Genomic DNA, 257,677 nt, shown 5'->3' with positions numbered 1-257,677 from the left:
AATCTTACCGCGTTATATCAAACTTGCTTTGATCCACCGGAGTGCACAGCCCCCACCCCCCGGAGCACTGCTTTACCGGGTTATATCCGAATTCATGTTATATCGGGTCGCATTATATCGAGGTAGAGGTGTTGTCATTAGTATCTTGCATTCCCTACAGAGGCTTTATTTGAAGAAACCAGGGTGAAAGTTCAGGGGGAGTCTGACTTGATCAAGACCAAACATCCAAGGGAATCAGATTTGGAGGCGTTGGTCTTCGAAGGATTTGAAACCCTCTCTCCCCATTTTGCAGGAATGGAAGTGTGACATGAAAAGATTTCTTGGGTAGGAGAATATAGCTCAGTAATTCTTGGCATTTCTTCGGGGGTTTTCATCTTCAAAGACTTTTGTGAATATTAACTAATTAATCCTCAACAACTTCCCCGCGAGGTACCATAGGATGGAGCAAGAAACATTATCTTTGTTTGACAGATGGGGAAACTGAGGCATGGAGCTGGGAAGCAGCTGGCCCCAGGGGAACAGAGGAAGCTAGCCTCAGAGCTGGTATTAGAACACAGCAGTGCCTGATGTCCGGCTCTGGGCTCAGACCCACTAGTCTGTACATATCTCTCCCCAACTCCATGGATAAGACCATGGTCTACAAGCAACTCTGTCATTCAAACTACATAGAAAGCGTGAATGGGGGCGGGGGGGAATGCAGCCATGAGGCAAACCCGCTAAAGTGGCATTGCTCTGAATAAAGGGCCAGTTGATTTAAATGGGCATAGCTCCATTGAAGTGGATGGAGCTGCACCAGTTTATACTAGCTGAGGATCTGGCCATTTCCCTTAATCATAGAATCTCAGGGTTGGAAGGGACCTCAGGAGGTATCTAGTCCAACCCCCTGCTCAAAGCAGGACCAACCCCAGCTAAATCATCCCAGACAGGGCTTTGTCAAGCCAGGCCTTAAAAACCTCTAAGGATGAAGATTCCACCACCCTAAGTAACCCATTCCAGTGCTTCACCACCCTCCTAGTGAAATAGTTTTTCCTAATATCTAGCCGAGACCTCCCCCACTGCAACTTGAGACCATTGTTTCTTGTTCTGTCATCTGCCACCCCTGAGAACAGGCGAGCTCCATCCTCTTTGGAACCCCCCTTCAGGTAGCTGAAGGCTGCTATCAAATCCCCCCTCACTCTTCTGTTCTGCGGACTAAATAACCCCAGTTCCCTCAGCCTTATCTCTAGCTCTTATTCAGCACTTTTCATCAGTAGGTCTCAAAGTACTTTATAAAGAAAGTCAGTATCGTTATTCCCTTTTTACAGATGTGGAAACTGACGCAATGAGCAGGGTAGTGACTTGCCCAATGTCACCCACCAGGCTAATGGCAGACACAGGGATACAAGCCAAGTCTCCTAGTGCATTATCCATTAGGCAACACTGCCTTAATACTGTGCCTGAATGCTGAAGACATCTGAGAACAACATAAGATACACGCTGAAGTCCCTGGGCACAAGTAAAGAGTGGAGCTTTGCCCTTATATCTTGGTTCCCTGGCTTTGCTGGGCTTACATTTGGATTGTGTGCCAGATCCTTCGGTGATGTAAACCGAGGCAGCTCCACTGACTTCAGTGTAGCCACACCAATTTACACGGTCCTCTGAGCCAGATTCCTAACCGTGTGCTCAACAAGTACATGGCAATAATGCACAGTTGTCGTTTTCTATTGTGTGACACACAAAATGTGCCCCTCTTGCTATTTTTTGTGCAAAATGCTATTGACAAAGGTCAGCCTAAAAAATTCCCTGTCCAGAATAAAGCTACCTCTGTATTCTATGTAATCACCCCCATGCCTAGGCAAATGCCTAAGTAAATAGATGGTTCTTATATTACACCCTGAAGGTCAGTGGGTTGGGGCTCTGCTTAATCACAGAGCAAATTCCTACACGGAAGGGTCCCCCCCACCCCACCCACTCCTGCTGCCTGGTCTCCCATGTTTATTTGTAGGATTTTCTATGGCACTCCTCACCAGTTGTATCAGAGCAGCTCCTGAGTGTTACTGGATTACATCCCTGTGGGGTGGGGAGCTATCAATGCCATTTTACTGATGGGGAAACTGAGGCCGATAGTGAGATTAAATTATTTGCCCGAGGCCCCACAGTAAATCTGTTGCCGAGCCGGGATGAAAACCCCATTCTCGTGTAGCTCTAGCTGTGGGATCTTTAAGAAGCACTTTGCTCAATGCCACTAATGAATTCAATGTCTTGCTGCAAATTGGAGCCATAATTTATATAGCAGAGTGTAATTAGCCCAAACAAAGGAGAGACGCAAGATTCTCTTGAAGGGTCATCTGCGGTTCAGGGATTGTGGAATGAGATTAAAGAAGATTGTTTCTTTTTCCCTCTTTAATGTACACATAATTTTAAAATACCACTACAGAGCAAAATACCATTGGAAGCCGCTTGATCCAGAACAATGCCAGCACCCAGACAGCTAACCCGAGTCGTTTCAACAAGGGAACAGAATCAGACAGAGAAGGTCAAGTGCAAGGTTACCATTTATTGTGTCTAAAGAATTGCTTTATCCCTGCCCACCAAACGCTGTAACGGCACCAAAGCCTGTTGCAAAAGCCAGCATTACAATGTCCCTCTCCGGGGAGGGCAGATCTAGAAGAAACATTTTGGCCTCGCCAAAGAGACCTGTTTCGTTTCTTGGGTGCTCAGCCTAAGCTCAGGCACCTATGATCTTTTATCACTAGACAGAAAACATACTGTACTTGGTTTTTCCGGCATGGCTTCTCCCTTTCCCCTTTGGCCTGTGCTGCTGTTATGGCTTCCTATCTGCCAGCCATTCCTTTTTGTTTTGACGTTAGGCTGACAATCACAAGCGCACCAGGAAAATGTGAAAAGGGGAGGAAGGATCATCTGTTGATTACAGCACAGGACCGGTTGTTAAGTTCTGTTCCTGGCTCTGCTACAGAACTTCCCCCCCTCCCAGCATGACCTTAGGCAAGCCACTGCCTCTCACTGGGCCTCAGTTTCCCCAGCTGTAAAATGGGGATAATGATACTTCCCTGCCTTCCAGGGATGCTGAAGCTAAATTCATTAGTGCTCAGAAAGGGACAGATCCTCAGCTGGTGTAAAGTGTCATATCTTCATTGACTACAGTAGCAAAGCTATGACAATTTATATTAGCTGAGTATCCCTCGTCCCCCATGCTTTGCAATCCTTGAAGGGACACTACAGAATTATGTTCCGAGAGGAAGGAAATATGCCATGCTCTGACCTTTTTCCTCCCCAACACAATGCCATAGGGCATCCGACCAGCAGTTCTGGCAGCCTGCCTCCAAAGGTGGCCGATACTTGATGCTGCCGAGAAAGGTAACCTCCTCCCCATAACGCACCGGATCCATTGTGCAATGCCAGGGAAAATCCCATCTTGGCCACTGCAATGAGCAGCTCGGGCCTTGAAGCGGGTGGATTAATGATCCCTCTGTTGTGCTGCATACATGTTCTTGCTGATTTAAATCCAGCCACAGAATTTGACTCTACGAGCCCCTGCCCTTCTGCGGGCACTTGCTTAGAGAGAACACGGCAAAGGTCCACGTGCCGCAACAGAAAGGTACAAGGCAGGCTTGAATGCCGGCAACCAGCCTCTGCCACTGCCCGGGCTGCTGCCCCTTTGCTGCTATTTTTAGTGAGGTGGTCTCTGCCCAAAAGCTGGAGCATTTTGATTTGGTAGCATTTGACATGCACTATGCATGGGTGTGATGACTGCACAAGGTGCAGGGTAATGGAGAATCTGGTTCTGTGCATGGCTGGCCTTTCCTGTTTCTTATGATTCTAGCTGTCTGGAGAGAGTTGCTCCCTCCACGTGTCATTTAGCCCTGGCTGGATCTGAACTAATCCCCCACCAAACTAGGACTCAGGGATAACTCTGGGATAGCATCAGCAGCTCTGAGATGACGCGCTCTGTGCGGCGAGATCACTGCTCCATAAGGCAGAATTTAAGAGAGAGGGAGTGTGAAGCAAGGGAGGTCCCCTGTGGCATCTGGAAGGGGCCTCCTTTCTGAAAGACCCTGGATCCGTTTTGCAGAGTGAGTGACCTCAGCGGAGGCCAATGTTAAGGGTCTGATGTTCCCTGAAGCTGTGAAGTACAGAGGGACAAAAAATAAAGGTGACAGGGGTTAGAAAAGCCCTCTGAAACTTCTGCAAGAAGAGGCAGAGACAATACACCATGTGTCTCGGCTCTACCCAACCCCAGGGAAGCTGGGAACAAGCGTGGTTGGAGTGGGGAACCCTGTAGCTATGCAGAATGATATTCACATGGAAGTGATACCACTCCAGGTTCCCTTAACTTCCACGCCACCCCAGCACTGGTGTTGCACAGGCCTGGGCAGATGAGTCAGTGGCCCCTGAGGAGTGATGCTAAGAGAGGGAAGGGAGCCAGGCAGAATCACAAAGCAGCTAGAACTTCCTTTCCCTGCATTTTCTCTGGATCGGCAGGTTCTGGAAGCCACGTCCCTTCCCCATTCCGGCCCTTCCACCCCTGTGTAATATCCATGGAAAGCCTGACGACATTTACTTTGCAGACTCCCCTTGGCCTCACAGACATGGCACCAAGCATAGAAGACTAAGCACAGGACTGGGGACCAGTACTTCTAACCCTCACTCTGACACTGAATTGCTCTATGATGGCCTGGCTGTGCCTCAGTTTCCCCCTCTACAAAATGTGGATAACAGTGTTCTACCAGAGAGGCTGTGAACTTTAATTAATTAAGATGTACAAAGTGATTTGAAGAAAAAGACTGCATAACAGCAAAGTAGCATTAATATGATCTGAAATTACTGGGCACTCTGGCACCAGGATTGAGAGGGTGCTGTAAAACCCAGGTCACTGGACAGCTAGATTTAACCTGAAAGAAAATCCCAGGCCCAAGCAGGGCTGAATTTTGGCAAAGTTCAAATCGGGGTCTGGATTATTCGTTGCCCTGCAACCCGTGCAGACATTTACACTAGTGCGGACTTTTTGCAGTGTGGTCCCACCCTTCCACTGAGTCAAATTATTTGCCCCACTCCACATTAGTTACTTCATTTTTACACACACACACACACACACACACACACACACACACTCTCTCTCTCTCTCTCTCTCTCTCTCTCTCTCTCTCTCTCTCTCTCTCTCTGAAATTCCAAGAGATAACACTTGATGTCTGGCCCTCCCAACAAACCAGCCTTCCACCACCAACTTCAACAAAAAAACCAACAGCCTAATATTCATTCTGCGGGTCTCCTGTAGCTTTTTCCCCCTTCTACTTTTTTGAACCAACTGTGATGTATAAACAGCTAAGCAACAGCTACAAACTTGAGCCATTTGCCATCCAGCCTGGAACCTGGAGTGATTCTAAGCTGGGGCTGGCAGGAGTAAACAGAACTAGGGAGAGATCTACTCCGCATACCAGAGACATGTGTTTAAAGGGTCAGGCAGGGAGCATTATTTTGGCGGAAAAGAGTAAGGAGTGGAGGAAAGAAAAAAAAAAGTAGACCCTCGCAGCCAGCTCCACGAGAGAGTTTTCTCCCCATCCCTCCTCCTGTCAACTTGTGTGTAGGTTATTGATGAGAGTGGGGGTGGGGGGCAGTGGGGGGGGATTTGTAACCTCAGACAATCAAGCCTGAAAACAGACATTGGGCCAGACACACACACACACACACACACACTGCTCTTCCCGGCACTTCACTGGCTGCTGCGCGGGCACCGCCCACCCCAGCAGCATGATTCAACCCTGCACGGAAAAAAAAAATCTGTATATAGCCAGTGTGAAACTGAGATTTGTAACTCAAAAGGCAACAGGTCAGGCCGGGAGCAGGCGAAGATACTTGGAGGGGCAGCCCACGCCTCGCCCCGTCGGAGATCGGCGGGAGCCGCACGCCCCTGGGGCAAAGGAGGGGACCCGGCAGGGGGTGGGCAGTTGACGACCCAACTTTCCAAGTTTGGGGGCTGCTTGTCTCGGCGCAACATGAAGGCCTGGCTGGCGCTGCTGCTGGCTTGGATTTGGTGTCACATCACTGGAGGGGAAGGGGACTCCGTCCAGGGTAAGTGATTCTCCCAGGCTGCTCCAGGCGCAGCTCTTCCCAACAGGCGTGTCGCAGCCCCGACCAAAAACCCAAACAACCCGATGCTGCCCGGAGTGACGGGAGGGCAGGCAGCTGCAGACGCGAGCTGGTTTGCAGGTGAGCTTTGCAAACCGCGCCGGGCAGAAGTTGGGGGGGAGGAGGATTATTCCCCCTCCAAAATAAAACCCTTTCCCGGTTTGAGGTTAAACTTTGCTCTTCTGCAGCGCTAAGGTCTCCAGGAGTTCAAAGCCGGTTCTGCTTTCAGACCGGACCTTGTCCCGAACGGATCCGGATCCGGAGCCCAGCCTGCCCCCTCCCCCGGTCAGCACCAATGCAAGGCGCACCTTTGGCTGGGGTTTGGTTCCTAGACGCGCCCGCCTCGCCCGGCCCTAACGCGGCCATTCCGCAGAGCGGGGTTCCCCGGGGGGGCCGCGACGCTACCTGTGCTCCAGGCGGTCTGTCCAGGGCTCTGGCTCAGAGACCTGCACCTCCAGCGAGGCTGTTCAGTGTTTCCGCAGCTCGTTTGGAGTTTACTAACTTTTAAAACGAATCATCTGCGGGATGGGTTGGTTGCAGCAACTTTGGATCAGGGACATTTGCTGTTGCAAATCAGGTGTCGTCTAGACAACTGCATTCGGGCAGACTGGGGGGGCGGTGCCAGACAAACACCCATCCATTTACCTGCTGCATGTTTCTTCCCGTTCCCCAGCTGGGCTTAGGAAGAAACTGCCTCCCTGTGTTTGTGGCACCTTAGAGACTAACACCAAAGCTTATGCTGGAATAAATTTGTTAGTCTCAAGGTGCCACCAGGACTCCTGTTCTTTTTGCGGATACAGACTAACAGGGCTGAGACTCTGAAACCTCCCCGTGTTGTAATTCAGCAGGTGTCTTAACCTCAGGGGAGCAATCCCCTAGTGATCGTCACAAACAGGGGTCAGGGGGGAGGTTGTGATCACTTTCCCCCTTCTCAAATTGCTAAATGGGAAGGGGTTTTCTAGCTAGATGGGAGAGAGCTGTGCGTGTGCATGCGTGTGCGTGTGTGTGTGTGTGTCCGCTCGCCCGCCCATCCGTCCGTCCCAGTATGGGAAAAGTTGAGAACCACTGTAAATGTAGCATGATGGTCGTTCACCCCTGGCCACTACTGGAGACTAGCTATTGGTGTCAAGTATCGGGGGAAGCCGTGTTAGTCTGTATCCACAAAAACAATGAGTGGTCCGGTGGCACCTTAAAGACTAACATTTATTTGGGCATAAGCTTTTGTGGGTAAAACCCCCACTTCTTCAGATGCATCATTTTGTGTTGTTTTTTTTTACCCACGAAAGCTCATGCCCAAATAATCTGTTAGTCTTTAAGGTGCCACCGGACTCCTCGTTTTTGTAGCTATTGGGGCATTTCTTCTCACCAGGCTTGCTAAGGGCCCAATCCTCTGAGGTTCTGAGCATCCTCAGCCCTCCCCCATAGCTTCTCTCCCTGCCCCATTTGGTCCTGTGTGAAGACATAAGGATGAAGTCCCGCTATCATGATCATACTGATATAGCCTGCAGTGTCATAAAGGCTGTGATTTCATTGTGGAAGGAAGCCTCAAGCAAAGAGATTACGGGCAAATGTTAGCCAAGCCCCCGGCTATCTCAGTACACTGCGGCTGGTCTGTTTCACAAAGTTGGTGTTAGTATAAAAGTCGCCCGCTGGGATCAGTTCCTAAAAAGTGCTGAGTACCCATAACTCCTACTGAAGTCCACAGGTGCGCCCCTTCCCTCAGGATCAGTCCCTAAGGATTTCAAAAGCAAGAGAACGCACATGCTTCCTAGGGGAGCCATAGTGCTGAGTTTTATCCGTTTATAAACTAGAAATGGTTTCCAAACGCCAGCTGGAAACATTGGGCGTTCAAAATCCAAGCCTGGGAACCGACTTGAGTTTAGCAGCCCTGCCCATGGGCCTGATTTTTCCATTGCCTCATGCAGTCATTTACCCCCGGGCCAAGTGAGTACCAGATACTATCATTCTGTTCTGGTAGCATTTCACAGTCACGTTGCGCCATTGCAAATTGCTGCTGAAGATGGAAGGTAATGGAGAATCAGGCCCCTCGGGTTTATAAAGGGGCACCCTTGAACCCTAGATCCATCTAACTGGAGCGTTCCAAAGCCAGGTGCAGTCTGTTAAGAACATTGTTAACATAAAATAACACGAAGCGTGGGGTTTGCCTATGGAATTTTGCTACTGGCTGTCTACCGGGGAACCTGCCTCAGAGGCGCCAGCTAACAAATCCCTATCTTATGAGAACATTTTAAAGCATCCGCGTTCCCACTGCAGTTTTGCTCAGCCTGTATATAAAGCTCGAATTCTGCCAGGCAGTGGGTTTTTGCTTCTTCCTTGGGTGATAGAGCGGGGTCAATGGGGACCTGACTTCAGAAATATTTCCAATCACCTTAGCTATGGCATCATCTTAGCATGCTGCAATTATTAATAGATTTCATGCTTGCAGCATCCTTGGGAGGTAGGATTCCTGTTTTACAGACATGGATTTTAATGTGATTTACCCAAGGGCCACAGGGCAGGACTGGGAATTGAACCTAGATCCCAGCCTCATGCCTTCGCCACAAGACAAATCTGTGCCATTGCCTGCACCGCAATGTTTCCCCTGATACTTGGTGCACCTCTGACGCTGGTCTAATCTGAATAAAATGACTACAGCTTGCACACTGTATGAGATACGGTGGCTGACTGGCAATGGGAGCACAGGCCATTCGGATCCTTGCTGAAATCAAAAGAATTGTTACAAATATCAGGCAAGATCCAGTTAAATCATGGGGATTAGTGCCACATGGGCAGTCCCTGGGTCAAAACCCTGGAGTCCTTATTCTCATAGAGGAAGGATGATCCGGTCACTGTGCATGATCCTGGACTTAGGAGACCTGGATTCAATTCCCCTTCCTCCATTTAACAGCACTTCCCCCACCTCACAGGGATGCTGTGAGCCTAAATGCATCAAAGCTTGTAAGGAGCTCAGGTACTCCAGCAGTGGAGGCTAGAGAAGTACCAGAGATGGATTCAGTCCCTGCTGAGGCACAAATTAAGGAGTGAAATCCTGGTTCCATTGAAATCAATGGCACAACTCCTGTTTTCAGCTTTTCACCCTCGGAATCAACAGGAATGTTGCCTGAGTAGGAACCTGGGGAATTAACTCCTTCCCAGGGATTGTAAAACCAAGCTTGTGACCACTCCTCCTCGTTAAAGATCCCAGGACAAGTATACAGGTGTTTGCCCTGAGGTCCAGGCCAAATTGCAGTTCAGAGAGTTGCATCCTGTCTCCCTCCAATTCTCCCCTGCAGCATGCAATTGGATATGGGATTCTAATTTCCTTCTTTCTTCCCTGAACTGGTGTGCTGTGTTGTTGGGCATTGTTAAACAGATTCTGTGCTCCTCCCTAGCTGCATTTCAGCAGTAGCAGAAGTGTTACTTGCGTATAAATTCTCCTGACCGTTAAGTTTACACAGCGCTTTGGGGTTCCTTCAAGTTGAAAGGCACTAGGTAGTATGGTACCTAGGCACCGTTAGAAATGCAAGAAGTTGTTCTATGTAGTAGCAATGGGATTAATGGATGTGTTTTACTTTTTAAAAGTAATGACACAGGGTAAATGTTAGTGATAATCTTATAACAGTTGTTTTTTCTCATAAGGCTGAGGACAACTGACCCCCCGCTTCACTTGCAAATTATTTTGTCAACTAAACTATTCTAAAATAGCCGAAAACCTTGTTCGGATTGTATCCAAATTCTCCCCTCCACGGTAGCTGAGCACTTTAGATGCTATCTGTGTGTCATCTCCCAGCCTGCAATGAATTTAAATCCTACTGGAAGGATGACCTTGCTTCACTAAGGAGGCTCCTGGAGAGGGGTTTGGCCCACTTCTAATACTTGTGCTTCTATTTTTCACTGGCCTTTGGGGCGGTGTGGTGGGAACAGACATTCGTGGGACTGAGATGCTGTGAAATCGGGAGGTCCTTGGGTAATTTTAATTAATTTCCTGGATCAAACCTCAGTTATTCCTAAAGTGCCGGTGGCACTTTAAATACCTATGAGTAGTGGAAATGCTGTAGAGAAATGAGTGGGTCAGGATGGAGGTGCATTGAGGTGAGTGGGGAGCCCAGGACTGGAGCAGCTGCAGGTTAAGATTGAGGAGGACTGACAGGGAGCTGAGTGGGGAGCCCAGCACTGGAACGGCTGGCCGAGTTGCAGCAGAGCTGTGTGGAATGCCGGGATTGGAACTGATGGAGTTGGGTCTGCTGGGGCCAGGATTGGGGAGGACCGACGGAGCTGTGTGTGGGTTGTCTAGGACTGGAACAGCCAGGCAGGCTGCAAGTCGGGAATGAGGAGGCTCGGCAGAGCCCTGAGGAGGGGGGCCAAAGCTCCCCACATTTTGCATCAGAGCTTAGTACCCAGCCAGTTACTGAGATTTCCCAGCACAGTCTCTGCAGCAAACAATAAGGAATCACACGGGCTGTGGCAGCGGCAAACAGGACTGAAAGAAGAGGTGGCAGACAAGGGCAGAGGCCCAGATCCTCAAAGGTATTTAGGGGGCTGACTCCCATAGGAGTTAGGCACCTAAATACCTTTGGGGATCTGGGCCTCAGCGCCTGCCACTCCCATTTACTTCGATGGGAACTCAGCACATCTTGGGATCAGGCCAGAATTAGCATCTGGACTTAGAGATGGGTGAAAAATCGCGGATCCAAACACTTTCCAACTTTTCTGAGGGGTCGGGGGGTGAACCTGGAATTTGCTCTGAGCCCCTTATCATGTGCTAAACTAAAAAAACATGAGCCAGATCCTCAGCTGGTGTAAATCATTGTATCTCTGTTGAATTCAGTGCAGTGATGTGGATTTACACTGGCTCCCGACATACTTTAAAAGCAAACACATTCCTCTCCCTATAATGTCCCAGGTACTGAAAGTCTTTTAACAATCTATTTTAAAGGGTTTGATCCTGCAAACACTTCAGAACAAGGTCCCTGTCCTCAGGATCAATGGGACTGCTCAGGATAGTAATTACTACACGCAGTAGTAACAGCGGGATCTGGCTTGCGCTTGTTGCTCTTTGTTTACCTTTTACATTGCTCTCAGCTTGGACAAGGACAACAGGCTGGTCAGTTTCACCGTTTCCGGTCAGTTGCACCAGCAGAATGTTGCAATGTTTGGGTTGCAAATGCTGCAGAGGATGTTTGTTTGCTTAAAAAAACCCAACATTTTTTATCAAGAGGGGACAAAGATCTGGCTCTGGGCTAACGTTGTGACATGCAGACTACACAAGTGAGTCTACACTACAAACCGACGTTGGGGGCGTGGAAAAGCGATGTAGGTACACTGACCTAATCCCTGGTGTAGACAGCACTGTGTCGACATAGCTACCGCTTCTTGGGGTGGTGGAGTCCCTACGCCGACGGGACAAGCTCTTGTAGGTAGCGTCTGCACTAAGCACTACTGCCCCGGCAGCGCTCTACGTGTAGACAAACCCTCGGAGGTTGATTTGACTTATACCAGTGTGAAAATGGCGTGACTCCAGAATAGCTGTCGCTGGGGTTTGTTCCGGGTAACAAAGCGGAGTCTAGCCCAATTAATATTCTTAACAGATGAATAAGCAGCTCAGGGCCAAATTCCAGGCTCATTGATAACCACGTCATCGCAATGTACAGTTCTGAAGGAGGCGGTGTTGTCTAGTGGTTAGATCAGACGTGGGCAAACTATGACCCGTGGGACCATCCAGCCTGGCCCCTGAGCTCCCGGACTGGGAGCCTAGTCCCTGGCCCCTCCCCCACAGCCACGCTGCCACGTGGGCCGCACTCTGGCCCGTCACTCCCGCTGGGCAACGTGGGGAGCACAGCTGGTTCTGGCCGGGTGTCGGGGCTGCGAGCTCCTGCTGCTGGTAAGGGGGCAGGGAACGAGGGAACCTGGGGGGCAGTCAGGGAGGAGGGGGCGGTTGTATCGGGCGGAGGTTCTGGGGAGGCAGTCAGGGGATGGGGAACAGGGAGGGTTGGGAGTGGGAGTCCCAGAGGGCCTGTCAGGGGGCGGGGATGTGGATAGGGGTCAGGAGGGCAGTCAGGGGACAGGGAGCAGGGGGGTGGATAACGGGGTGGGGATCCTGGGGGGCAGTTAGGGGTGGGGGGTTCTGGGAGGTGGTGGTCAGGGGACGAGGAGCAGAGGGTGGTTGGGTAGGGGGTGGGCGTCCCGGGGGGGGCTGTCAGGGGGCGGGAGTGTGGATAGGGGTCGGGGCAGTCAGGGGATAGGGAGCAGGGGGGTTGGATAGGGAGCAGGGGTCCTGGGAGGGGGCGGTTAGGGGACAAGGGGCAGGGGGGGTTGGATGGGTTGGGTGTTCTGAGGGGGGCAGTCGGGGGGCGGGGGCCAGGCTGTTTGGGGAGGCACAGCCTTTCCTGCCCGGCCCTCCATATAGTTGCGCAACCCTGATATGGCCCTCAGGCCAAAAAGTTTGCCCACCCCAGGTTAGATATTGGGACTCAGCCTTCTAGTCCTGCCTGTAGGAGGAAGTGTGGTCTGGAGGTTAGAGCAGAGGACTAGGAGTCAGGACTCCTGGGATCTATTTCCTGCTGTGGCATGGCATTGTTATTGACCTTGGGCAAGGTTTGTAGTAGGGCTTGTCTACATGGTATAAGCTAAGGTGTGAATTGAAACCAGTTACATGGTGGTTACAGTTCCTTGCATGGCCACTAGGATTTGTCTAGTTTTGGAAGTTTATTTTGGATAAAGGTGGGATGCGAAGTTAAAGTGGAATAGCCATTTCTGAATAACAACATGTGTGGACGCTCTATTCTAGAATAAAATGTTCCTGTTTAGCTTAATTCACAAGTAGATTAAGCTAAACCAGAACAAGGCACTCTGAACGAGAGTGTCCACGTATGGAGTTACTCAGGAATCGTTGTTCTAGGATAGCTGCATGTGGAAACAAAGATATAAAGTACCTTTTTTGGGGTTAGTTTATTGTGCTAAACTGAAAAAAGCCACTCATGCTGGAATAAGAATGTCCACAGGGGGCATTAGACCCATGTAGACAACCCATTAAATCACTCCATGCCTCAGTTTCCCCATCAGGGGCGTGATCCTCACTCATCCCCCAGGGGGCACTGTGAGGATTAACTCCATTAATATGTGTGCAGTGCTATTTACAAAGGACCACGTCAGTGTTCGGGGCTGAATCCTGCTCTGGTTTACACCCTCTGTGGTGCCTTTAACATGGGTAAGATTAAGAGCAGAAATCCAAAGTTTGTATGCAAAGAAACACTGTGCTGGCACGAGGCGTGACAGCCCCTGTCCATGGCCAATGGGGGTGGGGAGGTGTGGATGGAGGGGGGTATACTCCACGTTAGGATGCCCCAGGGTCATCTCTGTGGGTTTACACTTGGCTGCAGCATTGTGGGATTGGGAGAAAGGGAGTGGGGGCCAGCAGTTAGTCACACAGAATGATCAGAACTCAGTGAGTTTGTTCAGGATTAACCCTGCATGAGGCCAGGGTGGGAGAACCGCTCCTGAATGAGACAGCGGGCTCCCTCTTCCCATTGTTCCTGCTCAGACACCCCACCCGTCTAGACCAGGGGCGAGAGGGGGAGACGAGGAACCTTCTGTTCCTCAGTTAGGGGCCTGGTGTCCTGCGCTTTTAATCAGGGAGGGCCCAGACACAGAGCCTGTTATGATCTTCTCCTCTATAGAACAGAGAGGCTGGGCTGCAGTGGGAAATCTTCCCCTGGGAGCTTCCAGCTGCCCAGGGCAAAGAGCTACTGCAACCCAACCAGAAGTCAGGTTAATTGCGGGCTGGGGAAGCTCAGAGCAGACTCTGATCTCAGCGTGCACTGGGGTGACTCCCCAAGTAACTCCACTGGTTACCAGAGAGTCACTCCAGATTTACCCCGGCACATCTGAGGGCGGAAACGGGCTCCCACATCTTTAGCCGTTTAAGAAACCCCAAATCAAGCTAATGAGAAAACAAACCAACCAGCGTCAGCAGCGGCTGGTTTACAAGGAAGGAAATGGCAAAGGAATCACTCACAAAAGAGAGAGAGAAAAAAAGAAATGATTCGCTCATGAGATTAAGAAACAAACAGGCTTTTGACTCAGTGAGATCAGATGCCAGTGGCCTGGCTGTGTCCCAAGGGGCTGTCTCCAGTGCCCAATGGTCAAGACATGGCTGCATACTACAAGGATTGATCCTAATTGCCATACCACTCATGGTCCCACACGGCTGCTCCACCACTGCAGCCGGTAGTTGTGCAGTGCTGCACACTGGACACAGGGCAGTACTCGCCATGACCCCAGGCTGGGCTAAGCTATGGAATCAGGGCATCCGTGGGGTGTTTTAGGCCAGGGAAATTCATTGTGCTGCCAGTGAGGTGCAAGGTCTTTTCAGCTTGTTCTAGTCTTGCTTGAATCCTCTGTGTTTTTTTGTTGTTTTTTTTTTGAAGGGGGGGCTGTAAACGATGAAAACCTAAGAAAGGGGGAAGTAACAAGGGGGGGGGGGAGCTCAGAATCTCCAGAGCTAAATATCCCTGGACACTTGGAGGGAGGCTTGAAATCTAATCCCAGATTGAAACCTCTTTTTGCACATCCACGGTTAGGATTGAATTGCGATTGAATTGCAAGCCTCGTGCTGTTCAGTGCCTTTCTGAAAGCCCCAGATCCTGGATTCATGTGAATAAGAGAGAATCTTGACTTTCATTTAAAAAAAAAAAAAAGATTCTCGCCCTTGTGGTTGCTGAGAAAAACTTGAAAACGTGACCCACTAGAGGCTATGATACGGGAAGGCAGATGAAAAGCATCCCAAAGCTGCTATTTTTGAAAAGTCGCATGGTTTTCAAGCCAATCTGATGGAATTTTGGGGCCCAACTCATGACTTTGAATGCTTGGAGTTGACAGAACTGCAAATCTTTCAATGTTGGGGGCTTTGCTGTCTGGAGCTCAGGACTATAGCTTGGGCCCCATCTGTAGAACTAGATTCATGAGTATCCAGCCCTGCAGATGAAAATGAAGGGGTTTGGGAACTGCCACTTTAGGTTCTTGGTGCTGTTCTCTTTAACAGCTACCCCGTGTCTGTTTTCCAGAGTCTAATGCCAGAGATGGGTGAGGGTCAGTCAGGTCTGGCTCAGAGAAGGCACTAGGAGGGGGTGAGGAGAGAGAGAGACAGCCTGTCTCAAACACAGCAATTTGCAGACCGTTTGCCATTTGCAGACCGTGCTACTCAGTACCCCCTGCATTTCCCAAGCCAGGCACAATGAATGCACCTGCACAGATATCTGTGTCCACCTGTGCAAAGCCCAGGCATACTGGGCAACTGCACATGCCATAGCAGGCTGACACACATTTTGCAAATCCAGCCCTAAATATTAGTTTATTCCCACCCCGAGGTTGAGTTCTGTTGTGTCGACAGCCAGCTTGTGAACCTCAAGTATCTAGAAGCACCAGTAGGTGGGGAACTACTTCTCACGTATTATGCACTGGTTTAGCGGTGCAAAGGCTTCGGGCGGGCTCTCTGTCCAGGGAGTGGCTTTAGCCAATAAACGCATCTTAAGGACACAGCCTCTCAAGTGTGGTTCTCATGGTCTGCTTTCTCCTGGCAGGCGGGATCTGCTGGCTGCAGCAGGGCAAGGAAGCAAAATGCACCATGATCCTGAAGGCCGACGTGACCTGGGAGGAATGCTGCGGCAATAGCAACGTTGACGTCGCTTGGTCCAACTACACCCAGCCAGGGAACAAGATCAGCCTCTTGGGGTTCCTTGGGCTGGTGCCGTGCCACCCTTGCAAAGGTAGATGTGCTTGCTGACAATACAGCCGCCCCGCTGTCCTTAGAGGCCCGAGCCTGTTGTGTTTTATTATAAATACCGCATAGTGTTATGGGAGCATCTAGAGACACAGTACGTCTACACTGCAAAAAAACACCCTGTGGCAGCAAGTCTTTGAGCCCAGATTAACAGACACGGGCTTGTGCTACAGGGCTAAAAATAGCAGTTTAAACATTCCCCCCTGGGCCCTGAGACCCTCTCCCCTCGCTGGGTCCCGGGCTCCAGCCGGAGCAGGAACATCTACACGGCTATTTTTAGCCCTGTGGCGTGAGCCCGAGTGAACTGACCTGGGCTCAGAGACCCGCTGACGTGGGTGGGTGTTTGGTTTTTTTGCAGTGCGGAGGTAACCACAAAGGCCTGGTCTACACTTAAAAATTAGCTCAACCCAGCTACATGGCTCAGGGCAGTGAAAAAGTCATGCCTTGTGCTGTGTGGTTAGGTCGAGCTAACCCCTGGTGTAGACGTGGCTAAGTCAACGGACGAATTCTCACATCAACCTAGCCCAGGGGTCGGCAACCTCTGGCACGCGGCTCGCCAGGCTAAGCACCCTGGCGGGCCAGGCCAGTTTGTTTACCTGCTGCGTCGGCAGGTTCGGCCGACGGTGGCGCCCACTGGCCGCGGTTCGCTGTCCCAGGCCAATGAGGGTGGTGAGAAGCTGCGGCCAGCACATCCCTTGCCCGCACCGCTTCCCGCCACCCCCATTGGCCTGGGACGGTGAACCGCAGCCAGTGGGAGCCGCAGTCCGCTGAACCTGCCGACGCGGCAGGTAAACAAACTGGCCCGGCCCGCCAGGGTGCTTACCCTGGCGAGCCGCGTGCCAGAGATTGCCGACCCCTGGGCTAGCCACTGCCTCTTGGAGAGATGGGTTAACTGCCTGGATAGAAAAACCCCTTCCATCAACATAGGACGTGTCTGTGCTGCGGTGCTTTAGCTGCAGCAATACTGAGAGGGAGACTGTCCCTGTCCGAAAGATATTCGCTTAAATAGAGAGAGCAGGTAAAGGATGGGAGGTGAAACAAGGGAAGCGATTTGCCCAGAGTGACGTGGCAGGTCAGAGGCCGAGCTCGGACAAGAACCCAGGTGTCCTGAGTCCCAGGCTGTTGTCAGAGCTACTAGATCACAAACAGCCGCTAGGAGCAGAGGTTTTGGGTTCACATTTAAAATGGCATCAACTCCGGCGTCGCCCTTGGGGGAGTTTGGTCCTGCAAAGCAGAAATCTCCAGCCATTGTCTGTTCTTGCAGCATTTCCACCGTCTTGGCCTGGTAGCTCAGGAGACCGGCCACAGCGGACCTAGACAAACAGGCCCCTTTTTGGGTTGGGCTCCGACATGGAACCAGCAGAGTTGGTTCTGAGCCAAGTCACTGCTGTGTCTGGCGCGTGGTTGTTCACACTAGCGCAGAGGGGTGTAAACGGAACCCCCCTGGAACGGGGAAGCCATTTGTGCCCACTTTGCACTGGTGTAAATGCTGACGTGGGCTGTGAGGCCAAAAGTGTGTGACCTTGTTTCTCCCGGCTCCTGCATGTGGGGGAGGGACGACCTGGAGGTTCCTTCCCCCCGTCGTGGCCCGTGGTTATACGTTCTATCAGGATCCGGAGGTGCGGGGGGATATTCCCTGCCCCGCCACTCCCAGCCAAATCCTAGAGCAACAGGAGCGGGGAGCAGGGCACAAGCAGCAAGATCCCCAGCTGGAGGCAAGAGCCCAAGGGGGCGAAGTTGGCATCATGCCCTCAGGATCCTGGGTGGCACCGAGGACTGGGACGGCCCCTGACGTCGACCAGAATAACGCCAGGCGTGCGCTGTGTTACAGCTGCCTATGGGCTGCCCCGCGTTCCAGAGGAGCCTTGCGTGTCCATGATGTGCACTGCGGAGACTCCTCCTCCCACTGCTGGCCCCGCCCCCTGCATGGGGGCTTGCAAGGGGGCAGCGTAGGACAATTGACTGCCGCCCCACACTGTGCAATTCCCCCCAGTCCTGTTGGAACGCAGTTCCAGCCCTGGACACCGCTGCTGGGGCAGGGAGGAGCAGAGATCCGAGGGCGCTAAGCCAGCTTGCGGCGGCTCGTTCCCGGGGAAATAACAGTTTCCTCTTGCCAGATCCTCCCTTTCCAGCTGCCGGCCGCAGATTTCCCCGAGGGGGAATGTTTATTTATTTATTTACAGCTCTCCCCTTTCAACATCTCCAAATGTCTTTATAGAACGGGCTAGTTCAAAAAATGGAAACACTCCAGTTTGTGCGTTCCAAGCCCTCCAGATGTTTCGGAGCAAGCCAGAGGCACGGAGCCTCGCGTCACACTTGCACGGCCATGTGAGGACAGGCCAGAAGACCTGCTGACCGCAGTAGTAAGGGAGTGGGTTGGAAAGGCCGCGTGGTTCATTGAGTCATTTGTTTTACAAAGGCCATTAACGAACAGCCTTCCCCCGCCCTGATGCACCCCTCTCCTGCCTGAACACAGATACTGCCCTTAATTCAGCCTTGGAGAGGTCCCCAGAAGGGGAATGACGTGACGGGTAGTGAGAGAGGTTAGAGGCAAAACTGAAACTGCCCTCCTGGTCCTTGATTCCTTATAGAGACCAGGCTGCAGGATTCAGACTTGAAACTTCCCCCAATTCAAGATTCCGAGGATCAGGTCTGCTTCTGGTGTCTGACGTCGCTGAGTGTCAGGCAGCGCTGGGAGGGAACGGAGGTAAAGGTCCTGATTTAATGAGCACTGAGGGAAGTCAGCACCTTGCAGAATCAGCCTCCAGGTCAATGATTACTGTTCACTGCACCTCAGCCTACACCGCGAGACTGAGATTGGGACCCCATTGTGCCAGGCACGCCGCAGAGCAAGAGCCAGCCCTTCCCCCAGAGATCTTACAATTGACATGCACAAGGCCGGCATAGGGAAGATTATTCTCCCAATTTTGCAGCGGAGGAACTGAGGCACAGAGAGAGGTGGGGCCCAGGAGCTTTGGACAACCTGGCTGCTTCTGAGCCCTTCTGAAAACTCTAAGCAACTTGCTAAAGGTCATGTGATGAATCAGTGGCCGAGCCAGAAATTAAACCCAGCTCTCCTGCGTCACGGGCTGAGCCCTTAGCCACAGGACCAGCCTTCCTCACTTACCCCGTCCAGAAGGAGGTAACAGAGCTCCTTGATCTGCTCAGCTTCTGCTTACGTTTAGCTCTGCTGCTATAGCCAGGCACCGATCTGCTGCACGGGGTTTATCAGAGCCTCAGGATCCCAGAGATGAGAGGATCCCAAAGCAAGAGGAGGAACAAACTCCCCACACTACAGAAACCCCCATAAAGTCCAATCTGATCCTGCCCGTTCCCCAGCGTGCCAGAAAGGAACCTCCCCCAGAGCTAGCCGATGAGCAGGAGGCCTTGGAAAAGGGCAGGATCTGTGATCCAGCTCCTGGCTCTGCTCCAGGAGAAACTGTGTCACTCTGCCCCTAGCACAGTGTCTCCTCCTGCTCTGCAGCCAGGTCAGCTGGAGAGTGGCAGAAAGGTCCTGGCAGCTCCCCCAGGGCTCCCGAATGGAGGAGGGTGCCAGGTTTCCATGCCAGAGGCAGGTTATGTTCCTTCTGGGGCATTCTGGGTCCATTGAACTGAGCCTCAGTCGGGGCTCTGCAAAGCTAACGTGGGTGAGGGGTCGAGGCTGCTGGGAATGGAGCAGTGGCAAGCCCCACCCCTTCCCCCCCCCCCCCACCCCAGGCTCATGCTTTATCTGTCTAGCAGCCCTCCCCACTGCAACGCCCGGTGCAGAAAGAGCCCTGCATGTGCTGGACTCGCCCAGCCTGGCTCGCCGAAGGGCGTGGCCTGTTTGGAGCGTGGCCCGCACCAGGCGAGTTCAGCCGAGGCTCGTCCATGTGAAAGAGCTGCTTGCCCGCAGGAGCGAGCCCCACGTAGCTCATTCACTCAGCCCCGGCAGATCTAGGGCCTCTGACTCACAGGCCAGGCCCTGTTCCAGGCGATGGCTACTGCTTGGATATGGAGCTCCGGGGGCGAACAGGAAAAGCAGCTGGTCCCCTGCCAGGGGATTTCCCCCCTGCAAAATAGGGAGAAACTCCTGGGGGAATTCCACCTTCCTCCCTACGCGATCTTCCAGGGAAACCACACCACACCATGTCCCACGGTCAATCCCTTCCCCTTACTGAATGGGGGCACTTTCTCCTCCCCCCCCCCGAGCTCCTGGGGTAACATTCCCCCCGCCCCCCCGCCTCCCACTTCAGTGAAGGAATAGCTCCACAGGGGGAGGATTCTCTAGGTCCAAAGAGACACATTGCAAATAATACCCTGGTAGGTGTCCGTGTTCCCCTGATCCAAAGGGGGCAGGAAAGCTGACCCCGCCGCCGACTGGCTAGAGAAGATGCCGAGGGCACTGGGGAAGGGAGTGGTCCTGCAAAGCAGGAGCAATGGGTCCGAGTCACACTTGTGGGACATGGCGTAAACGCTCCCACTGGAGCAACCTGATTTCCCCCGCCCACCACACACCTCCAACCTCTGGAGACGTGATAACTAGCCTCTCATAGGAGCCAATGTCGCTTTCCTCCCCCCCCAGCTCGCACTGCTCACTCCCCAAATGTCTCCCGGGTTCAGGGGAAATTCCGTAGCTTGCCACACACGCACATGAGTTCAACGGCCCCGTTGAACCCGCGCAGACTGTTTTTGCTAGGAGGCGACCCAGTGCGACAATGCAGCCATCTGTTTCTTCCTCCCCTGCCCGTAGGGAAAGAGGCGTCCCAGACAGATTTCCCCCCTCGCTGTTGCCCATTCTCGTTTTCCAGTCACGGAGGCCTGGAGCGAAACAGGGCTGGGTATTGTTTGGGAAAGAGAACTTGCTGATCACACAGCCGCGTGCACAGGCTGGGCTTTCTGGAGGGTGCCGTGCACAACAGGGCAGGGTTCTCTGTTGCACGAGAGAAAGAAATGTCTCAACAACAAAAAAATCAGCTGGCAGTTGAACATAGGGGCCAGCCCCTCGACTGCTGTAAGCCAGTCTGACTCCGCTGATGAATGGAGCGACTTTTCTAGCTGCAGATCTGCTCCGTTATTAGGGTTGCCAGGTGTCTGGGTTTTGACCGGAACACCTGGTCGAAAAGGGACCCTGGCGGTTCCGATCAGCACTGCTGGCTGGGCCGTTAAAAGTCTGGTTGGCGGCACACCGGGGCTAAGGCAGACGCCCTGTCTACCATGGCTCTGTGTGGCTCCCGGAAGCAGCAGCATGTCTCCCCTCTGGCTACTACGTGTGGAGACAGCCAGGGGGTTCCGCACGCTGCCCCCGCCCCAAGCGCCGGCTCCACGGCTCCCATTGGGCAGGAACCAGACCGTTACGGGGCTGAGTGGCTCAGGACTTTGTGTCATTATCCTGTAGTTGCACAGGTACTAGCAGGATTGAGGTGGCGCAGGGTAAAGCCCGGGCTACCGGGCATGATCTGAAACTGAACACTTAATCAAGGGAGTTCTGCGTCCAGATGGAGGGCAAATCGCATTCAAGCTGGAGGGAACAACCCCTTGTCTAGACAAAGCCCGAGGAGCTCTCCACATCCAATCCCCCAGGGCTGACCCCAGAGAGAACCGGTAGCTGTTACCATCCGTGTGTGTAATGAGTTGGGCGGGTCTTGGGGGTGGTGGTTCCTAGGAGACGGGCCCATCCCAAAAGCCAGCACGGTAGTGAGCACTCTCGATGGTGGCCCCAGCAGAGTCCAAGGACTGAGCAGGCCACGGTGCTGTATCCTCTCCCCCAGTCTCTGGCCCAGCTGGGGGCGGTTATGAGCAGCTGGGGTATAAAGAACAACATACAAGAAGCCTTTGACGGGGCTCAACAGGAGGTGTCATTGGTCTGATCGAACCCAGGACCAATACTGCGTTGTCTTGAGCGCCCCCTGCTGGCACCGTCACTGTGGGCCCTCTGTTTAGATATGCGCAGCCATCTCTCATTGATGGAGCACTCTCATAACAGGAGTTATGCTGCTTGCTCCTGTCCTGCGATTAAAGAAAGGATTTCAGTCCCTGTGGGCGTTAAGGGGTTAATTCATCTTGCCTCACACCAAGGGGCTGGTGAGCCAGTTTTGAACCACAGCTGGTTCTTGGTCCGCTCCTGTGTCTCTGGGTCCCCTTGCCACCTTCGATCCCTCTGCAGCGGGAGAGGACGCGCCCCGGTGCAAACCGAGTGGGGGCTCCCTTGTGCTAATGCCTCTTTCCTTCCCCCCAGAGACCTGCGAGGGGGTGGAGTGCGGCCCTGGCAAAGTCTGCAAGATGAAACACGGCCGTCCCCACTGCGCCTGCGCCCCGGATTGCTCCAGCCTGCCCAGGAAGCTGCAGGTGTGCGGCTCGGATGGCTACACCTACCGCGACGAGTGCGAGCTGCTGACGGCTAAGTGCAGAGACCACCCCGACCTGGAAGTGATGTACCAGGGCAAATGCAAAAGTACGTCGGGGCCCCCCTTTCTCTTCCCGCGTCCTGGCCCTCTCCCTGCACGCGACGGGCAGCCTTAGTGGAACTATCCTAAAACCCCCCAAAGCGAGTGTGTTTCAAGTTCCCTTGGGAATTGGAGGAAACGGTGCTCAATCATTTCAGCTTGTCCTTGCTTCTCCGGTGCTGTCAAGCTGGATGTTCTCACGGGTCACCCTTTCCACCCAGGGCAGCTTCCCCAGTAGCTGGCACTTGCAGCCCTACCACATTCAAGGCTTGGTACAAGCATTTCCCCCGCTCCTCATGTCTGGCATCTCTGAGGCAGAGTTTTAGACTCCTGGCCCCTGGAGGTGACTTTGCAGCGATTCCCCTACTGAGGTACCCGTGGCGTATCCCTCTAGCGTGGGAGATTTCTATACTGGGCAAGGAGCCTGGGGCCGTTCCCCTGACGTGCCCGCTGTGCCGCCTGCAGCGGAAATGGGAATTCGCTGTGGAAGGGCAGGGTCCTATTTAGAGTCGATTGTTAGTGGGTGGAAACCCATGACCCCCAAAGGAGCCGCACACATTTATGCCTGGTCAGAACTGGCCCCCTCAACGCAAGAGTGGAGCTGGGAGAATAGCTCTGGATGGCAGCGTGTGGGTCACTGGCACAGGGGCTGGCAGGCCGGAGCTGGGTTTGACCTACACGCCCTTCCCCTACTTCTTACCTCTTGCCTCTGAGCCAGAAGCTTTAGGGTCTGAGAGAGCCCCCTGCCATGACTCATGCTCCAAGCCAAGGCCCTGTTTGAGGCACGGTCTTCCAGCTGAGCTGTTAAGTCAAGGCCCCTCCTGACCATGCTCCGGGGCTATCGAGAGAGAGAGGTTAATCCATCCCTCAGGATCCCCAAACCCTTCCCAATCTGGAGACCCGTGAATCCCCTCGGCCATGACGTGGCAGCTGGTTCCAGGGCTGAGCGGGCCCCACTCAGCAGATCCCTGCTGCTCCGTTTGGATCATCCCTGCACCCCAGCCAGCGTTCACTTTCCATAGCCCAGTTTCCAACGCCAAGGGCAGCGGTGGGAGCACAGGCTCCTGTCTCCTGCAGGGCCTCTGACCTATTCAGCCAGTCAGGTGCTCTGGGGGTCTAGGAGCAGAGCTGGGCCAGAGAGATGGAGTTCAAATCTGGGCTTCTCTAAGGGCTCGGGTGACCAGGCAGCAAGCGTGAAAAATCGGGACGGGGGTGGGGGGTAATAGGCACTTATAGAAGACAAAGCCCCAAATATTGGGACTGTCCCTATAAAATTGGGACCTACTGGTCCTACTGGTCACCCTAGTAGGGGCCAATCTATTATCTGGTTCGGGCCTAGCTCCAGTTTTATTTTCATGGGTTATTTTAACGTGACAAGAGGCCCGGTATGAGAGATCTGTCTTTCTCCCGGCTGTTTTTGTCCCTAGGTGGAAATGCTGTGAGGAGAGCAGATGTTGCATTATTTCGTCCTTCTAAATAACAATACCAAGCTCCTATCTCGCACTTTTCACCAGTAGAGCTTCAGACTCTTTACAGAGGAGGCCAGTGTCATGATAACCCAAGGGGGAACTGAGGCACAGGGCAGTGAGGTGACCTGCCCACAGTCACCCAACAGGTCATTGGCGGAATAGAACCGAGAAACCCTGAATGTAGCAAATTTATGAGTAAGAACCAGAATCTTCTAATACTGAATAGCCCGATTCTGCCACTCTCTTTGCATGGCAAGTCCCCGGGGAGGGCCTTGTCTAGCAAGGTACCACTCAGCATGGGTACTAGTGGCAGCATTGAACCCTGAAGTCTTTGAGCTTTTGATGAAGAACCTGTTGAAAGTCACTCCCTGCTTCTGATCTCGTTTACACTGGTATAATTCCCCTGGCTTCCCCTCTGATGTACATTGGTGTAAGTGAGATGAGGATTAGGCCCCCCGTGTCTAACTTACCCTGCTGCATCTAAGAGTTGTAGGGAGTCTCTGGGTATGTCTCCACTGCATTGTAAACCTGGATCTGGGGGACCCGGATTTGTGGACTTGGTATTTCCAAGTCTGCCTTTGAGCGTCCCACTGCATTGTAAACCTGGGTTTACATTTGCTGGACCAGAGTCTCACAGCTGTGCTAATGTGACCATACCGCACTGCGCAGCTGCGTCCACACTGCAAAATGACAGTGCTTGACCCAGCCTCCTCCCAGGGTCCTGAGTGCTTGCTGACCCGAGTCAGATTGATTTGTGTGTGGACAGAAGTGGGGCTTGGGCTCAAACCAGGGTCAGAGCCTGGGCTTAATGTGCAGTGTAGACACACCCTCTGAGAAGTGCATAACCTCATGTACCAGAGGGCAGATTCTCAGCTGCTGCAAACTGCCATAAATAGAACAATGACAATTTACACCAGTTGTGGATGTGGCCTCGTATGTACTAAGCTGAGTAGGCTCAACGGAAGCTGAGGAGTGAAGATGATAAATGGAAGGTGTTACTTTTATTCATTAGATAACCTGAACCATCCCAAAGAAATTTGCAACCTGATCTACTGCTGTGGGGGTTACTTTATCCATCACTGAAATGCAGCCACCTCTGGGTGATAAGTGGCAGATGTTTAACAGTGCACAGCAACGTATATCCTATTTTTTCTCCAAATTGCTCTCCAAATCCAATAGGAAGTGCATGACTCTAAAGGCTTTTGCAATCGCAGCAGCATAAAACGCTGCCCTTCTCCTTCGTAAGGGATCCTCCTTCGGCAATAACTGCACAAGGGATTTTTAAGCCCAATGGGATTTTTAAGCCCTATGTACTCACTGAAATACGATGCCCGGTATTGAATGCGCTGTATATTCTACACTGGAGTAGCATCTTCTGATGCGTAAAGAGCTCTGGATTTAATGGGGGTTTTACATACATCACCGACAAAAGAACAGCGGCCCATAACATGTCACTTAGATGCATCCAGCTATTGTTTTAAAAAAAAACAGACCAGAAAAACATCCCAAACCTGCCAAGGTCTGGCAGCTTTATTATGCCTATTATTTTTGCCAGCCCCCTCTCTGAAATTCCTTCCTGTCGAAATCATCTTAAAAGCCAAATCTGGGGAGCTGGGCTGTCGAGTCACCGCCTGATCCAGCTTCAAAAAGAGCTGAAGTTTTAAACCCCTGTGAAAGAGTGTTTATAATCTACAGTAAGTGATGACGCACGCCTGCCATGGAATGCCCCTGTCTGCTGGCGTATGTGTGTACACAGCAGAGATGGGACGCAGGCGGGCTGTCAGAGCAGAAATCAGCCGTTGCTCCATGTGTTCTGGCTAGCTTAGCGTGCGGGTTAGCACTCTTGTGACTGCTCAGTGCGTCGAGAACCCAGCAGTTTGCCAGGTCCATTTGGTTCTGGCTGGGCAGTGGCTAGGGATGGTAAAGCCACAATTTGCTTCTTGTTTTAATTTGGAGTGAATTAGTACCCAGGTCAAGGGACTGTGGCATTAGGTACAGTGCAGACAGGGGCATCCCACACACAGTGCACCTCTATTCTGACTTCCAGCACCTGTGCCGGTCTAAACCGAGGTCCCAGTGTTGCTCTGCTCTGCTGTTGCACCTAAATTCTGGCCTGCATATCCCTCTGCCCTCTTCTGAGCACAGACCATCAGTCGGGCAGTGGTGAGGGGCCAAAGGGAGGGTCACCGGTTTCCATCAGCTGGGGAAGTGTGCAAGTGTCATGCTGGGGGCAGATGAGACCATGAGATTCATTGCACTTATGATCCGATTTGCTCCTGTACCCAGATCTACAGAGGCACAAACTAGTAGCCATCAGATGCACAACACCGTCTAAAACCACATGGGGGCAGGGATAGCTCAGTGGTTTGAGCATTGGCCTGCTAACCCCAGGGTTGTGAGTTCAATCCTTGAGAGGGTCATTTAGAGAACTAGGGTAAAAATCTGTCTGGGGATTAGTCCTGCTTTGAGCAGGGGGTTGAACTAGATGACCTCCTGAGGGCCCTTCCAACCCTATGATTCTGCTGGTGAAGAGAAGCAAATGTTTACCAGTAGCCAAATATCTGGATTTGTGCTGAATAAAAAAGGGGAAGCACAATTTCCAGCAAAACTTGTTGCTAAATCCTGCTCCCAGTTACCTCAATGTAGAGCTGGAGAAACCTCACTGAAACCAGGGGGGTTATTCTGGAGTTAATCTGGTGAAACCGAGAGCAGTATTTGGTCCACAATGATCCTTTGAACGCTGCCCCCCGTAGAAAAGCAGCTCTAGAACTTTCTGTTGCTGGAGCTTGAACCACGCGCACACATGCTCTGACCAAGCTCACTCTCCGGCTTGCGACTGCTTCCCTTAGAGTCCTGCTCCAGCGTGGTGTGCCCCGGGACCCACACCTGCGTTGTGGACCAGACAGGCAGTGCCCACTGTGTGATGTGCAGGACGGCCCCCTGCCCTGATCCCTCCACCCTGGACCACACTCTCTGCGGCAACAACAACGTCACCTACCCGTCTGCCTGCCATCTACGGCGGGCAACCTGCTTCTTGGGCAGATCTATCGGAGTCCGGCACTACGGAAGCTGCTTAGGTATGTTTCACTTCTTGCCCTGGAGAACGTTCACCTGGGTACGGTGGATGGGGATGTGGTTCAGAGTTGGCTGGTCGGCCCCCCCCACACACGCAATCAGACCTTGCGTAAAGATGTGTTGAGAAACAACACAGACAACACTTGTAGGGGGCTTTTGAGAGTGGAGAGGGATTCCCCAGGCTGACGGCTCTGTCCTCTCAGTCCCGTGCCCTCTAATTTTAGTGCCTCCATTTGCGAGCGTCCAATTTCTGCTTCTGACTGTTACCGCTCAGCTTCAAGAGATGGGGCGTGATTTTCAATGGCACCGGGCACTCGCTATTCTAACTGAGGTCAATGGGGGCGGCCTGGGCTCAGCCCCTCTGGGAATTCAGGCCCTAAGATTGTCAAGGGAGCTCAGCTCCCAATCAGGCCTTGGGAAAAGGGGGCCGGATTCTCAGATGGGCTCCTGGCGTTGGGTGCTGAGCATTAGGGAAAATCTGTTCCTCATTTTGGGGCCTGAAATGGGGGGTGGGTGAGCTCTTCTGAAAATCTGGCCCTTTTTCCGGACGCTGAGTGCTTGGGAGTCTGACCTTTGGGGGATTGGAAGTGGAACTCCCAGACTCAGGCACCCCAGATTATCCGGGCTACTTTAGATGATGTGGCTGCACTGTAAACAACTCGCTGAAGGTCACCTACTGAGCCTGGAGAAGAGCTGGGAACAGATCCCAGGTGCTCGGCTTCCCCTGATCCAGAGACCTGCCCGCTGGGGACTGGGCTGAGAACTGTCCCGAGAGCAGAGGGATGACTTTTGACCACTCTTGTGATGGGCCACGTTACACCAGCGACCTGGAGATGAAAGGCCCCGTGGCCCAGTCCCAGTCCCCTGAGCCCTCCAGACTGTAGTGTTTAATATTTCCCTGCAGCTCATTTTCTTTTATGGCTCCATTTACAGCTGTGGCCAAGTTCCCCCTCGATGTGGGCGATGCCGAAGAAAACTATGTGTGAAACACTCCTTCTTTGCCAAGAGGCCGAACCCAGGAGACGGGCATTATGTATATATTGTACAAACCATATACCTGATATTTATTAAGATGAAAAATTCTTATTTATATCTGTTTATGTTATGCAGACGCATAGGGCCCGATTCTCATTACTCCGTTCCTGCGACTGGGGCACGGGAGGGAGATTAGGGTGGCTTTAAACCACCTTTCTGCTCCTCATAGTCCTGGGTGGTTCAGAGCCTGATGTAAGTTAGAGCAGCCTCTGGGCTGCTCTAACTTATGCTCTGCTCCCCATGGGAGGCAGTGACTAGCCATAGCACAGGGCACTCCAACCATGTCTTCAGTCTGTCCTCTGGGCTGTGAGCTGGACTATTGTACAATCTTTACACCAGCTCTACACTGACTGGGGAGGCCCCCATGTGCAGGAGGATTCTCTGGGGGCCATTTCCACCTTTCTTAACGCCCCTTTATGCTGCCAGAGGGCCTTAGTGTCCCTGAGAATTGGGCCCACGCTGTATACTAGCCCCAAGACAGCACTTCCGGACGTATTTATTGTTTTGTTTTAATTCTTGGTGCCCCCATCTGCAGAAGTTCCTGGACCTGTCCAGCGGGAATCTGAGGTTGAGCCTTCCCTTGAGGGACTTTCTGTCCTAGGGGCTCAGCTGTGGGGATGGACAGCTCCCGACGGCAGGAAACTCAGTTCAAAGCTGTGGTTGTTGCATCTTTTGTTTTCCTGATCTTGTCCAATCCAGGTCCCCATGTAATAAGCAATGTCAGTGAGGACGCAGAGGTAACACAACCTCGCACGCTGCCCTCAAGGCTGGGTTTCACACAATGGGCAAGGGGGGCAAACTTTTTGCCATTCTAATGCCATGTCCCTGGGTGGCTCATTGGCAGCAGGGATAGAACCTGAGACCTCTGGAGCTGAAAGCATCAGCTCTGGTAGCCAGTGCTGTGGCAGGCTCATTGACCTCTAGCTGCAGACTGCTCCCTACTAGACAGGAAAAATGTGCCACGAGTGGGTTACACCAGCCCAGATCATTGCAACCGCAACGGGCTCCAGTCGGGATTCAGAGCCAGATTTACCCAGAATTCAGTGGTGTTGGTCTCGGGGGTCTTCGTTCAGGCCCATCTTGGTAATACCTCTGGGGTTCATTGTCCTGCACCTTTGCGTAGGGCGACCAGACAGCAAGTGTGAAAAACCGGGACGGGGGTGGGAGGTAATAGGAGCCTATATAAGAAAAAGACCCAAAAATCGGGACCGTCCCTATAAAATCGGGACATCTGGTCACCCTACCTTTGCGGAGCCACTGATGCTGGTGCAAAGCAAGTATGCCGGGTAGCACTTTGCACTCGTTCGGAGGCTGTGAGACAAGGCATCTGAGACCAGGGCCCCAAGGGGATGTGCGTTAAAGAGACAGGCAGGCAGCTTTGGCCCCGACTCTGACCTCTCCTAATGTCATTACAAACCTGATCCCGCCTACATCAGCTTTGCCCCGGCTTTAGGGGAGTCGCTGTGATTGACAGCGGTGTAAGTGAGAGGAGAACCCGGCCCAGCGCCTTTTGGGTTCTAAATATCGTTCTGGGGTTTTCAGATCAGTCCCTCGATAGTTAGCCCCCCGGTCGCCATCAGGCCCATGCTGAAAGGCCACTGCTAGCTACAGCGCATGCTGCAGGTTGACTGCAAACTGCCCCCCTTCCCCCGGCTGCTGACACTGAGCACCAGGGCCGGGGCACAAACAGGGAAGGAATCCCAAAGACGGTCGCTCACTAGAAAGTGGGGAGGGCAGGCGGGAAGAGAGGGGATGAGTGCTTGGCAAATAGGGAAGCGTTGCGAGACGAAGGTTGGCTGCGTGGTCAAGCACTGAGGCTCAGGAGATCTGGGTTTAATTCCCAGCCCTGCCACAGCATCTGTGTGTGACTTTGGGGTCCCTGTGCCTCAGTTCCGCTCCTGTTGTCTGTCTAGTCCAGTTAGCATCTCCTCCAACCTCCTGCCGCTCTCTCCCCCTCTGTGTATTAACAGAGCTCAGCCCACAGGGGTCCTGATGGCACCAGGTGTCTCTAGTTGCTGTTACGTTGGGTTGGCCTGTGGTGTCCTGGAAACGGTGCCTGGCTCCTTTGTGACCCACCCCAGCTGCCCCCTCTCCAGCAGGTTGGTTTCTTGAACCTCGGGACATTACAGCCGTCCCTGGCTTAGCAAACACATCATAAGAACCTCATGGACACATTCAAAAAGGGGGCGGGGCAGCTGCCCCGCCCCCCTCTGGATCCTCAGCTCAGCTTCCTCCGATCGCATCCCCGGTATTTATTTTTCACCATCCCCGGCGACATCGTGTGTGTTGTGACCTGTGTAAATAGCATATCGGCTCCAACACCACGCGGCTCGGAAACCGTCGCCTTTATATTATTATATAGATTAAAAAAATCCCCTCTCTTCTATTTTTGTATGGTTGTGTCCCCATCCTTTACGTATGCCATGTAACATGTATGTTTCCTATTCCATATTGTTCGGGGGCATTTTACTGCTATGTTACATTTTGGGTTATAATTAAAAGGAATAAAACCAGTTCCACGTTGTTCTTTTCTTTTAGTAATTTCTAAAGTGGAGGCCGTGGCCCAGATTCATTGAGCTGAGGGCCAGCAGGGGCCATTCTGATGAACTAGTCTAGTCTGGCTGCTTGCATACCACAGGGCAGAGCATTGCAACCAGTGATTCCTGCAGCAAGACCGGTAATTTGTGGTCGAGCTGGAGTATGTGTTTAGGAAAGAGACATTTAATTTGATTGAAAGATGGCGAACGCTCAACGATTCCAGTGAGTAATCGCTGTTAAAAATGTGCCTCTTTTTTCCAGTCTGAGTGACAGCAGTGGAGACGAGTCTTCTGTCATCCATAGAACAGGTGCATCCTGGGTAGCAACAGCACCAACTTCCCCAACAATATATCTCAGCCCTGACCTTGGCCTCGCCACTGAGATTGACAGCCAAGGGGAGCAGTTAGTAGCCATGGAGGTGGTGGTTTTTTTGTGGTTGCTTGTCCCGGATTGGGGGGCTGATTGAGACCTGCCAAACTCATTTCACATAGGCTGCCAAACAGCCATCATGTGGTAAAGCCATCTGGGCATCACTGACCAGAGCCCTGTCCGGCCCTCCGGGCCAATTTACACCAGTACGTAACACCGAATGGAGTTCCTCCGCTGTAACAGAGCCCACTGAAATCAGGGGAAGCCTTTCTATGGCCCTCATTACCACAGTGTCAGTCTTTAACGTATTTAGCCTCAGGACACTGCTAGGAGGTGGGGCAGTGCTGTTGTCCCATTTTACAGATTGGAAACCGAGGCACAGAGCAACTGGGTGACTAGCCCGAGGGCACGCAGGGGAGCTGTCGCAGAACGGGGAACTGGATCCATGGCTGTAGAGTCCCAGGCTAGCACCCTAACCACCGGCCCCTCCTTCCTTCCTCCCCCTTAATGCGACTAGGATCAGAGCCTGGAGAGGGAATGTTTCAGACTCCATTCCCAATCGATCCAGTCCACTTATCTTCGTTAGCACACCGCTTGTTAAAGTTGGTAGTTACTGAATCAGGGCATTTTGGCAGAGTCCTTAAGACAGTGATCTTCAGGTGAGATCACTGCAGATACTCAGGGGCAGGTAGCATGACCCATTCAGGGAAATTACACAGGGGTTAATCATGCAAAACGCAGTTGATCAGACTGGGTGAGCCCGTCAGTCCTTTCTGCACCTACTGCCCCTGGGTCATATTTGAAGGTGGCTGTGTTGGTACATCCCATTTTCGAGGCAGTACGGATTTGTAAACTGGGCACTGGCCTGGGTGCCAGGCCTTGGTTCTGTTCCTGGCCCTGCCAGTGACGTGTTGTGTGGCCTTGGGCAAGTCACTTTCTCTTGGTTTCCTTCTCCGTTAGACAGGGATAGTGAGACCTGCCCAACTTTGGAGCCTTTTGAGATCTCCAGCGTGCTAGCACGCTCTGGTGGCCCCCTGAACGGCATGCAACTTCCCACGGTGCAGCTCAAATGCCCTTAATGCAATTTTATACATTCAAGCCATATTGCTGCAAAGTTGGACCACAGTCACTTTAGTTCCCCATAAAAATGGCTGGGAAACATCACCCCATTAATGATATTTGAGCTGGTCTGTGGAGGTGGGGATGGCATGTTTACTTTGTCTATGGACAGCTTAGATCCTGTCTCTGGTTTTCTCTCATGCCCCTGGCTGAATTCAATGAGACTGAGAGCAGGGTATGGGGCCAGATCCTGGGATCATTTACAAGTAAGGACACTTTTGGAGAAAGAATAAATAAGCTGCATGGAGCTGTCTCAGTTTCTACTTTTTACTGAGAAACGTCTGCTCCCGTAGCTGAGATTGGGGCACAGATTCACTTAAAATAACAACAGCACATAACACTGGCTAAAAGAGCAGGAGAGAAAAGCAAATTCCTAGAGGCTTTGCACAGGGATCAGTCTGGCTGGTTCAGGCTGAGCCAGAAGGAGAGAGAGAGTGTGTGTGTACACACACAAGTCTCTGCAAGTGCATGTGTGCTCCTGAGATTGTGTGTGTGTACAATGTGCCTGTGTGTGTGGTTATGCATTTGTGGGTCTTTGAGGCCACACACGAGTCTCTGTTAAGTGCATGGGTGTGCACCTGTGTTAGTATGTGCCTGTTTTTACATATATGCGAGCAGACCCCATGGCAGTCAGGCCACTCCCACAGCTCTGGGCAGGTGCAGGGAAGCCCTGTCTCTAAGTTTGCTCAGCACAAAGCATTTACAGTAGCCGAAATGATCAGCCACATGGATAGAGCCGGATTTAATTCCAGCATTAACCAAGCCTCTGGTTTTGCACCCACCGAACACATGCAGGTGCAGCCAGTGGCTTACACCTAACATGCCCTTGCAAATAACAAAGGAGGCGGGGGAACTGCCCCAGAAAACTCTGAAGCCCATGTTTGAATGCGTGGCCCACACGGTAGCGAGGCAGAGGCAGGACAGACTGGCAAACCTCTTCTTCCCATGGGTGAGCAACGACTTCCATGATGGGTGTTTTTCCTTACTATTGTTTGGACTACAATAGCACTGAGATCACTGACACAGACCGAGGCACAGTCCGTGCCGCAAAGAGCAGCTCACCCAACATCCTACAGCAGGGCTGGGGCTGAGCTGATGCCTATGCCCGCGCTCCCTAGCCACTAAGCCACACCGCTTCCCCCAGGAGCAGAGGTGTACACGGTGAGTAAAGGATTTCCCGACAGAGTAGTTTGACCAGGTGAGTGCCTGGGACACTGGTCTTCCAGGGTAGAACAGTGCCCTGTGTTCCTTTAAAGGAGCTTTCTTCCTTAAGTGAACACACATCCCGGCTTGGAATCTGGCCACCCAGCTTTCTCTTATGAATCGGGCTAAAAACATCAACACTGCCCCTACTGCAGACATATCCTCATGTGCCCCAGCTGGCCCCAGTGGGCTTGGAAGGGCCCCTCTGGGCTAGCAGGTGACGAAGGCACTGTGGCACTGCCTTTGCTCCTGCACAGTTGTGACTGGAATGAGTCAAGCCTCTGGCAAGCATCTGTTTCGACTTTGTGTTGGGGTTTTTCCAGCCTGGCCGAGTCTCCTCTCTATGCAGAAGAAAGAAAGAAAAAAAAACCCCAAACCCTCAAATATGTTCCTAATATCAGCGTGTGCCATAAAGGTTTGGTATTTCACAACACAACTCCGGTAATTAATTGAGTCCCGATGTGTGACTCCCCCCGACACCCCCCCACAACCTCATCCTTTGCGAAATCGCAGGAGCCGCGGGCTAAGACGGGTTGTGGCGATGGCTGGGGTTCTTCACCGCAGTCGCTGTGTGTGTGTTTGGGGGCGGGGGGAACACACGAGTCTACTCAAGGAGTTTGCTCTCAAGGGGTGATAACTGACCCGAGTGCAGAGACCTAGCACCTGCCCCGCCCCCTGGTCTGCAGAGACCTAGCACATGCCCCGCCCCCTGGGCAGCACACGCTCCGCCCCCTGGTCTGTACGGACCTAGCACACGCCCCGCCCCCTGGGCAGCACACGCTCCGCCCCCTGGTCTGTACGGACCTAGCACACGCCCCGCCCCCTGGGCTGCACAGGCCCCGCCCCCTGGGCTGCAGGGACCTAGCACCCGCCCCGCCCCCTGGGCCGCAAGGACCTAGCACAAGGCCTCAGCGCCACTTAAGTCCCACTTTAGCCCCGTGGGTGGATGTGGGACCCTAATGCCCAGCTCTCGCCGTGGTTTGCCCTCATGCAAATTTGGGCCCCGCTGAGTGGGTGGGGAAGGGGAACAGCCCCCTTCTTATTGGCCGCCTGCCTCTCTGCCCGCCTCCTCCGGGGCAGAGCAACCAATCAGAGCTCGAGCTCCCTTTCCTGCCCTCCTCCCCTCCTGGGAGCACCGCGTGGGTTCCGCTCCCTCCTCCTCCCGCAGGACCTGCAGTGCCGGGCGGCCGAGGGGGGGCGGAAGCGCCCCTTGGAGCTGCCCCCCCAGCTTGGGAGGGGAGCGGGGGCGCTGCTGCAGCCCCCAGAGCTGGGAGGGGTGAAGAACCCCGGGGGGAAAGTGGAGGTGAGGTGCTGAAATGGGGGGTGGGGAGCTGCTGGGGCAGAACAGGTGGGGGCTGGGTGGGGGTGGGGCAGATGTGGGGTGAGGTGGGGGATGTGTGGGGTGGAGGAGATGGGGGCAGAACTGGTGGGGGTGGAGGAGATGGGGGCAGAACTGGTGGGGGCTGGATGGGGCGGGGGCAGATTTGGGGTGGGTGGGGGTGGACGAGCTGGGGGGCAGAACTGGTGGGGGATGGGAGGGTTGGGCAGATTTGGGGTGAGGTGGGGGCTGGGTGGGGGTGGAGGAGCTGGGGCGCAGAACTGGCAGGGACTGGGTGGGGCAGATTCGGGGTGAGGTGGCGGCCGGACTGGTGGAAGGGGACTACAGAACTGGTGGGCGTCTGGGGAGCGGGACTGATTTGGAGACTAGGGGCACAGGGTTGATTTGGAAGTTGGCAATGAATTCTTCCTCCCGGGCAGGGGACGGGCAGATGTGGGGGGTGAAAACTCCTGCAGCAGGGGCCAAAATCCTCCTACCCAACACGTCTGGGAGTATGGATAGCACTAACGCACCTTCTCTCTCAGTCTGGGGATGGGCAGCTCACCCACTGTTAGGCAGACTGAAAAAAACCCCACATAATCTCTTTGTAAACTGGCCCCCCCAAACACGTGGCCATTTCCTGATTTGTTGGCATCCAACTCATTAAATTTTTGATCTCTTGAGATTGGCAATACTCTGCGTGGGACCAAAAGGGGGGGTCATGCCTTCTGCTGGGCTCCCTGAACAGGGGTGATTTTCAGATTTCTCCGTTCCTAACTCAAACCCTTCCAGGTCCCATGTTCTGCCTTTGCTTATTGACGTTGGGTCAGATTATGCTCCTCACCAAGCATAGACATGAGTTGCTGATGAACTGCTACGGTTTGGGAAGGTCGGGAGGCCGGTCACCGAAGAACCAAGTAGGGGGTATCCACAATCTGCAGCTATGGTCTGTGTCAGCATGAAGAGGGTGGGGGATAAGGAATGGCTGATGGCTCCAGGAATATGTAGACCTGGTGGGTCCATACCCAGCTATATAGCCCAAAGGCTGCTGCAATAGTAGCCCTGGTGCTGTCTGGCTAAGTATTTATAAGTGAGGTATCTCAGTGAGGACACAGTGAGGTATCTGAGTGAGGTATCTCTCAGTGAGGTATCTGAGTGAGGTATCTCTCAGGGACGTATCTGAGTGAGGACACAACTTTCCCGCTCTGTCTGAAGGCTGTCACAGAGAGATGAGTCTTGTATCTCGCTCTGTTGTGGTAGGATCCATGGTCATCGCATCCCATACCCCTCCCTGCGCCCTGTGGGAAGTAGTAGTCATAACAACAGCCTCCAGCTGTTATCATCCAGAGATGTCCAAGCGCTTTACAAAGGAGGTCAGGATCCTTATCCCCATTTTACAGATAGGGGAAAGTGAGGTGCAGAGAGGGGGCGTGTCTTCCCCATGGTCACCCAGTCTGCCAGTGGCAGAGCTGGGAATAGAACCCAAGTCTCCAAAGTCTCAGTCCCATGCTTTGTCCACTATGTGTCATTACCCTAATGTACAGGTGGGGAAACTGAGGCACGGTGAGGCAAAAGGCCTGATCCTATAAGGTGCTGAGCAGTGCCCACTGCCCTCAGTGAAGTGAGTGGACATGAGAGTGTTCAGCACCACAAGGGATTGGGCCCTAAAGGCCCATCCTCCTATGATAGAGTCATAGCAGAGCCAGGAGGCCATAACCCTTGGTCCCTTGCTTGGTCCCTGAGGTACCTTTTAAATGTACTAAACTTTGTTTCCTGGTTTACAGGATTTTCATCACTAGCCTTGCAGCTTCCACAGGGAACCTGCTGTTTCAAATCCACGACCAGTCACCAGTTCACTCCCAGCATGAGCCCAGTTTCACTGGCCGGTTCTGCAGGGTTGATTGGATTGACAGAGTTGTGCAAAGCAGCTGGAATATACCTGTAAGTCTGGTCCCCTCTCGTTACCTGATGACTTTAAATGATGCCACCAAAAACTGCCTAGTGCTGCATTTCATGCAGGTATTTGCATGGCCCAGACTTCGGGGCGACTAGATACCGATTACTTAAAAACGTGGTGAAGTTAAACGGCTGCTGAACTATTGAATCGACATAAAGCCCCAGGCGATGTGGTTTTAATAATCTGCTGGCTTTCAAGTACCATGCAATAACCGTCCCATTAACATCCACGTGAAACACACATCCGAGGCCCTGTGCTCATTGAGAGAGGAGCCCATGATTTGCCAGGGGCCTGTAACTCCCTCAGGATGGTACCGATTCCCTTCCCAAGCTAAGCCTCATAAACTTCTATTGCCTCCAGCGCCTATGGCTGCATTCGAAGACTCTCCTCTTGAACACGGCACCAAGCTGGTTGGGGGCTTGGACGCCACCCACGTGGTTCTCAGACTGTCTTTCTTTGATGGTTAAAAGGGATTGTGGAGCGAGACCGACTGAATTCAATCCTGACCGACTGTTTCTAAGCGAAACAAGCTCCCTGGATATTCTGAGGGCTTCAGCCTCAGAGCGGGGGCCAGCATCTTAGCATGACCTAATGGAGTCTGGGAAACTGGAGCCTCATCTGCACTAGAGGTTAGTTTTGAAGGTGTCCCACCACTGCTGCTCCCCTGACTTCAGTGGGAGGGGAACTGCACCTCCGGGAAGGGCGTGTGCAAAGAAAGACTAGCCTAATCCGGTGTCTCTGTTCCTGGCTCTTCCATTGACTTGCTCCGTGACCTTGTGCAAGTCTTGTCTAGTCTCTTGTGGCCTGTAACACTTTGGTCTAATTTTAGTTGTTGGGTTAGTGTGCGGGTGTTGAGTGGATGGTTGGCCTGTGATACACCGGAGCTCAGTCACGATGACTGGGTAGCCTCTTGTGGCCTTAAACTCTCTGACTGTAGCTCACTCAGTGTCTCTGTGTCTTGGTTCCCTTATCTGGCAGGGACGGGGAACTGTACGAATGCTCAGCGATAGAGCTGGCTGGGAAATTTTTCCAGGGAAAGAGTTGTTTTCGACACATTTCCCATTCTGAAAAAAATGTGGAAATAATAAGAAGTTTAGAAATTGTCAGTGTCCCATTTTTTGCCTGGTTTTGAAATGAAAAGTCCCATTTTCAGTTCAAAACACCATTTCTTTTAAAAGGTAAGTTAATTTATAGGCAAAGGCTTTTTAAAATCAAAAATGTCAACGTTGAAATAAACATTTTGAAATGATCAACAGAAACATTTCAATGGACCCAAACTGACTTTTTTCCCCTGATTTTCAGTTTGCCAAATTTTGGAGATTTCCACTTCTCATCCTGATTTGGGACAGGCACGTTTTTTGAAATCTTGACGAATGTTGCCGGACAGGAAATACAGTTCCTGCCCAGCTCTGCTTGCCCCAGGGTCCCCGATCTAGAACGCTCCCGTAATATAACCAGAACAAACACAGTCCCTACTCCAAAGATCTTACAGTCCAAGTAGAAATCACAAGATGTTCCCAAAAGGCAGCTGGCTCCTTAGAGAGGTAGAATCTCTTGGAACTTGAGTCTAGGGGTTGGTCGCTTGTTTTGCAGTTGTTATTTCTGTTCTCTCTCTGATTAAATCCAAATGCTTTCAGCTCACCAGGGAGGTGCATGTCAGAGCCAGGCTGCCTCTAACTTTACCTTGCAGTGTGTATTGTGTGTGGCTGGCTCTTCCCTCCTTTGATTAATCCATCCTGTCTGGCAGCACCTTTGCCCCGGGAGCTGGAGCGTGGTTTTAGACTTAGAGTAAACCCTCGTTCCTTTAATAACAATATTGCGAATGAAATCCTGGTGCAAAATACAAGCTTCTCCCCTGGCTGGCTGCTGGCAGGGTAATTCATTCATTTGTAATTGAGTAATATGGTGGAAATGCAGTTTAAACAGCAAGACAGTCCCTGCCCCGAAGATTTAGCAAAGCTAACGTGCGACAAGAGACCGCGTGGAACAAATGGACGCCCGTGGCAAGGTAAAAGTGTACTGATTGTGGTTAGTGGAATAAGCAGTGGACAAAACACGCCCATCGCCTTGTGTCCTGTAGGCATCAAGGTAGAGGGGGTTCTGAGGGAGGAGAACATAGGGCCTTTGGGTCTGATTCCCATATCTGTGAGGATCTGGGCCGTTAGGAGCTCTTCCCAGGCCAGGGATCAGTGCTCTTAATCTATTGCAGCCCAGTGCGTTGCCATTAGAAGCACTGTTACGATGTGTTTGTATTCAGTAGCACTAGATGCCCATGCCAGGGTCAGCGCCCTGTTGTGCAAGGTGCTGTACATACTCATAGTGAGAGACAGGCCCTGCCCCAGAGAGCTGACAGCTGAAGTACCCAAGACAGCCTCAGGAAGGGAGCAGAATATCTACAGACGGGCACCTGAGACAGAGAGGTGAAGGGCCAGATTTCTAAAGGTATTTAGGTGCCTAATGGTGCAGGTAGGTGCCTAGGAGGATTTTCAAAATGCTTCTGCATGTTCGGTTCCTAACTCCCACTGGTTTCTTGGGATGGGCCTGGACTAGAACCCTGGACCTAGACGCTAGATCCACTCTCCATACAACCCCATGCCCCACCCCTTCCAAGCATGGAGGATTGGAATCCGGGTCTAACCTCCAGGCCGGTCATTCCTGGCTCTCAAGTGCAGCCCCGCGGCGAGGTTGGGAAGCGTTTACCAAGGCCCCGCGGCAAATGGGGAAGCTGCAGTGCAGGACGAACATGCGACTTGCCCAAGGTGCCCCCCGGGGCCAAACTCTCGCCGGGTGTGAGCCTGCCGAAGTCCACGGAGTTGTGCTAAGGATGCGAATTTGGTCCGGGGAGTCAGGAGAAATAGAACCCAGGAGTCCTGGAGCTGTTCTCCAACCACTGCACCCCTGCCGCCTTCCTCTTCTCTTATAGCAATTCAGGACCACCCCAGTCTCTCAGGCGCTGTCACTCACCCACCAACTTATGGATGGGCTGGCTGCAAACCGAAGGGGGAACGTCTGGGTTGGATTTCATGGCAAATGAAACCAATTGGGAACCCGAAGGGAAGGAGGCATCCTGCTCTGCGCAAACGATAGGTGGGGGGAGAACAGACTGAAGAGGAGTTGGGAGTTTGCAGCTGGCCTCCCAAAGGGTTTTTGGGAGGCAGTGTTATCTAATGGCTAGGGCTCTGTACTAGAAGATCTCTTCTTGGCTCTGCCACTGATCTGCTGCATGACCTTGGGGAAGTCACTTCCCCGTCTCTAAAAGGAGGCTCATGACCCTGGAAAGTGCTCTGAGATCCAGAGCTGAAAGAGCTACGTGTGCTGGCAGTGGAGAGTTTCAAAAGTGACTTAGGTGCCTACGTGCCATTGGTAGCATTCATGCGCCTCAATCCCTTAGGTGCTGTGGATAGCCTGTCCCGTGCGTCTTTTCTGCGTAGCATCCTCCCTCTCTGCCCCTGGAAAGACAGGCCTGCGCAGAGAGCGATGAGGAGCGGAGTATAGCGAGCTCACCCCACGTCCACCTGCGTAAATACAGGATGTCATTGCCGCGCTCGCTTCGCTGCCAGCCCAGGGATTGCTGGTTCTCTCATCTGTCTGCTGGTGGGGGGGTGGGTACAGGAGCCAGGGGCAGATGGGCTGTGGTTTCACAAGAGAGGCCTTTGTTCTTTTCCTCGAGGCCTGCTCCAGACTCCCATCCCTTTTCCGGCCAGCCTGCTGGGTGTGAATTTACCGCTGGGTTTTGACAGCCTTGGAGGCCTCTGCTAATCCGCAGCACAGACCGCGCCAGGGCAACACCTCTCCTGTATCGGGCCTCTGCTGGCCCCTGGCCTGGGGAAGGGAGGGAGGGAGGGTTGCTTTCCAGCGCCGTGGGCCTCTCTGTTGCAAGTGCTAATTGTTCCCTCATGCAGCTGTGATGGGGGCACTTGTCTACTGGAAACTTGACTGACACCTGCCAAACTCACGCCACCTGGGATGGCAAACAGCCACCAGGACTCAACACCTTTGTCATTGCCAGCGTGGGCTGGTCCATTAAACCCCCTCCAAGTCATCCATTCTCCCCAGCTCACTAGCCGGAGACATTTTGTCACCGTAACACTTAGAGGCCCCGTCGGTGCGTTGCGAGAGAGAGTCCCTGCCCCGAGGAGCTGAGTGTCGCTAGACAAAGGAAGGTTTATACTCCCCAATTTATCCTCAGGGAACTGAACGCCAGAGAGGTGCAGTGACTTACCTAAGGTCACACGCTGAGTGAGTGGCAGGGCATTGAACTCAGTTCTCCTGACTCCCAGCCCAGCGGTCGATAGGCTTGTAAGGGGCATTCGCTGGGGCTAAGGTGGCCACTGATTGTGGGCGCCCAGCTTTGTGGCCTGATGCAATTAGCCGGGGCTTCCCAGCTCTCCGCTGCACGGGCCCCAGCGCGACACAGCAGCTGCGTGGCCGGAGAAGTGCTGTTTACGAGCTGCGAGGTTTAGCGCCCCAGTGGAATCCGGCTGGCTCCAGCCCTGGCCCGGGAGTGGATGACTCAGCTGGGATTCCTGCACACGGGTCACTGGGCCGGGCCGCTCTTTGAAGCCCGGGGCCGCCGTTCGTCCCAGAACGCTGCCTCCTGCCACGGAACCGCCAGCCTGGGGGGGGTCTACAGCTCGCGCATCTCGAGAGATGGATGCAGCTGCCTCCCGCTCAGACCCTGCTTCCTGGATTGGTGTGGCAGGCTGGGCCGAAGCAGAGAAATCTCAGCGTAGCGGGAATAGGGTCACTTGTTCCACAAGGAGGTCCGATGGCTCTGCAGGCAAGTGAAAGGCCAACTCTGGCTGAGCTCCAGGCAGCTCCTCTGCCTGCCAGGGAGCGTGGGCCTGGGCCGTTGCAGTGATCCTCCCCATCACTCTCTCCTGAAGGATCACCGCTTCCCTCCAGACTTCAAAAGGCAGAGACATCCTTATGGCCAGGCTGCGCCGCCTTCTGCCTCTTCTCAGGCCGCTCTCGCTCAGGATGGAGTTGGCTGACCCCATCCGATAGCTCCTGGGCTGTCGAGGAGCGTCGGAGCCGCATGCAACGCTGGGCACGTTCTGTCATTGACTAGGGGGCACCTGGCCGCGCGGTCACTGACTCAGCTTTCTGCATTCAGTCTGCACCTCGGAAAGGAGCCGTGGGGCCAGCAGTCCCAGCAGCCAGAGGTAGAAGCTGTGACTTTAGCAGGCTGGGCCTCCCGAGGCAGATCATAAGGAGGCAGTGTGTCAGTGGGGGGTGGCTCGGGAGAGGCAGTGTTGACTAGTGGTTGCAGCGAAGGTGTCTCTCCCCAGCTCCTGGGAGCGGAGCGCTGGTTAGTAGTGACTGCAGCGGACTGGGAGCTAGGAGTCCCGGTTCTATTCCTGAGGCTGCTCTAACTTGCACCCAGCACTGGGCAGGCAGCCCCGGACTATGGGGAGCATAAAGATGCCTTTCCCTTCACCCTGCTCCATCCCTTCCCCAGGAGCGGAGTAAGACAGCAGGGGGTAAAGGGGGCAGGTCTCTGTGTCCTCGGGATGCTCTTTGGGGTTTTCTCCATGCCTGGGGCCTATCGCAAGCCAAGCCTGCTTGGGGACGATGCAACCCCGCTGGTTAAGAATGTGAGAACGGCCCCAGACTGGGTCAGACCAAAGGCCCACCCAGCCCAGTGTCCTGTCTGCAGACAGTGGCCAGTGCCAGGTGCCCCAGAGGGAATGAACAGAACAGGTGATCATCCACTGATCCTGTCGCCCATTCCCAGCTTCTGGCAAACAGAGACTAGGGACGCCATCCCTGCCCATGCTGGCTAATAGCCACTGGTGCCCATGCGCCCATCACCTCCTCTTGCGTGGTCCCCTGGAAGCAGCACTCCCAGCCCAGGCGACCGGTTTGCCGCATGAAGGCAGAGTAAGGTGTTCAGCTCCGGTTTCCCTGCATTCGCCTTCCACGCTGGCTGCCTCCCCCCCCACCAGCTGTTCTGGGGCCAAGCTAATAGATCTCTAATCCCACCCCTGGGGAAACTGTCAGCTACAGGATCTGGCTGGGGATTGGGGAAGGTGGGGTCCTGTGAAACAACGCTAGGTCTGCAAGGGGGCACTGAGGGCTTTGTTCTGCGTGACTCGAGAACCAGAGGCCACTGGGCAGGTAACATCCCCAGGCGCATCGGCCCGGCCACGTGTCCAACAGGAAAGCAACAGCAGCCCCCAGCAGCGGCTCCCTTTCCACCCGCATTGCGTGTGGCCTGTGCCGGTGGCCAGCCAGGTCCCAGGAGGAGTCTCGGCTCGTTTGACCACTGTCGCCAGTTGCGTCAATCGGGGAGGGGAACAAGCCCCCAGCGGTGCGGCTTGTGCTGTGCTGGCTGCTGCGGAGCGATGGGCGATGCCAAAGCCTGCCCCGGCACACGCCGCCGCCGGCCAGCAAGGCACAACTCCTCCTGGGGGTTCTGAAGGCACCAGCCCACTTCCCTTCTCTCTGTCTGGAGGGGGGAGGGAATAGCGGAGGCAGAGGCCACTGGATATGGCGAAGCAGGGAGGAAAGGCTTCTGGAGCAGGCGTTGGGACTGATTCTCATCTCGCTCACCCTGGTGTAAAGCAGGAGTAGCCCCAGTGTTTGTACTGTGCCTGGTCCATGATTGTAAGGACCCGAATGTGCAGAGGTAAAAGTGGTGTAACCAGAATCGGGCCCAGTCTGCCCAGTGGCAAGAGCACAATCCTGGAGTCAGGACTCCTGGGTTCTGTTCCCAGCTCTGCTCCTGACTCACTTAGTGCTCTTCAGTACGTCTCTTCCCCAAGCTGTGCCTCGGTTTCCCCATCTGTAAAATGGAGAGGATCATTACTCCGGAGGGCATTCTGCGCCAAAAAGATTAAAATTCTGCGCACAATGTTTTAAAATTCTGCAAATTTTATTTGTCAAAGAAATGTGGAGGCTCCAGCACGGCACTGGGGAGCACAGGCCACGGGCTGCACAGGGGTGGGAGATCACGGTGCAGCTCCCCCCTGGAGCACGGACTCAGCGGTGAGGCTGCACCCAACCCTGACACAGCACAAGGACCGGGCCTGCCCCAGAAACACCCCAGGGCCCTGCCCCTCCCTGCCAGGTGCACCAGGTAGGCTCAGCAAGGCAGGACCCAAGTGTGGGGGGATCCAGATGTGGGTTGAGTGGCTTCTGGGTGGGGCAGTCTGGGTGCAGGTGGCTCAGTGGGGGATCCCGGTGGGGGGGGATCTGGATGCACAGGGGCTTGTTGTGGGTGCAGTGGTAATGGGACTCTGCAGGGGGGCCCAGGTGAAGGTGGTTGGGGCTGGGTGTGGGGGGCTCAGTGGGGTGGGGATCCAGATGCAACTGACTGGGGCTTGGTGGGGATCTGGGTGCGGGTGGCTCGTCGTGGTGGTCCAGGTGCAGGGGGAGTGGGGCTCATTGGCGGGGTTCGGGGGGGGGTGAGGCTTGGCAGAAGGGTCTGGGTCTGGATGCACAGGGGTTGGGCGGATGGAGGAGCAGCTCCTGTACAGGGATCCTTCCCCCTGCAGCTGAGGAGCGGTGGGTGCAGGAAGCACTGGGGGGTGAGTTTGCAGAGCTCCCTGCAGCCGGGGGAGAAATCGGGGGGTGGGATGCCTGTGCTAGTCCCTGATGCCGTGAGGCTGTCTCCATCCCGGCCCCTTTCTTTGCAGGGTAGATGGACCCTGGGACTCTCCGCTGAGCTGTGGGCTTTGCATCAGGCTGTAAGTAATGCAGCCAAATACGCTCCCTGCTGGCGGACCAGAGAGCAGCAGATCTCTTATTGCACTGCAGGCATACAGGTGAGACCTGCCCCCTTTACCCACGGACCCCCAGCCCTGCTCAGGTGCACCACAGAGTGCAGCTGGAGAGCCAGTGCTCCTGAGGATCTGCTCCAAGGCCTGGGTGTCCCAGCTATCCTGGCGCAATGAACCCCTTCTCCTCAATTCCTACCAGTGCAGAGGGCTCACCCCACGCGGGCCGGGGCTGCAAAGACCAAGCACGTGGCTGCCTCTTGCACACGCGGCTGGGGAGAGGCCTGGCCAGGCTCCTTGTATGTCCATGCAGAGCTAGCCCCAGTCTACATCCCCTCTGCCTACATCTCAGCGGCTCCACCACGCTGCCTCCTTAGGCTGGAAATCTCCAAAGGCAGCAGAGACAGACAAACAGGGACCGAGCTCGGGGAGGAACCCTTTATTGAGGAGCAGAAACAAAGCGGAGCGAGCAGCGATGGCCATTCCAGCTCCTCCCGGCGACGCGTTTCTGTCCCTGCAGGGCGATGGCTGCAGGGATACTAGAGCACTGGGCAGGTGTCAATGGAGCATCTGCCAGGTTTTCAGGTGTCACCGGAGCGGAGGTTTGTAAGTGGAAGGCCCCAGCGTTGCAGGCCCAGAGGCTGATCCTGATCAGGGGGAAAGTGGGGCCCACGCGGCCTTGTGGTGGCGGCCTGGGCCAGCCCGGTGAAAGGGGTGGAGGTGTAACTCAGGCCAACAAGGCAGGTCGGTGTCACCGCCGGTGGCTAGGCTACATAGAGGTTTGTGAAGAAGACCCAGCGGTGGCTCTGCTAGCGCCGTCCATAGCGGCCTCTGTGCTTCGATCCAAAGGTGGTAGGGTCAATCCTGACCCCCTCTGAGCTGTTGTATTACATCAAGCATCATATGAGGCTGGGGGGGATGATCCTCCAGGCAGCCTGGGAAAGGCCACGTGTCCTGTACACCCATTTCGGGAGGCCGCGTGGGCCCAGAGGGGCACAATGCTACCGCAGAGCTAGGCTTGTCCTGAAGTACCTCAGGCACGACGATGGGCATCACCCCTCTGCCCCTTTCCCCTGAGCATCTCCAAGCGCGTCACAGACACTAACCCCTGAAGCCTCCCCCAGCAGCCCCGTGAGGCAGGTACCTTTCTCCCCATGTGACAGATGGGGAAACTGAGGCACCGTGTGAGGCAGGGACTCAGTCAAAGGTCACTCAGTGGCCAAGTGGGAATAAAACACACAAGCCCCAGCTGTGAGTTGCCACTAGACCACACCCCCCCTCCCCCCAGAGCTGGGAATAGAACTCGTGAGTCCTGATGCGCATCCCCTCCCCCGCCCATCCTAAACACCAGCCCCTACAGCCGTTATAATGAAATGCACATTAACTGCCCCATAGAGAACGATCCCTCCCTCTTTTCCATAGTCCCAACTTCCCCCTCTTCGGCGTCCCCGTCGCACAAGGAGCCCCCAGAGCTCTCGTCTCCAGTATTAAAAGCGCTTCAGGACGTCGTGGACCCAGGAGATGTAGTTGGAAATGCGAGTGTAGATGTCTGGGTACCTGCGATTCCCGCACCTCTGCCCGGAGAAGGAGACTATGCCGTGTACCCTGCCCCCACAGATGAGGGGGCCCCCGGAATCCCCCTACAATGCAAGAGGAAACCTGTTAGCACAGGACAGGCCTGGCTAAGGCTGGAGGAAGAGGAAAGTCTCAGGAAATCAAAACTCAGCCTGAAGCTGGCCCTGTATCGCCCTAGGCAGACGAGAAGGCTCAGGACTGGATTGCAGTGAATATAAAGCAGATTCCTTACTGAATGAGGCTCCTGGACACCCACAGACCCTGGGGTTCTCTCTGGCTCCCTATTCCCCTGACTTGGTCTTGAGAGAGAGGGTGTTGCTGCCTGCGCTCCAAATAGCAAGCCCCTGGTGTGGGGAAAGTTTCGGTGGCAGTAGCCTTACCAGGTCTGGCTGGGTGTTGTGGACGTGAAAGGCCACAGGGCACTAGCCCACAATCCTGACGTCTAAAAACCATCTGGGCGACTGGGCACTGCAAGGAAACTTGGGAGTTCTGGCTGGAGCCAGGAGGAGAACGTCAGTGTTGGAACTGGAGTGGGCATGGTACTGGTACTGCAGGTGGCATGGAGAAGGCACTACTGTGGGGAAGATCGCAGCCCCAGCTTCCCTCCAGAGCACGGCCATGGCTGGGTCTTGCCCCAGAGCCCTAAATGGCCCCTTCAAGGATTGAACTCACAAGGGTTTAGCAGGCCAATGCTCAAACCACTGAGCTATCTCCACCCCCTTTTGTCCTGCTTTGAGCAGGGGGTTGGACTAGATGCCTCCTGAGGTCCCTTCCAACCCGGATAGTCTATGATTCTATGCAAACCCCCCTGGGTCTGGCGGCGTGGGCTCGGCGGGGCGCCTGGCAGAGGAGAAAGCGCTTACCGAGCAGACCCCCTGCAGGGTGCTGTTCAGGCTGGCGGCGCACAGCATGTCCTTGTTGACGTGACCCACCCACAGCGCCTTGCAGATCTTCCTGTCCACGATGGTCGTCCGGGTCTCCCGGAGCTCGGTGGGGACGGTGCCAAAATTGGAGCTGTCGCCCCAGCCCAGCACTCTGCAGACGACCCCGGGAGGGAGGTCGGTGTTGGCTCTGGGGAGCCTGATCCGCTTCACAAACTGGTTAAACGTGGCCGACGCGTTCAGCTGGGGAGAGGAGAGCAAACGGGGCCTGGGTTAACACTCGGGGGGGCGTCTGTCTTGGGTGCTAGTGGCTGAATCTGGAATCTCCTTCCTTAGAGGTTTTTAAGGCCTGGCTTGACAAGGCCCTGGCTGGGATGATTTAGTTGGGGATTGGTCCTGCTTTGAGCAGGGGGTTGGACTAGCTACCGCCTGAGGCCCCTTCCCACCCTGAGATTCTATGTAAAGAGGGTTAGGAGCCTACTACTGCCCCCCTAGCTAGTGGAGCGGGCAGGACAGACGCCGGCTTTCAGCAGGCCCTGGCTGTAATCGCTGCTGGGGGACGGGGATACAAACACAGCCCCATTTCTTGGTTTGTCCACCCCCCCCCCCAGCTCTGGTTTTGCCTCTCTGACTGCACAGAAGCCTGGCTCAGCATCACATGCTGTTGAAAGCAGCAGCCCCTGCAGTTTACCCAGCGGCTCCCGTTTGCTTAGGTTGCTGCCTAGATGTCACGCAAGGAGAACACGTCGAATGTGATCGCTGCGGGGTTCAGGTCGAGCCAGCGATGGCGCAGCCATAAATCCTTCAGAGCCTCTGCTCCCTGCACGCGCCGGGGCCAAGCCCAGCCTGGCTGCAAAGCCATTGCAACTCCCCTAAAGCCCCCAGACTGGCAGCAGGGCGGAATATATTTTTTTCCCAGAGCTGTAGTGCCCCCTAGTGGCTGATTTAGTTATTCCTCTCAGGAGATGTCCTAATTCCACTGATTTTTCCAGTCCGCCTATTCTGACCCACATCCTGTGCCACCTTCACACAGGAGACAGGGGCTGGTACTGGGGCTGCTTCTGTCCTGCTGCTGGAGAACAATGTCGGGCTGTCCCACTGCTGCCATGAGAAATGCCCCTTGCTGTGTCCCGGGGAGCCTGGGCATTTCTTTCACAATAGACCCTGGAAGGGGGACAGCGGGGATTGCAACATGATGGTGAAACCTACTCCATTTTTGTCCCTGTATTTCACCTCCTCCCCCACAGCCTCCCCTAAGGCCAATGCAAACCACTCAAGTTCCTTTGAACCCACCGGCTTTGAGCGGCTCTGATCTGCGCCCCATACAAATACCTGCCTCCCAGATCTGTAGGCTGCACTCTTGATGTGAACGAGACATCAACTGATTAGTCATTTACCCCTCTGGTCGGCGTTTGCTGCGGTGGGTCCATTTCAGCCCTGCTGTGACCTCTGCTGGCTTTAGTAGGGTGGTCATACCAGGGGGGCATTTGAGCCTGATTTTCCAGTGCGGGTGGGGGATGGAAGGGTAAGGAGCAGAAGATGGGAGTTTGATTCCCATCCCCTGTGTAAGGTTTGACTCAGAATTTTGGAGCAGCTGGAGGTTTTCATCAGGGTTGTGAGCTTCTCTCTGTCCCCCCAGGGATCTAAGGAAACTCCTGAGGTGACAAGGGCAACTCACTTCCAGCATGCGGATGTCATTGTGGACTGTCCGGGCGTTGAAGTGCGGGTGCATGACGGATTCCCGGAGGCTGAAGATCTGCTGAGAGGCCTCCTGGTGTTTCAGGGAGTGAGCCCCCAGCACGATGCGCACGGCGGGGGAATGTCTGAAACGCACGGCGAGAGGGATTGAAATCAGCACGGGACTGGCCTGCCTGGCCCAGGGCTGTAGCCAGGAGCAGGCTGGAGAAAATAAGGGGACGGGAGCACAAAATGGGGTGCAGGCCCACCCGGAAGAGGCAGGGGCTGAGCTGCCCCTGCTGGGGTTTGAACCTGTGTCCCCAGCGAGGGTAGAGATTTCAACTAGGTGCTTCGGTTTTGTTGGGCTGGACTCAGGGCTCCTGGGAAGGTCCCTGAGCTGAGCAGTGGGGCAGGCTCTCCTCCACCCCTTGCAGTGACTGTCAGGGGAGCAGGGTTTATTTCACACCCCTGGGGAATGCAGCCATCAGGGCCAAATGGGGCCCCCCGAAGCGCCGTGACTTACCTGGGAATCACACAGTGAGCTGCCGTCATCACCCACTTGCGCCAGACCAGGAATCCCCCGCAGACGTGCCGGCCATCCAGCTGGATGGAAGCAATGTAGGGCCGGGAATGGGGTTTGACTTCCTTCCCCCCAATAATCCAGCTCCCCAGGGCACCTGTCCCAAACCAAACAGCTGTTTTTTGGGGGGAGGAAAGAATCCACCCTCCAAAATGGATGATCTCAGGATGGGGCTAGGCAAGGATTATCCTGGGAACCGCAGGGCTGTGGGAATGGCTGTGTCAGAGCATTGGGGGGACACACCAGGGGCTGGATTGGGCAACCCTGACTCAGATGAGTCGCCCCGTAGGGGTCAAATCCGACTCTCGCACATGTGGGCGCGGCTCCATTCACTTCCATAGGGGCTGTACCCACTGGCGGGGAGGTGACATCTCTCCCCCAGCCTGTGGCACAGACCCTACGCACCCCCCCGGTCAGGGGAAAGCTCAGCCATTCCTGGCTCCCAGACCCAGGTGGAGGACGTGAGCTCAGCCATCTCTCTAGGCACTTACGTTCAGGAGCATGGCGGGGGCGGGGGGAATCCTGGCCCCACTGCAGTCAATGGCAATTGTCAGAACGCTGCTTGACATTGAAAGCATTTCTCTTCACCCCTCCCTGGGAGGCAGGGCTCTCATCCCTCCTTTTACACCGGGGAAACCGAGGCATAGAACTGAAGCGACTTGCCCGAGGTCACCCAGTGCAACTGAGACAGTGCTAGGAATTGAAGCCAGGTTGGCACCCTAACCACTAGGCCATGCTTCCTCCTCCTATACTTAGCCACCCATCTCAGCACCTTCTGAGCTCAGACACCCTCACCGCATGGGTCCTCCCCACACCGAGCACCAGCTCCCCCAGGGGGGGCATCATAGTCTGTTTTCCTTTACCTGCCGGGATGAGCACAAGGAGCAGCAGGCTGGTGTGCCCCATGCTGTCTCTGCTCCTGCACGCTGGGGGCGGACGGTGAGGGCTGATGGCTGAGGCTCTGGGGGAGAGGGTTAAGTAAGGCTGGAGGGCGTGGGAGGGTCTTGCAGTGCCACTATCCCACATAGCTAGGTGGCCGCTCGGCTCTCCGCCCGCCCTGCTCGACTTGGTTCCTCTTCGGTTTGCAGGCTTGTGCAATCCCTTCTCCCGACCCCCGCGGGAAGAGCCCAAAGGGAGAAACCTCAGGGTTCATGCAACAGCAGGGGGGCGATTTAGACACACAAAGGGGGCCGGGGCTCTGGGCCTTTGCAGGGATCGGCTGCATTATCGGGCAGCACAGAGGCCCCAGCCGAGGGGTTCTGCAGACGTGTTATTCAGGAGCTGGCTGATCCCAGGGGTCCCGTCTGGCCTTGGAATGGCGGAAAAGTCAAGGTCCCATTACACAGGGTCCGGCCCACATGCACAGCGAGGGACAGTCCCCACGCCGAAGCGCTCGCGATCGAAACAGACGCAGGATTCTTATCCCCATTTCACACAGTGGGGCCGAGACCGCCCCAAGGAGAGTCGGGGGCTGCCAGGAACCGAACTCTGAGCCCCAGAGCAGCCCCCCAGCACTCACGGCAAGACAGGGAGGGACGCTTTAGTCTCATTTTCTAGCTGACAGCCCCTGAGACAGAAAGAGGCCGGGTTGAGTTTCAAGACAAACCCTGGTTATCTTTCAAAGCGAGCCTGGCCCAGTTTATGGGCTGGGTGGAAAACAACCTCTCTGAGCACTTGGAGGGAGGGACTGTCTCTTCCCACATGTCTGTACAGCACCTAGCGCAAGGAGGCCCTGAGCTCTCTGGCTGCTACTGTAATACAAATAAATAATGATTAAAAAGCATGTGGCTATGGGAGGCTGCATTGCCTACTGGTTAGGGCCCTAGGCTGGGGCACAAGATGCCTGAGTTCTTGTCTGGCCTCTGCTACTTACCTGCCATGTGAGCTTTGCCAAGTCATTTCCCGTCTCTGTGCCTCAGTTTCCCCATCTGTAAACATTAAGATCATGGGCCCAGTGCCTCAAAGGTATTTAGGCACCTAACTCCCATTGAAATCAGTGGGAGTTAGGTGCCTAAATACGTCTCAGGATCTAGGGCCTGGTACTTATGCCCCTCTGAGAGGCTAGAACAGGTAGAATAAACCTCTTAAGACTTTCCATAGCACCTTTCACTGTAGTATCACAGCTCAACAATTCTCTGCATTTCCCCCCGCAAACCCAGGTGAGACTTCGTGGGTTTGGCTCAGTTTTACTTTATATAAACCAAATTTAGGGGCTGGGATAAAAATGGGGAATAGGACCATAGGGATCAAAACTAGGGAGACAAGATTGCCATGGAGGTTCCAAGACATCTAGTCAGTGGGTGACGTCTGCACGTGTCAGCTGGAAGCAGACAGCCAGCCTGCCAGCCTCACCTCCACAGCACCGAGGCTTCTGCTGTCAGCACTTGGCTGCAAGCATGAGGCAGGACGGGATCCAGCTCGCTCTGCCAGAGCTGCACACATGCTGCAAGCTAAGAGGAGGAACCATGATAAAGTGCACACCTGGGGACCTCAGAGAGCAGGTGGGAGGTGTGTAAAGTGGACGGTTTTACCCCAATGCTCTCCTGGCTCTGACAGTGGAAGAATTTTACATGTTTGGCCCACAGAACAAACCTGAGATCCAAATTTCAAACCCTCCCCAAGAAGTTCAGACCCAGAATTTTATTTCCATTAGAGAGAGAAGGACTGTTGTGAATTTAGATTCCCTGTTCAAACGCACCTGCAGATCTGACAGCTTGGTTCAGCCCATTCTAGAGATAAGGGTCAGCTGTGAAATTTGGATCCCGCTTCTAAACTCACATGCAGATCCAGGGGTTTGGGTCAGCCCATTATAGAGACAGGCGGAGTGGGCAAAGGATTTTCCCCACCAGTTTGGGAAGGGGTTTGTAATCTGGAGATCTGATCCTATCTCTGCTGATTGGATTCAGAGTCATCAAGTGCTCTTGGGCCTCTAAAAGTGGAGTCATTCAGGCTCCTGCTCAGGACTTAAGACTTGACGCTTTCAACGCATGGATTTCCCAACCTAGTGGTGGTTTTAGATTCACCATCTTAGCTTCCTGAGTCAGTTTCTTGAAGGAAACCGTTGTGTCGAGGGGGGGGAAAAGCCCAGACTTTCCTGGAACCCAAATTTCTTTCTTCTCCTGTGGCTGCCACTTCCCCTGGGTTCACGCAGTATCCAGCCAGCAAGATCATACACTAGATCGAAGCACTCAGTAGAACACCTTGCCTCAGGTCCCTGCTGGCAGAGACACCGCTGTTTATTACGCACTTAGCCATAGCTGTTGGTTTAGATACTATGAACGCACCCACAGCCAACCCAAATTGCAGGGCCACCTTGGTGCTGGTGGGGCTAGAACTCAGGTCTGCCTGGTTTTGCAAGCGGCTGAACAGTTCTGAGTCCCTCCGGTAGAGGCCAGGGGTGCCCCATACAAACGCACCTGCCGTTCCTTAAAACTGAAATGGTTTCAGTTCCCAAGGAACCACTGTCACCTGCTGGGCGGGGGGGAAGCCCTGGGGAGCTGGATGGCTAATGGGGGACGGGAGAGCGCTCAGTGGTGGAGGTGGGGACGGACCTTAGCACTGCAAACCCAGGTGGGGCTGTGATTTGTAGCTTCGCATCGTCGTGGGCACAGTCTTCAGTGGCTGTCCAGCGGGGCTTCGTGGGGGAGAGAGTGGACGTCCCGTCGCCATGTTAACAATAATAATGCCTCTGTCACCGGAGCAGCTGGATGCCTCTGCTGAGGTTAGGGCCTCAGTGGGCTTGGTGCTCTGCATAACCCTGGTGAGGACGGCACCTGCCCCGGAGGGCTGGCAGGATAAATACACAGGAGTAGGAGAGGAAATAAAGGCCTTGCCTTGCCCCAGGCCACTTGGCAGGGGAGGGGTAAACACCCGGTCGGCACAGGGGAGCGTCCAGCAGAAAAACTTGGAAGAGTCTCTACCTCCAGGCAGCCAGCCGAGGCCCAGTGCTGGCTAGTAATCACCTGAGAGCCGTCAGCACCCAACTTGCCCTGTGCCATTGCCTCTTCGTGGCCATCGGCTCTCCAGGAGGAGCAGAAGCAGCGACTGCTGCCCTGGGGAGGTCAAATGAGGCCCAGCTGGGACCACCCGGAGCATTAGCGACCCACCCCTGCTGTGGGGGCACTAGGATCCCGGTGGTGCCTCCCTTCACCATGTGTCTTTGCGGGGAGGAAAACGGAGAGGAGGGAGCCAGGGACTCCAGCCGGTTGGAGCAGAAACAGGCCTGGCAGGTGCCCATCGACCATTCCGAGAATTTGCTGCAGTTTTGATCAGGCTTCTTGTGCTCTCTGCTAATTGCTAAAACTCCAGCGTTTTCCTGGGGAAACTTGCCTTAGTTCAGCACCTCTTGGGTGCACCCGCCAGCTGGGGCCAGTTTTGGGCCCTGACTCTCTGTTTATGGCTGAACTTCCCTCTCTCAGTGCAGTCCCACTGGCAGAAGGCCCTGGTGGACGTGGCGTTACCTGTCGTGGTAAAAACAACCGTCCAGGAGCAGTGCCGCAATGCTCCATCCCTGCAACAGTGACTGCTTGGGTCACAGGGAGCAGAAGTTAAAATTGCCTGCGTGTTTTTGAAAGGCCTTTCTCCCTGCTAGCCCACGGGTCCGCGTAAAGCTACAGCTGCCTGGCCCAGGAAAGAAATCCTGGCTCTCCTCGGCCTGGTGGGGGTGGAAGGGGCAGTGCAAACAGCTGTGTAATAACCACAGGAATAAAGACATAAAATCAGACACTGCAGAGGGGATGCAGCAGCCGGGGTACGACTGGAACGAGCAGCAATGCCTGGTGCCAGGGAAGGAACTGGGGCAGTCCTCCCAGAAAGCAAGGGAGGGCCCCCAGAAAACCAGAGGCTGCACCCTCCAGCCTGGCTGCTCCTGTGCGGAGCTCGCGGTTGCATTTGCTGGGCCTTGTTCAATGGCATTAATACTGCTCCATCTCTACTGAAAATGCCTTGCCTGATGCATCCTAGGATCACATCTGCCTTTTTCACAGCCACATCTCATTGCTGGCTCATAATTGTCCTGTGATCGACTCACCCACCCAGGTCTCTCTCCTCCTCTGTTGCTTCCAACCGATGAGCCCCAGCTTGTAGCAGAAATTCTTATTATTAGACCCTAAGTCTATTAGATCTTGCACTTGGTACTGCTGAATTTCATACCATTATCTCTCCAGTCTTCAAGGTCATCCAGCTCTTCCTGCATAATATTCCGATCCTCCCCTGTATTGACAATGCCTCCCAGCTCTGTATTGGCAATACATTTCAGTACAGGGCCAGCTCCAACTTTTTAGCCGCCCCAAGCGGCGAAGAGGGGGAAAAAAAAAGCTGTGCCACTTCATTTTTCGGTGGCAATTCGGCATCCAGACTGAGGGACCCGATGCCGAATTGCTGCTGAAGACCCGGACGTGCCGCCCCTTTCCATTGGCCGCCCCAAGCACCTGCTTCCTGCGCCGGTGCCTGGCACCGGCCCTGTTTCAGTAGCACACTCCTACTTTTTGTGCCGATGTCACTGTCATAGGTCTCACCCCCACTTGGAGCTGTTGGGTTCCAATGTGGGGACCTGCCTGGTTTCCCTCTAAACTAAAATCCTAGTTTAGATCTAGTAAAAGCTGCCACCACTCAATCAGGAAATGTGGATTGAGACACAGTCCTTCCCCCAAATCCTAAGGGATTCCAAGAGCCCCAAATCCATGGAGTTCTTACATCCAGGAGAAATAAACCATTCCCCCTGCTTCCTCCCCCCTCCCTTTTCCTAGGAGAGACACCGGGATTTAACTACAGAGGGATACCTCCCCCTTCTCTTTCCCTGAGAATCCACCCAAGGAAAGGCCAACCAAGTCCTTAACAGAAAAGAATTTATTAAAGAATAAAAAGAAAGTAACTTGTCTCTGTAATCCAAGATAGAACCATACAGGGTCTAAACTTATCAATCTCTGGAGAGAATCCCCCCTCCCCCTTTCTCAGTAAAAGCAAAGTAACAGCAAACAGGAATAAAGAATTTCCTTCAGCAAAACACACAATTGCAAATGTAGAAATCAAATTATAAGACTAATTCGCCTCTCTAATTAATACTCACTATTAATACTCACTATTAAATAGTAGAAGCCGTGTTAGTCTGGTTCTGTAGAAGCAGCAAAGAATCCTGTGGCACCTTATAGACTAACAGACGTTTTGCAGCATGAGCTTTTGTGGGTGAATACTTGCATCTGAAGAAGTGGGTATTCACCCACGAAAGCTCATGCTGCAAAACGTCTGTTAGTCTATAAGGTGCCACAGGATTCTTTGCTGCTTCTACAGAACCAGACTAACACGGCTACCCCTCTGATATTAAATAGTAGAAACTACTCCAGGAGAACTTGGAGACATGACTGACCTCTCTTAAATCCAAAGAGAGCTCTGAGCAAAACAAGGAACACAGACAAAGGCTTCCCTCCACAGAGATTTGAAAAAATCTTGTCTCTGATTGGTCCTCTGGTCAGGTGGTCATCAGGTACTGCATGTTAACCCTTTACAGGTAAAAGAGACCTTAACCCTGATCTGTTTATTTATGACAGTCACTAATACAAATATTGAATAGGATTGGTCCCCAGACCGAGCCTGCCGGAGCTCCTCTAGTCTGACACGTCACCTTTCAGAGCAACTCGTCACCTTCTCCCCTGTAGCCAGGTTCTTGTGCACTTCACAATGCTTTGTATTAATCCCCCTCTTCTCCACTTTGACTAATAATTTCCCATGTGGTATCAAGTCAAATGCTTTACTGAAGGCCACGTATATTCGATCTACTGCCTTTCCCTTATCTAAAAAATCAGCTCTTTTCCCAAAGAAGGGAATCGGGTTAGGCTGGCTTGAGCTACCTGTTGTATTCCATCTCCTTTCCTGTTTACCTCCATAGCGTTAATCCTTTTTTCCTTTACAATTTGTCCCAAAGCCTTGGCTACTACTGAGGTCAGACTAACAGGGTTGCAATGGCCTGGATTCCTTTGTTTTCCCCCTTTCTTAAATATAGATCTGACATTAGCGATTCTCCAGTGATCCCACCGTGTGGTACTACCGCCAAATAGGTAGATTTATTAAGAATCCTTACTACCGGCCAAGCAATCTCGTGCACCAGGTCTTTCCGTATTCTGGGAAGGCAATGATCTGCCCCGCCCTGATTGGAGCTCATTAAGTGCTGTAAGTTTTTCTTCCACCTCAGGAGGAAATTTCCGTTTTTGGACCCTCCTTTCCATCAGCTGTCCTGCCTTCATGCCTGCGTTCCATGTTATCATCTGTTTTGAAAACCATGCAAAGAATTCAGTTGAGTTTTGACGCCACACCTAGATTATCTTTAATCTCCTTCCCATCCACACCGCATGGGGCCCAACCTCAGCCTTCCTTATTCTTTTTTTATTCGTAGAACTTAAAAAACCTCCTCTGATTTATATTCATTTCCTTGGCAAATACTAACTCAGCTTGACTTCTAACAATTCGCCCTTTATCCCTACGTTTGCTAACTCCCAAACGTTGCTGATCAATCCTTTCTTCCACTCCCTACCGGCTGTCCGCTTACCCCTAATAACCTTTTTGCTGCAGTTCTTCATCCAGCTGGGTCTGGAGACTTTCCCTGCAATTTTTGCCCCTCGTGTGGGATGTAAATTTCAGGCCCTTTTTCTACAGTTGAAGAAATTCCAAAGCCCACTCCACATTTCAGCCCTTGAGGTCTTCAGTAGCAGAGCAGGGAATAAACCCTCCATTTCTTGAGTCCCAGCCCAGGGTTCTGTCCACTAGGCCACACTGCTTCCCTTGCTCATTGCAGGTGGCATTATGGTCTAAGTATTTCTTTTCCATTGCCCGTGGTTCACATGGTTCACATCCCAACAGGGTCAACTCCTCCCTCCCGTGGAATGGTTTTTTGGATGATTATTGGTATAATAGCTGCCGCCTAGAGCCCCGAACTGAGCTCAGGGCCACGTTGTGTTAGGCCCTGATTATTGTCCCTGGTTTCCATACAGAGAAGCTGAGGCCCAGCAAAGGGAAGCTGAGGCCATGTGGGGAACCTAGCGAGGTCAGAAATGCAGCCCAGCTCTTCAGAGCCCCAGGCTACAGCTCAGCAGTGAGGAATTGAACGTTCTTAAGGTGCTTTGGGTGAGAACTGAGCTTTGCCCTATTTGCTTAACCCAAATTTCCCCTCACGCCCCCCCACCCGTTGTGCATGGTTTTAGCTACCTCCCTGCCACCCCAGAGGTGGCTGCATTTCTGACTTTGTACGGATACGGTGCAGCGCGCCTGGTTCCTTCTCAGCTCCTGTTTCTCCACCCCAGAGGTGGCTGCATTTCTGACTTTGTACGGATACGGTGCAGCACGCTGGGTTCCTTCTCAGCTCTTGTTTCTCCACCCCAGAGGTGTCTGCATTTCTGACTTTGTACGGATACGGTGCAGCGCGCCTGGTTCCTTCTCAGCTCCCGTTTCTCCACCCCAGAGGTGGCTGCATTTCTGACTTTGTACGGATACGGTGCAGCGTGCTGGGTTCCTTCTCAGCTCCTGTTTCTCCACCCCAGAGGTGGCTGCATTTCTGACTTTGTACGGATACGGTGCAGCGCGCTGGGTTCCTTCTCAGCTCCTGTTTCTCCACCCCAGAGGTGGCTGCATTTCTGACTTTGTACGGATACGGTGCAGCGTGCTGGGTTCCTTCTCAGCTCCTGTTTCTCCACCCCAGAGGTGGCTGCATTTCTGACTTTGTACGGATACGGTGCAGCGCGCTGGGTTCCTTCTCAGCTCCTGTTTCTCCACCCCAGAGGTGGCTGCATTTCTGACTTTGTACGGATACGGTGCAGCGCGCTGGGTTCCTTCTCAGCTCCTGTTTCTCCACCCCAGAGTTGGCTGCATTTCTGACTTTGTACGGATATGGTGCAGCACGCTGGGTTCCTTCTCAGCTCCTGTTTCTCCACCCCAGAGGTGGCTGCATTTCTGATTTTGTACGGATATGGTGCAGCGCGCTGGGTTCCTTCTCAGCTCCTGTTTCTCCACCCCAGAGGTGGCTGCATTTCTGACTTTGTACGGATATGGTGCAGCACGCTGGGTTCCTTCTCAGCTCCTGTTTCTCCACTCCAGAGGTGGCTGCATTTCTGACTTTGTACGGATGCGGTGCAGCGCGCCGAGTTCCTTCTCAGCTCCTGTTTCTCCACTCCAGAGGTGGCTGCATTTCTGACTTTGTACGGATACGGTGCAGGGCGCCTGGTTCCTTCTCAGCTCCTGTTTCTCCACCCCAGAGGTGGCTGCATTTCTGACTTTGTACGGATACGGTGCAGCGCGCTGGGTTCCTTCTCAGCTCCTGTTTCTCCACCCCAGAGGTGGCTGCATTTCTGACTTTGTACGGATACGGTGCAGCGCACTGGGTTCCTTCTCAGCTCCTGTTTCTCCACCCCAGAGGTGGCTGCATTTCTGACTTTGTACGGATACGGTGCAGCGCGCTGGGTTCCTTCTCAGCTCCTGTTTCTCCACCCCAGAGGTGGCTGCATTTCTGACTTTGTACGGATACGGTGCAGCGCGCTGGGTTCCTTCTCTGTTAAGGAAATGGGATCGGGGGGAGGGAGGGGAATAAGTCCTACTAACTCAGGGAGTCCATCCCAGAGCCTGCCCCGGCTGGTTGCAGGATGCTGGGTCTGGGCTGGTGCTCACCAGCTTGTCAGGCACTTGGAAGGGCTGCAGCCTCCTTATTGAACATGGCCAGGCGCTGCTCAAGGTCTCCACTGAGCCTTATGCTCCTGGAGACTCTCCGAGCAGCGGCAGTGGCAGGCGACGCCCAGCAGAAGGTGCTGTTAGGATGCTGGAGAAGGGGAAGGGGAGGGGGGGAAATCCCTTCACATCCCCAGCTCAGCCATCCACCGCCAGCCAGCCGCACTCTGGACAATAACACAGCTGGGGATGCTGCACGGCCACCAGCCGCTCGCCACCTCTCCCGCAGCCTGCAGCCCGTGAGCGGAGAGACAGCAAGGGGGGGACTCGCCCAGGGCTGGCGTTTGCCTTCCCCGCCAGAGCGTCGCCTGGATCCGCGAGCCGGAGGGCGAGGCAGCCAGGGGATTGCAGAGGCTGGGAAAATGGAGTAAGTACCGCTTTTCCCCTTGCCCGGGCATGTGGTGGAGGCTCTGGGGAGACCGGGTGCATCCAGCCATCTGTCTGTCTAGGTACTTACATAGCCTTCTGCACCAGAGCATCCCCCCTCCCCACTAAGCCAACCGCCCTGTCCCCCACCCTCCATCCAGCAAAGGTTGGATTCAGGGCTCATCTGCTGCTGACGCTGCCCCGGCCTCTTCTCGGGAGCTGGCCTATCGGGCTGGCTTCCCCCTCCACCTGCATACAAACCCCCCCCCTTTGCCCTCGCTGGGCCTGCTCGCCAAGGTGACAGCTTGGGGCTCCGTGAGGCCGGGAAGCCAGGGGGCTGCGTGCCGGGGGAGGTGGGGAGCGTGGCGGGGTCTTCCTCTCTGACCGTGGCCCTTGGCATTTGTGGGTTGGGGAGAAGGAGCGGGAGGGCCCGTCTGACGTGTTGCCACCGGTCGGCGTGATCACGGGTGGGTGGGGGTTGGCGCATGTGAGGGTGCAGACCCCCCCCCCACCACCCTCCCTCGCGTGGATATTTTTGCAGTGACTCAGAAATCCGAGCGTGCCCTGCCTCTCTATAGGCAGGGCCTCTGTGGTGTAGCAATGCTGACTTATTGTTTGCGTGTGGAAGCAGGGCCCGGAGAAGTGGGCTCAGGATCAGGGCCATGCTGAGTCGGGGGCTGGGCGATCCCATGGGGAGACATGGGTGCAAAGAGCTTCATGTTTAGAAAGACAACAGGTGGAGGGAGGCGGGAGAAGCAGCGAGATCAGGCAACGGAGGGACTTGGCCTGGCACCGAGCACCCCCAAGTAGGCCTGGGAATTGTGCTTTCCCCCAGGACTCCAGCAGCGGCGTCCCCTCGGAACCGCTGGTTCCAGGCGTAGTCACCTGGGAGGGGACGCAGCGGGTTCGCCACGGCTCGGTGTGGCTGGTGCCGGTGTGTTTGTTCTAACTAGCACCTCCCCTCCCCTGCCTCAGCTGCTCAGGTCTCAGCCCTGGGCAGGACGAGCAACAGGTTTTCCTGAGGCAGCGGAGGATCAGTGCCCGTTCTGCCCCCTTCTGCCGTGGTTCACCGTCGGGAGCTGGCAGCCCTTGGCGAGCAGTGCCCGGCTCACCGGTGGAATTCTGCAGGGCTCCTGTCTCCTCCTGGGCGGCCCCTGCCTCAGCACCGGTGACTGACCATCTGGGAGCCAGATGCCAGGTGCTCAACAGGTCCCAGCCGTCTGCTTGCCGTTCGGGTGGCTCCCGCCAGGCCTGCAGCAAAAAGGGGTGTCCCCGGGCTCCCGCCGGCCGCCCTCCCTCCATTGTCAGCCTTTGATTCTCCCCTCGGAGCTATCAAAGGAACCAGGAGGCGGCTAATCTGGGTCAGTGGCTGGTGTGGGGAAAAAAGCTGGATCCTGGGGAGGCATTTGAGATGCATCTCTGAGGCCTGAACACAGATTCTCAGCAGGAGGTGGAGGCAGGAGAGCTGGCTACATGGGGAGCTCCCAGCTACTCCATTTCCAGCCTCTCCCAACAGGAGGCGCTGTGCGGCGTGGGGCTGGAGAGATGGCTGTGCCAGGGGGAGCTCCCAGACTCTCCACTCTCAGCCTCTGCTAGTATGAGGCGGTGTCAGGAGCAGGACAGGTTAATTAGCTGCTGGGGGTGCTCCAAGCTACCCCAGTCTTGACACCTTCTACCAGGGGGCACCACGTGCAGTGGGGCAGGAGCACTCGCTATGGGGAGTTGGCCGCGGAGGTTCGCTGCAGGGAGTGGGGCCAGAGCACTGGATGGCAGGAGTTGATGGTGATTTTAGTCCCAGCCTCTCGGAGCAGGAGTTGCTGCAGGGAATGGTTGTGAGCCCGTGTGGGGAAGCCAGGCTGGGCTGGGGGGAGTGTGTGGATAGACTGTAAACTCTGATACCCATCGATTCCTCAGATCCCAGCCACGCCCTGGCTGGGAGCATTTCCATGGCCCAGGATCTTGGCGCCAGGCCATAAGCACCTGCAGCTCCTGTTGGCTTCAATGCCTGTTAACGTGGGAGCCCCCTGTTCCGGCTGGCAGCGGAGCGTCAGCCCGCTGAGTAGCCGGTGGGCTAGAAGCCCCTGTTTCCGAAGGTTGAGAACGTTGCTGTGGGCTGGATACCTGGCCGTAGGAGGCCTCGGCAAATCCAAGCTTGGTGCTTTGGGAAACTCCTTGGCATGTCTAAAGTGGTTTCTCTTTCAGCAAGAAAAACTAGCACGTAGGCTGCAGAAACCCCCCCTTGCAGACAGCAGGCTAGGAACCAGGATTCCTGGGTTCTATTCCCAGCTTTGGGAGGAGAATGGGGTCTAGTGATTAGAGCAGGGGGCCTGAAATTAGGACTCCTGGGTTCTATTTTCAGCTTGGTAAGGGCTGTAAGGTCCAATGGTTAGAACAGGAGACTGGGAACCAACCAGGACTTCTGGGGCTAAGTTTCTGCCTCAGTTTCCCCACCTGTAAAATGAAGCTAATACAGTCCAGCCTTGTGGCACAGCTATGTAGATTAAGCGAGTAATATTTGTAAAGGGCTGTGAGATCCTGTGATGCTAGAGAAGGATGACAGGGATTAGAATCATAGAACTGGAAGGGACCTCGAGAGTCCAGTCCCCTGAACTCAGGGCAGGACTAAGTATTATCTAGACCATCTGTGACAGGTGTTTGTCCAACCTGCTCTTTAAAATCCCCAGTGATGGAGATTCCACCACCTCCCTAGGCCATTTATTCCAGTGTTTAACTACTCGGACAGGAAGTTTTTCCTGATGTCCAACCTAAACTGCAATTTAAGCCCAGGCTGGGCTGGGGAGAGTGTGTGGACAGACTATAAACTCTGACACCCATCGATTCCTCAGATCCCGGCCACGCCCTGGCTGAGAATGTCCTGGGAGCATTTCCATGGCCCAGGATCTTGGCGCCAGGCCATAAGCACCTGCAGCTCCGGTTGGCTTCAATGCCTGTTAACACTTCTTGTCCTGTCCTCAGAGGTTAAGAAGAACAATTTTTCTCCCTCCTCCTTGAAAACTGTTCTCATGTCCCCTCTCAGTCTTCTCTTCTGCAGACTAAACAAACCCCATTTTTTTCAATCTTCCCCCATAGATCATGTTTTCTAGACCTTTAATCATTTTTGTTGCTCTTCTCTGGACTTTCTCCAATTTCTCCACATCTTTCCTGAAATGTGGCACCCGGAACTGGACACAATACTCCAGCTGAGGCCTAATCGGCGCGGAGTAGAGCAGAAGAATTACTTCTCGTGTCTTGCTTGCAACACTCCTACTAATACATCCCAGAAGGATGTTCGCTTTTTTTGCAGCAGCGTTACACTGTTGACTCATATTTAGCTTGTGATCCACTATGACCCCCAGATCCCTTTCCGCCGTGCTCCTTCCTAGGCAGTCGTTTCCCATTTTGTATGTGTGCAACTGATGGTTCCTTCCTAAGTGGAGCACTTTGCATTATTCAAATTAAATTATTATTAAAACCAACCAGGCTGACTTAGTTGGGTCTTGGGAGTCAACTCGAGCATAATACGCCCGGGTGTATGGAGGAGGCTCCTCCAGGCATTGTCAGCACACACCGGTGTTGATACATGCCTACGCTTAGAGAGACCCGGCCTGTCCTCACGCCATTGTAACTGCGTCGCTGACAGGCGAGTTGCGCCTGATTTGCATTGCTGTGTGTGAGAAGGGAGTCAAGCCTGCGGCAGGAAGGGAGAAATCGCCCTGATTTTCCTGAGGCAGGAAGGATGGTGGAGTGATTAGTTCCCTGGCTGGGGATATGGGAGAGCCGAGATCATTTCCCAGCTCTGCCACAGGCCCACTGGGTCACCATGGGCAAGTCTCTTAGCCTCTCTCTGACTCAGTTCCCCAGCTGTACGATTGGGGCAGTAGCTTTGTTCAACCTCCCAATGGCGCTGTGATCACAAATACACCACGGATTGCGAGGGGCTCAGATACTCTGATGACAGGGGTCATACAAGTGCGTTGATAGATGTGTGTCCACCCGGGGATGGCTGCCTCTGCAGGTAGATTATAAATGTACCAGCTTCTAGTATCTGAGAGGGAACGTTACAAGCGGCTGCCTGGAGCTTAGTCCGTCCTTCCTGAGAGCAGGAAAGAGCAGTGGTGACTCCCACCACCCGGTTATCAGCAGGGCTTGAACCTAGAACCCAGAGCCCAGACCTCTACCACATGAGCTAAACGTTAACCTCTCTCTTGGCTGGTAGCAATAGCAGGTGCTTATCCTCTGCCTGGACCAGCCTCTGAGGGACGGGACACACACTTTGCAAGCATGTTATACAGGCATTCGGCTGCTCTCTCTGCTTCTCCCCAGCACCCTCCTCTGGCGCTCGATCCTGCTGGAAGTCAGTGGCAAAGCTCCCATTGAAGCCAAGAGGAGCACAATCAGCACAGCAATGAGACGGATGTTAGGATGCTCCTGCTTCCTCTCTTGCCTCCTGCCTGGTGCCAGCAGAATTCACATCAGGTGCCACGTCTTCCCCATCACTTGGTCTCTAATGGGATCTGTTTTGCTTTCCATATTGTGGGGGACCAAATGACTGTCCTGGCCCGTCGGGTACCTGATGCTTCTTCTAAAAACCTGCACAAACTTTAGGCCAAATCTGGACGCTCTCAACTTTGCAAAACTGCCACTGACTCCAAAGGGCGCCGGGACTTGAGTAGAAATGGGGTCAGAGCTCCCGAACTGACCCTCTGCAATGAAAATAGCCTGGTTGGTTTCATTTAAATTCCTAGTCAGTTTCGCTCTCCGGCACTAGGACAGCGCTACAAGGTGTGGGCTGCAGAGCGCATGGGGGGCTGTGTTTGGGGGGGTTGTTCGTCACTTATGGTCTCTGGATTTATTGATTTTTAATTTCATGGGCATGTTTTCTGGTCTTTTTAAAAAGCAAAACCAAACCTAAATTTGAGGGGACGCAGTCCCCCCCTCCTCCTCCGGGCACACACTGCAAAGGGCACGGAGAAGCCTGTTTCTAAGTATTGTGCCACTTTACAGGTGGATTCCCTGAAAAGCAAAGTTCCACAAAACACCGTGGTTTGGGGCGAGGCCTTTTTTTGGCTCGGAGCCATATGAGGTTTGAGCCCCGCTTCAGCCTGAGGTTCGTTTTGAGTTGGAATAAACCCCCAAACTTGAAGGCAGATTCCCTTGATGCCTCCACAGTCCATCCAGCTTTGCCACAAAGCTGCCCAGACCCAGCCACCCCCCTGTTCCTCGCAATCAGGCCCAGGTTTGACCAAGGCTCAGTCTTGTTTCACAAACCGTGGACCACTTGGTATTGGAGCCTCAGTGCAAGGAAGCACTTAAGCACGGAAGTCAGTGAAATTTAGAATAATAAAATGTTGGGCTAGACGTGACTTTCCCATGTGGATCATCAAGAGGTCATTAAATCCAGCCCCCGCGCTGAGGCAGGACCAGGTAACGCTAGACCATCCCTGACTGGGGTTCCTCCAACCTGTTCTTAAAAGCCTCCCATGACGGGGATTTCAGCCTCCCTTGGAAGCCTGGTCCAGAGCTTAGCTATCCTCAGAGTTAGATCCTAAATCTCCCTGGCTGCAGATTAAGCCCGTTACTTCTTGGTCCTACCTTCAGTGGACATGGAGAACAATTGACCCCGTGTCCTCTTTAGAACAGCCCCTAACATATTGGAAGACCGTTCTCAGGTCCCTGCTCCATCGTCTTTTCTCAAGACTAAACGTGCCTGGTTTTGTGAACTTTCCAGCACAAGCCTAAAATGAAGCACGTGCTTAAGGGCTTTTTTTCCTGAATTTGGGGTCTGGATTTGTAGCTGGGGCCTGGGGTTATTCCGGGGACTTTTAGAATGAAGGTTTCATGTAAAGCCATGGCAGCTGTTTGGGATTTGGGTCCTAGTTTATTTGAACCGCGAGTTGGCAGGCAGGGAGGGGCTCTCCGGGCCTTTGAGTGAGTGAGAGCTTAGTCCGTCCTTCCTGAGAGCAGGAAAGAGCGCCCTCACTCACTCAAAGGCCCGGAGAGCGCCTCTCAATGCTGCGTTTTCTTCCCTCCTCATGGCACCATTTGTGCTGTTAAGTAAATGGAGATTTTATTCTCCCCCACCCCCACCCAACTGCTCTGATTTGTCCCCTGCTCTGCACCCACTGTGAATTCCCTCTGCCTTTCTGACCCCATCTGCATCAATGAGTCTCATTAGACTCATATTCTCTGCACCTTCTCCACTGGTGACTCCAGAGCAGAGAGTTGTTTGTTTAATATGGGGGAGGAGGGTGCGATTTTTGCTGTTGAAAGCTTTGAAACTATGTGGGGAGGCTGTGGTTTTGCAAAGGAGCCTCCTGCACCAGGATCGTCCATTGGATCCACGTGGACAAGCCTTTACTGAAGTCAGTGGAGCAATGAAGCTCTGGAGAGGTTGAGACCTCCAGATGGGTCCCCATTTCGTGACCCAGGCCTGCTCAGACAGACAGACAGACAGGTGTAGGAGTTACGCAGAGGACGGATGTGACAACTGGATGGATGGCTTCCCCGCCTGGCACACAAGTGGAGGATGGAGGAGAAGCTGTGAGGGCTGGATGGGAATCAGCAGCAGGAGATGGGCCAGCTGTGAATTGTGTTCAGAGCCCCAGGGGCAGATCAGTACCTCCTGGCACAGCCCCTGTCTCCCCCTGAACAGACCCGGTGGCGTATTTTGCATTTTACTCGTTTCCAGCATGTTTTTATTTGAATGTCACATTTGGCGGGTTATTTATTTAATTCATTAACCCAGGTTTTAAGAAGCTGAGTGAAACTGACACTGTCCATCTGATGTGGAGAGGGACTGATCCCACAGGGGGGTCCCAGAGTCTGAGGATTTGGGTTTAGGGGGGTTGATCCCAGCTCCTAACCGGAAATCTTGATCAAGCTAAAGGCTCAGCTCTGGTGGGGAAGGGGAGTGTTTTGTTTTGTGTTACGGTAACACCTAGACCTCACCCCCCAAATGAGATCGGGGCCTTTGTCGTGCCGGGCATTGTGCACATCATGGGAGACAGGCCCTGTCCCCAAGGGCTTACAGGACTCAACCAACAAAGGGTGGGAGGAGAAAGAGTCCAGGACCTAGGATGTCTCACTCCAGGTCACGTAGCAGCAGGGGCATAGTTAGGAATGGAACCTGGTTCTCCTGATTCCTAGCCCGGTGCTCTGGCCCTTAGACCAGACGGCCTCACCAGGCGCTAGCTTTGGATAACTGGGTAGGAGTTTGGACCGAAGCCACTTCTAGGGGAAGCAGTAAACCCCCCGCCATGGACAAGTCCCCGTCCCTCCGAACGGACGTTTCTCCCTAGCCCTGGGAAGTGTGTGGTTGTGGCTCGTGGCAGCAGCCGGCTCACAGAAGGTTCAGAGTTCATACGCTCACCCAGGAGACGGGATGTTTCTCTGAAGCGGAGGAGAGCACAGGCTCTCTTGCGAAAGGGCTGGCACTGCCCCTTCTGGTCCTGGCGGGGAGTCGCCGTCTCTTTCCCTGGGGGATGGATCTGTGCGGTCGAGCTCACCAGATCTAAACTTCACCAGGGCTTCAGGGAGTCCCGATCTGGGTGGTTTTGATCTGGCTCCATCTCTGTCGGCTGCAGTGCCAGCCAGAAACAAGAGCTGCCATGGGTGGAGGGAGCTGAGCTTTCTGGAACCCCAGACCAAGAAGCACAGCAAAACCAGGGAAAGGAACTGCAAGCAAACAATCCACCGTGGCCTCTGGTTGTGGGGGAGGGGTTCATCCCAGCCTAAGACATCCCAGAGGGGCCTCGTTTTCAGAGTTTATCCTGGTTAGAGCTAACGTAAAAATTGGAAGATGTATGAAACCTCATGCTTCAGGGCATAGGCCAGTCTCTAAATACTAAGGATCAGGAAGTTTCTTGCTCCTTCCACTGTAGCAGTGGGCATTGGCCATTGTAGGGACTAAATGGGTCGTGGTTCTGATCCAGTCTGGCCATCCCTATGCTCAGAAGAGCTGAAATTCCAGTGGACGTCACGAGGAGCTCGTCCTGTCTAATCAGACCCAGGGTGTCTCTGGTTGGGCTCCCCAACAATAAGATGCTAGGCCCAAAATCAGCACCCACATTGGTCTTAAACTCAGCCAGGGCTACCTCGCTCCAAGAATGCATCCGCACTGCCATGCCAGGGTGGGACTGCACCGTGTGTAGACATACCTGAGCTGGCATTAATGTAGTTAGCGCCGGTGCCAGACCCGCGAAACCACGGCAGCACAGGCTGTGCAAGGCCACCCAGATCCCATCCTGATTACTTCCCTGGCTAGCCCACACTGCTCCAGTACCCAAGTCAGCCAGATTAAAGCTGGCTGGGGGTGTGTGCGATACATGAGTGCACTCACTCTGTGCTACCCTGAGGCACACACCTAGCTCCCATTACCATAGCACCAAAGCTCCTCACCTGGGAGGTGGGGCAGGGAAATGATCCCCATTGAACAGATGGGAAACTGAGGCATGGCGTGACTAAGTGACTTGTCCGAGGTCACAGGAGCTGGGCCAGAGCAGGGATCTGAACTCAGGTCTCCTGTCTCCGAGGGGAGCACCCTACCCTGGGCCCTCCTTAATCTCCAGGCCCGGAGTTCTTGAATGAGGTGGTGACAGGGTTAAGAGCTCGCAGCTGCAGCTCGTCTCATTCATAAACACCGTGGGTGTTTCAAGGCAGGGCCTAGCCTGAGCGAGGCTCCTCTTACCAGAGAGGAGCTGGAAACCGTGCTGTCTCAAGTCCCCTGGCACCATTTGGAAACAGCTGTAATTTCCCAATCAGACAGGCTCCCAGAGCCTCTGGCATCAAATATTCAAGGACTCCATTTTCTCCTGGCACGCCCGGCCCACGTCTGAGCCGGAGAATCAATCAGGCAACTCCGCTCTGCTCTAATGCATCCTGCACTTTCAGGATCCTGGGGCCGTCTCCTCTCCCCCTCCCACCCCCCGAAAGGCAGGTGCTCAGGGATCAGGGATGCTGAGCCCTTCTAGGCTGTGGTAAAGGGAAGGGAAAGCAGTGAACAGCGGGAGCAGCTGATGGGAGGTAACCTGCATTTCAGTAGCATCCTTCATCCCCAAGAGTCTATAGAAATAATTGCCATTGAGATGCTGCTACCTCTGGGGCAGAGGGCAGACAGCACAGAATGCAGCCCATTTCCCATGGGGTTCAAATGACTGTGGTATCAGGCTCATTAGTGTTTGTGCAGGTTTCTTGCTGTCTGGACCCAGCTGAGGAGGGGCTGAGTTGACCCTGCTGGGATTTGAACCCGCAGAGTCTGGCTGCAGCGCTGCTGTTGTGAACGCTAAGGGCCACGTTTCCTGGGTGCTCAGCTTGTCGGGCTTTCAGAAGAGCTCCGCTCCCAGTTAGGCCCAGCTTTGGGATTTTCAAAGGCCCCAAGGGAGTTAGGCTCCCCTCCCCCACCCTGGGGGTGAACTGCACTGAGATTTGGGTGCCTCGTTCCCTGAGGCTCCGTTGAAAATCTCATCCTGGATTTTCCAAAGAGCTCAGCACCTGGCTAGCCCCCGCTCGTGAATGTCTGGCCCGGAGGTGTGTGAGCAGCAGAGGCAGGGAAAGCAGCTAACAGGTCAGAGGAGTCCCCCTATTTCCAATGCAGGGTCTCACGAGGGAGTTATTGATTAGATGTTTCCGCTACGGGAATTTGTCCAGACTCCAGCAAGAGGAGCCGTTCTGGGCCCCGTGGGTAGCAGCTGTGGATTCTGCATGCGTAAGCCCCCTGCTGTCCCATTTAGCTACTGGTATGGTCCCCATCACCGTGGTATTTGAGCCCCTTGCAGGCATTACCAGGTTGATGTTCATAGCGCCTCCGTCGGGCAAAGCAGTGCAATTGTCCCCAGTGTATAAATGGGGAGTGTGGGCCCAGAGAGACTAAGTGACTCACCCAAGGTCATACAGAGAGCGGGTAGGTGTCTCCCAGGGGCTAGGCTAGTGGCCCAAACAACTGGCCCATCCTCTTGCTCCAGCCCCAATGGACTCGCCCATCTCTTATCCTCCAGTGGGTTCAACCCTCAGGGAGTCATTTTGCTGCATGCCATAAAACGCCGCTGGGTTTCTGAATGTGACGGGACAGGAGTGAGCACTGGATAGGGCGTGATCCTGGGCACAGGCCACGTGACAGGGCCACGGGGACGGGGGTGGGCACTGGATACGGTGCGTTGCCGGGCACACGTGACAGGGCCACGGGGACGGGGGTGGGTGCTGGATACGGTGCGTTGCTGGGCACACGTGACAGGGCCACGGGGACGGGGGTGGGCGCTGGATACGGTGCATTGCCGGGCACACGTGACAGGGCCACGGGGACGGGGGTGGGTGCTGGATACGGTGCATTGCTGGGCACACGTGACAGGGCCACGGGGACGGGGGTGGGCGCTGGATACGGTGCGTTGCTGGGCACACGTGACAGGGCCACGGGGACGGGGGTGGGTGCTGGATAGGGTGCGTTGCCGGACACACGTGACAGGGCCACAGGGACGGGGGTGGGTGCTGGATACAGTGCGTTGCCGGGCACACGTGACAGGGCCACGGGGATGGGAGAAGTTTGAGAATCTCTACATGGGGCCTGTGCATTGGGGTGGTGGCACCTTTTATTTTGACTGTGACAAACTGGGCAGCGCATTGGTTGGGGCCTGCTGCGAGGGCAGCGTCTCTGGGATGTTTCGCCGCTGTGTCCTAGTGGCTTTTCCATCCACTGCCTGTCCCAGAGTCTTCACCCCAACCAGCTGCCCCTGCCTCTGCTTAGCTCTTCCAGGGCTGCCTGGCCCATGGGCACTGCTCTTCCGGCCCTCCCTCCTCCCACCACATTAACTCCCAGTGGGACTTCTGCATGGAGTCCATCCACGGCCAACGGTGCCCCAGAGAGAGGTCGGGAACCCTTCTGAGGCCCACAAAAGGAGCTTCTATGGGGCTCCCCAGTGGGGACAGTGCTGAGGGTCTGATTCCATCCCACCCCCCAGACAGATCCATGCCACCTGAGTCCCGTCTGTCCGCTGCAGCAGAGGGAGCGATGCTGTCCACCGTTCCCCCCACAATCCATTCTTCCAGTGCCCCAGCATGCTCCTGGGAACTAGTCCTTCTCCCCCCTCCATTTCTTCAGCATTTTAACCCCCCCGGGAAAACCTTGGCTCCAGGCCCCATTTTATCTGCACTCTTGGGAGTTGGGGCTTGGAGGAACGGGTCCTCTCTTGACCCGTCTCTGCGCTGCCGTGAACTGGGATCTCCCCTCTCGCCTGGCCCTGCTGATTGTTGATTTGTTTGCTTTTGTTGTTGATTATTGTCAATTACTCGCCTCTCCACACGGCCTCCTCTCCCCCCCGGCCCCCCTCCCAGCTGTGGATCAAAGGCACTGAGTCGGAGCAGTGCTAATCACCGCCTTGTCAAGGTGGATTTTATAGACTGCTCTGCAGACAGACCCGTTATGGTGCTGAAAAGCAACTGCAGTTTGCTCCACCCCAGCAGCAAAAGCGGGTTTAGCTCTCGGCAGAGGGCCAGATCCTCAGCTGGTGAAAGGCGGGGGAGCTGTATCCCCTTCCATTCTGCTAAACTGATTTACTCTAGTGGAGGATCTGGTCTATCGCATTTAAACCATCAACTGTTGCCAGGGCCCATCGAGGGCGTGCAACATTGCGAATACCAGTGGAGCCAAACCGGTGTTCACAAGAGGGGGGGCTCTTGTGCAAAGTTTCCCTTTGGGGGAGCAGAACTGGCCGCCAGCTCTTTCCCTGGGTACAGAGAGCAGTCGGCTGGGGCAGGGCTGGAATGCGGGGAAAGGGAGCCAGGAGAGAAACCTGAAACAGCTCTTTGCACATTTGGCCGCTACAAAGGGAAAAACCAGAGGAAGGCAAATAAACATTATTGTTCCATGTCATGGGGAATGAGACAAAAGGTCATCGATTTGCCTTCTGAGCGTGGAAAAAAGGCACGGTCAGCATGGGTGAGGCGGCCGGGCCAGTGCAGAGTGTGTGTGTGTGTCTGCACATGCAGCCGGAGACTGACTGCAGGGGTGTGAGGAATGGGGGATGCATTATGTGAGCTGGAGAGGCGGGTGAAACTGGGGAGCGGGGGCGAGATTGTGGGGATGAGGCTGCGTGGACGGGTGCGCGGGGTCACCAGCGGGTGAGCCCCTGTTTGTACCAGGCGCGGTGGGGAGGCAGAGGGGTGGCTGACACAGGGGGGTGCGAATGTAGGCGCCGGGTGGGACTTACGGTGGACACACGCCCTGGCCCCTGTAGCACAGCCTGGCAGTTCCCGGGCAGGCGGCCGGGTGGAGCCGTGCCCTTGGCACCGCTGGGTATATTTGTTTCCGTAGCAGACTCCTCGCTCAGCCGCAGATCCACCTGCCTCCCCTTCTGCGCATCAGCCGGGTCCCTTGGTGCCTGGTGAAGCTCCGTTACCATGACGATGTTGCCAGGGCACCCGCCTCCCAGTGGTGTAAGCTATAAATCACCAATAAGTGGCTTCCTAATGGGGAGAACCAGGACCACGGAGGGCCACCCCCCCCCCCCCGCATCTGCTCCAGTGGGGCTGATTCCAGGCCTAGCAGAGGGGCTGAGATGGGGGGAGAGAGCCCAGTCCTGGAGCCCAAAGGTGATTAGTGATTTGCACAATCGTTTCCGGCTCCGATTTGCCATCAATAGAGCGTCAGGAATCGGGCACTCCCTGCGGGGGCGGGGAGGGGGGGCGGCCCATGGCTGCCAAGACAGACCCACACTCCCACGTGCACCTGAGCCAGCTCCAGACGGCGCCTCCTGTTCTCCTCCCCCAACTCCCCAGCTACCTCCCCTCCCTGCTCAGATGCCTCTTTCCTTCCTAGACTCCCCCCACCCTTCCCTTCTCCTTATCCAGCAGCCCCTCTCCCTCGTCTCCTTCCCAAACTCTTCCCCCATCTGCCCCCTCCTCTCTTTCAGCATCCTGCCCCATGCCCCCTCCTGCTGCTTCTGCCCCAGGATGGAAAATTGCACCCCCCAAATGGCGTGTCCATGGGGGACGCCCTTAGCTACCGACCTGTCGTCCCCATCGCCACCTCACCCTGCTGGGGACGGGACGGAGAGCTGGCAGCCCATGCACGAACGTGTCACCGGGTATCTCTGTTTCCCCCTGTCTCAGCAGTTTGGGTGGGTTTCCTGCCAGGCTGCAGGGATATTGATGGGAAGCAGAGGCCAGGCACCACCCGTGCCCTGACACAGCACTTCCAGTAACCCGCCTCTCTTATAATAAAACCGTAATTAACTTAGCCAGCCAGCAGCTGGCTGGAGGACAGAGGGCAGCCTCCCTCCTTGGCTAATTGCTTCTCCCAGCCCTTCAGCTTCAGGTCCTCCTCCTCCATGCCATGGCCACATGGGGTAGGCTACACCCATAGGAAAGATGTTGATGGATTTGCCTAGGGCTGGATGCCCAGCCCACGAGATAGGGCTGAGATGGAGACAGAGGGGTCGTCCCGTCAGGAGGGTGGTTCGGTTGGGAAGGGTGTTGGCTTGCTCTACTGTCAAACATGGCAGCTTTGGTCTATGGGGGGGGGAGTGTCTGGGATCCTTCTCCCCGTTTTCCTTCACGCGCCGTGGTACTCGCTTCCCAGCCTCCCACGACACCCGGCCACGCTTGCTGTATGATGAGAATTTAGAGGATCCTAAGTGCAGGCTGCGGTTGCCAGCGAACGTAGAGGTGCCAACCCTCCATTCATCTCTGCCAGCCACAGATCCGATCCAGTCGCTCCAGCGAGCGGAAGGGAAGGGAATATCTTGGCAAGGTTTCTAATAGCGGTGGATTCTATTTTGACTGAATACGTTTGGATCCAAATTAAAAACCCAGCAACTGTGAAGTTGGGGGTTGACAGCTGCCATCTTGACAGACCAGCAGGGGACTGAACTGGGAACCTTCAGAGCTAATAGCATGAGCTGTTACAGCTTGAGCTGAAATCCTCACTGGTGCTGGCACAGAGGTGCCCTGTAATACACATTCACCCAGGGGGTTCATTAGCACCTTTCCTGAGCAGTAGAAAAGCTCCCAGATTCCCATTAACTTTAATTAACAAAGTTCCTAGCAACATAAAACAGCACAAAGGGGTTCTTGGTCCCTAGGGCTTCGCAACTGTCACTATCCTGCATGGGAGAGAACCCAGGTCTGCCTGCTCCCATGTTGCAGGTTCCTACTCGGCTGAACGAAAGGGGAATCTCCCTGAGGTGTTAGCAGTACAGGACCTATGACACACAGCTAAGCAGTTCTGATTACATCTCCTAGAGCAGTAATTCTCAACCAGGAGTCTGGGGCCCCTTGGGCAGCTGCAAGCAGGTTTTAGAGGGGCCGCCAAGCATGGCCGGTATTAGATTTTCTGGGACCCAAGGCAGAAAGCGGAAGCCCCACCGCATGGGACTGAAGCCTGGGGTCCTGAGCCCTGCCACCTGGGGCTGAAGTGGAAGCTTGAGCAACTTAGCTTTGCGGGAGGCCCCAGGCAATTGCCCTGCTTGCTACCCCCTAATGCCGGCCCTGGCTTTGGTATGCAGAAAACAGTTATTGTGGCACAGGTGGGCTGTGGAGTTTTTATAGCATGTTGGGGGAGGGAGGCTCAGATAGAAAAAGGTTGAGAACGGGGTACGTGCACATACCCAGTAGCTTGTTCCATTTTATATTGCCTGGACCTGATGATTAAAGTCATGTGTATAAAAAAGCTGAAATGGCTGAGAACTTAATTACTGGATGGGAACAGATGGCAAATCCCAGTGATGATTGGACCCAGTGGGATTCTAACCAAAAGCTCTCAACCATGCGTGTTTTCATAACCTCACACTGACTCAACAGACATTCTAGGCTTCTGCTGGCACACAGAGTGACATTCCTGGAATCGGATCTAGAGCAGGGGCTCTCAACCTTTCCAGACGACCGTACTCTTTCAGGAGTCCGGTCTGCCTTGCGTACCCCAAGTTTCACCTCATTTAAAAACGACGTGCTGACAAAATCAGCCGTAACAGTACAAAAGTGTCTCAGCCCGCTAGTACTGAACCATGGCTGACGTTCTCATTTCTACCATATCATTATCAAATCCATCAGCTGGGATATAAATATTGTATGTACATTTCAGTGTATAATACACAGAGCAGTATAACCAAGGCATTGTCTGGGTGCAATTTTAGTTTGTCCTGACTTCACTAGTAGCCTAGGCACCTGTCTAGATGAGTTGCTGCACCCCCTGGAAGATCTCTGCGTACCCCCAGGGGCACGTGTACCCCTGGTTGAGAAACACTGATGCAGAAAGTGCCTTTCAGCTTGAAAGATGCCCATCATTTTACAGTTTCCCCACTTCACATACCACTAAAATGTTGCTGCCTCTGGGGTGGAGCACGGCAGGTGTGTAATGGTGCCACTGCCAAATTCAGGACAGGAAAGGCACAAGAATACTGTATCCTGGGGAGCTGTTTGGTTGTGGGTGGGGTGTAGTGCCGGGGGAGGGGTAGGTAGAAAGAAATGACCCAATTGCCCAAGACTTCTGAAAGTGCCGTGGGCTCTTTAATGATGAGAAGCAGGTGGGCCCTTGGTTATGCATCTCACCCAGAAAGCAGCAGTGGACTCTGCCCTCCATTCCCGCCCCCCAGAGACGTGGGGTGGGCACTTGCAGAATTGCCCAAGGATTGACAATATACATAGCGAGCTCTTTGTGCTGAACAGGTGTGATTCTCAAGGAGCCCTTATGCTGCTCTGAGCCCATAAAACCCCCTGAAAGTGGGTGGAAATGGCCCCCCAAGAATCCCTGCCCCACGCAGGGGGTCTCCCCAGCTGGTATTGGGCTGATGTAAGGGCTCTGCAGTGGCCTTGCTCCCAGACCTCCATGTATGGGGTGGACTGTGGGCATGGCCCAAGCGCCCTGCCGTGATCTGACCTTGGCGAGTGCCTCCCTTGCTGTAAAGGGTTTGAAACAAAGTTCTGGATCCAAGGAGCTGACAATCTAAGGCAAGAGATTACAGGTGGATACGGACAGGGCAGCACAAGGAAACAAGGCATGATGGCCTGCAGCTGTCCCTGCCCAGCTGTCAGGCAGCCAATGAGCACAGCTGGGCCACAGCAGAACCACCGGACTGGCTAAGGAGATCCCCTGGCTGGCTCTTAAGCCCAGCAGCTGTGGAGGCTCAGTGCATATGTCTGTGGGTTCTTTGCCTGCCCTGTACTCACCTTACTCCAAGCCTGCTCCAGCTTAGACCCTGCCCTCATTCCTGCTGGGTCCCAGCCCTGCTCCTGACTCCAGGTAATCCAGTTCTGACCCTTGGCCCTGGTTCTGACTTTGTCTTGACCCTGGGCTCTGGCTTTTGGACTCTGATGTTAGTTCTAAAGGTGGGCTCTGACTCTGCCTTTATCCTGGGATCTGGTGTTTGGGCTCTGACCACTAGGCCTGACTTCTGCTGTGACCATGGGGCCTGACCACCTACGACCTGTTCTCCTGACAGACAGGTGGTGCTGTCACTCAGACTCCTAGTGCAGGAGGGAGGCTTCCAAAATAAAGCGTGGAGAGAGATTTCCCAGTGTCCTGTTTGAATCCCATGTGGCCACATCTTCCCTCTGGGGTGGATGGATACTTTATAAGTGGCTTTAACTTGAATCTTGAATTAGGGAGACTCCCTCTCAACTGGAGAGACTTGGCAGGATCACATTTGTCCCCCAGGCTGCCACATGGGAAGGGACAGAGGATCTGAGCTTAAAGGTGACCTGCACAAGAGGAAAAAATAATGGGTGGGTGGGTGTGTGTTTTGGCTTCTTTCTGCAGAAAAAAGACCCTGAAAAATGTTTGGTTTTATGGTTTTTCCTGCTTGTGTGGTGGTTTTTCCCTTAGTGTGTACCCTCTTTGGGGAAGTAACTTTTTGTTCTGTCGTACAGCACCTAGCACAGTGGGGTCCTGGGCCATGACTTGGGCTCTTAGGTGTGACCGCAATACACACCATAATAATCAGCTGTGCCGTAAGTGGACCCACCTCATATGATTTGTGAATAAATCCGTAACAGAACGGTAAACCCACCTAGTGCTACGTGCAACTGACTCATCGTGTCTTGTCCTGCGTCAGTTACAATCTGCCAAGACTGATTTTTACATTGCTGGGCGTTGGTTTTGGCTCATCACCTGCCCAGCTGCTAGTAGCTACAAGGTTTCTTTGCTGACGCTGTGGCAGAGATCAATGTGAAGAAGGGGGAAAGTGCTGGCTAAGTGGATTGTGATGGGGAGCCAGGGAACAAAACTCGAAGGGGCGCGTGGGTGAAGCAGTCTAGTCTAGCAGGCTGGGGAGAGAGGCGCGGCGAAGTGTAACAGTACTGCTCCACCTGTATAAAGTGGGCGGCAATCCCAGGATGGAAAGCCCAGTAGAAAAGTAATATAGTAAAACCCGTGAGCTTTACCAGCCTCTAATTCTTGATTTCAGAGGTGTCAATTCTCAAGTCTTGCAATATTGGGTGTTTTTTTTCTTAAAGCCCCAGCTCCTGGAGTCTTGTGATTGTGGGGGGGGTGGGAATCTCCCTAGTGGTGGTGGAGAAAAATGTGTATCAGTAAGTGTGTCTATACTGCCTGGGTCTGTGGGACCCGGGCTGGCTGACTTGCTATTTCCAAGCCTATGCTCAAGCCTTCACACTGGTGCTGGGTCTCACGTCTGTGCTAAACGTGTCCACACTGCACTACGCCGACCTTCTGACTCATCCACACTGCAGACTGACAGGGCTTGGAGCCAAGTTGCAGTGGGACGTGGGCTCTGACCTACCTCCAGAGCAGGGTGCTAGGACCCAGCTCCTGAGTGCTGGCTGACCCATGTCAGACTGACTTGTGTGTGGGCAGAAGAGGGGGTTGGGTTCAAACATGGGTCATCGGCCAGGCTTAGCATGCAGTGTAGACACACCCTAATAGCTCAGAAACCAGAAGGCAAATACAAAGAACCCAACATTTTACTGTTTAAAAAAAAAAAAATTAAAAAAACCCACATGATTTTTGCAGGGTGGGGGTGACAATACTGGGATTTCTTTGCCTTGGATTGCAGGAAATTTTCTTCCCTGGGCTGTTGCAATTACTGGCTGAGATTGCTGCACTGACCTTTCTCCCTGCTCTGTGCCAGACAACAGCTCCTATCAAAAGGAAGCATTTGTAAGGTTGCATCAGGATTTATGTATGCTCAGACATCGTGAGCTGTATTGGAAGTTGCGTAGAAGACGGGGGAGGGGGATGCAATCCAGAAAGTCCCCAAGGGGGGTGGGGGGAGGGATCAGCTGTTCTCCACCCCTGTTGTTTATGTTCTGTATCTTCTGCTCCTTTACACAAACACTGGCCTTGGCTCAGTAAGCCCCGAGACTTGGACACCACTCCCCTCCCATGATCTCAGCTAGCCAGAGTTCAGCAAGGAACAATGGGGAAAGGGAAGGGGACTGGCCGGGCCTCAGAGCTGGGGTGTGGGGGTTTTTTTTGTTTGTTTGTATTTAAAATGATTGAATTTTGAAGTTACTCATGTAGCAGCCTTGGAACAGAAGGCGGATTGCCAAGCAAGCGGAACAGGATAGGCGGGCTAGAGGGGTGTGTGGGGGGGTGTACACACGCTTCCCCAACACAATCCCAGCATTCCTTCAAGTCGCACACAATTAAACGATGCAAAAATTAAACCTTTATTTTTATTTTTTTTTGCGTTGATTTCACACCCTTTAAGCATCCCAGAGCAGGGGCGAGGAAGGAGAGTTGTAAGCAGGGAGAGATTAATGGGTGGGGTTTTTTGAATAGCTCCTTTTTCCCTGTTTGCTGAGTCTGGTGACTTCATTGCAAAGCTTCCCCCACTGCACACGCATCCCCAGTACACCCACCCCCACACACAGACAAACATACGCGCAGGCACGTCCCTCCATTCCCGAGATATCCCCTCTCTCTCTCTCTCCCGTCCTCGCCCTTCCCTCCTCCTACAGCACATTTGTCGTTCTTTTCCTCCCACGGGGATGTGTGTGTATGCGTGTGGTTAAAAAAAAAAATGTATTGGCAAAACACACACACACACACACACACACATTCTTTAATGAGACTTCTTCCCGTTTCCCAACCCCCACCACCCCATCAGCTGAGAGCATAACCTGCATTGTCTAGCCAGCAGCTGAAAGAACAGAAAGGAAGTGGGGAGGGTGGCAGCCGGGGAAGAGCCAGCGAGGATAACCACAGTAGCCCCCCTGGTAGTTAGTTGTGGACCCCTGGAAGTTCCCTTCTCAAAGCGATGGGATCAGATCCAAGTTGTATGGGCTGGGCCTGGAGGCTATGGTGATGGGCATGTGGCTGGAGGTGGGGGTGAAAGCGCCTTGTGAAGCAGGGGGAAAGAAGGAGGGGAGGGAAGGAAGGAACTGAGATGCTGGGATGGGACGAGTAGCCAGCTCCAGGCTGGGAAGGAGGGTCCCAGGTGTTCCTACTTCCTTCCCGGCCCATTCCAGCCTCTCCGGATCCTGCTTCCTGCTCGATCCTGGATGCAGCCCCGCTGGGTCCCACTCTCCCCGCTGTCCCATCTCGGCATGTGTGAGTGTAAGCGGGGGAGTGGAGATGCTACCCCCGTCCCCCCAGTTCCATCATCTCTGGGTAATGCCTAGTGGGAGCTGAGGGTGCTCAGCACAGAATTGGGCTCCTCCTTTGAGGTGCTCCCCATTGGGATGTGAGAGCGCGCCGAGGCGTCCGGGATCGGGGCCCTTGGCTGGGCGGAGAGGAAGCTGATATTTTCAGTCATTGTGCCCAAAGTAACAGCAGCATCTAGGTTGCCAGAAACGGGATGGAGCTTCCCGGCATCTGCTGAGAGGCCTCGAACAATAGTCCCAGCTAAATCCCTAGCACTGGGACAGGGCTTTTCAGCTGCAAAGGGCTTAATTAATGGATCCACCCAGCTCGCCTCACTTGACCCCTCTCTGTGCCATTCCTCCGGCCCCTGGCCTTGTAACAGTGATCGTAAGCGCTTCTGGATGGGGATTCTCCCGGGGTATGTGGTCAGGGCCGGCTCCAGCTTTTTTGCCACCCCAAGCTGCGAAGAAGGGGAAGGAAAACCCGATTGAGCTGCCGCCAAAGAAGGGGAGTGAAGGCCCCGCAGCCGAATTGCCGCCGGAGACCCAGACATGCCTCCCCTTTCTATTGGTCGCCCCAGGCACCTGCTTCCTTCGCCGGTGCCTGGAGCCGACCCTGGGTGTGGATCATCAACAGAAGTAGGGGAGGATCCTTCTCTTGTACACGTCACCATTCAGTAAACTGCTGCTTCCACGAGGGTGGCAAGTGTAATGCCGACCGACCCCGGTTGTCGGGATCGAACCGGGGACCTCAGGGCATGAGCCTCTGCTGCATGAGCTAAAAGCCACAAGGCTCTTAGCTAAGGCTGTAGAGCAGACTCCTGAATCTCTCTCGCTAAGTGGTCTCGGTGCCCCTACATGGGACAGAACCCCACATCCAGGAGGTGTGTGGGCAACACAGGCCTCCCCCCTCCAGTCGTCTGCCTGTGGGCTCGTCCAGCACATCTTCTGCCGTCTGCTTCGCTGCCCTGCAGCAGTCGCGCTGCAGAGATCGGACTGAGCCAAATTGACTCTCTCTTCCTTTGCCCGCCGTGGGGAAGTTCTGATCCAGTAGCTTGGGCCTGTCTGTATAATGGGTCAGACCACAATCACCCACCCATTATCAACACACCCACGTGAGACTTCTCACTCGACTACCCAGCGGCAAGCCAGGCCCCAGGAAGACCTTGGCAGAGACTCCGCGACTGTATCGCGTTTGATGCCAAGACGTGCCTCGTAAATACGAATAGCATGAAATGAGCGTCTCCCTGTGCAAGCTCGGCTGAGCTGGGATCTGGAAACTGGTGATACAATTAGCTGTAGAAAGACCCTCACGGGCAGATGCTGCCTTGCAGAAGTTGGAGGGGATCAACCCGCAAATGCACGAGGCTTGGTAGTGGGGTCTCAGATGTAGCCAAGTCATTGCATCGCAGGCTGTTTAACGTTTGATGCCAATGTAGTGGAAGAGAGAGAGGCGTTTTACTTGCACTAAAGAACGAACAGGGAAATCTTTACACTCCCAAGACCTGGCTGCTTCATACACAGAGCTGAGGCAGCCCAGAGTGGATCGCCGGCTTTTGGGGGGACGTTAAGGGCCATGCAGGCCTGGCCAGCGGAGGCCGTGATCCATCCAGAAGGGATTTCTCAGTCCTAGAACCAGATCACGCCGTTGCCAAAAGCCCACTATTGGAGGGGAGAGGGTTATTATATATTTTTCCCTCTAAGGTCCAGATAAGGGGGTTAGCAGCTGGGCTGGAGGTTCTATGGGGAGCCACTGCTGGAAAGACAGGGTCCTAGGGGAGCTGGCTAGATTTGTAACTGACAAGGGAGGAGAAGTGATTGTGCAGCTAATATGATCCCAGTGTGCTGAAGACATCAAGTTAGTTTATAATGACACCAGGAGTTGGAATCCTTTCAGACAGCACCTGTAATGTGAGCCCCCCTTATTCATCTGGATTATGATAGTAGCATGTTGGGATCAACCAAGATCAGGGCCCTGTTGTGCAAGGTGCTGTACAAAGACGCCATGGTAGCAGTCCGTGTCCCGAAGAGCTGAAAGTTTTTAACTGGACCAGACAGCAGGGAGGGGAAAGAGATTTAACACACAAGCAGAGGGCTTGCAGCATAGGTGCCAGAACTAGGGGTGCTCCTGCACCCCCTGGCTTGAAGTGGTTTCCATCATATACGGGGTTTACAGTTTAGTTCAGTGGCTCTCAGCCCCCCTGGCCTGCAGTTTGCGCAGCAAAGCAAACTAACGATACAAGGGATTTGATCCCAGTCACCCTATGCCAAAGCACAGCAAAAAGAGCCCTGTATAAAACTACGACTGAGTCGGGGATCAGGTTGCAGTGTGGTAAAAGGGCACGTTGATGGGAGGTTGCTGTGGTAAGGCCTTGACCTGTCCAGGGTTTTCACTGGAGCTGGTTGAAAAATAACTATTTTTCATGGAAAAATTTCAAATGTAGGGGGGGGAAAAAGCTTGCAATCTTGGCACAGATCTTTTCTGTTTAGTGTTTTCAACTAAAAAATGTTCAGGTTTTCTGACAAACGTTACCCAAAGCCAAACAATTTTGCATTTTCAGTGCTGGAAAAGCTCAATATCTTTTTCTTTCCAAGCTTTCATTAAAAACCAGGCAAATGTCGTATGCAATGAAAATGTTAGTTTAGTTGCCTAAACAAGTATCAAGGGACAGTTTTCAACCACCTCTGGTTTGAACGCTATTCTGGGGTGATGGTTCTGTCCTGTCAACATTAAAGCTTTGAACCAGGACATAACTCAATCACACTGGCTTGATGAATAGATTCATCGAATTTAAGGCTGGAAGGGACTGTTAGGATCATCTGGTCTGATCCCTGACACTGTTAAGAAGATCAGATGAAGCAAACTTGAGTTTGCAGGAGTCAGATGAGTGGAGGAATATTGCCAAAGCAAGTTGGTTTTTTTGTTTTTGTTTGCAGGGAGTGGTGCCGGGGTAGGAGGCACCCACAGCGAGCGTGGTTCAGGGATGTGGCCGGGATGCAGGAAGGTGCCCTTCTCAGGGCTGTGAGAAGGCTGGAAAATGTGGCGGAAGATTGGTGGTCACTAGTGTCTGTTCATCGTGATGTGACTCTGTGACGCTTTGCACTTTGAGGAGCAGGCCAGAGAACTTCATCCAGTTACTCCTGTACTGAGCCCACTGACTTGCGGTTGATTGCAATATCCTCCAGCCGTGCTTGCTGGTGTGTGTAGCCTAACTGGGGCTGCAGGCCAAGGTGTCACAGACTAGACACCTGGAATCAGTAGCTCCTTCTAGAAACCGGGCTGCTTTTGTCAGCTGAACTCTGCAGGAGGGAGCCGGCTGGCTGCACGATTCTATTCCCCTGGAAACACATTAGTGTGAGGTAGGGTGTGGGTCACTGTTTTCTGTAGCTCACTTCACAGTAATGGGTTTTCCTTCTGTATCTCATAATGGGGATACGAGAATAAATGCCCATTGTATTCCCCACCCTCTCCCCTGGGAGCAATTCCACCCCAGGCCTATTAAACACATAACTACACTCCACTGCCGGGTCGTTTTATTACTTATTGGCATTACAGCAGCACCTGGTGGTTCCATCCTGCATGGGCACAGCGGATGTACCTGCCCCAAAAAGCTCACCACAAAGGAAGGCTTATTACCCCCATTTTATAGAAGGGAAACTGAGGCACGGGGCCACTTCTCCAAAGGTAGCAAGAGCAGGGCTGAGAAATGAACCCACTTCTCTAGGCTCCTGCCACAGGGCTGTAACCACTGCCCCATTCTTCCTCTCTGCCCTTGAGCACCTAATCGGGGAGGTTTTGGTACGAATCGGTGTAGCATAGACAATGGCTGCAGAGGCTGCCTTCACCTCTTAGCTGGCGGGATCCGCTCTGTAGGGGATGGAGTGAGCCGTCCGGAGCCCTAGCTCAGAGGTGAGGAGGCTGGCTATGAGGGAAAGAGCCCCAGTAACCTAACAGGCTGGGGTGTGGTGGCAGCAGTGGGCAGAAGGGGTGGATGTTATCCAAGCAGCCAGGAAATCTCCCCCTCCCCCACCACTTCTCCCAAGGGATTTTGAAGCCCAGCTGCAGTAAGTCTTAACCCCCAGACCTTAGAGGCCACTGGTCTCCTCCTCCCTTCTGGGACGCCAGCAGCAACGCTAGCGCCTCCTGCAGGCTGGCGCTATCTGCAGCGCCAGCCTGTTATGCGTTCGCTGGCAGTTCTCCTTCCCCTGTGGTCCATGGGGAATAACCGTTCATGGCCCATTTTGATTAAACCTTAAAAGCCGGCCAGCCTCTCCCAGCCCTAGCAGGGTGGGAGCCAGGCAGCTGCTCCTGGAAGGTGAACGGTGGGTGGATGTCACATGATTCCCCCGTCCTTCAGCCGGCCTGGCACCGGGGCTCGCGTCCAGGGCAGGCGCTCCTGGGACACACATTAATGTATTTGCCCTTCACCAGTGGCATAAATTAAGACTACAAAAGCTTCCCCCCCCCCGACACACGCACGTGGTCTCCCTCCCTCTGCCTGATCTGGAACTTGCTGGGCCCTGGGGCATCCACCAGCCAATAAATATGCAAGGCCGTGATTTCAAAGCAGGTCCTGTGATCTAGCTCTGGGGGTGGGGAGGGCGTGCTGCACGAGAACCAGGGGTCCCTTTCCCTGCTGCTTCCTTTATCGCCTCCAGCGGGGTGAGCACCGATGTTCCCCACAGCCACAAGTTCTGGTTCTGGGCCAGAACATCCCTCCTGCCATGGCCCTGGGCTGACAGGACCCTGCAGCTGCAGCAGTGCAAGTGAGGCAGGAGGGTGGGTGGGCAGCTGCAGCCCTTGGAAGATGTGGGTTCAGTTCTCCACTCTGCCACTGACTCCCTGTTTGACCCTGAGCAAGTCACTTCATCACTCTGGTTTGCCCCATCTGTACAAGGGAGGAGAAAAAATCCTTCCTTGGTCCATCTTTTCCGGTGGTTCTCAAACTTTTGTAGCGGTGACCCCTTTCACACAGCAAGCCTCTGGGTGCAGACCCCTCTTAGAATTAAATATATAAAAAAAGGTTTAATCTTATATTATAAATGCTGGGTTAGGGATGGAGGCTGACAGCTCATGAACCCCCCCAGGTGATAACCTCACAACCCCCTGAGGGGTCACAACCCCCAGTTTGAGAACCCCTGGTCTCTTCTGTTTCAAGAGTGAGCTTGTCGAGGAGAGACTCTCTTCCTCGGCACCCATGCAGCACCCAGCACAGCACGGTCCGGAGCTCAGTGGGGCGGCACAGTCAGACAAAGTGGAAAGGTGTTGAGGTCTGGGATTTGGGGAACTCCCCCACCCCACCCACAAACTCTATGAAAACTCCCAGCCCTGTGTATTGTGTGGCTCTGTGTCGCTCAGCCACAAGTCTGCCTCCCCTGCCAGTAATGCTAATGGTCCTAGGCCTTTGGCGAAACCCCCCCAGGCCAGGGGGCTGTTTCCTGACTCAGCGGCGCTTCAGAAACCACCATCGGGGCTTTGGCCACATCAGCTGGCTCCACCAGTGTTAAAGATGCAGCAGCAGCCGCTCCTGTGGGCACGGAGTCCTGGCCTCCTGCTTCAGGCACCCGCCTCCCCCAGCCCCTAAATGCAATCTGCAGCCCCACCCATGACTGCTTCACTCCAGGACTGAGTGTGACCCCGTGTGGTGACAAGAGGCAGTACAGGCTGGAACTAGCGAGCCAGAGGGTGTGTCTACACTGCAGCTGCACCCAGTCCCGGTCCACAGACTGGGACTTGTGGGAGCGGGCTAAAAAAAGCTGTGTAAAACGTTGCTTTGAGGTTAGGCTTGAGCCTGTGAACAGCAACATCCACACAGCTATTTTCAGTGCGTGAGGGAGCCGGCCTAGGAGATCTCACTGCCAGATGCAGTGTAGACGTAACCCGAGAGAACCCAGGGTCTATCCGTGTCCAGCAGCCTCAGTAAAGAATCCCCTTTATATTCCCTAGAGCCGAGTCCTGTCTCTTCTCTGCACCTTTTACCATGGCCAAGCAAACATCAGCTCCCCAAAGGAGCTGGGCAAAGAACTCGCTTTTCGGGTCACTGGCCGGACCAAAAACACACACGCTCATTTGGGTCCAACTCAGATGAAAAGTTGGTTTTTTTTTTTTTTTTTTGGCAAACAGAAGTTTAAAAAAAAAAGGGGAAACAAAACATTTCACGTTTGAGCTTTTTTTTTAAAAAAAAAAAAAGAATTGAAGTGAATTTCTAAACAGTCACTTTGTCATTTTTAAAACTCAATGTTCAGATTTTTTTTAAAAGTCTATTTCTTTATTTTTAGGGTTTCCCTCCCCTTCCCCTAACCACCACAATTCAGCAAACTCAGAGTTTCTTGACCTAAATCTGCATTTATTTATTTGGCCAAAAAAATAAAAATCCCAACCAGAAAAGTCTGCCAGCTGCTGTCCCAGCTTTGACGGGAGCAATGAACCTGTGCAGGTGGGGTAACTTTATGTTACTGTCAATGACCAACCGATGGGAGAAGCTGCAACAGAACATGTTGGGGTCTGTGTGTCGTCACCTTCTCCTGAACCTGGCAGCATTCGCCGGGGGCTATAAATAGACCAACAGGGACACACCTCGTATTGGAGGGGTGGGGGCCAGCTGGCTTCCTGCAGGCGCAACGCCCCTCGCTGCGTGTCTGACATTGGCAGCAGAGGAAGCCCAGGGAAGCCGGCTAAGCGGTGTGTTACTGGAGTGCTTATGAGCAGGGCCCTGAGCATTATGCAGATCAGTCACAGCGAGGCGACGGGGGGGGGCTTTCAGTGGGTCAGAGCCGCCATTTCAAGCTGTTTGACACAGATTTCTGCCGTGCCCCACACTGCGCCTGCAGCCGCACTGCTCCCAGGTGGTGACACTGTCCTAGCGCACAGCTAAGCAGGGTTGGGCTTGCTCCTCGGATGGGCGACCTCAAACCACAAAGAGGCTCGTTCCACCGTGCCAGATCCCGTTGCTGTGTGTCTGACAGTGGCGCTTAGAGATCCCAGCTGAGCTCTGGGCCCTATGGTGCTTGCAAGCTGAACAGACGAGAGGGTTTTCCCCCGGCTGGAGCTGAGGGGGGGGTCCCATGGCAGGGCAGGCAATGAAACCAAGATCTCCTGCCTCCCACTCCAGTGCCTTAGCCACAAAAGCAGCCTTTCTGCAGGGAGTGTTCGGATTTGGTTCTGACCTGAAACCTTGGGCTGTGTGTGCTCGAGACACAGCAGGTGTTTTGGCCGGGATGACCTCGAGCCCAAGGCAACCAGGGGGTCTCTCGGCCCGCAGCCTCGCTTGTTCTGGAGCTGCGGCAAACGCAGGCCGCAGCCGCCTGCCTGGGTGTCCTCTTTGCCTGCCCTTCATTGCCCTTGTTCGGAGACAGCGACAGGCCTGATCCCAGCACTCGGTGAGAGAATCCCTTAGCACGGTGGCTCAGGGCTGCGGTAGATACGCTCTCATCAGCAGAGAGGGCAGCAGAAGGGATGGATTGTCCAGGGAGAGTCGCGATCTGAGCTCTGGGACTGTGTCCTTATGCACCTGAGGGTCTCTTCTTTATTCCAAACTGACACCCCCCTCCTCCCCTCGGGGAAAGCTCTATAGGTCTGGAGTTTAGGTTTGGCTGGATCACGTCTAGCCAGAGGCTGTTTGAGCGACCACCAACCTCCAGGGTGCTAGGAAGCGTCCGGGGGGGGCAGCTTTCCAAGTGTCTTGGCACGTCTAGCTCCAGGAAGCGAATGGAAACGATCTCCCCATATTACAGCCTCCCCATATGCAGCCTCCCCCATATTACCATTGTGCTGAATGCCTCACAATCTTACTCAATGTATTCTCACAACACCCCGGAAGGGGACAGTGCTCGGTCCCCATTGCACCAACAGGGGACGGGGGCCAAGAGAGACTGAGGGATGCAGGAAGCCCGGGGCAGAGCAGGGAGACAGGGGTTCGATTCCCAAGTTCCCTGCTACTGCCTGAAGCATTAGGCCTCTTTCCCCTCCTTTAACTTGAGCGACACAATTCGGCCCTAGCATGATAGCTCAGTGGTTTAAGCATTGGCCTGCCAAGCCCACGGTTGTGAGGTCAATCCTGGAGGAGGTGACTTAGGGGGCTGGGTCAAAAATCAGTAGCTAGTCCTGGTAGTGAGGGCAGGGGGCTGGACTCAATGACCTTTCGGGATCCCTTCCAGCTCTGAGGGGTAGGTATATCTCATATTATTTATTATGCAGTACTCTGGAGCAGGCAGGGAGTTGGCTCATCCACAAAACTCCATTTGTCTGGTTCAAGTCCATCTCAGGGACACTGAGCCGGCAGTGACAGCGAAATCCAAAAGGCTGCAGGGGATCCGGTGGCGGCACTGGGAGACCCCCCCCATGCACAGGCTGCCCGGCCAAGAAGTGCTCTGCTGTCGCAGCAAGTGCACAGACCGGATACACAAAGGGCCGAGGGAGGGCTGCAAAGGAAGGGGAAAGTTCAGCCATTGTCTGTGTGCTGTGGCCGGCAGCGAACCGGACACGATGATTCTATTCACGGACCCGCACCCACAGCATGGGAGAGTCTCCCCTTCCCCGGCTCGTCCCTTGTCCTGCGCGCTGACGCTCCCTGCGTTCGTTTGCTCTCGTTGCAGGATCGCGGAGGCTGGCGCCGTTCAGCAAGAGAGGCTGCAGGCCATAGCGGTAAGTGGTCCCGTCCCATCGCCTTCCGTCTTCGTTAGCGTGCAATGAAGCCTCGAGCCGCGGGTCTGGCTGCAGGTAGCATTTCGTGGCAACGTGACTGGGCCCCGCTCCAGACCATGTGGTGGTAACGTCAATGTGCCAAGGCCCAGACCTGGGATGCAGGCTGGAATGAGGGATACACAGAACATATTCGTGCAGCAGCTGTGTAATGCCAGTGGGGTCCCTTTCTTCAGGCTGAGGAGCTTTCTGTGACCCCAGGGCAACGGTCTGATGGTTCTGATCTAAGTCACTGCCCAGGGGGACCAGATATACCAAGCGGGTGAACCCTGGGCGGTGTGGCAGAGGTGGCTGCACGTGGGGGCTGGGTCTTGCATATAGTTTATACAACACTGTAGGCTCACTCAGCGCTCAGGGCAGCAGCCTGGCTCCTGATTCCCAATTGTGCTAAAGCCCCTCTGGCAGCACAAAGGGACCTTAAAGTGGGTGGAAACAGCCCCCTGAGATTATTACCAACCCCCCCCCCACCTGCAGGGGACCTCCCCGCTCAGTGCAGAGCTGGCTGTATGTGTAAGGAGGTGTCATGTTGTTGGGACAGGGCAGGGTGGCCAGAACATTAGCTGTTCTCAGTTTCACAAGGCCCGTCGGAGGCCATGGGAAGCGGCGCGTACGTTAGAGTAACCCCGAGGCTGCTCTCCTAGGAAGCCATGAACTGGCTCAGAATACGGGCAGTGCAAAGGTCGGCTTCATCCCCCTCTTCCTCCTCACTGTCTCTGCCTTACATGCAGGAACAAGGGAACGGAGCAGCAGGCTGCCAGTCTTTCCAATCGCTGCCCCTCCTCATGGGTCTAGTTATTTTCCCATTTCTTCCCACTGGCATTGCTCTTTGATAGCCAAGCACAGCCATCCCAGAGACCAGTACCCGGGAGGGAAGGGGAGGTGTAGACCCCAGGGGAGCCTGGGCAGAGAGAAGACAAGGAGACTCAGAAGGTTAATCCTGACAATCTGTTCCTCCCGCACCCTTCCAAAAAGCGAGACTACAGGGAAATGGTGGATGATTTACGCAAAGAAAAATAATACAAACCGCCAGGAGCGGGTGTCACAGTTACCGGCTCTGGAACGATGGTTTTTGGAGCAGAGGAATGGGAGTGAGGATTTCTGGGCTCTTTCCTAGGTTCTGCCGCTGCTTCCCGCATGAGTGTGGGGAAATCGCCAGGCCTTGGTATCCCCAAGCAATAGCTACTTGTCTGGGCAGGGGGGAGGCCTAATGGATGAATTAACGAACGGCCTCCGAGAGGCTGGGGTGAAAGGCAAACGAATGTCTGACTGATTGCTATTACTGCTTCCCCAGCCTGGACAATGGAAAGACGCTCAGAGCCAGATCCTCAAAGGTATTGAGGCCCTTAGCTTCTGGGGTTTGGATCAGGCCCCACAGGAGGGCGATTTCTTGCTTGCAGACAAGACCCCGGTGCCCACTCAGTGGCTGGAGGTTTTGGCAAGGGCTGACTCACTCACCGGTGGCTGTCTAGGACCCAGAAACATGCCAGCTGAGTGGGTCTGACTCCAAACAGCTGATTTCCAGGGTGCAGGCATCTGGTGCCAGCCGGGCTGTGGGTGAGGCGAGATTCCCCTGCCTGTTGGCCGATGAGAGCTGATGGGGCTTGAGCTGCGGTCGCTGCTGGCTGGCTGGCTCCTTCCCAGCGGCCTGGAGATCTGGCGGATGGTGGAGTCCGTTTCTATGGGGCTTTCGCAAGTGTGCAGAGGTATCCGGTCAATGCTGTGGCTTACTGGTGGGGGCCTGACTTCTAAAGCCCAGAGAGAAAAGGGCTGTGTAGGGGAGCAGAAAGGGGCATTATTGTCAGGAGAACAGGAAGAGTCATCCAGCAAGGAGCTGAGCACCCCCTGCAAGACGCCAAGCACCCTCCACTCCCAAAGGATCAGGCCCACAGACATAAAGTCGCTTGTAACGGGAGCTCCCCGGCTCCGGGTGAATGAGGATGCAGATGTGGAGAGCCAGCCCGGAGGCGTGTAACTGCTGGGCCGTGCAAGCTCTGCCTGGTCCTCCTTTGAGACAGAGCCAAGTGTGGTCCTCTCCCTATGGCCGCATGCTGGCTCCCTGCCCGCACCTTTGTGTGGCAGCCTCGCTGCCAGCTTTCCAGTCCCTGCTTGCGATCGGGCCGATCGCTGCCGCACAAGGGGCAGATTGTTTTGGGCCGGGGAAGAAAACGTGTGACGCTTCCCGGGATGTGGCTGAGCCGACGCAGATGAAATAATCGGGACCGATCCCAACAATGGTGCAAGGGCTGGAGGTGGCTCGGATCTTCTCCGAGGGCTGGGGAAATCCAGTTCCCGTCTTGTTTCCAGGAGGAAAAAGCAAGACCCAGCCTATGAGGCAGTGAGGACTAGCGGACAGAGGCACTAGACTAGCAGCCAGGAGATCTGTTTTCTATTCCAGACCCTCTCACTGATCTGCTGCGTGACCTCGAGCAAGTTACTTTACTCCCAGCCCACAGATGGGGAGCTGATCACCCTTGTGGGAGATCATTCTGGCTTCTCCAGCCCTCTGTCTCCCAGTGTTGATGGGGTTAGAGCAGCACTCTAGCCAGAAGCGCACACTTGGGGTTAAAGACTTGGGAATCCTTAAAGGGATAGATAAGACAGAAAATATCATGTTGCCTCTGTATAAATCCATGGTACACCCACCTCTTGAATACTGTGTGCAGATGTGGTCGCCCCATCTCAAAAAAGATCCATTGGCATTGGAAAAGGTACAGAAAAGGGCAACGAAAATGATTTGGGGTATGGAACAGCTTCCGTGTGAGGAGAGATTAATAAGACTGGGACTTTTGGAAAAGAAACGACTAAGGGGGGATATGATGGTCTATAAAATCCTGGCGGGTGTGGAGAAAGGAAATAAGGAAGTGTTATTTACGCCTTCTCATAACACAAGAACTAGGGGTCACCCAATGAAATTAATAGGCAGCAGGCTTAAAACAAACTAAAGGAAGTATTTCTTCAAACACCACACAGTCAACCTGTGGAACTCCTTGCCAGAGGATGCGTGAAGACCAAGTCTATGACAGAGTTCAAAAAAGAACTAGATAAGTTCATGGAGATGGACAGGTCCATCAATGGCTATTAGCCAGGATGGGCAGGGATGGTGTCCCTAGCCTCTGTTTGCCAGAAGCTGGGATTGAGCGACAGGGGATGGATCACTTGATAATCATCTGCTCTGTTCATTCCCTCTGGGGCACCTGGCATTGGCCACTGTTGGCAGACAGGACACTGGGCTAGATGGACCTTTGGTCTGACCCATTATGGCCATTCTTATGTTCTTAAAGACCCAGAACTTAGAGTCGAGGTGACTGGGTTCTTTTTCCAGCTATGGGGAGAGTAATGTCTAGTGGTTAGAGCAGGGAATTGCGAGTCAGGACTCCATTTTCAGCTCTGCCGCTGCCTCACTGTGTATGCTTGGCCAAGTCCCTTCCCCCTTCTGGGCCTATAAATGAGATTTCCCTGTCTCACTGCGCTGTTTAGGGGGCTTGACTCATTTCTGTTAATAACGGGCTTGGAGAAGGCATGATAGAAATGCAGCATGATCTAGTGGATAGGGCACCAGATTGGGAGTCAGGAGCCCTGGGATCTATTGTCCATTCTGCCACTCACCTGCTGTGTGATGCTGGATGAGTCACATCCCCTGCCTGTGCCTCAGTTTCCCCTCCCACCCTTTGTCTGTCTCTGTTTCATTTATAAGCTCTTTGGGACAGGGACTGTCTCTCATCATGTCTCTGTGCAGCGCCAGGCACGATGGGGCCCTGATCTCAGCTGGGCTTCTTGGCTTTATTGCAATAGAAACAATTCATAGTAATAATACATGAGGTCCAAGTTCACTTTGGCCCTGGGAAAACAAGAATTCTGAGCATGTGTATGAATGTTGCCTGCCCTAATTTGAAGGGGACATCAATTGCAAACAAGAGCCGTCATTGTCTGAGCAGCACAGGCTCCCATTTAGTCTGAAATACACGTGCTTCAGCCAGTGTAATTAAATTTAAAATTCTCCTGGGAGAACACGGGGGTAAGTGAAGGGCAAATATATTTCATGAAAACCCGTTACATAGCGCAAATGCATTGCAGATGCCCGATGAAACCCGGGGCTGCAGCACATTCGTCCACCCATGCTTGGTCCTTCCAGCTGGAACTCCAAGTGGCTGAACAGCAAATACTACGACAGCAATTTATAGAGAGCCTCGCTGAGACCAAGGCCCCGTTGTGCCAGGTGCTGTACATGCACCTAGTGTGAGACAGTTCCCTCCCCAAAGAGCTCACAATCTGAATAGACAAAGGATTATTATCCCCATTTTACAGATGGGGAAACTGAGGCACAAAGCAGTGAAGTGACTTGTCTAAGGGCAGGGGAAGTCTGTGGCAGAGCCAAGACTAGACCCGAGCGCTCCTGAGTCCCTGTCCAGACCTTCCCTTTTTCCCCCACTAGGGCCCAAACTGGGACAGCAGGGAACTGATTTTTCAGAGCTGTTGAGCACCCGTGATGGGAGTGTCAGGGCTGCTCTACTTTATACGAGCTGCCAGCAGCTGGCCACTAACTGTGGATCCACAGGGCTAGCGATGCCGCTGGGCCTGTTGCAGCAGGAGCGAGACTGAACACATGGCAGATGCGCGGGTGATCTGAAGGGGAATGGGGAATTCCAATCACAGGTGGAGGGCCAGGGCCTCGATATTTGTTCTTTCCTTATCTTCCTTAATCTGAAAGGAAAAACCTCGAGCCAGGGAAAGCAGCATGTTTGCTCCGAGTGCATGGAGTAGACACAATAGCTGCCTTGATATCAGCCGTTCGAATGTACCTGGCTTCTGCCCAGCTCGCTCTCCTCTGTCCAGGCTCTCCAGCTCAGTCGCTGTCGCTCACAGGCTAAGTACAGCGAATCGATCTAGGCACAAACGCCAATCCCAGACCGTGGGGCTTGGAAATCCAGGCCGTCGAGTCAGGCAGCCATTCCCCTTTCTCCAGGCATCAACAATGGGATTTAGGATGCGTTCCGTGTGCCGCGCTCACACATTGTGCAGCTGTGGGGCACTGGTTGTGTAGCTGCCGGGCATTGGTGGGGCAGCGGTTTCTTGTAAATGTAGCCGCTGTGCGTTGGTTGTGCAGTGCCTGGTGTAGCTGTTGTGCATGGTTTGTGTAGCTGCTGTGCGTTCTTTGCGTAGTTGTGCATTGGCTAGGTAGCCGGTGAGCATTGCTTGTGTCGTCATGGATGGGGCCGTTGTCGAGCGTTGCTTGGTCGTGTGCATTGTGGCGGTGGTGAGCGTTGGGAATGTAGCTGCTGTGCTCGGTTTGTGTAGCTGCGTGTCGCTTGTTTGCATAGCTGTCCAGGCCTGTGTAGCCGTGAAGCGTTGTTTGTGTAGGTGTGGAATGTATGTGCCGCTGTTTTGCATCGTGTGTGTATTTGTCGGGTTTTGTGTAGAATACCCGACAAATTTCCGGGTAAGAGAAAAATGAGGAAAAATTATGCGACGGGCGGGGAGAAATGGAAGGAACAAATCCTAAAGAGGAGAGAGAGAAAAGCAGAAGAACGTGGAGGGGGCAGCCTCTCTGGCCTGCCCCATCCACAGCTCCTGCATACCACAGTGATGGAGCAGCAGCAAGGGCTGAGACTGGAGAAATCTCAGCTGTTGAGTTGACTAACTTAGGGGGGGAGCAATTTTCTGAGTCAGTGAGAAAGGTCAGTCCACTTAAAATTGCCTCTGCAAACTTCTGGCCAGATCCCCAGCTGGTGTAGATGAGCCTCGCTCCCACAGGCATAGATTGGTACAGCCCCATCTACACCTGCTAAGGACCCGGCCTGACACCTGCCCACTAAGTAATAGAAACTGTCCCACCCGCAACTCCCCATGAGCGCTGGGGCTCAGCGGCTTTGCAGATTCCCGGAGGGACTGACTGAATCACTGACCCACGGGGGAAATGGCTGGAGACCTGACCGAGGGCCCGTGTTTAAGCGCACGCCTGGCTTTAAACGGGTGAGCCAGCCCCCCTGAAGTCAGTGGGACGCCCCACCTTCTGAAAGCTTAAATCCTGGCACGTCTGGCCTAACTAACACGATTGTCGTGAATTCATCCTTTTCTTTCCCTCCCTTCTTCGTCTTTTCCTTCTACTCTCAGGAGAAGAGGAAACGTCAGATCGAGATCGAAAATAAAAGGCGGCAGCTGGAAGACGACAGGCGCCAGTTACAGCACCTAAAGGTAGCAGCGGGGATCTGGGCCCAATGCCGCAGGGCTGAACCTGAGCGGGACCCGAGCCAACCGCAAAGCATGCCCAGAACCTCAGCCCAGTGACGCTGAGAGAGGGTTCAGGGGGTCGCCTGGGGCTCACGAGACGTGGGGTCCGTTCCCAGCTCTGTCACAGACTCCCTGTCCAGCCTTGGGCAAATCACTTAGCACCAGATTTGTCAAGGTATTTAGGTGCCTAACTCCTCATTTTGGGGGTTAGGCACCGAAATATGTTTTAAAATCTGGCCCGGAGCTTCTCTAGGCCTCCAGTGCTATCTGTGAAGTGGGGTGATGCTACTGCCCTTCCTTACAGGCTGTTGGGGGGGTGAATAAAGACTCTGAGGTGCTCGGTAGAGCACAGAGGTGACACTTTTCACGTGGTTAGTGGGGTGGGGGAACCATTTCCCCCAAAACTGTGCGACCCTTAAAATGTGCTTTTATCCACCTTCCCCTCTGCACCCCGCTATTCAGTTCAGTGTTTCCTTGCACGGTCACCTCCCAGGACTCGAGCAGCGTTTCTCAAACTGGGATCCGCAGATCCCTGGGGGTCCCCGAGGGTACTCCAGGGGGTCCCCGGGCCCCGCTGATCAACTCCTCCCCCTCCCTTCCAGCGCCTCCTTCACGATGGGGAACAGTTCCCTGGCGTGAAGGAGGCACTGGGAGGGAGCGGGAGGAGCAGGGACCCTGGGTCCGCGTCACTCCTGGAAGCAGCCAGCATGTCCCTGCGGCCCGGGGCGGGGACAGGGGGTCTCTGTGCTGCCCTCAGCCCAAGGGCCAACTCTGCAGCTCCCATTGGCTGGGAACTGTGGCCAATGGGAGCTGCAGGGGCGGTGCCTGAGGGCAGGGGCAGCACACTGAGACCTGGCAGCGGCTCCTAGGCAGGGGCTCAGAAGAGGGATGTGCCAGTTGCTTTCAGGAGCTGCCCAAGGTAAGCGCCACCCCCTTCATCTCTTCCAACCCCCTGCCCCAGCGCAGAGCTTGCACCCAAACTCCCTCTCAGAGCCCACACCCCCTCCTGCACCCTGTCCTCCTGCTCCAGCCCTGATCCCCCTCCAGCACCCAAACTCCTTCCCCCACACACACGCCGCACCCAAATTCCCAGCTCAGAGCCCACAACCCTTCCTGCACCCCAACCCCCTGCCCCAGCCTGGTGAAAGTGAGTGAGGGGGAGAGCGGGGGATGGAGGGAGTGGGGGCCTGGCCTCAGGGAAGTGGGAGGGGCAAGGGCTGAGTGGGGGAGCTTGGGGGAGTCCCTGAAAATTTTAAATCAAAATGGGGACCCCCAGGTTGCTGAAGTTCGAGAACCGCTGGACTAGAAGGTGAGCAGCTAATATTGCCATGTCTGGGAAGAGACCATGAGAAGCTGCGTTGCTGCAGCTTTACAGATTCGGGGGGGGGGCCGAGTAACAGGAAAAGCTCCAGGATGCAGATGTGCCGCTTTGAAGGGCTTCCTCTGAAGGGTTTCCGTAGTGGAACGAGCAGCTTGGAGACCAGCCATCTCCCTGCTTGCTTGAGCCAGGTGGCAAAGTCTGGGGACTGACCCCAATGACTCACCTGTCCTGGCACGGGACATCCCGCTGGCCAGAAACAGCTGCGATCACCTGCAGACTAACCCACTGGGCTTTGGGTTCCCCAAAGGGCTGATCTGAACACCCTGGCTTGGACAGGGCCTGGCTCTGCGTGCGTCTCTGGAGAAGGGAAAGCAGCCTTTTCCCAGCACAGAGAACATTCCTCGCTCCTCACCTGCCCTGAGACTGCTAGGCTGTGCTCAAGCCCCTCTGACATGCGTTGGGAAGGGCCCTACGCTTTTCTGATGAACACCAGACTGTACGAGGTTTGAAACCACACCAGCATAGCATAGCTGTAGATAGACACCATGGTCATTGGTGGGGCTTGAACCTACAACCACGAGTACCCAAAACCTGTGCTGCTACTGCTCGAGCTAAAGGAGCAATTCCTTCATCACTGGGAAAGTACTTTTGGATGAAAAAGTGTTAGCCTGCTCTAGTGGTTTTCCTAGGTGGGAGGGAAGGCGTTAATGGAGAGTTTGACCCGAGTGAGAGGGAAGTGGTGAAGTCACCCTCTCTGGATGTCTTCAGATCAAGATTAGATGCTTTCTTGGAAGTGGTTTTAGCCAACATGATTGGGCTTGATACAGGAGTGACTGGGTGAAATTCTCTGGCCTGCAGTATACAGAAGGTCAGACTAGCTGTTCTAATGGTCCCTTCTGGCCTCAAGCTTGATGAGGGCACCTGAGGATTCACACTCACATGCTAGGATGATGGGCAGCAGTACAGATAGATTCAGCCCCATGATGCAGAGTGATGTCCTTGCTGGCTCATTTTCTGCAGGGCTACTATCCTCTTGCTAATGTGTGTTCCTGGGTACACTCCACCCACACCCAGCGGCTCCTCCCATTGCAGGTAGCGGTAGGAGGTGTCATGATACTGCTCCAGGAGGCCCATTAGGAGAGACCCCAATACTCAGCCTCCTCCCTGCTATGTTGGTGGTGCAGCAATGGACCCCAGGTGCTCCCTAGGGCAGAGGGAGGAAAGTAACCAGTCTCTCCGTGTTCCTCTCCCAACCCTACCTAGTCCAAGGCTCTGAGGGAGAGGTGGCTGCTGGAAGGAGCCCCGTCGTCCGCCTCCGAGGAAGACGAGGCCATGAAGAAGCAGATGCAGGAAGACAAAGTGAAGACCAAGGAGCTGGAAGAAACCATCCAGAGGTAATGGCGAAGGAGTATACGGAGGGAGGGCACCCCCCCCCCCCGGAGGTGAGGGGAGCGGGAGGCCATTAGTGGGCACAGGGTAGGTGGGAGCTGGTCCTCAGAAGCAAGTAGCAGGATACCAACAGCTACACCGAGAGCTTGGAGGCAAATGAAGGTGCTAGTTGGCTTTGCACTAACAACTCACTTCCCCACCCACTTCACCCCAGCCCAGGTCTCCCTGCGTGCCCCTTCCCTGGCCAGCCTCTGGGAGGTCACCAACACTTGTAACCCCACGTGCGAGGGCCATGCAGATCAGCTGGAAGAAGCCATGTTCTTCAGGGCTGATGGTCCTGTCACGCACAGGAGACCCAGCTCCCTTTGCACGGGGACTAGCTGGCTCCTGCTCGGAGAAACAGCCGCCTGGAAAGGGACCCAGATTCAGACTGCACAGAACACACAATTCTGGAGCGTTCGTCTGGAGTCTGAGGCAGCGTGGTGTGAGCAGGCGCCTTCGAGTCAGGATGCTTGAATGCTAGGCCTGACTTGGGGAGGCAGTGTGATCTAGTGGTTAAAGTGGGGGAGGGGGGAGGCACCAGTGCTCTATTCCTGGCCCTGCCACTGATTTTATTTGGGTGACCTCGGGCAAGTCATCTAATCTCCCTGTTTCTCCGTCTGTGAAATAGTGAACGGGTCCATCCCTACCTCGCCGTGAGGTTTGTACGTGGGGCTGATAAGAGGTGGTAAATATGATATTATTATAATGGGGCTAAATCCTGAGCTCTTGACTCAGATCTTACTCAAGCGAAGCCCCTGTGGCAATCACTGGGCATGTTGCCTGAGAGAGAACTGCAGGATTCATACTCCTGCTAGCAGTGAGTTTGTGCTGAAGCCCTACAGACACCTCGTGCCATTTTGGCTTCTCCAGTCCTGGAGTGGCTCCTGCTCCGGGGCCGGGTGTCGGGGGAGAGCTGTGCACAGCGGTGGGGGCTTTGGCAGGGGATAGGGAGGGTGCGGGGAGCTGAAGGATTATGTAGCTCAACTTCTTTAGGCGTATCCAGCCGGCTGGGTGTTGCCTGGAAATACAACGGACTTGCGCTCCCTGTTCCCTGCACCGCCTCCCCCACACGAGCGTCTGACACACACACACACAGCTGAACGTTCCCTCTGTGCGGGAGCTGCTGACAGGGGCAGTTTTCCCATCCTCTCCCCCAAGCAGGGGCGAGCGAAGCCCCTTTCACTGTCTGTGCATCCGGGGCAGAGCCACAGCTCCATAGCTGTGCTGCAGAGCAGGGCACCAGGGGCTCGGTTTGGTCTGTCAAAGTCCTGAGGGTTTTTTTCCAGAGCCCTCCTCCTCCTGTGTCACTTTAAAGCCTCCCTCCCCACCCGTACGGCAGCCTTGACCTTTTGACTCTGGTGCGCTGGAAGCTGGGGCGGGTGGGAAATATTCCATCTAAACTGTTTTTGGCTGGAAATCAGGGAATTCAATTAAATGGGATTTTGCGCAAAAAGTTTCTGCAGGAAATTTCAGTTGAGCATCGAACCTCGATTGCGAAATGCTGCCCCAGTGCCTCAGAGGAGTTGCAGTTTGAGAGCCCAGGACACCCATTCAGCTATGTGGACCAGGCCTCTCAATCCAACTTCCCCTCCCCTGAGGCCTTGTGGAGGTATGACTGCCACGATGCACCTCCCTTCCTCCCCCCACCAAAATGAACCAGGGTTTGGAATAGCAGCCAGTGATGGGTTGGGATCACGGAGGGGCATCAGCAGGGCTGAATGTAGAGAACCTGGGGTGTGGGGGAATAGGCAGCGGCAATGGGTCAGGACTGAGCTGCAGTGGAGACGGTTGTATAACATCTGGCCTTGCTAACACTGGCCATCTCCAGCCCATGCTGTTCATAGAATCTCAGGGTTGGAAGGGACCTCAGGAGGTATCTAGTCCAACCCCCTGCTCAAAGCAGGACCAATCCCCAGGCAGATTTTTGCCCTAGATCCCTAAATGGCCCCCTCAAGGATTGAACTCACAACCCTGGGTTTAGGAGGCCACTGCGCAAACCACTGCACTGAGCTACCCCCTCCATTTCTTAAGTGCTCAATTCCCTCCCAGGTGAAAGGCCAAGCAGTTTGGTTTTCCCCCTGTAATTTTCTCCTCATGCAGAGGGGATTTCAGAACACACTTGCTTTGTCCCGGGGGGGGAGGCCGATAGCCATGCGCCCCGCACCCTAGAGCACCCATCAGCAGCAATTAGGAGACGACATTATTTAAAGTGAAAATCCAATAGAGAGTGGGAGGGAGGAAGAGGGAGAATTGACTCCATCAGGAACCTGTAATGCTGCCCCCGGGGAGATATGCCTGAACACAGACGGCTTCGCTCTCCCAGCTCTCTCCCTAATGGCACTTGTGCTTTTCACATTGCTAGAGGCTGCGGAAAGCTTCCCAGCTAGACCCACAAACGCAGGGCTGAGGGGCGAGGACCGAGGAGCACTTGGTGCCATGGACAAAGCTCCATGAGGATCTACAGCAGAGGGATGATCCTAACATTGGCTGGGCCTTTGTCCTCTCTATCTCGGAGCTCCTATCAGTCTGTCTCCCCCATCCGTCATTTTGCTCTCTCAGTCTCAGGGGCAAAGTGGGTTATACAGTCTCAGCTGATCTGTGTTCCTGAAACTGATCAGCGCCAAACGCCTGCCCCCCTCACCACCTAGGCGCTGCCTTTCCCTTCCCCGTCACAGATGGCAAAGGGGATGCCCCCACGGAGCCCAGTCACAGCTGCTTCTTGCATGGCTGCACCACCCTCCACAGACAAACTGGACTCTGCATTTCACAGCGAGAGGGTGACCAGATGTCCTGATTTTATAGGGACAGTTCCGATATTCAGGGCTTTTTCTTATATAGGTGCTATTACCCCCCATCCCCTGTCCTGATTTTTCTTTCACATGTGCTATCCGGTCGCCCTACCCAGCGAGCACAAATCCACCCTGCAGTTTCAATGGGATGTCACCGAGAGCAGCATTTAACCCGTCTGTGCATTGTTACATCCAGGCTCGCTGGCCTCGTTAGACGTAGTGGGAAGTCTCGCCTATTTCAAAAAGTGCAACAATTTCCCCTTTGAAATCAAGAGGCGATTAAGCGGGGACATGAGCGCGGTCTTCAAATACTTGCAAGGCTGCCATAAAAAAGATGGAGAAAAGTGTCTCTTTCTTGCCATCGAGGGCAGGACAAGAGGCCATGGGGTCAAACGACAGCTGGGCAGATTTAGATTAAATCTCAGGAAAAAGTTCCCGGCTGTAAGAACAGTAGGACGATGGAACAGACGCCTGAGGAGGCTGTGAAAGCTCCTTCACTGGAGGTTTTCAAAAGGAGGCTGGAGCCATCTGTCTTGGATGGTTGAGACACAACAAACCCTGCATTTTGGCAGGGGGTCAGACTAAATGACCCTTTAAGAGGTCTCGGGGCTGGGGCGGTCGCTTTCAGTTGCCAATCAGAGTACACCGAAGCATGTGTGCGATCTGATTGGCTAATGGCCTGGATAGCATTGAGTTCTGCGGAGGAAGGTATGGATTCCCTCACATGGCTGGTTTCAGACAGCTGGGATCTGGGATTTGTCTCCTCTATGTAACAGTGCACGTGTGGTATCAGACATGTATTGTTATTTAGCAGGTGGCATTGGCTGGATAGTCGGGAAGGAGTCGGATTGCTGTCCAGTGGATATTGAACACGGCAGCAACCAGATCTGGAGTGCTGGCTTTGCAGTCGTATATCTTAGATGAGTTAGAAGGAAACGCGAGAAACTTTTACCCTCTCCCAGTAACCTCCTTCCTGTTCATTCAGCTGCCAAAGAGCAGAAAGAAAAAGCCAGCAGCAGAGAAGCCTTGCTAGGAGAGGTATCCCAGCAGCCAGAATGCAGTAAATTACTCCCTCTCTGTCATGCTGGCCATTAATTACAGAGAATCAGTGCAGATATAGGTCAGATCCAAAGAGGCCATTGTCCCTGTTTAATGGCACAATGGATTTTTCAGAGAGTGGAGAGGGGAAGTGAGCTTTACAAACAGGAGACAGAAATAAAAATCTGCTGAAGGGGACACTGTGAAAATAAAAATTGTGCGTGGCCAGGCCGGATGGTGATCTAAGCTACACCGGGTACAACTCTGGAGGCAGTTCACTGACATCCCGGTTCTATACCAACAGAAGTGAGGTCAGAACGAGGCCTCTTTATTTCAAAATTCCCTGCCTGAATTGCTAAAACTAAAACTAGTTAGGAAACGGGGACAGGTTTTTAAGAGAAAGCGTGGAGCTTTTGGGGGCAAAAAGCTCAGAAACATTTGTAATATTTCATCCGACTAATAACATAACAAATATTTCAGCTGACTAATAACACCGAAAACCCACGGCGCGCGATTTTAGTCTGATCCAAAGCCTGTGGATGTCCATGAGTGTCTTTTCATTCACGCTGGTTGTTTTGAGATCGAAACCTTGCACCCTGTTGGTTTCAGTGAGGCTGCTCGGTTGTAACAAGGATTACATTTGCCCTAGGTCCACTTTGCCAACTCTTGCAATTTAATTTTAATTTAATTTTTTCATTTAATTTTATTGCAAGTCTCATGATGTTTGGAGCTTTTTCTTAAATTGCCAGCTCCCGGAGTCATGTGAATATAGAAAAATCTTGGCTTTTATTTTTAATTTTTTTCTGTCCTTCACAGTTGCAGAGAAAAGTTCGAAAGCATGACCTGTGTGTGACCTAAAGGCTCCAAAACCAGAAAGCAAATACCCAAGCTATATTATTTATTTAAATCTCATGATTTTAAGCCAATATTATGGTTTTTATGGGGCCGGACTCCTGATTCTTGAATGCTTGGGCATAGTAATACAGCAGTTTTAAACATCTGATTTCATTTTCACTACTGATACTGTTTGTTTGTGGAGGATTTTTTTGTTTTTGTCTTTTGCATTTCACTCAGGTAGTGAAACTAGTCTTGTTAGTTTCACTTCCTAGTTTTTGCCACACGATGCTTTTGTGATCAGGAGCCAGTTGCTGCAGGGTGGGATGTTCCAAGCCTCCCCAAGGAACTGTTTGCAAAACTGATGCTTGTTTTAAACATTTTCATGTTAGGCTCAGTGCTTTGCAAAGGTAGGGAAGTCCCCGGAGCTGCTCGGTTTCTTCACATTTATACCAGGTATATTTTCATCTGTGAGTAAGGCGAGGGAAAGCCCTGGACAGGGACTCAGGAGATCTGGGTTAATTCTCAACTCTGCCACCAACTCCGTGTATGACCCTGGCCAAGTCCCTTAGGGGGTGTCTACACTGTAATGTCAGCCCAGGGTTAGTAGAACTCGAAGGAGCAGATCCTGGGTTTGTTAACCTAGGGCTTAGCGTTTACACTCATTTGTAAGCACAGGTTAGGAATTATTAAACCCTGGAGCTCCAGCCTCTACACTGCCTTATGCCGGCCCAAATCCAACCACCCGTATCCCAGACTTCCTAGTGCTCTCCCAAAATGTGGCCATTCTAGCACTTCGTTCATGGCGCAGTGTTGGAAAACATTATTGTCCACTAAACCTGATTGTCCACAGCACTGAGAATGTCGACCCATGGGATTGTTGGATACTTTTGGCAGATTTCTAGAGTACAAGTCAGTGGGATTGTCTACACTGCAAGGGAAGAGGCCTTGATCCCTGGGTATCAGCATGACTGAGGCACTCGGACCCTCCACCCCATGAGTTCCTGGGTTAGCACGATTTGTGTATGGATAGAAGGGGGGTTGGCATGAGCCTGAGTTTGAACCCTGGGCTTACATTGGGTGCGTCTACACTGGAATGAAATACCCAGGGCCAGCCCATGTCAGATGACTCAAGCTCACACGGCTTGAGCTGCAGGGCTGTAAAGTTATGTTCGGATGCGGGCTGGAGTCTGAGCGCTGGGACCCTGCGAGAGGGGAGGGACGTATGTATCCAGCGTTCTGGATGGGCTTGTCCAGCCCCCGCTGCCCCATCTTCACCGCTAGTCACACGGGCAGGGCGACCCGCCCTGCAGCCGCACCTCCCATGGCTGCGTAGACAGATCCTACCAGTCTAGCCCTTGTGGCTGCAGCTCGAAAACGTGACCCCGGCAAGGTTCAAAAGCGAATAAGGCAAACAGAAGGATCCTGGGGCGTTTTAAAAAACCTCCTAGTTTCTAAGCCAGTCTCCTGAGTTTCGGGGACTTCACTCAGGAGTTCTGCACATTTGGGGTTGGCCGTGTTGGTTTCTTCCTCTGTAAAATGGGGCGAATAAAACTCCCTTTCTCCCACCCTTTGCCTGTTTAGACTAAGCTCACAGTGCAGGGATTTTTCTCTTAGGAGGTGTGGGCCCATCGCCGCAGAGTTAACGCGAGCTATAGCCTCGCTCAGGTGAGAGCATCCACTCTGCAAAACAACACCCCAGCTACACAGAGTGGGTGTGTTAGCTGCGGATGCGTTCTGCTTACTCCCGCTGGCGCCCGTATCCCCTGGTGGGCCCCGCCCTCGAGTTAAGGGGCTTTGCGTGTGGACGGGATCGAACTGGGGCACCACTCGCGTTAATTCTGCCGGGTTTAACTTCGAGTTCAAACAGGACGTTCTCTGGCCAGGGCTGCGCAGAGGTTCGGGCTGGCTGACCGCAGAGGTCCCTTCGAGCCTTATGATCTATGAGTGGGTACTGCCTTGTTTGTACAGCCCCTGGCACAGTGGGGTCCTGGACTGGCTCTGGCCTCCATGTGCTGTTTTATACAGATAACAAGAACGGTTCCCTGTGATCTATTGAGTTATCCTGGCAGAAGTGGCGTCCCAGAGAAGGGAGGGAGTTATAAAATCCTCAGCTCAATCGATGGGCCAGTGGCCAGGTCATTAGCCTAGAACTTGTGAGACCTGGATTCAGCTTCCTCTGTGGCTCAGGGCAAGACACTTTGCCTCTCGGTGCCGCATTCTGCCCAGGGGGGATTACAACACTGCCCTGCCTTGCAGGGGTGCTGTGAGGCTGAAAGATGGTCAAATGCTTGGAGATCTACTGAAAAGCGCCCTATAAGAGCTAGGTATTTATTTCAACTGCAGGAATGTCTAGGAGCTGCCGTCATGGACCCGGGGTGCTAGGTGCTGTACAAATACAGTCCCTGCCCCAATGATCTTACACTCTTTATACTTCCAGTGAACAGTCCGAAGCTACATTTTCTTCCACCCTTTGCAGCTCTCACGCTGTCACCAGAATTTATCAGATTCTGTAGCTGGCTGCCACATTTCAGCCTTTTAAATCAGATGAATAATCTTCCCGCAATCAGTGTTTTTCTGTCGTCGGGCTGGCTCTGTAACCGGCTGCCTGACTTTCCTGAGTGATTCAACCATCTGTACAGATGGGAGGGGAAAAATGGGGTTTGCAGATAAGTTGTTTGTCTCAATTTTGCCTTTTTATCACCAAACACTTGGGAATCCTCTGGCCGCAGGTTAGGGTGACCAGATGTCCCGATTTTATAGGGACAGTCCTGATTTTTGGGTCTTTTTCTTATATAGGCCCCTATTACCCCCCACCCCCTGTCCCGATTTTTCACATTTGCTGTCTGGTCGCCCTACCGCAGGTGCTTAGGGGGAGACAGAGTGCGAGCACCGGTTAACGCTCTCCAGTGTAATTCCACTGCTTTGCTTTCTGTTGAAAAATGACACTCTCAGTAATGCTAGCACTTGGTCATTCCCTAAACACCTATTGGCAGAGGATGGCCAAGTGCTTTGCAGCTAAGGGATTAGCTCACAGCTCCCCTGGGCAGTAGGTATCACTATTGACTGGTAGGTAAACCGAGGCACAGGACAGTGAAGTGACTTATCCAAGGTCACGTAAGGAGCCAGGAATCCAGGCTGTATATCCTGACTCCCAGTTTCCTTCTGGACTCACGTGACCACGCTCTCCCTCCCAGAGTGAAGATTAGAACCCAGGGGTCCTGACTCGTATTCGACTCTGACCACTAGATCTCACTCCACTCCCCTGGCTGGGGCTAGAACCCAGGAGTCTGACCCTCAGTCCTATGTAGCCGCCAGCAAACAGTCACCTCGCAGAGAAAAATTGCAGCGGGGGATTGCCCTTGTTCTGACACGTCACCCTCTGCCCATCCTGCCCCTTCCCCTTTCTCCCACCAGCTCCATGACTTTCCTCCCCCTGCAAGCTCTCGATCCCACTGAGCTCCAGCAGCCAGACTTCACTGAGCAGCCCCGAGCAGGGTGGCCCTTTTCCAAACCCAGGATGGTATTTTTGTCCTTTTTTTTTTTATAAGCAGCAGGAGATGCTGTTGTCCTGGTGGCAGCGCTGTGTGACCGGTAAGTATGGTGAGGTGCAAAGCCTTGAAATAAGTGGCCCGTGGGATGCAGTGAGCGAGGGCCCTGATGCTGCAAAGGCATCCGCGCGGACAGATCCAGCCGCAGGGGGTCAGCGGACAGACGGGTCTGCCTGCCTGGGATCCCTTTGGCAGATCATAGCTTAAGTGACACCAGTTCATCAATTTGCACAATCCACTCCCGAATGTATGCAGCTCTGCGCCCACACGCTCCACCCCGGGGCATGAGACGAGAGATTCCAAAGTCTCTAGCCTCATCTTCCGAAAGGACCAAGGCCCTGAGCCGCTCTGAAAATCCCGGCCATCAAAGGTGCTTCGGTCGGGCCTCCAGAAATGGAAACACCCCAAATCATGAGCCACTTAAAAAAAAAAATCTTGTGCTGCCAGCCCAATGGACTAGACACTAGAGCATCCACTCTCAGAGCCCTGGGTATTGGCAGAGAGCGTGTGGCATGTGGACAGGAAATCTGCAGCTGCTTTTGCCTTCTTCCATCCACAGCCAACGTCCTGCCTGGGAAAGCGTCGTGCGTTGTTGGCTCATTAGTTCAAGGCTTTGCACGGGTAGCTCTGATTTGTCGGTGGCCGTTGTCCTCCCCTAGCTGTCATAAATATTCGGTGGAGGGAGTGAAAAGCTCCCGGACCTGGTGAAATCCGGAAAAGAAACAAGTGCAATCAACAGCCGTGCTGCTGTCTCTTGCCGCTCAGGAGTGCTGAGGCCAGCAACTGCTGCTGAAGTCAATGGAAATTAGGGGGGCTTTGGCTCCTCTGAAAGTCAGGCCCTCGGAGCCTCGCCACTGGATACATAGATTGCTGTTGTAACCCACTGGCCGGTGCGTGTCACGGTCCCTCCCTGTGCCGATCCACAGAGGATATGGGTCTGCCACGGCTCTTAGCCCGAGACCTGAACTTTTTAGCTCAAGCAGCAGAATTCATGCAATTAGCTCTGGAGACCCCCAGGTCAGACCCTGATGTTGGCCAGGATGGCCACCGCTACCCCCTAAAACAAACATGGGGGTAAAGCTGTTCTCACGTAGGGGCCCTGATCCAGCCAGGCCTTCAGCACGTGCTTAGATCCCATCAGCTTCAAGGGCCTGGGTGAACGTGGAGGGCCAGCGAAAAGGGGTAGGCACCACAGAAGCCCTCAAAATAGAACATAAACGGCGCCTAGGCCTTGTGCTTCCTCCCTTATCGATTCACTTCCTGAGGGCAACGTGGCAGGAATAGATCTTGGGCAAGAATCTGAATGAGGGTGGGGGCTTGGCGGGCCAGAGCTAGGAGGCTGCTCCGGGCCGTGATGGGGAAGAGGTCACGGGGGTAGTTGTAGGAGAAATTGGGCATCGTGGCTGGAGTGGCGCGAGCAGGGGGCGATGCCCCCTGACAAGGGATTTAAGGAGTTGGATGGGGGGGTCTCTCCCTTGGGGAGTTTGCTTTGCAAAATGGCAACATGGAAAGCCATATCCTCAGCTGGTGTCAATCGGCATTGGTCCATTGACTTCAGTGGAGCTTTGCTGGTTATACCAGTTGAGTATCTGGCCCATGAAACATCTATCTGATGGTTTCCGTACACTCCCATCTGTCTGTCTGTCGGTCTCTGTACACTTCCGTCTGTCTGTCTCCGTACACTCCCACCTGTCTGTCTGTCAGTCGGTCTCCGTACACTCCCGTCTGTCTGATGGTCTCCGTACACTCACGTCTGTCTGTCTGTCAGTCGGTCTCCGTACACTCACGTCTGTCTGTCTGTCAGTCAGTCTCCGTACACTCCCGTCTGTCTGTCTGTCAGTCAGTCTCCGTACACTCCCACCTGTCTGTCTGTCTGGTGGTCTCCGTACACTCCCACCTGTCTGTCTGTCAGTCGGTCTCCGTACACGCCCACCTGTCTGTCTGTCTGTCTGGTGGTCTCCGTACACTCCCACCTGTCTGTCTAGCTCCTTCAGCCATGGGTGGGTTCCAGCAGTTAAAAGCAGGAGATGAGGTCTTTTCCACCCCTCTCTCTCCCACACCCACAGCCCCATTTGAATTTTAGGGCATTCGAAATAATAATCTGCCCATCCGAGGAGCTCTCCAGCTCTAGATCCCACCTGCGGCCTTTAGACAGTCGCTCGCCGTCCTGTTTCGCGGGGGTTTGTGTCGTACCAATTGGCCCTGTTCCGTGCGCTGCGGGGGTAGCAAGGGGTGCTTAGTGCGATGGTGGGAACAGGTCCTTGCGTGAAGCCAAGGAAATGAGCAGCAACAAAACCCGGGTGGGTTGGTTTGAATCCGGCGTGAGGCCGCGGGTGGAGGCAGGTTTGGGGTTGGCCGAGCTCTGGCTGCATCGTACGATCACCAGATGGGCAAGATCGGTGCCCTCTGCTTCGTATCCTGAGCCCGATTCTCCTTGTGCTTACAGCAGCACACGTCCTTTGGCTTCCATGAGTTACAGCTGGTTTGCCACGGAGTAAGGGCCGCATTGAAAGCCAGCAAAAGGGCTCCCCTTGGCTTCAATGAGCTTTGGCTCAGGCCATGTATGAGATCAGAATTGGGCCTCGGTGTGGGGGGCGGGGGGTGCAGTGGCAGAGCATTGTGGGCACTCGGGGGAAGAACAAGGCCGCCCTAGGTCAAGATCGAAGCGCATGTTGGGACCTCTGAGAAGGCAGTGGGGTCTAGTGAGTAGAGCAGAGGGGGCTGGGAGCCTGAACTCCTGGCTTCTATCTCCAGTGCTGGGGCGGGAGTGGGGTCTAATGGGTGGAGCAGAGGGGGCTGGGAGTCAGGAGCTTTAACTGTGAACTCTGAACCCTCCCAACGATTTGCACCAGCTGAGGAGCTGGCCTCTGCCTTTCTTTTGGTTCTGTCCCTCCATCTCCATCTCCTTTGCTCCCAGGACAAGCTGGCGGGGTGGGGCCTTTGGGGTGGGGGGGGTGATCTTTGCCTGGATAACGTAACCAGGCATTTCGCTCTCAGGTTCCCCGGGAGGGGTGGGGGGGTCTCTCTGGTACTTGGCTCCTTTGAGACTGGTCGGGCTGGCCCTGCGGGCTGGGGCGGGGGGGAGCCCATGCTACCCCCTGCCATCGCACGCTGCTCAGCAGCCGAACTCTGTCTTCCAGGTTAGAGAGGGAGCTGGAGATTCTGGAGAACGGGGACTCGGCGCCTTCCGCCAAGAAGCTGGGGAAGGAGGTGCCAGCAAAGGAGGAGAAAGCAGCAAACGCACAGAAGGTCAGGACTGGAGAGGGGGAAGCTTAGCCCTGGCTGGCCTCAAAACCTTCCCTTAGAGAGGTCACTTCCATTAACCCCCTAGTACCACGGCGCCCACAATAGCAACGGGATCTCCATGCTGGGGCCCGCCCACTGCACAGGTTGGCATGGAGGGGCTGGGGCGGTTAAAGGGATAAAGCATCTCTGGCTGTTCCCTTGAGACAGCTGTGAAAGGGCAGCAGGGACAGAACCAGCTGCCTCGGTTTACCCTCAGCCACCCTCGCCCCAGGCAGGGGTGCTGCGGCTGATGCACCGAATGGCCTTGAATCCAGGCGTTTGGGGAACCAGGCCTGGAATCGGTTCATCTGTCGTCGCGCCGTGCGGGCGTGTAACGGCGGATGCCCGAGCTGCAGTCAGAAACATCTGCACGTACACGAGGCCCCGGTTCCCCGGCTGCCTTGCGCCGTCGTGTGCCGCCTGGGGGTAAAACGCCGCCAGATCGGAGTGGCAGCGTTGGGTCTCCACTTGGCGCGGGTGTGAGGGGCGGTTCTGCTCAGGAGTATTTTGCACGTGCACCGGTGCAAGCCGTGACACGCAAGCAGGCAGGGAATAGGGAATGCAGTGCTGCGTGGCTTTATTAACAGGGGAGATCGAAACAGGCGACAACCAGCGCCTGCTCACCTGAAAATAACGCCCGTCTTCCCCAGGGCAGAGCTTTGCCGCCAGCCCACATCCGCCCCCTCCCGAGAAAATCTGCACACCTCAGCCACCGCGCTGGGGCCAGCCCCACAGCTCTGCCCGGTGCCCCCCCGATCCCCCGCCATCGCAGAGCTCAGCCACGCCCCCTGCTGGATCAGAGTGGACACTCAGAGCCCCCCGCACGCCCAGCCCGGTTGATGGGGATGTCAGGCCTCGTGGGGAATTAGCAGGCGATGATTGGCTGGTGTGTGTCACTGGGTGGAAATCATGGTGCTGATGAAGACAGAGAATGCTGGAAAGAAGCTGGAATCCACCTGACTGGGGTCTGCAAATCCATTTGCATTCCTTCGCCGCCTGGCTAGGGAGCTCGGCCCCGGGTGACGGAATCAGTCTATAGGGGACTCGCTGCTGTTAGCCCTAATGGGTCTATGACACAGCAGCTGAACGGCCCTGATCCTATCCGTGCACATGCACGCTGGCCAGTTCCGCACCGTATTCCCCTTTCGAAGTGCACCAGTTCGGGGCTCTCCGTTATCTCTGGTCGCACTGACCCCATGTACTGTGATTTGAGCTAATGAGTCTCGAGCCACATGGTTAGAGTGAGACGTCCCCGCCAGGTCTGAATGCCTCTAGCTGGCAGGCAGGCCTGCAGCAGCAACTAGCGGAGCGGGGGGGCCGTTTGCTGTTCTGGTGGTTGGATTCGCTGATGCACGCTCGGCTGTGTGGAGGACTCGGGTGCCACAGGAGGGCTGGGAGTTAGCAGTGCTACTCGTAACATCTCTCTGTTCTGTTTTGCAGACTCCGCTGGGCACAGCTAAAGGTGGGTTCTCTCCTGTCTCATCCATGTGATCCAATTTTCCTTCTGTCCTGGGCACAACCCACGCTCCCCTCACCTAAGAGCGAGCTCCCCTGCGCTGCTGCTCTGAGCGGTGGCCTCCTGTGCGGGAGAAGCAGAATGTGATGCCCTGGCCTTGCAGCCCTTGGTCCCGCCGCGTGGCTGGGCAGCGCTCGGACAGGCTTGGCCGCTGGATGCCAATCGGTGCTGAGCTCCCACTCGCCTCGCTCTGCAGGGAGTGGATCCCCAGGAGCGGGAATGGCTCCTTCCGTCACTAGATTCCCCTTTGCTTGCATGTCACCCAGCCCTGGAAACGCCCCCAGCCCTACGGCTCAGGGTGGGTTGCTGAAGTCAGTCACCCACCTCACCCAACCCTTCCTTTCCTCCAGCGTCCCCTTTCCTACCCGCCTTCCCCTCTCTCCACCAAATCCAGGGGCAACAGCTATGAGCCTTCTCTGACGGCACCTGCTTTCTGCGGGGTGAACTAGGAGCAGACCTAAGCCACGAAGGCCCATTTGCAGGGGGCAGCAGCCTCCTAGGCGGTGGGAAGTGCCTCCCCCCAGCTCCCCAGGGCGCGGGGTGGAAGAGGCGAGCGGGATGATCGTTGCCGTTGCGAGCCCGGGGCCTGCCACTCCAGCTGTTGTTATGAGCCCCCGTGGAACGGCCCTGGCGCGTCCCCTGTTGTGGTGGTCGTCGTGGAGCGGGGCCCGGGGCGTGGCTGGGAGCAGGGCATGGTGGGGAAAGGGCGTGTGCCCTGCTCTGGCAGGTCACCTGGATAGAGGAGTCATTGCTTTTCCTCCTCCTTCCCAAAGCGGAGCAGAAGATCTGCAACAGCCCCATGAAGTCGGTGGAGGGCACTGACATGATGAAGGCAGGTACGTACGTCGCCTCTTGTCCCGGGGAGGATGCTCGAGTCCTGCTGCCCCACGGTACTTAGCGCTGGATGGGGGCAGGATGCCGTGGGGCTACACCAGGGTCGCGTTGTCTCGGAAGAGAAAATCGCAGCAAAGCCGCAGTGCTCTGAGCAGGGCTGCAGGTGTCTCTCAGCGTGAGTTGGGGACAGGGGTGCGCGGCACGGGGGTCAGGGATAGGCTTAGGGTTAGGAATGTGCAGGGTCGAGTCGGGGTGTTCAGCCAGGTGGGTTGAGGTTATTGGTGTCCATCACGCGGGCTTAGAATTGCAGACAGCCATTAATTTGATGGTCCATCGATACAAGTCATATGCTCTGCACGTGGAACCGTTCCCCGGGCCCCTGATGCCCAGGAGTGGTGCCAGGGTTTCTGGCGCCCTAGGCAGAATTCGGGGGGCGGCATTTTGTGCACGACTCACGGGGCGCGCGGGAGCTTCCGGTTCCACTCCCGTCGCGCCGCCGAAGAAGGACCCTCCGCCGAAATGCCGCAGGCGACAGCGGCAGCCATTGAGCTGCTCAATTGCCTGCCGCTGTTTTCCGCGGCACGTCGGCAGAAGGTCCTTCTTCGGCGGCGCGACGGGAGTGGAACCGGAAGCTCCCGTGTGCCCCGTGGGGAGCGCACAAAATACCGCCCCCCGAATCCTGGTGCCCTAGACGACTGCCTAGGGTCGCCTAATGGAAGTGCCGGCCCTGCTGATGCCAGCCAGATCCTATTGGGGCAGGCTGAAATCCGCCTTGTACCAGGCCGTCAGCACTTGGTACCCAGCGTCTGGCGCATCCGAAGGGCGGTGCCCCGGGAAACGCGAGTCGCGCGCGTCTCGCGTGAGACACGGGGTCGCCCGATGCAGTGCTGCCAGTCCAGCCTCTTGTATCCAATCCTGCAGGGAGCGGTCTGTGGGGACACGTACACCCCCCCTGCTAGGTGGTCGTGGGCCCCGGCCCATGCCGCGCTGGCTCCCTTTGGAGTCAACAGAGGCTGAGGGGACTCCGCCCCAGGGGGGTCATTCCAGAAAAATTCAGGGGGGGCCAGGGCGCAAAACTGCGTTGGCATATAGACCATTATCTGTGATTGTCATTCGGGGAGGGGGAGGGGAAGACCGAATGGAGCCTATGAAAAGTTGGAGGAGGGGCAAACTAAGGTCTCGCAAACTGCCCCCCCCCTCCGCCGCCGCCCAATAGCACATGATGCCCCTGCTCAGCACCTTGCAGGACTGTGGCCCTAATAGCGCATTTCAATCGCTAAGGACTGTGCTGCTCAAAACCCATTGTAGCAAGGCTTCACCGGGCTGGCCTCTGCCTCAGTTTCCCCTCCCTCCAGACCCACCGTCCTTTATGAGGGCTTCGCCTTGCTGGGACCCCTTATCCAGCAAGCTCCTGCTTCCTGCAGGGATCTCTTTGAGGCCTCCTGCCTGGGAGCTCTGGAGAGCTGTCACCTGCCCTTGTCCCAGCCGGCTCCCTCTGCAGGCCCTCTGCCCAGCAGCTCATCCGGCCCTCCAGTTCCTTTGGGCCTCTCCCTGGACTCCCCCTCACTATACTCAGGCTGCCACTTAGCTCTTCCAGCAGTTCTACGTCCCCTGCGCCCATCACCTGATCCCCTGCCCCCATTCCTGTCCCCTGGGACGGTGGGTTACACCTGGCAGAGGCCAGGCTGCGCCCCAGCCTTTTAAAGGGCCAGCTCACCCCATACCACTCTCACAAAGCGGACCCCACACTCTTCCAAGCTGTATTGTCATGTAGCAAAGGTGAGCTCCGCAGGTGGGTCCGACTGAACCGAACGGAACAGTGTGAGTAGATTCTATGGCCCAGATCCTCGAAGGTGCGGAGGTGCCGAACGTCCATTGAAATCAATGGGAGTTTGGTGTCACAAGACCTCTGAGGATCTGAGCCGATACTCTTGTTCTGTTCTCTAGCGGAGGTGGGTCTGTGATGTCCCCTCGAGAAGACGGTTGTCTCAGGAAATGAAGACACAGAAAATTCAAAGTGTTGGAGCTGTTTCCATTTTGCAGGGCTTGAAAGGGATCCATTTGGCACCAACATCTTTGGTGCTTTTTCACCAAAATTCAAAACGGTTACCAGAATATTTTGTTTCCCAAAAATATTTGGCCTTGGTGGCTTTTCTTTTTTTAACTGAAAACCAGGTTTTGGGTAAATGGAAAAATGTCAATAATGATCAGGCTTAAAAATATCAATTAAAAACACCCCCGGAGAATTTTGTGCGAGACAGAGAGTTTTGACCGTGTCGGGAAAAAAAATTTTGCAAAAATTTCAGTTTTAAAAAATGACAATTTTTCAATGAAAAAAAATCGAGGGGCAAAGAATGTCAACCCCCCTATGAGAGAGGAAAGGGGCTTTCCCAGCCCTCCTGTTGCAGTGCAGGCGTGTATTAAAGTCGCAACAAATGATGGTTGGGGGCAGTTCTCTGGCCTGGTCAGACACGGTCACAGTGCTCCCTTCTGGCCTTGCAATCTAGGAACAATTTTTGAGGGCGATTACTCAGTTCAGTCACCAAACCGAAAAATCGGTTATTTGCCCAGTCCTAGATCTGGCTGTGAATCCAGGCTTTGAGCCCAACTCTGATAACTAGTAGAAGTCCCACCCACAGCTCCTTCTATGCAGGATTGGCTCAAGCTTTCGGTCGCACATCTCTACCATGTGGCAGTTACCCCCCGGAGCGCAGGGAAGATGGAACTCGGAACTTGAGCGAGTTTGTATCTCCGAGAGGCAGGTGGACGGGCACCTGCCCATGGGATGGGCAAAGGACAGGCCACTCCCTGGCTCACCGTGCCGCAGCTCCAAAAGCATTGCTGTGAATTCCGGTCCCCGACACTGACCAGGCAGAAAGACGACGCGGCTATTTCTGAACTGTGTCCACTGGGACCGTTTCACGCTGGGTGGGCACCGCCCAGGTGCGGCTCCCGGGCCAGCCCCAGCCCTGCTTTGCCAGAGCTGCGCGGCGAACGGTGGCGTGGATGAGCTACGCCTTGAGTCCTACAACACAGTAAGGTTGAGCTAAGGCCAAGAACAATCCAAGCTTCGGCCCCAGACCCTCCGCCTTCCAAAGTGGAGATACTCATTCACTACACGCTTGTTACATACATGTAAACCCGCTTAATGACAAGCCCGATCCATCCAGCTCAATTGGTTTCCAAGCCCGAGGCGGAAATGTTATTTATATAATCTGAAATGCTGTTTCTGGCCTGACCCTTTTACCCTCTTATTATTTGAAATCACGCTGCAGCTGCACTTGTTCGGGTTGCCTGTTGATAGAAATCCCCTCACTTTCCCTTGGGTTCATTTTTCTTTCTTTGCCTCCTGCTCCTTGTGGCTTGTTGGCTCAGAGGGAAGGCCACGTTGACTCATAGCATGGCTCGTCTAACCCCCGCCACTGCAGCCTGGCTGCTTAGATAAAGCCAGCTGGCTAATCTAAAGGCTGCTTGCAAGCCAGCACAGCTCAGCTAGGAGCGCTTAGCAGCACGGCTCTCCATAGATCCACGCCGCCATTCTGCGGGCACTCTGGTGTTTGCAGGTGAAGTACGACGGGGCTTAGCAATGCTGCATGAAAGGGAAGCTGCATTCCTGTTGCAAATGATTGGCTTTAGCCAGGTGAGTATGGATCAAGCCTCAGAGTCCACGGCTCCCTCGAGGAGCCACCAAGACAAGGGGACAGAGCAGGCCTCGGCGTCCAGGTGTAGCATGTGAGAGCTGGGTACGAGGCGCTCTCAGCGACGGGGATCCAGCGGTCGACGTGCCAGAGGAGCTCAGATGAGCCCAAAGCCGGGAAGCGCTGCACAGATGCCACTGGAGCTACGGCATTTTATGCCAGCTGAGAATCTGTCCCAGGGCCTGATTCTCCACTGCCTTGCACCTTGCGTTGTCACGGACACCTGCACAAAGCAGGCGTGACACACTCCCAGCCGCGGGAGTGGGGAATTCCAGCTGGGGGACTGTTTTGCACCCACTTTGCCCAGGGGGGAACAATGCCACAGAGCCCAGGACAGAGGGCAGTTGGGTTCTTGGGGCTGGTTGTTCATTGGAGAAGCCGAGCCCTGTGCATCTTTGATTCCTATCTGCTCAGTGGACTGACGGAAACAAATCCTAGAGTCTCTTCTGCCTCCTGCATCCGTGTGAGAATCGGAGAGCAGGTGCTTTCCTGCCATTCTTACTACAACTGAATTTGAAAGTTGGGGTTTTTACTAAATGCACAAAACCGGAGTGAGGGTCAGATCCCTGCTTAGAGTCCTCGGCGGGGCCCGATCCTGCTGGCCAGCTGCTCAGCGGAGAGAGGCGAGGTAGGCCCATCCCTCAGCTCTCTGGACAGAGAGGTGACAATGAAAGCAGTTCTCTGTCCACAATGTCCCATCAGCCACCAAGAGGGGGCACGGAACAGCCCCAGAGGTAAGGGAGCTCACGGCAGCACTGGGCTGGCCCGGGCGCTAAGGATGCTGGAAGGTAACGTACATCCTGCTGGGAAGGCCGTGCCTGGGACGTAGGGGCTGCCTGCCACGCACTCCTCCCTGCTGGAACGCACACCGCCGCCTCTCCCCGCCTAACATCTCCGAGCTCGCCCACTGGCACCCCCTCCTCGCCATCATGCACCCCCCCCCACGCTAGCTGCCTGCTTCTGAGCTCTGGAGCCTCGTAGCGGGGTGGGAGCCGGGGGCTGGGTTAACTCTCACTGTCCTGTTTGTATCCCAGCCATGTACTCAGTGGAGATCACAGTGGAGAAGGACAGAGTAACTGGCGAGACCAAAGTCCTATCCAGCACCACCCTGCTCCCCAAGAATCATTGCCTGCAGGGGGTCAAGGTGTACGAGGATGAGATGAAAGGTACGGGCCCAAGGAGCATCCCTCCCTCCCCAGGCATCCTGGAGGCCAAGAGGGAGGTGAAGGGAGAAGGTGGCTGTAGGCACTGCCAGAGGCGCATCACTGTTGGTGGCAGGGCCAGTGACCGTTCACTGCTGTCTACCACTCTCCAGCTTTCCTGGGGAGTGGCAGCTGGGCCCCTGCCACGGCTGCAGTGGGTCATTGGCACCAGCCACTCAGGGTTAACAGCCAACAGCCACCACGCCCTGCGTCCCCGCCCAATGTTGCTCTCCCGGAACCAGTAGATTCAATCTGCAAGCCCCTGGAGAACAGTGGGGTTCTAAGGAACAGCCAGCAGGGATTTGTCAAGAGCAAATCATGCCAAACCAAGGTGGGTGCACAGCTGCTTGAAAAACTCTGCTCAGAGGGTCGTGCTCAATGGTTTGCTGTCAAACCGGGAGGGTGTCTCTAGCAGCATCCTGCAGGGTCAGCTCTGGGTCCGGTACTGGGCAATATTTTCATTAATGCCTTGGGTACTGGAGTGGAGGCCATGCTGATAAAACTTGCAGATGACATCGAGCAGGGAGGGGTTGCAAGCACTTTGGAGGGCAGGATTAGAATTCAAAATGACCTTGAGAAATCGGAGAATTGCTCTGAATTCAACAGGATGAAATCCAGCAAAGACAAGTGCCAAGTGCTTCACTTTGGAAGGAAAAATCAAATGCCCACCTACAAACCGGGGAATAGGTGAAAGGGATCTGGGGGTCTTAGTGGATCACACATTGGATATGAGTTAACAATGTGATGCAGCTGTGAAAAAGGCTGTTATCGTTCTGGGGTGCGTTAACTGGAGTGTGGGATGTAGGACGTGGGAGGTGATTGTCCTGCTCCACTTGACATCGATGAGGCTTCATTGGGAATCCAGTGTCCAGTTCTGGGCACCCCATTTTAGGAGAGATGAGGACAAATTGGAGAGAGTCCAGAGGCGAGCAACAAAAATGACGAAAGGCTCAGAAAACCTGCCCTCTGGGGAAAGGCTCACGAAACTGGGCACGTTTAGTCTTGAGAAAAGACGACAGAGAGAAGATCTGATAACAATCTTCAAATATGTAAAGGGCGGCTGGTATACAGAGGATGGTGATCAGTTCTTCTCCACGTCCACTGAAGATAGGACAAGAAAGTAATGGGCTTAATCTGCAGCAAAGGGGATTTAGGTTCGATATTAGGAAAAACTTTCTAATTATAAGCGGAGTTAAGCTCGGGAACAGGCTTCCAAGGGAGGCTGGGAAATCCCCGTCATGGGAGGTTTTTAAGAGCAGGTTGGTGGAACCCCGGGCAGGGATGGTCTAGCTTGGTCCTGCCTCAGCACAGGGGGCTGGTCTTGATGACCTCTCGAGGTCCCTTCCAGCCCTGCATTGCTCTGATTCTTGCGCGTTGGAGGATGTTAGATAAGCGCTTTCATGTCCCGGGGAATGGAGGAAAGATTCATAGGATGCATGACATAGTCTAGAGTTGATGCATAGACGTGTGTGGGAGGTAATATTGTTTAGGTTGAAGCTGTGTGGTGCCCTGGCTTGGATGCTGGACTCTGGGTCCAGTTCAGTCCCTGGCTCTGCTACTTAATTTGTGCGACCTTGGGCAAGTTGCTTTCCCTGCCCTGTGCCTCAGTTTCCCTAGTGTGTGAAATGGGGGCTACTAAGACCTGACTTCCTAAAACACTTTGGGGTCTGTGTTATCTTGCTTTCTCGTTAAGAGCCTCCACGACTGCAGCTATCTTTTGCCATTTGTGTTGGGGCCACCACATCAGCTGACAGCCACTTCCTGGGGCTGTGAGCGGATAGCAAGAGGGTGGTGCTAACTACCTGAACTCCTTAGCAATTTGCTGCAACCGTCCCCTCAGCCCTTCCCAAAGCTACGATCTGCCCAGGCTGCTGGGACACGTGCCTCACCGTGGCAGGAGCTGCGTGGATTGCTGGGCTCCAAACACATTCAGACTCTTTCGGTCAAGGGCAGCTGTGGTCTTGTTTGTCACGCGGCGGGTGCAGGGAGGCATTGGGGCTGAAATAAGCGAAGGCGCCTTTAAAAGTCACTTCGCCCCTTGTAGCGTTCTGCAGCTGTTGGGGGATCGGTTTACAAACGATGGGCAAACACGGACCCATTTTCAGTGAACATCAGTCCCCAGGAATGGCTCTTACCGAGGTGTGCTGCGGCCTTCCCTGTTCCATTGGTAACCGACACTGGCCCACACCTACGCCACACACTGGGCTTGGATGTGGGTTCTGCATCGGGGTGCCGACAGCAGCTCTGAGCTTGGGGCTCCCCTGGTTTGTAGGCTGCTAATTTTGCTCTGATCAGGTGCTTTGGGTTTCTCTCCTGGCCTGTCCCACGAGCTGTGTGTGGGTTGCACTATTTCGCTGCCTCGCATTATTCAGGGCAGCGGTTGGCGAAGCAGCACGCACCCTTGGCTCCTGGAAAGAGATGCACCACGCTAGCCACATCATAACCAGCAGAGCCACCTTCCATAGGCATAACATGTCATCGCCATCATCATCAAACCCAAATGCCTTGGTATGGAGCAGTCGCGCCACCTAGTGGCTGCGTATACTAATCTCAGGGGTGGGGACTCTTTCTTACAGATGCCCCAGGTCATCACCCCTGTACTGAGGATGATCTGGGGATGTATCCTAGCTGACCAATTCTAGGGCTGGTTTCCTGTTTAAAGGGTGTTTTCCTTTGTGGGTGCCCAGTGTGATCTACCCCAAGCTCTGCTTTAGAAGCCATTGGTTCTCGTCACCTGACTGTAGATGGGGGTTTGCTGTGGTTCGCCCAAGGAATAATTCCCTGGACGGTAGCATGTGCTGATCTGGGAGTGTCACTGGATGACAACCGCTGTTTCCGGTGATTGGGTCGAGGGTGCAGCAAACAGCGGAGTGTGGGGCGTGTCTGCCTCTTTGAAGGGCTCAAAAGCTGCCTGATCCAGAAGGGGAGTTCTGGGTGTGGGTCAGATCCTAAACCAAGATGCAGCCAGCTCCAGATGGGAGCGATAATGTGAGATTAGCTCCGTAGATTCCTGCCGTCTGAAACCTCAGCCCCCAGCCCTGGCTTGGTTCCAAGCCTTCGTCTCAGCCTATCCCAGATCCAGGCCCCACCTCTCATCTCTAGATCAGCCTGGCACCTGCCCCCTTGGCCTTCCTCCTGAGCCCTCACTGTCTTCTCTGTCTCTCCCGCAGTGGTGCACGCGGTCCACATGGAGGACGGAGCCATCGAGAACGGGGTGCACCCTCTCAGCTCCTCCGAGGTGGACGAGCTGATCCACAAGGCAGATGAGGCGAACCTGAGCGAGGTCTCCCAGAGGGACTTGAAGACCAAGGAGCGCGAAGAGGCCAAGAAGGGGGGTCCCGGGAGCAGCCTGCCCAGCCAGAAGACCACTCCCCGGAAGGAGATCACGGGGGTGCAAGCCAAGCCAGTGGACAGCCCAAGAATCCTGGCCTCCGGCGACGGGGCGGAGCCTAGCAAAGAGCAGCCGGTTACCATGATCTTCATGGGCTACCAGAACGTGGAGGACGAGGACGAGACCAAAAAGGTGCTGGGCCTGGGGGGCACCATCAAGGCCGAGCTGGTGGTGATCGAAGATGCCGACAACAAGCCAGCGGCGGCCGGAGCGGCAGATTGCACGGGCAAGGACCACGCCCCGCCCAACGGCAGCACCGTGGAGCCCGTGGCCGCCCTGCCGCAGAAGGAAGACGGCCAGGTCGGGGAGACGCCAGGAACCAACGACACGGATCCCAAGGGGGCCGATCAGGACCTAGACATGAAGAAACAGCGTTGCAAATGCTGCACGGTGATGTGAAACGTCTGCCGGCTCCATTGTACAGCCAAAAAGGACTGCCCCCCCCACACCTTCTGTTACCCCATCCCTCATAGTTCCCTAGGTTCCACCCACAAACTCCAAGTGACACAGGATTTTATTTACCTACCAGACACAACTTCTTTTTCTTAAGAGACTGGGGAAACAAATGCAGTGTTTGTAAAGTGTATAATAGGCAGCACCATCTCCCGGCCGCGGCATCGCTCGTCTGACGTCCGCTTCCATGCAATACGCCACCGGCGCTGAATATTATATTTATTATACACGCTTATTTTTTCCCCCTGCCTTTGTCTCTCCCCCACCCGCTCCCCTGTGCCATGGTGGGGTCTCTCAGAGATCCTCAGCCCACCGGGGATGGCCATCACCAACTCTCCCGCCTGTAGGACTCCCTTTTTTTTTATTTTACCAATGGCTTTCCCCCTCGTTAAATGGCACCCTCCTCTGTTATCCAAAGGATGCCGGAGCTCATCTCACTGATGCGGGGCTCAGGAGAGGGTCATAGGTCTAAGAAGCCTCCTTAGATGGTTCTTCAAGAACTGGCTGTTGTTAGGACTTTTTTTTCCGGCCTTCTGGAAGGGGAAGGAGGGAGGCCACCTACGTCCCAGCACTTTCTCCATATGCCCTGGCGTCAACGGGCCACGGTTTAGAAACACTCCGGCCACCTGCTCCAGCAAGACAGAAGCTCCTATATCATCTTGAAGAGGCCACAGCCCAGCCTGCCTGTCCAGCGGCAGCTTAACTATCCCCCTCACCCCGGGTTCGTTCCGATGACAGGTCTGGGGAAACCCAACAAGGCACAGACACAGCGCCCCAGACCACAGCTCCACAAGAAGTTTGAAGCAGAGGTTTCGGCCGGCACGTGAGCTGCTGGGCCGAACTTAAATTTGGCCTGATCTTGCTGCTTAGAGTTTTTAAGCACTGACCCGAGCCTTCAAACCAGCCGCAAGAGGGACTGTTTCTGCGGCAAAAGGGAAAGGACACTCTCCGGGGAGGAGACCTCTGCAAACGCGTGTGACGTACCGACACAGCTTGGCCAAGGTCCGTGGGGGTGGGCTGGGAGATGGACCTGCTGTTTCAACACCTAAAGTTGATCGTTCCTGTGGTGCCAGGGGCAACTCTCGGTTCCAGAAAAAATGCAGCGGTGTAAAAAATAAACAGGTCCCTGCTGGATTTCCAGGCAGCAGAATCGGTCATTCCGGAGTCACTCCTCCTCTGAAGGAACTTCTCAGTCCGGCACTCACAATGGTGACCACAAGCCTTAAGGTACTTTATTGACCCCGCTGGTTTGAATGCCGGAACCGGGGCCTATCAGCTCCCACACCCCTGTGATGTCATGTCCTCTGCTGGTTTCTACAGAAGAGCGGCTCCTTCATTTCTTAGCTGGCTTTTCTGTGCTGGAATGCCAAGGCCGTGACGGGGCGAGGTGGTTGGAAGGACATTGACTGCGTCTCCCCTTGCATGAACGTTTCCCTTGTCGACACCGTGCCGGTAAGGATATCGGCCACTGAGCTGTTGACCGAGATGCTCCCAGCACTGGACGGTGGGTGAAACTGGCAGAGGTTGGCCCAAGTCTCGGCCAGCGGGAGACGGGACTGCTTGTTGGGAGTTCTGGAGGGTTGTTCTGGACATGTCCATGGTCATTAAACCGTGGAGCCCTGGTTAGCCACAGGTAGGGCCCTCGTCCCCTGTCAGTACCTCCACCCACTCAGCACCGGCAGCCCCATAGCATCAATGCTGTCGCCTTTCCAGTCCAGGGCAGCCCTCCCCCGCAACATGCTCGTCTGGACAAAGTCTGAGCCCTCCAATCCCTGGGCATGTCCTATTGCTGCATGGGTGCATGGGGCATTATGATTCGCCTTTGGCATCACCTAGTGGCATTGATGGGTCCCCTCGAGTCAGTTGCTTATTCAGCATATTTGGCCCTGGCAAAGCAAAACGGTTTTCACTTTGGGGCCAAGGAGCCCAGCAAGGGACCCGACAAATGGCTCTGAAGGGGGGCAGAGTTTGGCAGCTGCCTCAATTGCTTGAAGACACCCCTAAACCAGGCCCCAGTCCTGCCCTCCTTGAAACCTATGCAGGCCTGCTGACCCCAATGGGGTTGCACCGGCTGTTCCTGAAAGCAGAATTCCCCCTTCCCCCAAGTAAAGAGATGGGGCTGGATTCGACTCTCGGCTACCCGCTGACTGGTGTGGGTCCGCCCCAGAGCTTGGGGGCTCCTCTGGGGGGTCCCTCACAGAGGTATCCGCCCTCAGAATATCTCTGTTCTTTAACTGGGTCCTGCTGAAGGAGGGCACCTGGTTTTGAAAGCAGCGAAGTGAGTGGGGATGCTTTGCGCGGCTCAGAGCAGGAGCAACTTTCGTTCTTTTGCTGCTCCTGGTTCGAGTCTGTAGCTGGCCACTGGGCCTCAGCCACCGCCCGGGAGCTTCTGATTCTTAGCCGGGCTGACGTCCGTTCTCGGGAACACCTCGCGAGGGAGCTCCTCAGAACGGATGCCTCCCTGATCCCTACTCGCTTTCCTTGCACCCACTCTCCCTGCAGCGTAGCGCTGTGGGCGTGGCGCGACCAGCCCCTCGCTCCCCTGATCACGCCCGACGAATTGCAGGCCAGACCCCAGCTGGTGTAAACTGCCAGAGCTCCGTCGACTGCAGGGGGGCGACGCCGGCTCACTGACACCAGCTGAGGATCTGCAGCTGAGCATGACCCGGGAGGCAGTTCTGCTCCGCCACAGCCAGATTCGCAAGGATGGTGCAAGTCCCCCAAAGGCAGCTTGTTGGCTCGCTGCGTTCGGGCCCCCATCCGAGTGGGGCGGCCCTTTAGGGAAGGCAATGGGAGTACAGGGTAAACCCCGTCCAGCAGGACAAATCAATCAATGGGCCATGACCCAGGGGTGCCACTAGAATGCAGGCTCGGTGCTAGTGGTGAGACTTCCCAGCTAGACAGACCAAGCTACTGGGTGTGGGTCTCGGGTCTCCTTTGCTGTGGCAGGGGCTGAAACAGGACGAGCTGCAGGGTTAGTGACAGGACTAGAGATTTCAGCTCGTGTACCACTCACTGTGCAAGGAAAAGCTGGGGCTCAGTTAGTGTTTGGTTCGGGACGGCAGAGTCAGGGATGCCTTGGAGCTGGATCATTTATCTGCAGTGAATCATTTATCGAGCTGACTTGAGACCTTTTTCCCACGCGCCCCAGATAGACTTTATTACAGATTTGCTCGTTACTGGAAACGGTTCGACGAACGCTCAGTGAAAACGCTCCGGGAACTTGGCATTAGGCAGGGCGTCAGGTTGCGGGCCGGAGTCTCTGCTCTCCAGCGGGATTGTTGAAATTTGTTACAAGCGGGGACGAGGGAAGGGATTTGAGGAGGTGCTCCTGGGAACGCTTCCTGCACGGAGCACACGTTTGCACGCGCGTGAGCGAGCCGTGAGCTTCCCAGGAACGTTCTTGCAGGCAGACAAACGCAAAAGCTTTTGGGCGTGTTTGCGGAAATCACGCCAAACGCCCTCAAGGTCAAGTTGGGGCCAGCTCCCCATCTCGAGTAAGTCAGCCCAGTTCCATTGACTCCAGTGGATTTACACCTTCGGAGGGCCCGGCCCTGGGAGGTGATGAATGCTTTTTATTTGTTGGAAATGTTCGCCCGGCTCTAGACACTATGGGGCCAGATCCTCACCTGGTGTAAGTGGGAAGCCAATGGCATTATGCCAGTTTATGCCACCTGTGTGGTGCATCAGTGCCATGGCCGCCATCTTTACAGCAGGTCGGTCAGTTAATGGGGAGGTGATAAAGTGTGGGGAGGGGGCTCTGGGCTCCCTTGGTTTTCACCCTGTTCTCTCACATCATCCTTAGAGGCTGATCTCACCCAGGTGTTGCCCACTGGCAACAGCATCTTCTGCCCGGGCGTGAAGGGGGACGTCAGCCTGGCTTCTCTGTGATGTGAAAATTACCACTGGGCAAGATTAACAGCACGTGCCCTGTAGGCTTAACTGGACTCAGCAGGTGCCAAGGCTACTTGCTGTCTCTCTGCAGAGGGGTAAATTTCACCCTAATGTGATGGCTCAAGGATTAACCAAAGATCAGGCCCGTGACTGCACGTAATGGTCTCCCCTCCCCCCACGGTTTGTGTAGCATTCGCCGTTAGAGCGTTTCCCCTGCTGTGCAGCTTGATAGGTTCCCGTGCTCGGTGTCGCCCCATGGCTGCTCCCTGCCGCACCCAGCTGTGGTTTTCGCACCCTTCCACGACGTGTCGGCGGTTCTCATCCCTGGCGTTCGTCCTTGTCCGGTCAGTCGTCCGGAGAGGACTCGGGCTCGTGGCAAAGCTCCTGGAGCACAACACACGTAGCAGCCTGCGTGCCCATGGGAACAGACCCACCCGGGGCCGTGCCCATGGGAACAGACCCACCCGGGGCCGTGCCCATGGGAACAGACCCACCCGGGGCCGTGCCCTTTCTTCCTCCTAGCTCCGCTGACTTTAAGAGGGGCCCAGAGGGAGGCAGCAGTGAAGTTAGCCCCCAAATAGAAACCAAGAGGTTAAAAAGTATGTGCCCACGCACTCGCACACACGCGCACACACAGAGACATCACGACCTGACGCCTGGATCAACAGGGACTCCATTTTACAATCAAATTGTTCCTGCCCCTTCTAGGCGCCGATCCAGCAAAGCACTAAAGCCCGGGTGTAACTCTGCGCATGTTCTTTGCTGGACCAGGGATCCGTCCTCCGTCTGCACCCGGTTCCATTTCCAGTCTCCTCACGTTCCCGTTCAAAGATTCTCGGAGCGGTGGGAGGGCCGGGTCCAGAGAAGCAGATCCCGGTTAGTCACTTGCTTTTTCCCCACTAGGCTGCCTGGTTCCCTTCGGCCTGTGACAATCATTTCTCCAGGGGCAGATGGAGGCTGACGCTTTCCTCTCAGTGCTCAGCCTCCGACCCTTGGCCTTCGAACGCAGCAGCATCACAGCTGCTTCGCCCCTGGGATTGGGGTACAGACTAGCTTCCCCTTGTGATCCCTGAAAGAGGCACCCGGCTCCCCAGCATTGGGTTTGGCGCAATCCAGGAGGGACCCGGGCAAAGCTTCACCTGGAGCCGATTCCACCACCCCTCAATTATTTCATTTAACCAACGGTCTTAGCCCACAGGGCTGAGATCTTTGCTGAAGAATAACCGTATGGACCCTGGGGCTTTCTGTGTAATCATGTCTGTTCTCGAGGGGGGTGGCGGGGCGGTGTGAGAGTGACCCAGCTGTACAAAGAGTGACGTTGCCTGCCCGGCTGCCCTTGCCAGGTGCATGTTGTCCTCCTGTAGCCCTTCCTTGGTCCTGTCCCAGCCTGGGGTGGGGCCAGGCTGCATCCCCTCCTCCATGGCAGGTGGCTGTCGAGAATCAGCCGGCTTTGTGCCACCTCCTGGGCGGGGATCTGGCTCCTAGGGCTCCACAGATCCGGCCCTGGGAGCCCTTGCTGGTCTGGGGGCAGCCCTGCCCCCCAGTCCACACACGGGGCAGATGGGGAGTTACGCTACGGGGGAGACCTCCCCCACGTTCCAGTCTTAAACCAGACACCAGCCTATGAGTCTGCTCCTGATGGGCTTTCCGCTGCTGCTGTTAATGGGGCTCAGGATCGGGCCCTTGATTTCTCAGCTGGATCAGGGTTGGGGGGGCTTGAGGGGGAGAGAGCAGGCGCCCAGCACATTCCGAACGGGAGACTGGTCTGCAGCCCCCTCCTCTAGCCCCTTCCCCCCACATCTGCCTGGCCCCTTCCCAGCCGCTGTGTGTCCAGGGCGGTCCCTCTGTGAGTCCCCCCCCCAGTCCTCCCCGCCCCCCACTGCGTGACTCGGCTGAAGTGCACTTCCCGTGCTCCTGTGCTTTTTAATTGTGACGAGCCGTTTGAAGTTACAGCCCCCGTTGTTTGTAATACACCCGAACTAAGCCAATAAACTGTGTGACTAATCCGACGGCTGCCTCTGCCCTCTGCTTTGGGGCCAGCCCCAGAGACCCCCGCGGGGAGATGGATTCTTCGCCACCCTGCTCCTTGCAGGGAAGCGTCCGGAGGGTGCCCAGATGTCCCGATTTTAGGGTCTTTTTCTTATATAGGCTCCTATTACCCCCCACACACCTCCTGTCCCGATTTTTCACACTTGCTGTCTGGTCACCCCGCTCCTTCCCAGAGCAGGCTGCAGCTGGGAAAAGGCTGATGGGGGGGAAAGCAGCCACAGGTGGGGCCACGCCCCAGTCAGACGGCGGCTGGCCCTATACGAGGGCTGAGGGCCAGAGACGGGAAAAGAGACTCCCCCTTGCCGAGGATGAGTGGTTTACAGACTGCAGCCCGCCGCAGGGGGCGGGGACTAGATGATGACTGGCAGTAGCCACTGAGGCAAGGTGGGGATAGGGGTGGGGGTTCCCCTGGGAGGGGAGACCCAGACAGAGCGGGTACCACGGTGGGCAGAACCCCTGGGCAAAGGGCACCGGAGTCCGGGAGGGAGAAGGGGCCAGCGGCAGGCGAGACATCGACCGGCCTGCAGAGGGCGCTCCAGGCTGGAAAGCGCTAACTCCCTGGACGCCCAGCAGGAGGCGCCACGCCAGTGAGTCGTGGTCCCGCCACACACCCTAAGCGGCCGAGAGCTCGATCTCAGGATTTGCATCAAAGGCTGAGAGGCACACAGATGCTGCAGTAAAAGGGGGGCCATATAAGTACTATAGATAGAGGGGTGTGTATGGGGATGGATGGGAGGGGTTAGGCGGTTTTCCCTTCCCCTGGTTCTTGTCACGCAGACAGGAAGCAGGAGACCAGAAGTGCAGGCAGTGCGATGTTTAGTGGCGTTCATTTCAAGCAGGCATATGCAGAGCTCTGCCGAGGACACAGGGCCTTTTTCCCAGGGTCCCAGTTCCCCCCCTCCTTGGCAGGCATAATTATACCTGTAGTGCCCGCCCTTGGGCCCACCCCGTACCACTTATGGTCATGTTCCGTTTTGGAGAGTGGTGAGTCTGGGGGCTTCATACCACCTCTTTCATATCCCACGGGAGGGGTAAAGCGTGAGGAGGTGCTTCAGTCATCGAGATGGAAATGGCCTGTTAGTTCCCCTCCTCTGTCTCCTGCAGGGTCTCTGCATGATGGTCTCCTGCTAAGGGCCATGTCTGATCTTGCATGGAGCATTGGGCCTTCATGAGAGGCCATTCCCCAGCCTGAGCTAGCCCTGTGACTGTGCCAAGGGACAGCGCTAGGTAGCCAAGGAAGTGGGCGTCAGGAGGGGAAGGATAATACAGACCTTAATCTCCTTTCTGTGCAGATAACAATCTAGGCACACGAGAAGGGGAACTGCGCTGAAGCCATTATCGCTGGAGAATGCGGCTTCTGGCAGCAACAGCCGCCCCACGCCCCAATAGCGCTGACGGCAGTTCTGCTGGAGCGATGCTGGTATTTCCAGCCGCTTGTGCACGGTCTCTGGTTAAAAATGAAGTGGGGGGGGGGACAGTCTGGCTCTTGTGAAATGGGGAGCAGAATAAACTGGGAGCTAGGGGCATAGCAGGATCAGCATCTGCATAGGTCCCGCAAGCCCTTTGCATGCTCCGCGGGGAGCTTTCTTGGCAGGGTGGGGCTTGCTGGCCTGGCCCCTGGGGGTGTTTGTCTCGGGTGAGCTGCAGGCTACAGGTAGGGTAAGGGCAGCGTTCCCCACCACATGGCTCGCTGCTCCCTCACCTGTGCTGGGCTTTTCAACAGCTGCTGCACCCCACCCCAGAGGTGGCTGCATGTCAGAGGCTGGGGAAGTTAACCCCGATCTGTTGCTTCATGAGGATGGCCGTGATAGGGATTGTGAGGCTTCCCTGGTATGTTCTATAGCATGACCATGACTTGAGCGCCGTGACTGGAGGGCGCTAGCAAGATGCTAAGTGTGACAAGTCCATGGGCTCACGACGCTGCATGTCACAGTGGGGCCTGAACGTGGCTCCTTCTCTTGTGAAGGCACCAGACCCCCACCGGTTTGAGCTTAAGGAGAATCCCTAACTGCTGTTAGCAGTATAGGGTGTATGACACACTGAGAGTTAAGCAGCCCTGATTCTGTCCAGTAGAGGGCAATGGTGCCACCTACACGCTAGGGACTTCATGACACACATTACATTTTCCTTGGGTGACCTAGGCTGGGGCGTCCTGTCCAGCTTCTCCTGCTCTTCCCTTCTCTTGGGGGCTCGGGGTGAAGGAAGATGTGCCGGGCTCTGGCTCTTCCTGTCCTGGTGCAGAACTTTCCTGCATCCCTTTTTATCCCGATGATTTGTTTGTTGCAGCCGGGGGGGGAGGGGGTTGTCGATGCTAAAGCTCTTCCTTTGATCAGCAACATTCCCGTGGCCTCAGTGTCAGCACCCCTCCGCCCCATTGTCCGCCCTTCCCTACAGCACCCGGGCTGGCATTTCCACTGTCAGCTCCTGGGCCTGTGCCTAGCCATCAGCTATTGTTGCCTGCAAATCCCGGTAAAGCCCGGCTTTCGCCGACAGATGGTCCAGAACCTCAGGCCTGCCGAGTCCTGCAGCTGCGGACTGAGGGCCGCAGGGCCGTGATCCTGGAGGTGCCGGACCCCCTGCCCCCCATGGGAATCCCCAGAGATGCTCCCCTGCAGCAGGTGAGTGACTATCCGGTGCAGCAGGGTGGGGCGGGGGATCCGTCTGGCTATTGCTGCTCTGAAATGGTTTAAGATCCGGTGTGTCCATCCTGCTGGGCTGCTCCTGGCTCGCAGGGGCGGGGATGGGGGGCGGGCAGACGTATGTGGGGAGCTTCCATTTGGCTTCTGCCACCTCCCGGCCCAGGAGACCTGGCTCCTGTCTTGGTTGCAGGGCGCTGCCAGAGCCCCTCAGCCCCAGCACGGAAGGAGAAGCCTCCGTCCTTGGCTAGTTCTGCCGGGCTCCTGCAGTGTCCGGACAGAGCTGGAGTTCCCCAGATGCACCAGGAACTGCAGAAGGGAGCTGTCATGGAGCCTGATCCTGCAGGGATCTGGGCACCGGCAGGGCGCTCAGCACCCCCATGGGATTGGGCTGAGCTGGCGGGATGAGCAGCCCGGTGAGCTCACCCGCCTCCTCGCACAGGCTGATCCCTGCCAGCAGGAGCCGCTGCGCTGCCAGGACTGAAGGAGGAGCCCTGTGGGAAGGGAGCTGCCCAACCCTCGCTAAGCAGGGAGGAGCCTGGAGCCAACCCCAGACCAGCCCCTCGCCCCAAACTCTGCGGGTGACTTTCCCAGTGGCCCAAATCCAAACCCAAGTTGGGGCGGGGGGCTGAACCCCAAATCCAGTTCGACCTTTTGCAAATGGCCCCTTGTCCTCAGAACGGGCTGAAGCCCAACCCAATTCTGAAAACATCAGGGGGGTTCAAAAGCCAGAGCTGGCCCCTGCCCCCGCTGGCGCCAAAGAGGGCCCCTGGCTAGCCGGAACGCAGCGTGGCTGGTGGCAGGGCCAGCCCTGATATCGGCGATCCCAGAGCCGTCCCCAGAGCACTGCACAAGCCCCAGCGGCCTAGTGGGTGGGGCACAGCGCTGCCAATCCGGACACGCACTGCCCCGCTCTGTGCCTCGGTTTCCCCAGTTACAGGATGGGCTAATGCAACTGCCCCGCTGCAGCACGTTGAGGCCAGGGGACTGGGACAGTCAAGTGTACTGAACCAGGAGCTCAGACAGCGCCCACCCGCCCCAGCGTCGATTCATTAGGCTCTAATGGGAGGCCAGGCAGCTGACCGAGCGTGTCAATGAACCGAGCAGGGCTACAGCTGAACACAAACTGACGGGATGAAGCAGGCAGAAGCAGATGCAGTCTGGACTGTGCCCTGTGCTAGAAGCACGTGGGGAAGCCGGCTGGGCCCTGTCACGCGATGTAACCCCACTACAGGCTGGGACCTGCTGGAAGAATACAATGAAACGCGGTAGAGGGGAAGGAGAGCTGGGGTTGGGGGGGTGAGGCCGGAAAAGCCCCTCCGGGGACCACGCTGTGACAGGGATGACAGACGGGGCCTCCTCGGTGTTACCAAGTCTGGGTTTATCTTGAGGGGAAAAAACAGCTCAACTAAACCCCGGCCCGTTTCTAGGTGCAGGAGTCCCGTGTGAACAGCCCGGGAGAGCGATTGCCACGCTCAGGTCAGCTCTATTCCCTTCTCGCCCTGGGCGGCTGGAACTCCCCAACGGGCTGATCGCCTGGGATTTCCAGCCCAGCTCGATACCCGCAGCAGCAGAAACCTTCCCCAAAGGGGCCTGGTTTCCTGCTCTCCTCAGTGGGAGGCGATGGCACCTGTGCCTGAGCAAGGACTGCAGGATCCAGCCAGATTTCCAGCCTGGGGCAGCTTCGTCCCCGAGTCCCTGCCCTGAGCCTTGTCAGGGTAACAAATCACTGAGGTGCCTCCTTCCCTGGGGGAGCTACATTGACCCACACAGGCATGGCTACCCCTTTCCTCCGGCGGCAGCTACAGATCCGCCCGCCAGCCCCTGGACACAAGGCTCACACAGGCACTTCTGGTGCAACAAAAAGCATCCTGGCGGCTGCCCCGATCTCTTTTCCCCCGGGCCAGACCTGGCACGGCGCCGCCAGCTCCACACTGGTCCCACCCCAAATCAGGTGCTGCAACTGCTGGCACAGGTGACAGCTGCCTTGGGGGCTGCCCTGAATTGTGCCCCTGCTTCAGCAGCCTCTGGACACACCTGGTGGTGCCAACTCCTGCGATTTTCTAAGGAGTCCTGCAACGCTGGGATATTTTCCTTGCAGCCCCAGCTCCTGGAGTCCTGGGATTATGGGAGATTCTCCACTTGCATTGGAACAGATGTCCATTCCTAGCTCTCCAGCCTGCAGAACCGTGACCCCGACACACACACACACACACACACACACACACACCAGCAGTTCAGAGAGCGCAGAAGGCAAAGAAAAGGAACCCCCATATTTATTACTGCTTTAAAATTGTATGATTTTAAAGCCAATCTCGTGATTTTTGGGGCAGGCCAGACTCTCGGTTTTGGAACGCCAGAGGCTGGCAATAGCCCATCTCTGGTCCTGTTCATCCTTTGGCCAGCTATGGCCTCTTCTCCTCCAAACGGCTCCTGGCCTCGAGCAGGGCTCCTCTAGCCGGCTCCCCAACCCGTGGGGTCCTAGGCACTCTCAGGCTAGCTAGCCTGCCAGTGACCCACCCAGCCCCTGGCGGGGTAAGAACACCCCAGCACTCTCCAGCACTTTCCGTTTCACTTTGCATCCCCTTTCCAGAGGCCTTTGCATTTCCTGTAACTCAACACACACAGAGCAAAGGTCAGTGGTGCAATCTCAGGGGTTTGCTCCGCGCCAGCAAGGCTGCAAACAGCCACGGGTCCAGCACAGACCTTGTACTGAGCCGGGCTCGGCCTGCTGTCCGGACCCTGAACCCAGGAGTAAAGGCTCCTCTCAGCTAGGGTCAGCCGCTCCCTAGAGCTCCCTCAATCCTCCTGACCTTCAGCCCCCCCACCCTCACCCCATTGTCCTGGGCTCCTCATGTCCTGCTCTGCCAACGCACCTTGAATCTGACCAACAGCCCAAAGGGTTAATTTCCGGATGCCGCTGGATCTCTCTGCTATTGAGGAAGTGACATTAAGGTAAATTAGATCTGATCAGTAGGAATGTCAGACAGTCCAGGCCTCCGGGCCACCAGGTGTTTCAGATCATTGGATCCCAGTGGCCCAGGAATTCTGGGGGCTTTCTCGTAAATTTCTATCCCTGAACCTGGAACCAGATCCAGCTCTGTGTGTCATAGGGACACACATGACGCAGGCATGTGCAGGAGGCAGGGAAAGCTGTGTAAGCAGACAACTTCAGCCTGTCTCTCACACACTCAGGCGTCATACGTGTTGGCAGACGCACGTCAAACACGCGTGTGAGTGTGGCTCATAGGATCACACCGCTGAGGGCTGGGAAAGCCCTGTTAGTCTATCCCTGTACAGGGGACGGATCAGAAACTGTGCCATGCCTTTGCCAAAAAGCCAGCTGGGTGTTCCTCTGCACAGACACCCCGTTAAAGCACATGAGGCCTAAACCCTCCCCAGGATCTAGGCATGTGAGAGCCAGCCGGGTCCCTGTTCTACGCAGCCGCGTGGGAGCCCAGCTGTCAGTCCATCCTTCCAGGGGCCTGCGGGCTCACGGGGCACATGGCCTGCCACAGAACCATGCCCAAGAAACAGGCGTAAGTGACGCTGATGCCTGGAGCCCGTTGTGCCCTGACCCCGGGGCATCCAGATGAGGCAGGCCCAGCTCTTCCCTCTGTTTCCCTGTCCCGCCCGCCCCCTGCAGCCAGTTCCCCTCTCCCAGGGACACTCGCTCCTTTCTGATCGTTCTCGGGACAGGGGGGGATGCGGTGGCATTAGTGCCACCCGCCTGCTGCCTTTGGAGATGGCAATCTGGGGTTCCAGGGTTCCCAGGGAGTTGAGTGAGCCCAAGGGAGTGTGTGTGTGAGAAAGAGACACACACACACACACACACACAACCTAAAGCAGGCACAGTGGTGGGGACGCCCAACCGGATGGCAGCGGCTCAGAGGGCTGGATGGGAGCTCAGAAGCACAAGGGAAGGGAGCAGGCAACCATGAGGTTCACCTGGCTTGTCCTCTCCCCCCCCCCGCCATGACCCACCCCTGCCTTCCCCATTCCTGCTGAGTGTCATGCGGCTCTTGCTTAAGAGGGTGCAGCCAGCTCCCTGCAGCGCCTAGAGAGGAAGTGGAAGGAGGAGCGCTTGCCAGCTGGGATCAGCTCCAGAATAACTGGTCGCTCCCCAGCCGGGTGTAAACAGACTAAATCCCCTTTCTCTTTCTGCTCCAATCAGTTCTACGCGCTGATGGATCGCTGTAACCTGCAGAGGCTGGGAGCCTCATCACAATCAGACTGACGGCCGAGGGTCTGCCCTGGACTTCGGCTCTTTCGCCTAGGACCCGGCGTTGCGTGCCACGGGGCAGCCTTCCTGGCACAAGCTGTGATTCCAGGGGCGAGAGAAGATGTTTAAATACACCCCGCCGTGGCAGGTCCTCTGTGCCGCCCTGGAGCCCAGGGCACAGGTAAGCACAATGGTGATCCATTCCTAGGCTGTTTCTTCATGTGACTCTTCACCCCCGGTGCTAAGAGGAGGCTGTGTGACCTAGTGATTAGAGCAGGGGGGAGTAGGAACTGTGAGCCAGGACTCCTGGGTCCTACAGCCTTTCCATCCCTGGGCTGGAGTGTGCCCTAGGGTTAGGCTGTGGATCCGGACTCCTGGGTTCTCTTCATGCCTTAAGTACAGTGTAGAGTTTAGTGCACGGATAGGCAACCTATGGCACGTGTGCCGAAGGCAGCACACGAGCTGATTTCCAGTGGCATTCACACTGCCAGGGTCCTGGCCACCGGTCCGGGGGGCTCTGCATTTGAATTTAATTTTAAATGAAGCTTTTTAAACATTTTAAAAACCTTATTTCCTTTACATACAACAATAGTTTAGTTCTATATTACAGACTTATAGAATGAGACCTTCTAAAAACGTTAAAATGTATGATTGGCACATTAAACCTTAAATCAGAGTGAATAAATGAAGACTCGGCACGCCACTTCTGAAAGGTTGCCGACCCCTGGGTTAGTGATTAGAAAAGGGGGCAAACTGAAGCCAGGATGCCTGTGTTTTCTATTCCCATCTCTGGGAAGGAGTGTACCCTACGGGGTTCAGACTGGAAGCCAGGACTCCTGGGTTCCATTCTTGGCGAGTGTTCTCTAGCAGGTTAAGCAGGGGACTGGAAATCAGGATTTCAGTGCTGGCCCAGTGCTTGGCTACATTCCACATCAGCTGTTGTTACCACCAAGTGACCCTGGCTGTCACCAGACAGACTGGTTAGTTCACCGCTCCCCTGGAAGCTGCTGGTGTAAGAGGAGAGCTGGTTGTCCGTGCAGGAGCACCTCCCGTGCAGGGAGCCCTGCTGGGATCAGGACTATGCGAACATCAACATGCCACTCACATCAGAGGGATGGGAGAGCCTAAATCGCCGCTCTGGAGCACTGCAGCGTCCTTCCTGGACTTACCTGCTGCAGGTGTGTTCTACCCAGATTCCGCTGGCACGCTCACCAGGGCAGCAGAGACCTTCCACCCGCATTCACCTGCTGTATTCAGCCACACACCAGGTACCTTCTGTCTGCCCTTCTGTGAAACACTCAGCAGCTGGGAGGAGTCCTCTGCCTGCACTCACTTGCTGCGTTAGGTAGCTGCGCTCTCCTTAAAGCTGTCTGAAATCTCCAGCAGCCGCTAGCAGCGTTCTGTGACACACCCCAGGGCTCTGAGACCCAGAACATCGGTGACACCTGCTAACGAGTACAAGAAATCCCAGCGCCTGATTTTGAACTAGACACACCCTCGTCCTGAGGGTGCGGTATCTTTCTTACCCATGTTAACAGACAGTGGACTTTGTTTCAGATCCATGGGGAACGAGACCCCATGCTCCCTGCCCAGAACACATCTGCTTCTGCACACTGGAGCCTGAGCCCTGGTCTACACTACGGGTTTAGGTCCAATTTAGCAGTGTTAGATCGATTTAACCTGCACCTGTCCACACGACGAAGCCATTTCTGTCGACTTAAAGGGCTCCTGAAATCCATTTCTGTACTCCTCCCCGACGAGGGGATTAGCGCTGAAATCGACATCACCGGGTCGAATTTGGGGTAGTGCGGACGCAATTCGACGGTATTGGCTTCCGGGAGCTATCCCAGAGTGCTCCATTGTGACCGCTCTGGACAGCGCTCTCAACTCAGATGCACTGGCCAGGTAGACAGGAAAAGCCTCAGGGAAAAACAAGAGCGACACTCACTAAAAAAACCCTGCCAGAGCTGGGTGAGGCCTGGGAGCGGGGAGTGTTTTTTCACCAGGGTCACAGCAGAGCTGGTCAGTCAGAGGGCGTGAACCTGCCCAAAACACCTGGGATTTTCAACTACAGCTTAGTAAACAAGCCCTGATCTAGGGTTTCGGCATTGTTTCTCCCAGGCAAAATGCTTTAAAATGAAAAGGAGAGGCTGGATTCTGCTGTGAGCGGGGATCCTAGCCTGGGAGCGATGCCTAAATCTGACGCCGGCTGCAGTGCCGGGGGCTCTGGGCGCGTTGTAGGAAGTGATGGGGGGGGTTGGCTGGGGAGGGGGCATCGCGGTGTCGCTCTCTCGCGCCCACTCGCTCTCATTTACACACACTGAGAAGAGCTTTGGCCCTGTCTCTCTGCTGAGATGTCACGTTGATGCTCAGCAGCGTCTCCCTGGCCTGGCTGGGGGAGAGGCCAGGGCCTGGCAGAGGGTGAGGTGTGCCCGGCACTGGTCTGAACTTGCTGTTTCCCCTTTCCTCTGCGATGCCCCCGTGGGGAGCGGGTTTTCCCCTCTCTTGTTCAGCTTCCAAATGGGGCAGGAAATCAAAACAGGGCCGGGATTTTTGTTCGGTGTTTTGTGCAGCGCCTGGCGCCTGGGCTCGGACTGGGGCTCTTAGGTGCCAGAGTAATAAAAATACTAAGTAATAATAATAATCATAATTATAAAGCAACGGAAGAGGCCCCAGAACCACCACGGATCAGCTGCTAAGAAACACCAAGCCACCCGGGGGCATTGGAACGTGGGGCTTCTCTGGCCAGGGAGAAGCACAGTGGTGGGGCTGGCCTTAAAGGGGTCGAAGCAGCGTGCCGTTGTCAGGAGGGGCCCTGGACGGCATGATCAGGCAGCAGCGCTATGTATCAGGAGGCGCTTTTGTCTGGTGCCACGGTCAAGTGGCAGGCGGCATGGGGTGCTGCCCGCGCTAGGTGGCACTTCCAGAAGGTGGCGCCGTGAGCTCAAAGGATGCCAGAGAACACCCCCCCCCGCTCCTGCCCCTGCCGCTGGCTCGTTAGCTGGAGGATGCACGGGGGTCCTCTGCAGAGAACGAGCATCAGCCTGCCCGTGGAAAGGGGAGGCCTTTCCCCTTAGTACGAGCTGCCCAGAAGCACCTCCCGCCACCTGGTCCTTGGCAGAGCAGGGTGATGGTGACAGCGCCAGTCCCAGGGGAGGCTTCCGAGTTAGTGCAACATCCTAGGGGGAGGCAAGAGAGGCCCGAGTTTGATTCCCAAGGTCCCCAGGCTGGCCTGGGCTGGGAGCACCAAGGCAGCCAGTGAGAGACTCCCGAGGGATCAGCCCTCTCCCAGGAGGCTTTGCAGCTGTTGAGCTGAGTGTTCAGGGGCTAGGGTGCCGCGCGTTGGCGAGAGCTCCCATCTCAGCTACGCAAGAGCAAACGCTTGGGTTATCAGACAGAATACACAGCTGGGACGGGAGGAATCCTGGCCGGGGGGAGGCGCCCATAATGTAAACAGGACAGTGCTTGTGCCTGAACCCACCTCCTCCTGACGTGTTTGCTAGGGAAGGCCAGTCTGGGACCCTTCAAGGGCTCTCGGGCATAGTCCTGCCCTTTCCAGGAATTTGCTTCCTCCTCAGCAATAAGCCACAGGCAAAGAGCTCTGACTACCACGCTCAGGTGTCGGGGCTTTGTTCTGGCATCTCCACTTGACAGTCACTCATCCAGCATCTCCCACGCACCGGCTGATGTGGCAATGAGCTGTATGATCTCCCAGCCCTTGGGCAATTTATATTGCACAGGTGACAGTTACAAGGGTGCAGGTGGCAAATTCCAGATCCAGCTTTGGATCCAAACAACCATCGTCCTTCTCCGGTGCCGGTGCCGTGTGTCGGCGAAGCTCCAAGCACTTTACATAGACAGAATGTAGCACTTGGTTGGACCGTGGCCATAGGGGCTGCTGGGTAATAGAGGATGTGGTGCTTGGCTGGGCAATGGCCCCAGAGGCTGCTGGGTAATAGCCCTGGTCTACACTAAGCTCGGGGGTCGAACTAGGGTACGCGAATTCAGCTACGTGAATAACGTAGCTGAATTCGAACTACCCTAGTTCGACTCACTTACCGTCCAGACGCCGCGGAAGCGAACTCCGCGGCTCCAGGGTCGACTCCGGCAACTCCTCCTGCCGCGGTGGAGTACCGGAGTTCGAACTAGCGCTTCCGGGGTTCGAACTATCGCGTCTAGATCAAACGCGATAGTTCGAACTCCGAGCAGTCGAACTCGCCGCGTCGACCGTCCCGGTAAGTGTAAACGTACCCATAGAGAATGTGGCGCTCGGCTGGGCAGTGGCCCCAGGGGCTGCTGGGTAATAGAGAATGTGGCACTTGGCTGGGCAGTGGCACCCAGGGGCTGCTGGGTAATAGAGAATGTGGTGCCTGGTTTGGGCGATGAACTCACGCTCACAACCCTACTTGTGCGATGGGTCAGCGTGATCTTCTCTTTTATACAGATGGGGAAACTGAGGCCCAGAGAGGGGCGGGGACTAACCCAAAGTCACAAGGCAAACCTGTGGCAGAGGTAGGGAAAGTATTTTAGCCACAAGATTTCCCTCAAATGCCAGGATGGTTCAGATCTCGGGCTTTGCTAGGGTCGAGATCGAAGAGGGGCTAGTTTGCTGCTGACAGAGAAGGTGATGGATGGTCAGGGATGGCATAAATCTTGGCGCCTGTGTCTCTGACAGGGCTGGGAGTAGTTTGCCCAGCAGACGGCTCAGTGCATTCCAGGCTGCAGGACAAAGGCTCGAAAGCCACCTCTCGACGCAGCCAATGCGAGGCCTGCGGGAGAAGGGCCGGGCCTGTGGCCCTGGCTCCCCCTCGGTGAATCCCTGCAGTAACGCAACTGCCTGATAGTTCCAGGGTGCTGCAAAGTGCAGGTCATCACGATGAGGTGCACGTTGGCGGAGGGAGCAGGGCACTAGCCTCGGGTTCAGCAACCGTTTGCCTCCACCAGCGAGTCCAGGCCAATTCTTGGAATTCCTCCACTGACTTGGGGCCAGGAGCTTATCAGGGCAATGCAGCCCGTGGGCTCCTGGCAGCTCCGGCAGCGTCACCCCACCCTGCCCCCAACCCATACGTGCGTAGTTCAAAAACACGCTCGCTCACAAACACCAGCCCAGCCGGATGCCCCCTGAGAGGTCTCCATGGGGAACTGGAAGGCCCGTGCTGGAGGGTCCATTTGACAGTACGTGCATTGTGCTCTGGGTGGGGTGGGAGGGCTGGATCGGGGTGGGGGCCTCAGTAGACTTTGCAGCTTCTGTGTAACTTTCTACTGCTACTAGTAATGCAGCCTAACTCTGCCATAGCGCTTGTAGCCAGGAGACGCAAACGCTCACACTGTACTGCGTGCGTCGTCTGTACACCAGTCCAGTGTGTGTGAACATGCTCACGTGTGTGCAAACGGGTCTGTGTGTGTTTATGCATGTTTGTGTCTCTGTGTGTGTGTGCACCTGTGGGTGTGAGTGGCTGTGTCCAGATGCCTGTGGGTGCTCTGTGTGTATGTTTTGGTCAGTGTTCACGCATAAAAGGAGCAAGAACCAAGCCAGTTGTGTTTGTGAAGCAGGCCCCCCCCCAGGAACGAGGAGACGGGGCTACTTCTGGCCTCTCCTTGCAGTCGTTCTACCGACCAGGAGCTGGAGGGCAGGAGAAGGGGGCAGTAAGGAGCAGGGTTGGGTGTTGCCCCACTGCCTCCTTGGTTTCTCTCCCAGGCTTGAGAAGCAGCAATTCAGGTCTTGCTTTTCTTGTCCATGTTGCTGGCAACAATACATTGCTGAGGAAATTATTACAGAGAGTGGGGGCTGCTGTGGGCTGAGTGTGGGGGGGCCAGTGCAGCCCAGAGCGATGGGGACTGGGCGTCCTGGGGCCGGCGCAGCCTGGAGCGATGGGGCTGGGGCGTCCTGGGGCTGGCGCGGCCTGGAGCGATGGGCACCGGGCGTCCTGGGGCCGGCGCGGTCCGGAGCAACGGGGACGGGGCGTCCTGGGGCCGGCGCGGCCCGGAGCGATGGGGACCGGGCGTCCTGGGGCCGGCGCGGCCCGGAGCTACGGGGACCGGGCGTCCTGGGGCCGGCGCGGCCTGGAGCTACGGGGACCGGGCGTCCTGGGGCCGGCGCGGCCTGGAGCGACGGGGACCGGGCCTCCTGGGGTAGGCGCGGCCCGGAGCGACGGGCACCGGGCGTCCTGGGGCTGGCGCGGTCCGGAGCGACGGGGACCGGGCGTCCTGGGGCTGGCGTGGCCCGGAGCGAGGGGGACGGGGCGTCCTGGGGCCGGCGTGGCCCGGAGCGACGGGGACCGGGCGTCCTGGGGCTGGCGTGGCCCGGAGCGACGGGGACCGGGCGTCCTGGGGCTGGCGTGGCCCGGAGCGACGGGCACCGGGCGTCCTGGGGCTGGCGTGGCCCGGAGCGATGGGGACGGGGCGTCCTGGGGCCGGCGTGGCCCGGAGCGACGGGGACCGGGCGTCCTGGGGCTGGCGTGGCCCGGAGCGACGGGGACCGGGCGTCCTGGGGCTGGCGTGGCCCGGAGCGACGGGCACCGGGCGTCCTGGGGCCGGCGCAGCCCGGAGCAATGGGGACCGGGAGTCCTGGGGCCGGCGCGGCCTGGAGCGACGGGGACCGGGCGTCCTGGGGCCGGCGTGGCCCGGAGAGACGGGCACCGGGCATCCTGGGGCTAGCACGGCCTGGAGCGATGGGGCCGGGGCGTTCTGGGGCCGGCGTAGCCTGGAGCGATGGGGACCGGGCGTCCTGGGGCCGGCGCGGCCTGGAGCGACGGGGACCGGGCGTCCTGGGGCCGGCGTGGCCTGGAGCGACGGGGACCGGGCGTCCTGGGGCCGGCGCGGCCTGGAGCGACGGGGACCGGGCGTCCTGGGGCCGGCGCGGCCCGGAGCGACGGGCACCGGGCGTCCTGGGGCTGGCGTGGCCTGGACCGATGGGGACCGGGCGTCCTGGGGACGGCGCGGCCCGGAGCGATGGGGACCGGGAGTCCTGGGGCCGGCGTGGCCTGGAGCGATGGGCACCGGGCGTCCTGGGGCCGGCGTGGCCCGGAGCGATGGGCACCGGGCATCCTGGGGCCGGCGTGGCCCGGAGCGATGGGGCTGGGGCGTCCTGGGGCCGGCGCGGCCTGGAGCGATGGGGACGGGGCGTCCTGGGGCCGGCGCGGCCCGGAGCGATGGGGATCAGGCGTCCTGGGGCCGGCGTGGCCTGGAGCGATGGGGATCAGGCGTCCTGGGGCCGGCGTGGCCTGGAGCGATGGGGACCAGGCGTCCTGGGGCCGGCGCGGCCCGGAGCTACGGGGACCGGGCGTCCTGGGGCCGGCGCGGCCTGGAGCGACGGGCACCGGGCGTCCTGGGGCCGGCGCGGCCCGGAGCGATGGGGACGGGGCGTCCTGGGGCCGGCGTGGCCTGGAGCGATGGGGACCGGGCGTCCTGGGGCCGGCGCGGCCTGGAGTGATGGGGACCGGGCACGTTGGGACGGCCCATCCCAGCGCCCTGGCGAGGAATGTGCTGTAAGAGAAACTGGCCCTGTGACAGGGAGGCCCTTTAAATATGAGAGGCCACGACATCTAATGCTCCTAACCGTTCCATGACTCACAGCTACACCCACCTCTGCCCATCCTGCTGTGCCCCAGCACCCCTGTGGAGCTGCAAGGGCTGAGTCACTGGGCATGCAGTGGTGGGGGCTGGCTCCAGCTGCACTGGGATTGACACCCTGGTTTTGCCCAGCACCCATGCGTTGTGTGGCACGGTGTGACTCTGCCCTGGCCAGCAGATGAGCGTTTCCCCAGACAGCAGGGTCACTGCCAGGCAGGGATTCCCTCCCTCTTGGCTGTACCAAATTCTCCCACTGCGGGGAATATGATCTGGTCTGTGGACTCCTGTCCGTGGTCTCTCATCCCCTCCCTCCTCCTCGCCTAGGCTGCCAGTGCGCCGCTCATTCTGCCCCCCAAACTCCAGGGCAGTGAACCCCCCAACTAGCAGAGGCTTGCCCCAAACCTTCCCGTCCCTGGCCACCTGCTTTAGTGCTCTCCAGAGAGACTCCTCTTCCAGGCCTGTTTGGAGCCACAATGCTACCCAGTGACCACTGCAGGAATCCCCAGGATGTGGGGGGGACCTTCCTTGGGGAATCCCACCATCTGCTGGGGAATCCCACTCTTAGCATCACCAAACTCCCCTTCGCTGTCTGTCCCCTCTCCTCCCCTCTTCTCATAGGAAGAGCCGAGAATAGAACCCAGGAGTCCTGGTGCCGCTGTCTCTTACTGTAAGCATATAACCCATATCCCTCCCTCAGCCCCCTTCCCCCAATCCTCTGCTTGAGCAGCTCCCCTCACAATGTTCCTCCCTCTGTAATTGAGAAATCTGGCAGGACTAGCAAAGAGCCCTGTTGCTTCCAAAGACAATGGAGGTGGGCATGGGCCTTCCTTGGAGGATCATGAATATCCATCCAAGGGTTAGCGCTTCTTCTCATGCGCCATTCCCCGGGCTCCTGGGAGTGGGGCAGGGAGTTTAGGAACCTGGCCATTCATTCAGGGGTTGTAGAGGGTGCAGGCCAGGAGAAAGCACAGAGTGCTGCATGTGTGGATCCCATGCAGGTGTGACACATGGGGAGCTGTGCGTGAATCCTGGGTGGGGGATCCTACAGGGACATACTTTCTGCCTGCCCACCCCACTGCACAAAAGCCAGAAGCAGGGAGCCAGAAGCAGCATAAAACTCTCATGCTCTTTGTTGAGGCTTCCCTTCATCGACCTCGCAGCACTTCAGAAAGGTGGTTAAGTCGCATTATCCCCATTTTACAGATGGGGAGACTGAGGCACTCAGCTGGGACGTGACTTGTGCGCAGCCAGCAGGTCTGTGGTAGAAATGGGCAGAGCATATTTCCTGCCTGCCCCTCCCATGTCTCACCCCCTTGGCCACGCTGCCCCCGGACCAAGATTTCCAAAAGTGATTCGGGACTCCGGGTGCCCAACTTCAGACACCTTACAGGGGCCTGATCTGCTGAGTGCTGTCTGGTAATCGGGCTCCTTTAACGTGTCTAACGCTGAGCACCCCAAATCACTAGTCCCTCGGGTCCTTTCCCATCCGACACTGCATTGCAACAGTGGGGAATGTTTTCAAGGCCCGCTTTGGAGTCCCATTGACTTTCAACAGGACTTTACCCCCTGAGGTGCCGATCCTCAAAGGGATTGAAGCGCCTGACTCCCACACGCTTCCCGCTGAGGCTCTGGGCTTTGGAAAACGTTCCCGCTCCAGGTGCCTGCTCCAGTTGGCTGCTCACTCTGTGGCAGGGCCGTCGGAGGACTGTGGCGCGTACAATGACGTGTCCAGTGCTGACACCCACCCACATTCCACAACGGCAAAGCCACTCCCAGCAGGGACTTCTGACCCCTGGACAGGAGATAAGCTGCAGGTGGGTGATAACGTTTCCAATCTCCGTGGAGTCAGGAGCTATAAAGGAAGGATAATTACCCGCCGGTAGGAAATGAGAGAGTCATATAAGAATTCAGCGGAGCATAAACTCTTGGGAACTGCAGCTCCATTGGATTTCGGTTCCCAGTGCACAACGGGTCCAATCCATCCCTGGAGTCAATCACCTTACACCTGCTGACCCAGGGACTCTATGAGCAGGTCAGTGTCCGTGCAGTGAAAAGCCTGTGGGAGCCATTCAGACCTGCTAGAAGCAGAGGTGGCTTCAGTGCCAGTGCATTGCCCCAGCTTTCTCCAGGTGTTGAATTTGACCCTTTCACCTGGGGGCAGGGGCTTCCCAGAAGCTCTGCAGAAATGGCTTCCGAACGAGTCTGAAATAGCTCCAGGGAGTCTTCTGCTCGGAGCAGATGTCCTGCACCAGTCACGCAGTAGGAAGGGCTGCAGCTACCATTGCCAGAGAGGGGGGTGTTAGAGTTAGAGTAGGGGACTGAGAGTCAGGACTCCTGGGTTCTCGTTCAGGGAAGGGAATGGGGGGTAGTGATTAGGAGCGGGACTCAGCTCTGGGAGGAGAGTGGGGTCTAGTGGTTAGAGCAAGAGATGAGCCTTCCTGGGTTCCATTCCATACCCTAGTATCTTGCGCTAATCTGTCAGTCTATTTCCCCCACTATAAAATGGGGTGTCATAATATTTACCTAACCTCCAGCTGTATTTGTAAAGCACTCAGCTCCCGGGAGGAACGGCTCTGCAAAGTTCTCTAGTGGCTGGCAGAGCCGTTCCTCACATAACTCAAACATGAGGCTTGTTGCTTCTTCATGCCTGATGCGTTTAAACCCCATGCAATGGCTAGCCTTAGCAGGTGACACCATATTACTGACCGCAGCAACGTCACAGCTGGGAGAGATGCGGCCGCATCAGAGCAGCCCTTTCATTGAGCTGTACAAGGCATTACAGGATTCAGTGGCTGAAAGCTGAAGCTGCAGGCCAGAAATAAGTGGAAATATTTAAAAGTGAGGGGCATTAATCATTGAAACAACTGACCTACGGCGCTGGGGGATCCTCCAGTGCTTGAAGTCTTTATATCAAGACAGGGTATCTTTCCAGGAGTTGCTGGGTGAGTTTCTCTGGCTTGGGTTATACAGCTGGTCACACTAGGTGATCCTAAGGGTCTCTGATGGGGTCAAGACAGGGGCGTAGCCAGGTGGAGGGAACAGGGGGAGTGAGAAAAAGAAAGGTGCCACCCGCTGCGGCACTTTTACTGATGGGGTGGCGCTCCGGGTCTGTGGCGGTACTTCGGCGGCGGGACCTTCACTCGCTCCGCGGGTCTGTGGCGGTACTTCGGCGGCGGGACCTTCACTCGCTCCGCGGGTCTGTGGCGGTACTTCGGCGGCGGGACCTTCACTCGCTCCGCGGCTCTTTGGCGGTACTTCGGCGGCGGGACCTTCACTCGCTCCGCGGCTCTTTGGCGGTACTTCGGCGGCGGGACCTTCACTCGCTCCGCGGGTCTGTGGCGGTACTTCGGCGGCGGGACCTTCACTCGCTCCGCGGCTCTTTGGCGGTACTTCGGCGGCGGGACCTTCACTCGCTCCGCGGGTCTGTGGCGGTACTTCGGCGGCGGGACCTTCACTCGCTCCGCGGCTCTTTGGCGGTACTTCGGCGGCGGGACCTTCACTCGCTCCGCGGCTCTTTGGCGGTACTTCGGCGGCGGGACCTTCACTCGCTCCGCGGGTCTGTGGCGGTACTTCGGCGGCGGGACCTTCACTCGCTCCGCAGGTCTTTCGCGGTACTTCGGCGGCGGGACCTTCACTCGCTCCGTGGCTCTTTGGCGGTACTTCGGCGGCGGGACCTTCACTCGCTCCGCGGCTCTTTCGTGGTACTTCGGCGATGAAGCTTCAGTGCCGCCGAAGACACCCAGAGCTAGTGAAGGGCCCGCCGCTGAAGTGCCGCCGAAGACCCGGAGTGCCGCCCCCGTCAGTAAAAGCGCCACAGTGGGTGGCACCTTTTTTTTTGCTCCTGGGTGAGTAAAATTAAAAAGGCGCCACTTGTGCTTGGTGGGGGAGCGGCCGTTGCCCCCCCTCAGCTACGCTACTGCGTCAGGAGCCCATGAACCTTTAGTCAAGGTTGTGAAGAGATGTTGTGAAGGCCAAGACTATAACAGGGTTCAAAATAGAACTAGATAATTCATGGAGGTCCTTCAATGGCGATTAGCCAGGATGGGCAGGGATGGTGTCCCTAGCCTCTGTTTGCCAGAAGCTGGGAATGGGCGACAGGGGATGGATCACTGGATGATTCCTTGTTCTGTTCATTCCCTCTGGGGCACCTGGCACTGGCCACTGTCTGCAGACAGGATACTGGGCTAGATGGACCTTTGGGGTGACCCTAGGGTGACCAGATGTCCTGATTTTATAGGGAGAGTCCCAATATTTGGGGCTTTTTCTTATATAGATGTCTATTACCCCCCACCCCCGTCCCGATTTTTCACACTTGCTGTCTGGTCACCCTAGGTGACCCAGTATGGCTGCTCTTACGTTCTTCTTATGTTCAAGGTGCAATATACTTACTTTGAGCCTGATGCAAAACCTCCTGAAGCTATTTCTATTAACTTCAGTGGGCACTGGATCAGGGTTTCACTTGATACATGTAATCCTGTCTCCTTCTAGTGTCCCCAGCTACTATAACAGCTGGCTACTTACTACCCCTGGATGGAGCGTCCCCTTTAGCTCAAATGGAGAACTCTGGTTTTGGTGCTGAACGGTTCGATTCCTGCTAATGTGCGTGGCAAGGCTTGTTACATAGACACATTGGAATCCCAGCCATGCCCCAGTACATAAATGAACGCACTGTGTAGTATCTATGGAGCACTCCATCCCTGAGACCTCTGTGCTCCACTAACCGAGCCAGGATGCAATATAGCTCCTGCAACGACAAGGGAGGTAACTGCTTTGCAGTCATCGGAGGATCAGCATAGACTCTCCTGCTGCTGTTGCCACCTTCAGCAGGTTTCATAATGAACAATTGGCATGAGACGGCATAAAAGCCAAGGTCAAGGGCTGGAATTTATTTCTGTTTTGCACGATACTTGGGTTAAAGTTCACTGCATTTTATGAGCCGTTGAACTGTGTTTATGAGCCGCACCCTTTCGATCATTTCAAATATATATCCTAGTTGCTGGCACTTATCTTTCCCTGGCTCGAGAGGGGGAAATCTGCGAGAGCTATAAAATGTGAACGCTAAATGACGTGTTTTTTCCATCCACAGTTTCATTCCCCTTTGCTGTCTGAGCTTGGTTGTCTGTCCCTGCCTAGGTCTTCTCTAAATACGATCCCCTCCCCTGGTGAGATTCTGTTGCCTGCGTTGTGCAGGAGGTCAGACTAGATGATCATAATGGTCCCTTCTGACCTTAAAGTCTATGATTCTATGATTCTATGATTTCTGAACATCCTGTGTTCATAACACTCCCATGGGCTAACATAATCATTGTGCTAAGCACCACAGCCACAGAGAACTTTACAGCAGTAGAACTCAGATCCTCCTGCTCTAGACACACAGGTCTGTAGCACTGAGCTAAAGGAGAATCCCTTGTGCCAGCAATGTAGAGCCTATGACACATAGTTGAGCAGTCCTGATTCTCTCCAGTAGAAGGCAGCGATGCTACATACACACCAGCCACTTCCTCAATATGTTTTCATCATATGGTGCCCCAAAATGCCTTCCACAGCATTATGTGGGTTATGGCAGCTGTCACCAGGTGGCGCTGTTCCAAGTTCTGAGTGTGCAAGCAAGTTCTGAGTCTTAAGAAGATATGCAGTGTTGTTAGTTTTGGCTTATGCAAGGTTTTTGTGTAGGGGCAGCTTCAGGAGAGAAGGGGCTGTGAGAGCAGCACAAGAATTTGCTGCCTGCTGTGGACTCTGATTTTAGGCAATTCTTGATGCAGAGTTGCTCCCAGGGAAGCAGACATTAGTGTTGGGTTGAGATTCCTGGAGGATTCCCCTGCATGCTCTTTGACCACCTCTGTTTGGGAACTGCTGTATATGTGTAAATAAGACAAGTTACGCTTAGAATAGATCCATAATCTGCATTGCTGATTTTGCCTCCACTAGGAAGCTGACCTGCATGGCCCTGGACATCAGCTGCTGATCAGCAGAGGAGTAACTCTGGGATCAGAATGGAACACTGGTGTCAGGAGAATGAGCAGCATTTTCATACTCATTTGTGACTTCTGCTCCTTGTGTTTCTCTCTAACATGTGACTTCTCTCCCGCTTTAGGGACAGCAAAACGTCTTTCATGCAGAAGGCCTTCAGGTGTATGAGGAACCCGCAATTAACCCCATAGGTGAACTGCAGCTCAGAGTCCAGGAAGACGCTTCTGAAGAGTTGACTGAGGAATCGCCCCAGGAAATGGACAGAGTCACCAGAAACCTGATCTTCCATATCCCTCACACAACTCCTGAATGCAACACTCACCAAGGCAGCTCGTCTGCAGAACTGAGAGCCGAGAGCAGCGATGACATGTTTGCTCCCTACAGCCAGGGCAACTGCAAGGCTGAAAATGGCCACGACTGGAGACCCAGCTATCTGCCAGAAGACAGATCTGAATTAGCAACAAACTCTCTGGCTGCTGGAAGGGATCTCTGGACTCCACCTCCAGACAGAGAGTCCAAACTAGAGCTTGTGAAGTCGGGGATGTTGTATGATGTCAGGGCTTATAAAGAGGAGAGGAAGCCATCCAAGCTGTACTCGGATGATGAAGAAGAGCTGAATTACCCGCTCACCCATTTGGACATCTCTCCCGAGAAAGCAAAAGAGCTCGAAGAGGAGAGGAAGGAGGTTATCCAAAGCCAGGTGGTGAGGAAAAGCTCCACCATGGCTAAGAAGCGGAACTCCATGGAGGAGCTGGATTCTCTAAGCACAGGCTCAGCTGGTAGGCATGAGGCTAAGCAGGGAGGAGGCTATGCCACCAACTTTGCCCTTTGCTTTGATAACCCTTCCCCAGCACAAGTGAGGACACCCGTCGACCCTGAAAACATAGACAGGGAGCAGATCAACTTTGCCGCTGCCCGGCAACAGTTCCTCACGCTGGAAAAGACTAACCCGCGCCTCCTCTTCAGCCCAAGGCAGCAAGTTATGTCTCCAAAGCCAGAATCAACTCAGAACACCTGTGAGCGAGAGTGGCACAGCGCTGAGGCTGTGGTGAAGATGTTTATGGACTATGACGATGCCAATGCACCCAGCCAGAGAGAGATCAACGGGTATGATGTGGTGTACAAGACACCCATGGCTGAGGAGCTGTATGCTCCCAAAAAGGCTGGTATAGAAAGGGAAGATCCCAACGGGAGAATGGCCAGCTTGACCAAAGCATCTTCCAGAGATGACCTGGACTCCGGCTTGGGTGAAATGTCCAATGAGTCCAGCGCAGGTTACATTAGCGATGGAAGCATGTCCAATGAAGTCTTCGACACTCAGCTGGATTTCAAAGCCAGCAACCAGGATCCCGCCAAAGAGCTGAAGGCCAGGAATGAGACGCCCATTGAACGGGAAATCCGCTTGGCAATGGAGAGGGAGGAAAGCCTACGGAAAGAGAGAGGGATCCAGAGACAGACCAGCAGCAACGAGCTGGTGGAAATCCAGACCAAGCCCCTCCTCTCCACATCTCTATTTTCCTCCAGGAAAGTGAAAGACAAAGGCCGTGTTTCCTTCTACGTCCAGAGGGAGATCGAGCAGGAAACCAAGCGGGAAGAAGATCTGAAGAAGGAAGGGAGGCTACTGGGGATGTACGATAAGGGGACGCAGCAGGAACTGGGTGAGCGCAAGAAAGTGTTCGAGCAGGAGGATGCCTTCCCGGCCCCACACAAAACAGTGTTTGCAAAGAAATCAGAGGATCTAACGGGGCCCCTGAACGGCAAATTTGCAGTACAGCAAGCCATGGATGGCAGCTTCGGCCCCACGGAGAGCACCACAGATGGAAAGAGAGTCCCTAACCACAACGTGAATCTAATAAGCTTCCAGGTTTATCAGCCATATTCTACGCTGAACACCAATAAGAGAAGCATGGCGGATGAGCTGCTGTCATGCAATCAGCCGTCTGGCAGCTGCAGCAAATTGGTGGATGAGGATTCCTTCGGGGCGAGGTGCCCCAGCACTACAGAGAGGGCAGATTCCACACCGAGTCCGGAGGAGAGGGTCAGGGTGCACAAGGAATACTTTGCCACTCCGTTCTGGAAACCCAAGATCTCCTTTGTGAGTGACCAGGGGACACAGGGCCTGCTCGGAAAGGAAAAGATGCTGGAGCCAGCGGGCGCCCAGGAGGACCAGTACACCCTGAAGAAGTGCAAGCCCCAGACGTCCTGGCTGATCGAGGAGGAGATCCGGAATGCTCTGCAGAGGGAACAGGAGCTGCAGGAGCAGCGGAGGCACAGGCTGCCGACTGACAGCTTCTCTCCAGCCAGCAATGACAGCTCTGCCTGGGAGAAGGGCTTCCGGCCTCAGCTTTCATCTCAGAGTTCAGGTGAGGCGAGAGAGACAGAACTATGGGGCTTCGCTCCCCTGGGGTGACACTCACCCCTCCTGCAGAGGGCCGGCGTGAGTCCTATGCATCACCAATGTCCTTATGCCCCGGGATTCTTGGTGACAGAAGGGCCCCCTTTTATCTGCCCTGGCTGCATAAGGGGGCCTTAGAGTGCGTGGAAACAGCCCCGGGAGGATTTTTGCCCCCCGAACACACTCAGGCGACCTCCCCGGCTGGCCCAGTTCCCAGTGTAGCAGGTGGAGCCATGGCCAAGAGCTATTCTGTGCTTCCAAAGGCCCCTAGGGGACCATGGGAACCATTGGGCAGGTCCCTGCACAGTCCCAGAATTGGGGGAGAACAACCAGCCTATCTCACCTTCCCACACCTCCCATCCTTGTCCTAAGCCCAGGAATGGAGTAACTGAGAACCAGGCCTTTAGGCTTTAGATGGTGCACACAGGTGGTGCTGGCCCCCTGAGCAGAGAGGAGTTTTTCCCTCAATGGATATCCAAGGAGCCTGCAGCCTAAGAGAAGGCCTCACAAGGGGTTACGCTCTGGGCCCAAACTGGGACCCCAGATCCTTGTTCCCCTATCCCACCCCACCGCTTCCCACGTTTGAATTCAAATCCAGAACCCAAGTTCCTGGCTCCAGCCCCATCTCCGGCAAACACGCATCTCCCCAAGGAGCGCCTCCTGGTCTGACTCAGACAGATGCCACGCCAGGGCACCTTCCCCTGTTTGCTCATTCCTCTCCCGTGTCAGCCTCCCACACCCCTGGGAATCCAGTCACGGCTTGCAAGCTGCCCAGCTGCGAGCAAACAAACAGAGTAAAGGTTAAAAACGCCACGTCCCCTCCACACCTCTGGGGCAAACATCCCTGAGAACGTTGGGGGGGCAAAGAAACTCCTCCCTGCAAGGACTTGCTCCGCTCTCCAGTAGGATCCTGTTAGCAAACAACACTTAACCCTCCTTAGGCAGGGATTCCACTCCTGCAGCACAGAGCGGCTCGATCCAAAGCCATCTGACGTCCCTGAGAGTCTTTCCGTCGGGCTTTGGATCCAGTGGGCTTTGGATCCAGCCCAGATTGCCTGGGCGGAGGCTGTGCTGGGGTGGAGAAAGCGTAGCGGACGGTCTTAATAGAATTAGGGATGGGTCAGAGCAGGAACGTCCACCCAGGACTCCTCTGGAATCTGGGGGTGTTCAGCTGCGGGTCCGAACTCTGGGCCCAGACCAAAGGAAAACTCCTGAGCCCTTGCTCCTGGTTTTTATATCCTATGGGCCCGGTGACCTCTGAAAACGCATCCCCGGTATCTGCTCCCTTTGCACGTGTATCTTTCTCTTTAAGCCGCCTCGGGCATCGCTGACAGCTACTGGGTGACTGAATCCCCCGTCTCTGTCCCTGCCTCGCACCAGTCAGGGACGCCGGGGTCGGCCTCTCCACCTAACGTGCCCAGTCCCTATCAGGGCTACACGGGCAGACACGCCTCTGAAACAGCCCATGACGGTCCCACGGGGCCCCCGCGGGACGAGAAGAAGCAGCTGAAGCTGAAAGAAGACAGGAAGGTGAGCGCCCCGGGGCCGGCCTGGATCACAGGCACGTTCTAGCAGTGGGCAGGGGGTGGGAAGCATGGCCATGCAGTTGCTCAGGTAATAAAAGGCCATGAAATTTTGTCGCCGTTGCACGTGGTGCTGGCTATGAGAGGAGAGGCTGAGCCTCCCATGCTGCCCTGTGTCACCTGCCACTTGGATGGTCGGAAAAGCTGTAGGTTAAGGCACCAGGCCAGGGCTTCGGTGATCTGGGTTCTGTTCCAGGCTCTGCTGTGGATTCCCTGGGTGTGACTCAGCTCAGCTCCCTGCCTGTGAAACCTGCCTACTTCCTGGGCCTGCGGGTGCCCAGATCCTGCAGGGAGGGAGGCTGGCTAGAGGGTGCAGCAGCTGCGCTGCCTGAGGGTCTGTCTGTGCCACAAGCAGAGGGGTGATTGCACACGGAGACCTACCCACGCTAGCTTTGATTTCACTAGCAATAGCAGTGAAGCTGTGGCAGCCTGGGCTAGCCGCTTGAATACATCCCCAAGGGGCTGGGCGGGCTTGTACCAATGCTGCCAAGTCACACCTATTGTTCTTGGAGCTAGGTAGAATCATAGAATATCTAGGGTGACCAGATGTCCCAATCTTATAGGGACAGTCTCGATATTTGGGGCTTTTTCTTATAGAGGATCCTATTACCCCCCACCTCCTGTCCCGATTTTTCACACTTGGTATCTGGTCCCCCTAAGAATATCCGGGTTGGAAGGGACCTCAGGAAGGATCTAGTCCAACCCCCTGCTCAAAGCAGGCCCAACCCCAACTAAATCAGAGCTAGATCAGAGCTAGCTTGGCTACGTCCACGCATGCTGCCATCACGCCTCTGATGGCAGCGTCGACACACCCTTAGCCACTGCGTCAGTGTGGATTCCCCTCCGCACCCAGCGAGCTCTGCAGCTGGAGCTGTGCCTGTGCCCTGTTCCTCCCCACCCACTTTGGGAGGGCTGGCAGTGGGTGGGGTCTGTGCTCCTTTCCTCTGACCCTTTTTTCCCCCTCTTGCAGTATGCGAGCATTGAAGCAAGTGACGACATCAATGCAGAGGTAAATACATCAAACACTTAAGCCTTGACTCTGGATTTCCCCTGTCTTCTCAGACCCACCTCCCTCCCCCCAAATACCCACTTGGTCCAGACCATGTCTGCATTTCTCCGGCACTCATTTCCACGGCCCCTTCTAGCCAGGAAGATTCCAATCACTGAGCAGGCCTCCGAATGTCACGTCCCGCTCCAACAGGCACTTCAGGAAAGAACTGTGAGGGCACCTCCGTGTGTGGCTGTGGAATGCAAAGGGCAGGGAAAGGGTTAACAGCCTCTCCTTGCGCCGTGTAGCTGCTTTGTCTGCCTTTGCATGGAGGAAGTTATTCCATTGTGAGAGGAATAGAATAGAAGTTTTTTTTCTAGCCAGTCTCTCACTCCAAGGTCAGACTGTGCTAGGAGCCAGCCCCAGGCAGGGTGAAGGGAAACTCCAGTGGGTTAACACTAGTAGTGAGTTCATTAGAAATAGGCCCGATCCAAATACCCTTCAGCATTGGCGAACATCAGACGGGAATCCAGCCCCCGGAGGCCGAGAGCCTTCTTGGCCGAGTCCGGGTCTCTGAACGACTTTGGGAAGTCCTGATCTGAGTCTCAATCCAACTCTAGGTTTAGTTTTATGAGCTCAGGCTGTGGGGAGCCTTCATTTCTTGGTCCTCGTGGGCACGCATCGCAAAGGCACCATGTTAAATTCCTGAAGTTTCACGTCATCTGATGGAAAAGGAACGTTACTGGACGCGGACATTTACCCGAAACAGACAGGGCCTTGAGTCTCTGCTGCTCTGCACCTTGTGCTGTTGTTGACATCGGTGCCAAAGGGATGTAAAGGGCTGCTCAGCCGGAATGGTAGCAGATTATACCTGTCGGCCACTGGTGCCAGAGACAGGGCCACCAGAGACGGGGACAAGAGGGACAATTTGCCCCAGGCCCCGGGCCCCACAGGGGCCCCCACGAGAGTTTTTCAAGGCCCCTGGAGCAGGGTCCTTCACTTCTTCCGCTCCGGGTAGCCATCAGCAATTAGGTGGCAGGAGGTCCTTCCGCTCCAGGACCCGCCGCCGAAGTGCCCCGAAGACTCGTGGCGGGGGATCCTTCCGGCACATTGGCGGCGGGTCTCAGGGCGGGTCTTCGGCGGCAATTCGGCAGCGGAGGCCCCCCACCGCCAAAGACCCCAGGCATCCTGAATCCTCTGGGCAGCCCTGGTCAGAGATGGCACAAGGTGCTGGGCAGCAGTGAACCAGGCCTGAGGTGTTTGCTGCCTGTCCACGCAGTGGCTCAGGCCTGGCGTACGCTGGAATGTTGCAGAGAGCTGGTCTCTGCTGGGGATGGAAAATTCTTCTCCAAACTTCATGGATTACTAAAGAGCATCTTCAAACAGCTGAATTGGGCTGACTAAACACAGCACTTAGGCAAGAAAGATGAGAGAGGGGCCTCAGGGGAGAGAGGAGTGGGCTGACAGAGACACATCCAAGAGCAAATGCTCCCGGAAAAGAAGAGGAAGGACCGTCCGGTGGTTAGTAGCCTGCAACTTGGGAGTCATGGAGTTTAAAGCCAGCGTGGACCACTAGATCATCTTGTCTAAACTCCTGTATATCACAGGCCAACACCAACACCCGCACTCTAACCCAACAATCGGAATGAGGCCAAAGTATTAGAGCTTACAGGAGACTAGACTGTTACATGCCACAAGCAGAGAAGGAGGAGCTGAGGTGCATCAGTGCCTGAGGCCCTCACAACGCCAGGGAAATAATTAAGTGAGACTAAGATTCAATTTCCTTCTCTGCCACAGACTTCCTGCATGACCTTGGGCAAGTCACTTAGTATCTCTTTGCCTTAATTCCACATCTGTAAAACAGGGATAATAGCACTGCCCTGCCTCATAGAGGGTGTTGGGATGATAAATACATTAGAGTGTGAAAAGCTTAGACACTGCAGTGTCCAGAGGTTTATAGATACAGTCACAATTATTCTGACCTCACTTGCTGTCAGTCCGTCTGCCCTGTGCAGTAACAGTTAATAGCAGGGTGGGAAATTATTGTGATTAACCCCGTGGATGTAGAAATGTGTAACTAGCCGGTCAGTCTGGCAGATGTGCCTGCTTCAAAAGCAAAACTCCCACCGATTTCAATGGGAGCAGGCCTGGCTACCTTATCTCCGCCTTCCTCAGTAAGGGCCTGATGTTGGGATTTTTTAAAAGCAGCCTCCAACTTAATTCTCAAGTGCCCAACTTGAGTCACCACCAGTCACATTTTCCATGAGCTGTGGGTGGTCAACTCTTCTGAAATCAAGACAGAAATGTGTCAAACTGGGCTCTCAGAACTTAAGACAATTCAGATCAGTGTGTGCTGCTGAAAATGTTAGGCAGGCCTGAGATTTTTGGGGGGAGGGTGGGAGGAAGGGAAGGTTAAGGAACAAACACAGTATTATAAAAATAAAAAGCCAGTGCATAGGCATCAGTCTATAATTTTGTGTTTAATTTTAGATTTTAGAAAGCACCAGAGTGACTCGCCACAAGAATGCCATGGCCAAACGCTGGGAATCAGGACAGTTCTTCAACAAAGATAATGCCTGACGAAGCTCTCGCAGCCAAGGGAAGAGCAGTGACCCTGCCAGACTTTGCTTTGTATTTACATTTACTCCGCTTTGGATTCAATCTCTGCTAAGTACAAATCATCCAATTGTTTCTCCACGTGATGATTGTTAAGACTCACGGACTTCTGAAAATTGCATACGTTTAAATCTAAAAAGGCGACTGTTTAAAAATTTTAGCTTGTGCTTGTATCCCCACCTGCCAAAGGAATATTTTTAAGGTGGCGAAATGGATCACTTTAGTTTAATCTTCTCTGCAAGTAGATACAGGCGAGATGAAATGAAACGCGGACTGTAATTTAACTCCGAGCTGTGTCCCCATGGCTGGCAAAAGAAGTTATTTCTGAAGCTGTCTTTAGGTGCTTAGCTACCACGCCATTAGAACTTCCCTTGATAGAGAGCCGTCTTTGGATCTTCACAAGCATCGAAATGGGAATCAGAGGAGAAGCTGATATGATCTGCGGAGATGCAGTGCTATATAAAATATATATATTAACGCTGTTGTTTATTTTGCTAATAATTTATTAAAGAGTCATACCTCCCCTCATTCTTCCCAGCCTGTCTTGTCAGTAGAGATGTTCAGGGGAAGTTGTGTTGGGGATTTGAAAGTGTGCGTGTGTTTAGGGAGGGAAAAGTAGGGGAAAGCCCTTGAACCGCAGGGACAAGCTTTCCTGGAGGAAGGGGTCAGCAGGAATTCCCTGGAGGCCTCTTTGTGTCCGGCCCAAGGCATTCAAAAAACGGAGGCGCTGCCCCACGCACAGGAGTGGGAAAATACAAGCAAACCTCAGGCTACTAACTAGGGCTGCCAAGCGATTACAAAGAATGAATCGCGCAATTAATCACGCTGTTCAGCAATAATAGAATACTATTTCTTTAAATATTTTTGGATGTTTTCTACGTTTTCAAATGTATTGATTTCAATTACAGCACAGAATACAAAGTGTGCAGTGCTCACTGGATATTTGTTTTTTATTACTAATATTTGCACTGTAAAAAACAAAAGAAATCGCATTTTTCAGTTCATCTCCTACAAGTACTGTAGTGCAACCTCTTTATCATGAAAGTTGAACTTTCAAATGTAGAATTACGTACAAAAAACCCACTGCATTCAAAAATAAAACCATGTAAAATTTTAGAGCCTACAAGTCCACTCAGACTTCTTGTTCGGCCAATCACTCAGGCAAACAAGTTTGGTTACAATTTGCAGGAGATAATGCTGCCCGCTTCTTGTTTACAATGTCACCTGAAAGTGAGAACAGGCGTTCACATAGCACTGTTGTAGCTGGCATCGCAAGATATTGATGTGCCAGATACGCTAAAGATTCATATGTCCCTGCATACTTCAACCACCATTCCAGAGGATGACGGGTTCTGCTCGATAACAATCCAAAGCAGAGCAGACTGATGCATGTTCATTTTCATCATCTGAGTCAGATGCCACCAGCAGAAGGTTGATTTTCATTTTTGGTGGTTTGGGTTCTGTAGTTTCTGAATCAGAGTGTTGCTCTTTTAAGACTTCTGAAATCATGCTTTATACCTCATCCCTCTCAGATTTTGGATGGCACTTGAGATTCTTAAACTTTGGGTTGACTGCTGGAGCTATCTTTAGAAATCTCACATTGGTACCTTCTTTGTGTTTTGTGAGATCTGCTGTGAAAGTGTTTTAAAATGAACATGTGCTGGGTCATCATCCGAGACTGCTATAACATGAAATGCAAGTAAAACAGAACAGTAGACATACAATTCTCCCCCAAGGGGTTCAGTCACAAATTTAATTAATGCATTTTTTTAACGCGCATCATCAGCATAGAAGCATGTCCTCTGGAAGGGTGGCCGAAGCATAAAGGGGGCATATGAATGTTTAGCATATCTGGCATGTAAATACCTTGCAACGCCGGCTACAAAAGTGCCATGCGAATGCCTGTTCTCACTTTCAGATGACATTGTAAATAAGCAGACAGCAGTATCTCCTGTAAATGTAAAAACAAACTTGTTTGTCTTAGCGACTGACTGAAAAAAAAGTGGGACTGAGTCGACCTGTAGGCTCTAAAGTTTTATATTGTTTTGTTTGAGTGCAGTTATGTAACAAAAAAATACATTTGTAAGTTACACTTTCACGATAAAGAGATTGCACTACACTACTTGTATGAGGTGAACTGAAAAATACTGTTTCTTTTGTTTATCATTTTTACAGTGCAAATATTTGTACTCAAAAATAATATTGTACGCTTTGTATTCTGTGTAGTAATAGAATAAATATATTTGAAAATGCAGAAAAAAATCCAAAAATATTTAATACATTTCAGTTGGCATTCTATTGTTTAACAGTGCGATTAATCACGATGAATCTTTTTAATTGTGATTAATTTTTTTTGCATTAATCGCGTGAGTTACCTGCGATTAACTGACAACCCTAATACTAACATAACCGCTGGCATGTCCATCTTCCAGAAGAAGGATCCCAGTGTGGTGGCCTGACTGTGTTATGTACATTCCACTAGGGGGCTCCAGAGCAGAAGCAAAAGCAGGATTTTCAAGAAGGTGGATGCATTTCTCGAAGCAGCCACAGTAGGGAATTCAAGGGCAATAGTAATTCACCTCTGTGGAGACGGCCCGGTGACAGACTCGATCTTTCACTTGGCGCTGTGTAAATGACTACACACAGCCCAGAGTAATGGAGAATGGGGCCTGTGGCCCATCCACCAAATTGTCTCACCAGGGAAGGGAGAGGGTGGAACAGGCAGGAGAATTCAAGAGAACTCCTACCGAAGCACTGGCTTGTCACCACTAGAGATTTACATCCAAATTCTGACTAGGGGTAACATTTTCAAAAGCACCCGTGTGATTTAGGGGCCTAAATCCCATTGGTTTTCAATGAGATTTAGGCTCCTAGGGCCCAGATCCTCAAAGGTATTTGTGGGCCAACTCCCTCTGAAGTCAATGGGACGTCGCTGCCTAATACCCTCCAAGAGCCTATGCAGCTTTTGAACATGGGACTCAGGCTCATGTTACCGGACATCACAAGTGAAATGAGCATGACGTTCTCATTCAAATCAACGTTGCTCCATTCTCTCAAGCCCACCATGCAGCACGACGCTGGCTGTGTTTCCGAGGCTCTGGATGGAGCTGCTTGGAGGTCAACGGTAGAAATGAATGGGGGAAGCCAATACACCATCTGCTTGGATGAGCCTTTGTCTAAGCCAGCGCTGTCAACGTCAGCTCTAAAGTCAGGCAGAAATTGACAGGGAAGAACAGACTCATGTGGCTCAGTTACATTGTGTAACCATTGAGGGCGAACATTCCCTTCTTTCACTGCCTCTTCTGCTTCTCAATTCTTAAAAGCCACACCTGGGAGGCCTTGTTTTATTAAAAGCTGCACACACAAAAAGAGGAAGGGAAGCTGAGTGTTGCCTGAACTTCTGGGTGTTCTGCTGCAAAGAATGAAATTGCTGTCTCCATTCTGCCCATGTTAAACTCAGCAGGGCTCAGAGTGGTAGCCGTGTTAGTCTGTACCAGCAAAAACAACGAGGAGTCCTTGTGGCACCTTAGAGGCTAACAAAATTTATTTGGGCATAAGCTTTTGTGGGCTAGAACCCACTTCATCAGATGCATGCTTGCCTCTCCTCTGAGCCAGGAATATGTGTGACCAGTAGGGGGTGTCAAGCCCTATTTATATCTTGCTCCACCACCTATTCTTCCCCACACAGCAGCTAGGAAAGCATTGTGTGAGTCCTGTTCCGCATTGTGTGCAGGAGGCTACATGACAGATCTTTTCTCCATCAAATTCTTGAGCCCTGTGATTGGGAGGGAGCCCAGTCCAGTGGCTAGGGAACTAGATGGGGAATCACAAGACTTGGGTTCTTGTTCCAAGTCTACTACTGACTTGGGCAAGCCAGTTCTCCTCTCTGTGCCTCAGTTTCCACATTTGTAAAATGGGGAGAATGACACTGCCTGTGCTTTGAGATCTCTGTATGACAAAGCAGCTGTATAAAAGCTAATTTACTGTAAACATTCCCAATTTCCTTTACAGTCCAATATTATAGCATTTGTTTCCTTTTTGGATATGTGAATTATACAGACTGGAAGTACTGACAATTACTCAGAACAGTGTATCACTACAAATCCCTAATCTTCTCTGTTTAGGAGGTGGGCAGCTAACAGGTGCAGCTTGTCTGTCTGTAAGCCTATCAGTTCATTTGGGATCACAGTGTATCCTGAGAGAGAAATGACTGCATCACAGCCTTGCAGTATATGGATGACTGGCTCATTTGCAGATCAGAGGTGGAAATATTAGAAACCGCAAAGTTTTTCTTTGGAACTATTAGTAGGATGGACCACTATTTATATTTAGGGAGTCAGTGCCCTAAAAATAATTTTTGAGACATTTGTACTTCAGCCACTTTAATTTGCAACTGTGTACAACTTGGCATGCAAGCAGGTATTGCCTTTTTTAATTTAGATGAGAGCATTTCAGTGATTTGTGTTTTGTTTTTTTAAACACACACAAACTAGAGGGAATTAAATAGACTTTTAAAAAGAAAATAAGGAAGGTAAATTTAATTATGTGCCTCATAACCCAGTCTGAGTCCCTTTAAACGTGCATCCTCATTGTTCCCCTTAAAAAGATGAACTTTCATCAGCCAATGAAACAGAAAAAAAATCCCCTGTAATAAATTAAATTTCTTCCTGGAATTCCTCTAGCAATCCTATTAGTGGATCACAAGGATATCCAAATCACCTGTTATCCAAGTACTCTGATTCTCTACATATTGTATGTAGCTCAGAGGCTACCTCTTCTGACTGCCTAGTGTCTGATAGTTCCCCCATCCCCTCAAAAGCTTTAGGAAACCAATATGGGGACAACTGACATCACTTTCCAATGCAGGTAACCATTTGTAAACATTCTATCTTGTGTGCACAGAAATCCCATTGATGTCAATGGACTAAGGATAGAATGTCACGCCCTAAGGAGTAATGTGGTGGAAAGTCGGGAGGTAAGAGATGGTTTGAACAGCATAATGGTTTCTTAGGTATGAGATACAGTATCTGACTTGATTTACTCTGGATAGAGCAATGGAGAACATCTGTGCAACAATCTACAAGGGAATGATGTTATTTTGGTCCCTCTGTGTATTCAGAATTGGATGTATTGACATAGACAAATGCATTCCTTTTGCTTAACTTCTTACTCCCTTTAGCCTACAGAGCTAAAACAGCTAGAAGAGTGACTTGGAATTCATTATCAGAGGGGTAGCCATGTCAGTCTGTAGCCACAAAAACCATGAGGAGCCTGGTAGCACCTGAAAGACTAACTGATTTATTTGGGTATAAGCTTTTATGGGTAAAAACCCCACTTCAGATGACTCCATGCATCTGAAGAAGTGGATTTTTTTTACCCACAAAAGCTTATGCCCAAATAAATCGGTTAGTCTTTCAGGTGCTACCAGGCTCCTCATTGTTTTTTTTTAATCCATTCATAGATTGTAGGGCTGGAAAGGACTTTGAGAGGTCATCAGTCCAGTCCCCTGCTCCTTGCTTACTCAGTACCAATCAGTAAATTCACTGACAGCACTGAGACTGCACAGGTGCTAAGTGACTTAACTGGATGTGTGAATATGCTTATTTTCTCTTCTACAACAAGTAGCAATTAAACTTATGCTATCTACTTCAGCAAATCTAAACAGAATGTGACCAAGGCATGTGAAGTGCACTCAACTAAGAGCATCATGAGGCTTGAAGAGATGTGATCTGTGACAATCTATATACAACTGCTAGCATATGGAATCAGAAGAAATAAGCTTTGTTAAATGAACCAGTGCTTCTTTCACAACCCTAGCTCCTTTTTGCTACTTCTAGGGCTCTCTTTATGCTATGTTTCCTGCACAAATTTTCTTGCCGATAGAAGTATAAATTATGAAATTCCCATAGAGGTTACTATACCGCCCCCATCACTGGTGTATCTGAGTGCCATCCAGCCATGCATTAAGTGACGTGACTGACATCTGCCACATATGGATTGTTCTTTCTCTCATCCCATCCCCCAGGGGAGGTTTGTGTGTGCAATGTTTGAGGTTTTTTAGATGAACATGCTGCTCTGTGTTTATACTGGAGAAGGTAAGGTCAAAGTGCATCTTGCTCTTGGAGCAGAAGTTTGTGATAATCCTCCAAAAAAATGAATGATCTTTGCTTTCTAGAGCCTTTCTCTAAGTTACCTGTACAGGCTGGCAGTGACTTGTAACAGCCTCCATTGTTCAGTATTGATTTGGCTGAGAAAGGATTAAGTGGGTTCTGATGACTCATTGCCCCACCTGGATGTAATGGAGGTAGGAGTGGCTCTAGTCTCTAGGGAGCGGCTATGGAGGCTGGGGAAAAGTTTTGAGCTGCTCTTTATCTTGTTGTTGGCTTTACTTTATTAATAAAGCCAAATCCCCCTGGAAAAGGGGGAGTTTGGATTTCACACTGTGGTTGCAGAGCAATTTGGCAAAGGTCCCTGGTTACTCTGCCACATATATAGAATCTATATATATTAACTTATGTTGATGAGATACTAAAAATGCTCCACACTCTTTTTTTCAAAACTAAAGGGGTAGAGATTCTGCCATAATGACTCTCTCATCAATACTGCAGGCTAAGCTCTATAGCATAGGAAAGTTAGGAAATATGGGATATACCCCAAGCTCTGCCACTGATTAGTTATGTACCTTTGGGCAAGTTAGTTCAGTTCTCTCTTTCAACCCCTGTAGAAAGGGAAGAAAAATTCTTACTCAGCTTTGTAAACTACTTTGAGATCTATGGATTAAAAGCTGCTATGTAGAGGACTGGATCCTACAATGGGATCCACCCACACAGATCCTCATGCCTATGTAGAATCCCACGGCAGTCAGATGGACTTCATATGGCTAGATTCCTTAGCAGGATCGGCTCCAGAGTACAAATAATTGTTAGATATTGACTTTTCTTCAAGTGACTGATTACTATTAAAAATAGTGATTTGAATGACAGAAATGAAACGATACCAGTTCTGGGTTACTGGTTTCACCTTCTTGGAACAGACTGACAGCAATGAACTAAAATTTTGTTTATTATGAAATGCCAACAATTATGACTGGACATTAAGAAAATACATCTGTTAAACAACTTTTGAACTGAATTACAGAATTTGACTACTGACTCTAATCCTCTACAGACTATGGTTATCGCACAGAGGAAAATAGCGTCTATAAAACTTTTCAGTGCTATTAACTGCATTTGGGGGGTTGGTAACTTACTAAAACACATTCAGAACTTCTTAAATGTAGTAATTTTTTCCTCATTTAGAAAAATAAGAATTGATCTAAACACTTATGTATAAAACATTCTGATTAGCTGTAGATTAGTAGCTGGCAACTAGTGGTGATCTTTCATCCTTCTTTTAATTCCCAAAGCCAGCTCCACCTGTTTATCTTTTTATTGTAAAGAGAGACAGATAAATTACACATTAGACCACAAGCTTGGTTTATAGCAGGATCAATTTCTCCCCGCCCCACTCCCCCTGAACATACCTGTAATTCTAAGCCAGGGTATTCAAACACAGGTTCTTTCAACATTAACATTACTGAGCTAATTCAGTAGAACATTAAATCCAGGATTCAGATTTAATTAATTAAATAGAATGTAAGAGTGAATTCTATGCTTGGTCTTTTTATTGATGGAAGTCCTCCATGTTGAAATGAAGGCGGTGGTCAATTTAACAACAAAACTTTGTAAGTACTTTGGGCAATCTGCTGAGAAGAGGGGTTCCCTCGCTACCTATACTAACTGCTGTCATTTTAAACAACTCCAAAACTGATTTAAAACATACTTATACCAAAATAGGCACAGCAGAAATCAAACTGGTAACTTATTTCATGGACTTTTTTTCAGATCCTTTAACTTGCTGGACGATTACTTTCATCATTTTCTCTATTTTGGTTTTTGTCAGTGATTTTCTACAGTACCATATTTGGTCCCATATGCAGCACAAAGGTTTAGGAGATAAGTAAAATGGATCGCGGTCATGATGCATATCCAGTGGCCTTCTCTTAGCATACTCCTTATAGTCCCTGACTGGACAGTTGCCTGGATTATCAGGTTTGGCATAAATACATAGAACTGACTCTTCTGTGCTTGCCTGTGTGTTCAGATCATCTTTCCACTCCAAGTACTCTAATCCCTCCTCATTCTTTTTTAACACAATCTGCCCCCACCACAGATTTGGAGTCTGACTGTGTGTGTTTGTCCCAAAGCCTCGGATGATGTTTACAAGCATTAGGTGCAGAAATCCTTCAGGATGCATTCGACTCAGTATGCCCTTTTTACGAAGATCCTCTACATCTTTATCTGTCAGGTTTTCCAAAATATTCCAATCTCTCTCCCTCTCCTTCCGTGCTAGATTCTGGCATTTTACTTTTAAAGCTTCCTGAGATGCTGTGAACTCAGGCCCTTTAATCACATTATACTCGTATTTGTGTTCCTTAAGGTATCTGTCTATACTGCTCTGAAAGAAGAATAAAGAGTTGGCAGAAAACTCTGTGCCATTCTGCTTCCTGACTCTTGTATAGAAGGAGACTAGGTAATTATCAAGGTCTGCAGGCGGCAGTGTGAAGATCTCACGCGTTTCAGAAGGATAACGTGAAGCCAACCAGTCTCTGAACATTTTTATATCACCAATATTACGAATTCTCTTACTCTCCGACTTCTTCGATGTCTCTACAAGATAAGAGACAACTCCGTGGATAGAAAGAACTACAGAGGCTATCAAAGGGATGTAAGGCAATGCAGAGCCATTTTTACCTTCCTTTTTAAAGCATTCAAACATTCTGGGACTATTATGATCCTGCTCCCTTTAAGTTTTTTGTGATCGCATCCTCCCACCCATCCCACTGTTTTGTCCACCTGTTGCATCCTGTCTGACACCTCAACTGTAAGTTCTCTGGTGCAGGGAACTGTTGTCTTTGTTATTTTTCTGTGCAGTGCCTAGCACAGTAGGGTCCTGATTCTTGACTGGCATTCCTAGGTGCTAACACATCAAATATTTACAAACTCATAATTCAAAGGGAGCAGGCTTAGGCCTTAATGAAATTTTATACCACTCACTGAAATTATGAAATTCATCCCTATAGAGAGAGACATCTTAAGTTCTATGCCACACTTACGACCTCAAAATAGGGCTTAAGGTGGAACTTTAATTTGTGTGTTGGGAAGGGGGTGAATTTCACCCTGTATGAGCTAAAAATTGAGGCCTAAGGCCACAATCTACAGCTCTTCCTTATGGAACTAGTCACATCACTAAGGATTGCATGATTGGACCTGAAATGTGGACTCTGAAACTGGAGCAATCCCAAAAGGGATAGCGTGTAGAAAAAATCCTCAATTTGCAACTATTGTCATGTGTATATTTTTATAGTTAAATAAGGCACAGTAGAGTGTCAAATTTTGTTCTGTTATGCTCAGGCAGTCCCTGGGAAATCAATGGGAGCTGCCCTGTGTGCAAATCTCAGGATTTGGCCCAATATTAAGCTGCACTTATTTTACATGTTTGATGTGCGGCACAAGCCATTAAGCAGAATACACTTCAAAGTGGTCTCCAGCGCAGAAGCTTCTTTATTAAAAAGCAGCTCTAGACATGAAACACAAACGTCAGCTGAAAGTTGGCTCTAGGGTCTGAGACTCAGGAAAAGCCCACCTGTTTAAAACGGAACAAGTAAAAATCTATCATAAAAAGGATTGCCAGGATTCCAGCAGGGTTTATTTCTCAGATTGTTATGGGGTTGTCACATCTATATAGTTCCATGTAGCCTAGGAAGAGAATCACTCAGGGTGAAATTCATCCCCTAGGCAGAGGGTCATCCCAAGGTCTATGCATTGCCTAACTTCTCAAGGTGGGATGGAAATGGCTTGAAGAGTAGGGAGAGGGAAAGCAATCTCAAAAAATAGTGGAGATTTTATTGGCACTCCTGTGAGTGGGTATCCCTGCCATCAGCTACACAGGCATACATCCTAGGGGGCTTACTGGAACCCTGCTGCTGCTGGATCTTTAGGTAGCACTTGGCAAGGAGGCCTTTTCTTTCAGATGCAGACCTCGCCACAGTCCCCCTCACCTTTCCTACCTAACCTTCAAGCTGGATTACTGGTAATGTGCTCTGAGGAGGACACCTTGTTTAAGACCACTTGGGAACAGCAGCTAGTGCAGAATATAGCTGCCAACTTACTGAGTGGCATTTCTCATATGTCGCACGCTACACCGCTCAGATGAAGTTTCAGGTGAGTTTTCAAACCTGGGCAGCCTTAAATAGTTTGTGCTCCCACTTACCTTTCTCTCTCCTCCTATGACTTCACTTCCCACAGCCCATGTTTGATTGCCTTCAGGGTATGCTGCAAAGGTCCATGTGCTCTCCTGTGGGTTTTTTCCAGGTGTGAAGTGGGGTTCTGGAGCTGATGGCTGTGAATGTCTCTTGTTGGCAGTGAGTCATTTGGTACATGATTTTTGGTTTAATTACTATTGTTTCTGCACAGAGAATATGGATCTACAAACCTAAATATTGCTGCTGCTTTTTTACGAAAACTATTGCATGGTCTACTTGAAGAAATAAATGGGCTGTAAATCAATAAACACTGAGACTGCAAGCTAAGGCTGAGATTAAGATAAAATGGCTTATGACTCATTGTTCAGCAAACAGAATTCTTGCATAAATGTCCCCAGGTGCGTTTACAGTGGCTGTTGATGAGATACACTATCAAGTCAATTTAAAAAATACTCTAACAATATATTCACCAAGTGTAGTCATGCTGCAGAGTTTTAGTTTTGTAAGGGCTTGTCTAAACAAACCCCCTGCCTTAATCCAAATTCACTCCCAAGAGTAGACAAGCCTTAAAACACTGTTCCAGTACTCTGTTCAGTCAAGGGAGAATGATATCCAATCTTCTGCATCACAGAATCTTACAGCAGCTTTTTTCTGTCTTTTACTGTACTAGCTAATTTAGCAATATGGACATCTACCCCCAACCGGATGAACTGAGACTCATTCAGGCATGTCATAAGCCAGGGGTCTCAAACTCAAATGACCCCGAGGGCCGCATGAGGACTCATAAGCTCTAATAATGGTAGAGCTAATGACTATATTTCTCTTAGCTCAAGTGGCTGGGGATCCGTAACTCAAGAACTATCCATGTTCTATCATGACTTGCTGTCACTGGGACATCTCACCAGTCACAATGTGCAGTTTACTGGCAACCATGAACCCCTAAGGGGCTCTGGATCTACCACAAAATCTAGATATACATGTATTAAGTACCACCCTAAATTTTCATATTGCTCTTGATGACCATCAGTCAGATAGGAGTCTTCACACCAAACAATGGTGGAAAATTAAACTTACAATCCTGACTTTTGGGACTGTTTGCCTGAACATTCAAAAGATGGATCTATATTTGCACCTGCATTTTTGTATGCATAAAAATCATGTGCATACAGATCAGGTAGACATCCAGCTGCCTGATATTTTATGTGAAGCACCGTTTGCAAGCAACAAAAAAATCAGATGCAAATTTATTTGCTCTACTGAATCCTCTTTAAAAACTTGGCCCTTTGCTGCTGCTTTGATGTTTTTAATCACTAAATTAAATCAGTATGTGTGTAACTGGCACTAAAAATCCATTAGCCACACCTATGCTAAAATCACAATTGTGTTCTGGTTCACATCTAAAATGAAGCAGATCCATTTATTAATGGTTTCCGATATTTGGCAAGAAGGACAGTTTGTTTAACAGTTTATACATACCCTGTACATTATCTTTTTTTTTTTTTCTTGAACAAGGTAGTAACTGTCTTTAAAGGTACTATAATCACATGCCACATTTTAGTTATTCATCAAAGAGCATATTCTTATGAGGAATCTTATGACATTGTCTCATGTAAAAATGTGCTCTATGCTGACACATGGCATGAATGACAAGAAGTTAATTTTATTTTACAAATAAAAAAGTCTGTCCATTTTTAGTTACCAAAAAATTTTAAGATCCCAAATTATAACGGGATACACAAGACATAAAACTTTTAAATTAATTGCTTTAATATCTTTAGCGCTTTTAAGAAAAGGGGTGAAATTCTGGGCTCATTGAAGTCAATGGGAATTTTGCTACTTATTTCAATAGAGCCAGAATTCCCCTGCAGTTACTGCACTAAATTATTTTAGAGATCAGTTCCTCTTTCTCTTTCCTGGGGAAACCTGAGTTCATACTCCTTGTTAAAATGTGATCCCTGCAATAAACTGTAAGAGGTACAGTGTGTAGTGCTATTGTGGTAAAATCAACATCTAAAATGTTCCAACTTAGGTGGCTAGCTTTAGCAACCCAAATGTATATTATAGGGCATCTAAATAAGTGGCTTGATCTTCAGTAGTGCTGATTGCTTAAGGCTCCCATTATGTCCATGGGAGATTAGGGTGTTCAGGATCTCTGACAATCAGGTGCTTTTATTTAGGTGCTCAGATATGGATTTAGGTGGCTAAATGGAGCTGCCCAAATTGTAATATTCTGGCTAAAAGAGACATATACTAAAAAAACCCACTCAGGAATAAAACTCCAGAAATTCTTACTTTTGTTTGAAGCCACAGGCAGATTGTCCTCAGAGTTTTCATTCTCCAGAGTAGGCAGGGCTAAAGAATTTGCAGCATTCGGTGGTCCTGGCTGTTTGTTCTCCTCGGTAGGTATTTCAGCACGGTTCCCAGCTAGTCCCATTCCTGATGTGGTGCACACAGACGGGCACAGCTGGAGCTGCTGATGGGCAGCTCCAGTGAGTGCAGTGTCATAGAAAGCCAGGATTGGGGTGGGCTCAAACTGGGCCTTTGTTTCCATGCTGGAGACAGGAAATGGCTTTAACTGTTCTTTGGATGCTGTTGATTCACAGGAATTCCCTGCTTTAGAGGTTTTGCTTTTGGACTTTGTAGGATGAAAAGCTGTTAACTTCAAGCAGTTGCTTTCCAGGCTCCTATGATGGCTGTCTTCTAAACTCTCCTGTAAACACGGAATTACTGCAGCCTTTTCTTTAAAGACAGAAACTGATCTCTGGATGGCTGCTTGTTTGCTAATGACCTTACTATCTCCATGCATTTGCAGTTCCTCCTCAGTAGATGCTTCTTTATTCTGGAATACTCTTTCAGAATCACAATTACTTCTGCGTAGTTGGTCTCCTGTATCTGTTTCAAATTCTTCTTCATCAGAGATGTCTTGCAGGTCCTCCCTGCTTTCTGGCTCTTCATTACCATGGTCAGTTTTGGCATGATAGTCTGTTGATGGAAGACTCAGCTCTGCAGCAAAGCATGACCTCATGGAGTAGCTGTCTTTCTGAGGAACTACTCCACTCTGCTTTTCTTTTGTCATTGTTGTATCAGAGATTACACAGAATGCGTCCTCTTTCTTCTGCATTATTTCAGGGGATCTGCTGCATGAGCCCATGTTAACTGAATCAGCTTTCTTTTTTTCAAAAGGTGAGGCTACCCTGTACTTCTTTTCACTTAAATTATGTTCCATTGACCAGGAGTCATAGCTTCTAGACCTCTTTTTCCGTTCTGCAGCTTCCTCCCTTTCCTCCTGGCTTCTGAAGTATAATGCCCCACAGGGCCAGTGATATGCATGTCCAGATTCACATATCCACAAAACAGAATTGTCCCTGGTGGGATTTCCCATATTCTGTATAATTTCCAAGCTTGGGATTTGACTGCATATAGTTCCATGAGTATGTGCCCAAGTCACTAAATTAGATAGATCCATGGCAACTGAGCTCACATTGTTGTACATGTCATCACAAATGTTCTCGTTCTGCAAAAGGGTTAGAATTATCTTAAGATACGTAAGAAAAACAGGATGATTTTAGCAACAATTAGTGGGAGCTGTTCTCAATCCCATTTATTTAAATTTTAAATATTAGAATAATTAGCTTGACAAAACTTGTGAAACTTTTCAAATGATTTGTTTGAACAGTTTCTTTGCTCAGCTATAAGAGATGGAAGGGAATTTGTGGATGTATTTATTAACTTATTTGATGAATTTCACAATAGACACAACATACAACTTGCACGTGTATCCAATGATCTGAGCAAACTTACAGCTGAGGGGTTCTTATTCAATGAAATGGGAATTCTGAATGGAAGATGCATGTATTGGATGAAACCATTCAGGTTAGCATTCAGCCAGTTTGCCATCCTGAAAATAATTATACCCATTCAAAACTAAAAAATATTTTAATTTATAAATCATCCCCCATGCACCAAGGTGTTCAGTGGCCCTGTACAATAACTTCATAATTTTTATATAATATGTATCTAATAAAAAAAATCAAAACTACTCACAAGGATAAACAGCAGGGAATTTTTACGTAAGAAAAAGGGCAAAGGATATTTTTTTGAGTTCACATAAATATATATATTTAAGCAAACACAGTTGAATGTGCAATTATCTATGAGGTCATTTGAAGTGTACTCACCATGCTGCTGTTTTTATTTGATGGAATATGCTTTCAATGGGGATTCAAGGGATAAATGTCTCCATATATTTAAGCAGTCCTTTCTTTCACAGAACCTAAAATAAGTATCATATATATTTTTACTTTTTGGAGGCAAGTTCCATTCCACTAAACTTTTCAATATTCACTGAGCACAAACTAAATGGTCCCAGTCCTGCAAATACTTCACTTATGTGAGCAGTACCATTGAGCTTAATGGGACTACACACAGGAGGAGTTACTCATGCCAATTTAAAGGGAAACAAAATATTAATTATGAAAACAAAATTTTTAAAATTTAAATGTTCCTCTGGACTACTGGAAACCTGACCACAATAGCACTGTGATGGGTCTTGTTTAATTCTTCAAGCTGAGGAAAAAGCAGAAAAAGAAATATAAACAGTGAAAAGCATATTAAATTTTAATAATCTAACTTTTAATAAAGTTGCTAGCTACACAAGTGAGGAATTTTCTGTGTAATTCCTATTTATCCCAATAGACTTAGAAGAATCTCTTAAAAGTTGCACCTGTCTGTACATAGCAACAAAGAATCCCGTGGCAGCTTATAGACTAACAGATGTATTGGAGCATAAGCTTTCATGGGTGAATACTCACTTTGTCTATACATAGGCTCTTTTGAAAATCCTAGCCTTAATTCATTAACACCTGTGTGGTGGGATGGAGAAGAGCATCAGTTAAAGTTACTGTTAGTACGTACATGGTGGTAGAGTCAAGAGCAGCGGTTCTCAAACTCTGGGTCAGGACCCCAAAGTGGGTCACAACCCTGTTTTAAAGGGGTCACCAGGACTAGTGTTAGACTTGCCTGGAGCTGAAGCCAAAGCTCTGACCTCACTGCTCGGGGCCAAAGCTGAAGCCTGAGCCCTACCACCGAGGGCGGAAGCCCAGGGGCTTCAGCCCTGGGCAGCAGGGCTCAGGCTATAGGCTCCCCCCCACCACTTGGGGTTGAAGTCCTTGGGCTTCGGCTTTGGCTCCTCCCTCCCACCCGGGGTGGTGGGGCTCAGGCTTCACTCCCTCCTCCTGGGGTCACGTAATTTTTTGTTGTCAGAAGGGGGTCACGGTGTAATGAAGTTTTTGAGAACCCCTGGTCAAGAGGGTTTATTCAGGAAGAGCCTGTCTTCATGTACTCCTTCCTGCCTACAATGGCTCTCCCAGACCTGAAGAAGAGCTCTGTGTAAACTTGTCTCTCTCACCAACAGAAGTTGATCCAATAAACAATATTCCCTTACCCACCTTGTCTCTACAATGGCTTCAGACACCTACCCATCTACCCACGCTTGGGGGGGGGGGGTGAACGAGCCGTTTGCTTTGATGTTCTACCTCTGGCTCCTTGCTGAGCTCACTGGCCTGGTTTTGGGCAGCAGGGCAAACAGAGCTGGAAAACTGACATCAAGGAGTATTTGCTGGATAAAGGCAACACCCGCTCTAGGGTGTTTGGGGGCTGTTCAGGGGAACAAACCCACACAGACACAAACCCGCTGTAGGGCTGAAGATGGTAAGCTGTCCTAGGCTCACCATAGAGGGTGGGGATGATAAGCCTCTAGGTAAGTCAGGCGTGGGTATAGACTATTTTACAAAACCTCTTCCTCTGATGCTTGGTTCCTCCTGCAAAGATTAAACAATACTTTGGGGTCAGAACGCGGCGTGGTCACTGTTTTCCCCAGTGACCAGACTCCTGAAGGGGTACCGAACCCAGTGGGACTTGCTGGGTAAGCATGTGTGCAGTACCGTAGCCCACGGCCTGGTCTGAGAGCGGCAGAATTGCAGGATTTCACTGCACGCAAGCGAAAGGCGTGAGGCCTGACAGCTGTGGGTGTGCCCTCAGAGAGGGTTCAGAGGTGCAGCTAGCCCTGTAGTTGTGACACCCTGTACCCATAAAAAGCAGGTAGTGGGAGGGGGTTGGGGGAACCAGGGCCTCTGTGGGGAGGGGTTGGCAGAGACAGAGGAGCTGGGGACAGGGGGGAAACTGGAGGGAGCCTGGGGCATCTGGGGGAGGCGAGAGGGTTACCAGGAGAGTGACCCTGGATGTGGGGGGAGACCCTGCCCCTGCTCCCCCTTTTTCAAACTGTTCCCTCCCCCACTCGCTGCCTGGCCCCGGCCTCCTCCCCTCTGCCCCTCACCTCCCTGGCAGCCTCCTGCTCCTCCACACTGGCGTGGCTGGCTCCAGCCCAGGGGAGTGGTGGGAGAGGAGGCCAGCTCAGAGGCTTGCAATCCCCCTGTCGCAGCAGCCCCTGGCAGCCAGGAGGAGGAACTGAAGGGGAGATCACTGAGCCCGGCTGCAAGCCATTCCAGCAGGGCTCTGGGGAGGCGCTATTGGAGCTGCCACATGGGATGGATGTCATGCTGTTGGCCTGAGATTTGGCATAGACTGGGAACAGATGAGTGATAGCAGTGCAGGCTTCCCCACAATACCCTGCAAATGTGCCTCAAGCATGACCTGAAAGGAGCCCATGGAGGATGAGAGGGTAGCTCCATCTTATTCAGTCGTTGGCCTCTGCCTTGGGACTGCCCAGCAAGGGGCTTGTTAGTGCTGGCGAGGATGAGCGTTCTGTGATATATGGGCACCTGTCCACTGGGAACTGGACTGAGATCTACCAAACTCCTAACACTTTTTTTCTTTTTTTTTTTAATTGCTGCCCAAATCCTATGGGGCTAAGCCCCTCAGAAGAGTGAGTAATAGATACACATTTTACCAATCTACAACTTCCAAGTAACTTGGTTTTGATGCTCTCGCAGTGCAAGGCTCTGAACTGGCAAGGCAATGAAGCGCACATTTAAAGTTAAGCATGTGCTTAAGTCCCAGTGATTCAAAAATGAAGCATGCGCTTTGCTGAATTCAGGCTCAGGGCCTAAATGAGGGCAAGATCAAAAACAGTGAGAAGTTTTAAAAGCCCTTTGTCACAAGGGGGGAGAAGGCTTTAAAAACGGCCTAAAACAATTAATCAAAAATGAGTGCTCTTGTTCCAGATGATGGGGACTAGGGTTAATAACCCAATGACAAATACCTGAGAGGAACATTGAATGAATTTGCAGCAGCTCAGCAAGGTAACTACAGTTCTAACAGGAAGGGAAACAAAAGTGCCACTGATGCCTGTCTGCACCTCCCCAGCACATAACAAGGTGTCCCATTTAAAGAGACAGTGCGGGGTCAAATTCTCTCTTGCCAAGTTCATTTTACCGCCTAACAGGGAATGGGTAATAGTCAGGAGAACTCTTCCTGCTTAGGTGTGAAAAGTCCTGTACGTTAGCCAGGCTGTAACATTGCTCCACTGGGTCCCCTTGTAAAGCTCTTTTACACAAATGTATCTCACTAGTGTGTCTCCCCAGCTTTTCCTATTTATGGCTTTCCAATGATGATAGGGATAGCTTTAGCCTGGAATGCTGTTTCTAACAGGGTTTTTTGCCTATGCTGGGCATTTGAACCACATGTAAGGCTAAGATTTTCAAAGGTGCTTGAGGGAGTTAGGTGCCCATTCCTACTAAAATTCATTGGCTTCTTTGAAAAGTGCTGCCTAAAACATTTTAGCTGAAACCATGTTTAAACTGAGTCTTATACCACTTCAGCCAATGCACTTTGAACTCTGGGCCTGTCTTAATTTAGGGGAGGCATTACATTGAGCCCACCATGATCCTTGTCCCATTCTTGCCTATGGGTCTGCTCCTGTTCCCATTGATGTCGGTGGGAGTTATGACACAGACTTTAGTGAATAGTTTCCCCCTAAAGGGCTGCACTATCTGGACAGAGCAAAAGGAACTTCCACGTCAATACTTTGGCATTTACAGTTACTGTGGAACAAGAGTAATAAAAACAGAAGCTTTGCCTGGTCATAAAGCATGGAGTTATTAACTTGGCAGCTGAACTTCTTGATTGCTATCATGTCCTTCTCGAAATTGGACCTTTTGATCTCCCTCTATCTATAAGCATGTCTTCCCTTTCCTGATCTCTCCTGAAAAGCCTTTTCTTTTGATACTTCACTCCTAATAAAACTCCAGTGATCAGCTATGTACCTTCAGAGTCCAGATCTGCTCTGATGTTGGTGTCAATCTGGAGTAACTCCATAGAAGTCAATGGGGTTACTCTGGATTTACACCAATGTAACTGAGAGGAGAACTTTCCCTTTACAGTTAAATATTTACTAAATAAGAATGAGTCAGATCCTCACCTGGTATAAATCAGCAAAGCTTCATCAAAGCCACTAGAGCCACACCAATGTACCTCAGATAAAGATCTGGCCCGATGCCTATAATTAAAAAAAAAATCTTTATAAATAGCAGCTGCTGCTTCAGTATCTCTGTAACTGTGAATACTGGGGCATTTTAATGATATTCCAGCAAGCACTTCCATTTGATAATGGACTTCAGAGTGTGAAAACAATATTCCAAACTTGTAAGGTAAATGCTCTCTTCTGATGAAATGAGCAGGGGTTAAAACTACTATTAAATAAACCCCACCCTCACCAATAAATGAATTGACATAAATAAAAAGAATGAACCTTCTTAAATGGCTATAAGATTCTTACAGTCCTACTCGGAATAATTGAAGAGTCAAGATGTCAGTTTCTTATTCGATAACCTTTTCCACTCAGTATTAAAGATGGCTGAGTGTCCCTAGCCTCTGTTTGCCAGCAGCTGGGAGTGGATGACATGGCATGGATCACTGAAGCATCTGGCATTGATCTTACCCGTTCTTATGTAAGATCATTTAGGCTTGGCATTTTCAAAGGGGCCTAAATGAGTTAGGCACCCAGCCTCTGTTGAATTTCAATACCAGTTTTGAAAATTTAAAATGGCTAGTGATTTTGTGTGCGCGTTCATGCCCAATTCAACACATTTCAAAGGGGCCTGAATTTCATAGGGTAGGTGCTCAGTGCTGTCTGAAAATCTGTCTACTGCAAGGTACCACAAAAACTGAGGCACCCAAAATCACCAATCACTTTTGAAAATGTGCAACTATGTGATTTATTCCACTTTCATAATTAGATGACAAAGTCATTATGGTTCATAATACATCAAAGGTTCCTTGAGATCTCCTATAACAGACTTATAGTTTCTTTATTTGGCTAGTATCAGAGGGGTAGCCGTGTTAGTCTGGTTCTGTAAAAGTAGCAAAGAATCCTGTGGCACCTTATAGACTAACAGACAAACGTCTGTTAGTCTATAAGGTGCCACAGGATTCTTTGCTGCTTTTATTTGGCTATGCTTCTTGCATTTGTACAGATCTTAGAAACCTCCTTAAGTGACATTTGCTTTGGTTTTAGTTCCTTTTCCCCCTCCTTTCCTAATAGTCTTGGTTCTGTTTCTCTTTGGTCTTTTATTGTCTATTTCACAGTTTTAGTTCAAGAGGCAGGAGCAGTTCCACCTCCTGACAGGACAAAACAGGAAACTGGAACAATCCTAGTAAGAAAAAACAGGATTTAGAGCACTGTCCACTTAGTCCTATGAGGGACAGCAGGTTCTCACTGCATGTGCCAGCTTTGGGAGACACTCTGCTGGTAAGTGCTACTCCACAGAAACCTCATTATGTAACTTTATATATTTTCATAGAATCAGGCACTATTTTGTTTTTACTTCCTTCAGATCCCAGATCATCTTCCCCACAGTTGCCCTGAATTACATCTCCTCTCTTAAGTGCCTGTTACAGAGACACTATTCTTGCAGTGCTCCCTGAGGCCATTATTATTGATTATTATTATTACTTTAATTTTTTAAGTATGACAGACACTAAAACAGATTTATGGGGAAAAATTAATAACAAAATATCCAATTATATAAACAAAGCCTCATATTTTATCACACTAAGAAGGAGCATGAGGAAAACTGAAATTAATGGGAAACAGCTTGTCAAACATTTTGACTAAAAACTCTCAAATGTAGAAAATAACTTCAAGTCCTGATCCTGCAAACACTTACACATGTGAGTAACTCCATGAATATGAGTAGTTGCACAAGGGAACAACTTGTGTTATGTAAAGTTACATGGAAGTTTGCAGAACTGGGGTTTTTTGCATAAGATTTTCTCTGGGCATCACTGTTGGAGTGTTAGGCCCTAGTCCTGTACTGTACATGAGCATACCTCCACAGTGCTCATTGCAGGATCGGGGCCTTTCTTTGTTCTTCAGACCCATATATGCAAATAGTATCATAGAACTGGAAGGGACCTCAAGAGGTCATCTAGTCCAGTCCCCTGCACTCAAGGCAGGACCAAGTATTATTTAGACCATCCCTGACAGGTGTTTGTCCAACCTGCTCTTAAAAATCCTCAATGACAGAGATTCCACAACCACTTAAGCACTTCATAACTGTCAGAGTGGTTAAGTTTTTCCTAATGTCCAACCTAAACTGCCTTTGCTGCAATTTAAGCCTGTTGCTTCTTGTCCTATCCTCAGAGGTTAAGAAGAACAATTTTTCTCCCTCCTCTTGTAACAGCCTTTTATGTACTTGAAATAATCCATCTTTCATCACTGAAGAACTGGAAGAGGGATGTCAGATGTCAAAAGTGCATTTCTCAAAGACATTAAAGGAGTGTTGTCAACTCACAATTTTCAAAAATCTCATGATATTTGATCTGCCTTAAAGCACCAGCTTCTGGAGTCGTGTCCTCCGCTTTAATTTATTTAAATAAGCTTCAGTTCTTATGGTTGCAGAAAAATGCTTGAGCTCCAAAGGCCGATAAAAAAACCCCCAAAATGCATACTTTTTTTTTTTTTTAATCATGATTTTTGGGGCTTGACTCATGATTCTTGAATGCTGCGGTTGGTAATCCTGCCATAGTAGTTTTTTTTTCCCTGAAAACAACAGATGCTAACTTAAATTTAAATTAAAGATGTGTTTTGTATTTAACAATTTAGGTGGCAAAGTCTTGCTGAAATTTACAGCTGAACAAACCTGTGAATTAACAGATCTTCTCCACCAGAGGCTGCTACATTGTTAATAATAATAGTGAAACCTGGCTAGGAAGAGCCAATTGATTTCAGTCCTATTTTAGGCTCACACCCAATCCAGACAGAAAGCATTCCGTTTGTGCAGGGTAGGCTGACTGAAAAGAGTGTTTACACATTTTCCCTTTGGCCTAGGCCTAACAAGGAAAGCAATATCCTGATCCTGATTCTGAGAAAAATCTTACTACTAATCCATGGTCCACTCTTCTGCTAAACGTAAACTTTGCAAGAGTGAAAATACCCTCCCAAAATACTGTTCTCCATAGCTGCGCAAGAAAAAAAAAGCTTGCTATCTTAATGCTAAAACTACAATGCAATTCTAGGTTGACTAGCAGTGTTATTTTAGCTGAATACAGACGCGACTCCATTTATAATCCTTGTACGCAGGGGTGGCTCCAGGCCCCAGCATGCCAAGCACATGCTTGGGGCGGCAAGCAGTGGGGGGCACTTTGCCGGCGCCGCGAGGGCGGCAGGCAGGCTGCCTTTGGTGGCTTGCCTGCGGAGGACCTCCCGTGGGACCAGCGGACCCTCCGCAGGCAAGGCACCGAAGGCAGGCTGCCTGCCGTGCTTGGGGTGGCAAAATGCCTAGAGCCGCCCCTGCTTGTATGTGATGGGTTTGTATCTTAGTTCTTTTGTATCTGGCTAAAACTTGGCATAAAATTTCCTCAGTCTAAGACTGCAGATTTTGTCCCTTCAAAAAATCCCTTCTGAATTGGGATAGTGTGCATGTGTGTGTGTGTGTGTGTGTGTGTGTGTGTATATATAATGGCTATATATATCCCAAGATATATAATGCCTACTATTCTCCTCTCTCTCTCTTATTTTTATATATATATAAAATAATTTTTCAAGGTATTGCTGAGCAATTTTTTTTTTCAAAAATTCATCTACAAATAGTGAAGTAACACAGGCCACTTCCCTACTAATCTCTTAACAAAGAAATTAAATGTTGCTTTATATTGGAGATAGCACTGGAACGTGCTTAGGTGACCAGAGTGGGAGCTGGGAGCCGGGAGCCCTGGGTTCTAGTCCCAAGGATATGCTGTGTGCCCTGGGGCAAATTACTCTTCTCCACCCCACTCTGTGCTTCACTTTCCCTATATGCAATTTGTGGGTGATACCCTACCATTTTAAATGTAGTGCTACACGTCTACCCCGATATAACGTGACCCAATAGAACACGAATTTGGATATAACACAGTAAAGCAGCACTCTGGGGGGGTGGGGCTGCACACTGGTGGATCAAAGCAAGTTCGATATAATGCGGTTTCACTTATAAGGCAGTAAGACAGCATTATATTGGGGTAGAGAGTGTATTATAAAATGTAGCACTATTGAAATATCTCTTATGGTCTGATTTTAAAGTAATTAAAGCAAGGAAATTCAATTAAAATAAATTTTAAACTAAACTAAAATTACATTAATTTAGCCTCCTAGAGAAATATTGTAGCACTATTGCATTGGCAAGGGCATCCTGTTATCTGAGAAACCTGCAGTACATAGGTAATATGAAGTCAAAGACAGACATACACTGTATTTAAAGATACCATTTTGATTTTTTGGTTTCAATTGTTAGTTATGGTTTCGAAGTTTAATCTTACTGATCTATGCTTTGCTCGCAGAACATGCACAAACATGCAATGGTATATACAAACTAGGAAGCCGATCTTACAAATGACAGTTGTGCAAACACGTACCAATTTATTGATGCAATTACCTAGTTTTGCACACACAGATTAAGCCCTTATGATTGACATTTCAGGCCCAATTCTGTAAGGTATTAAGTACCTCCTGCATGGTGCTATCTGTCATTATGTTCACATTATACTAATTGCCAGAGTAACTGAGCATCTTAAACATTCAAGAGGATATTATGATGTTTTTCATTCTTTTGGCTGTTGAAGTCTGAGTGCCCCCAATTCCCACTGACTTTAGCATCTTGCAGGATCAGTCCTTTTGTCAATATTCTTTTAATGCTCTAAAGGTATTTTAATACGCAGCAGAATTGGAAATATACACTATACTAACTTCAAATGAGTTTAAAAATTCAGCATAAACTAAATAACAGCAAGGATTCTTAGCATGAGGCAAGCCGCAGCATTCACTTTCAGAGACTATCTGGAAATGTGAAAATAATGTAATGTGAATATATGGCCAGCCTCTCTTGCTTTAGACCCATTGTTTAATTTATTTATGACACAAGCCATTTCTCTTAATGCACTTCCATCTAGATAGCTCAAGTAAGAGTAATGATAGTTTAATTATCAGACCAAAATTGGAACATTAGTTCTCAACATTTTTCAGCTGAAACATAAGCAAGTCCTCATGCCACAACAGAAAAACCGCATAGCTTTGGGAACGAAGCACCACTGTGTTTTTCCATGACATAACATCCTTCAGGAACATATGGGCCGGCAAATAGAAGACGCCTGCTGCATAATTATGGCACTGACAAACCAATTGAACCTCAGCAGCTGCCTCTGGGGAGGTTTAATTCATTCCTGGTATTCTTGCCTTTTAAACTTAAGTGGCACTGGAACAAACCCATCTTTGATCCAAGTAGGAAATCACTTGGAGCTTGATGTTTAATAGCACTTAAGATCTGGGAAAATGATGTCTTTATGAGCCTGTGTGACAACGCAGGACTCATGGCAGGCATGGTATACACAAGGGTTTGGTGTCTGAACTGAACTCTATTACTCTTTTGGACATACTTGAGTAAATGTGTTACTATGTCAATACAGAGATGATTACAATAATACATTGTGTTTCATTAGCACACGCACTGAGCATCCCTGACTCTGCAGGGAAGCTTAAAGGAGCTACACAACTCTCACAACAGTGCCAGCTGACTGCTTCCAAACAAGGCGAAGACCTCCCTGTAGCCTGGACAATAGAACGGAGGGGCTGGGATAGACCTCCCCCAACCACAACTCCCTGTGGGGACCACTTAATTTCTCCTTTTGTCTCCCATGGCAGCTCCACAAGGGTTACTACAGCATCAGGCTTAGAGCAGCTTCCACAGGACTTGTACAAAGAAGAGAGAGGGCACCAGGATCCCCATAGTAAATCATCAGGTGGGCATGGGAGATCACTGGCATGAGCTCCTCACCCCATCCAGGAATTTGAGTCCACCCATGCCCTTTCTATGCCTGCCTAGCCATCCTCAGGATTACTCAGGGTAGTACAGAGCCCCAGTCTGGGGGGTACGACACACCCCTGCCATTTACTCTAGCAAAAGATGCTGTCAGTATTTATCCCTAAGAGAAAGGAACATATGTTCCATATGATACGACTTCATTTTGATGGAATGTACTTTTCGCACACAACATAAGGATGATACAGTGTGTTGCATTACATAATTCAGTAATTTATGAGGTGCTTAGATACTATGGTAATGAGGGAGCATATAAGCACCTTAGATAAATAGTCCTCTGATGGACCATAGTACATAGCCTTGCGTGTTATGGGTGCATTATGATAAAAAGGAGAAAACCTGTTGTCTGTATCCTATGTAACTATAATTTGATAAGGAAGGGCGGGATTTAGCCCTAATACCACAGCAATGGATTGTGCATTTGCAAGCCTTGCAACCATGTAGTTATTGAAAAGCTAATAAATCAGAGCCATAAAAAGACAAATAATGATTCAGTGAATACAGTTAGAGAGACCTTATGCTCAGAGTTCATTCATTAGAACAGTTCACCAGTCTCTGGTTGTGAAACATTAGGAAAGGTGCCAGTACTTCCCTTCTGAAAAGACAGTATCAAGTGTGTATTTTTAAAAATAAATTTCACTTCCCTCTTGCGTTTTAACAATATTCCACCTATGTACTTGAGACACCATTTTAAAAAATCCTAAATACATTATGTTTTCAAAATCTGCTTCAGAAATGCTGACAAGCAAGTGCCCAATCAAGCCATGATTGACCAAATTCATTGGTGGATTTAATTTTAAAAGAGATGGAACCAAGTTCTGCTCTTAATTAGTTCAACTAAGAACAGAATTTGGCTCATGTTCAGGGCAAATTTTGACATCTTTAGACAAGATAGTGAGTAGCTTGCAGATATATTTGCCTATAAAGACACAAAATGAAGAAATTCTCTGTATAGGGCCCCAGTTTCATTTGCATTTGCTGCATTCAGATCTTGAAATTAGCCTGTTGTAGTCATCTAGCATCTGTGTAATCCCCAATTAAACAGCAGATGCAATGGGAGGTGACCTGCTGCCACAAGCACACAGGTGATGAGCTAGCATTTCGGTGAATGATACTGCTATCTGACAGGTGAGAGATGGAGAGCCGGAAGAAATAATATATGAGCTTTAACTCGGAGTTGTGTTACACTTCTTGGTGGTGGGCAGATGCTGTTTCATCTACCACTCTGATCACTTTCACACTGTCAGCTTGTGCATTCAAGTGTTGAAATAATTAATATACACATCTACCCCAATATAACACAACCCGATAGAACACAAATTCAGATATAACACAGGAAAGTAGTGCTCCGGGGGGGCGGGGCTGCGCGCTCCGGCAGATCAAAGCAAGTTCAATATAACGTGGTTTCACCTATAATGCAGTAAGATTTTTTGGCTCCAGAGGACAGCGTTATATTGGGGTAGAGGTGTACCTCCATGGCCTGCTCAGAGGTTTGAGGAAAACTGGGTTCTCAGAATGACTGAGAACAAACAAGCAGTAGGGTTCTGGAGATTGAGTTTCTGCAAGATACACAGAGACAGTGGAATCCTAACCTACACCAGGACTATTTTTTTTTAAAGGAAATTGTCACCATCATTAGAGGGTACAAAAAAATATAATCGGTGTAGGGAAATGGACCAGAATGCTCTTTCATTTTTTAACAGATTTGCAGCCATGGGGAAGTGACTGAACTGTGCTAATCTTTAATTGAAGAATTGCCTCCTGATAAAATGTCTAGCAATGCACCGGTGCAAAGGCGAACAGAAAGAAGAATGATGTTTATTGCTCTGCCTTAGGATAGCACACTGAGATGTGCTTGCAAGGATGGATGTTTGTATAAATAAATGTTCATTCTTGACTGTGGAATGCAAACTATGCTGCAGGGTTGGAAACAAACCACTTTGTAAAGCTGAGGCCAGGGTAAGGGAAAGACACAGGGATTGCAGGGAAGAAATTCACATTCATTTTTAGCAACTTAGCAGAGTTTCTCAAGCATTTTTGACATTTTTAATTATGCTGTGGAGTCTATTCCAAGAACAAAAGTCATGCTTTTTCAGGGGACTAAAGGGTAAACAATTAAGAAACTTAATGCAGATCAATGTAATGGTGGTGGTAGTGGTTGTGGGATGGGAAACCTAGCTTCAGCACAACTTCATATCTTGTGTTTTGTGGAGAAATGGACTTCAGATGCATTGTACAAATCATATGCAAGGGATAGTGGAGTCCCAGGGAGTTAGGGCCCAATCCTGCAAACACTTTCTACTGGGATAGTAACTACTAAGAGTAGTCCAATTGCATTGAACAAGGCAAGGAATGGATGAGTTCATGCTGTTGCTATTTGATCAGAGAATTTCCTGCAAGGCTGGGAAGCAACACATTGCTGTGTTTACATTGGCCAAGTTAGGACCTGTAACTTTGCAATGGGAAGGCAGAAACTAAAATTTCTTTTTTTAGACAAAATATTTAATTCTGCTGAAAGGCATTTCCGCAATTTAAAAATCACAGAAGCCACAGGATTGGTTTTTTTTATGTCCGTGATTTTCTACTAACCTTGCTAGTGCACCTTTCATGGTTATATCATTGAGAAGAGCATGATGGAATACCCACCCACCCACCTTCCTTTTTGACGAAAGACAGGGAATTAGAAAAATATTGTATATAATATACAAATATTATAGTTCCATCTGGCCTGACTTTGATTAGGTCTGGCATTGGAGCAGAATGCACTCCTATTTATGGCTGAGTAAAAATATTACTAAATAGTAAGGGAGCGGTCTTGCACGCACACACCTACTCTAAGTAGCTGAAGTATGTCTGACAGATGCCACATTTTGAGTGCTAACGAATAGAAGATACGGGCTGCTGTGGGTACTTGTACAATATATTCAGTTTAATAGGAACTTTCATTCTATTACAGTTAATGGAAAGTCACAGAGGCAGTATCCAGCTCTTGTGCATGAATCAATCATTAAGATTATGAATTATTCAGTGATAATCCACACAGCAGTGCTATATGCAAACTCAAAAAGGGCAGTATCCCTAACTCAACAATTCTATTGTTTAATTTCCTTCAACACACAACAGATGTATGGCAGGTGAGTAAACAATAATATTTAAAAAAAAATCATAGGAGAAGACTTTAAAAGGAGCAAATTGCTTTGTACCAACAAGGCATTATTTGAAAGAGCTGGGGAGAACACTACTGTCAATTGGGTCACCATAGCAAGGCCAGCCTCTAGAATAAGACATTTTGCCCAAGGTAGCTTTCCACAACACAGTTATAGGGTCGCACTAAGATGAAAAATTGGGAAATAGTTGTGCAGGAAATTAAGGGTGTGGGGATGGAGATGAGCTGAAATTATGAAAACAAAATTAAGAGAAAAGAACAATGTCAAACAGAAGAGTTATTCTGGTCCATATCTAATATGAAAACCAATATATCTATGAGCTGGACTAGTCAATAGCAAAATTAATTCCAGTGCACATAACCTTGCTGCCATTTATTAAAATAATAAAAAAGTCATTGGGCCAGATACCTCCTGTAATTTCATTTTCTTCAATGCCATTATCCTGTGGATGAATTTGGTACATCATATCTTTTTAAATGTCCTATTTGCATGCATTGAAAATGATTGGATGAAATTAAGAAAAGGTTTTGGTTTTCATGCACTAAGGTATAGTACCATTAAATTTGGATCTGTAGAATTATTTTAATTCCAACACACACAAAAAGGATACTGAAACCCAGACTGTAGGGGGCATGCTACTGATCCCAAAGCAACATTGTGACAATCTGGCAATATTACCCTTCATAACATTGAAATCAACATTCACAGTTCCAGCCTAACTTGGATGGGGAGTGTCTGACCAAACAATAGATCAACCCACTCAGAAACTTAGTGCTGACTGGTAGAAGAAGTTCCTGAATTCAATAGCCAGGAAATGGCTGGTTCATTCTGCACAGGAAATGAGTCACCCAAACGCATCCAAGAGGAGCAATGAAGACAGGAAAGAGCTGAAATAACATGAACTGATAAAGACTGGAATAGCATGGACCAGTGGTTTTCAACCTTTTTTCATTTGCGGACCCCTAAAATATTTTGTATCATGGTACGGACCCCTTTGGAAATCCTAGACAAAGTCTGTGGACACCACAGGTTGAAAACCATGGTTCTGTGGTAATGGCAGCCTTTTGCAGACCCCTTTAGACATAGTCTGCAGACCCCTAGGGCATAGACAGATAGCACTTTCTCAGTTTGTAATAGATTAAAGAGGGAAAGAAAAATAATCACTAGATTCTGTAGTTAAACTTGGAATTTTCATTTGTTCAGTTTTATACATACAAATTATATCTAGGTTTGATTTGACACAGTTATCACATTAAAATCCAAAACCCAAAATTTATTATGGAAACACAGACAGACATTTCAAGAATAGTGCTTGGGTAGTACAATGCTTAAGGCCCTACTTGAATTGCGGGATGAACGTCAAAAAATTGTAGCTGAGTTGTGAACATGCCTTGGAAAATTGGAGAAAAGTAATAATGGACTTTATTATTTGGGGTAATAAAGTCCTTTATTACTTTTCCATGATTTTCTATTGTCGGGCGCCTGGGGCTGAGAGCCAGGGATCCTGCTGTCGGCCGCCCAGGGCTCAGATTGAGGGTCCAGGGCTGAGAGTGGGGACTCTTGCTGTCGGCCACCTGGGGTTGAAAGTGGGGGCCCGGGCCTGAGAGTGGGGGATTGGGGTTGACAACAGGGGCTCCGCTTTCACCCTCCAGGTGGCCAGGGCTCCCACTATCAGCCCTGCGCATGGTGGTGGCTCCCACTGTCAAAATTGTGGTGGAAGTCTAATATTGCAGAATCCACATTTTCCAAAATATTGCAAGTTAAGTTGCGCCTTTACAATGTATTAACTGATCCCTGAAAGAGATGTAGCAGGAAGTACCAGCATTGGGCTGTGCCACCAAAGCAGTTTCATTATAAAAGTCTATTTTAGGGAGTTGTTAGCCTGGTTATAAAAAATTCACTCCTCGTTGAAACTTAATATCAATATAAAGGTCTCAATTCCAAACCCAATTTATTTAGTAATACAGTGTTGCTACTTGTAAGATACAGTTACAGAATGCAAGCCCACTAATTTAATTTATTTTAATTTTTAATGCTTCTGTATCCCCAAATTGTTTGAACCAATGGGGAAAATCCGGCAGTTTCTATCTAGGTTGCTTCTGAATCCATATCTGAGAAATACGTAAAAAAACAACCAAACAAAAACGCAAGGAGTATTTTAGCAGGACTGACAGCAATACAAAGATACTTCTGCAACAGAAATATAACAGGGAGTGCTCTCTCCACTAGGTCCAGCCTAAGGATTTCCAGAGCTGCACTGTGATATCATTAACAATGCACAAGAGAATGTTCTGGCATCTTAAGTTGCTGCAAAAGTTGCAAATTTTGTTTAAAACAAAACAGCCATGTTAATTGTAGGCCCCTTTTAAAAAAAAAGGGGATTATTTTTTGCCATTTGGCAGAATGATAGAAGTGCCTTGGGGATGATTTTTAAAAATGTCAAAGGCCTCATTCCTTCAAACGCTTGCAAGCATGCATCTGCACTGGTGCACACCCTTCCACCCCCATTTACTACCGTGATTAGTTCCATTGATTTCAATGACACTAGTCACAGCAGTAAAGTTATACAAATACATGTTTGCAGGATCAGGACCTAAGAAACTATTATAAACAATGATGAGGATGAGGAAAAATAGAAAGTGACCATTTTTTTCTATAACAAATTGTTTAGGATATTATTATCATTGTGTACAGTATATTTGAATGGAGACGACCTTCTTGGAGAGAGAAGAATTGTTTGTTTTCGTTTATCTTGAAAAGCAGAGCAGCTGTCAGGAAAGCAAGGTCATGGGGGCTGCTTGTTTTCACAGAAAATAACTGCATGGAAAAATTACCTGCACAAAGCATTTTCAGTTTGAAAACCATTTTAAAAAATTCACTGAGAGAGAGAGGCAGGGAAAGTTTCTGTGAAGAATGGGTTAAACTCAACAGAAGATAACACATACAGTAAAGGCTTAAAAGTGGGGGGAAAACCTGGGTGTCTCTCCCAAAGAACCTTCAACGGAGACATGAACAACCATAGGACTGGGGGTCAGGGAGAGGCTCTGTAAATCAAGCAGGGCTCCCTGCTGACTTGTACAAAAGAGGCTGAATAATGCTGGAGGTTAGCCCATTTTCAGTTGGGTGGCTGTTTTTTGTTTTTGGTGGAGAGAAGGTGAGGCAATTCCTTTTTCCATTAAGTTTCCTAGGGAATGGATATTTTTAAAATGCATCATGTTCGTGCCAAAGAAAAATTGTATATTACCAGATGGTATATTTACTAAATGCACTAATTTTCTCTGTCAAAAGAAAAAGACATGATAAAAAAATAATTTTAAAAAATTAACTGAGTAACTTTATTACCTGGGCAACACCCTTACCAGTACACACAGGACTGAACAAATGAGTAGCTGAGTAACCTAGGACACTGCAAAATCAAACTTCCTTTTATGTTGTCCACAATCAAGCGCTGTAGAAAGAAAGCTGGTAAAATATTGCTCAATCTGAAAATCTGTTTATCCGATATATTTCTGGAAATCTGAAGAGGAGTGCATGACATTAAATAACAAGTTTCAGTTACATTTCATTAATTCTTTCTGTTTTTTATAAACCACATCATGACCATGCGAAAGATGGCTTGCACAAGCAATAGGTTCTTGATGCTGAGTGCCTGTTTTTGTTCAAAATAAGTGGGATGTCTGCATATGCTCTAAATTGATTTGTTAATTTTAAAGTTGTCAGTAAATTGAGTTTATTTTGTATAATTAATCAGTGGATTTAGTGCTAATGAAATTTCCCTTGTTAATTTGTTGCTTCCACATCTTTCCATATTGTGAAATGAGGATAATAATCCTTTATTTTCCCTCATCCTTTGGATATGTTTATGCTACAAGCACTACAGTGGCACCACTGCAGTGCTGGAGTGGACACTAGAGTAATAGAAAGGGTTTTTCTGTCACTGTAATAAATCCCGCACCCTAGAGAGGTGGAAGTTGGAAGAATTCTTCCATCAACCTAGCTGTATCTACAGTAGGGGTTAGGTTGACCTAACTACATTGCATAGGGCATGAAATTTTTCACAGCTCTGAGTGAAGTAACCTAGATTGACCTACATTTTAGATGTAGATCAGGCCTTTGTCATGTTAGATTGTAAACTCGCTGGCGCACAGTCTGTGCTTCTTATTTTTAGTACCTATAATAACAGGACTTTGATTTTGGTTGAGGCCATTAGGCGCTATTTAATACAAATAAGTATTAACAAGTAAGAACTTACCTTTTCCACACCTCAGGGGCAGCAATCAACACGGTGATCCATGTGTGAGGAAAAGTGATGGTATGTTCCAACACTTACAACTTTTTTTTACCTTTTCTTTCAATCTGGCAGCAGTAAAGCTTTAGCCTAAGAAATGCACTTATGGTATACCTGACCAATTTGCCTGAAGCTACATGGAATCAGCAGTCTGCAGGATTTGCCTCCAAATCTATGCTAGACTATTATTTTTATACATCTATATGTATATATTTTCTGTCATTACAGATCCACCAGTGGTAGCAATGACAGAATGGCTACTGTAGACAGAGTTCAGGCATTTCTACCACTGTGTCACTGGCACTCTTTTATCCATGTGCTTCCATTTTGCTACCACCAGTGAAGCTATGCTGGTGGAAGTGCAACAGTGAGAACTTTTAAAGAAAAATTTCTAGTGTGGGCCCAGCAAGAGAAGGAAACATGTCATACTAAAGGTCCTGTCTACGGGGCGATCAGAAACATGTAAGTTACAACAACCTTTCAAACACCCTTGTAACCAGTGCAGCCCTGATCCCAGGGTGGATGGAGCATTTAATTCAGTGCTGCAAAAGGGGATTTCAGTGAGCTCTGAGCCTTAACTGAAGGATGTAGCAGTGGTTAAGAGATGGGATTATTACAAATAAGAAGTGAAGGTCCGGCCCCAAATGCTGCCAAAGACCCGGACGTGCCACCCCAAAAACGGACGGAGCGCTGCCCCTTTCTATTGGCTGCCCCAGGCACCTGCTTCCTTCGCTAGTGCCTGGAGCTGGCCCTGGTTGCGACCTACTTTGGGATCCTGATCCACAGGACCAGCTTTATGACCCGCGGGGCCCAACTGGAATACCCGGCGGTGGTCCAGGGCTTCGGCGCCACTTCGGCGACAGGGGGTCCGCTCTGGGTTTTCCGTGGCACTGAAGGACCCCCCACTGCCGAAATGCCACTGAAGACCCCCAGAGCAGGGCCCTCTTCGGCGCGGGGCCCGATTCTGGGGAATCGGTGAATCGGCTTAAAGCCGGCCCTGCTGATCCACAGTTTGAGAACCACTGAACTAACCAATGCAACCCATGATGGGTGGGGATGGGTAACGAAAGGGGAGATTTTGATCAAGGAAGCTGGTGCAACCCTGACTCTTATGAAGAGAATCCTAATGTCTGGACTGAGCAGATACTGTAGTTCTTTATCTCTTTCATAAAATATTATTGTGCTCACGGACACACAGAATAATTTTCTCCCCAAAACACCAACTCCAGTTAAAATAAAGTTGATTTTATTATATAATTATTAAAAAGTAAAATAATTTGATGTATTTGTAAACACTAATTAACTGCATTAAAAAAACCCCAAATGATAAAATGTGCTAAATAGTTAAGTAGTTACAATGTACTTTTATATCAGGCACATGGGCCTTTTAGCTTCCTGTCCACACTGGTTGCCCAGTGAGTGAGGCCTTTTTGGACTTCCTTGCCCACATTCACTATGGCTGCCTAGCGTGGTCTTTGGACTGTTTCCCCATATTTAAGATGGCTACCCCTGCATGCGTACCCATATTTAACATAACAACCCAACAGGCGCGTTGGAGAGCTTGCCCATATTCAAGATGGCTGCCCACCATGTTTATTCCGTTCTTTGCCCCTATTCAAGATGGCTACCCAGTGTGGCCATTGGGCTTCCTACCCGCTCTCAAAATGGCTTCCCTTCACAATGCCGGACGTTCATCCAATCTCGCTGCGCACCCACTCTTCAGCCCGCCCCTTGCCTCCCTTGCAGCCAATAGACTTCGAGGCAGCCGCCCCACGCCCCTCCCCGTGAGGCGAGTGATCCCCGCCTGTGTCGTCAGGCCGACAACGGCGGCAGCCAATGGGGTGTTGGCGCGGGTGAGGCGGGCCGGACGGCGCCGCCATTTTGTGAGTCTATAACACGGAGCCGTTGGGTTCGTTCCTGCTATTCCGGCGCCTCCACTCCGTTCCCCGCGGGTCTCCTCTCTGTGCAATGGACGGGTGAGTTCCCGCTGGGCCGAGCCCTGCTACGGGCGTAGACAGGAGGGGAGTTGTTGGAGCCCTCACTGGGCCGTGGGGAACTCGGGACCTCCTGAGGGGGCTCGGGCGTTACCTGCGGGGGCGGCGGCGGCGAGCGTGTGGGGGAAGGGTTACCTGAGAGGGGTCCGTTGTGGCGGGGGGTGCCCGACTGGATCCCCTCCGTCGCCGCCGCCTCCTACTTCCGCCCCGGGCCCCTGGGTCGCCGTGCGGGGCCGCAGCAAGGGGGAGGGGCGGTCCCCCGATGCCTCCGCTCCGAAAGTGAGGCGAGGCCCGGAGAGCGTGCGGCGCCTCGCGCGGCCACCCCAGCCGTTCGGAGCCGCGCGCGCTCGGAACTTCCCTGCTCTTTCTCTCTCCTCCCCCCTCCCTCCAGCCGCCTCGCGCTCAGCTGCCCGGGCCTGATCGCCCCGCAGCAGTGCGTCCGGAGACATGACACTGGCTTCCTCGTCGGCGCGTGGCTGGGCCCTGCCCTGGTCCGTGCACCTGGGGGTTGGGACGCGCGCTCACCCCTTGTGGCGTCCCCTTTCCGTGCACCTAGAAAAGGGGGATGGCTCTTCTTTCACCCCCCCCCTTCCCCAAAAGAATCCAGACTCCCCCGGGCGGTCGTGGAGTGGGAGGAGGTTTGCCATGTTTCCTGTAAATTGCCTGGGTGTGGGCCGTAGCGTCTGCTTGGGGAGGTGCCTGGGAAGCGCTGCAACATGCACCCACTCACCTTAGGAGCAGCAATCCTTCAAGATTGTACCGGGCGGGGACTCTTGCAAGCGGCAAGATTGTGGCTTTGGGCACACCCAGAGCTGCCTCAGTAATGGGTTACACTGCCATTGTCCTGGCCTTTCCACGAACGCTTTTTGAAGTGTAATTTGGCTTACACACGCTACGCTTTGAGGAGCTTTAATTCCTTCAGGCATAGTTCGGGAATTTATTGGAAGTATGGCTTCCCTTGCGTGCTACCTGGGCATCTCAGGATAAGCTGTAACAACACAACAAGCCTTGTGGTAGTGTTTCCTTGCCCTTCTGGAGGTTTTCCAGATAAAATTTGTCTTGCTAATGATGTGGCTCCTGTAGTTTTGCAGGGAGCAACATTTGTATGCCTAGTAATGTTGCTTCGCTCGCTAATGACCACCCCATCTATTTTAGAGGCATTTCAAAATGTGATGCTTAATGAAGATATCACTGACCTTGTTAGTCAACCCAAAATATTTGGCACTTCCAAAGAGACAGTATTTAAGTATCCCAAAACCTTAAATTAGAGAGCCTAAATTAATGACTAGCTTCATAAAAAGTTTCATTTACAACTCTAGATCTGAAAGGGATCAGAGTCTGGTTCTTTATGTGAAGGCTACCTTAGTTTGCTCAGGAACTTCACTTCAGCTTGTTACACTTTTAATGTAACTGCTCAACATGTTGAGTTGGTATAAAAGTTATAGAAAAACTTTAATAATTTACAGCTGTAACTAATTTGAAAACCTCTTGTTTTTGTGGTGAGTATTCTTTCTACTACTCAGGGTAGATTGTAGGAAAGCTGGCTTAGTTATGTAAATTAAAATATTTATTTAGACAGTTGTAGCTTTTCATCCTGTGCAGTGGAAGTGACAATATGGGCTGAAGCATAAAATTTTAATTATTCCATGTCAGTTAAAGATCCCAGGACATGGTTCACTTTCCTTTCAGAGCCTAGCTGCTATTTGCTGGGCTTGTGATAAGATGTGGGGAGTTTCTTTCTTCTGGAAATTGTTCCACTTCTGCATAGCTAACTGTCCATGACCTTTCATCAGTATTTCTCATGCTTACAATCCTGCTTAGTTGCATTTTTTCTTAAATTGTTTTTGGTATAAATTGTCTTGTTAAATATGCAAGGGGGCTTGATATGGCAAAGATTGCATATTAGAAAATGGCCCAAAAGTATGTCATCCCAGATCATACTTTCAATTTTCTGTCTATTATTCCAAAGTAAGTGGTGTTCTTTCTATGTGAAATTAAATTTTGCTAGAATTGGTGGCCCATACTGCTAAACTAGGAGAAAACTTGGTAACTGATTTGGTTGCCAGGACCAGTGAAACTTGCTTGAGAAACTGCTGTTTAAAAGTGTATTCAAACTGAAAATTGATGGCATACTTCTTTTTAAAAAATTGTCTAAAAGCTGTTGATGTGTTGTGTGCTATTCATGTGGCCTCAGTTATCAGATAAATATACAAAAATATTCTGGAACCAAACAGTTTTTGGCAAATAAAAAAGCTGCTCTTGCAGGATAATTTTAAATACCATTCCCTGTAAAGGCTACTTTATGTAAAACATTTCCTGTGTGTGAGGCCCTCAAGAGGAACAGGAAGCAAAAGAAATTGCTCAAGGATAACTTTGAGAGGCTTGGAACTTTAGATGCTCATTATTTTTCTGCCCCTCTGGGAGGTTTTTCTTTGATTCAGGTGTGCAAAAAGCACTCTGGCAGAAATGGTATTGTTTTTAAACTGAAGAAACACCAGTATGTTAAATAACTTTGGAGTGGTTACATGCAGCAGCATTCAGTTGGATTTTCCACTGATGTACAGATGGGTTTAATTACTCCACTAAAGCTCTCCCCTTCAAGATGAAACAAAACCCATCTGTCTTCATTGGTGACTCTGAACACCAGTGGGATTGTAAAATCCTGTAGTCTCATTCAGAGCTTTTTTTTAAATAGCAGTCTGAGCTAGAGAAACCATAGTGTAGTTTCCTGGCATCAGCCATTGGAGTAGATTGTGACTCCAGCTGTAAAATTGCTGGGTTATGATGACATGGCAGGCTGGTTCTGAGGGGGAAGTATGAGAAGTTGAGCTGGCTTATGCTAGTACTAGGGATTGTTTAAATTGGTGAAACCTGAATGATTTTGTAGTAAGTGTGAGCAATGTTTAATTACCTGAAAAATTACTAAAATGCAAGGGAAAGTGTAGAAAATGTAGATTGTGGCAGAATTAAATCCCTTTGAATTCTAAAATTTTTCTTGCTGCAAGTAGAGTTACTTTTTTCATATTGCTGTGCAGGACTTAGTAGAGCCCAACTTTTAGCTGTTTTCTGTGATTCAGTAGTGGGTCACTGCAGACCTAGTGGCTTGTGACTGACTGCAGGATCCTCTATCATTCCAAGTATTTGTACAATGCACCCTGTACTGGGGAAGGCTGACATAAGAATTCAAGGTTCATGGCATGGTGCGTACCCTGAAGGGCTACAGGGTCAATGAGTGTCTGCTGCCCAACTTTACATCACTACTTTACCAATTTTTGGACTTCCTGCAGCCCAGTGCTTTAGTTATGCTCAACCAGCGGTTCTAAAACTGTCAGGATCTCGAAGTGGGTCGCAACCCCGTTTTAATCGGGTCACCAAGGCTGGTGTTAGATTTGCTGGGGCCTGGGGCAGCAGGGCTCAGGTTACAGGCCTTCCTGCGCAGGGCTTTGGCTTTGGTCCCCCCTTCCTGGGGTCGTGTACTGTCAGAAGGGGGTTGCGGTGCAATGAAGTTTGAAAAGTCCTGTGCTAGAGACCCTCAAACTTAATGAAAGAATTCTCCCTCCATCTTGGATCGTTTTACAAAAAAGGTGTAAATGTTGGTAATATGAGTATCTCATTACCCTGAACTGCGTTCTCCATTTGGCAGACTAGTGACTCTCAATAACAGGAGTTGCTATACAAGATCTGATTTAGTGGTCCATCTAGTCCAGTATCCTGTCTCTGATAGTGGCCAGTGCAATATGCTTTGGAGGAAGGTGTAAAAACCCTGCAGTAGGCAGATGTAGAATAACCTGTACCCACCACTAGTTGTCATCCAGGTCTCTAATGGTGGTCTACACAGTGATACAAAACCTGCGGCTGGCCAGGGTCAGGTGACTCAGGTTTTCAAGGCTCAGTCTCTGGGGCTGAAAAATTGCTGTGTAGATGTTTGGGCTGGGGCTGAAGTCCAAGTTCTGGGACCCAGCCTGAGTCCAAACATCTACATAGTGATTTTTAGCCCCACCAGCCTGAGTCAGGTGATCTAGGCCAGCTGTGGCTGTGCCAGGGGTCTTTTATCCCTGTGTAGATGTACCCTAACAGATTAAACCTCGTGCATGAGGGCATACATCAGTGTTCTTTACAAAATTTGTTAAGCTATGTCTACACTACCACTTTCAGTGCTAAAACTTTAGTTGTTCAGGGGTGTGAAAAAACACCCCACTGAGCGACAAAAGTTGCTGAGAAGTGCCAGTATAGACAGTGCTTTATTGCCAGGAGTGACCACCCATCATTCGAACTGGGCTATTTTATTGCCAGGAGAGCTCTCCCCTGGCGATAAAACATGTCTACACTGTACATGTCACAGCGCTGCTATGCTGTAATGTGGGCAGGGTAGAAATACTTCTAATTATAATCACACTCAATATTCCTGATATCCATATAGCACTGGGGGTCAACAAGGTTTTGTTTTCACTAAGCACTTTTAAAAGTCATCCTGCTATTACTCTAAACTGCTGTCACCAGTGGAGCTGCACTATGGTGGAAGGACTACTGTAAATCAGGCACGGGCTGTTTTATTCAGGTTTAGATGAGGCAGTGGTATAAAAGCCTGTCTAGTCTACGCAAGCAGTTCCCCTGTTGCTTGCACCATTGGTATTGCATCATTCTTGAGCAAATTCTGGATGCATTACTAACCCATCTTTGTAGAGGTAGCCACCCCGAGGGTCAGCTCCCTTGAATTCTTCTGCTGAATATTTGTGCCAGCTTGATAGTCTAAGTATAAACTTTTGTTTTAAGAATGCTCTAGATATGGATTGTATGGACTATACAGGTGAATACTAGTGACTGTAGGAGAGTAATTTTGACACTCACTCTTGCTGTGACTTGGCTCAAGACACTGTTTGTCTTACATTCCTGTGAAGAATACTGGCTTTGGTACCTGCATACTCCTTTCTATGGTTCACTGGCAAAAAGGGGAAAGTTCCATTGTTAGAAGTGGAAGAGGTGCACATTCCTAACACTTTGGGGCATTGGGTCTTCACCACAACCTAATTTTTTTTTCTTGTATGAACTCTCTTTGGCTCACTTGTGAAGATGGGTGCACTTTGACTAGCTTTTTTCCTTACTGCTGGATATTTGTGGCAAACCTATGTAACTTAATCCTCTTTTCTTTTTTTCTACAGCATTGTCCAAGATATAACAGTTGGTACAAAGGTAGGCACTTCTCACTTTTTCTCTTTTTCCACTTGCTCAGCATTTGACCTAGTTTAGTGTTAGTTATAAACTTAGAAAAATTAACACTTCAGTTTTAAAGCATCTGTTTCTTATAGTACATCTCAATTGTTTTTTAACCAGAAGGCATATTTAATTTTCATATGTATGACCTTGTTTTTACTCTGCTGTTGGAGGACAGAAAGGCTGTTGTCGTCAGACAAGATGTTTAAAAACAGAACGCAAATGATGTTGGTGTTCAGACAAACTTGAGTTGTATCTATATAACGGACAATACATCTTTGAAAGAGAAATTGACAGTTCATTGGATTGAGAACGCTCAACTTCATGTTTTTGTGGATCTCCTGTTCATTTGGATGTTGTGATAATCCTTTTAATGCTAAAATAAAAAGCATTTTACACATTCTTATCTCTTGGGAGTACAGTAAATATGACCTTTACCCTGCTAGTGTCTGGTTTTGAAAGTGCGGCCCTAACCCTGAGACTCAAAGTGCTGACAGGAGCCTCCTTATCAATGGAGTATGATAATAGGCTGCTGTTCATAGGAGGAAACTTGGTTCCTGAGAACTGCTAAACTGGAATGTTCAGGATAGACTAGCACTCCTCAGCTTAGTTCATTGTCAGGATCATAATTGTTAGTTTAAAGAGTTAAGTTGGAAAGATTCATCAGATGTGGCAAATGTGAAAAGTTGAACTGTCGGTGAAATGATGCAGTTTGGGACAGGACTAAGAATTTAAACTGAGCTAAAGATTCATGGTGAGACAGGTAGCTTGTTACTTCATTTATCTATTTTATATATTGTTTTAAGCACAGGGCCATTTTTGCTACATAAAAGCTAAAAGCACTACAGTCAATCAACTTACCCCGGAGTATCTTTCCATGTAGTAGAACTTTTAGTGACTTCACTATAATTCTACTGTCGTGCTAAAATGTACTTAAAGTGCTGTAGCCATTGGAAGATCTCTAGTTATGCAAAGGAAAGCTTTTGCCCAGAAGGGTTGTGAAAGGTTAATTTTTGATATTCAAGCTCCAGTGATGGCAAGAACTTCAGGATGTGTTACTGCATTTTGGGCATGCAGTTCTTGTATGTTGCATGATTTTAATCCCTTAAGGAGGGTATGGTTTGTCGTCTAAATGGGGATTGGAAGAAGTCACGGCAGCACTTCCATTTCTAGCACAAGACAAAACTACTGTCGCTTTTATGCTGCAAGCGCGATGGGGCATGAGAGATGGGCGAGGACAAGAGGAAAATGTATACACCAGAAATAGTACCTATTGTCAGTCAGGCACCCTACTTTTAGAAAACCAGTTCAGGTAGAAAATGACAGGAGCAAAAGAGAGGATTGAATCGCATGAACTAGGGTAAGAAGTTGTCTGCTCATAAATCTTTGGAAATTTCCCCCTATTTGGATAAGTTTAGTGTCATGCCTAAAGTAGTGTTTGAAGGGGTACCTTCCACAGCAAATAATGCAATACATTCTGTAATTACTACACCAAAATATGCCTTTGACTTTAGAATAAGTGCTTGGTTATTTACTGTTAAATTTAATTTCTAAAGTCTCTTATTTTTAGAGCAATGGAATGCTTGTCTTCTGTGGCCAATGCCACTCTTGCCCCTGCTTTATTATAGGCAATCTTCTAATTCAACACTAGCATGTCCAAAGGAATAGGAGTCCTTTCATTAAATCTCAAAAACCATATAACCTTGTATGAGAATAGTTTAAAAGAACTAACGGACAACAACATGTGCAATTGCTCTTACTAGTGTCCTCACTTCATTCTAACTTCCCGTGGGTTTTTTTTTGAGTAATTGGGTTACTGAGTAGTGTGCAGAGGAAACTTTCTATACAATCCTGGAAGCATTTCAGCAGGATTTCTGTTGAAATACTTTCTGAATGAGCTCCGTTCTTTGCTGCAGCTGTTAAGTGAGATTCTTAGGGCATCCATTGTTAGCAATCACTTTATTAACTTCATTTTTTCCTCCTTTCAGAAATAGATGTTCTTTATCATTGTCCAGTAACTTACAGTAATAAAGTTGAACAGCAGTCGAGACTTTTACAACTATTGAATCTGTAAAAGATTCAAATAGGAATAAGATTCACTTGGGAATGAAAGTATCAGAGGGGTAGCCGTGTTAGTCTGGATCTGTAAAAGCAACAAAGAATCCTGTGGCACCTTATAGACTAACAGACGTTTTGCAGCATGAGCTTTCGTGGGTGAATACCCACTTCTTCAGATTCTTGGGAATGAAAGAAGCTACACCTAGCATCTGCGCCTGAAAACTGTTCTGAGAGATTGTTTGCTGGCTGTGCCCCTAAATTGTTGGCATGGGTATTAGTTAGATAGAAATATCTTTTTTTATATCAGAAGTGTTAAATGATCTCCCTCCCCTATCATCCCAAATTATATTCAGGATATGCATGAGCAGAGATGGCAGAAACCATATTCCTTTCAGTTCATTATAAGCTTGAAAGATCGTAGATTTTTAGTGACTTTTTTCCAGACTGTCTTGGTCCTTTTGTTAAGCAGCACTGTAGAGAGAGAATGGTAAACATCTCTTGAACTATACTGTTAGTCAATATACTGGGAAAAAAGTGAAGACAAACCCAGCAGACTAATGTGGAAAGGTGGAAGGAGCAAAAAGCAATAGGGGAATGAAATGTTACAAGTTATTTTCCCGAAGTCTTCTTTTAGGTTGTCAGTCCTAATGTTTTAGAAGCTTACAGGCAGCTCTTGTGTGGTGTTCACACTCAGGTTCTTTAAATCAGGCGCTTAGATTAGATGGGTGTGCTGTACTTCATCCAGCCCAGCAGACACACAGTAATTGAGTAAGCATCTCCACCCTTAATCTGTTTTAGATACTTGGGTGGGCTCTTTCTTTCATTATTCTGAAGTCTTTGAAATATTGTACTTCAGTAATTTTGCTGTTGAGAACACTGAGCCGTATTTCAGTCTTGAGAATAATAGTCCTGTAATCTAATCTTATCGTGCTTTAGTGCATTGCTGGATAATCTTAAGTATTTTCTGGATCATAGTACAAGTTAGCCAGTCCAGAGGTTTAAAATATGCATATCACATGTCCTATCTGTGGGTTTCTTCACTCACATCTTAATATGCAGATACAGCTAGTTTAGGAAATGTATTACTGCTCTGTTGCTCACAAAGCCCTGCAATTATTGGAGACCCTGATGGAAAGAGTGCTGTAGCCATAAACATGTGATCTACTTAAGACTTCCTCTTTCACCTAACTGACTCACTTCCTGAAAAGAAAGGAAGAGGATGGCATTGTGGTTGAGACATTAATTTGGACTTCAAGATGGATTATTTTTCTGGCCATGTTGAAGACTCCATGTTTGATTTTGGGTGAATTACTTAATCTCTTCATGCTTCTGTTCCCCATCTGTAAAATGGGAGTAATATAGTCTCTCCGTTTTGTTTGTTTAGATTGTAAGCACTTCAGTTCAGAGATTGTTTTATTAAGTGTATGCAGTGGGACTTTGATCTCAGTTGGCATTCCTAGACCTTCTAGTAATACAAATAATTAATGATGGTGATTTTACTATTTTGTGCCAATGCACCATTCTTTGGGAAGAGAACAAATGGTATTGTATTTCATAACAATGAATTACTGTAAAAATAGCTACCTATTGGATAATCCTAAACATAAAGCTCCATTGTGGATAGGCCTAAACACAAAGCTCCATAGTACCAGACCCTGAGCTATGTCTGCACTACCATTTATGTCGCTCAGGCGTGTGGAAAACACCCCTATAAACAACGCAAGTTTCTCTGGCATAAGTGCTTATGTGCACAGTGCTATGTCAGCAGGAGATCTTCTCCCGCTGGCATACTTGCTGCCAGTCGTTGAGGTGGTTTTATTATGTCGACAGGTCCTGTTGGCATAAAGTGACTACACGAGTGATCTTAGTGTCACAGCTGTATTGGTACAGCTGTGTCACTGTAAGTCTGCTAGTGTAGACACATGACCTTAGAAATATACAGTTTGAAAACCAAAGTAGCATCTGCAAAGTTAACTCTTAAAATATTGTAGAACAAGTTTTGTTAGAGTATGATACAGTCTGACTGCATAGAAGTGGTTTTGTGGTCAAGCCAGGCTCTTTGCCATGGGAACAAGTAATTATGGCTTCAGGCAGTAGGCCAAGAATGTGGTGAGGAAATTCCAGTCCCCTCTTATGGCTCTAGTTCAAAGGCTGCAACAAGCTGGCTCTTGTGGACTTGCTGTTACAGGCATGATCACACGTGTAAGCCACATGTATTTAGTATGGACACAAGAAAAGCAGTATCCCAATGGCATGGTGATCAGAAATTGAGGCAAATAGCTGGATGTAACAGGAATGGTAACATGTTTTGTGGAAGGAACATAAGGAATCTAATGTCGTCTGATATGATTTTTATGTACAGCTACTTCAATTTATGGATAGATTATTCATCTTTATGAGCAAATGGAAAACTCCCTCTAATGGAGTATAGGAACCCAAATGTTGCTTTATTTGCAACAACAAATTGTACATATTACTTCAACCTGCATTAAGGGTTGTAAGCAAGAGATTCCAGGTAGCACATATTCATCTGCCAATAAATCATTGTGGAGAAGTGCCTTGAATCACATCTAAACCTTAGTTTACACTAAATTACTCATTCATTCTTTATGTAGAAATTGATTAGAATGACTTGATTCATAGCTTGCTTAAGCTCCTGCTCTGGTTACTACTATAACTTTATTTTTCCATGAGGGGATTCTTAAGAAAACCCCATGTGATGAAATGGTTAAATGAAAACATTTCTCTCTAAAACATTTCTCCTTCAGTCTTCACGACTGAGGATGTTAGGGAGATTCCCAAACCTGAGCTGGCTTTTGTAGGTGACAAATCTGAGGAACTGTCACAGATTGAAGTATCACTAGAGGAGGTTTTGGAATTAATTGATAAACTCAACATTAACAAGTCACCGGGACCAGATGGCATTCACCCAAGAGTTCTGAAAGAACTCAAATGTGAAGTTGCGGAACTATTAACTAGGGTTTGTAACCTGTCCTTTAAATCAGCTTCGGTACCCAATGACTGGAAGTTAGCTAATTTAACGCCAATATTTGAAAAGGGCTCTAGGGGTGATCCCGTCAATTACAGACCGGTAAGTCTAACGTCGGTACCGGGCAAATTAGTTGAAACAATAGTAAAGAATAAAATTGTCAGACACATAGAAAAACACAAACTCTTGAGCAATAGTCAACATGGTTTCTGTAAAGGGAAATCGTGTCTTACTAATCTATTAGAGTTCTTTGAAGGGGTCAACAAACATGTGGACAAGGGGGATCCGGTGGACATAGTGTACTTAGATTTCCAGAAAGCCTTTGACAAGGTCCCTCACCAAAGGCTCTTACGTAAATTAAGCTGTCATGGGATAAAAGGAAAGGTCCTTTCATGGATTGAGAACTGGTTAAAGGACAGGGAACAAAGGGTAGGAATTAATGGTAAATTCTCAGAATGGAGAGGGGTAACTAGTGGTGTTCCCCAAGGGTCAGTCCTAGGACCAATCCTATTCAATTTATTCATAAATGATCTGGAGAAAGGGGTAAACAGTGAGGTGGCAAAGTTTGCAGATGATACTAAACTACTCAAGATAGTTAAGACCAAAGCAGATTGTGAAGAACTTCAAAAAGATCTCACAAAACTAAGTGATTGGGCAACAAAATGGCAAATGAAATTTAATGTGGATAAGTGTAAAGTAATGCACATTGGAAAAAATAACCCCAACTATACATACAACATGATGGGGGCTAATTTAGCTACAACGAGTCAGGAAAAAGATCTTGGAGTTATCGTGGATAGTTCTCTGAAGATGTCCACGCAGTGTGCAGAGGCGGTCAAAAAAGCAAACAGGATGTTAGGAATCATTAAAAAGGGGATAGAGAATAAGACTGAGAATATATTATTGCCCTTATATAAATCCATGGTACGCCCACATCTCGAATACTGTGTACAGATGTGGTCTCCTCACTTCAAAAAAGATATTCTAGCACTAGAAAAGGTTCAGAAAAGAGCAACTAAAATGATTAGGGGTTTAGAGAGGGTCCCATATGAGGAAAGATTAAAGAGGCTAGGACTCTTCAGTTTGGAAAAGAGAAGACTAAGGGGGGACATGATAGAGGTATATAAAATCATGAGTGATGTTGAGAAAGTGGATAAGGAAAAGTTATTTACTTATTCCCATAATACAAGAACTAGGGGTCACCAAATGAAATTAATAGGCAGCAGGTTTAAAACAAATAAAAGGAAGTTCTTCTTCACGCAGCGCACAGTCAACTTGTGGAACTCCTTACCTGAGGAGGTTGTGAAGGCTAGGACTATAACAATGTTTAAAAGGGGACTGGATAAATTCATGGTGGCTAAGTCCATAAATGGCTATTAGCCAGGATGGGTAAGAATGGTGTCCCTAGCCTCTGTTCGTCAGAGGATGGAGATGGATGGCAGGAGAGAGATCACTTGATCATTGCCTGTTAGGTTCACTCCCTCAGGGGCACCTGGCATTGGCCACTGTCGGTAGACAGATACTGGGCTAGATGGACCTTTGGTCTGACCCGGTACGGCCTTTCTTATGTTCTTATGTTCTTAAGATCTGAAACTTGAATTTTATTTTGTAAACTAGCTGTTGTAGTTAAAAATACTTGAGACAATATTTCGTAGGCATTGAGTAATCCTCCTCACTCCTGTGATTTATCATCTCCATGAATAGGTAGGGAAACTGAAGAGGCGATATTCAGTGACTCATCAAAGGCTACAGAAGGAGTCTGTGGTAGAATTAGAAGTAATGAGTTTTCTGGCTCCTAGTCTTGTGATCACTGTACTTAGACCAGGATAAAGGGGCTCTATCTGAAATCTAAACTCCAAGTGATCAGTTTCTTTTCCAGCTTCATAATCACAATCTGATTTGAAGTTGGTCTTCATCTCTAACATAACGATGTTTTGTTTATAGAAATTCTGACTTAAAGGTTGCCTAGTATTTACCAAAGCAGGTTTTTGACACACCTCACTATTGTGTAATAGCACTTCTTAGGTTAGTCTTTGATCTAAACTGTGTAGGCATTCCTTAAACTGTATGTACACAGTGAAATTTTATAGAATTATTCATGTAGTCACAAAATGTTAAAGCTCTCCGAAGTGATCCCTTATTTTGCTAAGCAAGGTGAGTCATTCAGTTAACAATTATTTTCTGGCATGTAGAAAAGCACTAATTGTACTAAGTGTTTCCTATTAATGCTATATAAAATGTAACCTTTTGGTTTTAATCACTCTCAAATAATCTTTAAACATCTTGTCGGTCACAAAGTGGTTTTAAGTTAGATAGGAAGCCTGGAACATGATATAAATGCTGACGGCTATTAGCTGGAGCGTGTATTACCCTATAGAGCAAGAAATTACTACCTTACATCACTACTTTTAGCACAGGAATTTTGGACCAGTTAAAGCGGCCACACCTTTTATTCGCTCAAAGGACAGGTTTGTTTTACAGGGTGTCTCCATAGTAGCTGTCAAGACTAGTTTTTGTGAGAATGAAGGTTAGGGAGAGGCAGACTAGATGAGAGGGTTGAGGAGCAGGGACTTCCTGTTAGTGCAGAAAGTCTTTAGCTTATCACTGAGGTGAGACAGGAATAGAATAGGGGTTTAAATTTTAAAAGGGGGCAGAAGCAGCAAGTAGCCATGGTACCTCCGTAAAAGAGCATGACAAAAGGTATACTTTATGATGCTACAGAAAACCCTCAATAGCTGTACAAGTTGCTGTGTGTACTTAATCTTGTAACAGATTTTAAGCAGAAACCCTTTAAAGCTTTGGTTCACTTATGTTAACTATATACTGTTCTGCATTCAGGACCTCAAGTCAGCTTGTTTGTTGCAAGGTGTAATCTGAAGTAACTGTTAAAAAGTGACTAAAGTAGAAACTCATGGATGTGCTAACCACCATAGCAGTGCCTAAACTAGGAAAAAGGTATTTTTAAAATTGCTAGCTAAATATATTTGAAACATCTCTTAAGATCTAATATAGGTGCAGTTTAATCTCTTCAAAGTTGGGTTAGCTGTTCAGAGTGGATCCTACAGGTAACCTAGAGTTCGACTCCATTTTTACTGTGTGTGTGTGTGTGGGCGGGGGGGTTCTCTAGACAAGGGTACAAGTCTTAAAAATGTGTTTGACATGTGTTAGCTACAATTTTTTTTAAAAAACCAACCCTTTATCTTAATCTGCATATGCCTTAGGGTAGTATTAAATAGTGTTTCAAATGGGACTAGCGAGCGTTTAGATGTTTTTAAAAAAAAATATTTTTTTCCTAAAAGAATAAGCTTCATGTGGTACCACTTGTATGCCAATAACATCTCTGAGTGCAGCCAACAGGGAAGAGGCATTACAACCACCATTGGTTTAGATTTGCTTTGAGTTATGATACACACTTGATTATGGCTGAATTTGAAGATCACTGGAGCAGCTACAGAGAGTGCCAAGCACTTGTTTTGAGTTCAGTTGGTCAGAAAAGCCTCCAGAAACATCTAAGCTGAAGTTTAGATGTTTGACAACTGACACATGCTTTGCAATGATGGCAGCAAACCAATTTTAAAACTACTGGTCTAAAGTGTTAAATAGACTATAGATAACTTTCATGTACAGGTTGAACCTCTCTAGTCCAGCACCCTTGGGACCTAACCAGTGCTGAACCAGAGAATTTGCTGAACCACTGGAGGTAAATGCAGAGTGTCACAGATCTCCATAGGTGCAGGGAGTAAGGGTGCAGGGGGGGTGCTGCAGCACACCCAGGCTTTGCGCCCAGCATGGCCTGTCACCCAGGGTCCTGGCTGCCAACCCCCTGCCTGGAGGCTCTGATGCTGGTCCTGGCAGAGGGGGGAAGTTGGCTCTGGTGGATGCTTTGCACCCACTAATTTTTCCCCATGGGTGCTCCAGCGCCTATGCTGGACCAAGGAGTGCCGGATTAGAGGTGTTCAGCCTGTACAATCATCACAGTTCATTTGTAAGATCTGATGGCGCACGGATAGGTGAACTCATCCAACGTTGAGATTCCAATCTTTAGAGTTGGCACAAGATCATTTTGCACCATTTTGTCAGAAGCTGGGACTGTCCAACAAGATGGATCACTCAATAGTTGCCCTGTTTTGCCCCTTCCCTCTGAAGCATGTGGCCACTGTTAGAAGATTAGATACTGAGCTGAGTAGACTGTTAGTCCGACCCAGTATGGCCTTTCTGATGTTCTTAATGTTAAGTTCTGCTTCTCTCTTTCAATTCTGAGCTCAGGGAGGAAGTAATTCTGTATTCCAATTGTTCTTCTGGTGCATTTTCACACAAATCAGTTAACATTGCTGTTTCAGTGTGACCCAGACTGTTCTAATTTCCTGTGACGTTGATCATGTTGCCTGTAGATTAGTGGGAGGTAGGAGGGAAAGACTATGCGAATAGGAACTAGTCCCTTACTAGAGGCAATCTCCTGTATAAAATCAGGAAAATAGACATGAGATTTGCCCTAGTAATTCAGACAATTCCTTTTTCTGGGTGAACTCACTCTTGAATCTTAACTCCACAAAGAGTATTGGCATATAACAGCATCATAATTCATGTTCACACCATTAAGCATTCATTTGTCCTGTCAACTTCTATTCTAATGTATCTGATATGTGAAATCAAGTCTCATAGATGCACATCTGGTTGAATTGTCTTACGAAAAAACTCTAGCAGTGATCTTTTTCTGGGTGGTTTTTTTAAGAGGGGGAAAGAGGAAGGGGTGAATCATCCTTGTTGGAAAAAAATGTTTAGCTGAGACAACCTGGAATTTTCCTTCCTACCTCATAAAGAAGCCTCTAAAAATACTCATTAAAGAGCATATATATCCAGCAAGTGTTTCAAAATTTGTTCTTGGTAGATCGCTTTGAAAGCTCCCACAGTGTACAGTTTTGAAGAGCTCACTGTTTTGTGTGCTATGTACTAGACCACCTGAAGCTATGGTGGCTGTTAAAATTTAAATTTAGTCTCTCATTTTACTGACGTGGATCCCTCTTGTATCTTGAAAGTCTAACTTAACCCTTCAAAAAACAGATAAATCGGTTAATTTCTCGGGCCTATAGACAAAATTCCTGTCTGCAAGGAAAATGGCCTGTTGACAATGGCTGTCAGCCACAGTCTCCTCAGGGACCTTATCAATTAGTGTTGAAAGCTGTTTAGCTAGCATAGATATTCAGTGTGTTACAGAATGTGATAGATGGTGAAGCATGGTTTTTGTAACATTGTTTCAGCCTGCGCTATCAGCTCAAACTTTTTACATTGGACTGAGGACACCTGATTTTTTTTTAACTATTTTTGTTTGTAGTACCTTAGTGCACAGGAGCCCTAGTGATGCAGCAGAACTCCACTGTGCTAAGTCAGTGGTCCCCAACCTTTTCGTCTGGTGGGCGCTGACAAGTGGCGTCATCGAGAGGCGTCGCTGCCGAAACACCGCAGAAATTTGGTGGCATTTTGGTGGATTCTCGACCGCTGGCCAGGATGCGGGTGCCTATAGATGCCCCCTGCGGGCACCGCGTTGGGGACCCCTGTGCTAAGTGCTCTACAAACAGAACAAAGAGATGGGCCCTGCTCCAGAGATCTTACAATCTAATTATGATTCATTTTAGTGTATATGTGACATAGGAGGAAGCTGTTGCAGGGGCATGGACTTAAATAGTCTGTCTCCCTCATTCTCACAACAGTAATTCTGGTTCTCAGTACCACAGTCGGATGGCAGTTTCAGTTCAAGCCTTGCAGCTGGTCTGCACTTAAAAAGCTGCAGTGGCTGGTGCAGCTGTGCAAAGATGCTGCCGTGCTAATGGGATAGTGTTTCCCATTGGTATCATTAATCCACCTCTGCAAGGTGGTAGCTATGTCGACCTGAGGAGCCCTCCCATCCCTACCGGGATGGCGGGGGAAGGGAGTTGGTCAGTATAACTGCATTCGGGGTGAGGACTTTTCACCCCCCTGAGCGATATAGTTATGCTGATATAAGTTTATAGTGTAGACCTGGCCTTGATGTGTCTATCAATTCAGGAGTTTTGGGGTAACTTTCATACAAAGGTAAAGCACTGTGGTGCAGCAGCAAGCCTTGTGCTTTTTTTAAATTGGTGTCAGTACTGTCTCATTGGCATAAACAATATAGGGATTGAGAGCTACATGCCTGTACAAAAGGATACATTCTTCATGGTGTGTACAAGCTTGACTTCAGACATTTATGCAAGGGAAATGGAGTATGGAGATCTCTGAGTTGTGGCTGGTCACCGTGTTAAAGGATAAAAGCCTTAATTAGGGATTTTCTTGTGATTGTTAAATTTATCGGGTCAAACAAGTTGAATTTACCACTTGACAGTTTTCTCTACGGTGGGTGGGGGAGAGGAGGTGTGTTATTCAGAGGTGCAAATGAGTTGTGCCCAACTCTCATTGAAAGTCAATAGGAATTAAGCACATGCCTGCCTTTTTGTGCCTTTGAACATTTCCTCCCCCCCACCCCCCCCCGATCCTAAAGAGAGACAGCTTAACAAATGCTGTTCCTTCCATCTTCCCATACAGTTGATGGAACAGTGTAAGGCACTTCATATCCAAGGGCAGGGTGTACTGCTGCTTTGCAGTATTTACCATTGTTTGACCCAGAGTTAAATTGATTTTGTATATCTGTATTTTATACTGCCAGTAAACCAGCAGAGTAGCCTTTTTCTAATTCTTGTCATAGTTTAAACATTACCTCTGCCCCTGCTAACAGGCTGTGTAATACAATATTCTGGAAGTACAGGTTTAATTCTGTGTAATAACTTGAAAATGTGGAGGAGTCCCACAATTTCATGGCCTGTCTAAATGCTTGCTAAAGCTTTATTAGTTTTCTCTCATTAGTAGCTTTGATGTAGAACATATTGGTATTCAGGTTTTCAATTAGCTACCCACCATGGAACATCACTAGGTTTAGTCTTTAAATTATTCATGACTAAACAGTCTGTCTAGTTTGGATTGCTTTATAGCCCTTTGGTCAGACAGAATGCAACTAATTTATTTTTTATGGGTGACTAATCTTTAAGTAGATGAAGGATTATACAGATCAGCTGAAAATTTATGGAGTTCCATAGGTGTGCTTTGAGACACATGCAAGGCCCTACCCTAAGATGTTTGTATTCATAGAAGCACTCTGTCTTTGCTCAGAAACTCAAGCTAGCTAATTGGAAGTAAAATTCTAATGAAGACAAGGCAGTTTGTAATTTTCACATGAGTTAGCGGGTTGAATTAGATTGGGTTTCCCCCATAGTGTTTAACTTGACCCACTAATTTATGTGAAAAATACCAATTGCTTTGTCTTTTACCTTGAGTTAACACACACTTTTTTCTTAGTGAAGACAAGGCTTTGTCTTTATTTCACAAGAAGAGGGGAAATGGGAGCTGGCATTTGAGAATTCAAAACTATAATTTAGAATGTGTATGAATGTTTATATATTTTATCCCACAGCAACTTCCACTTTTGGGAGTATAGACCTTCCTTTCCAAAAATTTTGAGGAAAGAATTATTTCAAGTTATATTGTACAGCTAGACTACATGGTGTGTAGGTGCATTTTATTAGATAAATGCTGCTAGAGCAACAAACCGGTTGCTATGTGTGTGGTAGACAAAAGTAGGCTGCTGCCATAGAAACACCCACAGTCAGTATTTAACCTGTTAATATTTTATGATGTAGCTAATCATCAGTGGTTTTTTTGGACTACAAAGACAAGGTATACAGCTACCCTGGACAAGACTTATCAACATATTTACATGCACTTGCTATGCTTTGTTTTCTGCAAACAACAAGAAAAGTAATATTTCAATAGCTATAATAGAAAATATGAATTAATAGGAGTTCTTACACTAGCATTAACACCATTCCTCATGGTGTTCGGTTACTCTTCTGAAATACGAGGTGGGTAAGGGAGATGGCTTTCAGAAATTGCACTGCAAGATGAATAACGTAGTGTTACCTGTCATAAATGTTAACTTCAGTATCTGAAGAGCTATTTGTGTAGAGATATAATCCTGGGCCTTTGGGAGAGTAGTCTGGGAACAAAATTGCAGGGTTCTTGTAAAAAGTGATGCAGCAATTAGAAGGGTAAGAATGCACTACAGTATAAGATCTACAGGAAGTAGGGCTGTTGATTGATCGCAGTTTACTTTTCAGTTAATCACAAGTTATTGCGTTTAATCACACTGTTAAAACAATAGAATACCAATTGAAATTTATATTATTTTTGGGTGTTTTCTACATTTTCAAATACATAGATTTCAATTACAATACAGAATGCAAAGTGTACTGTGCTCACTTTATATTCTTTTTTATTACAAATTATTTGCACTGTAAAAATTATAAAAAAATATTTTTCAGTTCACCTCCTACAAGTACTGTAGTGCAATCTCTTTATCATGAAAGTGCAAGTTACAAATACATTTTTTGTTACATAACTGAACTCAAAAACAAAATGTAAAACTTTATAGAGCTGCAAGTCCACTCAGTACTACTGCTTGTTCTGCCAATTGCTAAGAGAAATGTTTGTTTACATTTACAGGAGATAATGCTGCTCACTTAATTACAATGTCACCTGAAAGTGAGAACAGGCATTCCTATGATACTGTTGTAGCTGGCATTGCAAGATATTGACCTGCCAGATATGCTTAAGATTCATATGCCTCTTCATGCTTCAGCCATTGTTCCAGAGGACATACTTCCATGCTGATGACACTCGTTTTAAAAAATGCGTTAATGTTATAGCAGTCTCGGATGACCCAGCATGTTGTTTGTTTTAAGAACACACTGCTGATTTAACAAAACGCAAAGACAGTACCAATGTGAGATTTCTAAAGCTAGCTACAGCACTCAACCCAAGATTTAAGAATCTGAAATGCCTTCCAAAATCTGAAAGGGATGAGATGTGGAGTATGCTTTCAGAAGTCTTAAAAGAGCAACACTTTGCGTAAACTAGGGAACCAAAAAAGAAAATCAACCTTCTGCTTGTGGCATCTGACTCAAACAATGAAAATGAACATGAGTTGGTTCACACTGCTTTGCATCGTTATTGAGTAGAACCCATCATCAGCATGGATGCATGTCCTCTGGAATGGTGGATGAAGCATGAAGGAACATATGAATCTTTAGCACATCTTAATATCTTGCGAAGCGATGCCAGCGACAACAGTTTGATATAAATACCTTTTCTCACTTTCAGGTGATACTGTAAATAAGAAGCAGGCAGCATTACCTTCTGCAGGTGTAAACAAACTTGTTTGTTTGAGCAATTGACTGAACAAGAAGTAGGACTGATTGGGACTTGTGGGCTCTAAAGTTTTACATTGTTTTATTTTTTATTGCAGTTTTTTGTACATAATTGTACATTTGTAAGTTCAATGTCCATGATAGAGATTGCACTACAGTACTTGTGTAAAGTGAATTGAAAAATACGTTCTTTTTTACAGTCCAATATTTGTAATAAAAATAAATATAAAGTGAGCACTGTACACTTTGTATTCTGTGTTGTAATTGAAATAAAAATATTTGAAAATGTAGAAAACATCCAAAAAATTTAAATACATGGTATTCTATTGTTTAATAGCGTGATGAATCGTGCAATTTTTTGTAATCGCTTGACAGCCCTAAAAGGAAGTAAAAGGGGAATCAGTTTACTAAGCTTTTTTTAGTTATTTTGTTTTTTAAAACACATGTAGACTTCTGAGTCTTAATACTGGATATCTGAGAATCACTCAATGCTGGCTCTTTAAGTATAAACTGCATTCCTTGGTTCCAAAACTTAATAAATGGCTGAACCTTTCTTTGTGTTTTTTGATGGTAAGAGACTTTAAAGAGCACCAAATTGGTTGGCTGGCTTCCTGAAGTTGCTTTTTGTGGAATAATATTACTAGTACAACTCGAAGCTTATGCATAGCATATCTTGTGCTAAACTGAAAACGGCCACTATTATTCCAAACAAGTGTATACACAAAGTTATACGGGTACAGTAATTCTGTAAATTTCCCCATGTAGGCAAGACAGTGTAATTGTAGTTTTCCAGTCTCTTCAGTTCTACCGCTTCATTAGCTCACATTTCCAGCTGGGAAGCTTACAAATAGACTGCTGCTTCTTTTGGTGTAAAACAGTCTTCCCCCTCTACCTTCTGGCTCTTGTCACAGCAGGCATTTAGAATGTCTTGAAGATAAGAGGGGCGTGGATTTGTGACGTTACACTTTGATTAAAGAAATCCTGAAGTGTGGAAAACTAGCAGCAGTAAGCATTTCTTGCTTATATACACTTGACATATATTTTTAAGTGCAAGAAGAAAATGGTGTAACTCTTCAAAGTACTACAAAAGCATCATTCAGGCTGGCAGATTTGGAGGAGCCAAATTCTTTCTGCCATAGTACGAATGTTTGTTTTTCCAGTTGATAGTTTCCTAAACTTATCTCCTGCAGAGGGCAAATAAGTGGCTTATTCTTCTAGTGTTTCTATAGATATATCATGAGGACTTACTGTGTGAGCAGAACCAATGTCTGCATGCCATCAGCTTGATACTGGAGACTTCTGATTCCATAAAACCTTGCCTGGTGTGTAAATAGAAAATTTAGCAATCATGGTTTTTTTCCCAAAGATACTTGGGTTAAAAGCTGGGATTTGCAAAAGCGTTTCAGGGAGTGAGGCAGTCAACCTCCCTTGGAAATTTTGAAAATCCCAACCAAAAGTCTTTCTTTTCTTTTTAAATAAATGTTATGAATGCCATCATAGATGGACACTTAAACAGTGAAATGTGAACCAAGATTATGCTGCTTTAGCTTGTATTGGACAATGAAAATAAACTAGGTGCACTTGTTAATAACCAGTTGCAATTTGACTCCTAGTTTCTCATGCATTAGCAATGTTGCAGTGTTTAGGTATAGCAGAGGAATGTTCCTGAGAACAGATTTATTGGGATTTTTTAAATGTAATGGAACAACTTTATCTTAAGTTTTACAAAGGTTTATTTTCATTTTTTTTTTAAAAACACCCTCTAAATTTAAAATGGTGTAATACTTCAGTTCCAATTGCTGTGGTTCAGGGGTTCCCAAACTTTTGCAAGATGGACTGCATCTTAATAGTGAAGTTGTTCTTAATGCAGTTTATTGGTAGGAAACGAGAAACAACCTAGTGTGTCTAGTCCACTCTCTGCAGACCCCAACAAATGCTTTGCAGATCACCAATGACGCATAGACCACAAACTAGATCAGGTTCCCAAGTTATCTTGTGGTGTTCACCAAAGTATTGCATTTGGCTTTGGAAAGTAGTTAGCAAGTCGCCCAACAGGAAATTCAACACACAAAGATAAAATTTATTTAGAATATAACTCCAGTTCATTTTGAGCTTCTTGTATGACCTACTTTTTTAAACCTGCTCACAGATGCAGTGAGCAGAGTGCTTTTGTCTTTGCACAGATACTGTTACTCCTTCAATTGTCACTAGATAGCTGCCATGTTAAGAGATTGTTTCCAGTAATTGGAGTGTGTGATGATAAAGGAGTATGGTTTCATTAAGATGTTGGAAAACAGAACAACTTCCCATTTGATTGAGGCAGAGACTATAGAAGTAGATAAACCAAGTTCTCAGTTACCAGGGGAAGTCTTTGTTGTGCAGTAATTTCATGTGTGGATCAAGATAAAAAATTGACCTACAGCTAAAAAAAATGCCCTATTTGGTAATAGCCAACTTACTTATTCTGAGTGTTCAAATCTCCTATATAATTTTTTTAGACTTCAGCGTTGAGACTGTTTTGCTGTGTAGCACTAACTTAAATTAAAATTAGAGAGATGATTAGCTTGTTCTAAAACTACCTACACCAATATGAATACAAGCCAGACTGATAGTTAATGAGTTTGAGGTTATATGCAGTTTTGCTTTTTTCTTCATAGTAAAAATAGGGTGACCAGCCAATGCTGTTTAAGTAAGATTGGCCTTGATCAATAGAAGTAAACTAGGTGGTTGAATCATTTGAATACTTATGTCAGTCACTGTCAACTGTTTCACAGATCTGTCTGGTTTCTCTGACGATGTTCTTTTGACTGATTGCAAGGTATTGGGAGATAAAGTACCAGACTGTTCAGTATTGTAATTGCATTAGTGTCAAGGGTCAGAATTGTCATAGTTGTGATCCGTGGAAAAATGTGGAATTTTTAACTGTCTCCATTAAATTTACAGTAGCAATCAGAAGTTTGTCTATGTAGTCTCACTGATAGAAACACAATTTCTGTTAATGAAAGCAACAGTAGTTTGTATCCAAACTGATTTTAAAGATCAGCTCTAGAAAGAAATTTGCATGTTGTCCCATATAGAAATGTAACTTTACAATGAGTTACTCAGAAGCTGCAGGTTGTGCCACTTTTATGTTCATTGGATAGTTACTTGCTCAACAAGTAGCCCTGCTGATTGCACAGTACCTTATGCCTTGAGTAGTCCCACTGAAAAGTGATGGTATCAGTCTGGCCCAGTGCTTTGGTAATAAATATTGTCTGTATTTCAAATAGTTTAATCTGTTCAGCATTTTTATTAGACTAAACTTGTACATTATCCAGGTGTTTGATTCTAGTTCTCCAGGGCACTTATTTAATATGGAAATTTGGGTGCTCTTTGTTACACTCTAAACTCTAGCTCCTGAGATACAAATTAAAGAACTTAAAGGAAAATGGCAGACAAAGGGCCACAATACTTGTTGCTGAAAGTGTACATATGGACTCGGATATCTGGAGATAATTTAATAAAATAAAACATCCACTAGATTTATAACAGGACACTATCAAATAAATGGCAAAAACTATCTGGGGAAAGACTTGTAGCATTGCATTTTCAGTCCCTGATCTGTCTTTGTAACCCGGGACTTCTCCTTACCACTGAAAAACATGCATCATATGTCTTGTTTAGCAGAACCTCACATAGTGTTTTTAGATGGCATGGTTTTAGACCTTATAAGTAAGGGTTTAACTAGCAGTAGCATTTAGAGCTTTTTGACTCGTTCTTTGTAACCTAAGGCAAATATTAGGAAGGGTGGGATAGTTTAATGTTGCTGCCAGGGTGACTAGTAGTAGTATTGTTTTTTAAACTAAAGAGTGGATGAAAATCTTGTCTGGTATAGGTAATTCTGCCACTAGAGTTTCAGTGCCTGTTATCCTAATAGCTCAGGAAGGTATGCAGTCAAGAGGTTTTTATTCCTGGTGGTCTTCACACTTTACACCCCCCCACCAAATTTATGTAGCTCTACACATTTGCTTGACTTAAAATTACATACAGGTGAATGAAAGGCCAAGTAGATCTACTGTCAAAGTATTTTCCCTTACACACTTCTGCTTGGTTTCTCTACCATCTTAATTTCTGAATTGTCCTCCTGTTCTCAAAGTACCTGAATAGAATTTAGAAAAATGCTGTCAACTTACCCTTTTCCATCTTTTTCTTTTCCAGCGGGGATCTGACGAGCTTTTCTCTACTTGTGTTACTAACGGACCCTTTATCATGAGCAGCAACTCTGCTTCTGCAGGTAAAATTGCTAGCAAAAAAAGTATAGCAACCCACGATGAGTGTTGAAGGTACAATTAGCAGGGCTACTTTATTCCACTTGCTCTTGGTTTAAAATCTCTGCTTTCATTCTCACTGCTTGTTCTGGTTAGGGTTTGTATAAGACCATACAAAATATCTGACTAGCTGCTGTCCTACATCCTTAAAAGGCCCAGCAGCTTGAACAAAATTGGTATCACAGGACAACTGCTAAAATGGCCCTTTCAGGGATTAGACCACACAGTTCATACTATAAACCTCTGCAGTTAAGCATAAATTGTTCCTTAGGTTGATTTCGGATATACACCTCTACCTCGATATAACGCTGTCCTCAGGAGCCAAAAAATCTTACCGCGTTATAGGTGAAACCGCGTTGTATCGAACTTGCTTTGATCTGCTAGAGTGCGTAGCCTCGGTGCCCCGCCCCCCCCCCCCCCCGTGCTGCTGCTTTACTGTGTTGTATCCGAATTCGTGTTTTATCGGGTCACATTATATTGAAGTAGAGGTGTATATAGTCACCATGATGGGTATTACTGCGCAAGACTGTTTCAATATGGAGGTGAGTTCATAATCCTGCTCTAGATAAACTCATTAGTATTTGAGTGAAGAATGCTGCATTTCATGATTTGCTTTATTTGCCTCAAATTCTGCAACTTTGAGCTAACACAATCCTCCAGAATTATCTTATGTTCTGCTTAACTTCTGGTCTTTCTGCCAAGCTATATCATCTAGTGTATGTTAGTATGCAGTTAACAATGTATGGCTAGCAATCGGATGATGCAGAATCCAGCTGAGCTAAGATGAAGTCTAGAGTTGCCATATGTTTGCTGTTTGATATTGCCTATTTAAGGCATGAGCCCCCTCAAAAAGCAGCTTCACCACCAGTAATACTAGTCAAAGTGAAAAGGAAAAAGCAGACTAAGTGTTTCAAACCTTAGAATAGAAAAATGGGCTGTGGCATACTGTAAACATAAATGGTAAAATAGCCACTTGAGAGTTAACTTGTGATTCCATTGCTGCTAAGTCACTCAGCTCACTTATATAATTTTGAAAAAATGAGTAGAACCATGTGTCTTCATATTTGGGTTGCCTTAGACTGAGCATGGAATTTCTTTTAATTTGGTGAGTTGGAAACTGAATGTGGGAGGCAAAATGCAAGACAAAGTGGTAACCTGATGCCCTGTCTCAGATCATGTGGAACTGTAACAACCAACAATGCTTGTTCGTTCTTTTCAGCTAATGGAAATGACAGCAAAAAATTCAAAGGTGACAGTAGAAGTGCGGGGGTCCCTTCGCGAGTAATTCACGTCCGTAAACTCCCCAGTGACGTCACAGAGGCAGAAGTCATTTCTTTGGGATTACCTTTTGGCAAAGTCACCAATCTTCTAATGCTGAAAGGAAAAAATCAGGTACTGTCCCAACAATTGTAAGTGGGGATTTTATGGGAGACTTGATTGAAACCATTGTCATGGCATCAGCAAATAAGATGCATGTTGCTAATACAACTTTCACAACTGCCAGATAGTAGTTACTAAGTTCAGATACATTTTTTGTTTCAAGATTATTTTAATTTAAGAGCTATTCAAAAACACTGCCTTTTCTGACTTCAGGCACTTCAAACACTGCTTGCATGCAGTCACTTCTCTATATTATAATTGATTGTAAAATACAAAGCAGGAGAGTAGTTTAGACAAGACTGATGTGACCCAGCTCTTAGTCATGCTGGCCCACTAGCCTCTTTGGACTTCTAACTTTTGAAGTTAAAGGAGGCCTAAAAATGTAACAAATAGTCAGAGCCAAACTCCAGTTGGACAATGTAGTAGGTTAGTGCTAATTAATGGTAACCAGGAAATCCATTGTGGATTATAAATTGGAAAGCAAAGAAGCAAACAGTTTTACATTTACTGTATCACATGAAATACTTTTATACTTGCAAAAAATCAGAGAATAAAGTGTTGCTGTTTTAATTTGATATTTATACTGTATATCATAAAAGTAATGACTCATTGCACCACATCTGCATCTTAGAAGTAGTATGAGATCATAAGAATAAGCAGATTTGAAGATTAGCAGAGAATTAGTGAGGTTCTATGTTACGTGTTAATACGTAGTGCATGTGGTTTCATGCAACACTCAGTTGTTCAGTTTTTTAAATGCTATTTTTAAAAAGTGGGAGATTTTAGCTAGTAAATTTAAAATATACAAGAGTAAGGCCTGATTTATATCTACAAATGAAAAAAGTGAAAGTAGGGTGAAATCTGGGGTAATACTTCAGTCTGAGCTAGTGTCACTGTCACACTTTTGGCACTGTTGGATTTGATGGTCTCTTCAGTCTGATTACTGAAATTCTTTTGCAAACTGTTTTTATAACAGATCTGTTGCCAAAAATTGCAATCTGAAGTCCTAAAAATGAGACCCAAGCAAATGCAGCTGGTATTTTTAACTGCATAGTGAAAATTCACGTGTTTTCAATATTTGTGTCTGTAAAAACAAGACTTAGTTGAAAACTTCTTGCAATTCTGTTGTACAAGCAAGTGGCCTTGAAAGCTTGCATGTAAACACAGACTCCGAACACACTACTGCTGTACATCTTCCTGAATCTCATTTAATATTCTGTATAGAAGACCTTCCATTGGTCACATCATGGTACCATTCAGCATTCAAATTGCTACCTTAATGTAAACAGCTCTGCTAATAACCGGGACATGTCGCATTTGTGATCCTATGCAGGCTTTCATAGAAATGAACACTGAGGAAGCAGCCAACACCATGGTAAGTTACTACACCACAGTCACTCCAGTCCTTCGAAGCCAGCCCATCTACATTCAGTTCTCCAACCACAAGGAACTCAAAACAGACAACTCTCCAAACCAAGCAGTGAGTAGTAATTCTTTTTATTGTCCTTCAATAACAACTGCCTAGCACATAGATAGATACCTAAAATTGACAAATTTAAGTGCTTTCATACAAATGCCAGAACTCTAAATACTAAGATGGGTGAACTTGAGTGCCTGATATTAAATGAGGATAAAACTCGGAACAATGATAATCAACAGGACATGGTAATACCAGGGTACAAAATATATAGGCATGACAGAGTAGGTCATCCCGGTGGGGGACTGGCACTGTATGTGAAAGAAAGCATAGTCAAATACAGTTTAAAAAAAAAAAAACACACCTTAAGTGAATCAAACTGTACTATAGAGACTCTCTGGATAGAAATTCTATGCTTGATTAATTTGAGTATAGCAATAGGAGTACACAACCATCTGACCAGGATGGTGATAGTGATTGTTGTTATGGGTATTGGAGGCTACAAAAACAGAAAAACCAATAATAAGGGGTGATTTCAACTATCGCCATATTGTCTGGGTACATGTTACCTCAGGATGGGATGCAGAGACAATTTCTAGACCACATTAACGTCTACTTCTTGGAGCAGCTAATCCTGGAACCCACACGGGGGAAAGGTAATTCTTGGTTTAGCCCTAAGTGGCACACAGGATCTGGTCCAAGATATGAATATAGCTGAACTGCTCGGTAATTGCAACCATAATGTAATTAAATTTAAGCTTCCTGGTAGAGAGGAAACTATAAAAGAAGCTTTTAACTTCCAAAAAGGGGAACTACACAAAAATGAAGAAGTTAGTTGAAAGGAACAGTCATGAATGAAATGCCTGCAAGCTGCATGGAAACTTTAAGCACCATAATAGAAGCTTAAACTAAATGTTTTCTCTCTTCGCCCCCCTCCCCCCCAAAAATAATAATAAAAAAACAAGAGGACCAAACAAATGCCACCATGGCTAAGCAATAGAGTAAAAGAGGAGGTTAGAGACAGTCTTCCTTTAAAAAATTGGAAGTCAGATCCTACTGAGGAATATAGAAAGGAACATAAACTCCAGCAAATCAAGTGTAAACATATAATTAGGTAGGCCAAAAAAGAACTTGAGTATTTAGCAAAAGACACACAAACAGGAAAAAATGTTAAGAACATCAGAAGCAGGAAGCCTGCCAAACAATCAGTGGGGCCACTGGGTGATTGAGGTGCTAAAGGAGCACTCAAGGAAGACAAGGCTCTTAAGGGGAAGCCAGATGAATTCTTTGCATTGATCTTCACTGCAGAGAATGTGACTAGTAACAGAATGGCAAGTGAAATTCAGCATTGATAAATGCAGAGTAATGCACACTGGAAAACATAATCCCAGTTATACGTACTAAAGGATGGGGACTAAGTTAGCTGTTATCACTCAAGAAAGATCTTGGAGTCATTGAGGATAGTTCTTTAAATCCGTCTGCTCAGGCTGCAGCTGCAGTCAAAACAATGAACAATGTTAAGAACAGTTAGGAAAGGGCTAGATAAGGCAATAAGTATTATGTCACTATATAAATCCATTGTATGTCTGCACCTTGAATACTGCATGCAGTTCTAGTTGCACTTTATATATATATATATGAATGAATTGGAAAAAGCACAGGGAAGTGCAACAAAAATGATTAAGGGTGAGGAACAACTTCCATTTGAGGAGAGATTAAAAGGAATAGGACTGTTCAGCATGGAAAAGACATTACCGGTGGAGATATGATAGAGGTCTATAAAATCATAACTGGTATGGAGAAAGTAAATAAGGAAGTGTTGTTTACGCCTTCACATAATGCAAGAACCAAAGGTCACCCAGTGACATTAATAGACAGCAGGTTTAAAACAAACATAAGGAAATATTCATTGCCAGGGGATGTCATGAAGGCCAAAATCATCACTTAGTTCAAAAAAGAATTAGATAAGTTCCTGGAGGATAAATCCATCAATGGTTATTAGCCAAGATGGTCAGAGATGTAATCCCATTTCTAGGTGTCCCTAAATCTCTGACTGCCAGAAGCTGGGACTGGATGACAGGGATGGATCATTTGAAATTGTCCTGTTCTAGTCATTCCCTCTGAAGCATCTGGCATGGACTACTGTCAGAAGCCAGGATATTGGGCTAGATGCACCATTGGTCTGATTCAGTATGGCCATTCTTATGTTAAGTAAAGTGAACACAGATGTGATTCCGAGAGCCCAGGTATCTGATAAATAGTAATGTTGTGCATATTCCAATTTCCAGCATGTTCTATAAACAGTCTCAGAACAGGAACCCCACAAAGGGAGACTTCCTCCATTTTATGAAAGTATTTTTTTCAAGTTTCTTTTAACTTCACTGTCCTTAAAACATCAAGGATTTGTAAACTTGTTTGAACTTCCTAAATAGTTTAATGAGCAACCTTTTTTTTTTAATCGTTGTGTTGTCAGTTTCTATAGCTTGTCAAAAGTTCAGCTCTGACTTGCCAGTTGTATTTCTTTACAGCAGAAGACACTTGAAAACACCATGACTAAGAGCCTTAATTCTAGTTTAATTCTCAGTCCTGGGGATGAGGGAGTATTCTTTGCACATTTAGAAGGGTGAAGCCCCAGTGTGTCGTGGTGTTACTTTTAGGATAGTTCTGTCTCTATGCCTTTTTCTGTTTTCCTCACTCCTGTTACATGTGTTTCTAGCATGACCCTAATAACAGTTATAAAATGAAATGTGTAATGTTACTGGTGCTGCTTGTTTGGCATGGATCCAAGTAATGATGCTAGTAATCCAGACTCTTCATCTAGGGTGTGGGTGTGCTCAATCTGAAGTTCTTTATTATGGAATAACACAGACCTGGCATCAACAAATGTTGAACAAGATCACTTGGTTTAGGCTTTTGGGAGGGTTGGTGGAGGGGAAGCAATCACTAGTAACGGGATCATAGCAAGTATGAACTCTAGCTGTCTTTTCCTGTAAGCAGTTCATGCGTGTGAACGTCTAGTTTGCATTTTTATGTTGCAATGCTCTTGTTGGCTCTGAAGTGTGCAACCACTGCCAGAAACTTTGAAATGTACAGATACATGAACAGGCTCTTAGTTGTAAGTTTCCTTATACAAACTGCTAGTCTCCAATTGTGGTGGTCAGTGTTGTGTTCTATGGTAGTTTTCAAGTGGGGAACTTGCAACAAAAAAATTAAACTTGAGTACTTCTACCTGCAGTATTATTAACCGGACAGGATGTTTCTTTCCACAGCGGGCCCAGGCAGCTCTGCAAGCAGTGAACTCTGTTCAGTCTGGAAACCTGGCACTGTCAGCCTCTGCTGCTGCAGTGGATGCAGGAATGGCAATGGCTGGCCAGAGCCCTGTCTTGAGGATCATTGTGGAAAATCTCTTCTATCCTGTCACTCTGGATGTCCTGCATCAGGTGAGCTCATGCTCAAATTTCCACTTGCAGATCAATGTGGAAGAAATGGCAACAGCAGTTCGTATGGAGCAGTGTTGCTTTATCCAAAACCACCTTCATGTGATCATCCCTTCAGTTTTTTTCTCCTTTGTCTTAGGTTAAGTCCTTGCATCTGGGAATGTTTACATCTGTAAAGCACCATGTGCATTTACAGTGATACATAAATGTGTTTTAGCAGTGTAAAACACAAAAGCATCTCAGAGAATCCAGATAAACAGTTGGCTGGCACATCAACATTTTCACATTGCCGGCTGTTTTTAAAGCTGAATAGTCAATGACAAAGTAATAGCACTTCCTGTAGTATCCCCTAATTTTTAATTGCCAAGTCACATTCACAGTATTGTATTGCATTGCATTAATTTGCTAGTGTTCACTCCCCACCTGAAATCTAGTCCTGTGAAGTCTATTGAGGTGATAGGAGTTCAAGACTTGTGGTCCAATAAACACAAGAGCATCCTTCATGCAGTGAAGCAAAAAATAAGGAATACAGAATAGGTCAAAAATTCTGTCTAGGAAAATTTTGAAGTGTAGGCAGTGGTAAGGCAGACTACACTCGGCAAAACTGTTTCAATGAGACTACTGGTAAAGTTAGGGAGTTGGTCAGTGAAATAGTGTCATGGCTTAAACCAGGAAACTTTAGTTGATGGGCATTACTTACAATGCTAGTAAAATGTGCCACATTTAAATTCTTATAGATGCTGTCAACCATAACAAAAAAACTAGTGTAGCACAAGTGCAACAAAAGCATACATTTAAAATAGAAACTTAAAATTTTACTCTTGTGGAACTAAACCAGGCTAATTTCTTTAATTGCAAAGGGCACCAGTGACAATAATTTTGCTCTGTTCAGTGTCTTTTCAGTTTAAAATGCAAAGCTTTATTTTTGTATGTGAAGCATCCTCTTCCTTCAAACACTCATTCAGAAATACCCTAAGTGCAAATACTACAACACATGCTTTAACAGCACAAGTTATCCAGCTAGAAGGTGAGTTTTAAGTAATTTTGAGAAGAGCCCCACGTCAAAATAGTAGCTGGTCGTGAGTCAGACACAAAGGGAAAGGACCTAATCGTATCTTTTAAAAGGTAGCTAGTTATGCATGCATAATATTTTTCTCATGTTGGTAAGCATGCGTGCAGTGGCAAGTACAAACTGTCATAGATGTTTCTATTAGTCTAATATGGATTCTTCAAAAAAGAGACCCGAATGCTTCCTCCAACTATTTGCCATACATGGTATTAGTCACCTTGACTTCAAGACAAAGATACAAATTAAAGTTACCAGATTTTTAACATAACATAAAACAGGAAAGTGGCTTTGCTTAAACATCTTTAACTCCAGTGGCAGTAAATAACTATTCAGGGAAACTACTAAAATATTTCTCTTAGCAGGGTTTCAGCATTGTCGTACTAAAGTTTTTTACACAGGAAAGCTAAAATCATGCATAATACAGCTTTGGAAATTCAAATTCAGTAAGCCTTTGCAGAGATCCACAAGCCGTTCATTAAACAATCAGAACATAGTTGAGAAATATGTTTTAACACTGTTTCCTAAGTTACTTTTCCATTCTGATCTTAATAAAAACTAGATGAAAAGATGAAAGTGGCTTTATTTGCAGTTTCTTATTGTGAAAAGCAGAGGTACAAAGAGACAACAACTATTAGAAACACGAGATGAGATGGTATGCAAACTTTATCTTGCAGATTTTTTCCAAGTTTGGCACAGTGCTGAAAATAATTACATTCACCAAGAACAACCAGTTCCAGGCCCTGTTACAATATGCTGACCCTATGAGTGCTCAGCATGCCAAACTGGTGAGTACACTGGCAGCTCCACACACCTAAACTCCTTAAGGGATGACTTGTAAAAGAGAGGGTTTCAACAGATCTAGGAACAGCTGTGTCTTGCTTCTGTCGCATGGAAATGTTTATAATAGTACAGGGTCAAATCCTGCTCTATTACACATGTGCAACTGTTTCACTGAGGTTTTCTGTGTGTAATTGGGAGAGAATTTCACCAATAAGTGCATCGAAAGTGAAATTTTCAGTGTCAGGATATTGCTATAAAATTATTTAACATGTTATCTAAGCAAGATATTTGCTCTTATTCTCACAGCTTTAAGATGTCTGAATAACTATCCAGGTTAATCAGATTTGTTCTTTAGCATAAAGGTACCTTTGACAAGGTAAAAGAGCTCTGGTTTGTTTTTCTGCAGTCTTTAGATGGGCAGAATATCTACAATGCCTGTTGCACATTGCGCATCGACTTCTCCAAACTCACAAGCCTCAATGTTAAATACAACAATGATAAGAGCAGAGATTACACACGACCCGATTTACCTTCTGGGGATAGCCAGCCCTCTCTTGATCAAACCATGGCAGCTGCTTTTGGTAAGAAAGCCCCTCTAATAATCTATTGACTTCTTCCTAAAAGTCTGTGTATTGCGGGCTTCAACATTCAGAACTTGAGTCAGGTAGTGAAGGTATCTGAGTGTTGACACACCACAAATCGTAATTGCTCATTGCACTGTTGATTCAAACCACTTTCTGTACAGAATGAGATGTTTTGTTGTTCCCTGAACAACAAGAAGTATCAATCTTTAGTGGAGTACATCTGGTTCCTCCTTTTCATTTCATAATTACCCCCTCTATAGTGAAATTAACTGTTGGCTCTGAAATTGCATTTTGCAAAGCAAAAGTTGGCAGTAACCCATTAATGCGTTTTTAGCAACAGCTCCTTCCATTCAGAAGAGTTACCCCCATAGACAGTATTTTTTTTTCCCCTGATGGTTCGATTTGTGTGGTAACCAAGACTTGTATCCAAAGTTGGATTTACTGCTTAACCAACAGATTATTCTGCATTGGATCAGTCAATTTAATCTCCATTTAGTCTCTTTGGTGGCATATAAGTCTTAAGCTAATAACATGGAACACTGATATGGTTGTACTCCATTTTTACATTTTTTTTACCATGCATCTTTGATAAGCCATCTCGCTTCCCTTTACCAAGAATCCTTGCAGATGCTTGTCCATTTGCTGTGCTGTTAGTGCCACCTGGTGGTCTGTCAATGATTTGGAGTGACTGGAGTTACTAGTTATATCCCTGGCTCTTTGAGAATGGTGTTATACTGAAAGTGACATGACATAGGAAAAAGTAGTAGCCTTTTCAAAAGTACAAAGTAGATAGAACAGTTTTTAATTGCTGCTTCAAAGCAGGAAAGTGTCTTCAAAGCTAAACTTAGAATAGGAAACTGGTTCTTGGCATTCAGTGGTGACACTCTTAAAAGAAATATTTAGTAGCTTTATTGGGTTTTAGAGACGGTTCTAATTTTGTGATCTGTCTAGGAGCTTAGTCTGTACTCCGTTACATGCATTTCAAGACATGACTATACAAACTGGCTGTCTGAAGTGGAGTTGTCTTATTTATTGGAATTAAATTCATAGACTTACTGTTTTACTCTCTTTCATAGGAGCTCCAGGAATAATTTCTGCCTCTCCATATGCAGGAGCTGGCTTCCCTCCTGCCTTTGCAATTCCTCAAGCAGGTACTGTATTCCAAACATTAAACTTGAATTCCTTAGGTTGCCTTGCAAATGCTGGCCATTGCTAGAGCAGTGCCTTTTTAAACATTTGGTCACTGAACAGCCACTTCAACCCAAGTTGTCTTAAGATCATTAGGTTAGAAAAATAAATATTAATTCCCTCTGAACTGTTAAGTCTGTGTGCTGATTGCAGGGTATGGAATGAGCTGGTCCTGTAATAAGTAGACAAAATAGGGGGATGGAAGATACTGAAGTCCTTGAATCCATCTACATGGACAAGTGTGGCTGTAGTAAATGAAGTAATCAACATAGTGGGAGGGGAAAGAAGCCAAGACACACACAGTAGTCATGAGTAGTATTTTGAAAGTAAAGATAATTGCATCTGTTTCTGAACTCTGTACCAAGCATAGCAAATTTGGTATGTTAGTGGCACTAGAATTTTAACTTTATAGCACTTACACGGAAGCGTCTTCTGAAACTGGAAACCACTTTCCATTCTGTTTTAATACTTTTAATTGAATAAAGTTAATATTTAAACTTAAGTGTGGTAAATAGACAGCCCTATGAACTTCAGGGATCATTGCAGATATCAAAATGATGCATATATGACTGACGTGCCAATTTTAATAAATGTCATTCTCAAACCCTTATCAGTTTTTGGGTAGTAAATACTTGTATTGAACTTCAAATAGTAGGCTAAGCACTAGGTTGGCTCCTTTTTACTATAGTAAACTATGGAATGAGTTACCAATAAACTGTAGAAACAGCATAGCTAAATGGAATTTGAGATGTCTATGGGCAAATTTAGTCATGAACCAGGTGGTCTGTTGGCCATGAATTCCTCTTTAATGTGTCATCCCTCTAAGGAGGTTGTACCTATGCCCTACAGATAATGATAATCATTTATGAAAGAAATCAACCAGTAGCTCTATCAGTACTTAAAGATTGAAAGCGCTAAATTGAAAGGAGTCTGTGCTGCAAAAAACCCCCAAAAAACCTCGACAGTCTCAGAGCCTTGGTCAGCTGTCCCTGGCTCCAAAATCTGGCGAGGGGGGGGGGAGGGGGCATCTCAGAGCTCAGGTTCCAGCCTGAGGGAGAAGATCTCTATTTTTAGCCTTGTAGCACAAGCCCAAGTCAGTCGACCCAGGCACTGAGACTTGCTTCTACATAGGGTTTTTTTTCAGTATAGATGTACCTTTAGAGATGTATGTTTGATATTGTGAGCATCACGTACCTACAAAGAGCACCATAGAAATGCCTGTACATAAAATTAATCCTTTCTCAGATTGAGTAATGAATAACTCATAGGAGTGTATATTTGTTTTCATTGCATGCATGGTAACCGAATGAAGCACTTGTGGCATGCATTGGTTGGAATAGTGTTACAAACGCACTGCTTGTAGGTACCCTTCCTGCACCCACAGAATTGAGGCTTTGCACTCATACAGTTCTGCAGCCTGTGGAACATGTAAAATATTAAAACCAGCCAGATCGCATCCAGAGGCATCTGTCATGCAGCCGGCACCGCAAGAGAGCGAAATACACTGTTAGAAGAACCGATGACTATTTCCTTCTTAGTTGTGTCAGAATTGGAGGCACTTGTCATTATTAGAGTAAATGCTTTTGGACTGTGATTGGTGGGTTTGAAGTGCTCCCTTCTAGTGCAGCAGACAGAGTACATGCTGTTAATTTCTTTACTGGCTAATATTCTTTAATTTCCAGGCTTGTCAGTTCCAAATGTTCATGGAGCACTTGCTCCTTTGGCTATCCCATCAGCAGCAGCTGCAGCGGCTGCAGCAGGACGGATGGGCATTCCCGGCCTCACTGGGGCAGGGAACTCCGTTCTGCTGGTTAGCAATCTGAACCCTGAGGTTAGTGGAGTTGTAATTTCACTTTTTTTTTCTCCTTCCAGTTACCTCTGCTTTCACTTTCTGAACACTTAAGATTGTGGTGGAACTTACTGAAAGTGAAATCTTACTGTGTCCTAAAGGAAACGGCAAAACTAGAAAAGCAGATGAAATGTGCTCTGCCAGTCTTAAATCTCAAAGCAGATCAATACTCTAGCCACTAAAAGGGAAATGGGAAGGTCTATCTTTTAAATTGAAATCTTCGCTCTTCCTTGGTTGATAGCCAAGGGTGTTGCCTGTCTGCTCTGGTCCCGTAAAGCTACAGAGTGTGTCCCTCCCTTGTTTTTTTACAATCTCCCACCCACTCCCATGGATCTTGTGTGATTTGGGTCACAGAATAGCAAAGTCCCTCCCTTCCTTCCTTGGCATGTTCTAATTTTATACATTAATTCAGAACTACAGAGAGAGTTCATTCTGCCCTCTACTCTTTCTGTTTAATGTCTTGACCCCTGCCAGCTTGGCTTCATTGTACCTCTGCAGTGTTCCCTCTGCCATGTGCTCGCACATGTATTTTTTTCCTTTCCAAGATTCCTTGAAGTTTTTCTTTATTTATGCTCTTAACTCACAAATTTACATTTTCAATTCCATTTACCTTTTCTCAGAGCTGAAAAAATTTGTTTTTTTAAATGAAGGCAAGTAAAATTGGAACAATCCTTCTAATAAAAAAGGATGAAATATAAAATCATTTGATAAGAATTAAATGTATTTCTATTAAGTCAACTTTTGGCTGCTTGTTGGATTGAAAGTGTAGACTATATTTCAGTTTGTGTGCATTAGAAGATAAGTCTATACTGCCTGAAAAATAATGCTTTACTATATCTGGTAAGACTGCCCATAAAACTTAATTCCTACTATGTGTAATTATAAAACTTTTATCAGTCATGTCAAAGTAACTGTAAAACCTCTTTTGCTTCAAAAGGGAAGTCTGGATGAGATAAGGAATAATCAAAATATTTAATTAATTGATTAACAAATTTAATCTATCAATTTTCAGACTATTCTTTTCACCTGACTATCATTACTGTTTTCTTCAGGGCATGAGATAATGCCAGTGGCGCTCTCAGGGTGCTCTGATTACAGGCTAGATATTGTCCCTAGAGTGGAAATTCTTGTTATGATGCTTCAGGAGTTAACAGTGACTTCCTAAACAAAACAAATGGAGAGCCCCTTAACTGGCAAAGGGCTGGCATTATAATTTTCAGATCAATATCGTGAAATTAGGTGCACTTTGATTCCAGATGTTATGTGCTGTGCTCAGGTGTCAATGACAGGCACAGCAGAATCCATTTTTCTGTATAGGCATTTAAAATTTGGAATTTTGATTTTTTGTAAACTGACTAGGCTTCTAAAAGCCGTTTCTGAACAGTGTGAACAAATGTTTTTGCCTGAATGTAGGAATTAAGCAATTACATCATGCCTTGCATTTTTGATGGCCTCTTCACTATCCATCCAGCTTGTCTTTGGGTTAGAGAGACTTTGATACCTATAGTGAACTAACAGACTTAAACTTTTTTCACTGCTTGTATAATCAGTATTTTAGAAACTTACCTATGCAACAACTAGATAGTTAAGAGACCGTATTTCCCTGGAGTGACTCTCTCCCTCTAGTAATATGTGAAATTTCTTTCTAAATCCTAAGAGCTAAAGTGGGATAGGTAGGGAGAAGTCCAGATTTCTCCCATTTGCATTGAGTTTCCATGTTTATTGTAGACTGTGTGCGCTGGTGTTTGCCTGCAGGTTGAATTATCATTGTGCCCTGGGAGGACAGGCTCCTCCTGCTTACTGCCCTTGCTGATTAGTATTGGCACACTGACCTCTGCAGTAAGATACTTGCTTCATTAATGTGTTGAGTATGTGGAAATCTCCGTTCCCCTCCAGTACCTGTGGTAGTGTCCCCTTACAGCAGATGCTTCTCCTTTAGCAATTCATTCTGATATATAGTTAGCAGTGGTGCAGCAGTTATTCCAGTTAATCTTTGGCTTTGGAAGCAATGATTCATGTCGAGACTGCTCTCCTTTAGTTTAGTTGCAGTGAAGTGTGCAACACGAATCATCTCCACTAAACATTCCTGTGTTAAGCAGGTACTTCAGAGTGTTCTCAAGCTGTTTTTAGTTTGACGGTTAGTACAGGTTTCATTCTCTTAGAGGCCAGAAAAGTCTTGAATCATTCCTTTGAGAAGGACAGTTGGGATATCATTGTTACTGTTCTAGAAGTCACTCCGCAGTGATACTGTCTCTTACCTTCTATGTATATCTTAAGTAAAAATGCTTTTCTTTATCATTGTGTTCCACTAGGTAAAACCTATTAACTATTTCTATAAAACAAGTATTGTATGTAGAAATCTGTAAATCTGACTGATGGAACACTACATATTCCTTATGTATTTACTGACCTGTGTTTTTTGCTACTTTTTCTTTTCTCCCCATCCCTGAATTTTTTTTTCTTCCCCTGATCCGGAATTTCTTTGCCAACTGACTGCACGGTACTTCTGCTTCCTGTTGTTGCTTGAAACAAAAAAAATAAAATAAAAAAAATCCCCCCTCCAAAAAACCCTGCTCTTCGGAAACCAACCTGCCCTTCAATATTAACCATCTTGAAAACTTCATCATCCATCAACCAATTTCGCCATTTCCTGCGGGGACTCTGCCCTTCCTCGTTGTGGACGATTTGTGCAACCTCGCTCTCCCCTTCGATTCCTTACCTCTTCCCTGTCCCTCCGCTGCCTTGCTCTGCTGTTCTCTAAAGAGAGTTACACCCCAATGCCTCTTTATTCTTTTCGGTATGTTATTATTCACACTTTTTATTACCTTGTTTTTCATTTATTTGAGATTACTTTTTTTGATACTTCAAAAATGTACAGTTTGCAGTTTGCCATTTTTGAATGCATAATTTCATTTTTTTACATTGTTACATAGTTTGCTGTTTAGTTTAGTTTGCCTTTATTTTTATGTTCAGTTATGCATGGTTTATTGCTTTGCATGTCTTTTTATAGGAGTTTAAAATTTGTGGTAGCATGCTAAATTGTCCAGTTCAGTCCTTTGGCAGTTAAATTTTTTTCTTTTTGCTGAAACCCAGTATCTATTTTCTTTAATGTATTGTTCCATTATTATTCTGCTGTGTATAAGTTTCTCCCCCTAAGTAGAGCAGAATAAGTAAACTTGGTTGGAATGAGATCAGCCTGGTTGTGGATGATTTTGGTATTGAATTGATTTGTTATTAAGTTGGATGAGACTTTTCTTTTCCTGCCTAAAGACTTTTTTCCTTGTCTCCTCACTTTCTGAAGGAGTCTATGGTGATGTGCAAAGGGTGAAGATCTTATTTAATAAGAAGGAGAATGCCTTAGTTCAAATGGCTGACGGAAACCAGGCCCAGCTTGGTAAGCATGTTCTGTTGCATCACTCTGGTAGCATAGAATCCTAGAATATCCGGGTTGGAAGGGACCTCAGGTCATCTAGTTCAACCTCCTGCTCAAAGCAGGACCAATCCCCAGACAGATTTTTGCCCCAGATCCCTAAATGGTCCCCTTAAGGATTGAACTCACAACCCTGGGTTTAGCAGGCCAATGCTCAAACCACTGAGCTATCCCTCCCCTGACCTGTTGTAGCAGTCTTTCATAGCACTGCTGCTTGTTTAAAGGTTTAACATCCAACTAGACCATATTGTTGTGGCAGTCAAGTTAGCAATAAATCAAAATACCTCCTCCGTGGAAGAGTGATAGTCAATACTAATGTTGCTCTCAAAAGGTGCAGAATAAGTATCCATGCGCTGAACTGCTTGCCTACATAATAGGCTGGGGTTTGGTGTTACACTCAAGTAGATATTCTTATGCTGGACAATCGGCTAATTGTAAAATGAGAATGGGCAAAGACTAAAAAGATGCAGGTTAATAAATAGTAGTAATGATAGGTGTCTTGGTGTTTGGACAGTCTGTATAGGGAAGTGGATTTGATTGAAATTCTAGGTTTGGCTTAAATGTAAGCCTTAACTAGTCTCTCAGTTTCTGTTCCCTTACGCTATTTTTTAATTGTTGTAGCAATGAGTCACTTAAATGGTCAGAAGCTTAATGGGAAACCCATCCGTATCACCCTGTCTAAGCATCAGACAGTACAGCTTCCCCGTGAGGGACAGGAAGACCAGGGATTGACTAAAGACTATGGAAACTCTCCTCTACATCGTTTCAAGAAACCAGGCTCCAAAAACTTCCAGAATATCTTCCCGCCTTCTGCTACCCTTCACCTCTCCAATATCCCGTAAGTACCCATGTGAGGAATGTACATATGCTCTGAAAAAGGGACACACATTGCAAGTGGAGAGGATATTGGGTACCAGGTTCTGTGGAGCATTAATTTAAGATCTGCATTCTCTGGGTTTAGTGAAGTTTGGCCACATTCATCTTAAAACGGGGACAGTCAGCTCTTGCACATGCCTAACTTGCATTATGTCAACTCATCTAGATTTCCCCACAGCAGTTGTAGTTCTAAGATCCATTTCTTTCAGGAACCTGAAGGCACCAGCTGTCCAAGTTGGTCCCCTTAGTCATCAGTCCTGGAGTAGGTTTGTTCTTCTATGGTTGATCTTTTAGAAAATAATTTGATATTGGTAGCACTTCTTAGTGATTTGCACATGTCCATTCTACTTCAGGTGTGTATGCATCCAGTGAACTTGAGTCAGATTTTTTCCCCTAGTAGTACCCTTGGAGTGGCACATGCACCCTCTTCTGCCTCGCATTGCTGCTTGATGGTATAAAAGGCAGAACTACCCCCAACCCCCTCTCAGTTCCTTCTTACCATATGTGACAGTTGGAGCATTCTACTTTGCTTCTGTTTCCCTCTTTTTTAGCATTTCTATTGTATATAGTTGGTACTCGTTAATAGTTGATAGTCCTACCGTAGTTCTAAACTAGTGATTTCCTTTTTGTACTAGTGTACTTAGTGTACACTCCTGGTTCTTGCCTGTTCGAAGTACCAGCGCACGGTACCATGGTATGCTTTGGTCCCCAGGCTTCAAATCTTGAAAGATGCAAGAGGCTGATGCCTGAAGTATCTAGGAGAAGCACACATCAGGGCAGGTGCCACATCTGCACCTTATACTTTAAGCCCAGAACTAAAAAGGACTAGTCACACTAAAGCACCTCTTTATGGAAGGAGTCCCTGTTCCCATCTTCATAACCTTTCCCTTTGGGGTGGGCATCAGATGCCTCTGCTTCAGTTAGGAGCACTCCTCCAGTCATGGCAGAGTCTCGGTGCCAGTCTCCTTCTCCAGTACTGAAAAAGGAGGACTACAAGACTGCACCCTGGTATTCGGCATCCAGGAAATTAAGGTCCCCAGCATGAAAGTGAACCAGCTGGAAAGGAGAGTAGTGTGTGCTTGGTGCTGAGACACTAGTGCATATATCAGTGCACCTCCGGCAGGGTCTTCAACTCCAGCATGGGTACTGATGCCATGGAGACCAATCTCTAAGGGAGCACCTTCCTGTTGAGTGGTGCTATAGTCTGTCTCCTCTTTGCGTTGCAGCAGGAGAATCTCCCAGTGCCATCAATGTCTGAGACACATACCATAGCACCCAGTCTGTCTCTTGGCGCTGGCTTTGCAAGTGGTTCAAGAATCATTTTGCATGGTGCCAACAGACATTTGTGGATCTGCCAGCCCCTTGGGTTCAGTGCCAAGTACCATGGGCACCTCTGGCCACCCTGGTACTTGTACAGTGCTGTTGAATGGCAAGCCACCTATGATTTCCTTAATGCCATCCTCTCCAGACTGCTGGCACAACTCCGTGGTTTAGAGAGGCACCATGCCTGCTTGGTCGGATGACTCCAGTTCATAGTTCAAGTTGGAAGTGGAATCTTACGTCACAGTTGTAGGCAATCACTCTCCCAAGGGATTTTCACCCCTGGTATCCAGCAGAGCTTCCCCATTAGTCTGCTTCTAGGAAGCCATGGCTTGGAAGAAATTGGGCTCTGGCACCATATTAGTGGCCATATTGGAACCCATGGGGGTTTCCTCGTGCCTCCAGATCCTCTGCACATCCTCCAGTAGACATCACGAAGCTCTGCAGCAAGAGCTGCAGGAAGCCACTCCCGAGCTTGGTACCAAACATGGGCAATCTGCTTTAGTGAATCCCTCTTTGGAGCTCCACCTCAGTCATTCTTGGGTTCTGCCTCATCATCTTAGGAGGCAATAGCATGTAGTGTTTTCTCTCTTCTCCCCCCTCTGCTGTTACAGGGCTCACCAGGACCTCTTAAAGAGGGTGACTTCCTCCCTAGATGTACAGTTGAAAGTAGTTCAGGAGGGCTCAGACAGATTAGTTCATGTCTTTGGATCTGTGGGGCCTTCACATGGCGCTCCCCATAAATGAGGTTATTTAGGTGCCCAAGTAGAAAATTCCATGTTCCCTGCCTCCTACAGCTAAAAGGACTGAGTGGAGGTATTATGTGGGTGCAGCTTGCTGCTATCTCTGCTTTATAACCTCTTGGTTGTCACTTACTTTTCTCCAAACCCATGTCACTAAGGTTTTTGAAGAGTCTGGGCTGATTATATCCCCAACTAGACAGCCCTATTCCCCCTGGAGACTCAAACCTGGTGTTAACAAAACCAGTGGATCCACCTTTTGAACCTCTGGCTACCTGTTCATTGCTTCATCTGTCAGTGAAGGTAGCCTTTTTGGTAACAGTTACATCTGCATGGAGAGTTGGAGAATTGAGAGCCCTGGTATCTGACCCACTGTAGATAGTCTTCTACAAGGACAGGAGGGTATACCTTTGCCCTCATCCAGATTTTCTCACTTCCACATCAATCACGCAATATACTTACCAACTTTCTTTCCTGAACCTCATGCTCATAAGGATGAGAAGAATGTTAGGAAAGCAATAGCATTACACTTGGATAGCCCTAAACCGTTTAGGCCCCACGTTTGTGGTGGTTGTGGACAGGATGAAGGGCCTTCCAGTCTCATCCCAAAGAATTTCGTTGTGGACTTCCTCCTGTATACATTTGTAAGATGCAACTCCACCGAACAAGGTGCTAGCACTTCCATCAAAATCACACGCAGCCTTTCTAGGTCAATTGCTTGTTCTGGACATTTGTAGAGCTGCAATTTGGTCTTAAATACATATTTCTGCTTTTCATTGTACATCTCTCAGCAGTCTAGAGATGGTGCCAGATTTGCATATATAGTCTGTCATCATTCAGATACTCTGATCCCGCTTCCAGATTGAACAGCTAGTGAGTACTCTGAAGTAGAAAAGATATGTGCATCATTTCCAAAAAGAAAACTGTTACTAATGTGTCCTGTAATTGTTGTTGTTTGAGATGTTGCATATGTCTGTTCCACCACCTACCCTCCTTCCCATCTAAAGAACTGAGGGAGTCGGGTGTCAACTATGCCCTTTTATGCCATCACGCAGGAGCATGGGGCAGCAGGAGGTGCATGCTCTGCCCTGTTGGGTACTGCTAAGGGGGAAATATCTAACACTAATGCACTGGCCATGCACACAGTTGAAGTGGAATCGACATGGGCAACACATCTCAAAGAACAGTTACAGAATAGGTTTGTAACTTTTGGGGTTTTTTAATAAAAAATAGAGAGTTACAGCTAAATCCCAGTGCTCCTGTGAACTGTTTAGTGGTGGCAATAAGGCAAATTATAGTAACCTAGAGATCAGTTTATTTCTGAAAATCTGGCGGGGGAGAGTCCTACATAGGTCATGTTTTTGGATCTGTGATTGCTTGTCTGCTTTTATTTTGGGGGTGTTTTTCTGCCCATGGCAAACCTTAGTGGCTCACTTCTGTGTTTCAGAATGTTGCAGCATTTCAGGGGAAATATTTCCAGAGGGAGGAAAATATGTGTAATAGTGGCAAGGCAGGAGCACATAGTCACTCTGAAAAGGATGCATATGCAAGACAAGCATCAAAACTCTGCAATTCTAAATTCTAGCAATGATACCAGAATGCTTTTCATAGTGTAAAGTAAGGACTCACTCATCAGGAGTAAGGGAAATGCCATATTCCATGGGTAGCAAGAAGAAATGCTTATCCATCGTCCTGCAGTCTGACATCTTGGATGCCAGTGCGAGAACGACAGTAGAAAAGAGTTCAGGAAAGGAACTTGTAAAATATATGATTAAGACATAAATTCCTAGTTCAGACCAGTTGACTGGAAAACTGACTGTAATTTCTTGACTTTAGACCTTCGATAACTGAAGAAGACCTTAAGATGCTGTTCTCAAGCAATGGTGGGATGGTGAAAGGATTCAAATTCTTCCAGTAAGTCTAAGATTTTAAAACTGTCCTCTTGAGAGAACTGGTAAAGCTAAATGAAATCTACCAGTGAGCTCTCCACAAATTTGAAGATGCTAAAAGCACTGGATAGTAACTGTCTCAGACCAGAAATTTAGCTTGGCTGAATTACTGGTTGTATGGAACTGTCATTCCTGGATATCTCTGGGTTAGGAAATGGGGGCAAGGATAATAAGTGCACGTAGAGTACTGGAGATGAAATTTAGTCTAAAATGACTGGGTTGGTGGCTTGGATGCATGTTTTAATTGTAGAGACCACTCAGTCCTGTGGGAGGAAAGGAATAAACCTTTTAATGAGCAGTTTTGCCTGCTGAGATGTCTGTTTGGCTTTCAGCATCAGACAAGAAAACTTCTATTGAGTCAGCAAGAGTGAGGCTATACAGACACAGTACCAACCATGACCTAAAACTGACTGACTTGTCTTGGCAGGAAGGACCGTAAAATGGCTCTAATCCAGATGGGCTCTGTGGAAGAAGCCATTCAGTCACTCATCGAGCTCCATAATCATGACCTTGGTGAAAATCACCACCTGCGTGTGTCCTTCTCAAAGTCCACCATTTAAAGCTTTGGAAGGCATGAGACAGAATGGACCTGACTAAAACCTCATGGGTTCAGCCCTGACCTTAAAGGGCTGAATGCTAGGAGACAACTTCCATCATTCCAGAAAAAAAAAAAAATGCCACTTTAAAAATGCAGCTGAAGTGACCTTAAAGACCAGAGATTTTATTTTTTTAAAGAGAAATCAGTTTACCGGTTTTTAAAAAAATTAAATCTAATTCATATTGCTAACCTTGCGGTGATGGGATAACAATCTTGATGGCTGTTCAAACAAAAAAATCACATGTTAAAGTTTACACTTTGGAAACTGCTCTGGGAATTTTCCTCTTCCTCCCTCTGTCGCATCCCCCTCAAAAAAAAAAAAAACCCACAAAAAAACCCACAAAAACTGATCCTAACAAGCTTATCAGGTTTCACATTGATGCCTTTTTTATTTTCTTTACCCATGCAAGCCTTGGAAGACCCAGAAACCACTGTGTGAATTCACATTAGCGCCTTTGAGTCAGGATCTTGCAAAGTACATGGTGTGCGGGATATCCTAACCCACCCAGTGCAAAGGGTTTTAGGGTAATGTTTTCTAAACTGTGCATCTGCTATCCTGTGCCTTAAATTCTTTTTATTGGGGGAAGAACATGATCTGAACTGTAAAGATTAGATTGGGGGAGTTGAGGAGAACAAGTGAGTTCTGGTTGTTGGATCAACTCGTAATGAAGGACAAGTAAAGCTGGCAGAGTGGATAAAGAAAATATTGGGCTTTAATTCCTTAGGCAATTGATTGTCCCACTGTCCATGAAATGTCTAATAATCTGCATAGTATCATGTATCTTCTTGCCACTTTTCTAGTCCGCATGTGGTTTTATCTCCATCTCTATACTCTTCAAGGTGGGAGTTAATTATGCTTGGTTTATTTCATTCAAACTAAGCAGAAAGGTCTGCATGGGGAAACATTCCTATGGCCTCATTATATCCCAATGTTGGTAGCAAGGTGACAGGCTCCCTCTTCACAAGAGCCTTGATCCAAGCTATAAAATTAACCACTGTTGGAAACTTGTGAAGAAAACAAATCAGTATGAGCTTCTCTGAATTGTACATAAATCTAAACACTTGACTAGGATTTGAAGAATTATTGGCTATCCCATGGTTAGAAAGATGTTCATCTGAGTCACCTTCATGCCCCTAATTTGACAATTAACAAGACCAGTGTAGCTCCGCCATCATTCTTGTAGCATGTCTTCAGCGTTTGAGCTTTTGTTTTAATCCTTGTATTATACTTTTTGATGCAGTTGCTGTCATCTGTACCTAGCAATATTTCCAGTTGACCAAATATTCTAATCTCTTTATATGCAAAAGAAATAGTTTAAGTAACTTTTTTATAGATCAATAAGATGATATAAACGTAATCTAAATTTACTCCTTTTGTTGGTATTACCCTTGTATACTGTACTTATTTTATTCTTTTTTTGTAATTGAAACTGTAGGGCAGGAATTTAGTTTCAGGCTGAGGTCATGACTGGGGATGAGTAACGTAATGAAACAAATACAACGTGTTAAGCTAAGCAGAGCTTTTTTAAAAAGCAAAAGGTGTTCAAAGTAGCGAACACCAGTGACTTCTGATTACGACTGAGTAAATGGACCAGGCTAAAGTTTTTTTTACTTTTTTTTTTAAACCTATAAGCCCAGATCTTTTTAAGTTATAGGAAGGAAATTTGTTAAAAGAAGTAGAATGCGGCAAGTTGGTTTTTTCCCAAATGACAAAACCACTGTTAAACTGAAATACCATTCCTCTGGCTTACAATTCTTTCCCGTGCCGTTCTGCCTTCTATTTTGTATAATCCGATGTTGCCTTACATTTCCCTTTAACATGCAACCTGTGTGGATGCAAAAATAACAATAATCTTATACTTTTTCAGGGTTTTTCTGCAAATAGTGGACCAAAGTTTGTTTTTTAATTGTCTCTCTTTGTGTTGCAAGTTATGTTTTCCTTGCCTAGCATGGAAGCTCCTGACTTGCCTGTCACTGAGGGGTTGGAAAAGTCTTAACCTTTCTTAGTTCCTCTCTGAGCTCTTGTGGTTGTGAACTATGCTGGAGAAGTGTGTGATGTCTGAGTGAGGGTTCAGCTTGGGTTGCTGGCATGAGCTTGGTAGTACTGGCCTGCCTTATCTCCATCTTCTCCTTGCTTGTGGCTGAAAGGAGTTTGAAGCCATCTTAAATGAAACAATAGTGTTGCCCACAGTTTCGAGCTGAAAAAGGACTCAGCTAACAAGTAGATGCTGGCTCCAATTACCATAGATCCTTATAAGCTTGTTACAGAAAAGTCTTATCTCCTTATCTGAAAAGCTCCAGATTTTCTTGGCCAGCATCTTGCACTCAATAGAGCAAATTAACAGTCGTTCTAGTCATTGCATCAACCAGAGTTAATTTGCTTCATCTCCCTTCCCTCAAATCAAAAACAGTAAAACAATTTCCCTTGTAGCTAGGTGACACTAGCTATTGAATGTGTACCCTTGAACATGCCACAGGCAGCATTCTACCTTGAAGAGAGATCCATGCGCAACCCAAGTGGAACAGCTGCAGTTTAATTTTTAAATGCATTCAATCAACCTCACCCAAGAAACTGGGAAGAGGCTTATTGGAATGAAACCTGTTTGCTGGCTGCTAACATTGGATCGGTCAGCAAACAGACTATATATTTTGTAAGATGCAAGCAAATGAATTGAGGTGACCCCAGAACCCAGACAACTGTGGGTTTATCCTTTGGATCCCTATGTTTGCATGTAAAGAATGAGTAACAAAAGGGTGTAAATATTTATAATTTTTTTATACCTGTTGTAAGACATGAGGGGGCAGCAAAACCCAGTTTTTTATGGTGAACAGATGTATTGTATATTTTGATAACAGCTATTACAGGTTCAGTATTGTGGGAGGGTGACCACACATAACATCAAAATTCCATTGCCTCTTTCAAAGAATGTTTGTAATGCAAAAAGAATTGAAATTAAAACTATTTTATAACAAACTTTGTACCTTTCTGTAGATCTATTATTTACTGTTCAGATTGTAGAAAGCAGTTATTGGCCAGTCTGTACTTGTGCTTTCAATAAATTTCTTCTGTATTCTTTGCTTCTGATTTTCCTATCTTTTTATTGTGCTTTTTTTGTTTTTGCTTCTGATTTTTCCTTCTAATGTAATTTCAGCTGCCTCATTTTATATAACTTTGACTTTCGCATACCTCTGGGCTGGTGGAGTGTTTACATTAGCATCTTTGACTACACTGAGTAAAGGGTGATAATGAGACAGATTAAGAACCAGAAAGGACAAATATAGCACACTTAAATAATCCACTCCAAACTCTTCACACTCCAGTCCTTCCATGTTTGAATGGGTGAAGTTCAGAGGTATGAGGTTACAGGGTCCTTAACTGATGCTCTGCCTTTGTCACATTCCAACACTTTTTACTTCATGTTCCTAAACTTTCCATATACTCTAGCTAATATCCATGGAATAACCTAACCTTCAAGTTAAACATAATACCCTTTGCAGTATTCTGCTCTAGAGATGTCTAAACTTTTGGTTAGCTTGATATCAAAGCAGTGAGTGATCCACAGCCTATGTTCTTGTCTCTAACCCAGCGAGACTCCTGTTCCAGTCACACCAATATAGCACATTTCAGAGATAATATGAGAGAGGCTCTTAATGGTTGCATGTGATTTCAGTGTGCACCTGCACGGACAGCCAATATTCTGTGTCTGAGTTGATTATGACAATAACAGATAAGAATTTGTTTCTTGAACAACTCAGTGATTAACAGTTCTGGATTACCAAAGGTAAACCGTAACCAATTTATCTGGAGATCTAAGGATATAAAGTGAAAAACATTATTTCTCTTTTGTTGAGTTTACATCTCATTAAAAATGTTAGTGAATTTCCCAGAGGAAGCTGTGGTAACCCAAACACTTAAAACTAGACTGTACTCAACAAAGCTGTGTTGCTATATCGTAGGCAAAATGGGTATTCTCATTTCTATGAAAGTGTGATGGGTGGCTGCTCCATTAATACATCTCGCCTAAGTTCTTTAACAATATACTTTCATCCCTGGACTCTCAATACAGTGACAGAAGTGCTTGAGAAAAACATGCTTTGCATTCTTTTTATTCATAGGTTCAGTGCTGTAAACAGCCAGAGACTTGTCACTGCTGCTGTTGTCCATAACAGGAAGGAAGTGTTGGTGCAGCACGAGGGGGCTGCATTGTTGTGCACTGGGCCTAGTAAGTTATGAAAACCCAGTTGCATTTGACTAAACAGTCCCCAGGGAGAATAAGGATGGTAGAAGATAAGCTCATTGAACTGGGTTCAAAATATGAATTTGGGTCTCTGCAGTTTAACTGTTTTTAGTGGAGGGTTAATGAACATTAGCATTATTCCTGCCTGTGTTTGTTCTGTAGACATCAGTAAGACCAGCCTCCAGGGTTGCCAAGCTGACATTTTTCAGGAGCTTTAAATGTCTAATAGAAGAAAAAGATCTCCCATGCCCAGGTGTCATGGGATTTTCAGTAGCCTCATTTCCCCCACCTGGCTCATGCTGAAGTGGATATATCACACAAGCTATAAACAGCATCACCCACAAGAACCAGTGAGCTTATCACTATTCATGGAAGTAGTGTGCAAGAGAAGTTCCTGTCGAGGGGGTTACCAGGGCTGTAGCCCAGTGCCAAATGTCAGATTTAGTTAGACAAAACTATTCTTTTTAGTGACTTCAGGCAGAGTGGATTCTCTATCCTTGCCATCAAGTTTCCAGATGGTAAAACTGCCTCCATTCGTTACTGTCAGGAAGTCCATTATGACCTAACCTTCGCTGTAGAAGGAGGAAGTGCTCCTCAATACCAAATGCAGCACAGCTGCTGTGTCCAGGTAATTCCAATATTATCCCAACCCAGGCTGAGTAAATTGTGGCTGTGGTACAAAGACACACTTCTGGCCCTCGGACCACACCTGTGCTGCAGCAGGCACATATAAGCCCCCCAAGGGGTTCTGCTTTGTCCTGAAAAGTTGTTTCCTTTCTCATTTAGTTCTTCCTTCCAGTCAGTATTTCTAGAGGGCCCTTCTGCTGTGCTGTAAACCCGCCAGCCACACTCTGCAATATCTTGTTGGTCTGAGGCCTGTGTTAGGGGATTCCGCCCCCCTTCAGAAAATGTCCCTGAAAGGGAGATATTGAGCTGCCTAGAGCAGACTGTGACTGCCTAGGAGGGGAGGAATCGGGGCTTGTCCTGCATTCCTATCCTCTCAGCCTTGCACAGTAATGAATTGCTAATTATCAGCTGTCTGGTGCAGTAATTATGCCCTCCCAGATCTGCCACTCTGGGCAAAGCAAATATCAATTGAAGGGACAGGCAGGAGCATACAATTGGGACCATATCTCCATGGAGACGGCTGCGGCTGTCAGAATGGGTGTATCCTGAGCTGCTGGCAGCTATTCCATCTTATTCCTACACACACTTCCTGTCTCTCCCTGCACATGCAGCTAAGCAGCCTGGCTCATTGCCATGGAAACTCCTTGGCTGGGGCCCAGCGCATGCACAGCTTCACAATGCAGAGAGCTGGGCCCGGAGGGTTCTTTAAAGGGCCATTTACTGATGTTTATGTAGTTTGTAGCTGTTACCTGGCACCAGCTTGACGGGTGGTCTGTCCAAAGGAGGTTGCTGAGGCCTGCTGATCTAGTGGAGGGTAGGAGAGGCAAAGAGGACAGCGCATTAACTTGAGAACAGATGTGCATTCTGCTCTGGGCATAAACCCATGTGGATCTATATGATGGGAGTTTCTATTCTAGGTTTGCTTCTAACCCCTAGAATTAGCTCTTTCCTATTCACATGCTCTTCACTGGACTGTCACTCCACCTGTAACAACATGCAATAAGCGCCACTAGTCTCTTGCGACTTTTAGGTTGCTGAGAGTCTAAAAAGAGCTCTACGACTCCTGCACCTGCCAGGTGAGACTCCCAACACACACATGCTGCCCAGGTGAAGTATAAGACCAGGTGTGACTAAGGCTGTGAGAGATGAGGGAAAGCATGTGAGAGTTGTCATACACATGCGGTTTGTGCTAAAGCTTTGATCTAACCAGTTGCACAATCCAAAAGGTGCAATCTCTTCCGACCTCCTTGAGGTGGGCATCTCTCTCCCTGCAGTCTGAATAAACAATCAAGCACTAGTGGGAGAAACTAAGCTTCCCAAAGCATCTAGGTATGTCTTGCCTACAGTAAGGAAACTGCAAACTTCAACCAATCAACAGGGCTGTAACTAGTGTTCTCTAAGCCTCCTTGGAGCAGGTCTACGTGATCCAGTGTTGGAAACATTGGCACCTATTCTACATGAGCACTTCCAATGTTACTAATACCAGTGCAGTCGAACCCCTGTTTGCAAAGACAAAATACCCCATGGTCAACTTGTGTTGCTAAGGCCTTGCTTGTTAAAACTTTTTGAAGCTAGAAAAGCTTTATGTATCGTTGTCTTAATACACCAGTGTGGAGTGTAAGGGTGTGGAGGTGCCAAGGCAGCGGCTAATGCAGCCTCTGGCAGCAAGATTCCCCCCCACCCCCGTGTCTATTGCAGATTGCGATATTGACACAAGAATAAACCTGTCTGCATCAATAACTTTCAGGAAGCACTGAGCTATGTCTTTAGAAGCGGTTAAATGCAGATGTGCCTAAAGCGCTGCTGTAGTTTACAAGCCCCTTGATGCAGGAATGAGCGCATTTCTCAGCAGGCTCTGTGCCGGTCACAAAACTCTTCACAGCACTAGCGAGAAGAAACGTCGGCATTTGAGGGGAAGTGTAACCTTTCCTTAGTGCCCCAGGTGGACTTAGCAAGGCCTGAGCAGCGTGCCGTACTAAGGTTAGACTATCTTACCGCATTCATCTTAAGAGATCCACAAGGTGACTTTTAAAACCCCCTTCTCTCATTTCTAAATGTGTAGGAGTGGCACTGGATTATTGGTTACTGTTTGTCCTACAATCTTCCACATCTGCCTTTCCTGCCACAAGCTCATTATCAGTTGGTTCAGCTTTTGATTGGCTGGTCTTATTTGGTCCTTTAGTCTCTCATTTCCTAATGGTTTTAAAGAACTAAGGTTGCTAATTGACAGCATAGGGTAGATTTCCAGGGTTAACCTTTCAGTACAGGCTCGTTACTCTGCAGGCTATAAAAAACCTTCTGATAGGTCAGAAAACTGACCTCCCTTTTTAAGAATGACGATATTCGGGTACATTTGCCAGATTAGTTTAAAAATGATACTTTCCTCTATGGCAATTCCTACAGTTTTATTGAATTCTATACCGGGAGTTGGCCTGGATCAATAAGTCTCTTCCATCTCAGTGTCTATGATTTTATGATGCAGGATTCTAAACAGCTGGAGTGTTTTTAAGCCACTGCTCTTTGAGACCTTTTTAAAAAAAATCTCTTAGGTACAACAAGCATCTTTGTTAAACTGCTTTTAAAAAAAAAAAAAAAACCTGCTCATGCGTGGCTCAGCAGGAGCAATTAAACATTTCTGTAAAGCTGGGCCCCGAGGAAGGGGAGTTGTTAAAAACACATGTTGCTTTCAAATGTCAGAAATGGAGGAGAGGAAAGTGTGTGCAGTGGGGGGAGGGGGGTCAAACACACAGGGAAAAACTTTCAGAAATGCCTGGAAACTTTTAAACCGCATCTCCGAGGGCAAATGCTCCGGCCTGGGGGTTAGGCAGGGGGTCAGACTAGACAGGGGTTCCTTAGCTGGGGTAGGTGAGCTTGAAAGTGGAACTCAAAAATCTTTCAGTATGAAGGTAACAGCAGTCCATGCTCTGCAGCGTGCCCAGGAATGTCTAGGATTCACCAGGCCCTCTCCTGCTTGCTGTCAGTCACGTAATGGCGTGTAACTGGCTGAACGTGCCAGCGTAGTGTTGCAGGTAGTGATGTGTGGAGTGCCGGGGCTGTGCGGGTGGGGGCTGTACTCTCAGCTGGGTAGTGTTCTGCTAGGTGTTTGTACTGAGCTGCACAACTCAAACCGGGTGGGGAGCAAGAGAAACTGACACCCCCACGGTAGAAATATTGTGGGGTCTGCCCCTGCAGTATGCCCACTGTACCTAGGGAGCGTGTGAGATGGGGTAGATTGGACCCCTCAGCTGCAGGAGAGGGGTTGCTGGGAGGTAGAGGCTGGAGCTGGGCTGGGTAGGGAAGGAGCAGCGGGGGGGTGGGCTGTTCCCCTTACAGGGCAGGAGCTGCTGGCAGTTGTGCAAAAGTGGGACTGGGAAAGTCACGGAGGAGCCCAATCCTGTCACCCCATTCGAGCCCCATGACTCGAAGGACTGAGGCCGACTCCCAAGTTCCATATCCCGTCACCTGAGCACCAAGGCGCGTGTGTTCAGGGCCGCTTCAGAGCGGCTGCAAAACCTGCAGCTGCGGGGAGCCCTGAAATGAAGCACGCAGCCCCCACATCCATATAGGGTGTCACTGCAGAGCAGGAGCTCCCCCTCCCTTTCCTGTAGAGGCTGCAGCCTGGCCTCTGCAAGATTGAGAGCCAAGAGGCACATGGGGAATTCCCTCCTGTCTCTGCTGAGGAGCAGGGTTGCTGTATTGCCAACCTGGAGCATTCAAAAATCAGGAATCAGGCTCCAAAAAAACCATGAGATTATTAATGATTATTAATCATGAGATTATTAAAATTGAGTTTTTTCTTTGCTTTCTGGTTTCTGAGCCTTTCATGTGCTCTAATTCACATTTTCAAGCTTTTTCTGTAACCCCGAGGGCTAGAAACATACTTATTGAAAGCTTTCAGAGTAGCAGCCGTGTTAGTCTGTATCCGCAAAAAAAACAGGAGTACTTGTGGCACCTTAAAGCTGAGATCCTTCTGTAAATGTCTTGATTCCCGGAGCAGGGCCTTTAAGAGACACACTAGAATTCACAAGATTCATGAGAAAATCACGACAGCTGGCAATGCTGGAGTGGCCAGTTAGCTCTGATGGATAAAAGCCTGTTTACAAACTAAGGAAAGCTCACTGCCTGGAATTTAAACCCCTTTCTGGCTGGGTCAGCCCTGATGTGGTTTGCCCAGGTAAAGTCTCCCCTCTTCTAGTCAATGCTGGCCCATGTTTAGCAGCAATCGAGATACAATTAGCAGCAACACTGAATTTAAATTGAACAAGGTAAAAAGTCGAACCATGGACGTAGTTCAGCCATCCTAACCAAAATATATCGCCGTCATTTATGACGTACATAATTGTTCATTGTCATTTGAGTAACACAAAAGACCTAAGTAGCAGCAACGGCTGTTTCATTGTTCCTTTTTGATGCACTTACAAAAAAACCTGAGGGGCTGAAAATCAAACGTTTTAGGCTTCCTTAGGCAACTGTTTTACAATAATCTGGACGTGCTTAAGGTAAGCCTATTAAGGCTCAAAATAATTGGGCACTAAAAAATTTGCAAAGGGGATTTCAAAGATCAATGTTTAAAGAAGGCGTGGACCAGTGATGCTTGAGAATTACTGTATGTGCAATAGCCTTGACTGTGTAGAAAACAAAACCTTTTAAAAAGTTCTCTCCGGGAAGAAGTCGTCATGATTTGAGAGACAAATTAATAGAGGCTTTCTGCTGTAGAAGGCAAGGGGGCAGGAAGTGGGTTGGAGAAAGCTGTGGGAGATCCATGTGACTCTCTCTCTTCACCCCTTCCCGGGGGATGCTGCAAGGTCGCTATGGGCTGTCTGGATTTTGAGTTTAAGCACTGGAGAGAGAGACACACATGCGAGGGGGTGGGCCTCATCGCTTGGGCTGCTTTGAAAATCGCAGCTGGCGAAAGTAGGGTCCGATGGTAGGATTCAGGTGACGGGAACCTCCCTGGTGAACTTCTGAACAGACCCAACAGCAGAGGAACTCCAGGAACTCCAGAGGAATGCACCCAGCTGGATGCAGTCAGCAGGCTAGAGTACTGCCCTGGGAGAGAAGAGAGCCTGGTTCTGTTCCTGACTCTCTCACTGACCTGCTGTGTCACCTTGGGGAAATCACTTCCTCTCTCTGTGCCTGTTTCCCCACCCATTCTTGATCTGCCTTTAGACTGAGCATCTCAGGGCAGTGACTGTCACCATGGGGATGTCTACAGTGCAATCCGAGGGGTGAATGCAGCACGTATGGACAGAGACAAGCTAGCTTTGATCTAGCTACTCTGAACAACTAACAATGGCAGCACAGGCTAGCTGCTCCAGGGTCGTGGACTGGGTTGTACAGTTGCAGCTTTGCTGCTGTTGTTGCTCATGCTAGCTAGATCAAAGCAATTGATTGTATGTGTGTGTATGCGCGTGTGCGTGCACTTCAGTCACACTTCTCATTGCAGTGTAGGCCTACCCTTTGGATACATACAGCTCCTAGCACAGCAGCAGCCTGATTTCTGCTGGACGCTACCATATTACCAATACAATCCTAGGGGAGACACATTTTTCCCTTTCCAGTACAGATAGGTCCCTTTTCTTTTAAAACTAACTACCAAAAACAAGACTGTACTGGGTCAGACCAAAGGTCCATCCAGCCCAGTATCCTGTCTACCGACAGTGGCCAGTGCCAGGTGCCCCAGAGGGAATGAACAGAACTGGTGATCATCAAGTGATCCATCCCCTTTTGCTCATTCCCAGCTCCTGGCAAACAGAGGCTGGGGACACCATTCCTGCCCAGCCTGGCTAATAGCCATTGATGGACCTGTCCTCCGTGAATTTATCTAGTTCTTTTTTTAACCCGGTTATGGTCTTGGCCTTCACCATATCTTCTGACAAGGAGTTCCATGGGTTGACTGTGCGTTGGGTGAAGAAATACTTCCTTTTGTTTGTTTTAAACCTGCTGCCTAGTCATTTCATTGGGTGACCCCTAGTTCTTGTGTCATGAGAAGTAGTAAACAACACTTCCTTAAAGCTGAAACTTTGTTCCTGAGTTTGTCTATATTAGAAATGCACTGTGTTGGAAATCAATCGTTTCACCGGAGCAACCCTCTACCATAAGCAGGCTTCAGCCAGTTTATACCTTGTTAAGTTTGCTGACCTCAGTAGATGGCTCTTCCTGCTTTAAACTAAATCCACAGAAGTGAGGTTTAAACCGATTGAAGCTCGTCTGCAACCATGTTACTTTTCTGGTATAGCCCAGCCAATACCTACATAAGAGCGGCCAGACTGGGTCAGACCAAGGGTCCAGCCAGCCCAGGATCCTGTCTGCAGACAGTGGCCAATGCCAGGTGCTTCAAAGGGAATGAACAGACCAGGCAATCAGCAAGTGATCCGTCCCCCGTTGCTAGGTGCTCCACCCCCTACCTGGAAGGTAGCCCAGATAATCCCTGCTCTGTGCTACCAGGGGCGTCATTTCGGTCAGAACATGGTTTGTTATGATACAGAGCTGGGTTTTCCATTCTCCTACACCTTGTCGGCATTTTCCACCAAGGGAAAGTGGGTGTCAATCCTACCATCCTGTGCTGGTTTCACTTTATACCCACTGTGCCCTGCTGTAAGCGGTTGCATGAGGGTTGAATGGAGAACTGGGACCTTTGTTCTCCTGTTGCCTGTTCTCCACCCCAGCCCTGCCTGGTTCTCCACGGCGCGCTCTGGTGGCAGGGGCTCTATGCCGCTTGCACCTACAGTGCCTGCCACAAAGGGGTCTGGCTCGGGGCTGTAGCCACTAACCGTAGGAATAAACCAGTTAGGCGGCAACAGCCTTTGAAATGCTTTAGGAAGCCCCAGGGCAGGTGTGATTTGTCTGCAGTGTTGACAACGTTTCGTGACTCTACAAGAACAAGCCAAGTTGTTTGTTGACTTGAATCCTACCTGCTGCGGGGGAGGGGGAGTTAAGATGTACTGGTTGCTTCCCAAAGAGATGATCTCTGCCGGGAGGAGTTTGCAGGCGCATCCTAGCCAGTAAACGGAGCGGGCTGCGGGGGTGGGTGGCACGTGGTTACTGGTGGGCTTATGGGCACTTTGGGATCAGTTATTTGTACGACCGTAATACTTGGACAAGGCAAGAGGAGGCCCCATTGTGCCGCATGCTGGGTATATACAGCGGGAGAGAGGGTCCTCGTTGGGTTGGTTGTCGAATCTCTGGGGGCAAGACAGCTAACCGGTGGGAGGAGACGCAGAAGCACAACGGGCAGACAGGGACTTAGCTCAGGACGTAGCTGTGAATGGTGGATACGAAATGCTCCCAGATCAGGATTCTCTACTCCCATAAGCAGGAACGTTGGACGTGCCGCTTCGGACAGGCCGGAATGATTGCGCAAGGGCGCAAGGCCAGAAAGAATCTGCCCCTTCCATCCTTTGACCCCCCTCATTGTGGTCTCCTTCCATCCAGCCTCGCTCTCTCTTGGCATTTCAATCAAAACTATTTACTGAGCGCGGAGCAAGTCCCTCGCGCCAGCCTCCTACAGTCGGCCCCGTCCGCTCCAATCCGCCTGGCAGCCGGAGCAGCGCTCGTCCGCTCATGGGGATAAGAAGAACGTCAGGGTTGATCAATGCCCCGAGGAGGTTGTCTTCATTACCTCCCCTTGCCTGAGACAAAGGAGGCTCTCTCCCCCCTGGCTGCTGCAGCCAGTTGCGGATAGAGAGAGGGAAAAGGAGGGAGAAGGCTCCCAAGTTCACAAACGCTTCTTTGAATAAATGGAGCTAGATCCACTCCTCCAGCAGGGTGGAGCTCCTTGCAAGGTACCATGTGTCTCCCCCAGCTGGTCCCCGTTTCACCCTAACTAACCGGGGAGCTGGTCCCCCGGGGGTATGTCTGTCGTGCAAGCGAAGATGTGACTGTAGCACAGCTGTGCTCTCTCTAATGGAGCCGCTAGCCCACGAATAATAGTGGTGGCAGGGCCTTCAGCATGCGCTAGGCAGCAGAAGACAAGCTCCCCAGTGTGTGGGCTGGTTGCTAGCGCATGCTGAAGCCGACGCTGTAACACTGATGCTGCGGCTATTCCCTGCGCTACATCAAAGCTAGCACGGGCAGGCGACAATCCCATCTTCCCTTGCAGCGTAGTGCCCTCGTAGATCCACAGGCCAGAAGGGCCCACTGAGAACCCGGCTCACCCCCTGTATACCGCAGGCCAGAGCATGTCCCTAAAATAATTCCTGGGGGGGGGCTCCCTGGTCTAGTCCTCAGCTCTGGCTGGAGAAGCAACAGCAGGGAGCTCGGCCCAGGGGCAGAGTTGGTGGTTTATTGCATGACCAGCCGGGGGGAGGTGGGACTGCGGGCAGAAGAGCTGCGTGTCCCCCAAGGTGGAGGGATAATGAGAATGTCACGCCCGATTCCCCAGCATGGGCTGTGCGCTTGGAGTGCCACATGGCTGTGATCTGGTGGCTGGAGCAGGGGCTGGACTCCAGTTCTAGTCCCAGCTCTGGGAAGGGAGTGGGGTCTAATGGTTAAAGCAGGGGTGGAGGGAGGCCTGGTTCTATTCCCAGCTCCAGGAAGGGAGTGGGGTCTAATGGTTAAAGCAGGGGGGGGGGAGGCCTGGTTCTATTCCCAGCTCCAGGAAGGGAGTGGGGTCTAATGGTTAAAGCAGGGGGGGGGAGGCCTGGTTCTATTCCCAGCTCCAGGAAGGGAGTGGGGTCTAATGGTTAAAGCGGGGGTGGGGGGAGGCCTGGTTCTATTCCCAGCTCCAGGAAAGGAGTGGGGTCTAATGGTTAAAGCAGGGGTGGAGGGAGGCCTGGTTCTATTCCCAGCTCCGGGAGGGCAGTGGGGTCTAATGGTTAAAGCAGGGGTGGGGGGAGGCCTGGTTCTATTCCCAGCTCCGGGAGGGCAGTGGGGTCTAATGGTTAAAGCAGGGGTGGAGGGAGGCCTGGTTCTATTCCCAGCTCCGGGAGGGGAGTGGGGTCTAATGGTTAAAGCAGGGGTGGGGGGAGGCCTGGTTCTATTCCCAGCTCCAGGATAGGAGTGGGGTCTAATGGTTAAAGCAGGGGTGGAGGGAGGCCTGGTTCTATTCCCAGCTCCGGGAGGGCAGTGGGGTCTACTGGTTAAAGCAGGGGTGGGGGGAGGCCTGGTTCTATTCCCAGCTCCAGGAGGGCAGTGGGGTCTAATGGTTAAAGCAGGGGTGGAGGGAGGCCTGGTTCTATTCCCAGCTCCAGGAAGGGAGTGGGGTCTAACGGTTAAAGCAGGGGTGGGGGGAGGCCTGGTTCTATTCCCAGCTCCGGGAGGGGAGTGGGGTCTAATGGTTAAAGCAGGGGTGGGGGGAGGCCTGGTTCTATTCCCAGCTCCGGGAGGGGAGTGGGGTCTAATGGTTAAAGCAGGGGTGGGGGGAGGCCTGGTTCTATTCCCAGCTCCAGGAGGGCAGTGGTGTCTAATGGTTAAAGCAGGGGTGGAGGGAGGCCTGGTTCTATTCCCAGCTCCGGGAGGGGAGTGGGGTCTAATGGTTAAAGCAGGGGTGGAGGGAGGCCTGGTTCTATTCCCAGCTCCGGGAGGGCAGTGGGGTCTAATGGTTAAAGCAGGGGTGGGGGGAGGCCTGGTTCTATTCCCAGCTCCGGGAGGGGAGTGGGGTCTAATGGTTAAAGCAGGGGTGGAGGGAGGCCTGGTTCTATTCCCAGCTCCGGGAGGGGAGTGGGGTCTAATGGTTAAAGCAGGGGTGGGGGGAGGCCTGGTTCTATTCCCAGCTCCGGGAGGGGAGTGGGGTCTAATGGTTAAAGCAGGGTTGGGGGAAGGCCTGGTTCTATCCCCAGCTCCGGGAGCAGAGTGGGGTCTAGGGGTCAGAGCAGGGGCCTGGAGGTCTGGACTCCTGGTTCTTTCCCCAGCGCTGGTGGCAGGGTGGCATTTGTGGCTAGAGCAGGGAGCTGGGTGTCAGGACTCGTCCCTTTGACTCCTTGCTCTGCCCGTCCCCTCCCTGTGCCTCGGTTTCCCCATCTGTAAAATGGGGATGTGAAGAATAGGGGGGGAGGGGTGGGTGAGTTGCCTCGCTAAGGATAGCTCGGAGATCTCCGCAGCAGCAGGATTCCTGTCGCCCTGGCCCCCAAGGCACGACTCTGCCCTGGCCCCCACCGCCGTGCAGAGCATGACACTGACCCCGGCCCCCCGAGCAGCCCAGGGTCTGGGGGGAGCCAGGAGGACACATACAGCCCGCTGAGGAGGAGGGGGGAGGAATTAAAGCGGGGGATGGCTGTTGCTATGGAAACTGCGAGGTCAGAGAAAGCATGAAGCAGTGTGTGAAACCATTAATCATTGTAATGAGGGGTGAGAACTGTTCTGGGGAGGGGGAGGGAAGCAGCATCCCATCCCCCTCCGCCTACCCCACGCACCCCGAGTCCATTCAAAACAAATAGCCCCTGTGCGTGTCTCACTCTGCCCATCAGAAGGGATCCGGGGGGGTGGGGGATTATGCCACAAACACTCTGTGTAGCTGGAAGCTCCCCCCAAAGCACCCCCCCAGCCCCCACCCCCAGGCTTAGCACTGGGCCTCCCCATCCCCAGCCGCTATGGTCAGTTTCACGTGCTGCAGTGGGGAGCTGCGGAACTCCCTGCTCCAGGATGTCCCCGGGCGGCTGTGTGCCCTGGCCAGTTAGCTTACGAAATGTTTCTTTTCCGTAGCCTTGGGACTGACCTTTGAGCAGGCGAAGGATGAAGCTGTGGGGGTGGGTGGGGGGTGGTTACTCCGCTCTTGTCCAGTGTTGCATCCGGAGTAGTGGGGGGGGTGGCATAATCGGGGTCGGGTTGGTCTGAGCTGTTGTATGAGCTGAGACACCACAGGCCTGATATTTCAAAAGCGTTGAGCTCCCCCCCTCATAACGCCCCCCGGCCTCCCTGGGCCTTGCCGGTGCTCAGCGCCGGTGAAAATCAGGCTGAGGCAGCACCCAGTGAAGATGCTGCTTCTGGTGCCTGCGCGGGAGCTGATGCCCGGCTATGAGACACGGTTCTGCTCAGCGTTGCAAAGCCAAGCCCCATTTTCCGCAGTGATTTAGGCCCCGAGTCCCATTGAAAGTCAGTGTCTAAACCACTTAGGCCTTGCAAATACCTAAATGCCTAAATACCTCTTAACAATCAGGGGGCGAGCGTCTTGCACCCGCTAGCCTCGGGGCTCTCAAATTAGGCACCCAGATGCAGTGGCTGCTTTTGAAATGTTCACCCTACGTATCTATGGGGCAGCGAGCTGCCTGGCCTCCTTGGCACCTGATGTATTAGCTACGCCCCCACCTTATCAGCAATTAAGTGACAAAGCCAAGAACTTGCTCTCCACCATCGACTCAAACAAGGCCACTGACCAGCCACCTGCTATGCCAGCCATCCAGTCCATTCATCCACCCGCTAAAGCATCGCATAACTATGCACCTGATTCCCTCACCAAAAACTCACCCAGCAACCAGCCAGCCGGCTCATGCAACAGACAAGATCACAACCACGTGAGATGGTGCCCACCCACGCCATCAGGCACCACCCACAGTCCTTGCGTTAATCCTTGGGTGGCTTCTCCAGTGCGGAGAGTCAGGGTTGTGATGGTTAATCCAGATGTTCGCAAGCCTGAAGCTTTGGGATATTTGTTGCTAAGCCAATTGGTGAGAGCAGTTTAGTATGATATTAGTTTAGTCCCTGCCAGGCTGGGGTCCGTTCTCAGGAGACATGCGTCCCACTGCCTCCAGTCCAGCTCCGAGGTTTTCTGTATTTTGGCTCATGGCCCATCTGCATTTATGCCCCCGATTCACAGTTACGGCAGCCCTACATTCGGACAGCACCAGCTGGAGTGTGACATTGGTGTCGAGCCGCCTCTGTGCTCCCTGTGTTCTGGGGCTGTGAAAGCCCCTGCCCAGACCCTGGTGTAAATTAGAGCCGCCTCAGGGCGGCTCTGATTTATGCTCTGGGCCCTGGGAAGCAGAGACTAGACCAAATGTAGGGCACGTTATCTGTGCCTCCGATCTAATCCCCCTGATCCAGGACCTGGGAGGAGAGGCACCATCCCACTTCTACAACCGTCAGTGTGGATGCTCAGGGAGCCATTGCCACCCCCGTAAGGTCCTTTTACACTGCCAGAGCGGCAGCAAGGGGCTTAGGGTAACTGAGAGTAAAGCCCTGCCCACTTCCTACAGTGCTGAGCAACAGCTGGGGCTCAATACCCAGGAATAATCTTCCCCCGCGCTCACCCCATGTCATTCAGCCACCAGGCAGCTCGGGGGCTGGCCCTGGGTGGGACGCGATTGCAAACTCACGTCCCACGGTCGGACTGGGGCATCGGCGCCCATCCAGGGTGGGGGACTTGATGGATACTGGCACTGCAGGGGTGCTACACCCCGGTGCCAGAGCGGGGCCTGGCCAGTGAGGGGCTGACACTGGAGGCCAATGGGCTCGTGTTATAAGCGGCGCGAACACTGGGCCGGGGGTGGCCCTGGGGAGCTCGCCCCCAAATGGAACTGGAGCTCGTTTTCTTTCTCTCAGCGCTGCCCCTCTCCCCCATGCGCCGAGGCACTTGGGCAGCTCTGCCAGGGAGGGGCGGCTGCTGTGCTCACTGACTGATTGGCATTAAAAAAATTCACATGTGCCAGTAACTCCGGAACCATCGGAATTCCCTTTTATCTCCAGGTTTTGGTACCCACCCAGGTCAAATTGTCCAAGGACAAAAATCTCCCCTGCATGTCTACCCCCATCTGTCTCTCTATCCCCATATACACCCCCGCCCCCGATAAATCCCCATATACACCCATCCATCCATCACTCCTATCTCACTCTCTGACAGCCACGCGCTGGGCTTGTTAGACATATGGCTACATTAATGCTGGCCCAGAACTGTGAGCTGATCAGATCTGGCTTCACACCCTGGGAGGGACCCAGAATAAATCGCAACCCGGCTCTACTCCCTGATGGTTTTCCACTCCCTTCGTTTCCTGGCTTTGCTCGTTCCCTGTTTGCAAAGCCCCAAGGATGACGCTGGATATTGTGCGTAACAGCCGGGGGCCCCTGGGCGGAATTATAAACCGTGACAAGGCGGGAGCAGATGCTCCAATGAGCCGGGGCCGGGGTCTGATTCAGTTTTTCTGCCCCGGTCTCGAGAGGAGCGTTGCGGAAATGGAGGTAGGCTGAGTGGAATTTGAATTCATCTCTGGGAAATTCCTCTGCTCAGCCCAGCCTCTGGGACACTGAATGGAAACACCTGGGGTGGGGGCTTGCGGGCCCAGGGGAAGGGGCAGCAGAAGGTAAACACAGGGGCTGGCAAGGCAGACTTGCCCACCGCATGCAGCCATCGCTGTACTGTGCCTAAGGCTGGTCTTGTAGCTAAGGCACTGGTCTGACTCAACAGCTTGCAGTTCAATTCCTGCCCTCCCCTGAGCACTGGGGGAGGTGGGCAAGTCACTTGGACTCTCTCTGTCTATCTCAGTTCTTCAGCCATACAATGGAGGTGCTGATACTTCCTTGCCGTGGTCTATTTAGATGGCTACGGTCTGTGTCTTACACTTTGTGCAGCGCCTAGCACAATGGGGCCCTCATCTCAGCTGGGGTCTCTAGGTGCTGCTATAATACAAATATATATAGGTCACATGCACCAGTTTGTTCCCGTAGGGACAGTGTGCTGCTATCGTGCTGTTTCTGTGTACACGTCTGCAGGATGGGGGGGCTGTGTGGCTATTGTGTTATCATTAAGCTTCAGAGTTAACACCCATGGTGATGAATGCGGACTCTTCACACCTCTCTCAGAGCCACTGCCACGGTTTCTATGGCCCAGATCCTCAAAGGTATGTAGGCTCCTAACTTTCGTTTGCCTTTGAGGAGCACGGCCTCTGGGCCTGCAGACTGTCAGACCCCGCAGCATCACCTCGCCTTCGGGGAGTTTGCTCTGCAACCAAAAGGACCAGAAACGTGTTTAAAAAACAAATGTGAAAGCTTTAAATTCTGCAGCAAATGACAGGGCTGGTAGAGCAGTGATGGTAGAGCCAGCCCAATCTGATTCCCTGGGTTAACTGGGCCCTCTTGTATTCCCAGCGTTTCTTTCATCCTCAAGTGCTTTACAAACTCCTATTGCTATGAACAGTAGATGTGGGACTTGCATCTTGGCTCACTGCTGAAATGCAGCCACCTCTGGGGTAAAACACAGCAGCTGTTTAACAGTGTCCAGCAGCGCTACACAAGAGTTTAAGACAGAAAGGGAAGAATACCTTGGCCTGTCAGCCAACAGAGGGGACTTCAGATGTATATGCCTTTTGTGAACGTATGGAATGTGTGTGTGTGTGTGAGAGAGAAAGAGCGAGACAGAGAGAGAGACATCATCGCTTGCACTTATATTTTATAGTACCCACCATAGAAGCTTTGACCACATTAATGGATTAAGCATTGCAACAAGCCTTGGGAAGCAGGTGAATATTGTTATCAGTAGAGAGGAAGACTGGTCCAGTGGATAGGACACTAGCCAGGGATCCAGGTTCCTTTCCCTGCTCTGCCACAGACTTCCTGTCTGGCCTTGGGCTATCCATGTGCTGCTGCAGCCTAGCTGGTGTTCTGTCTGACCCATTTCCTGTCACTAATGCTATAAAGCAGGGCTGCATAACTGGTCCACCCTCGTATAATCGCTGCTATCTAGTCTTGAGCAGCGATGCTCGATGATGCACCAAGAGGCCTGAATGCTGGTGTCAGGATATGTTTCCGATCCTCTGGAAAATGATCTAAGCTGAGCAGACGGCTCTCAGCCGCAAAGGCCTTTGAAGCCAGCGTTCATGAGCTGCCGTACGCCGATACCTGTACGCTACAGGCGCATACTCTGTGATTGCTTATGGACAGATTTGCAGGGGCTGCAGAAAAGCAGGGGCTGACAATCTGAAAAAGACAGAGGTCGGGTATCAACCAGCCCCAAGGACGCCCTAAACGAAACCGAAAGTCATAATCAGCGACGCCCAGCGCAACGCTGTTACAGACTTCTGCTGCCTTTGTGGTGTAGTGTCAAAGGAGCTCACCCTAGACAAGCAGCTGACCAGTCGTATCAATGAAGCCAGTTCATCACCCGGCCGCCGAGCAGGCAGAGCCTGGCAGCGAGGGGGGTGTTACACTTCAAACCAAGCGAAAAGCCTGTAACGCGGGTTGAGACCTGGCCCTGCTACAGGCATCACGTTAAGCTTCTGGATACGGCTCATTTGCGAGATCTGTGCCGTACTCTGCATCAGATGGCAGGGAAAAGTGACCACTAACGAGATTCTGGCCCGTAGCCGCGCTACAGGGCCTGAAGCCAGGCTTAGCACATCGCAGTTACATGGGGTGGGTCAGGTATTGAGGATGGACGTTGCCAGAATGCCGTTTGGCTAGAGCCGGCCAAGTGAAACCAGGCAACCGCTTAGGGGGCGGTCAGAAGCGACGCGTCAAGACTAACTGGAAACAGGCCAAGGGATGGGTCGCGCTGGCGAGCAGCAGCCAGCGGCGGGGTTACCCAGTGCGAGATCAAGCCCCTGCTGGGTCTTGAGGCACAGAGGCTGAGTCGTATACCAGGGCAGGCTCAGCAGATGCAGGCTGTAAGCCCTTCCTCCGGAGCGTCGGGTGGAAAGTACCGGCTCGCACGCATCAGCCTTTTTAGCCACAGCCGTACGCACGAGACGTAAAACCGTCGGCAGTGTCGAAAGGACAACACCGTACGTGTGCTCTCTGTCCCCCTCTAGTGGCTGGTCTGCAGAGGTTTGACTCTCTCATTGCTTCCCCCATAGGGTTTCTTAGCTCCAGCTCCACAAAGGTTTTCCAGCTCCTAACCGTCATTGGAAGGTCCTAGGTCCAGCTGTTGGCTGTCTAGGCGCACGCTCTGGTATCCAACCAAGGAGCCCACGCTGGCATGACCAAACAGAATGCTCCCAAACTGATCCAGAGTGAGGGTGATGGCATCCAAGTCACCTCTCCTCTTTGGGAGTCTGTCTGGCGATGCTCCTCAGTCATCGTTCCCCTAAGGGCCCGGGCTCTGCACTCTGCTGGTCCCCCTGCCGAGCAGCTGGCCTGCGGCAGGATTGCAGTGGGCGGTGTCCCCGCTGGAGACAGGGAGGGCACTGCATCAGATTCATCCACCAGACACTAATGCAGCCGGGAGAGTATTTGCTGCTGATCTGGTTTCCTGGGAACATGATCCTGTCACCCTCGGCAGCGAGGAGAGGATCCTTGGTTTGTCCTTCCTCTCTCCGGTCAGGCTGGGGGCATGGAAGGGTGGCTGACGCGCTAGCTGTCAATAGCGATTCCCTTGGATTTCCCAGGACTAGGAAAGGGTCTGTGTGAATCAATCTTGAGTTGGAGGTTTGGGCTGCCTGATCCAAATGAAAAAGGCAGTCATGGGCTTTGGATCGGGCCTTTGGGAATGGCCATGATGTAGCCACTAGGGGGCAGTCTTCTCTCTGTCCAGAAAGCCGGAGGGTTCCTTCATGTGCTCATGTTCCAGTGGTAATGTACCCCATTAGCGGAACAACGGGGGGCACCTTTTGCCTCATGCCCATGGTCATTTAGGCAGCACCCAAGTAGTGAAGAGAGACAGAACGACTAGCTCCTTTAAGGCAGCATTGGGGTGATCTCCCCCGCACCGATCACACTGATATCAGTGCAACTGGTGGCAGTAGTGGGATCGCTAGCATTTTTTACCACTCTGTTGCCTAACCCCAGGCAGCCCTACACAACCCAGTGATAAAACCCCCTGAGCCCACTCTGAGAGCAATGGTGGCAAAGGAATAGGAGGGCTTTGTGCCATCGCCTCCTGCTGGGGAGGGCTATGCCTGCACGAAGGGGATTTGGGTGGTAATCCTGACAGTAGGCTCTAGCTGCTTGCCCAGATGGGACTCAGTGCCACCACTCCGTGCGGAGACATTGCATGGGGTGGCGGAGATTGAGCAATAGACGCTGAGTGCAGCAAAACGCCCTGTGATGCGAGCGATCAATGTCTGTGCGGAGGGAGGGTGCGAAGGCTGCCATTCCACCAGCCCCCCCCCGATACACAGTACTCCAGGAGCCAAGCTCCAGCCCACAGCTCCTTGCTGTTGTCATGGCAAAGTGGCAAGAAACTGCCGTGGAGCGGGCGTCTCCCGTGAGCTGTGCCGGATCTCTGGGGGTTCACGTGCTTCTGGTGCAGGGGTGCTTCCCGCCTCGGGCCTGCCTCAGCATGGTAGCCACCCGCGCAGCTAATGCAGCCAGGTCGGCATATGCTGCGGGCGTGTTTGGACGGGTGAGCAGCAGCGTCTGTGGGCGGGGTGTGTGTGTCCACACTATTGGCACGTCATGTGCCTGTGCACGGGGACGAATGTACATTATCTGGTGCAGGGGGGAATTGTGTGTGCACGAGTAATGGTCCCAGACTAACAACCCGACAACTCTGCATTATAAGGGTGTTCAGAATCCAAGCTGAAATCCCTCCACGACGGCTGGCTCCGGGCCTGGGTTTAAGAAGGTCCCACGAGGTGACACAAAGCAGCCTGGCTCAGAGCTAGAGAACCAGGGAGAACCACAGGGTCAGGCTGCGTCTGGTCCAGCAGCCCTGCTGGTGACTCCCTAGTCCTGCCTCTTCCAGGCTCTGTAACAGGTGAGACCCTGGAGGGGTGGGTGGGGGTGTCCTCCACCCACCTCCAGCCCTCTGTGAATTGCCGGGCAGCAAAGGAGGGATTACGCTTTGACAGCAGCAGGAGGCAGCCACTCACCTGTCTGCTCTGTCCCCCTGCAGCCTAACCTGCTCTGCCCGGGGCGTCTGGCTCTCTGTGTGCTGAGCGCGTGGCATCGCAGGGCTTGGGCCAGCCCGGTTTCATAGCTGGGGCTCTCGCCCGCCTTGTTCAACCAGCACAGGAAGGGCTACAGCGACCGGGCATCTTGCATTGCCAGCAGCCGCTACCCCTCAGAGGTTCGTGGCCATTCCTACCCCACCACCCCTGTCCAGTAGCAACTCAGGCACTCCTGGCCCCATTCCTCTCCAGCTGGACTGCTCCTTCCGCTGGCCCGACGCCCTGCTGCACGAGCTGCCCCTTTGCAAATACCCGGCGCACCCCGAACAGTTGTACAGCAGGACCTAAAACAGATGGGATCCGCCACCCTGGAGCCATCCTGGTGCAGAGGGAGGCAGCGTGGTCAGGGGGCAAGAAGCGGGAACTGGGAGGCAGGACTCCTGGGTTCTGCCTCAGCCGGTGTTGTCCCTGCTCCGTGCCTCAGTTTCCCCATCTGTAAAACGGAGACGATGACACTGACCCACTCGTCCACTGAGGTCGCTGGCACTGGCCACAGCTGGAGGCGGCAGACAGGGCTAGATGGACTCCAGGCTGGCAGCGGCTGTGGTCCTAAAGTGCTTTGGGGATCTGTGCGGAACCTGCTAAGGATAAAGCCTCAATCTGCTGCTAATGCATCGAGTGCCGGGCTCCCCTCCCCGCCCCCGCTATGTGCCAGGTGCTGGGCTCCTTCAGCTGGGTTAAAAATAAACAACGTGCCAGATGGAGCCAATGAGCAAAACCTCCCCTCTAGCGACCAAAAAAATAGAGCGAATAATAATAAAACTAGACCCAGCCCCTTCCCCCAACCCCTGAGCACTCTGTGAACCCCCCCCCCCAGCGCCTCCCCGTCCAGCCCAGCGCCCACGTTCTGCCTGGGTGGGGTTCTCTTGCAGCTCCTTGGAGGCCAGGAGTGCAGAGGCGGCTGTGGGGAATGAGCCCAGCCCGGGGGTCAGGTGGAGCAGCGCCCCCGGGGAAGGGCTTGGGTCACATGCAGCATGTGCTCTCACAGCTGGTAGCAGGGCCCCGGATGTGGCACGCGGGGAGCCTGCTGCTGCAGTGCCCGGCAGCCTCCCGAGAGCCGGGCTCTGGGCAAAGTGCTCGAGAGGCAGCAGGGTGGCTTTTCACTCACAGGCCATGGGCGCGTCTGCATCATATCTGCCTATCCCCCTGCAAGTCTGTCTGTGGAACAGCGCCGTGTCTGGCCAACCATCTAGCCACTGAGCCCCATTGCAGCCTCCTCTCTGCCAGGGGCGCCGGTTCAGACTGCGGGGGGGTGGTTAACTGTGATTCCGAGGGCTACTTGTGCACCTGAAAAACTCCAGAGCTTTTTGCAGATAAGAATTTCGACATTAGCTAACAGGAGCACTGTGTCTAATTTCTATATAAAAAAAGAGGATTTAATAACTATTAGCCCCACTCAGCTCTAACACGAACACGTTCTCACCTCTTGTGCTGAGTCACTTAAGGAACATGGGATTTAGACGTTTAATGTATTTTCTTTGTGACTCACTCTTGACTACAACGATCGAAACAATTGTAGACAAATCTCCGTGACTTTCTACCACTTTTTTTTTTTTTGGCAGTGCCCCACGCACGGACTAGATCATTTAACTTCGGAAACATCCTACCAGGGCAAGGCCCCCTGAGTTTATACTGCACCTGCCTGGGGCTTTAGGGGTGTTACCTCACTGCAACTAATAGACTAGAAACTGACCTTAAACAGGAGCGAAACTGACACTCTCAAGTCACTTTCACAGTATGGCCAATCCCAAATGTTCAAAAAATCATGAATCAGGCTCACCAAAAATCATGAGATTGGCTTTAAAATCATGAGATTATGTAAAAATAACAGATTTGGGGTTCTTTTTATTTACCTTCTGCTGTTTGTGCCTTTAGGGAGCACTGGGAGGTCCCATTTTGAAGCTTTCTCCACAGCCACGAGGACTAGAAACTTCATTTTTCTTTAAGAAAGAAGGCTGAAATCATCACAGATCAACTTGACTCCAGGAGCTGGGGCTTTAAGGAAAACAATAATCATGGGACTCATGACAAAACCACTGCTTTTACTTCTGTTTAAAGGCTACTTACTTTCCAGGAGGCTCTTAAACACACCGCCACAGCGACTGAGTTGCAGTTTTCACAGGAGAATATTTAAACCCAAACACCAAGAAAATTCTATATTTTAAAGTCGAGAAAAAAAACTGATACTTCTGAGGTATCTCAGGGCCACTGCAGGCAGGAAAGGAAAATAAACAGGCCCCGGAGCTCTGGGCAGCTCTTCCTTTAGAAAGAAAATTGAAGGGTTAAATCATCTAGTAGTTAATCAACTAAAACTTCTATTGCCATCAGTGCCTCCACTCATAGCTATAAACATCACCGTGACCATTTGCTAACATGGGTGGTCAATGACTATACGCTTCATACTTAAATATCTGAGTCATCTGCTCCAGAGTCCACTGCTTACGTGCACTGGTTCAGGGCCTGCATTTGTTGCCCTGTTCAGAACAGAGCTGGTGCCCAGGGAATAAGGCAAATCGTGACACTAATCGTCGACTTAATGGACTCCGTGGATGCAGTTTCTGTGCTTTGTTCCAGAATTGGCCTGAATGCAGCTGAAACCCTAAGAATTTGAGGCATAAACACATCAGATGCTCATGCGGCCCTTTCTCACTCCTTCCTTTTCTCAAACGCAGAACAAAACAAATGACTGAACAAAATGGTTTTCAGTTCAAACGTAAAATTGCACAGGAGCCATTGCTGTACAACCCAGCACGGGGCAGAACCAGCCACCCCTTGGGAGTTACGTGAGCGCCTCTCAGCTGACGCTCATCCTCCAGCCTGCCTGAGCTCTGGGCTGCGTTTCATGCTGTCAGCCAAGGCATCCAGCCTGGGACCGTTTGCTGGAGCCTCAGAGACCAAGGTTTTGTTCCCCTCTAGCAGAGGCCTTTTTTGGCGGCATGCTGAGAGAGGCTGGTCTGCTGGATAAGGAGCAAGACCTGGGTGCTACTCCCGCTCCCCACCCCCAGGGACGTCCTCTCTGACCCCAGGCCAGTGCTTTAAGGACCGAATTTCAAAGATTTTTAGGCCCCCCAAAGCTGCAGCTAGGCATCTAATGGGGTTTCAAAGCACCAAACCTTCTAAGTGCATTTGAATCGTGCTCGGTGCCTAAATCCTTTTGAAAATCTGGCCTTTAGGCCGTGCGGGCCTCAGTGCCCCATCTGTGCAATGGGGCTAATAGCCCCGCTCAGCTTCACTGAGGTTCAGTGCATTGCTGCATGTTTTCTGAGCCTCCCTGTGGTTGCTCTAAAACACCCCCCTCCTCCCTCTCCCCCCATCCACAGAGGGATTCCCCTTTTACAGGCTAAACTTCCAGCTCCTTAATGGAATCACCAGCCCTTCCGGAGCGTAATCACCCTGTTGGTAAACAAAATACTGACCCCCTTCCCCCCGCCCCAGGGGCACCCCCGCCTCTGCAGAAGTTACATGTCACACTCATGCTGGGCTGTAGTTAAGAGGGCCACCCCTGAAACACGGGGGGGCTCCCACCCTCCCCCCAAATGGTGCCCTTGCCCGCTGCCTGTCTGCACTGAGGCCTTCCACACGCCCCTTGCAGCTCCCGGCCGGAGAGCCAGGCGCGTGGGCGGGGGAGGCGGCACAGGGCTTGTCCGGAGCATGGGACTGTCTCGGCGCCGGCAAAGCCGCACGCCTCCGTCTGGGCGCCTGAGTGGGTGTGAGAGCCAGGCCGGGCCCTGCAGAGGGGTCAGGAAGGTGCTTGCTGGTGGCACCCGCCCCCGGGCCCAGCTCTGGGCTCAGTTAATCCCCCCTGCCCCCCGCTGCCACAGCTGTTTATATTAAACCTACGCATTGATCCGCTTGCTCTGTAAGTACTAGGGGTGGGGGTGTGAGGGCTGCCTCCCCCTCCCTTCC

At 50.3% G+C, this 257,677-nt stretch overlaps 6 protein-coding genes and 1 long non-coding RNA gene across 17 annotated transcripts; 5 read left to right on the top strand and 2 right to left on the bottom strand.

The window, feature by feature from the left end:
• Window positions 1–5,807: 5,807 nt before the first annotated feature.
• Window positions 5,808–30,399, top strand: FSTL3 (follistatin like 3). Its single transcript, XM_044999033.1, has 5 exons — window positions 5,808–6,069; window positions 15,705–15,890; window positions 22,122–22,337; window positions 26,648–26,875; window positions 27,807–30,399. Exons 1-5 carry the CDS (start codon window positions 5,994–5,996, stop codon window positions 27,857–27,859), a joined length of 759 nt encoding a protein of 252 aa, XP_044854968.1. The 5' UTR covers window positions 5,808–5,993; the 3' UTR covers window positions 27,860–30,399.
• A 3,827-nt stretch (window positions 30,400–34,226) lies between these two features.
• Window positions 34,227–43,478, top strand: LOC123355955. Its single transcript, XR_006575253.1, has 3 exons — window positions 34,227–34,440; window positions 36,240–37,041; window positions 43,303–43,478. It is a non-coding gene; the product is annotated as an uncharacterized LOC123355955 (long non-coding RNA).
• Window positions 43,479–45,498: 2,020 nt separating this feature from the next.
• PRSS57 (serine protease 57) lies at window positions 45,499–50,775 on the bottom strand. Of its 2 annotated transcripts, XM_044998834.1 has the most exons (6): window positions 50,720–50,775; window positions 49,710–49,807; window positions 48,790–48,943; window positions 48,268–48,412; window positions 46,572–46,832; window positions 45,499–45,773 (listed from the first exon to the last, which is right to left on the bottom strand). In XM_044998834.1, the coding sequence occupies exons 1-6, from the start codon at window positions 50,743–50,745 to the stop codon at window positions 45,621–45,623; spliced, it is 837 nt and encodes a 278-aa protein (XP_044854769.1). In that variant the 5' UTR covers window positions 50,746–50,775; the 3' UTR covers window positions 45,499–45,620. The 2 variants fall into 2 exon arrangements, with proteins under 2 accessions (XP_044854769.1, XP_044854768.1); XM_044998833.1 differs by lacking the exon at window positions 50,720–50,775 and having other exon boundaries at window positions 49,710–50,005.
• Window positions 50,776–58,794: 8,019 nt separating this feature from the next.
• Window positions 58,795–124,624, top strand: PALM (paralemmin). 4 transcript variants are annotated; one of them, XM_044998297.1, is made up of 9 exons: window positions 58,795–58,918; window positions 87,037–87,085; window positions 93,254–93,334; window positions 95,955–96,085; window positions 107,475–107,583; window positions 109,060–109,081; window positions 109,909–109,971; window positions 114,702–114,833; window positions 118,040–124,624. In XM_044998297.1, exons 1-9 carry the CDS (start codon window positions 58,914–58,916, stop codon window positions 118,657–118,659), a joined length of 1,212 nt encoding a protein of 403 aa, XP_044854232.1. In that variant the 5' UTR covers window positions 58,795–58,913; the 3' UTR covers window positions 118,660–124,624. The 4 variants fall into 4 exon arrangements, with proteins under 4 accessions (XP_044854232.1, XP_044854233.1, XP_044854234.1 ...); XM_044998299.1 differs by lacking the exon at window positions 58,795–58,918 and adding an exon at window positions 74,842–75,142; XM_044998298.1 differs by lacking the exon at window positions 114,702–114,833.
• Window positions 124,625–127,084: 2,460 nt separating this feature from the next.
• Window positions 127,085–153,161, top strand: LOC123355678 (mitotic spindle positioning). Of its 2 annotated transcripts, none has more exons than XM_044998223.1 (6): window positions 127,085–127,274; window positions 131,467–131,695; window positions 145,181–147,419; window positions 148,764–148,981; window positions 150,005–150,043; window positions 152,513–153,161. In XM_044998223.1, exons 2-6 carry the CDS (start codon window positions 131,636–131,638, stop codon window positions 152,600–152,602), a joined length of 2,646 nt encoding a protein of 881 aa, XP_044854158.1. In that variant the 5' UTR covers window positions 127,085–127,274; window positions 131,467–131,635; the 3' UTR covers window positions 152,603–153,161. The 2 variants fall into 2 exon arrangements, with proteins under 2 accessions (XP_044854158.1, XP_044854159.1); XM_044998224.1 differs by lacking the exon at window positions 127,085–127,274 and adding an exon at window positions 129,402–130,247.
• A 6,543-nt stretch (window positions 153,162–159,704) lies between these two features.
• LOC123355940 (uncharacterized protein KIAA1958-like) lies at window positions 159,705–187,032 on the bottom strand. Of its 6 annotated transcripts, XM_044998814.1 has the most exons (6): window positions 186,835–187,032; window positions 183,777–183,865; window positions 171,319–171,396; window positions 167,120–167,214; window positions 165,234–166,455; window positions 159,705–161,346 (listed from the first exon to the last, which is right to left on the bottom strand). In XM_044998814.1, the coding sequence occupies exons 4-6, from the start codon at window positions 167,120–167,122 to the stop codon at window positions 160,499–160,501; spliced, it is 2,073 nt and encodes a 690-aa protein (XP_044854749.1). In that variant the 5' UTR covers window positions 167,123–167,214; window positions 171,319–171,396; window positions 183,777–183,865; window positions 186,835–187,032; the 3' UTR covers window positions 159,705–160,498. The 6 variants fall into 6 exon arrangements, with proteins under 6 accessions (XP_044854749.1, XP_044854748.1, XP_044854750.1 ...); XM_044998813.1 differs by lacking the exon at window positions 183,777–183,865; XM_044998815.1 differs by lacking the exons at window positions 171,319–171,396; window positions 183,777–183,865; window positions 186,835–187,032 and adding exons at window positions 167,753–167,803; window positions 168,671–168,744.
• Window positions 186,554–234,238, top strand: PTBP1 (polypyrimidine tract binding protein 1). The gene is made up of 15 exons (XM_044998819.1): window positions 186,554–186,681; window positions 191,859–191,889; window positions 210,427–210,502; window positions 211,756–211,928; window positions 213,250–213,396; window positions 216,603–216,773; window positions 218,514–218,624; window positions 219,026–219,200; window positions 220,280–220,354; window positions 222,074–222,222; window positions 225,004–225,037; window positions 225,542–225,634; window positions 226,292–226,508; window positions 230,443–230,520; window positions 230,983–234,238. Exons 1-15 carry the CDS (start codon window positions 186,674–186,676, stop codon window positions 231,113–231,115), a joined length of 1,671 nt encoding a protein of 556 aa, XP_044854754.1. The 5' UTR covers window positions 186,554–186,673; the 3' UTR covers window positions 231,116–234,238.
• The last annotated feature ends 23,439 nt before the right edge of the window (window positions 234,239–257,677 follow it).

The sequence above is a fragment of the Mauremys mutica genome, chromosome 24 (assembly GCF_020497125.1).
Source record: "Mauremys mutica isolate MM-2020 ecotype Southern chromosome 24, ASM2049712v1, whole genome shotgun sequence".
Classification (NCBI taxonomy): Eukaryota; Metazoa; Chordata; order Testudines; family Geoemydidae; genus Mauremys; species Mauremys mutica.
This window is presented reverse-complemented; position numbering and strand designations above follow the sequence as displayed.

Coding starts and splice junctions, on each gene's coding strand:
- LOC123355940 (XM_044998814.1), bottom strand. Junction 161,347..165,233: donor GCCTGTGGCTTCAAACAAAA/GTAAGAATTTCT, acceptor CTTATCTTGTAG/AGACATCGAAGAAGTCGGAG.
- PALM (XM_044998297.1), top strand. Junction 93,335..95,954: donor GCCAGTTACAGCACCTAAAG/GTAGCAGCGGGG, acceptor AACCCTACCTAG/TCCAAGGCTCTGAGGGAGAG. Junction 109,972..114,701: donor CACTGACATGATGAAGGCAG/GTACGTACGTCG, acceptor TTTGTATCCCAG/CCATGTACTCAGTGGAGATC.
- PTBP1 (XM_044998819.1), top strand. Junction 216,774..218,513: donor CTCTGGATGTCCTGCATCAG/GTGAGCTCATGC, acceptor TTTATCTTGCAG/ATTTTTTCCAAGTTTGGCAC. Junction 220,355..222,073: donor CTTTGCAATTCCTCAAGCAG/GTACTGTATTCC, acceptor TTTAATTTCCAG/GCTTGTCAGTTCCAAATGTT.
- FSTL3 (XM_044999033.1), top strand. CDS start 5,994: ATGAAGGCCTGGCTGGCGCTGCTGCTGGCTTGGATTTGGTGTCACATC. Junction 6,070..15,704: donor GGAAGGGGACTCCGTCCAGG/GTAAGTGATTCT, acceptor TTCTCCTGGCAG/GCGGGATCTGCTGGCTGCAG. Junction 26,876..27,806: donor GCACTACGGAAGCTGCTTAG/GTATGTTTCACT, acceptor CTCCATTTACAG/CTGTGGCCAAGTTCCCCCTC.
- LOC123355678 (XM_044998223.1), top strand. CDS start 131,636: ATGTTTAAATACACCCCGCCGTGGCAGGTCCTCTGTGCCGCCCTGGAG. Junction 147,420..148,763: donor GCTTTCATCTCAGAGTTCAG/GTGAGGCGAGAG, acceptor TTTCTCTTTAAG/CCGCCTCGGGCATCGCTGAC. Junction 148,982..150,004: donor AGCTGAAAGAAGACAGGAAG/GTGAGCGCCCCG, acceptor CCCCTCTTGCAG/TATGCGAGCATTGAAGCAAG.
- PRSS57 (XM_044998833.1), bottom strand. CDS start 49,872: ATGTGGGATAGTGGCACTGCAAGACCCTCCCACGCCCTCCAGCCTTAC. Junction 48,944..49,709: donor CCTTGTGCTCATCCCGGCAG/GTAAAGGAAAAC, acceptor GGTTTGGGACAG/GTGCCCTGGGGAGCTGGATT. Junction 48,413..48,789: donor GCTCACTGTGTGATTCCCAG/GTAAGTCACGGC, acceptor CGTGCGTTTCAG/ACATTCCCCCGCCGTGCGCA.